The 222,457-nt window shown below is 50.6% G+C and overlaps 5 protein-coding genes and 1 long non-coding RNA gene across 23 annotated transcripts; 3 read left to right on the top strand and 3 right to left on the bottom strand.

The window, feature by feature from the left end:
- Positions 1-8,568: 8,568 nt before the first annotated feature.
- Positions 8,569-25,632, bottom strand: INSRR (insulin receptor related receptor). Its single transcript, XM_027529810.1, has 22 exons — positions 25,094-25,632; positions 21,312-21,863; positions 19,465-19,768; positions 19,228-19,370; positions 18,893-19,037; positions 17,810-18,024; positions 17,407-17,533; positions 15,242-15,480; positions 14,868-15,035; positions 14,580-14,775; positions 14,344-14,385; positions 14,046-14,266; positions 13,654-13,790; positions 13,408-13,570; positions 13,067-13,172; positions 12,307-12,359; positions 11,895-12,124; positions 11,108-11,218; positions 10,819-10,978; positions 10,406-10,535; positions 10,151-10,285; positions 8,569-9,669 (listed from the first exon to the last, which is right to left on the bottom strand). Exons 1-22 carry the CDS (start codon positions 25,176-25,178, stop codon positions 9,426-9,428), a joined length of 3,906 nt encoding a protein of 1,301 aa, XP_027385611.1. The 5' UTR covers positions 25,179-25,632; the 3' UTR covers positions 8,569-9,425.
- A 1,732-nt stretch (positions 25,633-27,364) lies between these two features.
- On the top strand, positions 27,365-45,741 carry NTRK1 (neurotrophic receptor tyrosine kinase 1). Its single transcript, XM_027529822.1, has 17 exons — positions 27,365-27,634; positions 30,842-30,916; positions 31,175-31,246; positions 32,798-32,866; positions 33,604-33,749; positions 33,978-34,120; positions 36,615-36,747; positions 38,286-38,612; positions 39,014-39,031; positions 39,200-39,252; positions 39,527-39,629; positions 40,117-40,263; positions 40,580-40,710; positions 40,916-41,088; positions 43,322-43,562; positions 43,919-44,077; positions 45,341-45,741. Exons 1-17 carry the CDS (start codon positions 27,423-27,425, stop codon positions 45,524-45,526), a joined length of 2,388 nt encoding a protein of 795 aa, XP_027385623.1. The 5' UTR covers positions 27,365-27,422; the 3' UTR covers positions 45,527-45,741.
- Positions 45,742-57,721: 11,980 nt separating this feature from the next.
- Positions 57,722-78,499, top strand: PEAR1 (platelet endothelial aggregation receptor 1). Of its 4 annotated transcripts, none has more exons than XM_027529796.1 (25): positions 57,722-57,862; positions 64,862-65,072; positions 65,493-65,623; positions 67,385-67,560; positions 68,223-68,327; positions 68,533-68,633; positions 69,331-69,423; positions 69,693-69,936; positions 70,674-70,794; positions 70,980-71,116; positions 71,200-71,412; positions 71,732-71,906; positions 72,001-72,121; positions 72,849-73,012; positions 73,106-73,208; positions 73,342-73,488; positions 73,678-73,803; positions 74,674-74,802; positions 74,906-75,034; positions 75,225-75,437; positions 75,671-75,759; positions 75,869-76,004; positions 76,189-76,263; positions 76,356-76,604; positions 77,288-78,499. In XM_027529796.1, exons 4-25 carry the CDS (start codon positions 67,460-67,462, stop codon positions 77,437-77,439), a joined length of 3,123 nt encoding a protein of 1,040 aa, XP_027385597.1. In that variant the 5' UTR covers positions 57,722-57,862; positions 64,862-65,072; positions 65,493-65,623; positions 67,385-67,459; the 3' UTR covers positions 77,440-78,499. The 4 variants fall into 4 exon arrangements, with proteins under 4 accessions (XP_027385597.1, XP_027385586.1, XP_027385566.1 ...); XM_027529785.1 differs by lacking the exon at positions 64,862-65,072 and adding an exon at positions 62,430-62,484; XM_027529765.1 differs by lacking the exon at positions 64,862-65,072.
- An 891-nt stretch (positions 78,500-79,390) lies between these two features.
- LRRC71 (leucine rich repeat containing 71) lies at positions 79,391-91,849 on the top strand. Of its 6 annotated transcripts, none has more exons than XM_027529746.1 (16): positions 79,391-79,783; positions 83,723-83,872; positions 84,178-84,303; positions 84,400-84,475; positions 84,692-84,769; positions 86,794-86,862; positions 87,084-87,243; positions 87,329-87,412; positions 87,508-87,597; positions 88,261-88,407; positions 88,606-88,699; positions 89,032-89,120; positions 90,625-90,666; positions 90,742-90,831; positions 91,197-91,318; positions 91,554-91,849. In XM_027529746.1, exons 1-16 carry the CDS (start codon positions 79,621-79,623, stop codon positions 91,591-91,593), a joined length of 1,620 nt encoding a protein of 539 aa, XP_027385547.1. In that variant the 5' UTR covers positions 79,391-79,620; the 3' UTR covers positions 91,594-91,849. The 6 variants fall into 6 exon arrangements, with proteins under 6 accessions (XP_027385547.1, XP_027385522.1, XP_027385516.1 ...); XM_027529721.1 differs by having other exon boundaries at positions 79,394-79,783; positions 90,745-90,856; XM_027529715.1 differs by having other exon boundaries at positions 79,394-79,783; positions 90,742-90,856.
- On the bottom strand, positions 80,436-83,578 carry LOC113884804. Its single transcript, XR_003509019.1, has 2 exons — positions 83,347-83,578; positions 80,436-80,843 (listed from the first exon to the last, which is right to left on the bottom strand). It is a non-coding gene; the product is annotated as an uncharacterized LOC113884804 (long non-coding RNA).
- A 1,632-nt stretch (positions 91,850-93,481) lies between the features above and the next one.
- ARHGEF11 (Rho guanine nucleotide exchange factor 11) lies at positions 93,482-210,225 on the bottom strand. Of its 10 annotated transcripts, none has more exons than XM_027529615.1 (43): positions 209,588-210,225; positions 142,737-142,769; positions 141,550-141,564; positions 141,133-141,221; positions 140,070-140,168; positions 137,055-137,104; positions 136,640-136,697; positions 135,885-136,063; positions 134,971-135,042; positions 129,647-129,766; positions 127,744-127,789; positions 127,100-127,176; positions 125,857-125,994; positions 122,410-122,484; positions 122,133-122,234; positions 120,971-121,069; positions 119,755-119,797; positions 118,577-118,673; positions 118,304-118,426; positions 115,585-115,608; positions 114,447-114,591; positions 114,039-114,138; positions 113,244-113,273; positions 110,140-110,266; positions 106,756-106,935; positions 106,620-106,667; positions 106,226-106,413; positions 105,844-105,990; positions 105,501-105,580; positions 105,275-105,400; positions 104,597-104,714; positions 103,543-103,721; positions 102,924-102,999; positions 102,441-102,608; positions 101,642-101,732; positions 100,743-100,868; positions 100,239-100,300; positions 99,143-99,361; positions 98,431-98,793; positions 96,679-96,774; positions 95,517-95,764; positions 95,145-95,334; positions 93,482-94,577 (listed from the first exon to the last, which is right to left on the bottom strand). In XM_027529615.1, exons 1-43 carry the CDS (start codon positions 209,617-209,619, stop codon positions 94,522-94,524), a joined length of 4,734 nt encoding a protein of 1,577 aa, XP_027385416.1. In that variant the 5' UTR covers positions 209,620-210,225; the 3' UTR covers positions 93,482-94,521. The 10 variants fall into 10 exon arrangements, with proteins under 10 accessions (XP_027385416.1, XP_027385427.1, XP_027385484.1 ...); XM_027529626.1 differs by having other exon boundaries at positions 114,039-114,135; XM_027529683.1 differs by lacking the exon at positions 96,679-96,774.
- Between the last annotated feature and the right edge of the window lie 12,232 nt (positions 210,226-222,457).

The raw sequence follows: 222,457 nt of genomic DNA, 5'->3' as shown, positions 1-222,457 counted from the left end.
AGCCAGCAGAGAGGGTTCTTGGTGACAGACAGGCCCCAGGACTGCTTGGAAGTATTTGGGAAGGGAGAGCGGTGGAGCAGTGTAGAGGATCCTGGAGATATCCAGGGACCCCAGACCACCAGAGGAAGCTCCAGACGTGATGAGGGACCTACGAAGCTGGGGGCCACGGAAGGCACCAGTGAGGGGTGAAGGTCAGCACAGGAAGATGTTCAGCGGAGTTCGGGATCTCATAGACACTGGGGGCTGGAACTTGAGGTCTAGGGGGCCCGGGAGAGTTAGGGTTCACAGTCTCTCTCTTCCAGCATGTCCAGAGTGTAGACTCTGGCTGGGAAGGTGTTACGGCAATCAGACCTGCATACTCCCTGGTGTAGCCCTTGGGGCCAAGGCCCTCACACGTGGCCTGAACCTCACCCACGACCACCTGAAGGGGAAGGCAGAGAGCCCTGCAGGTGCTGAGCATCGTGCTGTGAGAGTGCAGTGCACCTTGCACTTGACAAAGGCCGGGTGCAGTAAGTTACTAATAACTTGTTCAAGCAAGCTAGTATGTTTAGCTAAGATTCAGTTCAGGTCTGGCTCCAAAGGCAGTATGTTTTCCTCTCTGCATTCTCTGCCCCTGGCTGGTTTGTTATCATGGTTTCACGGAGCATCTATTAGAAATGTATTATGTGCTGGAGTGTGTGATAGTTTCAAGGGCTACAAAGATAAATAAGACACGAGGGCAGGGGAGATGCATGGGTAAACAAACTCAGATAATTCAGAGTGACAGGAGCTGAACTAGAAGCCGGAGATTTGGGGGATGTAGGAAGGAGTGGTCCATTTTGCCCAGGATAAGGATGCATGGGGGAAGGAAGTCAAGAAGGCTTCAGAGAGGCATTGGTAGTTGAAAGAGCTGGTTTCAAGGGTGAGCAGGTGATCCTCAGGATACACAGGAAGGGGAGGGTGGGGAGAGTGGAGGAGATTCTGGGTTGAAGGAGCAAAGTGAGTGAAGATATAGAGGCTTAGAGCTGCAGGGCCCTCTGGGGATGGCATGGCTGTGTGGGGCAGAGAGCTTGAGCGATCAGCCTGCCTGGGAGCTTTGTCTTTGCCGGTTGGCTCTGGGGAGCCCCTGCGGGACTCTCAGCAGGGAAATGATGAGATCTGAGCGTCACTTACGGGGCTCGCAGAGCTCTGGTTCTTGCACAGCTCTGTGGGGCTGCCATGGTGCACTGCAGTGATCTGTCTGCATGCCTTCCTGCCCGGGAGACAGTGCCCTGTGCAAGGGCAGGGCCTGGCTTTTGTCCATCTTTGTGGGCTTCCTGGGTGATGCTAGTGGTACAGAACCTGCCTGCAAGTGCAGGAGACATAAAAAATGTGGGTTTGATCCCTGGGTCAGGAAGATCCCTTGGAGGAGGGCGTGGCAACCCACTCCAGTATTCTTGCCTGGAGAATCCCATGGGCAGAGGAGCCTATGGGGCTACAGTCCATAGGACTCCAAAGAGTCAGACACGACTGAGTGAATGAGCACGAACGTGGCTCCTTCACTCAGAGCAGGCCCTACTGTGAGCAGAGGTTTGGCACACAGAGTATGCTCTGGGGAGGCTTGGTGCTGCAGTCAGACTGATGTCCAATCTGCCATCCTGCTCATGAGGACTTATGCCCACCCCTCTCCAGAGCCCTCTTAGCCCGGTGTGGGCACCTTGTAGACAACAGGATGATGTGGGCAAGTGTGGAGGGGACTTCCTTGGTGGTGCAGTGGTTGCTTCCACTGCAGGGGGCATGAGTTTGATCCCTGGTAGAGGAAGATCCTGCGTGCTGAGCAGTGTGGCCAAAAAAAAAAAAAAAGATGTTTAGGGCTTCTTCGGGAAATAAAGATAGAGATCTTTTTTTTAAGTGTGGGTGGATCTGACTTTGAATCCCAACTCGTCATTTATCAGTTGTAGGTCTTTGAACAAGTTATTTAACTTTCGGAAGACTCAGTTCCCTCATTTGTCCAATGTCAGTGATACAGTGAAGTCTACCAGATTATTCTTTATGTTAGAGTGCATGTCAAGTGTAGATATGCAGAAAGTGCTCAGTACATGTTAGTTATAATAATCATAAGAAATAATGGCCTTCATGGGTGCTGGTCACTTACCTATCGTCTCTCAGTTCTAATGCCTCCCTGCTACACTCTGCTCTGCGAGGCTAGGCCTGATTCTGCAAACTATATTTTTCAGAGCATATTTTCCGGTGGGTTCTTATTAGGTTTTGCCAATAGGGAGGTTGGGTACAAGGAGAGAGAGGAGGAGTTGCTTCTTCCATTTGCTTCATTTCAGTGTTGCTCCAGCACCACCTGGGCAGTGTTACTTCCTCCAAGATCTGAATCCCACCTCCAGAGGGATCCCTTCCCTGAGATTCTAGCCTCTGACAACCCCAACCTCACCCACTTGTTCTCCCAAGCCAGGGGTGGGAGCTTCCTTCTGCTGTTTGCTCCACGTTACTTACTGTTCCCTTCTTGCTCTTCAGTCCTCCCACACCAGTAAAGCCAATCCCTTATATTCAATACCTGTGAGGTTTCAGTTTTCCTAAGGGGAGTCCTGACATAACACCGCGGCTATGTATGGCAGCCTGTATCTGGTGCCCTGTGGATGATGTGGAGTTCAGAAAGGGTGTGATAAGGGAGCCTCAGAGCCCAAACATGGGGAAGGGGGTGGGGCAGATGCAGACGCAAGTCCCAGTAGAGTGCCAGTTGGGTGATGGGCAGCAGGGTGCAAGCAGGGTGCAAGAAGGGTCTAGACTGATCGGAACTTGGACTTTATTTTAGGTTGGGACGGATCATGATGCTGGAAAGGCAAGTTGCAGCTAGAAATGGAAGGCTGACATGCCAGGGAAGATTTGAGATAATGCCTGGACTGAAGGACGAGGGAGGACAAATCACTTTCCTCTCAGCCCTGGAGGCATGGTGGGCGGCGGAAGGGGCTGGGTTTCCAGAAGCTGACTGTGTGGTCTTAGACAAGTCATTCTGCCTCTCAGATCACTGATGCCATCCTCTCTAAAGTGGACTTCCCATACGCTTTGGAAACTGAAAACTCTGCCAGCAGAAGAAATTATCGATGTTAGATAGTATTTTGATGTTAGATAGTATTCTGAGTAGTTCTGGGGGAGGGATTCACAGGAGGGAGGAGGATATTGTGAGACTGGGAAAGAGAGGAGGTGAGAGTCCAGCGGGGAAAAAGTGTGTGTGGAGGAGGACTCCAGGGCTGCAATGGTCCACACTCTGACAGGGAGGAGAGGCTGGAAGAGGGCAGGGGAAGGGATACAAAAGGAAGCCATGTTCGGGCATTACCGTGATACATGGGCAGAGCTGAGGAATGAGGGGGTGTGGGAACCCAGGCTGCCACCACCAGGAAGCCACTGTAAGTAAAGCCTGATCTGGCGGGGGTGGGTGGGGAGGTGGCCCTAAAGACACCGCAAGCAGAGGGCTGTGGGCCTCCCTTCGGGTGGGCCCAGAGTTGCTGGGAACCTCTGTTTCCTCGACCTCCCCCTGTTTTATATCTTCCCAGCTGGAAACATCGTGAGGTTATGAAAACAAACTGCCAGTCCTAAATTCATGAAAACTGACTTTAGCCCAGCCTACAGCATGGAGGAAAAATGTTCTTGGAGAATATGTATGGGTCAGACCCTGAAGTACCCAACCAGGCTGGGAGAGGACAGAGCCAGGGACTTTACCCTTCCTGAGCCCGAGTTGGAGGAAGTCTCATTCCTTTCAAAGCAAACTGCTTGTTTTTCATGACATAAATTATGTATGTTCTTTAAGAAACATAAAGAGAAAATACAGATAAGCAAAAAGAAGGTATAAATCACACATAACCTCACCTCCCAGATGAATGTTTACGCTTCCAGATGCTTCTCTGGGTTTGTACATGTAAATGCAAAAAATCGCATTTATATTATGTGAAACCTCCTCTTGCCATTCTTCAGTGCATCACGGCCATCTTTCCGTGGCACTAAATGTACGTCTGCAGCATCTTTTCAATGATATCACAATTAGATGACAACAATCATTCGTATAGTGCTCTATAGCTTACAAAGCACTTGGCATCCATTATCTTATTTCAGCCCTTGGCCTTCCTAAGGGAGGTCTCTCCCTTATGTAATTCTGCTTCCAAAAGGGGCCACCTCTGCCTCCTTGGCACCTGGGCCTCCCCCTCCCCCTGCTCCCCAGAAGTTTCTCTATAGCCCTACCTGCATCCTTCCTGCTTTGGGCAGGAGTCAATTTCCAGTTGCCATCTGCGGAGATGCATGCTGGCTAGACCCCTCTATCTCTCCATCTTTCTGCCTGACCCAGCTGTCAACCTCTGTCCTTCTGGTCACCCTCTCTCCTTTCTCTGCCCCTCAGAGAAGAAGGGACCTCTGTTTTGTTCGCTTGAGAATCTTCCTGCATAGTCTCAGAATGTCTTCCCTGCCGCCACCCTGGTTACCCTTCCCTTTTCTCCCCCTGCACCGCTGCCCACTTCCCTTCTTCTGTCCAGTGCTGCTTGAGGACCAACTTGACCCCACCTGATAGGGCGGGAACCCAGGTGGCCCCCTCTGCTCCCTCAGGATGTGACCCCCCCTCACCTCCAGATACGACTAAACACCAAGTTTCCCTGTTGTTGCTTATGAGTGGGGAAGGTGGGGGCAGACTCACAGAGAGCCGAGGGGTGGAGGGTCTGCGGAGCCTCCAGTGCTCGTGTGTGGAGAGGTTCTGACGCCTGTCTCCCTGTTGCCCGGGTCTCCCCTCCCACACCCCCTGCCTTGGCTTGGCTCTCTCCCCTCATTCCCTCCCCAGCATCCTCATCCTTTCCTGCTCCCCCTCTGCCCGACATCTGACCATGGCTCTGGGGTTTGAGAGCTGCAGCCACTGGGGATGGAGGTGGGGATAGAGGCAGGAAGGAATTTTGTGCCTCCTTCTCTGTCCTAGGATTTCAGTTGACATCTTTATCCTGGGAGTACCTCCCTCTGCCCACCCCCACACTGACCGCCAACCCCACCCCACCCCGCCCCAGCCCAGCATCTCTCCTTTCTCCCCTCTGTAGCAGGACTGAAGATGGGAAGAGAAGCTCCTGGCCTGCTCAGTCCAAGACCATCCTGGGCAAGGGCCTCATCTCCTGGCTGTGGAGAAGGGCAGGTGCCCCTGAGTTTGGTGACCCAGATATCCGGGCTGGATAAGCACGCCAGCCCTGAGCACACCCACTGGGAATGCCTGCCCATTGGCCCTCAGGCCTCCTTTCCACAGCAAGCACATCACAGCTCGCAGCTCTGTGGCCCCTTTGAAGTGCCTTCCTTCAGCCAGCATCAGTGGTGCCTGAGCACTTGATCTCAAGCTCCTGCTGTTACGTCCCTGGGCTCACCAAGTGCCCTCCCTTCTGACTCCATCCCAGCCCAGCAGCCCGGATTCCCGATTAGGCATGCATTCAGTGTCACTTCCCTTGTTCACTGGGGACAGATAATACCACCTGAGTGTCCACTCACTGGTAGCATCTTTAGCTGAGTGATCCAGAGGGGCTCCCATTCATGGAAGGTGACCAGGAGAAGCCCTGGGTGTTCAAACCCTCTAACTCCCGGGCCAAGATCAAGAGTTGGCAGGAGGTGCCAGCACACTGCCCATTAGCCTTACAGGATGAGAGGACCCCCCCAAACTCCCCTTTCGGCCCTGGGGGTGGGTGCTGATGGCCCGAGGGGTTGTGCATTGAAGCCTCTGGCTGGAAGCCTCTTGCTGTGGGGCAATGGCTGTGACTAACATCTCCCCTGTCCTTTGTCACAACTGAAGGTTGGAGAGGAAGACAGACAACCGCTGGACCGGGGGAGGGGCTTCCACACCATTGCTGACACTAGGCCGAGCGGAAGCTTCAAGTTTCTACTCCAGATTTGCCCCCTGGCTGGGAAGCTAAGACCCAGTGCCCTGCTATCCAAGTTCCCAGGACTTGGAGGGAGCATGGGGCTTGGGGCTGGCCTGGGAGCAGGAGCAGGATGCTGGCCCTCCTGTCCTCGAACCCTGCTCTTCCCCCTCTGTGATGATGCCCAGCAGCCACCCTGGCTGCAGTCTACTGCTCTATGCCCAGAGCCTAGAGGAAGAGGAACTGTAACCCAACTTGTCCTGCCCCCACCTAGGTCTGATCCAGTGGCACGGCCCTCCTGACCCTTGACCACTTGATCTCAGACCTCCTAGCCCAGGCCTCTGGGTCCCTCACTGTAGAAGGCGCCTATCTCCTACCCCATGAAGATGCATCAGTCAATCCTGATCTTGGAGCAGGTGGAACACGAGACCCAGAGCCTCCAGCATCCCTTTGCTCAAGTGAGGGATTTGTCACGAGGACATAAGGACAGTTCCAAAGGGGTAGGTGGTGAACATGGGGTTCTTTTCCAGATATTTATTTATTTATTTGAGGGCTTCCCTGGTGGCTCAGATGGTAAGGCGTCTGTCGGCAATGCAGGAGACCCGGGTTTGGGAAGATCCCCTGGAGAAGGAAATGGCAGCCCACCCCAGTCCTCTTGCCTGGAAAACCCCATGGACGGAGGAGCCTGGTAGGCTACAGTCCATGGGGTCGCAAAGAGTCGGCCTCGATGGAACGACTTCACCTTCACTTTATTTGCCTGTGTTAGGTCTTAGTTGCGGCATGCTGGATCTGTCACTGCAGAGCGCAGGCTCTCCTGTTGCAGCACTTGGGCTTAGTTACTCCACGGCGTGTGGGATCTCCGTTCCTGGACCAGGGACTGAACCCGCACCCCCTGCATTGCAAGGCAGATTCTTAACCCCTAGACCACCAGGGAGGTCCCAAACATTTCATTCTTTTATGCTAATCTGTCTCCACCCCATTCTCTTCCCTTCTCAGCCGGTGGCAGGTGATTTTTACTGAAGTTCTGTCTGAGTCTGGGGGAGAGGAGAAAATCAAGGGTGTCTCTGGACACTTTTAGTCGCTGCATTCATCCTTCTGCTTCTGCAGCATGCGTCTTTGCTCTCCCTCGCCAAGTCAGCCTATTGTCTCTCTCTAGCTGTCTCTGAGAGAGGAGACACTTCCTCCCCCCGCAAAGCTTCTCTGTATAGTTGGGAAGTCCCTTTTGAAATCTAACTGCCATCTTTCTTGCTACCTTATTACATCCAGTTGTTTTTTTTAATTTTATTGGAGTCTAGTTTTACAGTATACATCCGTTTCTTTCCTAGGGTACAGATGGCAGTAGAGTTTGTCTTCCAGTATCCCCTACATCCTTCTCCCAAACATTCTTTTGGGTCAGTCACCAGCTACTCATCTCTGGAGGTAAAGCACAGACACTTTTTTTCTGAAGCCCTCTTTCTTCAGCTCCCAATCCCTTCTTTAAACCCCTCCCCATTCAGATGGCCAGCACTTCCTGAGCAGGCCGTGCTCCATCCTGTGGAGGTGAGGGGACGCGGGTAGTGGGGAGACAGCTGGACGCCAGTGCTGCCCTCTCTGGGCCTGTGCAAGTGCAGGGTAACCGGTGTGATCTGTGTGAGTGTGCAGGTCTCGGATCCAGGATTCTTGTGTGGAGTCTCTCCTCCCTTGCACTCGATAGTGGCCTCTCTGAGACCAGCATCTCAGGGGAGGAGAGAACAACCTTCCCCTCTCTTTTCTTCCTAAGCTGTGATTCTGCCAGCAACCATTAGGGGTCACTGTTGCCTTAGTCACCAATGACAGGCCCATGGGTGCGGTGGGATGCGAGGTCCTTGCTGCCCATGTCAGGATGGTGCACGTGAGTTGCGGTTGTTATACAGAGACGCCTTGCACAAACTCATACCCACTCCAGTCATGCCTTAAGGAGCTGTGGTTTGCAGGACAGCTGCTGGAGTGAGCAAGCGCTTAGAAGTATAAATCTCCCTAGACCTGCTGTGTGTGTAGCATGGGAGCTCTGGCCCCAGGGATCCGGATGCAGGAAACACTGGTACAGGATTCTAAAAAGCCTTGAGTCAGGCCCAGTCCCTTTTGCTACCACTCCCTTCAGCAAGGTTTTAAGTCATTCATCTGCAACTCCTCCCCTTCAGATGCCCTGATGGCACTGGCATAAGAGCCTGGAAACCAACTCCCAAGTGTTCCTTTAACATGCCTCCAGGGCGTCTCTGCTCATAGGATGGCATAACAGTAGGGCGCCAGACACATAGACTCTGCTCTGACGTGTTCCCTGCCCTGGCAGGGGGGCATCCAGCCAGGACTGGTAATGTCATCAAGACCCCTCCTCCCCCATCCCACGTTCTGCCTGCCTCACATCTGTCCTGGGAGACCCCAGGAAATGTCTATCCAGTGGAAACAGCGAGAGATGACCTAAAGATGAGGTGTGGGGGACGGGTTGGTGAGGCTGGGAGGCCGGATACAAAGGTTCCCCTGCCGGGCTCAACCACTTCTGGCCGCCTGAGCCGCAGATAATAGCAGGATTGTCCTGCTTCACTGCCATGGCAACCCTGGCTGCTCAGGTCCTCATGGAGGTGGTGTTTGACAGCAGTGTATTTATCCTGTATCACTGCCTCAGGGTCACCACCTCAAGTCCCCAAGGAGGGAGGGAGGAAGTTCATCCAGTGTTAAGACCATATAGATGGAGAGATAATGGGCTGCCCGGGACCAGGGTACAGACAGACCTCGGCCTTTATTATGCCTTCTCCAGTCTTCCCACGAGAGGCGGGGGTGGGGGGCAGGAGTCAGGGCAGGGAGGAAGCAAGGCTCTTAAGGCCTTAATAATCCCAGGGCAGGAGGGGGGTGGAGGGGAAGGGCCTGGGAGAAGGGGTGCATCTGCACCGAGGGAAGGCCCTGGAGAAGAGGAAGGGGGAGCACCAAGCTTGGGGTCCCTGGGTGAGGCAAAGGAGAGGAAGGGGAGAGGCAGGCCCCGAGGCCAGGCTGGGGAGCCACTCAGCAAGGTCCCTGCGTTCTCCCCACACGCGCTATGGCGTGGGGCAGGGGAGGCGGTGAGACACAGCGGTACCAAGAGCAGCCATCTGGACGCTCAGCCCCAGCATCCCAAACTCGGGCAGAGAGGCTTCCAGGCCCAAGTCTGGTGGCTCATGTGGTTTCTAGCGTGTTGATGGCCCCGGATGTCCACAGGAGCTCCAAAACCGCCGGTGGGGTCCCCAGACCCTGCCTTCAGAGCAGATCGGCCTCTCTTTCTAGCCTGAGTAGGCTCTCTCACTCAGAGCGTCTTGTCCACCGTCTAATCTCCACTCCTGCTGTGGCCTTGTTTACTTTCTCATGGAGAACTCAGATTCCTGAGAAAATCTTTCCTGCCACGACTCAGCTGTGGTCTCCCTGTCACCCCCCAGCCTGTCCCGCTCTGCTCTGTCTCCTTCGGCTGTCTCAGCATGGGGCTGGGGTGTGAACGTCTCAGCCTCTCATGGCTGCAAAGCTCAGGTCCCTTCCTCTCTGTCCGTGGGAGGTCCCTTCCTCTCTGTCTGTGGGAGGCCAATCAGCCAGGGAATGGGGTGCCCCTCAATGTCCTGGACCCCCATTCTGGGGGCTGAAGTCTGAGGAGGCCTCTTTTGGGGTTCGGGGGGAGTCAGGCTCTGCATCTGTGGGCAGCAGGGAGGCCCGGGCTCCCCGGCATTCTGGGCTGTGATAGAAGGAGAGGAGGCGGAAGGAGGGCCTCAGCTCCTCCTGTATGCTGTCCAGGATGTGGGTAAAGGTGGGGCGCAGGCGCGGGTTCTGCTGCCAGCAGCGCTGCATCAGCTCCTGCCTGGTGGAGGTAGGGGGCAGTGTCAGAGAGGTGCACGCCTCCTGCCTCCTGCACTGAGAGGGTCAATGAGTGTGATGGAGGGGGTCATGGAGGGGGTCATGGGGGGAGTATGTCTGCTCAGGTCTGTGCTGTGCTTGGTTGTTCAGTCATGTCCGACTCTTTGTGACCCTATGAACTGTAGCCTACCAGGGTCCTCTGTCCATGGGATTCTCCAGGCAAGAATACTGGAGTGGGTTGCCATGCCCTCCTTCAGGGGATCTTCCCAATCCAGGGATGTAACCTAGGTCTCCTGCACTGCAGACGGATTCTTCACCAACTGAGCTTGGGTCACAGGGGAGTAAATGGGGGTTGCAGTGGGGATTTCAAGTTGGAGGGCTCAGAGCTGGGGATCAGTGTAAGTAGAAGCCTCAGAGACTCCCAGGGGTGGGGCAGATGTTGGCAGAGGGCAGGGCTGAGGCAGGGCCAGGCTGGGGTGACTCACAGCTGAACCGGACAGCTCTCCAGCTCTTCCAGGACTCCACCGTCCACGACGAACTTGAGCACCTGCTCATTGGATAGGCCCTGGTAGGGTTGTTCAGCCAGGGTCACGATCTCCCAGAGCACCACGCCGAAGGACCTGGGAGGACAGGGAGGAGGGCCTGAGCCCCGCATGCTTCATGCAGCTCAGCACGCCCTAGGGAGTGCATGCCAGACCCTGCCTCCACACCCCTGAGCCCCCGCTCCAGCCAGGCCCCACCAGACGTCAGAGTGGGTGGTGAAGATCCCGTCTTTGAGGGACTCAGGGGCCATCCAGCGCACGGGCAGCAGCCCCTTCCCGCCCTTGCGGTAGTAGTCTGTCTCATACACGTCTCGAGTCATTCCGAAGTCTGGAAAGGGAGGGTGGACAGGGTGTGGGGCAGCAGAGCCAGTCACCAGCTCCTGCCCCAGGAGTACCTCTCCCAACCCCCTCCACCTCCACAGTCTCCAGGAATCCTGGACTGTAAGGGCTCCAAGGACCTCAGAGATCATCCCATCCAAATTCTGCTGTCCTCAGATGGGGAGACGGAGATCCAGGTCAGGGGGCGATCAGGGACAGGCCTGGGTCTTCTCCTGCCTTGCTGGGGGAGTCTCTCTACCCAGGCTGCCCCACCTGCCTGGTCCCCTCTGTACCCCCAATCTTGACAGTGAAGTCCTGGGACACCATGCAGTTCCGGGCCGCTAGGTCTCGATGCACAAACTTGTTGGCAGCAAGGTAGGCCATGCCATCTGCAATCTCACCAGCCATCTGGATCATATCTCCCAGTGCTGGCCGTGGGAGCCCAGGATTGTTCTAGAACCAAGAGACGGGCTGTTGAAGCAGGAACTTGAGGCTGGACTCCTGCATAAGGATTATGCCTTCAACTGCCCAAGTCCTTTCTAATTCCCCAGCTCCTCCACCCAGAAGCTTCCTGGTCCCCACCTCTGCCTCAGGCCGCAGAGATCGAAGATGGCTCTTGAGATCCCCTCGGGTCATTAACTCCATGATGACCAGAGTTGGCTGGCCCTGAGACACCACGCCCAGGAGACGTACCTGGCATGGAAAGAGAGCCTCGTTGCGGGTCTACTCAGCTCCCTTTGACCCACTTGGCCAAAACCTTGTTCTGCTGTGACCACAACCTGACTCAGACAACAACCCTCCTAACCCTAGCCATGACCATAACCCTCATCTTGACCTAACAATGACCTTGACCCCAACCCATGACCTTTTAAAAATAAAATATATTTATTTGGTTGCCGCTGGGTCTTAGTTGTGGCACATGGGATTTTTTTTTTTTTAAGTTGATGGCACACAGGATCTTTAGTTGTGGCATCTGGGATCTAGTTACCTGACTAGGGATCGAACCTAGGCCCCCTGCATTGAGAGCATGGAATCTCAGCCACCGGACCACTAGGGAAGTCTCCGTAATCCATGACCTTAATTGTATCTATCATCTCAGTCTTCATGATTGGCTCAATTCTGACCTTGATTCCAATCACCCTCCTAATAATGCTCTGAACACTCAGATTTGACCTTCAACCATGACTGATCTCAGCCCTAGCCATGATCCTGTTATAGCCCTACCATGACTTTTAATCCAGTTAGGATCCTAACCACAGTCCCAGTCCTGGACTTGATGGTGCCTTGACGTTATCTCTGATCTTTCCCCTCTAACCACATGACCTTCATCCTAATTCTGACCTTGATATTGGACTTGACCCTTCCTTACCACATGGTGACACTTGAATGCCTTCATGACAGAGGCTTCCTTGAGGAACTCAATGCGTTCTCGTGGGCTGGCCAGCTCATTCACGGTCTTCAGGGCCACCGGCGTGGGCTCCTCTCCAACCTCCAGTCCTTGTGCCAGCCCCTCGTATACCATCCCGAAAGAGCCCTGGCCCAGTTCTCGGATTATGGAGATCTGCTCCCGAGGCACCTCCCACTCATCGGGGATGTACACTGAGAGGAAGTGGGGGGTCACAGGCAAGGACACTGCTCTCTGCCACACCTCCACCCACCCTCTTCCTTCTTGAAGGGCTCAGGTCCCAAGGCTGCCTTCTCCAAGATGGCCTGGAAGTCTGTCTCTTCTCCCCTCCAGTCTCCCTTCCCCACACCACCTGTCCAGCCACCCCCAGACCTACTGTGAGAGGCGCTGAAGTATTCCGGATTCACAGAGGCATACAGGGTGCTGTTTCTGCAATGGGAGGTGAGGGGGGGTCAGCCTGGAAGGGTCCTCGGGAAGGAAGGAGCCATGTCAGAGGACAAGGAAGAAGGGTATTCCAAGGAGGAAGGAAGTTACTGATCCTATCTTAGCTCTGGTCAGGGTGACCCCTAGGGAACCCCAAGGACTTCCCAAGCTAGTCTTGGTCCTAGTCCTGGGATCTGGGGTCTGACAGGCTGGGAATAGGGAGGACAAAAGTAGCGAGGCTCTGGTTTCCTCAGCTAGTCCTCAGAACCAGCTAATCAAAGTCCTGTCCTCAGTTCCCTGTCATATTCAGCTCTAGAGGGATCTGACATCAAGAAGCCCAGGACACATCCTGAGATTTCCTGCTTCTTTCTCTGCTATGATCGGACCAGTTTCATTAGCTCTCAGGAGGGCCTCAGCTGCCCGTCTGAGAGTGTGGTGACCAACAGTCCCAGGATGCCCAGACTGAGGGGTTTCCCAGAATATAGGACTGTTACTACTAAAATCAGGAAAGTCCCTGGCAAACATGGACAAGTTGGTCACCCTAACTAAAAAGCATGTCTCTTTTCTCCAGGTAAGTCAGTGCCCCAGGGGAAGAGTTACTGTTTCTAAGGAAGTCCTTTTTGCTGTCTCATCTATTACCATCTGATTGCACTGATGTTATGATGAGGGCTCAGAGAAGAAGGGTGTTAGGAATCAGTGGGACTCGTCATCACCTCTTCTTGCTGTAGAAGAAACCAAGGACAGCAAGAATGATGAGCAGCATGAGCCCCGCAGGGGTGACGGTGAGAAGGACGTGCAGCCCCCCAGAGTCTTCCTCCTCTGGTGGCCAGAAGACAGCAGAGGGTCAAAGATGGAGAAGTCAGAAAAAAAGAAAAAACAATAATAATTGTAAAAAGATGGCGAAGTCAGGGGGTCAAGGACACAGTGGGAGATGAGGATGTGGGGCGGATGGGGTGGAAGGTGGAGGGGCCTGCGGTTTCCACAATGGGAGATGTGGGTGGGGGCCCAGGTGGGGCTGTTTGGGAATACAGGTCTGAGTCAGAGGCCTGCATACCCGGGCCAGGGATGTAGAAAGCGACACTGTCTGTCCAGGAGCCGTTGCCAGCCAGTGAGGTTGCCCGAACTCTGGCAGAGTAGTTTCCAGGAGGCAGCAGGGCCAGGTGGACACCCCCAAATTTGGCATATCGCAGGCGGGACACACACAGCACTGTGGCCTCCTGAGGGCAGCACAGAATAGCTGGCTGGGAAGAGGATGGAGGGGCAGGCCGGGGCTAGGTTAGGTGTCTCCAGGGGTGCCTACCTCTCCCAGGCGGCGGTACTTGATTTCGTACTTCAGAATGAGTCCGTTGGGGTCCGGTGGCTCAAGCCAGCGCAGGAGAACACTGCTCTTGCTGGCTGCCTCCCAGGCCACTTTTCCTGGGATACCATCAGCCTCTCCTGCAGGAGAGGCCATCAGGCAACTCGACTACAATTATTCTTCTCACCTTCATGTTCAAACGCAAGGGGGCTAAACTGGGAGGTTCAAGGAAACTCTGGGATTATGGGGACTGGCAGGAGTGAGCAAGGAGAGGCCCTGAGGTTGGAGGGGGCAGGGAGGTGGGAGGTTGTCAAACTGGCTAGTTAGAGCACTAATTAGATAGGGTCCTTGGGGTCGGTGTGTGGGCAGGGTAGAGCTGGGGGAGGGTCACCTACTGTGGGGCATGGTGCGCGCAAAGACGAAGGTGGCCGCGCTGCAGCCCACGGTGTGCGCCGCGTGGTTGCAGGCATGGATGTCGATCCGGTACTCTGTGAAGTGGCGCAGGCCACTCAGCACCGCTCGCTCCCGGGGCACTTTGTCCTCTTGGATCTTGAAATCCGAGCTGTTTCCCCCAAGCCTGAGGGCCTCGGCTGCCCGTCGGCTCCTCCCTGAGTCCCTAGAGAGGGCGCAAGTCAGAGCCATGGCCCCGCCTCGGGAACCGCTCTTCTCGGCCCCTGCTCCGTCCCCGCTCACCTTTGAGGGCTCTTATTGATGGATGTCACCTTCCAAGGGGATCTGGGAAGACCAGAGACGACCCTGCCAGGCTCATCTGGAACGCGCCCCAGTGCTCTCTGCAGGGGCGCACCGCCTCCTAACCCACCCACAATCTCAGGCCCCGCCCACAACCCCTCCCCACCCCCCCCTCCCCTCACAAACCCCGCCCATCAGCTCCCTGCACTCCCGCCTGGCTTTCTCGCGCCGAGACGCACTTGGGAATGGTGATGGCGTTGTGTAGAAAGTTTTCAAACTTCTTCTGGAACGACGCCTCCTGTGCCTCCAGCGGTGGTAGGACCTGCCCAGGAGGTGGGTGCTGGCAAGGGCAGCAGCCAGGCTCCCTGTCGGCCTCGAGTTCCCCGTCTTCTCCGTCGAAGCGGGGGTCGTTGTTGCTGGTGGGCAGCCGCAAGCCTGGAGGGGCGGCGGGCAAGGAAGTAGTTAGCCTGGCCGCGCCCGCAGCCCGAGACCCCAACCCCTCCGGCCCGCGCCTCCTCCCTGCGCACCGCGGTGGCAGTAGTCATTGAGGTAGAGGTCGCTGTCCTCTGCCAGACGTTGCCACAGCACCAGGTAGTAGGTGATGTTTCCGTTGCGCTGGGTCGGTGGCTTCCAGCGCACCAGCAGGTGGGAGGAGGAATTGGACGTGGAGATGACATCCTGGGGCACTGTGGGCGCTGAGGGTGGGAGGAGGGTACACCTGAGGGACTGCAGATCCCCCTTTTAAATACTGTCTGGTAATGGGCCCTTCTTTCTGAGGTCCGGCCTCCCAGCCTCTGTAGGCCAGGTGTTCAGTGACCCAGCTTCTCTATTTCTGGTGTTCTTCCATTCTCAGTAGGGTCCAGGCATCTAGCTCCCACCCCCTCCAAAGGCTTCAGCCTACCTGCAGGTAAGGTTCGGAGGTAGACGATGGGGCTTTGGGCTCCTTGGTGGGGGCTGTCCTCCGCTGTGGTCAGTGTGATGGCCCGTACAAACACGGCATACTGTGTCCAGGGCTTGAGCGGGGCTAGGGTCACCCCCGGCTCCTGGGTGCGGCTAAGGGGCAGCTCCACATCCAGTAGGTTCCAGCTCTGGGCCCCACAGGCATCTGGACCTATGTACTCTGTGGCATTCTGGAATGGGCTGAACAAGCCATCCCTGGAGTTGAGGGGCGGCTCATTTAGCTCTGCCCCCTCTTCTCTGAGCCACTCCAAGCCTGCCACTGTCCTTCTTCTCCCGGGGTGTGCAAGGGCATTCAGAAGCAGATGTGGGTCTGCCCTTTGGGGCAGGTGCCCTGTTGGCATGACTCACTCACTGAGTGGATCTGCTCAGAGCTTAAACTGAGCCATGATCCACAGTATATAGGGCTTCCCTGGTGGCTCAGACAGTAAGAATCCTCCTGCAGTGTGGGAGACCTAGGTTCCATCCCGGGTTGGGAAGATCCCCTGGAGAAAGGAATGGCTACCCTCTCTAGTATTCTTGCTTGGAGATCTCCATGGACAGAGAAACCTGGCAGGCTGTAGTCCATGGGGTTGCAAAGAGTCAGACATGACTGAACGACTAGCACACACATACACACACACGCACACACCCCACAGTATATATATCTAAGGGAGCACAGCCTTAGCCACACTGCAAGGCAGATGCCAGGGGAGTTTCCTGAAAAACCTCTAAGACTGTCTGCCCTTTGAGTCCAAGGCAGCCATGTATAGTCATGCAGAATGTGAGCTGCACAAGCCAGAGCTTGGGGGGTGGGTTTACATTGCGGTCCATGTTAGCACTCCTCAATATGTGGACCAGAAGATTCAGCATTACCTGGGAGCTTTTTAGAAATGCAGATTTACAGGGCAGTCCAGGGCCTGCCCAAGACTAATGGAATCAGAATCTATGGGGGTGGGGCTCAGGAATCTCCTTTTAACAAACTGTCCAGTTCGTCATGCTAAAGTCCTTCATCTTCTACTGAGGCCTAGGAGTAGATTGGCCCTGTGAGTAGATTTTTCTCCCCCACTCTGTGCGTGTGTGTGTACTAAGTTGCTCAGTTATGTTCTGACTCTCTGTGGCCCCATGGACTGTGGACTGTAGCCCACTAGGCTCCTCTGTCCATGGACTTTTCCAGGCAAGAATACTGGAGTGGGTTGCTGTTTCCTATTCTGGGGGATCTTCCCGACCCAGGGTTCAAACCTGTGTCTCCTGTGTGGCAGGCAGATTCTTTACCATTGTGCCACCTGGGTTCCCTTAGGCCCTGTGCTAGCAAGCAACTAAAATCTCTCCATTTTAATTCACAGGAAATTATTCCGATCCAGGTAGCTCCCATCTTCCATCTACCGTAAAGAGTGACAGTACTCTTCACTCCATGTCTCTCTTCTAAAGATTTCTATTTTTGATTCTAGCCATGCTTTTGGAGAAGTCCTTCCTGTGGTCTAACCACTATCCATCCTGCTATGGTCGGTACATTCTCTCCAAAGAAAAGAGCAGTTGGTTCTTGGTTGTCCCTGCTACCGCCCTTCCTCAGGCTTTAATGAAATGCTGGCAAAGATGTGGATAAAACTGGCCAAATTAGTGGGTACTTCCCAAACCGCTGCTGGGGCAGGAGCATGTGGTCAGTACAAAACATTAGCATAGTGAATTGAGCTTTAATTATCCAAGTCTTCCCAGCAGGGCGCCTCTCCTGGGCTTTCAGAAATCCTGACTGCCCGCTCTTCATCACTGGGTGAGATAAAACTGAGGCATGGAGGGATGAAGAAAGTGAGAGGAGAGCCAGACGTGAGCCCTACAAGGGAGTGAGACTCGGGGTTCTTGGCTTTCTGGCTTTCTACAGCCCCGCAGGGTTCTGCCCTCACCTACGTGCGGTCAACAAATTTGCCTGGTCAGGCTCTGACCCGCAACCCCGCTCTGGCCCCGCCCCGCCCCGCCCCGCCCCGCCCCGCCCCGCCCCGCCCACTGACCCCCCCGCCCCGCCCCGCCCACTGACCCCCCCCGCCCCGCCCACTGACCCCCCGCCCCACCCACTGACCCCCCCCCGCCCCCTCTCTGGCCCCGCCCCTCTCTGGCCCCGCCCCCGCCACTCACGACTCCTTGTAGTACACAATGAAGCTGAGTAGGTCGCGAGCCTCAAGCGGTTCATAGCGCTCCCATCGCAGCAAGATGCGATTGGCCTCCGTCACGTTGGACACAAAGCGCAGAGTGCGAGTCTGGCCTGGGTGGGGTAAAAGGCGAACACCTGCTTTTGACCACGTTGAGAACACCTGCTTGAGCCTCCTACTCCCAAGCCCCCACCCTGACCCCGCAGCATCCTGCCCCTTAACGTAGCCTCTGAAGAGAACTTATCCCATCGTTCCCTTCAAGCCTCCCCTCCACTTGAGAGCGTGTCTGGTGTGTTCTAGTGTGTGTGTGTGTGTGTGTGTGTCTGGGTGTTCCTTGGGGTCCCCTCTCTCACTGCCGAGGTGCCAGGGCTTGGGGTGTCGGGCCTTACAGGCAGCGCGGTCTCCGTTGGTGCGGGGGTTGATCTCAGCCTTGTTTTGCCGTCCCTTAGTGCCAGTCACCTCCTCCAAGCGGTAGATGTGCTCCAAGCAGAGGCGTGGGTTGAAGGCGAAGTATATCTTGCCCACAGGAATGGTGAGCCCTGCAGCCACCCAGGAACCCAGCTGCTGTAGGTTCTGGTTATCCAGCACGTACAAGGTGTAGTTCCTGGGGGAGGCCAGGGGACCTTGCTCTGCATGGCAGGTGGGGGCAAAGGATGAGGAAGGGTGTGTCTTATGGGCTCTTCCTGAAGGGTCTGCACTGGGGGCACAGGGGAGGAGGGGCACACAGGGGAGGAGGGGCACACAGCAGCCCACCCACACCGGTACACGTGGGGCATTAGTACACACCCACTCTGTGCCACTGACCAGGAGTGTGACGTCCAGCAAGGCACCCACGTTCTGTGTTTTTCTCATCAGTGAAATGGGGCCAACAGTTTTTCCACCTTCCTCCTTCCTGCATCTCACGTTAATTGAGCACCTGCTCTCTGCCAGGCTCTGTCCTGGCTTTGGGGACACAGGGCGGAGTGAGACTCAGCCTGGGGCTGTGCCTTTCCAGCTGGAGTGGGGACACCCTGGGGGGTACGCGAGAAACCACTTGGCTGGATGATAATTTAAAACATTATTTTGAAAAATCCTGGCTACATTAAGGGTAAGCTTCGACTGGTAGAGGTAGGAACGGGTTTCAAACCCAGGGAGTTTGCTCTGCAGCTAAGAGGATCAGATGACAACAATTATAGGCAATCCGTATAGGGTGATATGTAAATACAGTTTTATGTAATTGTGTGTATTTTGTTTCAGGCTCTGTTTTAAGTGCTTTATACATAACAGCTTCAGTAATATTCTCAACAGCCCTAAGAAATAAGTAGTGTTATGTTAACCCCATTTTACAGATGAGAAAGTTGAGGACCAGAGAAGTTAACCTACCCAGAGGCACATAGTTAGTAAGTAGCAGAGCTGGTTCCCGCACACTTGACTACAGTTTGGGGAATGTTGGGGAGGAGATATGATAGAGGAAACTATTTCTGATCCCTTACCCATCCACCATGGTGTCCCCCCGGATGAGTTTGAGGTTCTTGAAAAAGCCTAGGGACACGAGGGCAAAGGAGTGCTTGATTTTGAGGAAGCCAGTGATGGTCTCTACCAGTCCTAGGCTTCGCTGCAGCTCCAGCTCCAGGTTATCTGGGGATGGGGAAGACAGGACTGGAGCCGGGGCAAGGAAAGTGATGGGTCCATTGTGGGGGAGCTGGCTGGGGGCCCAGGGAAGGGGGCCCTCAGGGCAGGGACCCAGGATGATGGAAAGTGGTGCTTTAGCTGGGTCATTGTAAGGGGTGTGGCCAGGAGGAAGGGTGTGGCTCTGGAAGGCACTAACAGCCTTGACGGAGGTTGAGGATGAGGCTCCCTTCCACGTGGGTGCAGCCCACCAGATCCTGTGCTGCCTGGACAGAGTCGATGGTCTTGGTGCCCACTTTGCACTCTTTGGGGCACAGCCCCTCGCATTTGTGGCAGAATATGCTAGTAGGGGCAAGCAGAGGATGTGGCATGAGTCCTGGACCAGTGTGGGCCTCCTCACTGCTCCAAGGGTGCCCCCCACCCACCCGACACTCACCTGCTGTCATTACGGGTGAAGCCTGGAGGGCACTGGGCCAGACAACTACCCTGGTGGATGCCGAAAGTGGAGGCACGGCCAGGCACAGAGCGCAGGCTGGCACAGCGCTCCGCTGTGACACAGCGCCAGGACTCATGCTGGTAGGTGCCTGGCGGGCAGGCCCGGTGGCAGGCACCCTGGAAGTAGAGGTGGCGGCAGGCGACGCAGGCACGGGGGTCTTCCGGCCGGCTGCAGCCTCCCAGGCACTCGGCGTGGCAGCACTCGCCCCTGACTGTGCAGGCCAGCCCCCGAGGACAGGGGCACACTGTGGGCAGAGTGCTGCGTTAGACCTTACCTGCACCTCCTTGGTCCTGCCCCGCCCTCTCCCTGAGGGCTAATACTCTTGGTCTGCACCCATATCCGTCCAATTCAGATGACACTGGTTGCCAACTCTTCCCCAGATGGGGGCTCTTGAAGATACGGACCACGGCCCCTCTCTGTGACTCCCCACCTCCCACAGTGCCTAGTCAGGGGTATTGGAACTCAGGACCAAGCAGTGACCTTGTCCATCAGGGCTCCTGCTCCCCAGCCTGCTGTCCTGTCTAGGCCTGGTGCCCAGATCATCGCTGGGCATGGGGCCAAGGTGAACCAGCCAGCTTCTCTTGAGGAGTGAGGACTAGGGCCAGGTGGACCTGGGAGTGTGTGGGAGAAGGGGCCACCCCTGGTCATTCGATCCAGGCCTCTGCCCATCCCTCCTCCCTCTTCAGTCTCTGCCCTGGGTGGAAGGTAGCCCCAAGCAGATGTGGGGCTGGGTGCCAGGAGCCTGGCTCCTTTGCACAGTGGCAGCTGGATGTGTCCATGGGAGCGATGCGTGTGGCAGGGGTCAGCCAGGGCATGTTGACACTATACACGAGAGAGGACATGAAGCAGCTGTGTTTACAGCCAACAGGGAGACTTCGGGGTGGGGGCACAGCAGATATAGCAGGGATCTGGTTACTCTTCTGCCCTGATGCTGAGGCACTGGGGTGAAGAGAGCTGACCTCCAGGGGCTGCATGGAAGGAACCCCAGCTTGGGGACCCCAGATCTGCTTCCAACCTCTCAAGGTTCCTTTCCCTCCTCCACAACCTTCACCTCCTCCTCCAACCATCCCGCCTTATTCCACTCCTCCTTTTCTCCACCCTTTCCTTCTGCTTCCCCTCCAGGCACCTTACCTCCTAAAAAAGGTCCCACATCACATATTTGTCCTCTCCTGTCCTGTTCTTCATCTGCCTCCTCCTCCTTTCTTCTTCCGCCCAGCTCCCAACCTCCCCACTGCAGTACTGCCAGCCTGTACTGTGGCCGTTTGCACCAGACACAGAACTAGTTACCATGGTCCAGGCACTCTTGTGATGTTTTACAGAACAGTTTGCTCCTCATCACAGTGCTACGATCATTTTACAAATGAGGAAATCGAGGCACAGAGAGGCGAAACGAACATCGCCAGTAAGTAGTAAAGCTGAGATTCGAACCCAGGACAGTCGGCTTTGCTCTTGACCTCTGCCTCATTCTGCGTCTTGTGCAGCTGCCTCGTATCCATTCACGCTACTCTTCTCCCCCATATTCAACTTATACTTTTCTTTTACTGTCTCCATGACTACCTGACACTGTCTTGCGCCTACCCCTTGACTACCTGATGCTACGTCAGTTATTTAACTTTTTTTGAACCTCAGTTTCCTCATCTGCAAAATGGGAATAAAGACATAGGATGAATGACAGTTAAAATAAATAGTGTCAGCAAAGTACTGACACATACCATCTTATGGGTGCCCAGTGCCGTCTGCCTCTGCCCTCCCTGCGCTCCCTGGCCCTCTTCTGGGCCAGTGCCCACCTTTCTGGCAGTGACTGGAGGTCCAGCACCTGTAGTCGGTGTGCCCGCTGAAGGTGGTCCTGGCACAGGGCTCACCCGTGGTGCCCAGCAGGCCTGGGCACACATCGGCACACTCCTCGCCCAGCTTGTTGCCCACAATGTGGTTGGCACCAGGTGAAGGCTGCAGCAGACCCCAGTCAATGGTGGAGAGATGGCAGAGCTCCTGGTTCTTCTCCACACGCACAGCCCCACGCAGAACGGCCCCCAGTGCCGGCAGCCCCACATCCCGCATGTGTGGCATCTCGAAGATGACCAGCGCATAGCCCAGGAAGAGGCGGGCACCGCGGATGACTGCCAGGTTGGGGAAGAGGTCACGCAAGCTCTCCAGGCCATAGACCCGGAAGAGCAGCAGGTAGTCGGTGACCTGGGTGAGGCGTGGGAAGCTGAGGCCACGGAAGTCCTCGCCGGTGGCTGTGAACATGAGCAGGATCTGCAGGTGGCCCTCCACCACGCTGCAGTTCTCCAGCCGCCACAGCTCTGCCACATCTGAGCGGATGTCCAGGCTGGGGCACACTGTGGGTACAAGCGGCAGGTAGCCATCAGCACAGCTTGGGCCAAGCACCCCATCCTGCTCTGGCAGCTGGGGAGGAGGGAACCACACTGGGAGGGAACATTAAGGCAGAGTCAGGCTCTGCTGTGGGTGTGGGGGGAACCTCCTCTCTCGGCCTCAGAGGCTTCATCCGCAGCTTACAGGATCCCCACCAGAGGAGCCCACCTGGGCAAAAGTGACCTTCCCTCCCAAACTCACGTCCCCTTCTCAGTTGACTGCAACTTCCTTCTTGCAGTCAGACTCCAAAGCGAAAGCCTCCATCATTCCTTTCCTTCTCTAACCCCCACACCCTGTGAGCTCCACCTTTAAAATATACCCAGAATCGCATTCACTGCTTTCACCATCGTCTTCTCCAGACTTTACAGTAATAGCTTCCTAAATGGTCTCCCCACTTCCGCCCTCTCCCCCTCTCTCTCCTATCCTCCACTCCACAGCCAGAGTGGAAACACACCACACAAGTTGGATCACACTCCTCTACCGCTCACAGCACCCTAGCGGCCTCCATCTCACTGATGAAAAGCTGAAGTCCTTACCACAGCCTACATGGCCTCTGCACTTCTCCCACTTTATCCCCTTTTTCTCTTTTCTTCAGAGACACCGGCTGTCTTGTGGTTTCTCAAACGAGCCTGCCAAGCTGCTGCCTTGGGGTCTTTGCACCTTCTGCTCCCTCTGGCTAGAACACTCTTCCCTCTCCATGGCTCTTCACCTCTTTGAAGTCTTTGCTCAGATGTCACTTTCTCAGTGAGGACTTCTCTGATCACCCTATTACCTCCTACTCCCTTTCCTACTTAGTTTTCCTTCAAATGCTTAACACTGGCTAATATACAATTTACTTCTTTTGTTTGTTGTAAGCTTTAGAAGGGCAGGGGTCATCATGTAATTCATTGCTGTGTCCTTGGTGCCTGATACAGTGCTTGGCACAAAATTGGTGCTCAGTAAATATTTGATGAAGGAATGAGTGAATGAATTCTGTGACTGAGAAGCAATAGTCTGAGCTTCATACACTCCCTTTCTCTCCCAGGCCTAAGGAAGCTAGAACCTTGGTCCCAGCATCTGTTTACTTTCGAAGGAACATTCCATGGCTCCCCATTGCCAAAAGTTCAAGTTTAAATTCTTCAGCCTGACATTCCAGGACGTCGATAAACTGGGCCCCACTAGTACCTTAGAAAAGTTCCTTGGCCTGTTAACCCCTCAGTTCTTGTCCTGAAAGCCTCAGGTCAAGCCCCCATTCCCTGACCCTCTGACCCTGAGTTAATCACGTTCCCTTCAGGCTCTGCTGCACTAAGTCCAGCACTCACACCAGAATACCTGGGGTATTGCTGCAACATTGCTTTCTCTCTCTCTGTCACCATTTCTAAGGAGGGACTCTCCTGTGGTTGGGGCCCTTGTCAATCACCATGGTGCCCAGTTCAGGGCAGGAAGCACTGGGCACTCGGGGGTTGTGAGTTGAATCAACGGCATCTGGACCCCAAGTCTATTCCTCCCTCAGGGAACTGGGTGTGTCTGGATTTTTCAGGTCCCAGGACCCTGGCCCCATTTTCCTTTCTTTCCCCAAGTCACCTAGAATGGTTCCCCTAATAGGTTGCTTACCTGGCTCCTGCACTCCCTTCTCCCAAGGATACTTTCCATGGTCCTCACTTAGAAGATTCGGGTCTGAATCTTTTGGTTTGCTAGTCGAGTCCTGCTAACGTCTCCGGCGTCCACTCCCTCCACTCCTACCCAGTCCTCAAGCAACACGGCAGGCATCTTAAATACCCAGGCCCATCCCCTGATGTTTTAAAGGGGGTGGGCAGGCTAGGCTGGCTCGCTGGGGCTTACTTCATACCTTCTCCCTGTCGTCATTAATGGCCCCTGTGCTTAGCTCTACCAGCAACTGTGTGTGTCTGAGCACTTGCAGGCACACATGCACACACACAAAGAGAAAACACTTCTGGTCCCTCTAGGCAAAGGCCAATCAGGCTCTGCAGGCAGATGGGGGGTTCTTTCAGGAGCCCACATGCCACTTCCCATCATGCCCTGGCCTCTCTAGGGCTCCCCTGATGGGAGTCATTTGGAAAAACAAATCTACCGACCTTCACAGGTTAACCCCTGCCTGCCTCCCCTCCAGACATGGCCCTGTGCAGAGCTGCACTGGGAACCAGACATCTGGGTCCCCTGACCAAACACCTCCCTCCCCCACACCCCAGGGCCGTGCTCCTGTCCTGACAACTGTGCTCCTGGCTGGCATCTGCTATGCCCTGTCCTGGTGCAGCAGTGGAGGAGGGGAGGGGTGCAGGCGGTGGGGCTATGCCTTGCAGGCAGTGCCTCTGGGGACTCCGTACCCCAACCCATTCACGTCACCCTTCTGTCTCTACAGGAAGGGGAGACTCTGCTCTGCCCTGGAAGGCCCCAGTCTGAGGGCATCACGTGATCCCTGAGGCACAGAGCACTGGATTCCTGAGCTCCCTCAGTCTGGAAGGGAGACTGGAAGGGAGTCTGGAAGGGAGTCTGGAAGGGAGACTGAGATTTGGGGAGAAGGACATCTCTTACCCCTTCCGCCTCTGAATCTTCCACTCTCAGCATTTTTTCCTCTCCCTGCCAAGTCCCCAGCACCCCCAGGAGAGCCACTTTGTCTACGTGGTCCCATCCCCCAAAACTACACAGTGTTTAGCCTGGGGACTAATTTAAAGCAGCCCCCTAGCCCGATGGATGGGCCCTCAAAGTGGGGGACACAGGACAGGACCCAGAGGCAGGAGTTCAGGACACAGTCTAGCTTGCCCTTTCAGGTCTCTGAGCTTCAGTTTCCCGTCTGCACAGTGGGTTCAGTTACTTAATGGTGCCTAGTTCTCAGCTCCTTCTCATCCTGGGCCCCTTTCCCATTTAGCGGTTCTAGAAATGACCTCTAAGACTACCCCTCCCCCCACCTTGGTTCTCATTTGGGCTTTACTAGGATCACTGTTTCATAAGCAGAAACGGAGGGCATCTATCCATCCTTCTGTTTCAAGGTCCTTCTCATTCCCCAGGGAACGGAGAGGAAAACACCCTTAATGTGGGAAACTGACTGCTTTCCCTGGTGGGAAGTCCTTCTGAGAGCTACCCCCAGTCTTCATGTCCCAGTAGGGAAATGGACGCGTTCTGGGTGGAAATTCAGTGTTTGGCCTCCCAGTCTGCTAGGAGGGAGATGGGGCTCCAGGAGACAGGGCTGGGGACTCACCCTCTCTCGTGTCCAGGCCAAATCCCAAGGAGAGGAGGATTGCAAGCAGGCAGGCTACCCATGGCCACAGACTGGGCACTGCCATTGTTCTGGTCCTGTCTGTGCCCAGTCCTGGCTCCTCTCCAGATGGCTCCAGGGAGTAGAAGGGTCTGACGAGTCCTAAGGGACACAGAGACGCAGGCTTCAGAGGGAAAGGGAAGGGAAAGAGCAGAACCACAAAGAATCCTGCATAGAGATGGCAGGAGACAGAAACGAAGTAATGAGAGCCACAGAGACACAGGCAGTGACAGGCCGCTGCAGCCAGAGACTCAGTGTGCACCCGGAGACAGAGAGACGAGGACGGAGATGCAGACGGCAACGGGGAGACTCAAGCTTCCAGGGGAAGAAAGTCACACAGGGCGCTGAGCAAAAGACAGCGCCAGAGGCCTGGTCAACCCCGAGGGCGGGGGCAGAGGACAGCAGTTGGGGGTTCCGGGGCGCGCGGGACTCTCTGGGGAGAGACTCCCCGTATCCCTCCGGGCACGCTCGGCTCCCCAGCGCCAGCTGGCCGCGCTGCCACGGTATCTCCCAGGGCGGCACGCAGGGGCCGCGCCCAGCTCGCGCTTCCCCGCCCCAGACCCAACGGATTGGTTTACTGGGACCTCTCGGCTCTCTCCACCTCTCCCGCCAAGCCAAAATATTTAGCCTGACAACTCAAGGGTGGACAGGTCTGTTGGGGAAATAAGGCCAAAATACCGGGGGATGGTAGCCCTGGAACAGAGCTCCCTCCAACCCCGCTGCAGCTGCGGTGGGTCCCTCCACCCCCGCCCCTGAGGACTTATCCCAGGTGGGGTGCACGGCTAGCCCGAGCGGCAGGAAGCAGCCCCCACCCCCGGGGAACGGGTGGTTCTGAGTTCTGCCACCCTCTGCCTTGACACCTGCGGGCTAACTAACTAAGCTTGAAACCTGGAGGTTATACGACCCGTCTCCGGAATAGCCAAGCCCTTCGCTTCTCCGAGGCCCTCGCAGCCTCCTTAGGAGGCTTTTGGCGCAAGGCTCTGTCCCAGTTAAGTCCCTTGGTTCCAACCAAAATCGTGGAAAGGGCAATCACCCCGTGGGCTCCGTCTCTGTCTCGTCACCTTCCTGAATTCGGGCTGCTCGGTGGGTCGGTCTCTGTCTCTGTCGTCTTGGGGAATTGGTGGGGATATATGTGGGGCCCTGGTGGGGAAAACTCTCCCCTCGGAGGGCTTCCTTCGTGGGTTCCTTTAGAGTCCCTCCCCCAGGACCCCTCTTCCTTCCCCTTTCCCAGGCATGAGGCCCGCGGGGTGAAGGGGCTGGGACCCGTCCTCTAGCTGGTGCTGGGGACCAGGGGCTTTCCGGGTGCATGGCCTCCCTGGACCGACGTGTCCCCAGCTCCGCCCGCGGGCGGCTCCCGAGTCCGAGGAGCTAAGAGAAGATCTATTAATTTCTCCGCGCAGAAATCGATGCTCTTGTCAGAGCGGCGATCGATGCCTGCCCAGCCCAGCTTGGCCCTACCCTGCCCGAGGGCCAGTGCTGGCTGGCCCGGGTCAGTGGCTGACGCTGGGTCGCCAGGCGCAGCCCAGTGGGGGTTGCAGACCGCGCCCCCACCCACCCAACTCCGGCGGAGCTCACCCCTTGCGCGCGGGCTGCCAGCGCCACCCTGTGGTCTCTCCTGGAAATCGGCGTCTCCGTTCCCGAGTTTCCATTCTCCGGCTGTTTGGGGGCGACACCATCCCTTTCTGTCTCTTCTGTTTTTCCTTCTCCAGCTCCTGCGTTTGGTTTCTTGGGAGTCCCTCCCCATTTCTTTCTAGAGTTTAGGGAGTATTTCCCCTAATTTATCCCAAGTGACATGCACACTTCCTCAGGTACGCGCACAATGCGTAGTGAGATCTGAGGCCGGGGCCTGGCTAGGGTGACCTGGGCTACCACCGTTTCCAAGCTCAGTCATCTCACCTCCCCGCTAAATGCAGCGGCTTTAGGCTGGGAAAAATAATGTATCAACTTCCCAGTCTCCCCATTCCCAGCAGACACCTCTGAGGCTTTCTGAGGCTGCCCCTCCGCATCTACTGGAGCTGGGGGTACCTTGGGGGAGTAGGCTGACGCAGGGGGCCTCGGAAAAGGGTTGGGGCAGAGTTCGCGACTTAGAAGAGGAGAGGGCGGGGTTGGAGACAGAAGGGGCGGGGCGAGGCCGGGCGGAGGCCTCTGGCTCCGCCCTTTCCTGGCGACTGGTCTTTAACACCGCCCAGCGCACATGTCGGGGGAGGCCCGGCAGCGGCTGCTGCAAGCGCACAGACGGCTGCCCGGCCGCGGCGAGGCGGGCGCCGTCGCGATGCTGCGAGGCGGACGGGGCGGGCAACCTGGCGGGCACCTCCGGGCTACGGGGCCGGGAAGCCTGCTGGCCTGGTTGATGCTGGCATCTGCGGGCGCTGCATCCTGCCCCGATGTCTGCTGCCCCCACGGCCCTTCGGGGCTACGCTGCACCCGGCCGGGGGCCCTGGATAACCTCCTCCACCTGCCAGGCGCCGAGAACCTGACAGAGCTGTGAGTGTCTGGCGAGCCAGGGGGCGCGGGGACAGGCGGGCATAGCCGTGCCCCGTGGGCGCGGACTCACCGCTTGCGTGCTAGATCAGGAGGGGCGGGTGCGGCGGGAGACCGATAACACGCAAGTCTCGGCTGTGCCTTGGTTTTCCTCTGCTGCCTTGACAGCCTCCGCAGTTACTGCCTGGATGCTGGGCTCAGGGCAGCTTAGGTGCTAGCTTCGAGGAGAGGAAGAGGGGGCTCTCTGTGGACCAGATCCGAGAGAGCCCAGCCTTCTAGAAATCGCTTTCTGGAGCTCAGCCAGGAGCCCACCCTCTGCCCTATACAGGAGGTGGTTATCTGCAGAGAACACTCCCCACCCCCAGTTTGATACCCTTACCATTTTCCTTTCCCAGGGATAAATCCGCCCTTACCCCCTTCCTTGTCATGACCAGGCAAAGTCGGCTCTTCTCTCTTGAATTGGAAATTGAACTGAAATAGGTGGGAGGCGCTGAGGGGCCATAACTTGGTGGTTGAGCTCTCCTCTCCCGATTTCCACCATCTCTCCTCCCCACCACGGTTTAATTTGGAGGTAGGAAATGAGAGCCCCTCCAAGCTCCCCTCTCCACATCCCCATCTCTTTCATCACCCTTTTCTCCCTACTTTGCATAGGGAGACAGTGCCCTTGCTGAGAGATTCTCCTCCCTTCCAGACCTGAAACTGGGAGGAATCGCCAACATTTGAAGTATTCTGACACCCTGCATTAATTGGTTACAAAATACTCAAGTACTTTTTAGCAACTGGTGAAACCTATGGGAGTATTCTTTAATAATTGGCTTAGAGATACTCAAGCATCATATGATGGTGTCTGGAAAATACTTGAGTATTCTATGTGGCTGGTGCGGCCAGCAAGAGTTCTAGAAGAAGAAAGGACCTGCTAGAATATCCTCCTCCTATTAGGCCTGGGGTTAGACAGTGGGCAAGGAACCCTGGCCTCATGCAGTAATAGCCTGAAAGGTATCTGTGGCAGGGGCCATCAATGTCTGGAAGTGACTTGAGCAGCCTACGATAATTGGCACTGAGTTACTCGGGTATCTTGTGGTAATTAACGGGAAGGTACTCAATCTCGCTCCCTAATGGCCCTAGGGAGGCCAGGAGGAGAGATGGCCTTGTCTTGGTCTGGACCTAGGTTTCTGCATGATGGGAGGGAGGCCTGAAGTCTAGCCTGCCACCCCCAGTCCTGTGCATTTGTCACTGGGTCTGCAAAGCAGGGTCTAGGCTCTTGCATGTTCCCCATCAGCACTCTTTTCCTGATTCCCTTTCAAGCCCCTAGTGGGTCCAGCAGGGGGGAAGTGGGAGTGGGGAGTGTGGACAGGTCGGGGCTGGGGGCTGGAAGCCATGCAGGGTGTGAGTGGAGCTGTCCCTCTGGGTGGGGCAGCAGTCTAACCCCTGCCTCCATCTGCAAGGTCCCCTCCTCCTCCTTCACCCGCAGAGCTAACGAGGAGATAATGGACTCGAATAGACAGATTGATTATGAATCCAAACGAATGAGGCAGCTTTGAGCACGCTGCCTGACAGTTTGCACATACTCGGCCACCCTACCTTCTCACTCCCTCCCCGGGTCCCTCACCCCCTCCTGAGGTCCCTACACCACTAGGCTCTCTTGGTAGGAGCTGGGGGCTGAGTGGGTAGGATAGGGACCAACTCTCAGAGTCACTGGAATTTACTCCCTAGACCTCAGGGGACTGATGACCTGACACCTGGGTGTCCTGCAGGGGCCAAGTCTGGGAAGGGCTGGCAGTGTGTATATGTGTGGGGGGTGGTCATTCAGGCTGGCCCTGGTTTCCAAAGGCTAGGAAGAACAGGGTAGAGGGAGAGAGTTCTGAGAACAGGCAGTGAGTCAGGAGCCCCTGTGTGTGTGTGGCGGGGGTGGGGGGCGTTGGATGGGGACATGAGGTGTCCCTGCAAGGGCAGCTGACTTCTCAGGAACTCCCTGGCGTGTGAGATCCAGAAGCTGGACAGGGCCCCAGGGCAGCAGAAATCCCCCAGCCCTGCATGCCTGCTTTTACTTCTTTCTTTCTCTGCCCCCTATCTTGCTTTCTCTGGCTCTCTGTGCTTATCTCTCTGTCTCCCTTTTCTTATCTGTCTTTCTCCTTGTCTGTCTCCGTCTCTCTGCCAGTCTCTTCCTGTCAGTTCCTCTTCCTAGGTGTCTCTGTTTCGCTGTCTCTTTGTTTTTCTGCACACTCCCTGCCCCCGAAGCCTTCCCATTGCTCTCTCACTGCGTGAGACAGCCAGTCGATGCCTCTTCCCGTTCCTAACTCTGACTCCCTTCTCTCATGGCCCCCTTCTCCTCGCTGGGGCCCTCCTGGGGCAGGGAGGGGCTCAAGGGGTCCTTGACTGACAGCCTGTATGCCTGTCACTTGCTTTGCTGAAAGATGCCAGGGTGGTGGGGGTGGAGAATGGAAGGGTTTATACTTGAGTGTGGGGAGGGGCCAGTGGCTTTGACGGGGAGAGGGTGGCATGTGTGTGTGTGTGTGTATGTGTGTGTGCGCGTGCTCTCGAACGCATGCCCAGTAGTACGGGTGAGCCCAGACAGTGGTCTCTGAGCGGGTGTGTTTGGGAGCGCGTATTTTCATGGCCCCAGGCCTTCCTTTGTGCTGGGTGGGGCAGTGGCAGTGATGAGCGTAGGCCCCTCATGGAAGCGAGTGTTTGAGCATGACCCCCCATTGTTGAGCATGTGCAGGAGAGGCTCTGTGTTTAAAAGCAGGACGCCAGGCTGCGAATGGACTCATGTGTGTCTGTGCATGCGAGTAATGCCCACACATTCTCACATGCATGTACGTGTGTGCATGCATGAGCTATGTGGCTATGTGTGTCTATATGGGAGAGTGTAAGTGTGCACATGGGGACATCTGTGGGTTCACGCATGCATATGCTGGTGTATGTGAGGAGGTGCGTCTCTGTGTATATCTTTACATATCTCTGTGTGTGTGCTTGAATGTGTAAGAGCATGCATGTGTGATAGTGTGAGGATGCAGGCATGGGACTGTGTGACTGTGTGAGGGTCTCTGTGCGTATGTGGATGGGTGTGTAGGCGTTTACACGTGTAAACAGGTCTCTGTGTGACTGGATGCCTGTGGGTGCCTGTGGTTGGGAGGGAGGGAGGCAGGTGAGTGTGGGGACTCGAGTGCGGGCCTGGGCCCCTGTGATTCCCATCCTCTCTCCACACAGCTACATCGAGAACCAGCAGCATCTGCAGCAGCTGAAGCGCAGCGACCTGAGGGGCCTGGGGGAGCTGAGGAAACTGTGAGGGGCTCCGCACAGGGCCTGGGAGACCAGAGGGTCAGGGAGGGTGCTAGGACCAAGGGCGCGAGGGGCCTGGGTGGACTGGGGTGGCTGAGGACTGAGGCGCTGGCTGGCCAGAGAGCTTGGTGGCCTCAGGGGTCCAGGGTTGCCGAGGAAGTGTTTGGGGCTCAGCACTAGAGACTGGGGGGCTGGCAGGGTGGAGAGCAGGGGCCCAGGTAACTGCTCCCCTCAGTGTTGACCCCGCTGTGCCCTCCCCAGCACCATCGTGAAGAGCGGTCTCCGTTCTGTGGCGCCAAATGCCTTCCATTACACTCCGCGGCTCGGTCGACTGTGAGTGACCGGGGCTGGGCAGGGCGGGCTGGGAGACACCTAGGCTTGGGCGGCTAATGGGCTTGGCCCTCCCCAGGGCACTGTTCTGAGGACAGCCCCAGCCTGGTTAGGGAAGTCATCCCACCCATTCTCCTGGGCCTTTTTCTCATCCACTTCAGGGCTGGTGATCCTCTCAGCTCTCGCCCCTGCCAACTAGAAGGTCCTTCTTGCTGTCTCGCTTCCATGCTTCATGCTGCAGGACACTTCTCATGGTGCCTGCCTCGGTTTTCTTCCCGGGGTTCAGACACACGCAGTCCAAAGGGGGCAAGGATCAGGAGCAGGACCCTGGGTTCTGACCGGGACTCTGTCTCCCAACTATTTCCTGATCTCTGGGATGTCCTGGGTGCTGGGGGATCAGATCAGTCATTTGGCACACTCCCCTGGGAGTCACAGGCACCCCTTTTGTAGAGAAGGGGGCAAGGTCGAGAGAGACCTCCAAAGGTAAGACCCTTAGAGTCCCTGGTAAACCATTCCCTGGCCTCCTGAGGGTAGGAGTTCAGCTCCTCCTTCGCACCTGGGGCAGCTGGGGAGATGGGAAGTGTGGTGGGAGCCTCTGACTCACGGAGTTGTGCTGGGGACTCTAAACTCTCTGTTGTGTCCTGTGATTTACTAGGTGTGTTAAAATGCTTACTCAGTGACACCTCACAATACTTATTGTCAGTGAATCTTCACCGTTAGCCTGGTAAGAGAGGTAGCGTCATCCCCATTTTGGAGATGAGGATTCAGAGAATCAGCCAGGATAAGTTTCTGGGCTGAGGTCATATAACTGTAAGCGGCAGGACAGAAGGACAGTCAGCTCTGCCTGGCGCTAAAATGGGTCTTGCTGATGATCCCTGTGTAGTGGCTACTTTCCAACTCAGCCCCCACAAACCAAAAGACAGCTAGGCAAGGAGAAGGGTCAGGGCAGGCCCCTCAGAAGCAGAAGGTCGCAGGTGTGGCAGCTCCAGAGTCCTGGAGCCGGCCCCTCGCCGAAAAACTCATTTTCTCTGTCTCTGCAACTGGGGGCTGGGGGCCTGCGGTCCCTTTCCTTAGTCCTTGAGGAGGGGAAGGAAGGAGGCGTGGGGAGGGGACCTGAGGAAGGACTCTGAGTTCCGAGGCATCCGGCAGAGGGCAAGCGAGGTGGGAGCCCATCCTCCCCTCCTCGCTGGCCCCGTCCTGGGCTCAGTGGGAGCACAGATGGAGCCCCTGCCCCCAGCTGGGGCCTCAGCACTTTGCCAGCTGGGGCCAAGAGTGGGGGAGGGGGAGCGGCTGTTCCTTCAGACCCCCTCCTCCCTGGGGTCTGGGAGGGGGTTAAGTGGGGTTAACCCTTGTTGTCCCAGGGAGAAGATGGGACTCAAAGAGCCTACCCAGCCCCCCACCCCAATGCCTCGCCCACGGGCTACTTGTAGTTGCCAGGGCTGGGGTAGGGGAGCCAGATGTCAACTTCCTCCTGGCTCCTCCCCTCACTCACACTGGGTCAGACCGAGGTCGGGTCACTCAAGGGGTCTGTCTGCTCTGTCTCAACTCCTGCAGGAATCTCTCCTTCAACGCTCTGGAGTCTCTCTCCTGGAAAACGGTCCAGGGCCTCTCCTTACAGGAACTGTGAGTGTGGGAGCTTCCAGGGGCAAGGGCAGCAAGTGTGTGAGTGTGTGTGTGTTCTGTGCGGGCCCTCGAGTGCCTGTACATCTCTGTGAAGGTATGTCACTGTGTCTGTATGGAACTGTTGCGGGGGTGGGTAGGGGTTCTCTGTGGGGATAGCGTGTTTGACTGTCCACACGCATGTCTGTGAACCACCGCCCCCCCCACCCCCATCAAAGCAGAGGCTGTGGGTCCCTGCAGCCACTGAGGGGATTATTGCCCTGGGCACATTTCCGGTGGAGGGGAGTGGAGAGCTGTGTGTTCTCAGGGCCGGGGGCTGGCACGGTTCTCTGGGCACAAGGGCATATCTGCCCACATTCCTAGCACACCAAGCTCGTGGGGGTGGTGGACAGCAGTGGGATGTGTTTGGTGGGCACCTAAGGCCTTTGGGTGTTACTCCGGAAAGCAGTGAGTGCCCTTCCCTCCTTGCCACCCTACTCAGAGCCCTCACCTGGCTTGCCACCCTCGGGAGCCTGGGTGGGGCGATTCTGTATAGCCTGTAGCTGGCTGTCTTTGATTTTTGGCATTCTGTTTCTTTCAGTGTCTCATGAAAGGGGTCCATGAGAGGAACTTCTCCCATGTCCCCACTCCTTCACCTCTAGACAGTCCACCCCGCTATCTAACTGCACTCCCTCTTGCTGTAGAACTTCCTTCACATCTGCCCTTCCCCCTGACTCTCTCTCTTCCCCCACACTCACCAGAGTCCTGTCGGGGAACCCCCTGCACTGTTCCTGTGCCCTGCTCTGGCTGCAGCGCTGGGAGGAGGAGGGGCGGGGAGGAGTGCGGGAACAGAAGCTGCAGTGTCCCGGGCAGGGGCCCCTTGCCCTCATGTCCAATGCCAGCTGCGGTAGGTGCTGCAGGTGGTGTGAGGGGCTGGGAAAGAGGGCACCCCTGGGGGGAGGGCATTGGGCAGGGCTCAGGGGACGAGCCCTGAAGGGGGGACTGGAGGAGAGAGCTGGGGGAAACTGAAGGTTGCGGGGAAGGGGCAGGGTCACTGGGGAGGGCGGAGGGAGGATCAGTGTCCCCAGGCAGGATTCGGAGGCCTCTCCCAGCTCTAACACCCCTCGGGCACCAGGTGAGCCCACGCTGAAGATCCAGATGTCCAATGCTTCCGTGGATGTGGGGGCCGACGTGTTGCTGCAGTGCCAGGTGGAGGGGCAGGGCTTGGAGCAGGCTGGCTGGATCCTCACGGAGCTGGAGGGGTCAGCCACAGTGATGGTGAGAAGCCCTCCACCGTCCCCGCCCCCACGCCCCCCTCCTGATGCACCCGAGCACAGGGAACAAAGACAGGGAAAGAGAGATAGCAAATAAGAAGCCCATAAAGGACGAGAGATGGACCAAGATGGTTTAGACCCTTGGGACTCAGGCTTGTGCTGTTGGGTAGCTATAGCACACCACATGCCCTCAGGGCAGACCTTGGTCCAGCAGGGACCCCAGGCTCCACTGATCAGCTAGAACGTAGGTCCCCACTCTGGGAAGATATGCTGGCTGCAAAGAGAGAGGGTCACAGAGCCCTCCCATATTGGAGCTGACCCGGGGAACCCAACACACCAGCTCTCCAATCCACCTTTCTAGATAAGGACACTGAGGCCCACGGAGAGGGAGCAACATTTGTGGTCCTGTGCCCAGGCCAGTTCTTCAGGGCCTTCCAGTCATTTTGTAGAGAATCCAGAAGCAGCATCCTCTTGGGTGTGTGATGAGCTTATTAGTAAGGGAGGCACAGTTCTGGTTTCAGCTCTCTCACTAATTAATTCTTGGAGTGACTTTTGGAAAAATCCCCCAATCAGCCTGCAGTTTGGTTTTCTTATCTGTCAACTGAGGAGATGGACATGATGGCCTTCAGATGTTCTCCCTGCCTCTGGGCACTTGCTGGCCTCTAGCTCTCTTATCCAGTTTGGGCATCTTCCCAGATCCTGCCCTTTGTCCTTAGGCTGGCAACAGGCAGCCAAGAGTAGCCATAACTGACTCAGGAGGTTTCATGGACAAGGACAGCAGGGGTCGACATTGGGCTGTGCCCACCCAAAAGCTGGCCCCGCGTGGGTGAACACACAGAGCCCAGGCCCTGGAAGGAGTCGGGCCAGTGAAAGCAGGGTGTGGTGTCTAGTTTGGAGGCCCTCGCTTTGGAAAGGGAATCAACCCCAGAATTGTTGGTGGTCCCTTGGGCTTCCCAAATGGCTCAGTGGTAAAGAATCCGCCTGCCAAGCAGGAGATGTGGATTCAATCCCTGGGTCTAGAAGATCCTCTGGAGAATGGAATGACAACCTCCTCCAGTACTCTTGCCTGAGAAATCCCACGCTCAGAGGGGGCCTGGTGGGCTGCAGTCCATAGGGTTGCAAAGAGTCAGACATAGCGGCTAAACGACAACAACCTGGGACAACACTGAAGGAGGAACCGCTGGAGTCCTGAGCAGGAGGTCTAGACACGGTAGGGGGACCACTGGCCACCAAGGGGTCCCACCTTCCCATAGATCAGAGCCTCTAAGGTTGAGTAATGGAACAGCGGGCAAGGCAGAAGCCGTGACCTTCAGGGGAGAGACCTTTGATAAGTTTGGAGAAATTCCAGATTTTTGCTGTTCTCTTTGGGAGCTTCACTTCTGTCTTCTAGTGACTTCCTGTAGAAAAGCCATTCCCTAGCTTAAATAGAGGGGAGGGGAGGCTGGTCCCCATCAGGTCACCATCAGGAGAGTGGCGGAACAGCTCAAAGGGAAGAGTTCATGGGATACCATATTCCAGAGTGACTTAGAGGAGCTGGAACAGCTGAGAGAAGCTTAGGCAGGGCTTCCCCTTCAAGTGGCTGGAACTCAGGGCTTGCACAAGAGGCTGGACAGCTCTTCTGAAATATGTGAACTCACATATTCCAATCGAAGCCCAGAGAAACTTCACCTTCCCTGGCATTTATTCAAGGGATTCCACATTCACGAAATTTCCAGAAAAATCAGATTTGCCCACTACTTCATTTATTTTCATCATTTTATGAAAATAGCTTTCTAAAAATGTCGAAAGATCATTTTGTCTACCTCCTCAGTTTACAAAATAAGAAAATCTTTGTTCAGCAAGATTAAAAAATTGTCTTAGGGCCATATAACCTCCGTGGTGTCTCAGGAAGAGAATCTGAATCTGAGTCAGTCTTTCGATGATGATTCAGAACCAAGTCTTTAGCTTCTCTCTAACTTCACTCTCTTTTTCCATCTGCCGAAGGTATTCATCACAGTTCTACTGTTGCTCCTAACTGCTGCCCCGTTATCAGCACCATCTGTTTGTTTCAGATCTTCCTTGGGCTGAAACTAAATTTCTTAGAATTATGTGTTAAACAAGAATGAGTAGGTGGTGAGGTCCTAGCTGGTTTTCCAATTGGTTGTGTACATTTCTATACTTGGGATTTGTGACTTGTATTCAGCTGTTCAGATGGGTGGTTTTATGGTTTGGGAGACTTTGCGCCTATTTTGAGGTTATTGGTTGTGTTCTGGATTTTTCAGATCATTAAATCAGTGATTCAGGAGAAGGTGTAAACAGGCTCTGAAGGAGAGCCATTCTCTACCATATTCTCTCCCACACCTCTTCCCTTCCCGTCCCTCCCTCTCTTTTCCACCTGGAGCCAGAGGGGTTCCCCAAAGACATCAGCTCTGCCCCCTCCTCCACCCTCCTGCCCAGCTGCCTCCAGCCCCAAGCCAGCTGAAGCTCTTCTTCATTTTCCCCTCTTTTCTCCGACCCAGGAATCTGGGAGTCTGCCGTCCTTGGGGCTGACCCTGGCCAATGTCACCAGTGACCTCAATAGGAAGAACGTGACGTGCTGGGCGGAGAATGATGTGGGCCGGGCTGAAGTCTCCGCCCAAGTCAATGTCTCCTGTGAGTGCCAGTGACTGCCTCTCTGCCCACCCCATCCCTGCTTCCCGGAAAAAAGGATGTGAGGGTTGGGGGCTGCAGGAAAGGGGTGGGATGTACGTGTGTCCACAGCTGCTCCCTCCCAGCTCTTTCCAGATTCCCATGAACTGATCCTTTGAGGGAAGTCCTGGGGGCTCGTCAAGGCCAGAGGGATGGAGAGGGATTTCTTTTTGGCCCCCTGCCCAAGTCTTGCTACTGAAGCCCTCAACACCAGCTACATCCATTCTCTCTGCTCCCTTGTATTTCTTCATGTTCATTCCTCTGTAGGACTTTTTGCCCTACTTCCTAGTTTTAAAAGAAGAAATTCTCCATGCAAGTTTCTCTTTAGGCTCCCTGCCTAATTTCTCTAGGTCTGCCAACAAATTATTTAAAATCTTCTACATGGTATAATTTTTTCTTCTTTTCTTGGGAAACATACTTTACATAGATATGTACATAAAACATATACACTTTAAACAATAATTCGGCTTACAGACACTTCAGAAGACACCCCCTTCTCACTATTCAGAACCCCATCCTTCTCCTCCACCCCATTCTGACTTTTGTGACAATCATCTCCTTGCTTTTAAAAATAATTTTACACACATATGCTTCCCTCTCAGCATGGTTGAGTTTTGTCTGATCCTGTACGTTATATAAATGGAATCATACCTCATATATTACTTTGTGTCTAATTTCTTCTGCTCTACATTATATTTGTAAGATTTGTTTATGTTAACTGGAGTAACAATTAGTTCATTCATTTCACTGCTGAATAGTATGCTGCTGCATGAATGCTGGCTGGAATTCCAGTGTCAATTGGGTATATGCATGCTCCTCTGTCCATGGGATTTTCCAGGCAAGAATACTGGAGTGGGTTGCCATTTCCTTCTCCTGGGGATCTTCCTAACCCAGGGATCGAACCTGCGTCTCTTACATCTCCTGCATTGGCAGGTGGATTCTTTAGCAGTAGTGTGCTTCACCCAGTTCTTGTCCACTGAGAACCCCGTGTGTGTGTGTATACACACACACACACACACACACACATATGTATATATATATACTTTTTTCTATTATTGAAGGTCTTTTACTTCTTTCAGGTTGGGTCTATTTCAAACCCATATCTTTTTCCAAAGAGTTTAAAAATTATATATATATATATTTGCTTGTTTGATCTTTTAGGACCCTTCCAGATCCCCTTAAGCTTGACTACACTAAATTTTTCTGGATTCCCTCATCCGAAAGACTCCATGTCTAATTTCTATGAGCTGGAACCCTACTTCTCTAGGACTGTTACTTATTTACTTTAAACCCACCGCTTAAATTCTTTAAGCTTCTGAATATATACACCTGCTGCCTGACTTTATTTAAGACTTACTATCAGCTTTCTTCAAAACATCTCTGCTTGTGAATTTCTTGGAGCCCACTGACCCGTTTCTCTTAGGCTTGAGCCTTTTGATTGTACACCCTCAGCCTCTCCGGGACGCCTCCTGACTCTCCCTGTCACCCTCTCCGGCCCGCAGTCCCGGCCAGCGTGCATCTGCAAGCCGCCGTGGAGCAGCACCACTGGTGCATCCCCTTCTCGGTGGACGGGCAGCCAGCGCCCTCTCTGCGCTGGCTCTTCAATGGCTCTGTGCTCAACGAGACCTCCTTCATCTTCACCGAGTTCCTGGACCTGGCAGCCAATGAGACGATGCGCCACGGCTGCCTGCGCCTCAACCAGCCCACCCATGTCAACAACGGCAACTACACGCTGCTGGCAACCAACCCTTTGGGCCAGGCCGCCGCTTGGGTCATGGCCGCTTTCATGGACAACCCTTTCGAATTCAACCCTGAGGACCCCATTCCTGGTGCGAGGGCCACCCTGAACCCTGCTCCCACCCCCTGGGCCCCAACTGGGTGCAGATCCAGGTGTCCGGGGAGGCCTGGCCCACTTCCCACTGTGATCCTGACCCTGGAAGTTGGAGGGCCTGGTCCCGGACAGAAAGTAGCCTGGAGTTCTGGTGTCCAGCTCTGTGCTGGCTTCCTTGCCCCAGCCTTCCCCAGCCCCAGGAGTCCTGCACCCCTGAGTTATTCCATTCACTAGGGCTGGCTGAAGAGAGAGCCACAAACCAGGGCATCCCTGGCCCAGCTGGAGCAGCTCCGCCTCCCCCTCCCACTCCCACCCACGAAGGGATGAGTCCAGAGGGGGAAGGGGACTCACTGCTCCTTTCCTCCATGTGATTGCTCTCTCTCCTCCCTCCTGCTGCAGTCTCCTTCTCGCCAGTGGGTGAGTAGCCCAAGCTGGAGGGCAGGTTCTGTCTGGTCCCTGGAGCTGGGAGCTGCCGCTGGGGCAGGGGGCACAGTTAACCCTTGAGGGTTCAGCCGGGGCCAGGGTGGGGAGTCTGTGGAGGAGATACAACCTGTGACAAAGCCTTTCTACCCTGTGTCCCCACAGACACCAACAGCACTTCCGGAGACCCAGTGGAGAAGGATGAGACTCCTTTTGGGGTAAGCATGGGAAGTGGAAGCTTGTTCAGGACTTAGGACAGGGAGCTGGGCTGGAGGCTCCTCTGTATGTCATTTCCAGTCAGAGCACAGAGAGCAGCAGAGTCTGGCCTGAGCTCCATCAACACCTTCACAGCCGTGACTCGGGGGCCAGGGGAGGAGAAGGCAGGTGTGGGGGCCTGGCTCTGGGCATCTATGCAGGATGGAGAAGTAGTTGACTAGTGGGGAGCTCTGAGGGTTCAGGATGACTACTAGATCCAACCACCCCATACCCCAGGTCTCAATGGCTGTGGGCCTGGCCGTTTTTGCCTGTCTCTTCCTTTCTACAACATTTCTTGTGCTCAACAAATGTGGACGCAGGAACAAGTTTGGGATCAACCGTGAGTAGAGGGGCTGTGGAGGGGCCGTCAGTCTGTCTTCCTGGCTTTATTTCCTCCTGGTTGTTCCCGACTCTGTCCTCTGTGTGGGGGCCTGGGTACACATGGGGTTCGAGAGAGTGGGTGTTTGGGGTATATGTGGACTCGTGAGTGTGAGTGTGTCGGTGCTGAAGCCAGGGGAGTTTCAGAAGTAGCAGCTGCTAATTGGTGGCTGGATTGTAGTCAAACACTAAGTGGATCTGGGAGGTCTGAGCTCTGCGGGGGGGCAGTGGGGGAGTTCTCTGGTGGCCCACGGGGCCTGGGATTGGACAGGAGCCAGACGGAGAATGGCTGGAGTGCCTCCCCTTCCCCCTGCGACTGTCTTGCCTCCCAGCTCCTCAGTTCTTCCCGTGCAAGTTAGGAGGTGGGGTCACCCGGCACCCTGCAGCCTGGCAGGAGCCAGGGTGTGTGCTTGGGCTGTGACCCCTCCACGTGACTGTGTCCTTCCCAGGCCCTGCTGTGCTGGCTCCGGAGGATGGATTGGCCATGTCCTTGCATTTCATGACTCTGGGTGGCAGCTCCTTGTCTCCCACTGAGGGCAAAGGCTCTGGGCTCCAAGGCCACATCATTGAGAACCCACAGTACTTCAGTGATGCCTGTGAGGGGCTGGGTCAAGGGTGGGGGCAAGCCTGTGTGTGTGTGTTTGTACATGTGTGTGCATGTGAAGAGGTTCCTGGGTGTCATTGCCTTTGCCCACCCCAGGCCTGAACAAACCTTTCCTCCCAGCCCCCCACCACCCAGGTCCCCATCACGTCATGGGACCTGGTGAGGGCTCAATTTCAGTGTGACCCTCTGTCTTGACGGGCGCCCCCTGTGCCAAGCACAACCCTGCGGGACAGTCCTGTCCTTGCCCCTGTCCCGTCCCTCTTCCAAGACTGGGGATCTTGGCTGATCCTGCAAGCCCCCACTCCCAGGTGTTCATCACATCAAACGCCGAGATATCGTGCTCAAGTGGGAGCTGGGTGAGGGTGCCTTTGGGAAGGTCTTCCTTGCCGAGTGCCACAACCTGCTGCCTGAGAAGGACAAGATGCTAGTGGCTGTCAAGGTAAGACCCTGGCCACGAAGTATTGCTGGTCCAGGGCCCACCTCCCAGAGCACTGTCATGCCAAGACAGAGTGCTCAAGACAGGGGAGAGGGGAGAGGCTGGGACCTGGCCTAGTTCACGACTTGGGGGTGGATGCTGGGCCAGCTGGGATGTGAGATGGTCAAGACTGGGCCTGCATCCGGGGATGTCCGACCCTACCATCCAGGCGCTGAAGGAGGTGTCTGAGAGCGCCCGGCAGGACTTCCAGCGAGAGGCCGAGCTGCTCACCATGCTCCAGCACCAGCACATCGTGCGCTTCTTCGGCGTCTGCACTGAGGGCCGCCCACTGCTCATGGTCTTTGAATACATGCGGCACGGTGACCTCAACCGCTTCCTCCGGTACGAGGGCCCGCCCGGCCCTGGCTCTGGCCCCCGGCCCATGGCCTGTCCTCCCTTCCCTACAAGCGCACCCTGGCTTGTCTGCTGAACTTGGGGAGAACACCAGGAAGGAGCAGGAAGGCACAGCTCCGGTCCCCAAGGAGCTCTGAGGCAGATGTGTGGATGTGGGGAGAGTCCGTGTGGAGGGCAGAGTGACAGTGTCAGGGAGACTGCAGTAGTGGAAGCCACGAGCTGAGGCTGCAGGATGGCTGGGCTTTGTGGAGAATGTGCGTGCATTTGTGTGTGGCACACAGAAGCTGTGTCCATAGGAGGGGGCAGTGTGGATCACGATGATAACAGCAATGACAAACATATATCAGGCGCTTGCCATGTTCCAGGCGCTATGTTACATATTTTACAATTCATTTATGACTGTATGTCCTTATACCTATATATCTGTAATAATCTAAATGGATATTTATTTTTCATAGTTACCTAGCATATATGGCAATTTATACTTGAGGAAAATTCCCCCAAATTTCCTTTCTTTGGCTTGAGACAGAACAACTCTGATAGGTTTAATAACTTAAAACTTCTAGAAATGTACCCATTTCTCAGATGAGGCTTAGAGAGGTTCAGTGACTTGCCCAAAGGCACACAGGTAACAAATGATCCAGATGTGTGATGGTCACGTGTTCCATTTGCTGAACTCTTCTCTGATGAGGTGGACCCCCCCCAGCCCGCAGCCCCCGAGGTCAGAGCAGGATGGAGCAGAGAGGGCCAGGGTTTGGGATCAACTGCGACTTGTTAACTGAGCCTTCCTTGTCAAGTAGTTCCCCTCTCTGGCCTCAGTTTCCCCACCAGTAAGAGGGACAACGGAGGACTGTGGTTCTGGATGAGTGTCTTTGTACAGTTGATGGTTGTGATTTGGTCTCTAAACATCCCCACTGAGAGTGCTGGGTCATTCACGTAGCCAGGCTGCAGAATTCAGCTGGAAAAGACCCTAGAGTCTGAGCTTATCTTAAGGATGGGGAGGAGCCCGGGGAGGATGTGGAGCAGGAGGGAGGTGAGGTCAGATCCGAGGTTGTGTGTGGAGGTGGATTGGCTCAGAGGAATCCAGGTCAAGAGGAGGCCAGAGAGAAGCCCTTCCCCTTGCTCACCAGACATGGTGTGGGCTCCCTGCTAGGGGCCGGATATCAGCGAGGACCCATCTGGGGCCCAGGATGTGGGGAGAGCAGCTTTATATGGTAGATAGAGCATAAGGAAACCAAAGGGGGAACTCATGAACGCTCCTAGACGAGTCTGGAAGACTTCCCCTAGGAGGGGCCGTCTGCTCCTCCTTGCCCCTGGGTTTCTATCTCTGCCTGGTGCACTGGGCCTCCTTTCCCAGCCACATAACCCACTCCTGTCTCCCATCCCTTCGAGTGGTTTATCAGCCTCCCTTCCTAAGGGCTTGAGTCTCAGTTTAGATGTCTCTTCCTCTAGGAAGCCTTCCCTAACTTCTTCCATCCCTACCCTGAGTGCCCCCAGGCGCCCCTCACGCTGCACTGCTGTAACCCGCCTATTTGCATCCTCCCCTCCACTGTAGCTCTGGTGCCTGGCACCACTGGAGATGTTTACCAAATGTCTGGAATAAACAAAGAAATAAATGGATGAGGAGAAAGTTGGCCAGTAGGAAAAGGGCAATACTGACAAAACCACCAGCTCAGACAGCCTCAGAAGAAGGAGTATTTGAGGAGTGGTCTGGAGGGGTAGGTGTGGGCAGGAGGAGGGCATCCTGGAAGCTGTGGGAAGGAAGGCAGATCCCACAGGAATGGCTGAATACTGAGGGCAAAGGTGAGAGGCAGAAATGGAGGACTCCCGGGTTTCAGGCTGACAGCCTGGGTGAGGGACACACCTCCATGAGGCAGGGGCACACCTGGGGGAGGATGCTGAGCATCTTGGCTGGGTTTTAGTCGGACATGTAGCTGGGCAAGAGGTGTAGGAGACAGCCGGCAGCTAGATGCTGAGGTTGGAGTTTAAGGTGGCTGCCCGAGAGGAAGGCATGCACTTGGGAAATGTGGGCACTAGGGGATGCTCTGGAGGTGGGCACACCAGCCCATCCAAGCCCCTTCAGACACCTGCTTCCCCTGTTCTCTCCTTCCTACCTTCCCCGAGTCCCTCCCCCATTTCCCCCAGCTCCCCTCCCTTCTCTCAGGCTCCCCCAAGGTTCTCTCCTCCTAGCCCATCCCTTCTCCCTCACTCTTTCTCGAAGGTCCCACGGGCCTGATGCCAAGCTGCTGGCTGGTGGGGAGGACGTGGCTCCGGGACCCCTGGGCCTGGGGCAGCTGCTGGCCGTGGCTAGCCAGGTCGCTGCGGGAATGGTGTACCTGGCAGGTCTGCACTTCGTGCATCGGGACCTGGCCACACGCAACTGCCTGGTGGGTCAGGGACTAGTGGTTAAGATCGGCGATTTCGGCATGAGCCGGGATATCTACAGCACCGACTACTATCGCGTAAGGGTCTTTCAGCCCAACCCCTCCCCCAGCCTCCAAACTGTAGACACGCCGCCGTGGCCGCGTCCCCGTAGAGGGCATGCCCTTGCTGGCCACGCCTTCCTCGGGCGGTGTGGGGTCTGAGACTCTCTGATCCTGGTTTTTTAACCCTCCTCCTACTCCCTTGGCCCTCAGTGGAGGAGGGTCTGTCTCCACTGTTCTGGACGGACACGGCACCAACGGTTTCTCTCTCTTAGCCCTGGGAGGGAGAGCCACTTCTATTTATTTTTAATGACGGGGCTGGGGGCGGGTCTGCGCCGGGAGAGGCTGTCCGCGGGGCGGGCGCCCCCTGGAGGTGACGCGGCGTCCGCCGGCAGGTGGGAGGCCGCACCATGCTGCCCATTCGCTGGATGCCGCCCGAGAGCATCCTCTACCGCAAGTTCACCACCGAGAGCGACGTGTGGAGCTTCGGCGTGGTGCTCTGGGAGATCTTCACCTACGGCAAGCAACCCTGGTACCAGCTCTCCAACACCGAGGTCAGTACCGCTCCGCAGCTCGCTCCCTGCCGGCCACCCCTTCCCTGTCCCTTTGGGTCCCTGTTTTGGGGAATTCTGTCCCCTTCTGCCCCTCATCCCACCGCCGCCGGCACTCATCCGGCATCCTGCCGGCCCTGCTCCCTCCACCCCAACCGTATTCTTGTACACCTTCTCCTATTTTAACCGGCTCCTGGGAGAACCTCAAAGCACTTTATAAATGGAGCCCAGACCACCATCCCTCGCTGCATTTTGTAGACCTAGTAGGCATTATCGGAGTGAAGGGGAGAGGCGTGGAAAGAGGAACATAGACCGGGCGCGCCTGACCCTACAGCAGGAAGGCTGGAGGTTAGACTGCAAGAAGGACAGTCCCCACCTACCCTTGCCCCCCGGATTGGACACAGCCAGAGCAGGCCCCAGGTGTTCCCTCTCGCAGAGCAGCTCCCCTCACCCGCTCCTTGGCTCGCAGCTGTCAGTTTGCATTTCTCCTCCTAATGCAGTCTGCTCCCTGGAGGCTAGTGGGGTGGGGGAGAGGGTTATAGATTTTAATTTTCTCAAGCACTGAGAGAAGGAATGGAATTAGTGCCGTCCATAACCCAAGTCCTCTAATGCGGAGGGAGGGAAGAAGCGGGGGATGAAGAGGCTCCAGGCCCTTCAACCATCTCCCTGCCACATTCTCTCCTTTGGATCCGTCAGCTTCTTAGCAGTCCTTCCTGGAGTCAAACTTTCAGCGTTCCCACTGCAGTGTCTTTGTCAGAGGAGCTAGGTGCCCACATAGTGGTACCTACAGAAGACAGAAAAAGTGGCGTTGCCCTCTACCTTAAAATGCAAGCGACCCACTTTTCAAGTCCTTTACCTGCAACCCTGCTCTATTTCCTTTTTGCCCTCTGGAGCTGAGAGATGGAGAACCCTTCCCTTCTTCCAATCAGCCCTCAACACTTAGCTGATGGATTTGGCAAATGTCTTGGCCCCTCTCCTTCCTCAACCCACCTGGCAAGTCTGCTGAGGGTCTGATTCCAGCCCTTTGGGATGCAGTTCTACCCTAGTCCAGCCTTCACAGGGTCTATCTAGCTCTAATCCCTGTCACTGCTCAGAGTCAGAGTGGAAAGGAATCTTAGGCTTCACTGCATCCTTTTAAACTATTAGGTGCCGTGAGGCCCAGACATATTGTGTGACCTGCCTTGGGAGCCTCAGTGAGGCAGAGGCAGTGCTGGGTCTGGCCCCTGGCCCAGTATGCCCTCTCCTCTCTCCCTCTGGTGGCCCCAGGCGATCGAGTGCATCACGCAGGGACGTGAGCTGGAGCGGCCGCGTGCTTGCCCACCGGAGGTCTACGCCATTATGCGGGGCTGCTGGCAGCGGGAGCCCCAACAACGCCACAGCATCAAGGATGTGCATGCCCGGCTGCAAGCCCTGGCCCAGGCGCCTCCTGTCTACTTGGATGTCCTGGGCTAGGAGGCTGGCTCAGGGCCTGGGGCTGGGTAGCCAAATGCGGAGTACTGCAGCCTGCCCTCAGCAACTGCCATGGTTCCCAGCAGCCCCAGGGTGATCTCAAAGCATCTAACTCACCCTCAGCATGCAGGAGGGGACAGGTGGGGTCTGGGAGTGCAGGATGTTCCTGCTTTCTCTAGGCAGGGTTCCGTCATAGCAATTATATTTATTATCCCTTGGTTGTGTCTCTTGCCAATTCTTGGGATGACATCCTTCTGGGAGGGGGTTATTGGGGCTCAGGTAAGGGGATGACTCTGTGGGCTCCTCCCCCTCTCTGGTGAACCCCAGCTACCTACCCCTACTGCATGCAGCTGTCACCTGTGTCTTGGGGCTGTAGTTTGCCTCCTAGTACCATGGCCATCTTGTCTGCATGGTAGTGAAGGAGCCTTGGGTCAAGTTTCCTAGACCTTCAGACCCCAATTGCCTGTCTCTGTGTTTCATTCAGGAAGGCTGCAGTGGGAGGAATTGAAGTTAGATGGGGTGGTGGACAGGATGGAAGCATTGCTGGGGTGAGTCTTCCTTGTATCGGAGTTCCCAAAACAGAGCAAGCACACAATACAACAAATGGTTGAGAAAGAAAGAGAGGTGGGGCGAGCTTGCATACATGGGTGCATGTATGCATGTGTGTGTGTGTGTACATGTGGCTGGGACAGGGAAGGAGTAGGGTAAAGGAGTGGCTGAGGGAAGCAGGACCCCTTCTTCCTTCCACTTTGTCACGCTTCTTGGCTCTGAGTGCTTTGAGGTCCGTTCCTGGAGGCCAGGGACTGAGCAAGGTGGCTATTTTCCTAAGGACCAGGTAGGCTGTCTCCCCATTCCATTCTGCCTGAGGGAGGAGCATGCTCTTCCTGCCCCTCTGTCCCTTGGAACACCACTGGTCTTACTTAGTGGCCTGAGGCTTCTGTCAACTCTGAGGCCGGGTGAGGTCCCCCCACCCCGGGACCTGGGCCCTGTCCCCATCTTCCTCACCCAGGAGCAGGGAGAAGCAATTCCACCCCCCCTACTCCAGCCCCATCACTTCCAATCACCTGCCCATCTCCTGCAATAACCCACGCTCTCCATGGCTCCTCAGGGCCGACAGCATGGCTGTCTCTTTTCCCTGGGTGTCCAGCTCCCCCCACCCGGTGATTCAATCTGGGTCTTATCACCCCGAGGCCTAGCCCGATGGTGTCTGCCTCTTGTCCAGGCTGGTTAGTGCTAATGGAGGTCTGACCCAAGGCTGCAGGTTGATTGATGGGGGGGTCTGGTCCCTGAAGGCCAAGTTCAGAAGCCCTCTTCTCATGTCCTGGGCTGGGTGGGGCTGGCGAGGCACCACTCCTGGGGAGGGAGGGCTTAAGCAGAAGTGATTGGGAGGAAAGGAGGTTGGAATATGCTGGGAGAGACAGGGTCGGAGGATCAGATCCAACGGATGAGCCCAGAGACAGTGCGAAGAGAGAGACCGTGCAGAAAAAGAAAGGGAGAAGACCTGTAGATGTGGAGACAGGCCAAGAGACTGCAGGGAAGGTGCATACAGAGAAGGAGAAAGAGACATACAGCTGGGTGGACACAAGTGGAGAGACAGAGGTGCAGATCAGTGGCATAAGCAGACACAAGTGGGACAAGCGGCGGAATCAGGTAGTCCTGGAGAATAGCATGGGCTCCTGTGGGGGGGGCAGCCTTCTGGCTCATCCACACTCCCATCTCCCCCACCTCCTCTGCCCCTTGAGCCTCTCTTCCAGGCCGGGGAGGGAGGTAGGACACACTTCCAGCCTTGGAGACTCTGCCGGTAGAGGCGTAGGGGGCCTGGGGTTGGCTGGCACTGAGCATCACTGAAGCAGAGGGGATGGAGGTCAGGTAGCAGAAGGGACCTGCCAGGGCAGGTGGAGCATTACCAAGGGTAAGAGCATCAGAGGCTTTTAATACCACAGCTGGAGGTGTTGCAGGGAGAGCTGGGCAGGTGAGGCGAGGGGTTCTGGGAACAAGGCTAAGACAAGGAAGGGAAACTTCTGTGAGGGTGTGTGGGAGAGGGCACTGGATAGCTTTTATCGATCTGGGAACAGGTGCTGAAGCCAGTGAAGCCAGTCTCTCTGGTCCCTTTGGGCAGTTGGCGTCTGCGGCCTTGTCCTGGGTGGTGCGGAGGGAGCCCCGCCTAGTCCCGCCCCTTCACTGAGGGACTCGCTGATGAGCGCTTTGACAGGCACAGCTGTCTGCTCCACACAGTCACGTGTGTCCCTGCAAACACGGGCGGCACACAGCTCCCCCTACCCCAACTGTTGGATCCCGTTGTGTTCAATGGTGCTCCCCTCCACCCGCCATGACATGACACTTGCCCGTCCCCCGTTAATCTCCTCCTGACTGTGCCAAGTCCATTAACTGCCCACCCCTGCCACTGCCACACACACACCAAGGGCTGAGCACCAGATGAGACGAGCACCTACAGGGGGATCAGTGGAATGGGGCCCTGAGGACCCCATGGGGACCTGTGCCGGGGACAGCCACTTGAGGCTGTGGGGATCAGACATCTGAGTCCCCCGCATCTCTCATGGTTCCCCACTCTATCCCTCCTTCTCAGGGAGAGCTGTCTCGGTTGGGAATCAAAGGATCAGATGAGCTGGTGGGTCCTACAAGAAGACCCAGCATGGAGGAAAGAACCCAGAACTCCCTTCTCTAAGGAGGCTTTTGCCAAATCCTCCATCGAGAGGTGCAGCAGCCAGCGTGGCTCCCCAGGCACCCCCAGTGGGGGGATGGGCTCTCTACAGAACCCAGGGGTCCAAGACTCCCAGCTTTCCCAACCAGCCTCTGCCTCCTTCCTGCCTGCTCCCTCGGGGGCAAGGTTCCCGACAGGAGAGCAGAGCATCTGTTTAGGTTTCCAGGAACAGTGCAGGCAGAGTGCTGGGGCAGCCTGGGTAGAGAACGTCCTGTCCTGGGTCCTCTGGAGCCCCCAAGTTGAAGAGAGATCCTAGAGAAAATTCCGGACTCCACAGGCCAAGGACTCTCTAAGTACCAACTGGAGAAAGCCTGTCCTGCCCAATTCCTAAAGTGACCTGCTTGATGAGAGAAAGGCTGACAGTCCCAGGAGGAGCCAGGACTCAGAAAGACCAACTTTCGGTCTAACCAGGCTGAACCACCAGGCAGTTCAGCCTCCCCTCCGGGAGGAGTGAGGTGACTCCGTGGCTCTAAGCATCAGTCACCTCCCAACCGTTTCTCTCTGTCCTCTGACTCCCACCCCAGCTCTGATAGACTCTAGTGCTAAGATGGAAAGTTTGAGCAGCTTGGGCTCTAGGGCAGTGGGGAGAAAAGAGACCTGGAGCCGGGAGAGACAGAGATAAGACAGGGCCAGAGATGCTGGTGGAGCTCAAAGGGGCAAAGAGGGCCAAGGAGACAGAGAAGCAGCCTGGGGCCACGCAAAGAAACAAGAGGTGCACACACGGGGCAGACAGAAAAAAGCTAGAGAGCGCCAGATTGGGGCCAGGGTCCCGGGGCAGTGTGTTTTATTCTGAGCCCTGCCTCTAGTCGTGCCTTGGACTAAGGGACTCTTCAGCTCCCCTTCCACTCAGCTGGGTCCCTTCCTCTTTTTCCAGGGCTTGGTTCCCCGAAGGTTAAGCTCTAGACTCTGCTGCCAGAATGCCGGGTTCTGCACCTACCAGCTGGGTGATGCTGAGTAATTTACTCAGTCTTTCTGTGTCTTAGCGTCCTCCTCTACAAAATGCAGATGATAACAGCACCAATCTCCTAGGCTCATTACGAGGTTCAAACAAGTCTCATGAGTAAACCTCTTCCAATGGGGCCTAACCGGTGGGTGGTAGGTGCTGTGTGAATGTTTGCCGTTTTCATTCTTCCCTTTCCCACCCTTCTTCCTCCTTTCCCACCTCCTTCTCTCTTTCTTGTGACAGGTTTTGAGCACCCCCAGTCCCAGGCCTGGCCCTGGTCTTTGGGGTGTGATAGGCCAGGCTGGCAGGAAGAATGTTTTGGGGGGATGTGTGTGTGTGAGTGCTCAGTCGCTCAGTGGTGTCTGACTCTTTGCCACCCTATGGACTGTAGCCCGCCAGGCTTCTCTGTCCATGGGATTCTCCAGGCAAGAATACTGAAGGGGGTTGCCATTTCCTTCTCCAGGGGACCTTCCTGACCCAAGGCTTGAACCTGCATCTCTTATGTCTCCTACATTGGCAGGTGGGTTCTTTACCACTGGCACCACCTGGGGAGCCTTTTGGGGGGATAGTGCTCACCAAAAAGGAGCTCTTGTCCCTTGATCCCAACTACCCCCTCCAGCTGCAGCAGCTTTAAAGAGAGATCCAGCCTGGCTGTGAAGTGTGTGAGGGAGGAAGGGGCTTATCTCTTCCCCCGAAACTCCATGGGCTGTGGGTCTCCAGCCCTGGTGAATGATGAACGCCAAGTATGCAGGGAGAGCAGGGCCAGAGCAGCCCCCATTCACCACTCCATCAACTCCCAAGTGGGAACTCCCCTCCTGGCTCACCTCCTCTGGGCAGCCCTCAGGGATTACTCAGACCTTGGCACCTCTGTAGGGTGCTTCTGAGGCCATGAATCCTCTCAGACTCTGAGTCGAGTCTCCAGTGTATACAACCAGGGGTGGGAAACATGCTTCTGAGGCTTTCTATCTGTTATCCCTGTGGCCTCCTGATCCTGAGTGTCAGGAAGTCCTTTCTGTGGTCTGCCCTCCTGCTTCCCACCTGGATCTGAAGGGGTTACTCAGCTCCAGGCCTGCCCACTGCAGGTCCCAGCTGCCTGGGGCCTGTGGTCAGAGCTAATGTAGGTGGGAGTTGGAGGACAAGAAGGGATAAAGTTATTAGCATCTTCATCTTTGAGGGATATCGATTGTTGAGTCTCCAGGCTCACTTGGTCTTATAACGGGGCTCACGGGGGTGTTGGGAGGGGCTCAGAAAAAAATCTCATGAAGCCACCACACCCCTTATCCTTGAGTGGGAACTGGGCTGCCTGGGGTTTCTCAAAGGAAGACACTCAAAGACACAGTTTGGGGGGCAAGGGCTGAGAGGGGAGTTAGGTTTGGTGCCCTGGGCTGGACAGCTGGGGTAGATGCGGGCTTGGTTTCAGCTCACTACCCTTTGCTTTAAGGTGTGTGTGTGTGTGTGTGTGTGTGCGTGCGCGCGTACATGTGTAAGAGAGAGAGAGGGAGGGAGGGAGGAGAAGGCTGGCATCCCTTCTCCTGAGGCTCATACACTTTCATCTGAGGCAAAGCCTCCTCCGTTGACACTCGAATGTTCTGGACACGTTACATGCCCCTCTCCACGCAGCTGACTGAGCGCTCCTGGTGTGATGCTGGGTGTGGTGGTGGGCAGTCCCCCAGCAGAGTGTGTGGCCCCCTTCCCACCCAGTGTGACTTTGGCCCCAGTGTGTCAGGGGTTGTGTTTGTATGTGGCCGTCCCTGTGTGAAAGCTTGTGTCAGCTGGGCTCTCTGCCCACATCTGTGCAGAGTCTTGCTCCTGACTTGGAAACACCAGGGATATAGCTGGGCAGGGAGCTCGGGGATCTGACTGTCCACTTCGTCCACGGGGCCTCTCTTCCAGCCAGAGGTCTTTCGGCTCCTGGCCGGCCAGCTGCAGAGGTGGGGACGAAGCCTAGACTCCCAGGATGAGAGGACGCTGTGGGGGTGCTGGGGACGAGGGGCACAGTCTCCCTCCCTTCCTTACGTCCCTCCCTCCGGACTCCTCTCTTCCTCCAGCAGCAGGGAGGAGCGGGCAGGAATGGCTTCTTGGGCAGGGGTCAGACTCTGTTCTTTTTCCCCCGAAGGAGCTGGCTTCCCTTGTGCTGGGCCAGGAGAGGAAATTAATGACAGGGGGGCCAGGAGGGGAGAGTGTTCAGGGCTAATGTTGGTATTAATCAGGAGCTGGTCCCCAGCGACGGATAGGATTCAGCCTGGGCCCTGTGTGTGTGTGTGTGTTGGGAAGTGGGGGGCAATGGAGGACCAGGAACTCCTGGCTCATCCCATCAGCCTCCCTCCCTCCCCATAGTGCCCCCACCTCCCTTGCTCTTGTTTTGCTGGAAGTCCCTTCTGCTGTCTGTCCTCCACCCTCCTGCTGATGGAGGGCCCGGCTCCCTTCTCAAGTCCAAGTCCACCCCTGGATGTGGGGGTGGAGCAGGCCCCCGCCCCCACCCCTCCACTAGCCCTTATTGCGGGCAGGCGTGCACGTTAGGTGATTCCCGAGGCTGTCAGCCCTGCTAATTGCCTCTCAACCTTCCCCTCATCACCAGGGCGGCCCCCCACGAACTCCATTAGCCCCCCCTCCCTCCCCTGATAGCCCCTAAATCAGCCCCAATTATTCACAGGAGGGGGGGCGGTCTGGGCTGAGCTGTGATTACAGCTAGAGTGGAGGGAGTGAGGGACGGAGCTTGAGTGCCAGGCAGCCTGGCGGGCAGGCCGTAGGCAGGGTTGGGAGGAGGAGTATAGGGGTGGGGACTTTCGGGCAGATTCAAGTCAGAGACTACCCAGGGAGGAACATGGGAGCCTGAAATAAGGAGGGAAGTTCAGGCCGGAAGGCAGGCAATGGGTGGGGTGTGTGTGCCACAGCTTGTATTTCAGCCTCCCCTCCACTAACATCCAGAAAGGAGAAGGAAAGGGTCAGCCGGGCGCACGCCCTATGAGTGGGTCGTCCTAACCGCTGTCATCAGCATCGCTGCCAACCGTTTACGACGAGCCTGGTTGGAGAGGCAGGGACAGCAGCTAGAGCTGTATTTTCTCCTTTCGGGTTTTCCCGAGAGGCTCTCAGGGACCCTTCTGCTCCCATGGGCTGTGTTTGGGGCAGAACCGCAGGCCCCTTGCTTCCCTGTCTGTGTCCTGGAGCACTTTGGTGTGGCTGTGGCTGAGACAGGGAGTGGCCTGAGGTGAGTTGTATGTCCAGTGACAGTGGGACCAGCCCAGAGTCAACTCTCAGCCCCTCTTTCCAAGCTGGATCAGGGAGCCCTCTCCAGCCCTTCCAACTCTTTTAAGGCCTCTGGAATGCTTCACCAGTCCCTCCCTCTCCTGGAGGAGAGAGGCACCCATGCCCTCTGTTAGCGCTTGCTGCTGTGCTCTGAGCTCACACGCTCCTTGGCACCTCTGCTCATCCATACCATCACACGGCTCCCTGGATCAGTGCCGGGGCCTCCTCCCCAGTTTTCCTGCTTCCAACCATGCCCCTCAGAGGCTATTTTCTTTTTTTTAACACAACAGTCATTCTTTTAAAGTCTGAGTTGAATCGTGTCCTTCCTCTGTCAAATCAACAGCCTAACTACAACCTACAGGGCCCTGCAGATTTGACCTCCAGGTTCCTCTGTCCTCAACAACTCCCAGCATGCTCCCTGCTACTCACTAGGTTCCAGTCCCCTAGCTAGTCTGGCCCCAGGGCCTTTGCACATGCTCTTCCCCTGTCTGGAATGCCCTTACCCCAGAAAGCTGTGTGGCTCCCTCCTTCACCTCATTTAGGGTTTCACCTGGAGGCTACCTTTTCAGTGAGGACTTTCCTGACCACCTTTCCAAACAAACTGTACCCCCAGTGCTCCCCATCACTCTTCCTGTTTTGTTTTACTTTATTGTTTGTAATAACACTGTCTTCTGATGCATCATGATTTTATGGATTTTGTTTTTCAGCTCTTCGCTGGCATTACTACTGGGATGAAAGCTTCATTTTATTCCCTTTCATATTTAGGCAGAGGTTTTTGCCTATCTTGTTCATATCTTAGACCCTATGCCTGTGCATAATAGGTGCTCACCAAATCTTTTTTCATGAATGAATGAAGGAATAATTAACTCCTGGATTAGCATGTGAGCTCTCTGAGGGGAGAAACTTTTCTCCCCTTAATAAGTTATTAAATGAAAAGGTCTTCTAAGTGTGCCTAGTAATCAGTAGGGTTTAATAAAAGTTAGCAGTTGCCTTCAACATCACCACGATGTCATTTCCTCTGTATTCTGGGCACTAGGCGCCAGTATCAGGCCACCCAAGTTGGCTATTCTCTTGCTCTCTGTACATCCCCTGCTTCACCTACACCCTGCTCCTATGACTGATCTTCCCTCTTAATCATAGAGCCTAATCAGTAAACGGCTACATATTCATTCCTGGCCCCAGCTAGTGATTGTTCTAATCTTTAGGTCAGAACTATCTTCACTGCGGTAGTTTATCAAAAGGGGGAGCCCCTCTGCTGGCTACCCTGCTAACCCATGAACCAACCTGACGTCAATTCCTCTATAACTGGAACCACCCCCACCTCCCCAGTGGCTCCAAGACTTTGCTTCAGATGTGTAAGATCCCCCATCTGTTAAACCACTGATGTCTTTATCAATAACTCTGGGCTCTTTCTTTGATCTTGAGGCTGGGAAATTACAGGGCTTGCAGGCCTGTGGGATGCAGCCCAACAACAGGAAAACACAAAACCGGTGCTGTTGAACAAAAGGGTAAATGAGGACCTTAGACTCCCTTGTACCTTCCAGGGAGGCAACAGGGGAACTTCCATCCTTCTCGCTGGGCCCAGGAGGCAGAGTTGGTGCAGAGACTTGGAAGATCTTTGCACAGGGTGGCAGCCATTCACTCTAAATTTTATTGAGTATTTACTTACTTTGTACCAGGCCCTGAGATCCCAAAGATGATATCAACCTGGCCCCAGTACTTGAAGAACTAAGAGTTTAGCAAAAGAGAGGCAAGTTAAGCTTTCATATAGAGGAGTGAGATGGGGAGAAGCTGGAAAGGCTCCCAGAGAAAGGACAGTCGAGCTGAACGTGAAAAGATGAGAACAAGTTGTCGGAGTCCAGGTGCATGTTGGAAAAGAATTTTCCAGACATGAGACAGAATGAGAGGGAAATAAAGTTTATTAGAGTGGGAGACGCTGTTAGAACAGCGGGCCAGCTCAAGGGAGAACGGACATTGAATGGGGATCCTTAATCCACTTTTATACCCAGGGTACATTTGCTGATTGGATGAGGCACGTGTACTGGGTGGGGGGAGAGTAAGGCAAATACCTCCTCCCTATAGGGTAGGAGAGGAGACAGGTTATATTGTTCCATTAATAGTTACAACATAGGGGAGGGATGGAGAAGGCAATGGCACCCCACTCCAGTAGTCTTGCCTGGAGAATCCCAGGGACGGGGGAGCCTGGTGGGCTGCCGTCTGTGAGGTCGCACAGAGTCAGACACGACTGAAGTGACTTAGCAGCAGCAGCAGCAGGGGAGGGAAGGATGATAAGGGTCTGGTTTTTCCATTCCTGCATTCCAAGACCCTCCTTGGTTATCTGCTCTTTCATCCTTGGGTCACCTCACAAGTGAGCCAGGTGAAGGAGGGAGGAGCCCACATTCTTCCTCTCTATCTAGCCCTCTGTCTCCCCATTTGCCTCATGAAAGTGATCCATCAAATGACCTTCAAAGCCCCTCTGGCCTCAGACATACTGCCACTCTATGGTCTTTGGCCTCCGGACCAGGATCTGTCCTCTGGTTTCTGCTGTCCCCTGCTGGAGACTTTTGGTAACTCTGGAGTCAGGAGAAGCAACATCCAACCTTGCCTTCTTTCCCCAAAGTGAGCAGCACTCTCCAATCTGAGCCTTCCCTTCACCTCCCATCACACCAAACAAAACAACACTAGCTTTTCTCTCTGATAGAGAATATTCTCAATACATATTTTTGACAAATGGCTTGAAACCAGAATACATGAAGAATTCATACTTGTTATAACCCAGCAATACCACTTCTAAATAGTTACAGAAATAAATGAAAACATGTTCACACAAGACTTGTGTATGATTGTTCATAGTAGCTTTATTCATAATAGCCTAAAACTGGAAAAAAACTCAATGCCTATCAACTGGTGTAGACACAAATTGTGATATATCTGTACAATGGAATATCACTCAGTGGTAAGCAAGGAACAAAAGATTTATGGTAAATGAAAGAAGATAGACATGAATGAATACGTATTGTATAACCTAGATAGCATATTGAAAAGCAGAGACATGACTTTGCCAACAAAGGTCCATCTAGTCAAGGCTATGGTTTTTCCAGTGGTCATGTATGGATGTGAGAGTTGGACTGTGAAGAAAGCTGAGCACTGAAGAATTGATGCTTTTGAACTGTGGTGTTGGAGAAGACTCTTGAGAGTCCCTTGGACTGCAAGGAGACCCAACCAGTCCATTCTGAAGGAGATCAGTCCTGGGATTTCTTTGGAAGGAATGATGCTAAAGCTGAAACTCCAGTACTTTGGCCACCTCATGCGAAGAGTTGACTCATTGGAAAAGACTCTGATGCTGGGTGGGATTGGGGGCAGGAGGAGAAGGGGACGACAGAGGATGAGATGGCTGGATGGCATCACTGACTCAATGGACGTGAGTCTGAGTGAACTCCGGGAGTTGGTGATGGACAGGGAGGCCTGGCATGGTGTGATTCGTGGGGTCGCAGAGTCGGACACGACTGAGAAACTGAACTGAACTGAACTGAGGTCCATTTCTATGAAATTCTAGAACAAAAAATCTACAGTGACAGCAGATTAGAGATTTCATAGGGCTGGCTTTGGGGAGTGAGGATGGAGTAGCGGATGGAACATTATCTGCAAAGGAGCACAAGGGAAGTTTTGGAGAGAGGAAAATGTTTTTTAAAAAAAGTTTTTGGCAGATGACACATTTGTCAAAACTAATCAAACTTGGGGAACTTCCCTGGGAAAGTCCTAGTGGTTAGGATTCAGAGCTTTCACAGCCCAGGTCAATGGCCTGGGCTCAATTCCTGGTCAGGGAACTAAGATGCCACAAGCCCCATGGCACGCCAAAACAAAACAAAAATAAATACCCCCCCCCCAAAAAAAACCAAAACAGCATCAAACTAAGACGTTGAACAAAGTGAACAAGCCAGATACATATTGTAAGGACAAATAATGTATGATTCCACTTATATGAAGTACTGAATCAAATTCATGGAAGCTGAAAGTAGAATTAGAGGGGCTGGGGAGGAGGAATGAGGAGTTATAGCTACATGGGTACAGTTTCAGTTTGGGATATGAAAAACTCACGGAAGTGGCTGGTGATGATGGTTGAACAATATGAATGTACTTTATGCCCATTGAACTGTACACTTAAACATGGTTAAAATGATAAAATTCATATTTTACCACCATAAAAATGTAAAAGAACCCCATCGAACACTTTTAAGTGGGTGTTTTTAAAAACTGTATGTCAATCATATTACCGCAATAAAGTTGAAGTCGCCAAAGAGGAATGTACTTGTCTTGCTTTTCCTGAACTATTGTATCTTTTTCTGTCCCGGGCGGGGGTTTGTAGAGAGAGCCGTGTAATCAGACGATCCAAAGAACTTAGTTCAAATCCTGCGTTTGCCACTTGCTGGTGCCTAATTACATGAACATCATCATGTAAATAGAACCGATAGATTAAGTGAACCAATTCCTAAAGATATAACGACGTTGAAAACAAATATTAGTTGTTAACGAAAATTGCCTCTGTCCTTTCAAAGGCTGAGAAGGGAAAAGTGCCCTAAGAAGGGTGAGATACAGGCTGTCCACCTCGGACGCGAGGCTCTTCTCTCAGGTCGGGAGTCGCGGGCTGTGTGGAGGCGGGCGCTGGCCGCGAGGTGGCGCCCGGCTCGTGCCCGGTCTGCTCAGAGTCCGCCGCGCGCGGTGCACCCGAGCGCCCGGTCTCTGGACCGAGGGGGCGGGCAGAGGCGGAGACTCCGCGGAACTCTACTTCCCAGGATCACACCCTCCTCAGGCCGGAGAAGAGGAGAGACATTTTCCCGTCGCGGCTCTCCCAGTCTGGGATGCGCCGGTCGATCCCCGGGTCGTGCCTCTAATAAGATAACAGCTGTTCGGCCGCACTGGGAAAGTGCCCGACGTAGACGATCTCACTAATTTCCCTCCGCCACCCCACTTTACAGACAGGAAAGCTGAGGCCCGAAACGCAGAGTACCCCCTGGCCGCACAGCTGGTGAAGAGCCAAGGAGGGACTCGGGCCGGGACCCCTGCTCTTGTCCCGTGCTCTTCCCCTCTCTGCACCCGGTCCAGGCTGCCAGGTCGGCCCCGCCGCCGCTTGGCCTCCGTGGTCCCACCCCTACACAGCCTCCCTCCCCGGGCACTCTGGATCTCCCCTCCCCCGGCTCCCGGTTTCCTTGTCAAAACTTCCTGCTTTGGCGAGGGCCCGAGTTCCCACCCCTTTCCTGCCCCCCGCCCCTCCGCGCCCCTCCCCGCCCAGCGATCCACAACGTTCGGCCTCCCAGCCGCTCCCGCAGTCGGGCTGGGGCTCCACGCAGGGACCCCTGCCCTGGCCTCCTCTGGGCCCACCTGGGCGTTCCCCATCCCAGGCAAACGGAGAAATAAGGTCGCGAGGCAGGTGAGTGATGGCGCCGCCCTGGTTCCGCGACCACTCTGCCCTGGGGAATCTCTGGGTGGAGTGTGTGTGTGGCGGGGGACAGAGACCTGAAGGGGATGGGGCAGTGGAGATGGGCCAAAGGGGATTGGGGGTTGCCATCCGTAATAAAATTGCATGTAAATGACATGCAAATTAGGCCACTTCCCAGCCCCTTGTATGGGACTTTGTGAGTCCAGGGGCAGCCACCACCCCACTGGCCCCCTCTGAGGGCTGGAGAGAGAAGCAGTTACCAGGCCCTCTTCTTGGCTGAAGGGATGCCTAGTGTTAAAGAGCACCCACGTTGAAGTCAAGGCTGGCCAGGTTCGAATCTCGACTTGTCCCCTTATTAGCTGTAGGACCTGTGTCTTGGTTTCTCATTTCTAAAAGGGGAATGATAAGATACAGTGCCTACCTTATGGGATTGTTGTGAGGTTTAGAGAGCAAAAACATGTCTCCTGCTTAGAACTGTGCCTGCTCCGTGTTTATTACAGGGTCCCTCCTCTCCCCACCAGGAGAACTGTTTGAGGAGTATGGAGGGAAGGGACCTAGGTTTGCAGGTCCCTGGGGCTCACAGCTTTGCTGGTTTGAGGAGTAGGGAGTTGGCCAAAGATCTCAGGCATGTGGATCCTCAGAAAGCCCTGTGGGCTGGCGTGTGTGAGGAGGAGGAGGGTGAGGGGGTCCCAGAGGGGGCCGCATCTCCAGCCTCCGGTAGGGAACTTTCAGCTGTCCTGCTCTGGCCCGTTATGAGTGGCCTTTCCCGAGGCTGGGCTGTGACCCTAGTCCCCCGGGATGGGAACAGCTTGTGCTGGCCCGAGTTTCCCAGGCTCCCAGGCTCAGCCAGACCCCAGTTCCAGGCAGGATTGGGCAAGGGGTCAGCTCTCAACCCTGGCCTTACTGGGCTTACTGGCCTTACAGCTTACTGGGCCTTCGGGTCAGGGAGCTGTCTGAATCCCATCCCATCCCAATCCATGCGATAGTCCCTGGGGTGGGCACACGGGGCCAGGGTGTGGGACTGCTCTCCCCTCTCTAGCCATCTGTCCCCTGCTGCTGTCTCTCCCGTTTTTACAGTTTCCCAAAGCCTACCCAGCAAACTTGCCATTGCACTTGGGGCTACCCTCCCTGCCACCTAGGAGCTGGTTTGCCCAGGCTCCCCTCTGTCTTCCTGTCTTCACTGGGAGGTGAAGCTGAGGGTTGGCGTCTGTTTCTCCACTACCCACTGCCCCCCCCCCTCCATTCCCTATCAGACGTTCCCAGAAGAGGAAACTGGCTCTCTAGGCAGCTCCGACCACGGTTCAGGAACCTGGTCGCTGGGCTGCTGTCTACCTCCCTGCCACCAACACCCGTCGCTAGAGAGGGGACTTGGGTCAGGCAGGACCTCCACCACAGCGCTCTGAACTTATCCTTCGAGTAGCCTTGGAAGCCTTGAAAAAGACCCTTCCCGGGGTGCATGAGGGGCCCTGGGGCCCATCCTAGCTCTGGGGAGGGTGTTGGTACCAGTCCAGTCACCTAACCTCTTAGATAGAAGCTAGCAGGAGGAGCAAGAGGAGACAGGGAAGGAGAGAGAGACAAGACAGAGATAAAGAGAATCAGAAATGTGGAAGCAGAGACCAACAGATGGAAAAAACACAGGCAGAAATATTTGGAAAAACGCAGCGTATTTAGAAAAACAGAGCAGAGACTGAGAAAAAGAACAAGAAGGAGGTAGAGAAGGTAGAAACAGAAGGAGAGACGGAGTCTCAAGACCGAAGAGCAGGCCCTGCAGGGGCAACCTTGTCTTTCGAGCTTGATGGACCTGGTCCACATACCCACCCTGCCCTTGACTGGCTGTGTGCCCTTGGGAAAATTACTTAACCCTCTTTGGGATTTGTTTTTTAGGGGATTGCATGGCTTGTGGGATCTTAGTTCCCCAACGAGGGATTGAACCTGGTCCCTGGGCACTGAAAGCGGGATTACTTCATCTACAATTCAGGCCATATAATAGCACCTACTTTCCAGGGTTACTGAGAGAATGAACAGAAAGGATCCAGCTCACCGTACAGGGGTGGTAACTGGTGTCACGGCGCCCACACATGGCAAGATGGGGGTCTCTGGCACACAGCTGGGCTCTGGGCCATGGAGCCTTCTGAGTCTCTCCCGTCTGGGCCTCCCAGCCCGCCCCCACATGGTAGCATCTGCGCCCTCCTCTGTGTAGAAGGAGGTGTGTGGATAGACAGTGAGGGGTGGGCGTGGTCCCTGAGTGGAAGTGCAGGATAAGCGCACACCCCCTCCTCTCCAGGTGACTCAGTGCCCAGCACTCCCGTGCCCTCATCCCAGAGGAACTTGGAGGCCAGCCCTAAGGAATTCCTGCCCACTGCCTTCAGGAGGGCAGGTCTGGAGCTGCCTTTCACTTTGTAATGTGGGGAAGTTCTTTCTGAACTCCACCTCCCATGGACTTACCAATGTTGGGTCTTAAAAGGCCCTGGAAAGGAGACCCTGGTGTCTGATGAGCCAGGAATAAGCTGCAGCCTCTCCCTCTCCCCCCTTTCCCACCAAGTAAAGTCAGGCTTACCCAAGTCAAAAAGGGTTTAGATTCTATCAGTCCGTCCACTCCACACAACCTTTAGTTACCGCCCACTGGGTGCCACACACCCTGGATGTGTGCCTGTAGGTGCTGGCCAGAGCTGGGGACATGACGGTAAGGCAGGCAGAGAAGTGCCCCGACCCTACGGTGCTCCATTCCAGTGGGGAAGACAGCCCTTAACAAGAATATAATGACCAGGGGATGGGAGCCTTGAGGGGACATTCGGGGGGCAGCCCGGCCACTCTTAGAGCCTCAGACAGGACTGGAATTAGAGGCTGTCCCAGTCTGGCGGGGAAACCAGCCTCACTCACAAGCTGGCAGTCACAGAATGGGGTCCCCACTACCTCATCAGGTCATCAGACTTGAGGGTTCCAGGGGCTGTGAACTCCTGGCTTGACCCAGGTTAGTCCCACCTGGTCCCAGAGGAAGGACACTGGTCTCTCTGGCTGGAGTTTGAGGAGTGTTGGGCCCCTGGGGACTGGTCCATGTCCAGCTTGAAGCTGGCCTCAGGGAAGAATTGGGGAACAACCCAGGGCTCCATTGGGCCACAGCGGTGAATGTGCTAAGAGCCTGGAGGAAGGTCCCAGGAAAGGGGGAACAGCGGAGGTGTGGAGTCACTGAGGGGGCCTCCTGGAGGAGGCTGGCCTGGAAGGAGGGGTAGGACCTGGATATTCCAGAGATGGCCTGGCCAGAGGTGGCCATCTGGTGAGAGAAACGTCCAGTGTGATGGGAGCCCAGGAGCAGAGGCTGGCCAGTGGGCCCTGGGCGCCCTTTCCCAGGGTGCTGGGGAGCCACAGAGGCGTTAGAGAGGGGCAGTGGCCAGAGCGGAGGTGCACTTTCTGGGGTTATCTGGGGGTGGCGATGAGCAGCGGGAGCGACTCCCTGGTCTGGGTCACCCCAGAGGTCACCTCCCACCCCCCCACTGCCTTGTTCTTTAAAGCAGATTCGAATCCCGCTGGCGCCTCTGCTGATCAGTTGGCCCTTGGACAAGTCCTTCTACCAGAGACCCTCCCCGGTCTCTACTGTGACACGGGGGTGACGGTCACTCCACCTGTGGGTGATGGTGAGGGTCTGGACTGGCTCCAGCCTCCAGCAGGCATGTTGTGAATGTTTGGTGAATCAGAACTCTTGCAGTTTCTCTATTTCCTGATGAGTAAACAGGTCAGGCTGAGGACCCTCTAGCTTCTGTTTCCTGAGCCACAGAGAACACAAGACCGGCCCCTCACCCCTGCTCCCTTCCCGCCCAGCCTGTGGAGCTGAGTAGTGCGCAGGCTTCCTGTCCCTCCATCCGGCAGACATGCCTGGCGTGCCGGGGGCCTGGCTTGGCTGGATGTAGGAGGGGCTTTGTGCATGTGTGTACGAGTGTGTACACGGGTGTTCTGAGTGGCACGTGGAGCAGAGCAGTCTAGGCTGCTGGCAGAGCTGGCTCAGAGGGCATCGCTGTGTGGTGGGGGGATGGAAGTCGTTGGACTCGGATCTCTCTGCTGAGTGGGAAGGACCAAGCCATCCTGTCTCCAAGGCAAAGAGAGGTCAGGAAGGGGCACAGAGAACAGACAGACAAGGGGGAGATCCTGGAAGACAAGAGAGCCACAGGGTGAGGCAACCTTGGCACCGTGCTGAGACACGAGGGCTCAGTATGTGGGTCGTGGCTGGCGTCAGCCTCCACTCCATACCTGAAGGCAGATTCCCTAGCGCAGTGAACACACTACACGACTGTACATGGCAGCTTTGATACAGAAAAGGAAGGAGAGAGGCAGAAGGAGACCAAGAAAGGGACGGAGAAAGAGAAAACAACAGAAAGCGGAGGGTTTCTGATGAAGAAAAGACAAAAAGAAAGAGGCAGAGAGCCAGAACTTGGGGGATTCTGTTCTTGCATCGTCCACTGAGCAGCCTGTGGCCTGAGGCTCTGTTCTAGGATGGTTATTGGAATCAGCAGTTCCAACTCCCACTGAACTCTGGGAGATGCAGGGCTGTTCTCCCATTTTACAGATGAGGAAATGGAGGCTCACAGGGCTCGAGTGATGTGCCTGAGGTCGTACAGCTTGTGAGTACTAGAAATTTTGGTCTCCAAAATGGGAAAGGGGAAGAGAGAGCAGAGAAGAGAGGAGGTGGGGGGGGGGGGGTGGGCAGTGGAGCCAAGAAAAAGAGCTGGAGCTGGTGCTCAAGCTGAGAGCTGGGGCGGAGAGAAACAGAACTCAGGCGTCCTGCCTCATCAACCGCCTTTGGCTTGTAGATGTACCTGGCGGGCAGCCCGTCATTCTGAGGGATAAGGTTCTCGGGGGAAGCGTGATCCCCTCCCCTCCCCACATCCTTTCTCTTTGTCAGCATCTAAGGCCCCATTCCCATTCCCGGATCATCCTAGGGGTTCTTCAGCAAAAAGAGATAAAAAAAGAGAAACAGTTTTTCCTGGAATTTATACTCAAAGAGTATGACAGTGCCAAGTGGAGTGGGGAAGGGGCCACTCTGGGTGCAGGAAGACTGGGTCTAAGGACGCTATAGCAAACCGTGGCTATTCATTGGGCTTCTTATGTAGTTCTCTAAGCTCTTTGTCTGTGTTAACTCATTTATGACTCTGCACAATAACCCTATGAAGAGAAGTACTATTACCCTCCCCATTTTAGAGATGAGGGAACTGAGAGCTGGGATTCGAACCCAGGTTTGAACAGGAGTGGCGCGGGCTGCAGAGTTCAGAGGGCATCTTTTGCTGCACCACCTCCCAGAGAAGAGCAGCCGGAAGGGAGCTGGTGGGGAAGTCCCTCCTGCTGTCTCACTTCCATCAGCCCCACTCTTGCTCTCTGCCTTCTGTAGAAATGGACCATCTCCGGTCCACCAGGAGCTCCACTCCCTTCCCAGAGGCCTCAGACCCATGGCCCTCCTTCCAGCAGAGGCTGGAACACAGTGAGGGAGGAAGGGCTCCCCACCAGAGGGGATCAGGCTAAACAGAAGAGCAGGGGAGGACAAGCTGGGTTGGGCCCTGCGTGGGCCTGGAGGCTGAGAGGGCAGGGATGCTGGGGGGCCCTCGCAGGCGGGACTGGGGACTGGGAGGCCTGGCCAGGAGCCCAGCTGCTTTGCATCTCGAGGTGGAGGAGAGAGAAATGTCAGCTCATTCTTGACTGTAAACACATCCTGGTTCCCACGCCTCTGATCGAGTTCTTGTTCTTGTGGCAGCCCACTACCCGCCCCCATCCCCTTCCCCTGTCCAACCCCTGCCAGGCACCCCCTCGCCATAATCAAGGCTATTAAAAAGAGATGCAAAGCCCCTGGGATTCCGGCCTGGGCTCGGGAGAGACTGGAACTGCAGGGGGAGGGCTCTGCTGGTCTGGATTTGGATCCCAGCTCTGACATTGCTGTCCATGTGGCCTTGGGCAGGGGACTTACCCTGTCCTTGCCTGTCTCCTCATCTGTAAGGTGAATAATAATAGCTACCACCATGGGTTGCATGTGTGATAAGTCGCTTCAGTTGTGTCCGACTCTTTGTGACCCTACGGTCTGTAGCCTCCATATAAACTGTTCAGCTCACTGCTTGTGCCAACATGGTAAATGATACATGGGGTCACATTGGTATTCCAGTTGTGAGGAAAGGTGTGTGGGTCCCTCAGTCCAGAGGTGAAGTGGAGAAAGGGGGCGGAGGGGGAGGTTATCTGTATGGGAAGAAGAAGGGAGCCTGCAGTGTGGGCCCTGGGCTCAGATGGGAAGCCGGTATTTGTCTGATTTAAACCCCTTGAAGGGGCACATGGACCCCAGTGCTGCTGGGCTTGGAGGTGCTGGGGGATGGTGGCCGGGGTCTCAGGTTCCCCAGCCCCTCAGTGACAAAGGCTCAGATGTAGACAAGCCTAGGGTGCCTGGCGGGGGCTCCTGGTCTGGCCTGTGTTCCCTCCTCAAGGGCTGAGGCTGGTGAGCCCAAACCCTGCCCCTCCCTGCCAGGATCCCCATCCTATCTCCCCTCCCTGCAGACCACCCACTGATCTCACCACCCCCAACCCTGGCTTCCAGCCCCGCCACTGACCAGCTGGGGCCTCCTCCACACTCCAGTCCTGCCCTGAGGCCCTTTGGGAAAAGGGCATCACCCCACCCCTCTAGTTATTAGAGTCAACCCCCTAGGGTTAAGGTTAAGCCCCCCTCATGCTTCCCTGGTGGCTCAGTCGGTAAAGAATCTGCCTGCAATGCGGGAGAAGATCCCCTGGAAAAGGAAATGGCAACCCACTCCAGTACTCTTGCCTGGAAATCCCATGGGCAAAGGAGCCTGGTGGGCTATGGTCCGTGGGGTCCCAAGAGTCAGACATGACTTAGCGACTAAACAGTTTCCTCTGGAAGTTGGTTAAGAGGAGGTGGCCGGTGGGAGGGGGCTGATGTAGATGAAGGACTTTCTCTGGGAGGGCAGCCCCCACCCCGCTCCACCTTCTGGGGCCTTCGTGCTGCAGGTCTTGTCCACCTCACTGCAGCCTTGAGCTCTGGAAACGGATCCAGACCATGGGAAGCCTGGGGGTGAAGTAGGGGGTCCCTGAATGGCTGGAGATGAGGCTCACCCAGGAACAATGGTGATGACCCTCCATCCAGGCAGACTGGGCTCCTGTTGGAGGACGGGACCCCAGGCCAGGCTCCAGGAAGAGGGGAGTGTGGACCAACTGACAGGTGAACAGGGGGAGCTGGATGGAAGGTTCGGGGTCCTGTCCCCGGGCTTGCTGGGACCAGACAGGGGGCCTGGGGAGGTGGCCAGAGGAGAGCTGGTGTAGTTTTGGAACCTTGGGAGGAGGAGCCAAATCTGTTGGGGAGGGAGCTAGGGGGCTGTGTGGGTGGGGGGCCAGACTGTGGGGGTCACCTGAGAGACACTCCTGACTTCAGCCTGGCTCTCTGAGGCCAGGCTGGGCCCCTCCCTCCTCAGAGTGGACTGGGAAGGCGGCTTCTGGCCCTCCCCCTACCTCTCCCCATCCTCCCTTCCGAGTTCAGGGTGGTGGGAGGATGGAGCCACCCTACGTGCTCGGCCCACGATCATGCTCCCCCCTGCCTCCCCCACCACACACATTCTAGCTGGGCTCTATTTCCTGTTTTCAGGCTCCATATCCTGAGCACCGGGACCCCCAGGATCCTCTGTGGATGCCCCCAGGCCCTGGGGCCTGAGGACCGTGACACCCTGTCCCTGGCTCACCTGAGTTTCTCAGGCCCCAGGATGCCATAGAGGCCTGGTGAGTTACTTGGGAACTGAGGGTGGCCGGGAAGAGCACAGAGAGGACTGGAGGTGGGAGATCTGCCCTGGGGGAGCTGTGATGGGGCCCCTAACCAGAGTCCTGGGAGGGCGTTACAGCTCTGCAAGACTGGAGGGGGTGGGATGAGGAAACCTGGGGAAGAGAGGTGGGCCAGCCCTGTAGCTGAGAGGGTGGTGAGCAGACCGCTGGAGGGTTTACTGGTGGGGCAGAACGCATGGTGGGGAGCATCCCTAGGAGGCTGCCTTGATGGGAGCTGAGAGTGTGTGGGTGGGGGGCCTAGGGCAGGGCCGCAGCAGGCATTCCAGAGATACTCAGGGGGAAGGGGCCAGCTACCATGACCTTTCTCTCTTCCCGGGAAAATTATAAGCAGATGTGGGTGCCTCAGGGAGCTGTAGAGGAGGGAGCCAGGGCAAGTTTTAGGAACACTGAACAGAGAATCTGAAACCAGCGGCGGGGGTGGCTGCTCAAGGGGCTTGAGCTCAGGAGTCAGAACAGACTCCTCTGAGGTCCTGAGCTGCTTCCCGCCCCCGGGTGAGGCCAGGCGTGGAGGAGAGGGGGAGGAGCCCACTTCCAGATGGCGGGTGGGTGGTCAGAGGGAGCTGGGGGCTTCTCAAGGCTGAGGTCAGGTTGGGGACCTCCTCGGTGACAGTGCCTGGAGTTGGGTGCAGGGGTGTGCTGGCACGGCTTTAACAACCGGCTCTGGTGGGGAGGGGTGCTGGCCCCGCTTTGTGGTGTTTGCCGATTTCTGTGGTGTAAATAATCCCCCCGTGCTTGGTTTCAAACTACTAATGTGACAGCACTGATGAAGAAGTTGGGAAGAGAAGTCACCATTGGTTCTCAGGAGGCAGTAGGAGCTGTGCCCGTGCACCAGTGGAGGGAGGGGCCTTTTCCAGGGTCACTGGGACCCATCCTACTCCTCCCCAGTAGGAAGCCCCTAACTGCTGGAAGCCCCAAAACTGGGGGGGGGGTGGTTTGGCCTCTGCCTGCCTACCTTCAGGGGAGTTCACCACGCGAGGCTGCTGATTCTGTCACAGAACTGCTTCAACTGTTGAAAAGTTCTTTCCCTAACTGAGCCCAGGCCGGCTTCTCTTGTAACTTCCCTTCATCGGCTCCTATTTCACTGTGTTGTGCTTAGTTGCTCAGTCGTGTCCGACTCTGCGACCCCCTGGACCATGGCTTGCCAGGCTCCTCTGTCCATTGGGATTCTCTAGGCAAGAATACAGGAGTGCGTTGCCATGCCCTTCTCCAAGGGATCTTCCCAACCCAGGGATTGAACCCAGGTCTCCCGCATTGCTGGGGGATTCTTGACTGTCTGAGCCACCAGGGGAACCTTGGTACAATATCCAGGTACCCTGGGTAGGGGCTGGGCTAGAGGCTGGGAATTCACGCACAGGTCCCTGCCTCCAGAAGTCATGGTCAGGGAACAGGCACTAGAACAGCAGTATTGTGGGGAATGGTGCTGGGGGGTCCCTGAAAGAATGGGTGGGGGCTGTCTGCCAGTGGAAGCCTAGGAGCAGGGCAAGGAAAGAGGGTGATACTCGGGCTAGACCTTGAAAGGTGAGTGCTCAAGGTGAAGAATGAGAGGAGGATGTCCAGACAGAGGAAACCACGTGAGAAAGACTCAGAAGCGTGGCAGTGCTCCACGCGGTCAGGAAAAAGAGCTGGAGCCCGGGGAGCAGGGCTCAGAGGACCAGAGGCAGCAGCCTCATCTCTGCTCTCAGCCTGGCTCTGTCTCTGCAGAGACTTGCTCCTCCAGATCTGTGGCTACAGTGCCTCTCACCTGCTCTGCGCCTGGCCCTGTCACAGGGCCCTGCAATGTCACCACCCCTGCGGGCCCTCCTTCTCCTCGCCCTGGAGCTGGGGCTGGCTGCCACCCTCAACCCTAAGGACCCCAACACCTGCAGCTTCTGGGAAAGGTGAGAGAGGGCCCCTGCTGCACCTCGAGGGCCCCAAGCCCCCTGCTCTTTATTCTCCTCCCTGGGGCTCCTCTTTCCTCATCGCCTCCCTCTCTCCAGCCTCACCTCCTTCCTATTTCTTCGTCTAGTACCTCTACCCCCTCAGCGGGATGCTCTGACTCCATCCCCATCTTGATCGTTTCATTCTCCATCTCAGCTCTGACCCTGTCCTCTCTTTATCCCGGTTCCTTGGCCCCTGTGTGAGGCTGGCTGCAGGACAAAACACAGGGGAGGAACTATTCACTATGGGGCAAGCAGAGGGTCTCGCCCAGGGAGAGCAAAGGGGACGGGGTTGGGGAACAAGGTCAGATTTGGCCAGAAGTGCTTCAGCCTATGTCCATCCTCTGGGCCCAGAAGTCAATTCTGGCTCAATCTCCCCATATAGGGAGAAGGAGGCCAAGGGGCAGGGTGGAGAATGGAAGGCTGGAATGGCATATTCCCAGGAATATTCCAACTCAGGGAGGATCCCTCTAGATCGAAGGAGGACAGGATGGGGCTCCACCCTCGGCTTGGAGGAGCAAATCTGAATATTTCGCACTGTGGCCCAGCCCCCACACCCCTGCCACCTGGTGCCGGCTCAGGCTCTCCCTGCCCTGGGCCCGACGCTGATCCCTGCCTTGCAGTTTCACCACCACTACCAAGGAGTCGCTCTCCCGCCCCTTCAGCCTGCTCCCCTCGGAGCCCTGCAGCCGGCCCTGGGAGAGCCCGCACACCTGCCCCCGGCCCACGTGAGTGCCTGTCCCCTCCGTGGGCAGGTGTGGTGTGTTGTGTGGGTGTGTGGCTGGGCGGGGAGCAAAGAGAGAGTGTTCTTCCTCTGCTCCCCCAGTGTAGAGCGCTGGGAGGCGGCCCAGGCCCTGCCAGGGCCACACTGGGGCGGGGTGGAAGCCGGGGCCTCTGCAGGGGAGACTGAGGGCCAGCTCTGGATCTCCCCAGTGTTGTCTACCGGACCGTGTACCGCCAAGTGGTGAAGACGGAGCACCGGATGCGGCTGCAGTGCTGCCGGGGCTTCTATGAGAGCCGCGGGGCCTGTGTCCGTGAGTCCAGGGGGGCTACTCCCCTGCCCTCCGCCTCCCCGGCCCTGTCTGTCTCGAAGGACAAAGCTGCCACTTCAAACCTCTGTCTCTAGTTGACCCCAGGTCTCTCCCACTCCCTCTTTCCAAGTCCGTCGGCTGTCTCTGGCTCTGCAGCTCTGTCTTGGGGCCGCCTGGGTCTCTTTGTCCCTGGGCTTGGCGTCTGCTTCTCTCTCTGACTCTGCCTGTCCCTATCTGTTTTGACTTGTCGCTGTCCAGTCTCTCCTGTCCCCTGTCCCCGGCACCCTGAAATCTCCGGAGTGGAGCCTGCTCGCTCTGTCTCCCCTTTCCTCAGCTTGGACCATCACCAACCCCCTACAGAGACTCCTACCCAGCCTGAGCACCCCAGCCCCTCTCTGGACAGCATCCATATCTGATTCCTATGTGAGGAACCTCACCCCCACCCTCGTTTCCCAGCAAGGTGCTTTGAGAAGTTCACAGAAAGGAGCTGGGGAGCCCAGAATCCTGAGGTCTTGACATGCTCTGACCTGAGTTGCTTACTCTCAGTCTTTCTGTGTCTTGAGAGGCTGAAATGCTGCTTGGCAGGCTAACTCCAGGTCCCCGGTATGGGAGGAAGCTGGGGTTGGGCTTCAGAGGATAAAAGGTGGGTAGGGCAGGAATGGAAGCATCTTCTCACTCCCAACCCCCATCTCTGCCCCAGCGCTTTGTGCTCAGGAGTGTGTCCATGGCCGCTGTGTGGCACCCAATCAGTGCCAATGTGTGCAAGACTGGCGGGGTGACGACTGCTCCAGTGGTGAGTGGCTGGTGACTGCAGGGCAAGTCCTTTTGTGCCTCCAAGGAGGCATACCCTCCCTACCAGGGCACAGGTGCTTAGGACTCCAGGGCAACCACCCAGCAGAGTCCCACTGCAGCCAGCTGCCTCTTCTGGGGGTGTGGTGCAGTGGATGGGCCAAAGCCAGGCATGGCGGCATGTGTGGGGACCAGGAGACAGAGATAGGAACTAACTGGAGTGGGGGAGGGGCAAGACCCCTGGTGACCTCCTTCCCCCCTCTCATCCCCCAGCTTGTGCCCCAGGAGTGTGGGGGCCGAAGTGTGACAAGCCCTGCAACTGCGGCAACAGCAGCTCCTGTGACCCCAAGAGTGGGGCATGTTCCTGTCCCTCTGGCCTGCAGCCCCCACACTGCCTTCAGCCCTGCTCCCCTGGCCTCTATGGCCCTGCCTGCCAGTTCAGCTGCCAGTGCCATGGGGCGCCCTGTAACCCCCAGACCGGAGCCTGCCTCTGCCCCCCAGAGAGAACCGGGCCCACGTATGTAACGGGAGGAACGCACACTTAACGGGATCGCAGACCCGGATGCACGGGCACATACGGGGACAGCAGGGGACTCAGGATCCTCAGTTTGGGGATGCAACCAAGGGGCCAAGATCCTGGTCCCAGCTTTGCTGTTCCCTGGTGGAGCAACCTTGAACGCATTACTGTCTCTTCACGAGATTGTATTCTATGAAACGGGAGCAGTGTTGTCCATCTCAAAGGGTTGCTGTGAAGATAACATGAGCCAGCGTGCGAGTGAAAGTATGTCCCCAAGTAGGGCTGAGACAGTCACAGAGAGCCTATTGCACAGCAGGGTGCAGGGGGCGCTGGGGAGTCACAGGAGGGAGATCATCCCTCTAGTTGGAGATCAAAGATCCAGCTTCATGGAGGAGCTCCAGGGTTGAGCCCTTGGGATGAAAACTATGGCAGGCAGAGATGTTCCCCCCAGAGAGAGACCAGCATGAGCAAAGGTGGAATGGAGGGCTGTGGAGAGCAGACAGACCACCCATGGGCTCTTCACTCTGTCCCACTTGATGGGGCTGTGTGTCCCTGCCATTTCCAGTCCTGGAAACTTTTGATCCCTGCCGGGCCCAACAGGGAAGGGGGATGAGACACCACGGGGACGGGTGGGTGTGGCTCACTGAACCCTGGGGTCCGGAGGGCCTGGGAGGCAAAGGGGGAATTCCGTAGGTACTGCTTGTTTACAGACTGACCTCACCCCCTCTGCTCAACAGCTGTGAGGTGTCCTGTTCACCCAGTAGTGTTGGCTTCTCCTGCCCCAGCACTCCGCCTTGCCAAAATGGGGGAGTCTTCCAGGCCTCCCAGGATTCCTGCAGCTGCCCACCTGGATGGACGGTATGAAGGGTGGGGCCTGTGGGTATGAATTCTCCAGGGCTTCTGAGGGGGATGTGTGTGAGGAGGGTAGGCTGTGGGGGCCCTGGAGAGGTTTGAGTGTTTGCCGGTATAGGGTACTGGTGGGTCCTTGACCATGGGGAGGAGGCTGGGCTCCTGGGGCTCTCTTGACCTCTCAGCCCCCACAGGGCACCATCTGCTCCCTGCCCTGCCCCGAGGGCTTCCATGGACCCAACTGCTCCCAGGAATGTCGCTGTCACAACGGAGGCCTCTGCGACCGATTCACCGGGCAGTGTCGCTGTGCTCCGGGATACACGGGGGACCGGTGAGTGGTGTTAGCCCGGGCATGAGGGGTGCGGGGGCGGCTGTGGACGGCGTCTGCCAGGCTCACTCCCCAGAGGCACCCAGGTGCCGCGAGGAGTGCCCCGTGGGCCGCTTCGGGCAGGACTGTGCTGAGACGTGTGACTGCGCCCCGGGCGCCCGCTGTTTCCCGGCCAACGGCGCGTGTCTGTGCGAACACGGCTTCACCGGGGACCGCTGCGCCGAGCGCCTCTGCCCCGACGGCCTCTATGGCCTCAGCTGCCAGGTGCCCTGCACCTGCGACCCGGAACACAGCCTCAGGTAGGCCGTGGGACGCTGTGGTCAAGGGGTCAGGAGGCCAGTGGGAGAGGCCTTCAGTGCTGAAGCCACCGGAGTCACGAAAAGCACCGGGGGCATATCCTGGGCGGGGGCGGGACACAGATGTGGCAGAGGGGAACCGGGCGGGGCCTCGGGGACGGGGGTGTTGGGGACCGCCCTCGGAACGGCGCGGAGCCTCCCTGATTACCCTCTCCACCCCGCGATGCTCGGCTCCCACCACGCGCAGGCGGACGTGGGGCGGGGGGAGGTCGGCTTGCGGACCCCGGGTCAGACCGCCCCGCGCCCGCGTCTCCGCCCGCAGCTGCCACCCGATGAGCGGGGAGTGCTCGTGCCTGCCGGGCTGGGCGGGCCTCCACTGCAACGAGAGCTGCCCGCAGGACACGCACGGGCCGGGCTGCCAGGAGCACTGCCTCTGCCTTCACGGCGGCGTCTGCCAGCCCGACAGCGGCCTCTGCCGGTGCGCGCCCGGCTACACGGTGAGGCGAGCCCCACCGCGAGGGAGGTGCGGAAGAGGCTCAGGGAGTCCGCCCGCCCCTCTCATGAGTGCGCCCACCCACCCCCCACTTTCAGGGACCGCACTGCGCTAGCCTCTGCCCCCCTGACACCTACGGAGTCAACTGCTCGCAACGCTGCTCCTGCGAAAATGCCATTGCCTGCTCGCCCATCGATGGCACCTGCGTCTGCAAGGAAGGTACTGGGTTGGGGTCTCCTGGAAGGACGATTTGGGGGCGGGGCCATGGGAAGAAGGGAGAGTCCAAGTGCAGGGGCAGGCCAAGGGTAGGGGAGAGGCTGCAGGATAGGGGCGGAATCACTGGGCAGCAGCTGGACGGCGGGAAAGTAGCCAGGCTACTTCCTTCCTGGAATATCCACTTTGCTTTTGTTTCAACCACAAAAATCCCAATTGTCCTTAAAGGCCCAGGCCAGAGGCATCTCTTCGCTGAACATTCCTCATCCTCAGTCATACAGAATCACAGAATGCCGGTGCCAGGAGATCTACCAGGGGTGGCCCGTTGGCAGTCTTTAGGGCTAGTTAAACACGTTTTGTTTCACTAGCTCTCCATCATATTTAACAAACGTCCCAGTCTCCAGTCCCCACTCCTCCCTATTGTCTTATACATGACGTGGATAACACATTTAGTTACTTAATGGGGCCTCAGTAAGCATTTGGGTTTGCTGCCAATCCCCTTCTTTTGGCAGAATAGGCAACCAAGACCCAGAAGGGGGTGGTGCATCCCCGACGGTCATTCAGCCTTCTGTCCAACATCCAACGATTCACATGCTGGTCTCCTATGGGGCCGTGAGCACCCCCATCCCCACCCCGTGCTGGTAGCTCAGAGTCTGGCACAGTCATTGCCCAGTGTGTGCTTGCTCAGGAGGGCAGCTGGGTCCCCATGCCTACCTACAAGTCCCTCTTCCAGGCTGGCAGCGTGGTAACTGCTCTGTGCCCTGCCCGCCTGGAACTTGGGGCTTCGGTTGCAATGCCAGCTGCCAGTGTGCCCATGAGGCAGCCTGCAGCCCCCAGACTGGAGCCTGTACGTGTACCCCTGGGTGGCATGGGACCAACTGCCAGCTCCCCTGCCCGGTAAGTGCACAACAGCCTGCCTGCCTGGGTGGAGGGGAGGGCACCACATCCCCCAGCTTACTGGCCTGTCCTACCCCACACTCCCTTTCTAAGAAGGGGCAGTTTGGTGAAGGCTGTGCCAGTCGCTGTGACTGTGACCATGCTGACGGCTGCGACCCTGTTCACGGACACTGCCAGTGCCAGGCGGGGTGGACAGGTGAGCATTATGGTGGGCAGGCCCCAGGCTTACCGTGGAGTTGGGGGGATGTATCCCACAGGACACGTGTGCAGAGAATCCTTATGGACGAGGAGAGGGGACCCAGGCCAGGCTCATCCTACCCCTCCCACAGGTACCCGCTGCCACCAGCCCTGCCCTGAGGGCTTCTGGGGAGCCAACTGCAGCAACGCTTGTGCCTGCAGGAACGGGGGCACCTGCATCCCCAAGAATGGCAACTGCGTCTGTGCACCCGGATTCCGAGGCCCTTTCTGCCAGAAATGTGAGGTTCCCTCCTCTCCGTCTGCCTTTCAGTCCAGTGCCAGATGCCAGAAGCTCCCACTCTACCCCTCTTGGCCTGCTGTGCTGACTGCAGTCTATGGGCTGGTTACACACGGTGGGAGAGGGTGGAGTCAAGGGCTGACTGAGGGTTGGCCCCTGCCCCCAGTCACCACGAGCCCCTTTCCCCCAGCCTGTCAGCCTGGCCGCTACGGCAAACGCTGTGTGCCCTGCAAGTGTGCCAACCATTCCTCCTGTCACCCTTCGAATGGGACCTGCTACTGCCTGGCTGGCTGGACCGGCCCTGACTGCTCTCAACGTACGTGGTGGCCCGTGTGTCTGAGTGCATGCCGAGGGGGTGGGCTGAGGACCGAGAGGCTTCCATTCCCCTGATCTGGACCCGCCTTGATTCAGCCGTTGATGTAAACACAATAAGCAAATATGTATAGGGCATCACCTACATGCTGGGTATTGTCCTAGATGCTCAGGATGCAGCAGTGAACGGGTCAGGGAAAAAAGTTCCCTGCCCTTCTGCATGGGAAAAATGGGAAAACCATAAACTCAGTTATGGACTTTTTTTTTTTGCATCGCCAATTTATTTTTTATTTATTTATAATGGCCTCTTTCCCACATAAACATACGAAGAACATCATGGAAAAGATTAGTCCAAAAAACTGAATAAAGCAAATTTTGAAAAGGGAAAATGAGAAGCAGTTACCATGAAAAAGACGGGCAGGGTAGAGGGAAGTGATCTTGGAGATGACTTTTTCCATAGAATTTGGTAACTACTATTAGATTACCTGCTAGTATCATATACACAAAAATTATGCCTTGAATAGTGTGAGCATTTACTTCTCTTTTATATTAAAAAAAAAAAAAAAAAGCCCAGAGCTAAGTGATGTAGGGTAGTTTGGAAGCCTTTGGTTGTCTGGCCCTGATCACATTATTTTGAAAGGCTGTTAGACAGGCAGGTGCAGAGGTTAGGCAGGCAGCTGGGCACGTGGATCTGAAATTCAGGCTAGAGACACGGCTGCAGATGAGTCATCAGTGTGTAGATACCGTTCGAAGCCTTGGTGTCTCTGGGGAGACCAAAGCTGAGTGGAAGGCTTCAGCGACGCTGGGGACTGAGAATTCACCCAGGAGACGCTGGCCTTGCCCGCCAGACAGGCTCCAACCTTGTCTCCTGCAGCATGCCCTTTGGGACACTGGGGAGCCAACTGTGCCCAGCTCTGCCAGTGTCGCCATGGTGGGACCTGCCACCCCCAGGATGGGAGCTGTTTCTGTCCCCCAGGCTGGACCGGACATCTCTGCTTGGAAGGTACCAACAGAAGGGCAACTCCATGCCCCGACCGCCAGCCCTAGCCCAAGGAGGGGACTGCCATTCCCTTGCCCCTCTGATCTCCTCTTCCACTTTCTCCCAGGCTGTTCTCCAGGGATGTTTGGTGCCAACTGCTCCCAACCGTGCCAGTGTGGTCCTGGAGAGAGGTGCCACCCAGAGACTGGGGCTTGTGTGTGTCCTCCAGGGCACAGTGGTGCCCCCTGCAGGATCGGTGAGTTCTCATCTAGCCCCTGCCTCTGCACTGTCCCCAGGGAACTAGGACATAGGTACCTGTCCAGGTCTCCGCTAAGTGGTACTCTTGTATCACCCTGCCTTCCTACTGGGGCCTCTCCCATCCATGCATCCCAAGCTCACCAACAGGGCCAAGACACTGTCCTGAGCAACCACTCCATCCCACACAGGAAGCCAGGAGCCGATCACCATGATGCCCACCCCTCCGGTGGCCTATAACTCGCTTGGGGCAGTGATTGGCATCGCAGTGCTGGGGTCCCTGGTGGTGGCCCTGGTGGCGCTGTTCATTGGCTACCGTCACTGGCAAAAGGGCAAGGAGCATCAGCACCTGGCAGTGGGCTACAGCAGCGGACGACTGGACGGCTCTGAGTATGTCATGCCAGGTGAGCTGGCCCGGGGTAGGACTCACGTGCGCGCTGACTCTTCGGCACAGGGCAGGTGGGATGCGGGGCTTCTGCATCCCTCCCTGGACCTAGGAGATGGGAAGCGGGGAGCTGGAGAGAGGAAGGGAGGTCAGCGAGGCCAACTGCGGGTCTCCTGGGACAGAACGGCTGTCTTGGGCCCAGGCCTGTGTCTGACCTGGCAGGCCACCCCGCACCTGTGTCTGTTTGTGCAGATGTCCCTCCGAGCTACAGTCACTACTACTCCAACCCCAGCTACCACACCCTATCACAGTGCTCACCGAACCCCCCACCCGCTAAGAAGGTCGGTGCTAGGGGTGGGCGTGCACGGTGGGTGCCTGGTGGGTGCAGCTCCGGGCCTCCGGAGAGTTCCAGCTCTGCGTGTTCCTGTCCCACCCCTCCTCCCCTGCCAGGTTCCAGGCAGTCAGCTCTTTGCCAGCCTCCAGGCCTCTGAGCGACCAGGTGGAGCCCATGGACTTGATAACCATGCCACGCTACCTGCAGACTGGAAGCACCGCCGGGAGCCCCCGGCAGGGCCTCTGGACAGAGGTAGAAGCCTGGGGGCCAAGGCCTGTGGTGAGGGTGGACGTATGCAGCCCAGCATCCAGCTCCATCTGAGTGCACACATCTGTAGAAGGGGTTCCGGGCCCCAGTTCTAGAGGAGGGGACCCTGGGGTGGGGACCCTGGGGTGGGGACCAGGGGCCTGATTGCGGGTTGCTTTCTCCTTGTTAGGTAGCAGCCGCCTGGACCGAAGCTACAGCTGTAGCTACAGCAACAGTAATGGCCCTGGCCCATTCTACAGTAAAGGTGAGCGCACGGGGGTGGGGGTGGGAGGGGGCTGCCCTGGGGTTTAGGCGCCAGTGCCTCCACTGAGCCTGACTTCTTTCCCCCATTTTTAGGACCCATCTCTGAAGAGGGGCTGGGGGCCAGCATGGCTTCCCTGAGCAGTGAAAACCCCTATGCCACCATCCGGGACCTGCCCAGCCTGCTAGGGAGCCCCCGGGAGAGCAGCTACGTGGAGATGAAAGGCCCTTCCTCAGGGTCTCCCCCCAGGCAGCTTCCTCAGCTCCCGGACAGCCAGAGGCGGCGACACCCCCAGCCACAGAGAGACAGTGGTACCTATGAGCAGCCCAGCCCTCTGGTCCATGGTGAGCCCTCCTTTTCCACTGGAGCAGAGAGAACAGGGACGAGGGCAAAGAAAAGGGACGGGACAAGAGTGTAGAGGTGGCATGAAGTGGCAGCAAGAGCAAGGTCTTTGGCATCAGTTGTTGTTTAGTCGCTAAGTCGTGTCCGACTCTGCAAGCATGTGGACTGTAGCCACCAGGCTCCTCTGTCCATGGGATTTCCCAGGGAAGAATACTGGAGTGGGTTGTCATTTCCTTCTCTAGGGGATCTTCCCCACCCAGGGATAGAACCCACATCTCCTGCATTGGCAGGTAGATTCTTTACCACTGAGCTATTAGGAAAGCCTTCTTTGGGGCTCAGACTTACGCTCAAACCAAGGGTGATGTTTGGGAAGTCATACTGCCTCTTAGAGCCTGTAGGTGGCGGCACCCACCTCACAGCGCTAAGGATTTGAAATGGTGGTTTTGCATCACCTGAGTTGTAAACTTGATACCCAGAAAAGCTGGGAACAAGGCAGGTGACAGAGTGTCTTCCTATCTTGTGAGGTGGGCAGGTTGAGGTGGCCTCCCCGACTGGCAGCTGAGGAGCTGCGGATAGCCAGGCACCATTCATCGGCTTTGGGCAGGAGCTGCTGGAGAGGGGAGGAGGGTGGTGGGAGGGGAGGAGTCACCTCCGCCTCTCTGTCGTCTCCCCTCTCTGTCTCCAGACCGAGACTCTGTGGGGTCCCAGCCCCCACTGCCCCCGGGCCTGCCTCCTGGACACTATGACTCCCCCAAGAACAGCCACATCCCTGTACACTACGACTTGCCTCCAGTTCGGCACCCCCCCTCACCCCCAGTTCGGCGCCAGGACCGCTGAGGAGCCGAGAGGGTTTGCAGAAGTCAGCGTACCTGTTCTTTGCTGCTTGAGGCTGAGGACAGAGCCCACTGTACCCTGCCAGGAGCAGGGAGGGGACTGGCCAGCCGTGAATATGAACATATTTAATAGAAGAAGTGAATGGAGAGGAGATGGGAGCCTGGCTCCCAGGTTCTATCATGGGAACACAGTCAGCAAGAAGTCTGTGTTCCTTTTCCCCAACCCAGTGCTTCCCAAGGCCCCCAGGGCCCTGTGTACATAAACTGCTGGGTTCAGTGTTGCTGGATAACTGATTTCAAATCAATGTAAAAAATGTATATTGGGTAACTTTTCTGTGCACTCCTGGCCTAGGCTCTGTGCGCGTGTGTGTGTAGGGGTGTGTGTTTGTATGTGTGTGTGTGTGTGGTTTCAGAGGGGTACCAGGCACTGATCCTGACTTGGGGCACTCACTATAATGGAGAGGCAGCCCAAACCCAGTTAACTCTAGAAATAGCCTGACTGGCATCCCTGCATTCATCTGGTCCTCCCTCCAGTCAGCTGCTCAAAATACAAGCTGGTTAGGTTACCTCTGTCTGAAAGTCTCCATTGGTGGCCCATGGCTCTTGGGCTACAGTCAAAATTGTCCAAGGCCTCAAAGGCTTTGCTGGCCTGGCCTGTCTGTCTCTTCAGCCTTACTCTGAACTGTGTTCCCTGTCTCTCTGCTCCAGTTACATTGGCCTCTGTGTTCTTCTCTCAGCCACATGGCTTCCTATGACAGGGACTTAGCACATCTGGAATGCTCTTCCTCCCCCACTCACCTGTTAACTCCTGCTTGTACACCACATCCCGTTTTCTCTTTCATAGCATTGAAGACAGATGTATTTATGCACCGGATACCAGCAAAAGGCCAACAGGGTGCCAGGCTCTTCTCTAATGTGTTGGTTTTTAATGTGATTATTTGACTATTCTCTGCCTTCCCCACCAGACTGTAAGCTCCCTGAAAACAGGAATCCCATGTTTATATTCAACATTGGTTCCCCTTGGCACATAGTAGGCACTCAATAAATGTTCCCCCAAAGGCTGAGTGGCCGAGTGAGTTAAAGGTACCAATGGTAAATACTGGCAAATGCTAAGATAGATGGGCAAATTGCTGCTCCGAGAGCTACAAGCCTGGGCAGGTCAAAGCCTTTCCCAAAGGGTAGAATTTCTACAGCGGAACAGCACAAAAGCTCAAAGGTGGGAAGGTCTGGGAGTAGTTAGGGGTGGGGTAGGGGGATGGAATGGAGTGGGCAGGAGAGCATAGGGGACAGGGAGAGGGTATACTCAGACGGGGGCCCAGTAGCGTCTAGACTACCTGAGGACTTTGAATCCAACTTTCTAGGAAGCGTGACCCGCCTCCTTAACTCAGTGGATCAACTAAGTCCCCAGACCTCCAGGAAGCTAAATAAATGGGGTCGAGATTACAAACCAACAGCCACGCCAACTCGCCAATTCTGCGGATCTCTCTGGGACTCTTCCACCAAGGGCCCTCTCCTTACAGGAGAGGAGGGCGGACCCCAGAGACTGGATCTGTCCCTGCCCGGACTCTTTCCTAGGTTCCTCCGACAGCCATGACCCCTAATACGCTGAGTTGACGTCCGGCTTCCCCCGGTTCAGTTTCGCGGATGACTTTGGAAGGCTCCTAGCCCGACCCCCCAGCCCCACCTCTCCGCCCTGATCTCGCCCTAGCCCCGCCCCCTCCTTTGGTCCGGTCGGGTCCAGTCCGGGATCCACTCGTCTCCCTCCTCCACAGCCCCGCCCAGGTTCTTCTCCTTTCGCACTGGGTCCCCAGGGTGCGGCCCTCCCGGGCTCCTCTGCTCCTGTGACCCCCTGCCGCCCAGTCGGGCTCACTCTGCCCTGACTCCGCCCTTCCCGGGGGTCCTCCTCCGTGGCTCCGCCCTCCGGGCACCGCCTCCTACTAGTGACTCTATGGTGCCCCCTAGGCCTCGCGTGCGCTCCGCGGTTGCCCTTTGCCCACGGACCGGCCCACCTCGCGCGGTTGTCGTGGAGAGGGACGCGGAGGCGACGCCACCGCAGGCGGGTCCAGCTGGTGCAGGCGAAAGTAGAGACCCTCGATTCAGCCACCTCCAGGGCAAGCCCTACAGAGTCTGGTCCTGCCTCCTCGCCCCCGTGAGGGTCCCCAGAGTCGCTGCGGACGGCAGAGGCATGTCAGGGGAGGCAAGCGCACCACCCGCGACGTCACCCAGGGCCCCGCGTCCTGGGATCCAGAAATCATCGGGTGCAGTGACCAAGAAGGGGGATCGCGGGGCCAAGGAGAAGCCGGCGACCGTCCTGCCGCCGGTGGGCGAGGAGGAGCCCAAAAACCCTGGTACGTTGGTGACGGCGTTAGGGGGTTAGGCCTCTAGGCTTCGGCTCCACGCACTCCCACCAGCCACTCGTCCCTCAGATTAGCCAGACTGGATGGGGCGTCGTCGTTGAGTCAGGCACTAGCGGGCGAGGTAGTAATAATATGCTACCAAATACTAGCAAATAATAATAGAATTTCTAGTGCTAAGGAGTGCTGTGTGGAAAAGGACTCCACCGGCGGAAGTTCCGTATGTGAATGTAAATAGCTCCTGGCACGTGGTAAGAGTGTTGTAAGTGGTCACACTATTGGGTGTTCACGTGTTATTAGGCTTGTTTCTTCTCTGTACTGTGAAGTCCTGCCCTGACTATTGTGAGGAGGCACAATGGAGGTGATGGTGAGAGTATTTTTATAAACTGCAAATTCACTTGTTCACTCAACAAACATACATTCCACACCCATTTCAAGTGCCCTGCTCCATCCTGGGATATGAATCACAGTTTCAGTCCCAGCACAGTTCCTGCAACCCAGCTTGGCAGATGTTTGTATTGAACTTGATCTTAAAGAACCCACACTGGTTTGGGATGCTGACAAATACAATAAGATGTGCCAATTTGTATGAGAGAAGAGGGTCCAGGGAGTGATGGGAAGATGCACGGGCACTGCCAAGAGTGACTTTGAGTTTTATAGACATTTATTCCAACAATTACTTCTTTGATGTCTGCTCTGTAGCCAGGTCCGACAGAGACAGAATGAGATGGACACAGTCCAGCTGGAATGGAATTTACATTCTCTAGGAAACGAACATCATTGGAAAAGTATGCATATGAGTGTGGCTTTTTATGTTGCAACTGATAGAACCCCAACCCAAACTAATTATCCACAAAGGGGAATTGATTGGAAGCCTTCTTGATTCAAACCACCAGCTTTGCATTGAAGACAGACAGGAACTTGCGATCTCTGGACTCACAGAAAAACAACTTGGAGAAAACACTCTGATATCAGACCTTGGTCAGGTGCCATCTCTTTGTCAGTGCTGGTGGCTGTGGGAGGGGAGCTATAGGAGCTGGAGAAAGAGCATTTTCTAGAAGAAAAACAAGACAGTTTAGAATCTTCTATAGATATGAACCCAGCTACATCACACCCACACACACACCCACACTCATACACTCCCACACACACACCCCACTCTGGCTGCTGTGTGGGAAATGGAGTAGCAGAGGGAGAGAATGGGGGCAGGGAGATGAGTTATGAGGCATTTTATTATTAAAAAATTTTTTTTTAAATTTATTTATTTTAATTGGAGGCTAATTACTTTACAATATTGTATTGGTTTTGCCATACATCAACATGAATCCGTCACGGGTGTACATATGTTCCCCATCCTGAACCCCCCTCCCACCTCCCTCCCCGAACCATCCCTCTGGGTCATCCCAGTGCACCTGCCCCAAGCATCCTGTATCATGCATCGAACATGGACTGGCAATTCGTTTCTTATATGATATTATACATGTTTCAATGCCATTCTCCCAAATCATCCCAGCCTCTCCCTCTACGAGGCATTTTAATAGCCCAGGTGACAGACAGTTGTAGCTGGGGGAAGGTAATGGGGAGCTGGGTTAGGCTTCTTGGAAAAATACTTCCATGGTAGAAAAAGAGTTGGTGAAGTAGTGGATGGTGGGGGGAGGGGAAGTGAGGGAGGTAGCAAGAACGATTCCATGTTTCTGTACTGGTTGTGGGATGGGTTAAAGGGCCATCCATGGAGACAGGCATGCACGAAGGAAGAGCCTGTGAGAGATTTCCAAGGGTTGGTGTTGGCTGAGCAGCTGGATGGAAGGGTCTGGTGCAGTGAGATGATGTCAGGTCTGGAGATGTGAATTGGGAGCCGCTGTTTGGGTGCATTTAAACCCTGGGAATAAAACAGATTCCCCTGGGGAGGGAGGGAGTGGAGCCAGAGACAGGAATGGGCTCAGAACCCAGCCTCAGGGATCTTAGAGGAAGAGGAGCTGACAGAGGAGCCAGAGAAGTCAGACAGAAAGGGAGTGATAACAGGACACGGCCGGCTGCATGGTCACAGAAGCTTTAGCAGGGGCGCTGGGGCCGGGTTCACACAGGGCAGAGTGAAGGCAGATGCAACAAGGTTTACAGATTTAGAGAAAACCCCATCTGGCGGCTTCCTTTCAAGAAGCTGTGAGGTGAGGTGAGCTCACAGTGAGCGTGAGGAGGGAGTGTGAGAGGGGAGCAAAGTAGGAGCAAGGCCCTTTCAGGGCTATGCTGCCCACTGAGTGGGTGCTAGCTGAAGCCCAGATGTGGAATATTTCCATCACTGGGGGCATGCTGTTCTAGAACGGGGTTCTCGGGTGCCCTCCTTGGCCCATCTTTGGCGCCATCTGTGAACTTGTTATGGCTTCCCAGGTGGCTCAGTGGGTAAAAAATCCACCTGCCAATGCAGGAGACACAGAAGATGTGGGTTCAACCCCTGGGTCAGGAAGATCCCCTGAAGGAGGGCATGACAACCCACTCCAGTACTCTTGCCTGGAGAATCCGCATGGACAGGGGAGCCTGGCGGGCTACAGTCCATGGGGTCACAAAGAGTTGGACATGCACAGTGAGCTTGTTGGAAATGCAAATTCATGGACTCTGCTTAGACTATGGGATCAGAATCCAGGAGGGATGGGGCTCAGGAAATTCTTAACAGGCTTTCCTGATGATTCTTACAGACAGCTGTTAAAGTTTGAGAATCTCTGTTTAGAGAAGATGGTGTGAGTGAAGCAAGGAAGGATGGAGGGGTTCTCCCAGCAGAGAGAAGAGCTTGGGAAAGCAGGCCCCAGGCAGGAGCCAGCTGTACAAGGGGCTCCCCCTCACTTCCCAGTGCCTCCTCTCGTTTGCCCTCCCCGTACTGAGCACACAATCTCCCAGTGGCCCACACCCTGCGGGCAGCATCCCCGCTGTTAGCTGCAGGAATTCTCTTCTCTGGGCACAGCCCCTGCAGCCTGTGGCCTGGGTGATGCTGCTGCGGGGTCTCCAGGCTGCCCAGCACTTGAAAGAGAGGGCCGGCATCGAGTCCACCCTCTGCCTCCAGAGTGTCCCCTTTGCTGGGACACCCCTACCCATCTCAAGGAACCACTTCTTGCTGGGAGGCCCATGTAGGAGCAGGGAAGAGCAGGCATCTTTGGGTACTCAGACACCTCAGGCCTGCAGACCCCTCAGGATGGGAAGTGCTGGGCATCTGCCTGAATTACTACAACTCCTGAATGAGTTAAGATTTCCAAAGCACTTAGAACAGTGTGGGACAGGAGTACGGGCTCTATCCATATTTCTTAAATAAATAAAGCCTACCGCCCTGCTTGGCCTCAGTCTACCTGTCAGGTTGGGGGAGTAGGGATGGGGGAGTGGGGTGGGGAGTTGGAGAGGTCCTTGTGGGTTCCTTCCTTTTCTCACATCAGGCCTGGGCCTTCTTTCTTAGTGTGACCCTGGGCAGTCCCCGCAAGGAAGGAACAGGGGAGGTGGCTGGGCTCGGGAGGCAGAGGTCCCCTCCCCCCAACCCCAGGGAGCGGACAGCCGGAGTGGAAGCGGCCTTGACTCACGGGGTGGGTGGAGGAGCCGAGGCACCCGCCTTGTTGACATTCCAAGCCCGTTAGTCCTTTCTTCCAGGTCTTGATTTCCCCCTGTTTCTTGTCAAGTGTTTTCAGTATCGGTCTCTACAACGCATCTTACATGCTAAAAATGGCCGTAAGGATGTCTGCCTCTACGGAGGGGCTCCGGGCCGCCCCGAGGCCAGAAGCCCCGCGCAGGCGAGCGTGGGAACGCAGCGCTGGGCCCGGATCCCAGGCCGGAGGGGACGCAGGGCTGGGTGCGGCGTCCTCTGGTCTCTGCTGCCCTCTGGTGGCGACCTTGTGCTCCAGCCGGCGAGCTCCGTGCGGCCCGGCCCTTCCCCGCCCACTCTCGTCCCCGCCCCTGCAGAAGAGTACCAGTGCACTGGCATCCTCGAGGTAGATTTCGCTGAGCTCTGCACGCGGTGGGGCTACACGGACTTCCCTAAAGTGGTCACCCGACCCCGCCCGCAGCCGACCTTCGCCCCCTCGGCCTCTACGTCGGAAAAGCCCACAGTAGGTGAGTGACAGCGGAGCCGCCAGGGTGTCTGCCAGGGCCACTGCGTCGATCCCCAGCCTCCCATCTCACGGCGGGCGGAACGGAGGGTACGCAGGGCATTGTGCGTGTGAATAAGGGGGGTGGATTTCAAGGGGGTGGGTGGGGAGGCGGGTGTAGGGGGTTTGTTGCGGGGGCTCTCCTGTCTCTCCGTGGGGGCTGTCCCGGCCTCTCTGGCACCCGTACGTTGGCCGGATCGTGGGGCCCGGGGCGGTGACTGTGCCCTCTCCCTCCTTCTCCGGCTTCTCGCACCCCTCCCTGCCTTCCAGATGATCAGCGGTTGTCGGGGTCCTGCAGCCTCAACAGCCTGGAGAGCAAATACGTGTTCTTCCGGCCCACCATCCAGGTGGAGCTGGAGCCCGAGGACAAGTCGGTGAAGGAAATCTACATTCGCGGTGAGGCCTCCTCCGCGCACTGCCCCTCCCACCCCCCGTCCCCCACCCCACCGTACCCCTCCGGCCCGAGGTGCCTTCCTTCTCTCCCTTCCGCAGGTTGGAAGGTTGAGGAGCGGATCCTGGGTATCTTCTCGAAGTGTCTGCCCTCCCTCAGCCAGCTGCAGGCCATCAAGTGAGGGGACATGGGGGTAGGGGACCGAGGCTGCGGGAGGGGCAGGAGGCCAGTGGGGACGGCAGGCTCCTAGCGGCCTGGGAGAAAGAACGGAAGGGGCATGGAAGACCCTGGGGAGTTGAGGGAAGAGGGGAATGAGGAAGGCTGTGGCTGGGGAGGGCAAATGGGAAGGAGGTGATGCTCCAGCTGCGATTCTGTGCTTCCCACCGTTTCCAGCTTGTGGAAAGTGGGGCTGACTGATAAGACCCTGACTACCTTCATCGCCCTCCTGCCTCTCTGCTCATCCACGCTCAGGTCAGCAGAGGGGAACAGGCAAGCCGGGAGGAGACCTGGGTAGACGGGCTGGCTGGGTGGTCCGAAGGGAGCAGTTTGGGAACAAGGGGGACAAGTTCCAGCTCCTGTGGCCTGGGCTGGCATCCCTGTGGAAAGAGGGTGCTGCTAGTGTCTGTGGGGCTTCTGAAGTTCCCATCTGACAAGCAGTAGGGTCCCCTTTTCTGTCTACACCAGCACCTAAAAAGCCTACCTTTGGGGCCTTATTTCATCTCCTGTTCATCAGTCCTGCCACCATCCAGTCTCTCCCTGGTTCCTCACTGCCTGGGCTCTGACGCTGAACCAGGGGCTGGTTCTTCTCCTACAGGAACTAGCAGTCCTGGGAGGGAGGGAAAAGGTCATAGCAATGAATACTGCAGGGCAATGTGGGGACTGTAGTGGTGGATGTTTTATGGGAGACATGGAAGGCTGCCTGGAGGAGGAGGTACTAAGTTGAACCTTGAAGGAGGAATAGGAAGAGGCCAGGTAGGGAACCGGAAGGGGCATTCCTGTAAAGGAGGGAGTCAGGGCAAAGTGTGAAGTAATGACTACAGGCGTGGTTGTTGTAGAAAGAACACAGCTGATTTGGCTGCTCTTTATTGAGGCTCCCCTCGCACCCTTGGGAGAAGGCAATGGCAACCCACTCCAGTACTCTTGCCTGGAACATCCCTTGGACAGAGGAGCCCCATGGGGTCGCTAAGAGTCGGTCACGACTGAGCAACTTCACTTTCACTTTTCACTTTCATGCATTGGAGAAGGAAATGGCAACCCACTCCAGTGTTCTTGCCTGAAGAATCCCAGGGATGGGGGAGCCTGGTGGGCTGCCGTCTATGGGGTCACACAGAGTCGGACACGAGTGAAGCGACTTAGCAGCAGCAGCAGCACCCTTGACTTCTGCTTTACAGACCCTCCCACCATCACTGGCCTCCCCACTTGTCTTCCTTAGATGAAAGGGATGCTTCTTGAGGGCAGGGCTTTTGTCTCCTTTAGCTGGAGCTCTTTGTTCATTCTATCAGGGTAATTAGAAACAATTTAGCCAGCAGAAGAGAAAAAAAAAAAAAAACTATTGAATTCATCTTAATATGTAAAAATAAGTCAGATCAACATAATAAAATAATAAAAAATAAATGCAGTCAGGTTCAGATGCTAGATGAGCTAGGCTGAAATGTTGGGCAGATATCATGAAAGAATTTTTTTTTCCATGGGAGAAATTTTTTAACAGAGATGTTTATAGCCATTAGTTCCATGTTTGCTGTGACTTGGAAAAAGACCTCCAACCTGTCAGTACTGTTGGAGAAGCCACTGCCCTGTGGAGGGGTCACGTCCTGGGTTGCAGTGTAACAAGTTACCGCAAATTATAGTGGCTTCAAACAACAAACGTTTATTACCTCACAGTTTCTGAGTTAAATCCAGGTGTGGGTTAGCTGGCGGCTTTGGCTCAGGGTCTCGGTGGGGTTGCAGTACTGCTGTTGGCTGGGGTTGCCGTCGTTTTGGGGGATGCGGGTGGTGGTGGTGGAGCATCGGCAGCCAAGCTCACTTACGTGGCAGCTGATTGGCTGCAGTGCCTCCTCTTGTGAGCCTTTCCTTAGGTCATCTGGGTGCTCTCACCACCCGGCAGCTAGTACCAGAGAGCACCCCAGTTGGAAACCACAGCCTTTTTGTAACCTAAACTTGAAAGTGACCTCTCATCTCTTATTCATTAGAAGTGAGTCACTAGGTCAGCCACACTCAAGGGGAGAGGATTACACTGGGGCATGGATACCAAGAAGTGGGGATCACTGGGGTCATCTGAGAGGCTCCCGTCACTAACTCTGGAGAGCAACCCCTTCATATGGCACACTTCTGGATTTCTAGTCTGGAGAAGGGTCACAGATAATTTCCTGTGTCAGGGAGTTGGGGGTGGGGCATGTTCCCAAGCTGCTTGCCAGAGCCCCACCCTCCCTCTTTGCCCCCTCCCCTCACCTGGCCTCAGTGGTGCCTCTTGGGTCTCAGATCTCCCCCACCCTCAGGAAGGTGTCTCTGGAGGGGAACCCACTGCCGGAGCAGTCCTACCACAAGCTCATGGCAGCAGACAGCACGTGAGACTCCTTCCCCTCACCCCCTTTCTTTGGGCTCGTCCCCCATTCCGTCATCCTTAGTTCCCACATTGCCTTGTCCCTCTAGCACCTCCCCAAGGACCCTCAGTTCCTCCACCCTCAGACCCGAATGGCCCTCCTCATGCCCCCGAGTTTTCCGAGGTTACCGAACCGCCCAGGATCCCAGGTTTCCCGTGACCCGAGCTCTCCCTCCCGTTGCGCAGGATCGCGCATTTGTCTCTGCGGAACAACAACATCGACGACCACGGGGCGCAGCTCTTGGGTCAGGCTCTGTCTACGCTGCACAGCTGCAACCGGACCCTGGTCTCGCTCAACCTGGGCTTCAACCACATCGGGGACGAGGGCGCGGGCTACATCGCGGATGTGCGTGCGCAGCGGGCAGGGTCCCACGCGAGCTGTGGCGCCCGGCGCCAGCCGGCTGGCTCACTGCCCCTTCCCGCCCCCGCAGGGCCTCCGGCTCAATCGCTCCTTGCTCTGGCTGTCCCTGGCCCACAACCGCATCCAGGACAAGGGCGCCCTGAAGCTGGCTGAGGTGGGTGTGCCGGATGGGCGGGGCCGGGGAGAGACTCCCCCGCTCCCAGTCCCGGCTCCCCGGACGGCTGATGGCCAGGTGCCGCCCCGTCCCAGGTCCTGCGCCCCTTCGAGCTGACACATATCGAGGTGGTGGAGCGCCGGCGCCTCCTGCTGGAGAAAGGTTCGCAGGAGCGCTCGCGATCGGTGAGGAGCCCCCGGAGCCGGAGAGCTGAACCGCTTCCCAGGTCGGCCGCTTTCAGACGGCTGGACGTGTCCTAACCCGTCTTCTCTCCCTGTGTTGTGACCGTTTTTCTCTCCGACCTCAGCACACATCTAACAAAAGTTTGGTTTCTAACCGCAGAGCCACTCCGCTGACGGCAGAGTGTGTTGGTTAAGAGAAAGGACTAGATTTATAGACCGCAGGGACTTGGAATCTGGCTCATCCACAAAACAGCTTGGGACCTTGGGCGTGTGACTGAACCTCTCGGGCCTCAGTTTCCTCATCTGTAAAATGGGGATAACTGTGTCTACCTCATAGGATTGTTGAGAGGATTAAATGAGTTAATTCAGCTAATGCACTTGGAAAAGTGCCTGGCATTTAGTTTAAAATATGTTAGCTACAGTTTTATCCCCTCAGTATGTGTCGGAATGCCTTTCCTACCTTCCCCACCCTCCCACCCCCACCCCCAAGCTCATCTCTGGATCCCTCTGCTATTTGTTCCCAAAATGCCCCGTAAGAGTCCCAAACACATTATGTTAGCATTTAGGCAGGGAGATTGGGATGGGGGTGCTGCCAGCCTGACTGCCACCCAGGCACAAGGGAAGAGGCACTAGCTTCTTCCTCTTCCATCCCATTTGTGAGCACAGCCTTCCACCTCTCGGCACGGGGACTCCAAAACAGAGCGTGACAAGAATCAGCTGATGGGGGTCAGCAGTTTTGCATTGGTGGAGAAGGACAAGACGCAGACAGTGAAGACACCCAAGGGTCTGGGCAAGAAAAAGGAGAAGTCGGGGGTAGGTATGCTGGGGGCAGCAGAGCCTCGGGCGCTGGAGGAATAGGGGAGGAAGCTTCCTTGATAAAGGAGATGGGTGGAGGCTGGAAGGCCTTTGAAGTCCATCTCAGCCCCAGGGTCCTAGTGCCGACCTCTTCCCACAGCTGCTTCCCATCCCCCAGGGAGGCAGGACTCTCATCTCTTCTTACATCCTCCACAGGAAGTGGTGAAGAAAGAGGAGAAGTCAGGGCCTGGGCAGTCACCTACACAAGGAACCCCTAAGAAAGAAGACTCCGCAAAGGCAGGCAAGGGGAGTAAGTGCTGGCACCCGCCGGCAGGGCGTGGACAGAGCAGCCCTAGGCAGGATGAGGAGCCTGCCCTGAGCTAGTCTTGGGGATGTTGTTGGAAACCCCAAACAGCCCACAAACTGCACTCCACACCGTTTCCCTGGGCTGGACCCCTGTGGCTCCGCTCTCAGAGGAGGAATCCTCCGCCCTGCCTGGCTGGAGCCCCCCTCCAGCTCTCTTTCTGCTGCACCCAAACCCACAGTGTGAGGAGACCCCTTCCTTGCCCCAGCCTTTCTCTGGGGAAGCTGGGTGGTGTCAGAGGTCTGCCCTGTGCATTCTGGCTCCTCTTCCTACTCCAGAGGTAACCATCCCTGAGCAGAAACTAAGCAAGGGAAAGGGGGCCAAGACTGGGAGCAAAGAGAAGCGCAGCATCCTCATGGAGTCTGAGGTAGGCTGGGAGAAGTGGGGTGGGGAGCACGTCCCTGGGGTCCAGGCCCCCAGCCCCTCCTGGGATGGAGTCTCCACTCCTGTCCTGTGGCAGCAGCCACTTCACCTGGCGTGTGCCCTCGGTCCGGCCTGCTTCCTATCCCAGCCTGGGCTTGCAGGGGTAACAGAGCTCAGTGCCCCTCGCCTTCTATTAGGAGCCCCATTTTTGATCCTTGCCTCCACTCAGTCTGCTCCCCAAATGCCATCTGTTAGTCTCCAGCACACTCACAGTTGCTCGCACAGTTGCAGAGGGGACAGAGCCCTTTGGCCCTGCCAGCAGCTCTCCGGGGGGCAGGGTGTTTTCCTGATCGTGGCACTGCCCTCACGCTGTGCACAGCAACTTTAGACCCTCTCCCCTTTGCCCTTGCAGCCTCCCTTTTCTCTTTCAACGTGGACCAACTGGTCCCTTGTTTTGAAAACCTTCCTGGACTGCTGACTCCGTAGCACCCGCCCCCACAGTGGAGTCAGCTGCTCGAGGGCTACGTGCACCCACGCAGTCATACATCAGGCTATTGTGCTTTGCTTCACTGCGACTCAGATTATTGAAGACTTGTGGCAACCCTGCATTAAGCAAGTCTTCTGGTGCCTTTTTTTTACCCCCAACAGCCCTTGCTCACTTTGTGTCTCTGGGCTACCTTTTGATACTACTTCTCGCAGTATTTCAGGGTTTTTCATTACTATTACAGTTGTTATGGTCATCAGTGATCTTTGATATTACTACCTTGATTCTCTGAAGGCTCAGACGATGGTTAGCATTTTTTTTTTTAGCAAGAGGATTTTAAAATTAAGGTATTATACCTTGCTTTTTTTAGACATAATGCACATTTAGACTGTAATATAAACATAACTTTTATATGCACTGGGAAGCCACTTTATTGGAACCGAACCCACATCTCCGAGGTATGCCTGTGTTCCAAGACCTCCCCACCCTAGGCAGGGACCGGCCCCTCCCCTTTTAGGAGTCTTCTCTAGGATCCAAGAGAAGATCTTACAAAAGGGGAAAGTCAGGTGGAGAAAGCCGGCAAGGGTGGCCTCTCTGTGCCGGTTTTCAGCCCCTGCCTCAGCCTTGATCCAGGCTGCTGTTTCTCCCCGGGATGATTGCATTTTCCTCTCATCCTGCCTTCAGTGTCATCTCCCTGCAGTCCCTTGTCCTCATTGATCTCCCTGTTAGAAAATAGTGAACTTGAATGCCAACACTACTTCACACCTCTGCACCTGTTGGCACTTTCCCCTCTTCATCTGATAAGGACCACACACTACCAAGACGCCAGCTCCCAGGCCATCTCCTGCAGGATAGACTTACTCCCAAGCCTGGCTAGCTGTCCCTCTCCTGTGCCCCCCTGCCCCGCCCCCAGTTCTGCTTCCCTCTGTCAGCTCCAACTGACTGCATTAGTCTCAGCTCTCTGGCTTCCCCGCACAGAGCTGCTTCTTGAGGGTATGGGCTTAATTTATCTTTGTATCTCCAGCACTCGGGACAAAGCCTGGACTATAACCGGCCCTCAAAACATGTATGTTGAATGAATGAATGAATGGCCTGTTGACCAGCTCCCCTCTCCTCTGCTGCAATTAGTATTCTGCCTTAGCAGCTGGTTGGGGAAGCTACTGAGATGGTCAACCCTCTCCTGGAACCTGTGGAGCACCGCGATGGCAAAGTTTTCATGCCTGGGAACAAGGTCCTCTTGCACCTCAATCTTCTCCGTACGTTTGCCAGTGCCCCCTGCTTTCCTCAGGCGGCCACAAGGTCGCCCCCATGGCGCTCCATGGGGCAGAACCTGGCTCTCCAGCGGCTGGGCGTCACCTGAAGGCCCTCTTGCATGGGGCTTTGGGGCAGGGGCGGGTCCGGGCTCTGGGTCAGGCAATTAGAGAGCAGAGGAACAAGATGAAAGACGGAGGGAAGTGAGACAAAAAGGAGAGTTGGGGTGAAGGACCAGGTCGGGTGTTAGTCCAGGCGAGTGAGCTGGAGGAGCAAGGGGTTAGCAGGGTGTCGGCAAGGAGGTGGTTGGCGCCCCGAGGCCACCTCGTCTACTCCTTTCTCCAGGAAACCGTATCACAGAGGTGGGGCTGGAGGCCTTCCTCACAGTGGTGCAGTACCAGGCACAATTCGCCAAATCCAAGAGCGCGTCCAAGGGCCCCGTGGGGCTGCTGTGGCTTTCCCTGGCGGTGAGTCCCCATCAACCTCTCCTGCTGTTTCCAAGGCAGGCCCTGTAGTTTCCCTGGCCTCTTAACACTACATAGCCTTCGCTCTCGCTGTGAGATCGGCAGTCAGGCTCCTTTTTGCCTTTTTTTCCGTGCCCCCCCCAGCCCCCAACCCACCTTGTCCTATGAAATGACTTTTCCTCAGATGATTCACCTTCATTGCTTTTGTTAGCTATCGGCGTGCCTTTTCTTCTTTCAGAAAAACTGCTTCTCCCCACAATGTCCTGCGTACGCTATGATCCAGGAGCTGATGCTGCCAAGGGACCCCATCAGTAAATGCAGGCACAAAGAGGAGGAGCCCGTGGCTTCTTCCACCTAGCCCCTGCCCCCTGCTTTTCCCAAGATTCTGGGCCACGGAAGTGCCTCCTTTCCACATGTGGGCTGGACCTCCCTGGGGAAAGCTCAGATCATTAACAAAGTCTATTGCTGTACTTCTTTCCTTGAAACCTCTGTCCCAGAACTACTCAGAATATTTAGACTTTATGCCTGTTGAAAGCGTGTTAATATGACCAGAAATGGCCAAATCGCTTTATGGTTCTGCTGGGGGGTGATTTCAGCCCCTCTGGTTGTGGCCGGCCAGGGGCATTGCTCTCCCGCCTCCTCAGGACCTAGTTCTTGCTTGCCCAGCCTACAGTCAGCCCCTCCTCCCCCACCAGAGGACATGTGATATGCCAGGGTTTGCAGTGTCTCTGGACTTAGGAGGCAGAAAGAAAAGTCTTGGGAGAGTAGCCAACATGCACAGCAGAGGGGAAGAGTGGGTGGGGCAAAAGCATGGAGCGCAGGCCCCACCATTCCACCTTCTCAGACCCCGTCCCCCTCTGGACTGGTTTGGAGAGGCAAGGGCTCAGCCTGTGAAAACATGCTGAGCTAGTGTGCCGCTTTGTTTGGAGAGGGTGCCGAATCCCTCATCATGTTTGTAGCAAAGGCAAAGCACTAAACGTGAACCGTGATGACGCTGCCTACTGCTGTCAGCGACCTGAAACCGGAGCCACCCAGATGGTGCCGGGGGCCCCCAGGAGAGGTGGGGCCCTGACTCTTCACCCTTCAGCGCTGCACCCACTGAGATGGCCTGGTCATGCCTCCAGAGCCCAGGGCTGGCTTCTGGGGAGCTGACATTCACTCTTCCGGGAGCTGCCTGAGAAGCGTGCCTTCTTCACCTCTGAGCACGGCTAACCCGGTCACATCCTCTCGACCCCCACTCTGCTTTCCGTTGCCTCAACAGAGATCTGCTCTCTGTGCCTCTGAGGCTCTGTGGCCCCCACAGTCCCCTCTCTGCCTCCAGCCACAGCACTGCTGCTTGGCCTCTTGGCAGCTGGCCGCTGAGCTGCTGCAGGGAGCAGGGTGCAGGAGCAGCTCTGTGAATCTGCAGCGCTGAGGACATCGCAGGTGCTTGGTGACGACCCGTCACCCCAGCCTCTCCTGCTACCCGTCTGAGGCCTTCTAAAGCTTCAGTGGAGCCTTACAGCCCACGTCCTCATCCCTACACTTTATCAAGAATGGCTCGTGTATTCATTCTGATGCCCAACCAGACTGTGAGCTCCCAAGGTCAGCACTCAGCATTATGCTGGGTTTAGGAGGTAAAACAGAGGGGAAAGAGGATCTGTCCCTTAGTTCAACAATGACAGCAAAGAGAGGAGGTCTGAATGGTTACAGTCCTGGGGATGTGGCCATGTCTGACGAGCTGCTTCCGGAGGGTGTCAGAGCCTGCCAGAGGACTCCGAAGGCATCTGGCCAGGCCTCTGAGATGGCCCTCCCCTGTGCGTTGCCTTTAAAGTCCTAAAGCTCACTGAGGGCAGCCCATGAGGGCTCTTGACTCTGGGACCACTGCTCGTGTGTGAGTGTGTGTTTAAACTGAGATAAGTGTCTTTGCATGTCTCAGCCATGGGGGCTGTATCACTTGGTTTGCCCAACTCAAGTTCAGCAAGTGCGCCCTGGAGCTTCGGGAGAGAATATGGCGAGGCCTGGGTCTGGGGGCTGCGTTCTGTTCCTTCTATCCAATGCTAACCAGTCTCAGAGGGAACAACTACAGTATCTTTGATCACAGTGGTTCCAAGAATCACACACATACCACCACAGTTGAAGAATATTTAACTTTTCTTAAAAAAAAAAAAACAAAAAAACAAAAACTTAACCATGAAAGGAAGAAAATAAAAGAGTATACATTATTTTAACAGCAAAACAGTCATTTCCATATCTATATTTTATATATTATATATATATATTTATATATATATATGTATATATACACCTAGCACAGTGTGTATATTCTATTAGTGGGGGGTGGAGTGGGTGTGGTAATGGGGGCCAAGGCTGTGGTAGCCCCTGGGGATGGTCCTAGGTTAGTTTAGGGACTCCAGCATTCAACCCCCTACCCCCCGTCCTGGGGCCCAGTTTTCAGCTCTGTACCTGATACACTGGTTTTCTACAGGGAGAGGGTGGGGAAGGGTGGACACAGGTGGGGTAAGAAGTTCCCCTGAAGATGAGAAGTCCTGGGAGGGAGGGAGGGGCTCAGCACCGGGCCAGGAGGCTGGAAGCTGGGGGCCTCAGGGATGGCCCCACCTCTGGGCCCTGATCCTGGAGCTGGGCCGCTAACTAGGAGACCCAAGTGAACCTCCTGTTCCCTTAGCAGCCCTTCTGTAACTGCCTCCAGTGCTCCAGGATCAGAAACAAAAAAGGGTGAAGTTATTTACAATCGCAGAGATACACATACAATACATACATATTTATAGGAAACCAAAGTGACAAAGAGAGGAGAGGTGGAGACACCCACCCAGCCTGGGGGTCCTGTGGAGAAGGGAGGGGAGGAAGAAAGTGCATTTACACCAGAGCTGCCTCCTTACACTCACACTGGCTCGTCTGAGGGCACCCACACATACAGGCGCGCACAAGTACGTGGGGACGAGGGGGGCCTTTCAGATGCAGTCTGCATGCTTAGGAGACAGGAGGCCTTGAAGGGGTGGCCTGAAGGGAGGGGAAAGGACACTGACACTTGACTCCAATCTGAGCAGACCAAGCAACATGCGGATCTCCCCCGGGGTCTCGGCTGGAGCCTTCTCCTCAGCCGCCTCTTCCGCGGGGAGGAGGTCTGGGGTCTCCCCACCCTGCGCCTGCCTCAGGCCAGTCCCTAGCGGAGGAGTGGGGATGTGAGGACTCAGTGGTTCCGACAGCTACGGTCCTGGGGATGCGGCTGTGTCTGCCGTGCTGTCTTCCAGCGGAGTGGGGCCTGTGGGGAGTGGGGATGACGGTGAGGAGCTGGCCTGAGAGATGGCCCTCCCCCACGCTTCTCCTGGGCAGTCCTCAGGCCTGTGAGTAGCTCTTTAGCACCATCCTCCCGTGACAGGCGTTCTCCTCCACCAGAAACCTCCGAGTTCCCTGTGGGGCCTGGAAAGGGCTGTCTGCTGAACCCCACTTCTGTTTTGTTGGCCCCCATGGGTAGGTATGGGTCTGCCTGCCTGAGTGGGAGCACAGCCGTGGCCCCAGCCCACACAATCTGCTTCTGAAGCACTTATTAAGGATGGGTTTCGGATGTGAGACTAGGTTCCTCTTGGTTGGTTATCTCCAGAACCCAAGGAGAAAAGAGGGTTCAGTTCTAAGGTTCCCACTTTTAGGGGAGCTTCCTCCTCCTGAAGCTGAGGAAATGAGTGAATGAATTGTACTTGAGGGGTAAAAAAAATGAGACCCCTTCTCAGAGCTCCCCCATCTTCTCATAGCCATGTGGTGATGTTTCCTCAGGAGCCAAAGGCCTTCTCCACGCACCCACCCACCCCCAACCCCAGAGGACCTCACTCACCATCCTCAGGACAGGGCCCCAGTTCGCGGCTGTCCGTGGAATCAGAGGCTGGGGGCTCCTTGGCTGGAGGGGAGAGGGAGCTTTCTATCCATCTAGCTGCCTCCGTGTGGAAACTGCCCACAGGTGTGGTGCCGCCAGATGACTGGCTCCTGAGGGACCTGAGCAGCTCTCTGTGGGCCAGCTCCATGTCCTGGAAGAGTAGCAGAGGGACATCTGCTCTGCAGCCCCTCTGGGGAAGAGGCTGTGCTAAAGGGTGGCGGGGCAGGCTGAGGCCAGAGCCCCAGGCCAGGATCTAGGGCTCCTGTGGAGACAGCTCTTGTGGGTGAAGGGTCTCGGGGGGTGGACTGCACCTCTGGGGACCTGAGCCCTTACCTTGAGCCGGTTGAGCTTGAGGGTAAGCTGCTCGATGGTGCGGAAGATCATGCCCACATCCCTGAGGGCCAGACTAGGGGGAGAGCGGCTGGGGTGCTTTTGATCTCCATGGCCTCCCTGAAGTGGGGGCTGAGGCTCTGTCTGCCAGGCAGGGAGGCCGTCGGGCTGGGAAGGGCTCGTGTGTGCTCCTGACGGGTCAGTACTTGAGTCAGGGGGTCCTGCAGGCATGCTGACGTAAAAGCAGTTCCCTGTCCCCAGCAAGACAAAGAGATTAGGAGGCAAACAGAGGAAGTCTAAGCTGTCTTCTGCTCCCCCAGTGTCTCCCAGGCTGACCCATAGGCCCAGGGAAGCCACTGCAGATGAGCTCAGAGCAGGCTGGCCCCAAGCTGCCTATCAGTCTCCCAAAACCCTTCGCCTTGAGAACCTTCGAGATGGTGATGTTGCCCAGTGGGGCCCACACCAGGGGGAGACTAAGGAGCTAGTGGTGGAGGTTAAGGGAGAAGGGGAAGGGTGGTCGTGTTTCTTCTGGGAAACCGCAGTGGCCCCCATTCCCTGAAGGAAGGGTGAAGGGGGGGGTGAGCTGGCTTTAGATGCTTCTGAAAGAGGTGGGTGGGCGCCTCCTTCTTCTGCCCCATCTCAGGCTCTACTGAACTTCAACACAGCCCCCTCCCTAATGGCCAATTACTTCGTGATCTTTGAGATACCTCATCAGAGAGGGTTAAGGACAGCTAGAGGATGCCGAGGGTCCCTGACAGGACAGTCAGCATAGGTAAATGTCCAGGAGCCTGGGAGGCCCCGCAAGCCCTTTCCCACAGTGACCCTGACTGGTGTGGTGGTTGGTGTGGGGGGTGAGGTGGCTCAGAGGGTCAGGCTAAGGACACTGCGCTCACCTCCCCCACCTCCTGTGACTCAGCACAGCTGCTTCACTCTGCGGCTCAGAAAGGGGCCTGTGCAGCTCTTGGAGAGGGGCTGGCACAGGTCTGGCCCCCCACCTTTAGGCCCACGGCCTACTCTCCCTGATTCCAGACAGTTGAGGGAGTGTGTATGGTGGTGCGTGTCCACATGACTGCAGGCAGGGGTCTAATCCCAGAAGCCCAGCTCTGTCCTCAAGGGCTCCCATTCCAGCCCTGCCTGCCTCTGGCTCCAAGGAGAGGTTCGTTACCCGCAGCCTTTGCTCCGCCTTCCGCTTCGGGTGGCTCAGGCCCTGCCTGGCCACTCTCTGGTAGTGCAGGGACCACCTTGCTGCCCGCCACCTCCGCTGCACCAACACCACCACCAGGGAGAGCAGAGACCGAGAGAAGGAACGGGAAGGGAGACAGAGCAGGAAGGAGAGGGAGAGAGAAGAGGCAGGTGGGGGGGCGGGGTGAAGAAAAAGAAAAAGGGAAGAACAAAGTAAACACAAGATCACACATGATTACACCCCACGGAGCTACAGAGAACTGCTCCACCAATTCACCAATTCACCAGAGGAGAGAGAAGGAAGGTCAGGTCCCAGAAACCCAGGAGAGAGCACAGACCTCGGGCAGGTGGAGAGAAAAATGCTCCTGGAAAAGGAGGCAGAGCTGGGCACTGGGGGAGGAAAGGAGACCCCCGGTACTGGTGTGGACGGCCCCCGCCCCTCTTCTTCCCCCTGCTGCACTCCTCAGACCAGGCTGCCCTCTCCTCAGCTGACTCTTCCCTCTGTCGTCTGGGCTTTGGCCAAACCTGCCCTGACCCCCGTCCCAGCCCGTCCTGGTTTTTCCTGCATTAAAATCGGGGCCACCCAGCTCCCTGCTCATTCACCAGAGCCCCCCAGTCTCACACGGCTCCCCAGCCCGTCCTGCAGGCCGCCCAGCTCCCTGCTCACTCACCAGAGCCCCCAGTCTCACACAGCTCCCCAGCCCGTCCTGCAGGCCGCCCAGCTCCCTGCTCACTCACCAGAGCCCCCAGTCTCACACAGCTCCCCAGCCCATCCTGCAGGCCGCCCAGCTCCCTGCTCACTCACCAGAGCCCCCAGTCTCACACAGCTCCCCAGCCCGTCCTGCAGGCCGCCCAGCTCCCTGCTCACTCACCAGAGCCCCCAGTCTCACACAGCTCCCCAGCCCGTCCTGCAGGCCGCCCAGCTCCCTGCTCACTCACCAGAGCCCCCAGTCTCACACAGCTCCCCAGCCCATCCTGCAGGCCGCCCAGCTCCCTGCTCACTCACCAGAGCCCCCAGTCTCACACAGCTCCCCAGCCCGTCCTGCAGGCTGCCCAGCTCCCTGCTCACTCACCAGAGCCCCCAGTCTCACACAGCTCCCCAGCCCGTCCTGCAGGCCGCCCAGCTCCCTGCTCATTCACCAGAGCCCCCAGTCTCACACAGCTCCCCAGCCCGTCCTGCAGGCCGCCCAGCTCCCTGCTCACTCACCAGAGTCCCCAGTCTCACACAGCTCCCCAGCCCGTCCTGCAGCCCTCCTGTTGGCTCTGCCTGCAGACCCACCCCGCCTCCGCCCCACACATCAGTGCTTCCTTGCTGCTCTCTAGAGCCACCAGCTGCAGCCCTCTGCCTGTGTCTTTCTAGAGATGAAGACCCTGAGAAGAGCCCCACTTCTCCTTAGGACTGCGAGCAGTGAACAATGCTAGCAGAAACTTACTGGCAGCTGACTTGTGCCACAGTGATATCCTCATAACATAGAATGAAGTCCAGAGGGGCTTTAGAATTTCTCCCAGGGTCACAGGGATATTAAGTAATGGAGCTCGGACCCTGTACCTCGGCTGTCTGACCCCTAAGCCTTTACATGATGTCAACAGGTCTCCTTCCCTAGGATCGGGACAAACCTCTGCACACACGGCTTCCAGACAGGGGCGGGGGGGAGGGGGAAGCAGCCAGCTGGAAGACTCAGTGCTCCCCTAGCAAAGCTGGCCATGTGCCCCCAAGGGGACCAACTTACTTTACCTTTTCTTACAACTTTGTAACTTCCTGTGCCCTCTGTGCTTGAAGCTTCTTCCTCCGGACTCTTGTCTAGCTCAGAAGATTCCCAGATCCCGGAATTCCTGGTCCTTGGGGGCAGTTGTTCCAGAGAACGCAAAGTCGTGTCCTCCTGTCCAGGCTGGCTCCACTCTGGCCCCAAGAGTGGGGCAGTGTCCCCTTCAGTCCCCGCAGGAGCTCGCCCTGGGGAGCCTGGGTCCCAGGGGTGCGAAGTGATGCTGATGAAGGAGGGTGTAGGGGTCAGGTCGTCCTCGGGCTCCCCGGCAGCTCGGGGGTCCGTGGGGTGACCGGGCAGCAGGCTCCACAGGATCAGGTGCCGCAGGTTCTCCACTGGAGGGGAAACAGGGGGATGGCTTCCTGGACACAGGACCGCACACCTGGCCATGGCGGGAGTGGGTGCAGAGGAGGTGGGGGGCTGCTGCTCCCTTCTCCCACCCCCACTGGTGACACTGCCTCTGCAGTCACAGGGTGGAACTGGGAGACTATGGCCAACCAGCTGGGGGATGGGCTGAACGGTGGGGCAGGGGGACAGGAACAACAATGGTCTCTCTGCATCCTTCTCTCCTTGAGCACAACTCAGGGAGAGGCTCTGAGCAGGCCGAGTGGGGTATCTGCCTGTTGACACTGGCCAAGCCGCTGGGGCACTGGGGGCTGACAGCCAGGGCCAGGAGGCACTCACCGTCCTCCAGGGCTGCGTCGGCGAGTCCTTCTATGAACAGAGGGCCTGGGAGGGGCAGGAGGATGGGGTCCCTCGTCCTGCTTCCCCTGTGCTTGCTGTCCAGCGAGGCAGAAGAGTGAGGCAGCGCTCCCAGTTCCTCTTCCTCCACGCTGCCCTCCTGCTCAGCATCTGCCAGCAGCGCCAAGGGCTTCCCTTGGACCCTCTGCTGGCACCCCATGCCTGTTTCGGATGGGAGGACAGTATAAAGCAGGGAAGGAGGGAGGGCATGTACGGGCTGATCCCAGGTCCAGCTTCGGGTTCAAGCGGCTGGGAACACTGGCTGATTCATTCCACAATGTTTACTGAGCCTCAATCATGGCCAGGCACCATCCCAGGCTCCTGGCACACATCAGTAGAAAAAAAACAGAGATCCCTGCCCCGTGGAACTTAAATTCTAATTGACGAACATAGAGAAAAAGAAAATAAGTAAATTAACTACATGATTTAGCTAAGAAGTGCGATAGGAAAGAAAAAACCATACGCGGGGGTACGGAAAATCAGGAATGCTGGTATTAAACCGAGTGGTCAAAGAAGGGAACTTGGTGCAAAGCTGACAATCCATCTGCACAAAGCCTTGAAGTGGGGCGGGCGTCAGGAGAAGCGTTCACGCGGAAGGAAGCAGGAAACAGACCCAACCAGGGAGCCTACTCAGGGGATTTCTCTCTCAACTTGAGGCGGTAAGTTACTTGACATTAAAAACTCAACCAGAGTTCTGTCTGGGGCCCTCGTGCCCCTGTCGACCTAGTGACTGTATCTTCAGCCCTCTGAGCTCCACTCCCCATCCCCACCCTCAGGATTCCCGTACCAGCACACCTCTAAGAGCATCTCGTTCTCCACTAGGAGCCCCCAGACTCTACCTGACTGCCCCCTCTTCCTCCTCAGGGGGGAAGCTCTGTTCACTTGAGCCTGTTCTTTCCTCTTCCAGACCTCCTTCCTCATTCTGCTTTTCTCTGTTCTTATGGCCCCTTATGGCTCTCTATCACCCACAGCCACCTCCTTATCTGTGCCTAGAGAGTGAACTGGGTCGGGCCCCCACAGAGACAGCTCAGGGACTTACCTCCAGGGGCTGCCCCAGGCTCCGCTTCACCACGGAACACCTCGGAGTCATCTGGTCCTGCCCTGCGAGGAGAAACAGTCAAGGTGAGAGAGGCCCGCCCGCCTGGAATTCTGGCTCTCTGCCAGCTGGGAGGTGGCCACGTCATGAAATTCCACTCTGGCCTCCTGAGTTCACATGGGCAATGCAGGAGCAGGCCCAAGAAGGCAGTGGCTTAGATTTCAGACCTGCTGTCTGGTTAGCAACCTGGAGAGGAGGGTGGGTGCTGGCCAAGCTTCTCTTGGTCCTGATTCTGCCCCCTCACCCCCACAATTCAGGCACAGTCTGAGCAGGGCAATGGGGAGAAGGCCAAGCAGGGACAGAAGGTGGAGGTGCAGGCGTGCCTTACTCCACCTGCCTGCTAACACCCGGCAGTTGAGGCTGCCCGGCCCAGGGGGCGAAGGGCTTAGAAGCAGCACACGAGTGGCTTGGAGGGGGGATGGTGAGCAGGCCTGGAGGGCTGCTCACCTGCTGGGTGGGGGGCTCTGGTCGGCTGGCTCCTGGGGGCCTGGGGGCGGGGGGTGGATAGGTGTTGGGGCAGCTCCGGGGAGCCTGGTGGCGTTCCGAACAGCCTCTTCTAAGAGCTCCATCCACCTGTTGCTCGGCAGGAGAAGAGAGGTCTGGTGGTGACAAGTGGGCAGAGGAGCACAGCGCCTCCCCCACCAACCCCGAGTCAGAGCTGCGAGGCCCTCTGCCAGAGCCTGCCCTGAGGACCCTCTGCTCAGTGGGTGTCCCAGCGCCCGTGCAGCTCTGACTGGCTGCCCCGCCAGGGGCAGGTTTATATACCCCGAAGCTACCAACTGCTGAACACCAACCCTCTGTTAGGCTCTGCGCTCTGCATTCAGTATCTGTTCTCTCTCAATGTAACTCCCAAGAGGCAGCGCTATCCGCAGTCACAGATGGAAGCCCCGAGAAACTGTCTGACCCAAGCTGTCTCTGGCCTCTACGTCAGACAGGCTACTACTGAGGCTGGCTACTGTCGGGAATATGGGTGGGTGGATGCCGGGGGGTGGAGATGACAGTTCTGGAGGCAAACACCTTTGAAGAACGCTGGCATTTAAAACACTTGATGGAGAAAGAGAAAAAGAACCCAGGGGAAGGGAGTGGGGCCAGAGAAAGGAGAGGAGCAGCGGACGGCTGGAAGACCGCTGGTAGCGCCTTTCCTTGGACAGGCCGCTCACGGGTTCAGGGATGGCGATCCCGAAAGCCTCTCTGTGTCTGTCTTATCTCCCTCTTCTGCGTCAAGGCCCCATCCTCTAACCACTCTGGGCCCAGTCCTGGTCTCATTGTCCAAGTCCTCACACACCGCCCTGGTCCCACGGGGATGGCAGTTACGCGGGACTGCCCCGCTTCCCAGCAATCCTCACGTGTTCTTGTCTGATGACGTCAAAGCCACCAACTCGTAGATCTGGGGTGGGCCCAACTCAGAGGTACAGATGATGAAGAAGGCCCGTTTATCTGTGAGAAAGAGAGAAGCAGAAGGGTCTGTACTGGGGGTGGCAGAGGCATGACTGCAGCCTGGGTCAGGTGACAAAGTGTGGTCTTGAAACCCTGACCCTCAACCAGGTGGAGAATGCAGCGCTAGTTGGACCTAGGTCATTGGGTTCCACTTACAGAAGGACGGAGACCATTCTGGGTCCTCTAATGCCACCTTCATAGTCCTCGCCTCCCACTTTCCTCACAGTGAGGGCTGAGGGTTATAAAACCACATCACACCCGTCCTCCCTTTCCACCTCCCCCAAGAGACAGGCATTGCATCACTCCCCAGGCTACAGCTGAGGAGAGCGAGCCCAAGAGCCCTTCCTGTACGTGCTCCGCTTCTCACTAACGTGCCCGGAGCATAGGGCTGGGCTCTGGACTGTGGGTGTGAACTCTGCCTGTCCCTCCTGCAGCAGGAAGGCGTGTCCTACTCGTCTCTGCCCAGTTCTGCTTCCTCATCCTCAGTCCACCCTCCGTGCTCACATCCCATCCTGCCTGCACCAGGCTGTCCACCTTCATCCCCATCCTACCCCATACTGAACCACATTTTCCTGCTTAGATGAGTCAGGGTAGAGGAAAAGTCACACAGGCAGGCCAGTAAGTTCATCACCCAGCGCTCACTGGACGTGAGTACCAGGGCGCATGGCCTGGGACCTGGGCCAGCTGGGGCCGTCTCCTCGTGGGTACCTGTGGCCACTGAGCGGACGAGCACAGCGTTGAGCTTGAGCACGGGGCTGAAGGTCTGCTTGCTGTCCGAGGAGCCCACGGCCGTCTTGCTGTGGCACTTGAGCAGCAGCTTCTCGTCCTGTTTCTGCAGCAGCACCAGGAGGTCCTCCAGCAGCAGCACATGGAGGTCTGGAGGAGGGTGGTGCTGGTGAGGGGTTCCCTGCTGCCTGCTCAGCCCTCACCAACACCTGGGATATCAGAGGCTCCTGGATGGTCATCCTCAGTCTGGGAAGCCCCCGAGTCTGGTGACCTGCTTGGTTTTTGGTCCTCCCTCCCCATGCTGTGCTCCAGGTGCCCTGAGCTCTCAACCCCAGTGGTGTTTGGAGCTGCCTCCCAGCTACCTTACCGCCCTTAAGAGCGCCAGGTACAGGGCTGATGATCCAGAGAGGAAGAGCCCGGGTGACGCCCTAGATTCCCTCTTGGCCCCAGGCCCCTCGCGCTTACCCAAGGTCTTATCCTTGCTGATCCTCCAGGTCAGAGGCCCCTCATGGATCATCTTTCTGGTTGTAAGATCCAAACTCTGTTAAAGAGACACCATTCATTCAACAAGCATCTGAAAACCTGGACTCTATGCTAAGGTGCTGGGCATCAGTGGTGTGAACAAGAACTAGTCGCTTGCCCTCACACTCTTGTGGGGGATGCAAACAAGTAAAAAGGCAACTGCAAAGTCACAGGCCACGTGCTGTGCTGGCGGATACACTGGTGGCCCTGGCGGGGGTCTCTCTACTCCCTACCACATGCTGTTGATCCTCCGAAGGGGGTCCTGCCCATGCCTTCAGCTTTATTTCCTCCCACATGGCCTTCACTGTTACCTTGAGTCTGTTCCCACCTCCTGCTCTCCCTGGCTGAGTTCTCACATCTAGTCTCTGTAGTCTGGCTGTTTGCCCTTGTCTGTCTAGGGACAAGGTGACAACAGTAACCGGTGCTGTGTAATTCCAGGGGTCTCATCACACGTCCTTTTACAAACCGGCACAGGTCTCCTCCCCCAAGTACTCTCCAGGTCCTGAGTGGACTGCTGCTCCTAAGGAGGCCCAAGAAGTATGTGTGCCTGTGGGGCTCTGACCTTGAACTCTGCTGCCAGGGGGTTGCTGGCCCTCTCCAGAGAGGTGGTGTCCAGGCGCTTCTGGTAGCCTTCCAGACGGTGCCGGTTCTCTGTCTGCTTTACTGCTTCGTTCACATACTTGAGAATTTCCCGGCACTGGTCCCGGGCCCGGCAGAGTTTCTCATGCTCGGAGGTGCCGCCTGCCCACGGGGTAACAAGGGTTTTTAGAGCTCCTGCCAGATGAGCCTGCCAGGAGCTGGCTACCGACACACATTAGTGGGCTACCGGGGCCAGCTAGTCACACATCACTGGCATGGGTGGAGATATGCCACCCTGCCTAACTTTGACCTCAAACATAAGGACGACATATTCTGAGGACGCATAGGCGTCAAACCTCTGCTCTGCAGACAGTGATGGCTCTTGGGAATTCCTGCCTAGATTACAACTGGCTCTACAGGTGTGGGGACACGGATGGGGACCGAGGGAGCGATGGTGCCTCCCTCTAAGAACAGGGAGTTTCGGGTCCTTCCCACTTCTCCACGCTGACGCCAATGTCTCCAACTTGAGGGTGGTGAAAGGTGCTCGGGATCCCAGGGACAGTGACAACCTGGGGCTAGACCCCCTAATTCAGCTTGGTCCCCTACTCCTCTGGAGTAACTCACCATGCATGGCTGTATCTTTTGTGCATCGCAACGCCCCCAGAGACGTCCAGCAGGGGGTATGAATGGGACTAAAATCCAGTCACAACCTCTGGTGCGGGACCATGCCCCTTAGAGGAGCCAAGGTGCCCTGTGTGCCAACCCCACATCATCAGAGGCTTTGCTCCCATCTGTACAGAGGCCCCACACAGGCTGGTGGCAGCCTGTACCTCCTCCTGTGCTGAGCACCTTATTTATTGCCAAAGCGCATTACAATGGTTATCTTCTCTGAGACTGACCGTAAGAACACAAGGATGAAGACCCTCAAGACCAGAGAGGTCAAGTGACTTGCTAAGGTCACAAAGCAGGTCTGTGCCAGAACCAGGCTGTGGGCTACGGGCTGCTGCCTCCCAAGGCCAGGTGTCCGTGGGCCCTACCCTCTGTGTGCTTGATGATGTTCTCCAGCAGCAGCGGGTATTTGGTGAGCCGCTGCATCTCGGAGATGATGAGGTCTCGAAGCTGTAGTCGCCGGCACTGAGGGTGGCTCTCGGCCTCCTACAGGGAAGGACGCACAGAGGAAGATGGCAGCCCGGGTTAGGAGCTGGCTTGTGGGCTCAGGACCCACAGGACGGGACAGATGCTAAATAGGTCCTAATTCCGGAAGAGTCACTCAGAAATGGTGGTGGCAGCTTCTTGCTTTGATATTTAGGAAAAAGCTGGTGGGGGCAGAAAGACAATAGCCCAAGAAAGGGATACGGTCAAGGCACATAAAGCAAGGATTATTCCCACTTTATAGACAAAAAAATTGAGATCCATCTGAGTGAATACAGGCATTAGTAGGTGAGCAAGGCCATCTGATAGCAAGGCTGGTGTCTCTGTATTGAGAGCGGGTATATGTCAGTGTTTCTGAAGAGGCAGCCTGGGGAGGGTGTGGATGGAGCAGAATTGCTGGTCACCAACCCTGGTAGAGAGAAGAGGCCAAGGTACCTGGAGCTGGGGGCCAGTGGGGCAGTCTGGGAGATAGTGGGTCGACCTGGTAAACTCTCCCCCTCGGCCTCACTGAGCTAAGACTGGACTGGCTGGTTTCAGCTGTGATAAGTACAGGCCAAGCGTACCTGCATGAAGAGCTGAAACCGGCTCTCCTTGCGCTGCCTGGTCTTGATCAGCTCCAGAGCGATGGACTGATAGGAGCAGAACTGTGCGGCCACCTCCTGGAGCTCCTCCCGGGCAGGGCCGTCAAACTGATAGAGAGAATGGACACCATACAGCCCACCTCACACCCTTGCTTGGAACCTCTCCCCCTCTTCCTCCAAGGCCTCCCCAGGGCCTGGGCAGCCATACCCGAGCCAGCATGAGGTCACTGACTTCTTTGATAATGGGGCCCTCCTCCCGGAGCTTCCTCATAGCTTCACACCAGGAATCTGGGGGCAAGGAGAGAAGACAGAGCGCCTGGGGTTGAGCTGTGTGGCCAGGCCCTTGGTGATGGGGGAAAGAGGTCTCTGAGGGTCGTGCCATGGGGGCAGGGTCTGGGAGCCACTTCACACACGGGGGAGTTGGAATGCTGGCTTCAGGCTGGGCATCAGGTTCTCCCACCAAAGAGAAGAGGCAGGGGCTATGTGCTCAGGGGTCCTGGCATGTGGGCAGCAGGCTGGCCAGGGGTGGGGGCGGGCAGGGAGCTCCTCACTGTGGATCTCGATGAGCTCGGGAAGGTTGGGAAAGAGCCGGGCCAGCTCCTCTCGGGGCAGCAGGCCCTCCTTCTTCATCCGCTGGTAGAAGATCAGGTCCAGGACCCGGAGTGTGCGCAGATGGGACGCCTCGGTCACGAACAGCTCTGAGCAGGTGCAGGAATAAGGAGGGCCAAAGAGACAGCGGGACAGTCGTCAGCAAGGATATACTGGGACCTCTCCTGAAGGCCAGGATGGAGGTGGTCCTCATAGGAATCACAGCATGGGCCGGCCGTGCCCTAAGGCCCCACCCTCTCTCTCTACCACCCTGTGTGTCGGAGGTGCTCTGCACCTGTTACCACATGAGTCAGTGTGGAAGTAGGGAGAGGCAGCTGGTCTCACCATTGATGACCTCCTGCCGGTCAATCTCCCTCTGGCTCAGCCTGGCCACCACGTCCTTGCCCACTGTGTGCTGCCAGTTCTGGGCGTCTGGCTCTGGCTCCAGGTCAGACAGCTGGCCCAGATCGTCTTCTAGAAGGTTGGGGAGGAGGGGGTCTGTGCAGAACCCCAAGTTGGGGGACTCGATACTCCTGGGGGAAAAGAGGTGGCGGCTCAGTGCCACACGGAGGAAGAGGTCAAACGTGGGGTGTGTCCCCCACTCCCCTGCCCAACCTGCTTGTCCTGGGCCCTCGGAAACCAGGGAGCCAGGAAGAGGAGTTGCACTGCCAACAGGCCCGCAGAAGGCACGGCTGGGTTGGGGACACCTAACAGAGACGCTGCTGCGCCCATCACTCACCTGCGGCCCATTTTGGGGGTGAAGGGAGGGGTTGGGTTCTCAAGAGACCTGTGGAGAGAATGTCAACTCTGAGCCACCCTAGGCTGCCTGGCCCCCAAGATACCAGTGGGCGGAGCCCTCCCCGAGCCCCGCCCACCTGGTGGAGAGGCTGGAGGCAGACGAGGAGGCTGACTGGTGCAGGCGGGCGGCCTCCGCGGCGGCGTCCATGTCCACGTCGCTGCGAGAGCGGGGCACGTTCTCCGCCTTCCGGGATCGCTTCATCTCCTCCCGGCCCTTCAGGCTCTCAGAGCGGCCCAGGCGAATCTCTGAGCGTGAACTGGGTGGAAACAGCAAGAGACTTTGGGGTCTCACATCTGACCAGCTCTGACCTGCTACTCCATCTCAGGGCCTGCCTTGGCACTGCAGGCTTCCACTCCAAACACCAGACCCAACGTGCCCAAACTCCCCGTGGCAGACACTGCTCAGTGACAAACCGCTTTTACTACAGACTCCTTCCTCTCCCCAGCTAGGCTTGATGGACAGAGCCTCTCATCTTCCTCTTTCCTTTAAAAAAATTTTTATTTATTTATCTTTTGGGTGTGCTGGGTCTTTGTTGCTATGTGGGCTCTTCTCTAGTTGCGGTGTGCATGGGCTTCTTACTGTGGTGGCTTGTCTTGTTGAAGAGCACGGGCTCTACGGCATGCAAGCTTCAGAAGCTTCAGGGTTGGGCTCATCACCTGTGGTTCCCAGGCTCAACAGTGGTGGCCCCGCGGGCTTAGCTGCTCCGCGGCATGTAGGATCTTCCCAGACCAGGGATCGAACCCATGTCTCCCGCACTGGCAGGCAGATACTTTACCACTGAGCCACCAGGGAAGCCTTCATCTTCCTCCTGACTGATCAGAAAGGGATCCCAAAAGGAAGCTAAAATCTGGGACTTAATAGAATCAGACTTGTGGTGTATCTGGATGCCAAAGGCCCTGAGTCCCCATCAGGCTGCTGTGGACACCAAAGTCTATCACCAGGAACCATGAGGTCCTACCCTCCCTGACCCCGCCGTCTCCTGGCCGGCTCACCTGGCCCTCTGCTCTGGAATGGGTTGGTGCCCACCCGTTCCAGGGCACCAGAGTCCAGGAGAGCTGGACTCTGCTCGAGGCACAGCTCTCCTTGTACAAGTACCCCCTCACATACTCTTTAGCATTCTCCATACTGCCTGTCAGAAAAGTCTATCTGAATTCCCACCCCTCCAGTTGCGATGTGGATAGTGGATTTCTTCTGTTCTTATCCTGAGAGCATCCTTTCTAGGCTTCCAGCCCCCTCGGAGCAGAGCAGCTTCGAAGGGTCCTTCAGGGGCATGCTTACTGATGGGCAGAAGCCTGCTCCCTGGCCTGCCATTCTTGGTCACTGAGTGTCTGTGGGGCTTGAGATGCTGACGACTGGGTGCTGCTCTTTTTCAAGTCCTGCAGTGCATCAGCCCTGTGACAGCTGGCATCTCTGACCCCTAGCTGCCCCAGGATGGTGCCTCCCCCCATGGCCCTGCTGGGCTGGTTCTTTGCTGACATTATTGCTAATCTATTTGCTGCTCTGCATCTAGGACCACAGAAGGCCTGGGGAGTCTGGAGAGTTCTTAATAGCACAGCAGACTGCTGCAGAGAAGGAGCCAAATGGCCTGGTCTCCATTCATCAAGTCTGAACTGCCAAGGGATCCAAATGCCGCTCCCCTCTGGGTTCCAACAGTTTGTCTGCAGGGTTAGAACCCACACTGTCAGCTGATCCCCTACTGAACTCACTCCTTGAAGCCTGTCAGGACAATGCCAATACAGACTACCTCAAAACACTTGCACCAGTGCCCCACAATGGGTCACTTGAGCATCTCTCATCAAACCTTGTGCAATGAGGTTCCTGGGGCTTCTTTCAAGTACCCAGAAGTGAGCAATGATCCCAAGAAGGAAGGCATACAACCCTTCTCTAGCCACAAGTTCCTAGGTTACCGCTGTCTAGAACCGGGGGCTTCTTATACCTGTTTAGTTTCTACAAAAACCTTTGACACACTACGCTGCCGATGTCATTTCTTCCAAGACTGTCAGTGAATTTATAATCACCAAATCCAAACGCTTCTGCCAGGATCCTATCCTCACCAATGTCTCAGGGAAAATTTACCTAACAACTTTAAGAATACGTTTACAAATGGTCTCAAATATTTCCTCAAAGTGCTGACAATATATCTTATAATTGTATATTTGATATATCTCTAAGATCACACCTACCTCAGCAATCATATAATTTGTATACTTAATTTACTCAATAACATTAGAACTCAACCTCTGTTGTTGTTTTGTTGTTTAGTTGCTAAGTTTTGTCTGACTCTTTGCAACCCCATGGACTGTAGCCTGCCAGGCCCCTCTGTCCAGGGGACTTCCCCAGGCAAGAATACTGGAGGGGGTTGCTGCTTCTTTCTCTAGGGGATCTCAGCCTCTGACCCCGGCACAAATCTAACCTTTATCTTGCCTAAATCTTTGTTAATTCTCACTATGGCAAAACCTTTTAACATATATTAAGCTTACAAAGGCTTAGTATAAACAGAACGGAGTAACCCTGCACACAAGCAGGAATTCTGATAACTAGTTACTTCAGGGGTAAATGAATGGTTTGATTGTGCAGGCTGATTCATGCCTTTGGGCCTGCATATAGTGCAGCTCAGCAGTGTACACAGGAACTAGTTTTGCACACACAGACCACATTTATTATACCTCAAGTGTGACTTAAGGAAGGTGCAAGGATGTTTCTGACTACAGGCAGTTTTTACTTTAAGTGCTGGCTGTAGAATGTTAGACCTAACTTGATGGTTGTCACGTCACAGTCAAGAGCAAGTCCGAGAGTACGTGTCAATGCCAGAGAAGGGTTCTTCTTCGAACCCGGCCAGAGATGGAGAACGTGAGCAATACCACAGCCTCTGCTCCCCTTGTTCTTCTAGAAGAACACTTCATTTTGAATCAATGGCCTTGATACACTCTTTGGTGATGTGGATATCTGATGCCCATTATGCTATCTGCCTTTATAGCACCCAACAGAACCTCATCTTTAGCTCTCTTCTTCATGGGCACCAAAGACTGTCTTAACCCGACTTCCTTACTTTCCAAGATTCCCCTTTGCCAGCCCCTGCACCCTCCACCCCACCTGCACTCTTCCCTAGCTGTATCATTCTGGGCTTCCTGACTACTTGCTTTAGAACACAGTCTAGCTCATTCTCAATGTGGAGGCTGCTGAGTGGCCAGGGAGTGAATCCACAGGAATTTTAAAGGCACATGATTCCTGCTGGAAGGTCGGGGGCCCTGCTCTCTCGCCTGCTGGCCTGATCACCAGCACACAGTATGTCTTCTTTTGAAGACACCCAGGCAGGAAGGTTGGGGGAGAGGGAGAGAGCACTACAGCAGGAGCCTTACAGTATAGTGGGGGGGTGAGGTAGCTGGCACTGAGCCCTGCTCCGCCCCTGCCAGTGCTCCCCTCTCTGGGCAGCCAGCAGGCCCCGTCCAGCCACTGTTACCTGTTGCTCTCCAGCAGGTCCTCGGGAAAGCTTCCTGTTGAGAGGCGCTGCGTCCCGGGTTCCGGGGCATCGTACTGCTGGTTGTTCTCAAAGTGCTGAATGATGTTCCTCACGTTGCCGGGTTTGACTGGAAGCAGAAAGATAATGAAAGATACTCTGCTTTCAGTTCAGGGACGACTCCTCAGGGCCCTCGCTCCCCTCAAGCCCAGAAGACAGTGATGAGTAAGCATGGATGAGAACAGTATGGGGCTGAAGTCAGGAGACACGGTTCGAGTTCTGGCTCTTCCACTGTGGGGTGTGGCACGCGCAGTCCCCCCACCTTTCTGGGGCTACTCTTTCTTCAGGTGCAAAATGAGAGGCTTTGGAAATACATTTGCGCTGCATATTTCTTTTGGTTCGCACATTCTTTATTACAATGACTCTCACACTTAAGAATCGTTACTAGGTTTCTAGGTTTTTCCCAAGAGCCATATACAGGCTTAAAAAATAGCCAGGAAGACCAAAAACACATCTACCTGTAATTTGGCCAGGTTGCCAAATTATACCAAGCACTTCTCAAATTTATACCACTTTCAGAGTTCGCTATTGTGTTTTTCCTCGACTTGCCTTCCTGTTCTTTCTGCCTCTACTCCTGCCTCTTCATCTCCATCATTAAAGAATCAGACACTTCATTACCAGTGGTGGGTGGGGAGTGGGTCTTAGAAGGACAGATGTCACTCTCTGGCATTCAAAGCTAAGACAAAAGAGAGCTGTCTGTGTTCCAAGTAGAGAGGGCATCTAAGAGTAAAAAGGCGTAGGTGATATTACCACATGGAGACCCTGGAGAAGAGAGCTCAGGCTGGGGGCTCAGTGGCTCCCATCTTCAAAGAGGATTTGCTAAGCTCCAGGTCCAGGCTGTCAGAACAAGAGATGGGCTAAAGATGCCACTCTGCCTGGACCAACAGGAAGGATAAGTGGGATGCAGAAGGTAAGACAAATATCCCTGGGTGCCAGGCCCTGATCCTATCTGTACTCACCAGAGACTCTGCCATCGACATACACAAATCTCAATCTCCCTGTGGATCTAAACCTGAGATTCATAAGAAAATTTCCAAGCCAGAAGAAACAGGAAAACATTTAACTGGGCTCTTCAAAGCTCACCATTCCACATCCTTTAGACAGGTAACGCTTTTCTGAAACTGCAGAATAGGTGGCTGTGTGTATGTGGTAGGAGTCAAGGCTGTTGCCATCACTCTCATTTTGGAGGTTAGAGTCAGAGCTGCCTGTCCCAGACTGAATGTACACCTGGGCCCTGGGGCAACTGCAGCAGCCAGGGGCAGCTGTGCAGCCACAGCCCGGAGCATCCCTGGCTGGGGGATGATGCGGGAGCCTGGGAACGTCCTAGAACACAGCAACTCCGGGCAGAGCCCATTGTTCCCCCTCCCCTGGGCCACTTGGAAAAGGCCCAGTTCTTGGGATATAGTTACACCCTAGCTTACACCCCAGACAAGGAACAGGTGTGGCCCTGAGATTTGGTATAACTGAATAACCCAGAGTAACAGGGGAAAAAACACGTAGATAGGAACGCATTTTTGAAAAGAGCAAAGTTTTTACCAGCAGCCTTTGCTCTCCTTCCTCCATTCTCTGAATAACAATGAAACAAAGTAAAAGTGAATTATATGTCACTAACAATCAGATACACTAACTAATAAACCAGGCTGATGGCTGATGATCATAAATGGCAAGTTTCTCAGTAAATGAGGTTTTCTAGCTTTGGTGGGTGTTTGGTTTTAGATGTGCATACAGATTTGTCTGATGTCCTGGGAACTTGGGAACACCAAATCAAATCAAGAGATGACAATAGAAAGATCTGACTCAAAGAGATGGTGAATACCCAGCATCCTTATCCTGCTCCTGGGATCAGCAACTCCACCCTGGGTGTTCCTGGCCCCTCACAGGCTGACTCAAAGCAAGCAGCCGGGGCAGGTCTTAGGCATGATGCTTACCTCATGCCCACCTCAAGGAGGGTGGATGGGAGGAAGTATGTGCTGAGAAATAAAAGTCTGTGTTTCAAAGCCATTTTTTCATTTTTTCCATTGTTTTACAGACTCCCCCCTTCCCTGTCCCAATTATTCTTTACTTTTATTGTTTATAATAGCATAACAAGGCTAGGGATTTAACTTTAAAAATAACTTTGAAAATCATTATTCTAAATCATCGTTTTATATAAAGTGAATTCTAGCAATTGATTAAACTTCTGACTGCATCTCACTGCTCTCTCTCCCCTTGATTTACTATCGAACCTAGAGAATATTAATCACTTAATTAATTCTAAGCATATGGACTTCACGGATGGGAAAGGAACCTGTCCAACTCCAGGTTCTAAGTTTCTTTGGGTTAATGCCAATTATATATGTATTTATTTTTAAAAATACACAGATTTTAGAAGATATTAGGTCCTCTAATATACACACATTAAGGTCATTCTTTTTCAATGTTGCAGTGACACTGGCAAAGTTTTAAGAGTCAGAAGAGATGCAAGTGCTACAGAGAAGGGCTTAAGCAAACGAGATGACAGAAATTAAAATACCTCAAGGCAAAACTGCTGAAGACCCATTATTAGCTAAAAAACAAACAAACAAAAAAAACCCACCTAACATTCAAAAAATGAGGATTTTATTACAGCAACTGAAAACAAAAACCTGGGGAGCTTGTGCAGGACATTTCAGTGTGAGAGTTCCCCTCACTTACACAGAGCCTGGACTCTTGGAGCCACCCACAGAGAGGTGACAGAACGAGAAAGGCCCCAGGTCGCGGAACATCGCGGAGGGCCCAGGAGCTGGCCTCTGCCAGCACCGCCAGGAGGAGCAGTACCTGGGGGGCGGCCCGGCCCCTCCCACCCTGCATCAGGCAGTATGTGCCCAGTGTGCGGGCAGGAGCCCCTGGCAGGGGCTTGTCCTGGGGAGCTTTAGCAGCATGGAGCCACACACAAGAGCAATGGAGTGCGGAAAGGGAGGAAGGATGGGCAGAACGGGAGAAGATGAAGGAGAGGGGAAGGAAAGGACTTGGAAAATGGAAACTCAATGCTAATGAAAAGAAAAACCCAAATAAAATGGTCCTTTTACCTTCCACAGGGGACAAGGGAATATAAAATGCTAAAAGAAAACAAACAAAAACAAAAGCAAACCATGAAAAATCAAATTAATGTTTCGAGTCAAAATAAAAATTACATCAAGCTGGGAAAATGAAAGGTAGTGGCAAAAACCGGGATTGATCTAGTGGAGTCCCCTCCTCCCTGCCTTCCTCAGGCAGTGATTTCAGGAAAGGCAGGAGGCCTGCACCACGGTCCTTCCCAGATTTCCAAGACTAACATGGGGATCTTAGGATAACTGGGAGCACCAGCAGCAACGCCAGACAAACGACACACAGCTGGGAAGAGATCGGTGACTGGATCCACGGAGGTCTGGGTTTCTGATGGCATGACGGAGCCTCTGGGTCCCAAACCTGCCCTCTTTCCACTCAGGTCAGCTTAACAGTCATTGAAACCCTCCATCAAGGGCCTATAATTGCTCCCAACACACAGGCCCTCAGGAGGACAGACAAGTCCATGGGTGAAGATGAAGGAGGCCCCAACTGTCAATAGGGCAGTCTTTCCAAGGAGAGGGATACCCCTCTGCATGGTTATTCGGTATCTCTGAGCTCCTAGACCTAAGCACTGGCATGACCTCCGTGGCTCTGGAGCAGGACCCTGTACCTCAGGAGCCCGTGCTGGGTGTGGCAAGGATGCAGGAGCACTGAGAGGAAGCTGACCTTGGAGTTCAGGTCTCTGGCTCCCAGAAGCACAGGAAGGCCGCCTGCTAACGTACTGGCCTTGAAGGGCCAGAGGCCCCTACCCAAGGCTTTGCTCCCCGAATACTCACTGCTCTGGGAAGAGGTTTTGGGCCTCCCGATGTACTTGAGAATGGGGTTTCGCTTCTTGTCCTCCAAGGCATCCTTGTCTTTCTTGGAATTGCTGCTCTGCTGAGACAAGAAACACTAGGGTTTGTAGAAGGCCTCGGGAGCCAGATTGGGCACTGATCACCTGGCCACTTCCCTTAAGACTGGCTCTAAACAAGCAGCTGGTGGAAGACTCATGCTTGTACCCTAACTAGCACATTTGCTTCTGGCCAGGGACTGGAGGGAGGGGGAGAGAGATCTAGTCTGGCAATTCTTAATGACTCCGTGTCCAAAGGCAGCAGGACGAGCCAGGCAACCGGAGAGGGCTCTTCCGGCTGCCTCAGTGCAGGGATCTCGCCAAGAGATGCTCCTGTCTTGGGGAGCTCTGTCACCTTCTTGGTTTTCGGGAAGAAGGGTAGCCACTTGTCTTTGTCAGGAGCGGACTGGGCCTTTTCAGCCGTGTTGGGAGGTCGTGTTTCTCGAAGACGGATGCCCGCATGGCTCATGTAGGTATTGAGGGCGAAGCCCATGGGGCCGCTGTAAGAGAGGAGCAGGTGGTGAATTGGAAGCCAGTGGAAGGGCTGGGACTCTGCGGGCAGGGTGTGTGTGAGGGTGGAGTGGTGGTGGTGTTTTGACTTGCATGACTCCCAGAAGAAGTCAGAATTCTTTTCCTATGCAGAACTCTGCCCAACCAAGGAAGAGTGGGCAGTAGAAGGACGTATAAGTTCATCAAAACAAAAGCAAATAAGCCACAGGCGTGCCTGGAGGACGGTAGAAGCCCACAGCTAAGGTCCTCAGGCATATACACGGGGCTGGGATGGCAAAGGGATGGGAAGAAAAGCCACCCGGCCCCGGCAAGTCCAGGTAAACTGCCACCACCCACCCCAAGTACACGGAGTAAAGGGTAGAAAGGATTTGTCAAGTTGCTTCCAACTGCCAGAAATGAAACTATCCAGAGTTCTGTGTTTAAAAATGTATTTGTCTCTCAATGCAGTAGACAGATTATCCACTTTGTGGATTCAGTGAAGCAAATGCTTCAGCCCTGGCTTTCCTCCTCTCTGAAACAAGACTTCTATCCCCATCTTCTCTCCCTTATGAAATGTGTGTATGCTCAAGGAATGCATACTCATTCTAACATTGGCTGCTGAGAAACAAAGGCTTCAAGGGGAAAAAACAGTGCCAACGGAGTACCCCAGCTCCCCTCCGTAGGAACCGCTAACGCAGGCTGATCCTGTCACTGCTCCCTCTTTCGGCGGTTTACGAGAAAGACGTGAGGAGGCAGAGGCAGGGCTGATGTGGGTGGAAAAGAGGAGGCCAGGAATGGGGGTGCTGGCAGCTTGGTGTCCTCACACTGAGGAGCCGGCCCACGTTCCCGGCAGTCAGGCCTGGACCTGTGACCCCCCTGTGTTGTGACACAGACACGTGGGAACTAAGCTCTGACGCTAGGGAGTCCCCTGTCCTTGGCAGAGACGCACCGCCCAGTAGCTCAGCCCCACTCCTTCCACCTTGAAACCATACAGACTCACTCACCTCCTGTCTTCCTCGTATTTGGACCTGGAACAAAAGAGAGAACCAATGACTCAGATTGCAAAGGCAGAGGCTCGTCCGCCTGTGCAAGACTGCGAGGAGGGTAAGTCCTTTCCTAGAGGAAGGGAGGGTGTCTGGGAGGGGAGCAGGATGAGGAAAGGTCAGACTCAGACCCGTTCTCAGCTCTGGAGCCAGCCTGGGGCTCAGGAGGTGGGGGTTCTCACTGCTCTGACGGACTCAGTTAGCAGAGTGACAATGATGAGGGTACCGTTCTGGCTGAAAGGAAGGGGGACTGTGGCAAACATAGCCTCTTGCTTGGTGTCTGTCCAGCCTCTGCAGCTATTATGGAGGAAGAGGCTCCTCTTTGTGTCCACCTAGGACTACATTAGAAGGGTTGGGCTGGCACTGAGGCAAGAGGAAGGAAGGTGAGGAAGCAGAGATAATACCTTGAAACTTGATTCACAGGACCCATTTACAAGAGAGAAATGACAACAGCAACTAGTATCTGAGTGCTCAGGATGGGCCAGTCTCTTTTCTAAGCTATTTACATGTATAATATTTATACTCAAAATAACCCATGAGTCAGTATTAGATATCCATTTAATGAGGCAAAGGCTTCATTCTTTTAAATAGAAGCCACTGTAAGTAGGGTACCTGTGCTGTCAGGAATAATTTCATACAATTCTGTGGTGCCGACGATCTCAGAACAGGCTGGGCTGCGTTCTGCCTCCGCCCGTGTCACTGGGGTGGCGGCCATCGCCTGGCTGTGGTTCGGAAGACGAAGGCCCAGAAAGACGCAGGCTGAGGCCCGAGGGTTGTTTCCAGACTGTGCCCGCCCCGTGGGGCCTCATCTAGTCTCATCTCCAACTGGGACCTCTTGTCAAATACCAGGTTCATACACTCAGCTGCCTATTCAAATCTCCAGTCTGATGTCTAAAAAGACCTGAGATTTCTGACACTTGCAAAACTGAGCCCCCAACTTCCTACCACCAAACTGTCCCCCATACAGTTGTCCCTAACTCGACTGATGACACCTTTGTCCTTTTAGGCGTTTAGGTAAGAACATGGAGTCTTCCCTGGTTTTTCTTTCTCTCACATCCTATACATCATTTTTTAGGAAATTTCTCCTGTTGGTTCTACAGTCAAAACACACTTGGAGCTGACCTCTTTCCACAGCCTCCATCACCAAGGCTCTGGCCTGAGCCCTACTGTGTGAGCTACGGGAACCGACTTCCCTGTTTGGAACCCCTCCACGCTCTCCCACCACCCTCCACCCACACTCAAGTCTCACAACTCCAGTGGCTCCTTGTTCACTGACAGAGAAAAACCAAGGGAGTTACAACAGACTTTGCGAGGCTGCACCTCCAGTGACCTCTGACGTCAGCACTGAGTTTCTCAATCTGCTCTGGTCACACTCACCTCCTACTGTTCCTCAAATATGCCCTGGCTGTTCGCTCTGCCTGGGATGCTCGTCCCCCAAGACGTTTCCAAAGATGATGTCCCCATTTTCTTCAGTCGCCTAAGTGTAACTTCCTGGATAAGGCTTTATTTGAAACCGTAACCCACTGGCTTCGGTGCTCCTGACTCCCTCGGCCTGCACTGGCGCAGCCTACTGATTTATCACACACTGCGTTCTCTCCCCACAATCGAGTAAGCTCCAGAAGCACTGCTGTTCGTTTACTATGCACCCCAGGAGCCTAGAACAGTGCTCAGCACCAGTGGGGACTCCAGGAATATTTGCTGAATTGAAATAGCAGCAGAGATCATCTAGCCCAACTTTTGTCATTTTAGATGAGACCTGGTGGCTCAGATGGTAAGTAATCTGTCTGTAATGAGGGAGACCGAGGTTTGATCCCTGGGTTGGGAAGATCCCCTGGAGAAGGGCATGGCTACCCACTCTAGTATTCTGGCCTGGAGAATACCCATGGACAGAAGATCCTGGCGGGCTACAGTCCATGGAGTCTCAAAGAGTAGGACTCAACTGCATGACTAAAACTTTCACTTTCAAGGTGGATGAAATGGCTTGATCAAGGTCATACAACTACTCAGAATTCCCTGACAGTCCAGTTGTTAAGATTCAGCACTTCCACTGCAGGGGCCACAGGTCCGATCTCTGATCTAGGTATGAAAACCCTGCATGCCCATGGTGTGACCAAAACAAAACAAGCCACACAGCTACTGAGTGGAGAAGCAGTAGTGGGGTGAAAATCCATGTCTACGCCTGGGAGCATCCCCACAAAGTCATTCCAGGAGCCTGGGACATGTTCAGAAAACACGACTGGAAAGAGACAGCCACAGCAGGTGCTCCAGAAGTGCCTACGTTCAGTTAGCTCAGTACTCTGGTGTACTTAGTTAAGAATGGTTCAATTTCCCATGAGCCATCTGCCTCCTGAAGGAACTTCATCCCCTGGAGAATCACAGCGTAGCTCTCACACTCAGCGCCAGATATGACCTTCGAGCAAGAAGGGAGAACCATCAGGGAGAGGCTCCGAAGGGAGCAGAAAGCTCCCTGTGTTCCTGGAGCCTGTGGTTTGTCACAACTACTGGATTACTGTCAGGAGCCCCAGCCTGGGACATGAAGCAGGAGGGTGCGACTCTCCCCATCTTCCAGAGGAAGACAGGTCAGGCAAAAAATGGAAGAGGGGGAGAGGCTGGGGAACAGACCCATGAACCACATCAATCTGTGCAGCATGTTGGGGGTGGGAGTGTACTGGAGACTCACAGGATGTCTCCTAGGGCAGCGAGCTGCTTCTCGGCCACCTGGCGCTCATGGAGAGGGTCCCCATCCAGCTCCAGCAGGTCGTTTTCACCGTATAGGCTGCCCAGCCCCAGGGTGCGCTTTGTTCTGAGCCAGACACACAGAGAGAGAAACAAATGTATACCAAGGTTCAACACTGGACAAGGAGTGAGGTGCGCACACACACACACACACACACCAGGGGAAAGAAAAGGGGCGAGGAGGCAGGGAGGGAGCAGGAGGGTGGGCGCCAGACACCTGTAGTCGTGGATCTGCTCCTGGATCTCAGGCATGGCTGCCTCCTGAGCCTCACAGAGAGCCGCGCGCACATCCTCACTGCTTCGCAGGCGCAGGTCTGTGATGGGGCAGAGGGAAGACAGCAAGGGGAGGGGTGGTGGGGAGCAGGAGGTTACATCAGCTCAGGACCTCCAAGTCTCTTAGCTCCCTGTGGTCCCAGAGGGCAAGCTGGTGTTCTGTCCTCCTGTTAACTAAGGTAAGGGAGGCCTGGACTTACCAGGTCTCTCCTCAACTCAGGACTGGAATCCTGATGTCCAAGCCTCAAGGACAAAAGCATTTTCAGGGTGTTACTCATTAAGTGGGAAACATTAAAGCTCATCTCTGGATGTATCCAGATGCTGTGCTCTGACATCTAGTGCAAACCTCGAAGAGGTCCAGTCTTCCCCCACGGCCCCAGGCCCAGCTTGCCAAGCTGAAAAAGGCAAGGATGCCCCAGCTCCCCACCAGAAACTGGACGGAGCCTTTCCCGTCCCTACATTTGCCCTCTGCCTGTGCCCACAAGCTTCCTGTCATCCGGGCCTGGAAAGTGCCTCTTTTCGAGGGCGGCTTCAAACTCCTACCCTCTAGAAAGCTCTTGGGATTCACCTCTCAGATTGACATCCTCTCCACACTGCCTCCCTCAGCTCTTCTACTCAGACTTGAGTGAGGAGGGAGCAGAGCAACCAGCTCGTGCACTGGCTCCTCACTGTGTTACTTCAGGAACTCAAACAAAGCAAAACAAAAAACAAAACCACTCCAGGATTCTGACTCTGCAGGTGGGGTGGAGTGAGGCCCTGGTTTCTGTGTTTTTAAGGAAGAATTCCCCAAGGGATCCTGATGAGTGACCAGTCTAGTAATCTGATTTCCTCTTGGAATAGTTGAGCCAACTGAGGCCCACACAGGTCACGTGGAAGGCTGGGAGAAAAGACCTTGGTCTCCTGATCAAGTCGTGACTCCGCACGACAAGTTCCCAGGCGGGGTGTGTCCTCTGTGCGTGTCCATGGACGACTGCGAGGAGGAACTGTCCCTGTTTCTCCCAGTCTGAGAACAGCTGCCCAAGGCAGGGACCATGTGCTTCCCCCGCTTTCCCCGTACCCCACCCTGAGGGCCCACACAAGACGGACCCACAAGGACACGGACTGACCAAGGAGCCAACTTACCAATTTCTGCCTGTAACATTTCTGGGACCTTCACTCTCAGAGGCTGAAAGACAGAAGGCGGGGGCAGAAGTGGAGAGGTCCACACGCACACCCAAGCGGAGGTGCGAGGCGCCACGCAGGGTCTGAGGGCCGGAGCATCACCTGCGCTCCCCTCTCCCTGCACCCCACGCCCTCCACGCACCTCCCGCCAACTGAATTCTAGGCTAGCGATTTGAGAAGTGGACTCTGAGGTGGCAAGGCAAGCTAGGGCCACACTCTAGGGTAACACCTGTACTCTTCCCACTCTTATTTCAGGGACATCAGGGTGCATGGAGTGCAAAGGTCCGAAAAAGTGACCTGGGACCAGTTTAGCCACGAGGGGGAAATATTTATGAGGCCACTTGACAGCCTCCCGTTTCTTTCACTCCCAAAGGAGAGCTGGCCTCTGTTACCAAGTCTTCCCATGAGTGCGCTGCCTGGCTCTGCTCTACAAGTGCCTGACAACTCGGTCCTCAGGCGGTTCCCTAACAACCAACAGGGAACAACTGGCAGCTCTAACCTCCTTACTCAAGACCCACTGAAGGGAACAAAAATAAAAATCTTGAGGAAAAACAGTTTATTTCCCAATCTCATTAGTCTTAGTAGCTTACTGCCAGATGAACAAAGTCATCTTGGAATTACTTTAGTTGATCAGATTAGAAAGTCCAAGATGGGAACTACCCTCTGCAGGCCAGGGCACTGCCACCAGGTAACCCCGACACATCCCTGGGAGCTACATCCAGAGGCAGAGAGCTCATCCGCCCCAGACACTCTGGGGTCCCCTCCCTCTGAACCCTGCCTTTGGGCAGTAAGAGCAATTCAGGCCGAGCTTCAGCAATCTGGGCTTGCCTCTTGGCTCACTGATTTCTATCATCTGATGTCTTCATCCCAGGGATGAGCAAGGCAAGGAGAGTTGAAGGAAACCAGGGCACTGATCCAGACGAGACCAATTAGGACATGATGCAAGTTCTTTTCTTCTCTAAACATTTCAGAGAGAGGCCATGTGCATTCTACCTTGCCACGTGTGGAACAAAAGAGGTACAAGAGGAGATCCAAGTTGAGAGACTAGAGCAGAACCCAGGAATCCTCTTTAAGAATCTGTTTAAATTTGGCCTGAATGCTTTGCTTAGTTTTCCCTCTGCTTCTGAGTGGTCGAAACAATACAGCAAAACTGTAGTCCAATTTATGACTGCCTTACCGCATTTTTCTCTAGGAAAATATTCCAGATGTCTTTTCCCAAGCTTCGGGAATCCTTGGGGTTTGTTTGCTGATAAACTTCTGCACACAGGTAAAAAAGCTAGGAGAGAAAATGGGTTCGAGTGGTGATTCTCAACCTGGAGTCTTTTTGCCCTCCAGGAGACACCCAGTAATGTCTGGTGGCATTTTGGACTGTTACATCTGCTACTGGCATCTCGTGGGTGGAGTACAGTGATGCAGCTAAGATCCTGCAATGCACACGCCAGCACCCCAAAAGGTCAGTGGTGATGAGGCTGAAAAGCCCTGGCTGAGAGTGTTTCAGAAACCTGTGGTTGATCATTCCCAGCCCTTGGTGTGCACACGCCTCCCCCAACACGATCACTCCCCAGCTGTGACTCCTGTCCACACGTGACATTCTGTCTCGTACGTGTTCATCTGTTGTTGTTAAGGGCCTGTGTTTCTCTGTGTTGTACCCCATCTTCCCTCAGGAATGCTCCTGAGATACGAGCGCTCCGGACGTACACGTGGGTGTTCATGGAACACCTGCTGAGCAGACGGATGCTGACTCCGGCTTCTAACAGAGACAGCCCCGGAAAGGAAAGACGGCAGTGCGTGCCAAGGGCAAGAAGCTTATTCTGGAGAACACGACACCAGTCTCTCTCCTTCCTCTCCCTTCCTTTATGAGCAGCTGAGCAGAATGACAGAACCTGGTAAGGCTGCTGGCTCAAAGCACTGTTGCCGTGAACCCTGATCGCCACCCTTCACAATCGATCCTTTGTCGTCACCTTCAGACTGAAGACATTTTATCACCTTGCCTGTCTGCCAAGCTTTCTTGTGGCAACACTGTATATTTACAAGGTCTGCTCTTTAAACCCCCCACGATTCATCTGTATCCACCTTCATTCGAAAAACCCAGAAAGACCATCTCTTCCAAGCAGACTCAGAATGACAGCTTTCTTAGTCTAGCCCTCCCTCCTCCTCCCTGTGCTATTGATACAGATAGCAGCAAAATCCGTTTCACCTAGGTTGCCCCTTCTTTTCTATTCTGTCTTGTCTTCGTGATGCCGGGTCATGCCTACGGATCTGACTGACCATATCTAGAGCGCAGGGACAGAGGCCAAGCACAAGCAGGCATTCAATTGAGACAGACACCTGCAACTTACCAGGGGACTGGGGTCCGCCTGAGAGAAGATGTACCGCAGAAAAACCCCCAGGTGAGCTGGCCGCGACTTAAGTTTCTCAAAGTCCTGGAATATGATGTCGCTCTGGAAGGCAGAAGGATGGGCAGGGCTGGGGGGGCGCAGAGGGAGGGCGCTACCTGCCCTAGCTCAGCTCCCGTGGTCCCCGCCTGATAAGCGTGGCTCCCTCCCCGTTGGTGCCAGTCCAGAGTGACAGGTATGACAGAGAATGATGAAAGGAGAAAAATCAGGAAACTGTTACCTCGTTGTTGAAATAACCTGGGTCATAATCTTCCTCTGGGCCAATAATTAAAGGCTTTGGGCTCTGATCTACACCCTGGGGGAGAGAATCAAGTTGCAGACATGAGAGGGTAGAGGACAGGAATCTGGCCTCCGCGGTGGAGTCTGCTCAGGGACAGCATAGCGCCGATAAGGAAAGCCACACGGGGCTGCTCCACATTGGCACCTCACCGCCTCCCCCAAGTCTCAGAGGACAGAATCAATGATTTTCACTTGCAGGAAGGCAACTGCTCCTGGGTGGGGCAGAGCAGGCTCAGAGCAGCCTGGTCACATGACATACGAAGATGGGAAGTGAGAGAAAGTGCTCACTTCCTGTTTGTGAAAGATCCGAGGAGGGAGTGCCAGCCTGCAAAGAACGAACCTAGAGCTCCTGCTGGACCGGTGGGCTGGGGGCTTTGTTGTTCTCCTCAACAGCACCCCCGACCCCAAACACACAGCCTCCAAACCCAGTGCCTCCACACGCTCCTCCAGTTACTGGGTGCCCTCCGCCTCTGCTGGAGGAGAGCCCTGTGGTCCCTCTCCGCCTCCCTGAGAGAAAGGGGATGGAGCCAATCCTTTTCCAACACCATCGCCATCATTTCCCCAGCCGGTTCAACCATCTGTGGTAAACCCCCACATCCTGTCTAAAATGCAAGCTTCTCAGCACGGGTTTTCTAGCCTCCCCTCTTACGCCACCAATTAGGTCTATGAGAGATTTCACACTGCGCACACTTCTCAGATGCTTCACTTTAGGCTTTCTCCTAAAGGGGACTTGAGCTCTCAAAGCTCTCCTCCCAACTATGCTTTTCACTCAGTTTACTCTCCCTCATATTCAGTGATTCCCCAACGAGGGCTGTGTTCTGGAACCCGTCTAGAGTAGGCACTGCTCATGCCTCCTTTTTCTCAGGTCTAAGATACCTTCCTATTCCACCTTCTTGAGAGACTTCTCCTGACAGTTTCTCCCCAGTGCTCCTCACTCATTTTTGTTCTCCTGGATATTTAGACTCTGCGCTCAGAATGACTGAGTACAGAACACGAGAGACTCAGGATACATCTAGAGATCAGAGTCTAGCACCCAATTATAAAGGCATGTTTGAAGTTGCAGAGTCAGGCCTTATGCGCTGGACCTGTATTCCTCAGACACACCCTGAGTATCCTCTTCTCCTCTGACACTCACTCCCCTGAGGTCCAGGATTTCCAGGGGGTATTGGATGACTGCTTCTGGCTCTACTTGGCTCTCTAGTGAAATCTGAAAGCACTAGCTTTTGGTGTGTTTGGGAGAAGGATTTATTTAAGTTTTTACAAACCTTACAGTTTTTCTGACTGCAAAAGCAGAATTTATTTATCATGTGTGTGTGCATGCTAAGTCACTTCAGTTGTGTCTGACTCTTTGCGACCCTATGGACCGTGGCCCGCCAGGCTCCTCTGTCCATGGGATTCTCCAGGCAAGAATACTGGAGTGGGTTGCCATGCCCTCCTTCAGGGGATCTTCCTGAACCAGCGATGGAACCTGTGTCTCCTATGTCTCCTGCCTTGGCACGTGGGTTCTTTACCACTAAGAACCCACGTGCCAAGGCAGGAGACATAGGAGACACAGTGCCACCTGGGATTTTTACAGCAGTGGTACTCAGGTCGTGTGAAAACTGCTGGGGATTCGATCTAAGAGCGTGTCAGCCTCTTTCAAGGGAAGCAGCGGCTGAGTAGCTCATCCTGAACCCATTATAGTGGGTAGCTGTGTATGTGCTCTGTTGCTCATTCACGTCTGACTCTGTGACCCCATGGATTATAACCTGCCAGGCTCCTCTGTCCATGGGATTCTCCAGGCAAGAATACTGGAGTGAGTTGCCATTTCCTAAGAAAATCAAATATTGCAGAATTATATAACAAAGTTTGAATTCCCTATGATTCTACCCACTAGCTGCTGACAGTTTCATGGATGGTATACGTTTGCACCTGTGTTCTTACTAACATAAATTGTTATTAAGCAACTGGAATTATACTATATGTGCTCTTATCACTCAAAAATAACAATTTTAATAGTTTTCCAAGTTGAAACAAGTTCAGAGGAGGAGGAAAAGGACTCTGAGACCAATTATTCCACACCTGCTCCTATTAGCCACCTGAAGTAAAACTTCCTTTAAGAACAGGATGTGCACCCGACCTCCTTGCCTTGGCCCTGTAGCAGTACTAAGGTGGGGTGGGGTGGGGTGTGCAGAAGTGGGAGAGGTCTTCAAAGAGCGTCCAGGACAGGAGGCAGCTCTGCACTGGGGCTCAGGAAAACCGAATTCTAGTCTGATGCTGCCATCAGCAGGCTGTCTCTCTGGGTGGTCCCTTAGCCTTTCTCTGCCTCAGTCTCTCACTGAAGAAAAATTCTCATGCCTGTCTCCTTTTCTGGTGGTGACAATTAAATTAGAATTTTTTTTCCTAAAGGAAATAGTACAGCAGCTGGTGCACTAAGCATTTCAATACATGCGCAATCCACTTCCCTGCTTTCCCCTCAAAGACCTGAAAGTAACTACACTCTATTCGACAGGAATACCTAGAGCATCAAATGGTGTGTGATGTTTAATATAAGGCACAGCAGATTTCCTTTAAAAATAAACTTAAGTTTTAAAAGTTAGCATAGAGAAAAATATTAAGTAACATTACACAGTTACTATGAGGATATGGAAAAAAATTATGGTGGTAGCAGATGAATTTTAAGAAACTTGAAAGAATTTTAAGAGGCTTTACAAAACTCAGAGCTTTCTTGCCAGTGTCTCTAACAGGGAATGACTGAGCTTCTGCCTGCACAATGACAGGCAATTCCCTGGCTCTCAAGTCAGACCATCCCATTGTCTTAGAGCTCAGATTCTTTGCAAGCTTTTTGCATGGAGCCAAAACTTGTCTCCCTGAAATCTCCCCCTGGACCTAGTTATCCTTGAAAGTAGTAGCTTTCAAATCAGGTTTTGGAGAACCTTAGGGCTCCAGAGAAGTACTCCTGAGGTCGGGGGCCAAAGTTGGGTGGTGGATTAGGAAAAGGTCCAGGTAGTGAGTTTACTGTGTTTTCTACATCAGGGTGCCAAATAATAAGATTTTGCTCAAGAAAGGAACTTTGCTAAAGAAACAGAAGGTTGAAAATTACTATTCTGGAGAAACACTGAACAAATCTATTTCCTCTTCTATACAGACAATAAAATAAAGAGCAGCAATCTGCTCCTTGGACATCATTTCCCTACAGATGTATTCACTGACTCTTCAGTGAATACAAAAACTCAAGAGAGCCATTCTCCCGTGTATGTATTTATACCAGGTTCTTCCTTCACTATCTGTCCTTCAGTCAGTGTCTACCTCTAAACAGGCTTCAGTCTGATCATCCAAGGCCATGTGTGGGGAGCCCAGTTCTGAAAAGAGGGAAAGGAGAAAGCCCAGCGTGGCTCTGGTCACCCACCTGGTCGCTGCTGGGGGGAACTGGTGCGTCAGAACCCTGCCGCCGGTGGCGCTGTGCCAGCCGGGCCATGGTCACAGGCGAGGTGCGAGGACTGTCCAGCCCAGCGTCTGACAGGACCGAGTTCCGATTCACCAAGGACTACAGGAACAGAGGACTCTGTGAGACAGAAACTCACCCAGAAGATCCCCAGGGCTCTGCTCATCGGCTAATAAAAATGTAGTACTTACTCTGTGCCTGGCATTACACTAGCCCTCGGGTGTGTGTTACCTCATTTGATGCCTACAACAGCCCTCGGAGGTAGAAGCTCTTATTCCTCCCACTTCCCGCACAAAGAAACTAAGACTTGGAGGGGCTCCAGGACTTGCCGAAGATCGGATAGTTAGCAATGCAGCCTTCCCCAGGCAGCCTCACCCCACTGCCCGCTAGGCACCCCTGCTTCCAGGCGTGGAGCCCGCAGGGGGATGTCTGCTGTGGATTACTAAGGACCCTCCTCGCCCTTGGTGTCTTTCCGACATACTGAGCCTTCCATGTACATTCATCATATTCCCACAAACGGGCAGAGCAGTAAAGAAATAAAATTCCAACCATTATTTAAAATCAGGTTTTAAACATGTTTTCAATTACTTATTTCATTAAGCTAAGTAAATATTTTGATAACACTGTTATGACTTCTTTCATTCACTCTAATTTTTATATTCCCAGTTCATATCTGCAATTAATATATGCAGGCTGAGAACACCTAGAAGACCACCTTTGAGGCCAAAGCCGTAAGCTCTTCTGACTACTCCAGAGAAGACAAGCTGTTCAAGTAAAATATCTATGACTAAGAAAGAGAAGCTGCCACTTCCGATTAGGCCGGATTTGCTGTATCACCCTAAGATGATGCTATCTGTAGCCAGGTGGAGATGTGTTTTTGGTCCAGTCACTGTTGTACAGAATTTCTGTCTCTGCTCTCTCACACTGACACAAGGCTTGCTACGATTAATGCTACAGCCTCTCTCTCCACTTGACTCTATATAACAGAGTTGACTACGATAAAACAGAAGCCAGGATTGATGATCTTGCAGATAGGATGCATCTGACCCGAACTAAAACCCTTGGAACTAAAACTACAGCAGAGGGCCCGGACAACACGCTAGACGCCTCGGTGCATGTGGTGAGCAGAGAACCTATCGATGCCCAGAAAAGGAACACCGAACACGTGGTTTAAACGGGGCTCCGCAATCCCCGCCTTAGCACTCACCTCACTGAGGGAAGGAAAGCGTTCTGTGCCGGAGTCCAAGCCACTATCCCCTTCCTGGGAATCCAGAGAGAGTCGGCCTGGGAAGGAAAGAGTTTACATGGTAAGGAAGGAGCTGTGGCCTGGGGGAGAGAAGGGCCTTTATTCCGGGAACCTGTGCCCAGGGCAGGAGGGCGAAGCTGCCACTGGCCTGTCTTTCCCAGTTTCCCTTTAGCTCTCCTGAGACTTTCGACACTTAGCTTTCACCTATCCACACACCTGTGCCCAGGCCATGTCACCTTCCAGAATAATCCTCCATAGCTCTACCTCCCAACAAGTCTTAGCCCTCAGCTCATCCCTACCCTCTTCTGGTTCCCATCCATTTCTTCTTATGACAGCATCTCTTGGGCTCCGAGCTGCCAGGTGCTGGCAGGCATGCTGTTGTCTAGACCACCATCATTCTAGCATCTCCCCGGCACTTATATATCCAGGGCTATGGGTTATACATTCGTTTCCCTGTCACTTGGACTGCTTTCTCTTATTACTTTATTTCTTGGAGGCAGGGACTGTATTCCGCCCCCTGAATTTGCCCCAAGGGGAGGGGACGATAGATAAGAAGTGTGAACTAGAGATGTGCCAGAGAAAAAAGGGGTGCTGAGGGGACTCACCTTCCGACGATCTCTGGCTGGTGTCACCATATACTGGGAGTATGTCCTAAAAAGAAGAGAGGTCCGGAGGGAGGGCAGATGCTGTGAACCTCTCCCCCTACTGTTTTCCTCCAATCAACCCTTCCCTCAGTCTCAGCAGATAACATCTGCTTACAATTAGTGGCCTCTTCTGCTTCATTGCCTTACAAATGCCCAGTTAGAAGAGCTAGTGCTTCATTTGTACAATTTAAGGTGAATGGTGACCCCTAATGGTGAAAAGGGAGCTTTACTGGTGGTAAAATTCTAAAAACTTACTTGATTTCTCACCCTGGACCTCAAAGCATCTACTGCCTCAGTTGGGCTCGTCACTGAAAGAACTTCCGAACCATCAAGGAGTATGAAAAGCTCCTGCAGATGCAAAGCTCTGCCTCTAAACATCTTTGAAGACTGACAGGCATTGGCCTGAGGCTGACCAGCCACTGTGGAGGGAATAATGTTGCTAACGCTTTACTGTTTATGAAGCACTCTTGTCTATATCTCATTTATTTTTAAAACAACTTGGAGGCAGGTATAGTACTCACATGTTATAAATGAGCAAACAGAAGCCCAGAGATCTTAAGTAACTTGCCCAAGCTACACAGCAGGTAAACTATAAAGCTCAGACCCCTAGATTCCAAGCTGAGTGTTTCAGACCCATCGCTTACACAGCACACGAGCACAGAGGCAGCGGCAGTAGCAGACACACACGGGCCCCGTCCTGAGGGCACCCTTTAATTTTGACAGTAACGCCATCAGGCAGATCCTGCCGTTATCTCCATTTCATACACGAGGACACCAAGGCTCCCAGAGATTATTATTTTTATTTTTTAAAGCTTTTATTGAATTTGTTACAGTAGTGCTTCTGTTTCATGTTTTGGTTTTTTGGCCACGGGGCATGTGGGATTTTAACTCCCTGACCTGGGGTTGAACCTGTACCCTCGCTGCATTGGGAAGTGAACTCTTAACCACTGGACTGTCAGGAAGTCCCCTTCCAGGGAATCACTGAGTCACTTGCCCAAGAGTCTTAAAGCTGGTGAGCACTATAGCTAGGAGGTGAATCCAGATGGTCTAAATCCTAAACCTGAGCTTCTATCAACCATGTGATACTGAGAAATTCTCCAGAAAGTAAAAGTTTAAATTTGTTTAGCTTGCGTTTCCCAGACTTGTTTGATCTGGATGGTCTGAAAAAGAAAATGGATAATCCTCAAATAATTTCTATTGATTTTGGCAAATATTGTTCTTGGAGATCTTAAAGTGTTCGGAGAGTTACTTCTTATTTACGCAAAGAATGAAGGCCTGATGGACAGAAGTAAGGTACTAATGAAGCGTCAAGTCCCTGACTAGGACAGATAAAGGGTCTCCTCCCTAGGATTTCCTGCACAGTGTGGTTAGCTGCCGCTACAGATCCCTCTCAACTGCCTGGGGTCCCTTTACTTAGGCTGACTTTTAAAAGTGCTCGCGTTACTTTGAGAAGACCTATTACTGGAGGGCGAGGTGATAGGAAAAGCTACCAGATGAATAATGAGTAAGATTAGTGTTGGAATATATATCAGCTATGAGGCAACTACCCAGCAGGGGATGGATAATCAGCAAATTAAAGCTGACAGTCTGATTTACTGCATATTTCTTTCCATTTCCATTGCAACTATAAGCTGCTGGAGGGCAAGAAACAGGCTATCCCTTTGCATGGGGTCCCAAGTGTCAGGACAGTGCTCAATCTCTGCGGCGCTAAGTGAAGCCCTGCTGGCCTCTGACACTGCGCGCACACTGACTCAGCCCCAGGGGCCTGTGTGACTCGGGAAGCCTCCATCCTAGGCTGCTCCCTCACACTCCCCTCCATCCGCCTGCACGAGCCCTTCCTGGAGCTAAGCCTGCTGTCACTCACCACTAAGCCACCAGTCTCCTGCTGGATCTTCAGCTGTAACTGAGTGACTCGCCGCCGGGCGCCTTCGATCTGCTCTTCCAGCAGGCTGGCGGGGTTCCGGCTATACACCTCACAGATACGCTGGGGGTGGGGTGGGCGGGGGGCGAGGAGGACAAGGAGGAGGGGAAAAGGCAGAGGAGAGGTTAGTAGAGAATGGACGACTCACCAGTGGGGAGAGTAGGCAGTTATCCCGAAACAAAGGGGAGAGAAAGGAGATCGCTGCCTCTGAGGAGGTGTGTGTCATTTCACCATCACGCAGGAGCAAGAAGAGGTACATGTGGTGAGAACAGACCACAGGAGGCAATGGCAGAGAAGACAGGACACAAAGGCCGCTCCTGACCTGACCATTAAGGCCTACATGCTAAATGAGGTCTTCCTTGACTGCAACTCAAAAAGCAGATATTTAAGTGACTGGCCAGACCAGCACACACAGAAAATGCTAAGGAGGAGACATACACACAGCGAGAACCACAGCAGTTGAGACGAAGAAGCGTGGACCAAGGAAGCCAGCACCCCGTACCCCAGCCCTGAAGCTGGGAACCACTGACACTTATCTAGCATCCTTTTAGCACACAGCTTGGGCTTTGCAGTCAGGGAGGCCTGCCTCTGAACGCTGGCACCTCTGCTCACTAGCTGTGTAGACCTGGGCAAGCTTGACTACGTCCTCATAGATCAAATGGAGACGTGGTACCTGCCTCTGGGCATGGATGGAGGCTATGAATGAGCTTTTGTATGTAAAGTGCTGAGCACAAGGTCCGGTGCCTAACTACTTGACTGAATTCACGGCAGCTATTATTATTTTACTACAATAGGAAATGCTCAGTGAAGCTGGTGGGTTAAATAGTTACATAGACATTAAGTGCACATTTTCTCCATACTCATCTGGAAGCTCCCCACGACCCCTCATACTTACTGTTTCATCTTCTCCATGCCTCTCAAGCCCTCAGCCCTCCTCTTAGTCTCTGCAGATAGTATCATCTGGTAAGAATGTTCCCAACTTCACTCCATTTCAAAGCATCGCAGCTACCCTTACCCTCTGCCCTAGAAGAGAAACTCCATCTAATCCCTGTACAGGGTTAGGGCCTCCAACAGCCTCGGGCTCCTCTTGGGCATCATTTACATATCCTCAAAGTTTCCTCATTCTAATGGCTCCTTCCCTTCACCCTATGAAAAAGCTCAAGCTTCCTGTCCTAAAATGAAACAAACTACTACACAAAACCTTCCATCAACTCTGATAAGTCTTCAAGCCACCGCCTCATTCTCGTCTCCCTCCTTTCACAGCCAACATGCTTCCAAGCAGGAGTCTCTATGTAGAGCCCAGGCTTCTTAGTCTTCTAGTTGCCCACCAGCATACAGTTTAGTTCCTCCCATCACCACACTCTTCTGAAATCCATGGCTTCTTCTTAGTCCTCATCTCTCCAGAGCTCTTTAAATACCCACCTCCTCAAAATGTTGCCCGCTTCTGACTTCTCATCTTGACACTGACTTGGGTTGCACCCCTCCCTCCCTCCCGCATCTTTACCCCTGACTCCTTTCTTAAATCTAGGTGAGCCTTCAGCTCTGTAAACCTCTACAGAGAGCTGACACACACCAGGCCCCGTGCCAGCTGTGCAGGAGGAATATGCCAACACAGGCATGGTCCTGGCCTTCAGGAACTCAGTCCAATAGAGGAGAACAAACAAATAATAAAATACAAATACAGCAGCAACTGTTTAGAGGTTGATGCAGTGTGTCACAGAAGCACAGAAGCTCTGAAATTCCACCCTCAGCTCTCTCCTCTTCTCTGTCCTTGGTGATATCATCTAGTTCCCAATTTCAACTGCCACCTGTATGCTGAGGCTACTCAGATCTCTATCAATATTTCAAAATCCAATCTTTTCTTCTGAGGTTCATCCTTGTTATCTCCATGTGCCTGGAGGATGGTCTTTTCACCTGAACCTCCCATGGCTGCTTTAAACTCAGTCCATCCAAAGCTGACCGTCATTTCTTTCCCCTAAATCCTTCTCCTCGCCTCTGTCTCACTCCATCAATGGCGTCACCATCTATCCAGGCACCCAAACTTGGGGCTGTCTTTTCTTTCTTCTCCTTTACTTCTCCCTTCTAGTTGATAAATTTCTTATGTACTGTATGTAACAGCCTCGGAGAAGGTTTCCTTATGTGTCAATCCACTTACTACACTTTTCTAAAGAACACTGTTTTGAAGATATGATCACTCCACTACTCAAACCCTTGGATCAATTCCAACTGCTTTCAGAATAAACTTCAAGCTCATCATGTTACTGAAGGCCCAAAGCACTTTCCAAAGTGAAACAGACTGAGCCCAACTGAAATGTTGTCTTATGAACTTTCTCTGACCATTGTATAATTAATTATTCCTTCTTTCTATAATTTAAATAATGTAAAAATTATTATCGACATATAATTCTCATAAATTCACCATTTTAAAGTATATAATTCAGTGATTTTTAGTATATGCACAGAGCTGTACAAACATCTCCACTATCTAATTCCAGAACACTTCCTTCAACCCTACAAGAAAGGAGTCACTCCCAGTTTCTCCCTTCCTCCATCTCCTGGCAACCACTAATTTATTTTCTGTTTTTATGGATTTACCTCTTCTGGACTTGCACGTAAATGGAATCATACAATATGTGGCCTTTGGTGTCTGGCTTCTCTCACTTGGTACGTTTTCAGGATTCTTCCGTATCAAAGCATGCATCAGTCCCTCTCTCTTTTATATGGCTGAATAATATCCCATTTTATGGAGAGAACATATTTTGTTCATTTATACATCAGTTAATGAGAATCTGAGTGGTTTCCACCTTTTGGCTATTATGCAATTAATAAATGCTATTATGAATGTTCACATAAAAGGTTCTATGCCTTTAACTCTCTTGTGTATATACTTAGGTTCATGGAGTTGACAGATCATATTTCTGTGTTTAATATTTTGAAGAATTGGCTGCACCATTTTGCATTTTCACATTAACAGTGGGAGTAGAGTAGGATAGTGAATATGTAGACAAAATATAAACAAACATTTCTCCAATTTCTCCGCATTTTCACCAACAGCTGTTATTTTGGCTCTGGCCATCCAAGTGGGTGTGCGGTGGTATCTCAAAGCATTGGTTGGCCTCTTTCTAATGACTAATAATACTGAGCATCTTTTCATGTGTTTACTGGCCATTCGTATGTCTTCTTTATTGGACTGTCTATTCAAATTCTTAGCTAACTTTTAAACTGGGTTGATTTTTAAGTATCTATTACATATTCAGGTACTAGACCTGTATGTTCATGGCAAATAGATGGGGAAACAGTGGAAACAGTGGCAGACTTTATTTTTTTGAGCTCTAAAATCACTGCAGCCATGAAATTAAAAGACGCTTATTCCTTGGAAGGGAAGTTACGACCAACCTAGACAGCATATTAAAAAGCAGAGACATTACTTTGCCAACAAAGGTCCATCTAGTCAAGGCTATGGTTTCTCCAGTGGTCATGTATGGATGTGAGAGTTGGACTATAAAGAAAGCTGAGCGCCGAAGAATTGATGCTTTTGAACTGTGGTGTTGGAGAAGACTCTTGAGAGTCCCTTGGACTGCAAGGAGATCCAACCAGTCCATCCTAAAGGAGATCAGTCCTGAGTGTTCATTGGAAGGACTGATGTTAAAGCTGAAACTCCAACACTCTGGCCACCTGATACAAAGAACTGACATGTTTGAAAAGACCCTGATGCTGGGAAAGATTGAAGGTGGAAGGAGAAGGGGACGACAGAGGATGAGATGGTTGGATGGCATCACTGACTCAGTGGACGTGAATTTGGGTAAACTCCAGGATTTGGTGATGGACAGGGAGGCCTGGTGTGCTGCAGTCCATGGGGCCGCAAAGAGTTGGACACGACTGAGCAACTGAACTGAAATAAACTGAGACCTATATGAGCTGCAAATATTTCCTCCTATTCTGTGGTTGTCTTTTTAAAGTTTCTTGATAGTGTCCTTTGATGCACGAAAGCTTTCAATTTTGATTAAGTCTGATTTATCTTTTCTTTTTTTTGGTTATTTATGCTTTTGGTGTCACAGCGAGGAAACCACCATCTAGTCCAAGCGGTTTATCAAGGAATAAATACCCATGTTTTCTACTAAGAGTTTTATAGTTCTTAAAAATAGTTTTAACTCTTATATTTAAGTCTTTGATCCATTTTGACTTAAATTTTATTAATGTGTTTAAATTTATTTACTGTGTGAAGAAAGAATCCAAACTCATTCTTTGCACAGATATCCTGCTGTCCCAGAACCATCTGTTGAAAAGACTGTTCTTTCTTCACTGAACTATCTTGACACTTTTTAAAAAACCAACTGACCACAGATGTCTGGGTTAATCTCTGGACTCTGAATTCTATTTCACTGATTTACAGGCCTATCCTTATATCAGTACCACACCGTCTTGATTACTCTATGACATTAGTATCAGCACTTATTATACTGCAGTGCAACTCTTCCTTCATCCATCCATTGATATTCTACTAGATTATAAACTCCTTAAAGGAAAGGTTCATAGCTCACTTATCTTTATAACCACTGTAACCTTCGTCCCTAGCACCTGTCCCCAGCTCCACTGCGGCACACACAGTATCGAGGCACACAGTAGGAACTTAATGTTTGTTAAGTAAATGAGTATATTTTCATGTCTTGGTGCCTTGGAGCTATGCTGTCCATTCTCTTCCCCATCTCTTTTGCTTACTGAAGCCCTACTCTTCAAGGCCCAGCTGAAATACAATCTTCTCAGTGAAGTTTCCCTTACATCTCCCATTATTAATTAATAATAATAATCTGCTCTCTTCCTTGTCCCTCCCACTCTCTTTCCTACTGTAATACGAATTTTCCCCATGAGATTGTAAACATGTTGAGGGCAAGAAGTATCAAATCTTTTAGGAATTAAAGCAATGGTTTACATACAGTGGGCACAATAGAACTGAAATGAGGGGCCAGGAGCTCGCTGTAAGCCACAGCTATTACTGGAATCTGGTCGTTTCCTTCCAGCCAAATTAAACTTCTTGTTCTCCCTGCACATCATTGCCCATGCCTGGAAATCTCTCTGCATCAGTCAAATTCTGCTTTAACAAATTCCACTGGCCTGTGACAATTCTTTAGAGGTCCTGAGGTTTGACATTAAGGTTTTCCTGTGATAGCATATGGCCTGCAAATTAAGTTGTACACTTTGGTAGATTGCTTTGATAAAGTATTATCTCATGAAGGCAATGGCCAGTCTACCCTCAGCAGTGACCTTACCTGTAATTCCTTTTCCTCCTGTCTCAGCATATTCCTAAGGATCTGGGTGGCATGTTTTTGAAATTCAGGATCCTAAGAGTGGAAAACATGACAGTGGTGAGAGTTGGGGCCCAATTAGTAGCTTTATTCTCCTCCTCCAGGTGAGTCCCAGGCAAGGAAAGCTATGACGTGACAGCCTGGGTGGTAAGAATGTTTTGAATAACACTTACTATCTCACTGGAGCTCAATAAACATAAAATCTTATTTTGATTTCACTCCTAACTTCCTAGAAACCCTGACTATAATCACATCTGGTATCAAACTGCTCTCTAAAGTCTTCCAGGACTTGCAGGTCAGTCTTCTTTCCAATCAGAAAATCCTGTTCCCTATTACTCTCTGCCTCTAGTCCTTTTTTAACTCCTCACACAAGTTATCCTGGTCCTTGGGTTCTCCCCCTACTAGTCTTGCTCTTTCCTGACTCTCTCCCCTATAGACTGGGCTCCATATTTCATTCCTCCAGGCCTTCTTTTTCCCCAGGAAGCCTCTCCTTTACTCCTTGACTTATTTCACATCTTTGCAACAGTGACTGTTAACAGTCTTTACAGACTCCTCTGACCATGCCTGGAGGTGTGCACCCTCACCCTGATGGAGAGGAACACTCTCAAAGGGCCTCCTTAGAGTCCTGCACGCACACAGGAAACACTGCACGCTGCTACCTGATAAACCGCATATGCACTTACATGGAAGAGGACACTACAGCACGAAACGCCCTTTTAATGTAGTTCTCATTTTGTTCCACTTTTTTGATGGCCTTCATATAGTTCTTTTTCTTGTCTCTTCCTACTGGCATGCCATTCGATTTAACCTGGTTCCATTCCAATGGGCAGCTCTTCAAAGGGACACCAGAATGAGGAGAGGAGCAGGGGGACCATTACCTGCAGAGGTCTGGGTCCTGTGATGCGCTGTGGAGGTGGCAGAGGTGGAGGAGGTGGCGGTGGGGGGACCACTGGGGTGACTCGGGGAGCTCCTGCTGGGGCTGGGTCCTGCTGGGGCCCAGAGACACCAACGGACGAGGGCGAAGAGCCCAGGAGGGTGAGAGCAACATAGGCCCCAGCTGGAGGAAGACAGACAGGGCTGCTCAAGTGGTGCTGTTTGCAACAGCAGACACTCAGGCACAAAGGAGGCAGTTCTCCCCTCTCCTTCCATTAAGCTTATAGTTCTGCAGGTAAAGTTCTCCTCACGGTTAATGCCCCACCTGTTCTCTAACTCCTGTCCTTCCATCCTACACCAGCACAAGGCTCCTTTCCTTCCCTTTCCTCAGGCAGAGGCCTCAACCAAAACCCCACCCACAACTACTTGGGAGCTGCCCACTCAGTCCCTTGTTTCCCAGCATTGGGAGAGGGGAGTGAGTGGTATTTGAGTGAGACCTGGTCTTAGTAGAACATGATCTAAAAGGTAGTGCAAAGATGGGTAGAAAAATAAACGTGTCGCATGAGAGATTAATAGCGTCTCCACCTGAAATGACAGGAGGGAACCGTGGCAGTCTACGATGATCAGGCCAAGATTAAAGACTTTAGCCACCTCCCGCGTCTACAGAGGAACCCTGCTGGGTCAACAGGCCTGCTTCCCCCTGTGCCCCCCGTGCATCTGCTCCCTGACTTTCTTTCATTGCCACCTCTTTCCAACTCACATTTGATGAGCTTCACCACCTCCAGGTGTGAGCTATTGGTCACCATGGTGCCGTTCACCTGTTGGGGGACAAATGACATGACTAAGTAATGGCAGTGGAAGCCTAGGGGATCATTTTCTTAGGTCAAAGCCACTTCTTTAGGGAGCCATTTATCAGGGCTCTTTAGTATAGTAAAACCTGTTATAGATCTTAGTCACAGTCAAGAAGGGCCTAGAATACAGAACCCAGCTATCTTAGTCCCCATTCTCTGTCATGGTATTCTCTGTCATTGTGCCACCCTCCTGGTCAGTGGCTGATGACAGATGCTATGAAAACGGAAGTGTACAGGAGGGGCCAAGGCCACAAGTGACCCTGCACTCCCCGTCCCCGCCGGCGGGGGAGGGGGGTTGTCACCCAGGGAGGGAACTTCACTCACTTTGATGATCCGGTCACCTTCTTTCACACCGGCTTTCATGGCTGCACCTCCTGTGAGGAAGCAGAAGGCCTGGTCAGTGAAGACCCACCACCTTCCAGAGGTCACTGAAGACCCACCACCTTTCCAGAGGTCACTGAGTCTCCACTCATGAACCTGCCAGATCACCTTCCCCCTCAAATCTCTTCTCATCTCTGTGTTAAGTATTTCACATGCTGGGTATGTATCCTATTCTGCTCCAGGGCCACAACTACCTTTGAGCTAGACTGGACTAGGTCCCATCTCCTGTTCTTTTCGCCACCTGGCTCAGAAGCAGACTTCTCCTCTGAGCGCCAGGCCACACTGGCAGAGAGGCAGGGCCTGACTCCGGGGAGAGCAATGTGTGCTTTATGTGAATGTGTCTGGATATGTTCCAAGGTCAAATAAGAGTTTATTTCTATTATCCAGTGGGAAGAATGAGTTTACTGTATTAAATAACTGTTGAAGTAATTATTAAGAGGAATATACGGTATGAGAAAAGAATTGCAACAAGAGTTTTCAAATCCTGGTCCCTAAGCCCTGAGAGGTTCATAAAAGACATTGTGGGTATTCCTAGCATTAAGGAAGATAATGATCACTGCTTTATTTTCTGTTAAAAAAGTGGTTCTGCAGCCGCAGCGGTTCTGACCACCATGTATAGTCGTCCCTGGGTATCCACTGGGGATTAATTCTAGGACCTCCTGCACGTGCTCAAGTGCCTTACTTAAAACAGCATAGTACAATACCTTCCGGGTTCACATTTGATTGAACTAACTGCAGATGGAAATTCTGGGCTGCAGTTGGTTGAATCTATGGATGTAGAATTCTCAGATTCGAAACTCACAGATATGGAGGGTAAAATGTAGTTTTAAATGAGTTAAGTAGTACTCAGAAAGCACAGGAAACACTTATGCTTCATGAGAAGCATAAAAACTATGATTTTTGTAAATTTGCCCCGATGATCATTAAATCCGTAAATTGCATTCGTCTGATCAAAACAAAACTCCCACAAAGTACATCTATATGTTTCTAGTCCAAAAAGAGAAATTACAGTGATGACTACATTCCAATTTGGCTTTTTAGTATTGGGATCCAGACTACCCAATCTAAAGTGTGCTATTTGTGGGAAAAGTACTAGCTTGAGAACTCTCTTTTACACTGTCATCTAGAAATTAAAGGTGGAGGGGAAGAGTGATTTTGCCTGAATGCATGAAACACTAATAACTTAGTGATTAAAAAAAATTTAAACTTTCCAGAGTAAAGGAATTAGAGAAGAAGTTATAGACTTCAGTAAGCACGAGAATCACCAGAAGAGTTTGTCAGAAAGCACATTCCTTGGCCCCCTCGTCAGAGGGTGACCCAGCGCTTTGGGACTTGGGCCCTGGAATGAGGATTCAATCGTCCTAAGGGCCCAGGTGATTCTAATGGAGCAGAGCACAGACTGCACTTGGAGAAACAGTGACCTGAGAAGCCTACAATCTGGAAAAGATAATAACAACTGCGGTGTTACTCTTGTGATTTCGATGCCAATCCAAATGATGTCTCTTCCTCTCTCCTGCCCAAAATACACATTCATACACATATTTTCCAAAACTCATATTTCACTGCAAGCCATCCTTTTGTTCTTTCCTCTCTGAGTCTGACTCTGCTCAGGCCTAAGAGGCGGGTAAAAATTGGAGGAGCCCTGAACTCATAATTCACTGGAGGGGATCCTCATACATTCTGTATCAAAGAGATCACAGAGGCAAAGTACAAGTTACTGGCAGTCCCACTCGCTCTCTCACCCGAGTCCAGGAACCTCGAGAGAATACAGAAGCAAAGAAGAAGTTTCTTTTCAGAGTTCTACCCTAGGATATGAAAAGCAAACCTCCCCCTGATAAAAGTTAACTCCCAAACATAAGGAGTGCTAATTATTTATATCCTCATATGGCTCACATACCTCATTTTGGTCATGAATTTGAAATTCTCTTTTCACCTTTCACATAAATAAATTCCAAATATTTCTTCCAAAGTTAAGTAAAGCACATATCCTTTCCATTTTGCACTCTACTTAGTAGGAAAATGCTGGCCAGTTACCTACCCCTTTCCTTGTACTCTTTTTCCTGCTTGGGATGTACCATGCTGCCAGGACCAATCCCATTTGCTACAATGAGGTTCACTCTTTTTAGAGATACTTGCCTCATATTCTTCGCCACTCCCATCTCCTTCCTGCTCCTAGTTTTCAATCTGGGTCACTTAACAACAGTGATTCTACCACCGGACATTACAGGGCTCTGAAATACCTGAAGCTTTTCCATACACAACTGATTTGCTTACAATGCCCTCCCACTCGCTACTCGCTTCCCACCAAACTCCCATCTCGTCAACGTGTTCTCTATGGCCATCTTTCAAACTACTCCTGAAATCCGATTTTCTTCTAAGAAGGCTCCCCAAACTAATAAGAAGGGAGATACTATGCTTCGAACAAACTAGCTCAACACAACCTTCCAAGTAACCCTTCTTCTTGTGTACTGTCCAACATACATTTTTCAGTCATTCATTACTTAGTGTAATTGTATCTGCACAGATATCTGGAACAGAATGCCTGCCTCAACTGTGAATGCTGCAGCACAGTAACCATCTGTGCTTGGAGCGAGGTCATGTGAAGGCGGGAAGAAGAAAGTGAGTCTTCGATTTCTCCATGGCATCTTCCAACCTGGGACAAGGAGCTCCCCTGGAGGGCAATCAGGCACCTGCCTGATGACCTGAGGGCTATTTTGCCTTTTTCACAATTCCAACAGGGAAATCAAGCCCAGAGTGTGAGCCCTAGAAATGCTTAGTATTGTGGAGGCATCCCCAGATGTGCCCAGGGAACCAATTCTAGAATGAACCATGCATGCCACAGGACGCCCAGGCCTCTAGTAAAAGCACATGCAAGTTCTCCAAGTCCTATGGCACTGTCACATCCACGGTGACTTTCTAAGAACTGTCCACTGCTGGCGAGGGAGACACAGCACTCACCAGGCCGCACAGACTGCACCAGGACGATGCGGTCCCCGCTGACTGTGAAGCCGAAGCCATGCTGGTCCCTCTGGATGATGACGCAGCGCTGAACCAGACCTGGCAAGAGGGCGAAGGGGAAGGGGCTTCAGCTGGGTCTGTCACTGGGAAGTCAGGGCACACAAGCCAGGGCCAAACAAGCAGAGCCCTAGTGTGGTTCTTCCTCCAGAGAGCCTTTCCGGATTCCCTCGACAGCCTGTCCAAACACACTCTTGCAATGCAAGCCTTTCTCAGCAATCGACAAAACCCTGTCATCTACTCTGTATTCTACACAAGAAATTCCCTTCTTGAGGTGTGGAGGTGTTTGTCTCTCTTGTACATGTTTCTCTTTTTAGGCTTGTTTGAGTGGGACTGGACAAAAAAGGGGGCTGGCCAACGCCAGGCTGAAGACTAATATCTCAGAGAAGCAACCCCGGGACCGAAGCCTAAGTGACCCTGGAAGTTTTCCATTAAATCACGTTCAGTGAATACAGAAGGTGGGTCACCAGTGCGTGTTGCCTCTGCAGAGATGGATAACTCATGGGGGCAACTGAGGGCTGGCCTGTGCCAAAATGCAGGGAAGGATAAACGACTAGAGAAAACCCCTTCTGCCACAATCACACACAGAACGTAGGGAAAAAGAAAGCCAGGCTGTAACTGCCCTCAGACTCCATCCCTGTGGGCACGTGTGAGATCCTGTACACTGGGGGCGTGTATTAGATACTGTTTCCTGTAACGGAGACAGCACGAGCTCCAGCTACAACCCCACTGGTTTCAGGTCCTGGTTTTGCCTCTTACAAGTTTGCACACTTGGAAAACTTTTTAACCACTCTGTGTCTCAGCTCCCCTCATCTGTAAAAGAGGGATACTTTCTACCACTGATAAAAGGACTGAATAAGACAATCGGTAAAAACACGTAACACAACGCCTCGTGCACATTACGAGCTCAATATAAAGGCTAAGTCGTCTTGTATCTAGGGTATGCAGATCTGTCTGTCTGGGTGAACACCTCTGTGCCTATGTGTTGATGCCCTGAGAAGATTACCTGTTGTCTCAGATGTGTCAGAGGGCTGGCGGTGGTGAGAAGGGGACTTGCGTTCAGGTGCTGAATCTCCCAAAGACAGGCTACTTAACCTGGAGAAAGAGTAAGAAAAGCACATCAACGAACTGAGCAGGGAGGCACCACCCTCGTAGCAGAAGGAAGCTCTGTCGACAGGGGCCCTGAGTCTTGGGTAACAAGAGACTGACCCTCTCACTCTGTACCCCGCTCCATCTGGTGGGAGACTGGCCATGTCTGCACCACGGGCAATACCACCTATCTGGAATGCTAGGTGGGCAGAGCAGATATGATCTCTTTAATACCCAGCAAGGCGTCAAGGGAAATAGCCCTTCCTGGAGTCAGGAGACAAAGAGACAATAGCAAGAACAGGGTGTGCACAGACACACGCGTGGTGGGTCTTACCAGGCTGCAATGGGGCTGATGGAACAGAACGGACGCGGCGGAGAAAATGAATGCGAGAAAAAGACAGGAAAAAACAAACAGCTAGTTAGTTTAGGCAACGATTTGCGAGGAAGAGGAGACTGCAAGCCAAGGATGGGAGGGTCAAAAACACACACAGGCCTGCAGGGCACAGCCGAGGACAGAAGGGGCGGGAGCAGAGACACTCGCCCTCACTCTAGCTTAGGCTCCTCATCCCTCTCCAAAACAAGTGTCTCTAGGAGGCTGACCAGGCCTTTAGCCGGGTAACTGGCAACTTCACCTGTTGGATAACTGGCAATTTGAACCCTTTTCTAGAAAGGCGGAGTAGAATGGTCATCACCCAAGCTTCTGAGATTCCATTTATTTTGTGTGTACCATGGAGAACAGAAATCGGGTCTGTTTGATGGTATATTCCAATCCCATTTCTACAGCCAGCTTAGGGCATCCTGCTTAGAAACTATTACAGCCCTAAAATCTCAAAGTACCAGGGATCACCAAACCAGATCTAATAACAGGGCCTTGCAGGAACAGGAGAAGCTCAGATCTTTACTATGCCTCTCCTTTTTAGAATAGAAAAGTGTCTGAGCTGCCAGTTCCTAATCAATAGTTGCTGCCCCTCCAGAGGGCGTCTCCTAGCCATATCCAGCAAATGACTACGTAAAAGGGTCTTCACGGAGGCCCTTGTGCGGAGGCAAAACACTGCAAAGAATCTAAGTGTTCGCAGTGGGTGACTGGTTAAATAAACTGCAGGATATCAATATAATGACACAGCCTTCAGTCTATAAAAGAATGAGGGGTCTCTTTATATAAGACAAGGAATGGTCTCCAAGAAACATTGTTGATTGAAAAAACATGATGCAGAATTATGTAGATGGTAAGAGAGAAGAAAATGATTTGCTTATATGTTTGTTTACATATATATACAAAACATGCAAAATCTCTCTGGAAGGGTACAAAAGAAACGTATATCCCTGGCTGCCGCTGAGGGAGAAAACTGCCGGGGAAAGGGATGGAGTTGGAACCTTTCGATTATCTTCTCATTTGTTACCGTTTAAACTCTAAGTCATGTGAAAGTATTAACTATTCAATTAATACATACAATACAAGTACATAACTTTTACATATAAAAGGGGGTGGTTCCTCCCCCCTCACCCTGGCACCCCACTTACCTGGACAGGTGAGACTGCTTTTTACTGGCTGATCTTTGGATCAGAGACAGAAGGACATCAAGGAAGAAGAAAAGCGTGGGGCCCAGGAGAGAGTGACGCAGGAAAAGAGGAAGAAAGGAAAACAAAACAAGACATAAACCAGACAAGACACTGGAGACGGTTGGTTCACAAGAAAAACCACTGGCCACAGTACAGTAGATCCAGCTTACTGAACTGCAGATTTGCCTGCACCTTGTTGCTGATTGAAACCTTTCAGAGTTTCACCACTGCACCTGGGAGAAAGGTCACAGATGCAGCAGCCAACAGGAAGCGCTAGTTAGCCAGCCCCTCCACCGTAACCGCAGCTCCCAGTGCCTATCCTAACTGCAGTGTGAACACTCAATGCGACCGCTTGTTCGTCTGTTTCTGGGCGGTAAGGTCCATCAGGTCACGGGGGTCTTGTCGGTCAGCACTCCCCACGCCTGGCATGGCAAGTGCGCCGTCCTGTTTGGTCCCCGCTCTTCCCTGTTCTCTCACTTGCCGTGGTTTCTGGCTCCTGCGCCCCACGTCATGTGTGGCACACACTGCTCCTTCCTCCTCGATGTTCCTTCTGCTCTACTCCCCATTACTACACCTGTCAACCAGACAAGAAGGCAAACTTCCAGAAGCTACAACTTCTGGCTGTCTTCAAATTATTCTAGTCTATCATGCCCTGCCCTGACCTCCACCTCCTCATCCAAGGTAAAGATTCAACTTAGCTTATCATTAAGTAAACGTCCTAGAATCTATGAATGATAGCTAAACTTACTGTGGTAATCGTTTTATTTAATTGTGGCTGTGCGGAGGGGTGGTCTTAGTTGCTGCATGGGGATCTAGTTCCTGACCTGGGTTGAACCCAGGCCCCCTGAATCTGCAGCATGGAGTCTTAGCCACTAGACCACCAGGGAAGATCCCTGTGGTAATTATTTTGCAATACGTGGGTGCCAAGTCCTTATGCTGTCCATCTTAAAATTAGGTAGTGCTATACGTCAATTAGATCTCAATAAAATGGGGGAGGGAAAGTCTTAGAATCCAAACCTCTGTTATTTAATACAATAGCCACTAGCCACACAGATATGTAAATTTAAAACAAAATTTACAGTTCAGTTTCTCAGTTGTACTTCAGCTGGTGGCTACCTTATAGAATAGTGCAGATTAAAACAGTTCCTTCACTGAAGCAAGTTCTGTTGGACAGTGCTGCTTTAGATACTGCGCTGGCGCTAGGGGTACAACAGTGAGTGAGACGCAGTCGCTTGCAGGTAATGGATGAGGCAGATATACGAAACTTCAGTGCAAACGCTGAGGGGCAGAGCTACTTCCTGCAGCAGCGAGGGATTCGCAGAATAAACTTTTAAAGGTCTTTTCTTCCAGCTGCTCGTCTGGTGTCTTCGGCCACATCCATCACATCCCACCACTGGATTACCCAGAATGGGCGTGAACTCCTCCCTGCTCACTACCTCAGAAGAAAACCCATCCCATCCTAGGACAGCTTGGGCTTCCTCCTTGCCTGGTTTTGCTCGGCTCTGTGAAAGACTGGTTTCCTATGCCCACATTAAAGCTTAGAAGGAACGGTCTGGTAACCTAACCTGGTTTGGTTTTGCATTTGGGCTGGGTTGTGAACTGTTCAACATAACTAAGGGCACACTAGGCCAAGGTTTATGCACCTGGCTGTACAGGACTGCTGGGGCAAAGACAAGGGTCATTTCAGCAGCCATGGAAAGTTCCTCTCAAAAAAAAAAAAAAAGTCACCGCATAGGGCGGAGACAGCGGAGGACAAGGGGGATTACAACATAATTTTAACAGGTACAGGGTTTTTTCCTCCTTTTAGAGCTTAAAGGAAGAATTAGAATTAGAGGAGGAAGAAATGCTTGTATCAGCAGATCAAGATTATCATGCAGGTTTCCCCCTCTTCCTGATGACATTCCCATTAAACTTTAGCAGCAGAGATCAGACTCCAATCAGCCTAAATCCGATGGGAACATAGGAAGCCCAGGAAAGCAGGGAAGTTCCCCCAAATCTGTGGCCCTCTAAATGGCATCACTGAGACAGATCTTCTGATCCAACTTCTCATTAAGCCCCATATTATCCAGTCAGTTACAGAGACTGCTAAGTCCTTTTACGTTTTCCCAGAATTGCTCCTTCCTTTCCATTATCATTGCTATCCGTCACTTTAAGCCATATGTCCACTGCCTCAAATTACTAAAATAAAAAAGAAAACAGCTCTTGTTTTCACTCTCCAGTGCCTCCAGTATTCTACCACAATGGACCAACTTTCCCAAACACTATTTCTTTGGGTCCCCTCAGATCAAGAACCTAGGATTTCCCTTGTTACTCTCTATATGATCAGATATGTGTGTCACCTACTACTAAAGGCTTTTCATCAAGTGGCTCCAAGCACCCTTTCAAATTCACTCTTATTGCTCACTCTGTCCTGCCTCTACTGGATCTGAAAAGACGCTGCACTCATTCTCGCCTCTGCTTTATCACGGCCTCCATCCCTTCTCTGCACTTCTGCCTTTTCAAGGCTCTGGTCAAATGGCCCTGATTCTGTGACGCCTTCCCTGGCCACTGCAGCTCGCATTTGTTTTACCCCAATATTTTCTGGGAAGAATCTCAAACCTATATATTAAAGTTAAATGAGCAGCATGATGAATACTTACATACCCTTCATCTAGATTCACCAATTAACACCTGTCACACTTGCTTTATCTTTTTATGATGATACACTTTTTCCCATTTGAGAGTTGCAGATGTCATGACATTTTACCCCTAACTATGTCAGCATATACCCCCTTGGGCCCCTAAAATTCTATATAACCACAATGCCAACAGCACACCCAGTGAGTTTACCTTTGATATAATATTATCTCGTATATAGCCTGTATTCAAATTTCCCTAATTCTTTCACTAATCTCCTATACAGTTGTTTCCAACTGCCTCAATACAGGATCCAGTCATAGATCTTAGAACTGCATTTATTCATAGCTTTTAGATTCATTTAATCTAGAATATCACCCCCTCCCCCCACCCCAACCTACTTTTCTTGGTCTCTTCTAACACCAACATACAGAAGAGTTCCAGCCGGTTCTTAATTGAATGGCCTGCAATAGATTTGTCTGTCTCTTTAGGATTAGGTTCAAATTCAACATTTTAAAAGAGTGTTAGATAACTGATGTGACACAGCTCGCCCATTTCTGGTGAGGATAGGTTTGATGACTTAGGTAAGCTGGTACTCCTAAGATTTCTCACTGGTAAATCTACATTTTCCCACTTAAATTAGTGGGAAATGGGTGGAGTGCTATTCTGAGACTGTATGACCATCCTGTTGTCCAACAGCTTCCCACACAACAGCTTTATTACCCACTGATGCTCCCTGGAGACTGACTGATGCCTCAGTGGGCAAAGAACCTGCCTGCCAACGCAGGGGACACAGGGGACTCGGGTTTGATTCTCGGGTTGGGAAGGTTCCCTGGAGGAGGGCATGGCAACTCACTCCAGTGCATCTTGCCTGGAGAATACCATGGACAGAGGAGCCTGGCGGGCAACAGTCCAAAAGGTCCCCGCCTGAGCCACTTACTGCACTGGTGGCTGCAGAACGGCACTCTGTGAAGCCTGTAGTTCCGGCCACATCTATTAGCCCGCAATCTTGTAAAGAAAGTCATTTTATCCCTTTTCTGAAACAGTGCTATGAACTCACGAATTTTTTCCCTCCAATGCAAATACATTATAATCCATTACTGCTTTTTAAAAAATGTTAAAGTTGTCTCAGTTTGGCTGGTGGGAGCTTCTACAAGCCAGCTCCTGTGTCCTTTAAAGTGTCACCATCTGCCTTATTTTCTGGCACAAAAAACAACAACAACAAAAACACTCCAGGCTCACCTTGTACGTTCTCTATGTCAGACTTGGACTCAAACATTTTTTTAAGGAGCCCTGGTTCCTCTTAGTAGGAAATGTGTGTAGAAACAAGCCTGGGTGCGAGGTGCTCATTGTTGCGAAGCTGCCACTGCTTCCCAGCCGTTCAATGGACAGAGCCAGGACATATTAAGAAATTATGAGTTTACAAGGAAATCTTGTTTGACTCCAACATTACAGGGTTCTCTCATCTTCCCCAATTCCGTATTTTATCTTTCTTTTCCCACAGTGAGAACCTTGTTCACAAACAACAGTAATGTATTTATTATAATATAATCATCTGCTCTACTCCATTCACACATCAAAGATTGTTTCCAGAGTTACTATCCCAGTAACAGCAAACTAGGTAGAGGTTAGACTTTCCTTGCAATTCTTTTTCTCCTTAGGACCTACAAGACCTTTTAGAACTAACACCCAAAAAAGATGTCCTTTTCATTATAGGGGACTGGAATGCAAAAGTAGAAAGTCAAAAAACACCTGGAGTAACAGGCAAATTTGGCCTTGGAATATGGAACGAAGCAGGGCAAAGACTAACAGAGTTTTGCCAACAAAATGCACTGGTCATAGCAAACACCCTCTTCCAACAACATAAGAGAAGACTCTACACATAGACATTTCCAGATGGTCAACACCGAAATCAGATTGATTATATTCTTTGCAGCCAAAAATGGAGAAGCTCTATACAGTCAGCAAAAACAAGACCAGGAGCTGACTGTGGCTCAGACCATGACCTCCTTATTGCCAAATTCAGACTTAAATTGAAGTAGGGAAAACCACTAGACCATTCAGGTATGACCTAAATCAAATCCCTTATGATTATACAGTGGAAGTGAGAAATAGATTTAAGGGCCTAGATCTGATAGATAGAGTGCCTGATGAACTATGGAATGAGGTTCGTGACATTGTACAGGAGACAGGGATCAAGACCATCCCCATGGAAAAGAAATGCAAAAAAGCAAAACGGCTGTCTGGGGAGGCCTTACAAATAGCTGTGAAAAGAAGAGAAGCAAAAAGCAAAGGAGAAAAGGAAAGATATAAGCATCTGAATGCAGAGTTCCAAAGAATAGCAAGAAGAGATAAGAAAGGCTTCCTCAGCGACCAATGCAAAGAAATAGAGGAAAACAACAGAATGGGAAACACTAGAGATCTCTTCAAGAAAATTAGAGATATCAAGGGGACATTTCATGCAAAGATGGGCTCGATAAAGGACAGAAATGGTATGGACCTAACAGAAGCAGAAGATATTAAGAAGAGGTGGCAAGAATACACAGAACTGTACAAAAAAGATCTTCACAACCCACATAATCATGATGATATGATCACTCACCTAGAGCCAGACATCCTGGAATGTGAAGTCAAGTGGGCCTTAGAAAGCATCACTACGAACAAAGCTACTGGAGGTGATGGAATTCCAGCTGAGCCATTTCAAATCCTGAAAGATGATGCTGTGAAAGTGCTGCACTCAATATGCCAGCAAATTTGGAAAACTCAGCTGTGGCCACAGGACTGGAAAAGGGCAGTTTTCATTCCAATCCCAAAGAAAGGCAATGCCAAAGAATGCTCAAACTACCGCACAATTGTACTCATCTCACACACTAGTAAAGTAATGCTCAAAATTCTCCAAGCCAGGCTTCAGCAATACGTGAACCATGAACTTCCTGATGTTCAAGCTGGTTTTAGAAAAGGCAGAGGAACCAGAGATCAAATTGCCAACATCCGCTGGATCATGGAAAAAAGCAAGAGAGTTCCAGAAAAACATCTATTTCTGCTTTATTGACTATGCCAAAGCCTTTGTGTGGATCACAATCAACTGTGGAAAATTCTGAAAGAGATGGGAATACCAGACCACCTGACCTGCCTCTTGAGAAACCTATATGCAGGTCAGGAAGCAACAGTTAGAACTGGACATGGAACAACAGACTGGTTCCAAATAGGAAAAGGAGTATGTCAGGGCTGTATATTGTCACCCTGATTGTTTAACATATGCAGAGTACATCATGAGAAACGCTGGACTGGAAGAAACACAAGCTGGAATCAAGGTTGCCAGGAGAAATATCAATAACCTCAGATATACAGATGACACCACCCTTATGGCAGAAAGTGAAGAGGAACTCAAAAGCCTCTTGATGAAAGTGAAAGTGGAAAGTGAAAAAGTTGGCTTAAAGCTCAACATTCAGAAAACGAAGATCATGGCATCCGGTCCCACCACTTCATGGGAAATAGTTGGGGAAACAGTGGAAAACAGTGTCAGATTTTATTTTTCTGGGCTCCAAACTCACTGCAGATGGTGACTGCAGCCATGAAATTAAAAGACACTTACTCCTTGGAAGGAAAGTTATGACCAACCTAGATAGCATATTCAAAAGCAGAGACATGACTTTGCCAACAAAGGTTCGTCTAGTCAAGGCTATGGTTTTTCCTGTGGTCACGTATGGATGTGAGAGTTGGACTGTGAAGAAGGCTGAGTGCCGAAGAATTGATGCTTTTGAAGTGTGGTGTTGGAGAAGACTCTTGAGAGTCCCTTGGACTGCAAGGAGATCCAACCAGTCCATTCTGAAGGAGGTCAGCCCTGGGATTTCTTTGGAGGGAATGATGCTGAAGCTGAAACTCCAGTACTTTGGCCACGTCATGCAAAGAGTTGACTCATTGGAAAAGACTCTGATGCTGGGAGGGATTGGGGGCAGGAGGAGAAGGGGACGACAGAGGATGAGATGGCTGGATGGCATCACTGACTCGATGGACGTGAGTCTGAATGAACTCTGGGAGTTGGTGATGGACAGGGAGGCCTGGCGTGCTGCAATTCATGGGGTCACAAAGAGTCGGACACAACTGAGTGACTGAACTGAACTGAACTGAACTGACTGAACTATTTGTGAAAGTCACTTTGGATGAGTTTTTTATGCTATCAATTTGAGATACATTTAGGTTTTGTTCTTTTTTCTTTTTTTGCTGTGCTGTGTAGCATGCGGGGTGTTAGTTCCCTGAACAGGGCTCCAAACTGCATCCCCTGCAGGATAAGCGTGGAGTCTTAACCACTGTACCGACGGGGAAGTCCTTAGGTTTCTGTTTATATCTGTACTTAACTTTAGGGTTTGCTCTTTCGGGGTTATTTATTTTTTAAATCTGTCAAACATTTACATGGTTGAAAACTCAAAATGCAATTTAAAAGGTACATTCAGAAGTGTCCTTGTCCCTTCATCTCACTCCTCCCCAGGTAACCACTTCCATTTGTTTTTGGTTTTCTGTGTTTCTTCTTGTAAAAACTAAACAAACATATATAAATATTCTTATTTTCCTGTCTTGTTTCCACAACAGGTAGTATCCTACACTTTTTACACTTTTTTTCATTTAACAGACCTTCAAAGAAACTCCCTATCAGTTCCCAGAAATCTTCCATTTCTTTATCCTTTTCTTTACAACGCAACCCAAATTCTGACACAAATGTTCCTCCCTGCTCCCGAGCATCTGGTGTGTCAGCCCTGCCAGAGGGCAAAGATTACAGGGTGTTCTTCCCAGTATGCTCCCCAGCACCAGACACAGGACAGGTGCTCTGTAAAAATAAGGAGAAACAGCCTCCTTATCCGAGCTTAGAGGGTGTGTGATGAAGCAAGAAAAGGGCTGTGATCTTCTAGACAGCAAAGCTGAAGGGCAGTGACCAGCCCACAAATCATTCTGCTGGCCTATGGTATTTGTGTGTGGATGTGTGTGTGTGTGTGTGTATTCGAGGGACTGATTAGATGTGTAGACAGAGTGCCTGAAGAACTATGGATGTGTGTGTGTGTGTGTGTATTCGAGGGACTGATTAGATGTGTAGACAGAGTGCCTGAAGAACTATGGACGGAGGTTCATAACACTGTACAGTAGGCAGTGACCAAAACCATCCCAAAGAAAAAGAAATGCAAGAAGGCAAAGTGGTTGTCTGAGAAGACTTTTACAAATAGCTGAGGAAACAGGAGAAGTGAAAAAAAAGATCTTAATGACCTGGATAACCATGATGGTATGATCACTTACCTAGAGCCAGATATCCTGGAGTGCAAAGTCAAGTGGGCCTTAGGAAGCATCACTACGAACAAAGCTGGTGGAGGTGACAGAATTACAGCTGAGCTATTTCAAATCCTAAATGATGATGCTGTTGAAGTGCTGCACTCAATATGCCAACAAATTTAGAAAATTCAGCAGTAGCCACTAGGCTTCTTTGGTGACTTAGCTGTAAAGAATTCTCCTGCAATGCAAGAGACATGAGCTCGCTCCCTGGGTTGAAAAGATCCCCTGGAGAAGGAAATGGCAACCCATTCCAGTATTCTTGCCTGGGAAATATCACGGACTGAGGAGCCTGGTGGGCTCCAGTCCATTGGGTTGCAAGAGTCAAACTACCACCACCACAGCAGTGGCCACAGGACTGGAAAATGTGTTTTCATTTCAATCCCAAAGAAGGGCAATGGCAAAGAATGTTTAAACTATCATACAATTGTGCTCACTTCGCATATTAGCAAGGTTATGCTTAAAATCCTTCAAGCTAGGCTTCACCAATATGTGGACTGAGAACTTACAGATGTGCACTTTGGGCTTTGAGGGGGTGTAGGAACCAGAGACCAAACTGCCAACACTCGCTGGACCATGGAGAAAGCAAGGGAGTTCCAGAAAAGCATCTACTTCTGCTTCATTGACTGCTAAAGCCTTTGACTGTGTGGATCCCAATAAACTGGAAAATTCTTAGAGAGATGGGAGTATTAGACCACCTTTTGTAACTCTTGAGAAACCTGTACAAGGATCAAGAAGCAACAGGTAGAACCAGACATGGAACAACTGACTGGTTCAAAATTGGGAAAGGGGTACGACAAGGCTGAATATGGTCACCATGGTTATTTAACTTCCATTCAGAGAACATCATGTGAAGTCACCGGGCTGGATGACTCACAAGGCGGAATCCAGGTTGCCGGGAGAAGTATCAACAACCTCAGATATGCAGATGATCCCACTCCAATGGCAGAAAATGACGAGGAACTAAAAAACCTCTTGATGAGGATGAAAGGGAGAGTGAAAAAGCCGGCTTGAAATTCAACACTGAAAAAAACTTAGGATCATGGCATCCAGTTCCATCACTTCATGGCAAATAGAAGGGGAAAAAGTGGAAGCAGTGACAGATTTTCTTTTCTTGGGCTCCAAAATCATTGTGGACTGTGACACAGCCAGGAAATTAAAAGACACTTGCTCCTTGGAAGGAAAACTATGATAAACCTAAAATAGCATATTAGAAAGCAGAGATGTCACTTTGCAGACCAAGGTCCATATAGTCAAAGCTATGGTTTTCCCAGCAGTCATATATGGATGGGAGAGCTAGTACATAAAGAAGGCTGAGCACTGAAGAATTGATGCTTTCCAATTAAGACTCTTGAGAGTTCTTTGGACTGAAAGAAGTCAAATCAATCAATACTAAAGGAAATCAACCCTGAATATTCATTGGAAGGACTGATGCTGAAGCTTCAATACTCTGGCCACTTGATGCGAAGAGCCGACTCACTAGAAAAGACCCTGATGACTGGGAAATAGTGAAGGCAAAAGGAGAAGCCCTCGACAAGAGGATGAATGAGATGGTTAGAGAGCATCACCAACTCAATGGACATAAATCTGAGCAAATTCCAGAAAATTGTGGAAGACAGGGGAGACTGGCATGCTACAGTCCACTGGGTCAAAAAGAATCAAACATGACTTAATGACTGAACTATATATATATATATGTTTAAAATTAATTGCTAAAAACTTTAAAAATCAGGCAATTTCATCTTTAAAAATACAGGTTTCTGTTTTTTCTTGAAAAGGCTGAAGTTCTGGCACTACTGGGTCTTGAGTCTCACGCAGTGACAACTGGCTGCATGGCACCACCCCCTTCCAATGGAAGACTGCTGGTCCCTTCATCCTCATCCCCATCCCACCACAAATGTGAGAACGAGCACAGGGCTGAGAATATCCCTGTTCTGTGATAATAATTAAGTTCTTATTACCTACCAGGTACTGTGCTAAACATCTGACGTACATTATCTTATTTAATAACCATAAAAAGCCTGGTGAGGCAGGTAGCACATCTCCACTTTCAGATGAGTGAGCAGGGAGCTTAAGTAAGCAACGATGAAATGTGCATGAAGTTGATCTGACTGCAAGGTCTGTGTTCCTAAACAAAAAGCTATGCTCATATGCAGATCCAATTGGTCTTTAACTGGGCTTTATTTTCCTTTTTACATGCACACATGCATACAATGTATAAACATACATATATACACCTCACATGTGCAGACGAATATGTATGACAAGATATATACATGACATATAGATACATAATATGTACATAAATATATGTATATAAAGGTATAACACATGACAGATATAAAGGGCACACTATACATAGGCTGACCTAGGTGTTTTCAGTTTGGGGCAAGGTAATCTTCTTGAATCTCTGCCCAGAGTGAGGAACAGTAAACCAGGAAAGAGCTACCCTGCCAGGACCTTAATTCTAAATAAAGTCCACACTCTCTGAACCCTGACCTGGTCTTACTGGTCTGGCTTCCCTTATCTGCCAGGGTGGAGCTTTAGGCAGCTTCCTGGCACCCTAACTTTCTAAGGATTCTGCCTCTGGGTAGAATTTTCCCTATGGTCTGAGACTGGAAACACAGCACATGCCTATAGCACAGAAAAAAGGCCAGTTTGCAGACAACCCTTGCTGACAGAATACGACACAAATGCTCACTAACAGCTTATATAATTGAAGACATTTAGAGGTAGAAAAGGGTACAGATCAATAAAAGCAGCGGTTTCAATCAGAACCAGAGTGCAAAGTTAAGACTTTAAATGATATTGCAAAAAGGGCTGGGCTTGGAAATCAGGGAAGTTCAGGTGCTAATTCCAATCCTGTCTCTAAGTCACTACGGGCCACCACCCACCTGACTTCCTCACATGTCAATTCTTCTGTAAAAGTGGAGGGCAGAAAAATGGAGTGGGAGAGTCTGGCAATGTAGCCAGAGAAGGCTCACATCTCAGGTGGATCGTTAACTAGCTGATGAGCAGCATATGAATTACGTGAGGCTTCAACCCTAGGAATTCAACTCAGCAGGTCTGTGGTGTGAATACTATTTCTATTTCAAGTGATTCCTTACTCAGAGGACCATAACTTCAAGGAGCTCTCAAAACAAGTCCCTTAACTTCCGAGTCTATCATCTGTTTTCCCTGTGTTTCGTTGTTCCCTGTCCTTCACCATCTCCCAGAGTTTGCTCAAACTCATGTCCACGGAGTCAGTGATGCCATCCAACCTTCTCATTCTCTGTCAGTCCCTTCTCCTTTGGCCTTCAATCTTTCCCACCATCAGTGTCTTTTCCCATGAGGAGGCTCTTCGAATCAGGTGGCCAAAGTATTGGAGCTTCAGTATCAGTCCTTCCAACGAATATTCAGGGTTGACTTCCCCATGGACAGAGGAGCCTGGTGGGCTACAGTCCATGGGATCACAGAGTCGGATACAACTGAGCGACTGAGCGCACACACACACTCATTGTACCAGGCCCTCTGTTTTCTCTATTAGGTCTTAAACCCCTTGAGAAGAAGGACGGCTTTTTACTCAACCTTGTATCACCAGCCGAGGTCCACACAGTGTCCTGGAGGACACGTGATCCAAAATGTGTGCTTAAGGAATGTACACGTCCTTTCTTTCTCCCAGGGCTGAGGTGGGGATCAAAGATGTAATGTTGGTTAAGTTTTTGGAAGTGCAAAGTCCTCTGCAAACAGTCCTATTGCGTTTTCTGCCCAGATCCAGCTTGGGTGACCTACACTCAATATGTGTCAGAGGTCAGGGGAACAGGACAAGAGTGAGTGAGTGAACAACACGCAGAGAAGTGGGAATGACTCCTGATGTGTTCTGATTCTAGGCAGGGCCAGGAAAGCTCTCCTTTCCACTTTTAGAAGGATTCTTGGAGAACAAGAGATGTGGGGACATGTTCAGTAATCAGAGCAGATCACTTCGTAGACAGTGTGTGTGGAGGAGGGAGACAGAGAACTGGGGTGTGATAGGGCTGGCTAGCTTGGTTCCCCATTTCAGACTTCGCATGCGGCCCGTGTGGTAAGGTCTGGAAAGCATAGCCTGAGGGGTAAACTGCAGGCTCCAGCTTCAATTTAGCCTTTTCCTGGCTGTGTAGCTTCAGTCAAGTCACCCGACCTTCCACGCCTCAGTTTCTCAATAACAAATGTGGATAATGACACTTTCCTCAAACGGTGACTGGGAGGACCAAATCCCTGTTACCAATCCCTCGAAGCTAAAATGTTCACACTGAAATCAATCTCCCCAGCCTAAGCCTAACCCTGGCTCCTGGGCAAATGGTTTCTCCTCAGGAGACAGGGCCACACAGTTGCTCAAGCCAGAAACCTGAGCTATCTCTGCTGCTGCTGCTGCTGCGTCGCTTCAGTCGTGTCCGACTCTGTTCGACCCCATAGATGGCAGCCCACCAGGCCCCGCTGTCCCTGGGATTCTCCAGGCAAGAACACTGGAGTGGGTTGCCATTTCCTCCTCCAACGCATCAAAGTGAAAAGTGAAAGTGAAGTCGCTCAGTTGTGTCCGACTCTTAGTGACCCCATGGACTGCAGCCCACCAGGCTCCTCCGTGCATGGGATTTTCCAGGCAAGAGTACTGGAGTGTGTTGCCATTGCCTTCTCCAGAGCTATCTCTGACACTCCCTCAAATCTAATCAACCATAAAGTCCTACTGATATTACCTACCATTATTTTTGGAATCCACCTACTTTTGCTCCTTCCTGACAGATGCCAGGCTTCCCTGGTGGCTCAGACGGAAAAGAATCTGCCTGCAATGTGGGAGACTTGGGTTCGATCTCTGGGTCGGGAAGATCCCCTGGAGAGGGAAGTGGCAACCCACTTCAGTATTCTTGCCTGGAGAATTCCATGGACAGAGGATCTTGGGGGGCTACAGTCTATGGGGTCACAAAGAGGCACACACAACTGAGTGACTAACACTTCCCTTCTTTACCGTTATTTTTGGAATCCACCTACTTCTGCCCCTTCCTGACACTGGTCTCCTCACATCTCCTCCAGCCTCCACTCCTCTCGAAGCCAACCATTCTCTATACACGCTGGGAGGGGTTTCTTCAAAGGATACTTTAGAATGCGTGTCTCCCTTCAGTGGTCTCCTACTGTCCTTGTATGACGCTCCAAGCCCGCAGCATGGGCCTGGCAGGTCCTCCTCTCCGGTCACTCAGCACCCCGACCCACACCCGCCTTCCTTACTATATTCCAAACCCAGGGGCCTCCTCACCCACCTTGGCCAGGCTAACTCACACTTTCTTCACGGTTCTCCGTAAACAAATGCTTCCTTTCAGTGAAGTTTTCTCTGATACTCAATAAGCTGAATCTCCCCCGAAATTTCCCGTTGCAATGCCTAACTCAATAGTAACTAGTTATTTGGGTGTTTTCCTGATTGTTTAATACCTACTTTCCTCATTTAATGATAAGCTTCACTGTCTCTTATTCTCTAGAGCACAGAGCAGCTTCAGAACACAGTACATAGTAGACATTTAATAATACTTGTTGAAGGATGAAGCCAGACAATACATGCAAAGAATCTTCTAGATATCAAAATTTTGTAAACACACACACCTCATCAAAAGGAAGGGCTCTGAGTAACCTCATAACACACGTTTGTTAGGGTTAAATTCAGTTTCATAGTTTCAAAACAAAGCTAAATGAAGAAGGAAGGAGTCAACCTCTCTATGGACTTACAGCAGCGAGTGACATCAACCTGGCTGTAAGAACTGGTTAAGCTCCCAAAGGCTTCCATTCTCCCAGATTTCCAGAATTCAACTTTGTACACAGGCAGTGAAGCATCCACCAAACAAGAAAATGCATGTTATGTATCCCTCTGTTCATTGCAGCACTATTTACAACAGCTAGAACATGGAAGCCACCTAGATGCCCATTGACAGATGAATGGATAAAGAAGCTATGGTACATATACACAGTGGAATATCACTCAGCCATAAAAAGGAATGTGTTTGAGTCAGTTCTAATGAGGTGGATGAACCTAGAACCTATTATACAGATTGAAGTGAGTCAGAAAGAGAAAGATAAATACTGTATTCTAACACATATATACGGAATCTAGAAAAATGGTACTGAAAATTTTATTTACAGGGAAACAATGGAGAAACAGACATAGAGAATAGACTTATGGACATGGGGAGAGGGGAGGAGAGGGCGAGATGTATGGAAAGAGTAACATGGAAACTTACATTACCATATGTAAAATAGATAGCCAACGGGAATTTGCTGTATGTCTCAGGAAACTCAAACAGGGGCTCGGTATCAACCTAGAGGGGAGGGAGCTGGGAGGGAGGTTCAAAAGGGAGGGGACATATGTATAACCTGTGGCTGATTCATGTTGAGGTTTAACAGAAAACAGCAAAATTCTGTAAAGCAATTATCCTTCAGTGAAAAATAAATCAATTAAAAAAATAAAGAAAAAGAAAATGCACGTTAACATTGGTATTGGTGACTACAAAGCAGACGTGGTTGAGGGGATGGCCAAAGGACTCAGAAAGGAGACAGGCTTTAACCAGAATCTGGAGGGGGAGGTGGGAGGCGAGGCAGAACTCTGGTGGGAAGCTGTGCTGTGCAAGGTCATGATGCTAGGGGAGGAAACGGCGAAAAGCCGAGGCACAGGAGGAGGCTGAGAACACAGCATATCTGGTGAGCCTGTCAATGCACCACAGGAGAAAAGCAGGAAGGGCCAGACAAGAGGCGTGAGCAAGAGAGAAAATGGAAAAGACACGGGTTCTCATCCTGGTTCTACCACTGAAGAGCTGGTGGACCTTAGGAAACCGTCTCAAACTCTCCTAGTCTTAGCTTCTCCACCTGAAACATGTGCCTTGCTCTACCTGTCTCACAGAGCTGCTGTGAGAATTCAATGAGATAAGGTGGCTTGAGTGGTAAAAAACCTGCCTGCCAAGGCAGGAGACATAAGAGATACAGGTTCAACCCCTGGGTCAAGAAGATCCCCTGGAGGAGGGCATGGCAACCCACTCCAGTATTCTTGCCTGGAGAATCCCCATGAACAGAGGAGCCCAGCGGGCTACAGTCCAAAGGGTCGCAGAGTCAGACACAACTGAAGCAACTTTGCATGCAGCACCCAAGGAGTATCAAAGGCTTTGGAAACTAAAACCACACACTCATGTTAGGAAGCATAAGGGCAGAGGAAAAGGTTAGGGCTGGTTATGGGTTTTATTCTTTACAGAGGGGAACTGCTGAGGGCTTTCTACAAGGACTAACAGGGTAAGATCTAGCCTCTAAAAAGTCAGGTCTGACCGCAGGGACTAGAGCGGATAAGAAGCGGGAAGGCTGGAGGCCCAGAGCCTGGATGGGCCAGACACAGTGTGCACCTGAATGGGAGCCCAGCTGCTGCAATTCAATAGCAAAGGCAGGAGACAGACAGACCACTGAGAACGGGCCGCCGGCAGCGGACCTCAGGAGTACCTTCTTATATTGACTGCATGTCTAAATAACATATTTTGAATATATTGAGTTAAATGAAATACACATTAAAATGAACTCACCAGTTTCTCTCTACTGCTTTTTAGGCAACTCCTAGAAAATCTTCAATGACACAAGCACTTGCATGCTCTTCCTACTGGACGGCGCTGGCCCAGCCTTGCCACACTGCCGTCTCCCTTGAGGAGGGCCTCCTATCCCTCAGACCGCTCAAAGGGAACCAGCAGCCTGCCCAGAGGTAGCCTCCCAAACGTCTCTGTCCCTCACAGCGCACAGCACAGCTTTCTGCCTAAGCACTGTGTATACTGGGCTGTCCTTTCCCCGTGTGTGCTGGGCTGTAAGCCCCTGAGGGCACGCCACAGCGTCTCTGGAGCCCCGAGGAGGAAGCAGTGGGCCCCACTCGGGGGGTGGCCATGGGCAGTGCTGAGCAGAGAACAGTGCCACACGACCCTGGCTGGGCACCCTTCTCTTCACTCAGAACCCAACACCCCACTAGCCTCCCAGGCCCTCCCAGCACAGGTATGCGCACACAGCTGATCTCTAATTTGTCGCACATCCTTCAGAGAAAGCGCAGCGCTCGGGTTATGCCCAGGAATTCAACTGACACTGAGGAGGTGTTTGGGGGGAGTGCGGAGTTAAACAAGAGTGGGTATGTGACCTGGCTGTTGCTGATCATTTGTGCGGCCAAGGGAAAATTACTTCCTGTGAAACTCAGTTTTCTTATCTACAAAATGGGAATACTAGCTACCCGTCCTGCAGGGCTGCTGTAAGAACTGGTGTCGTGTATGTGAAGTCTCTAGCACAATGCCTGGCACACAGCAATGTGCAGAAAGTGATCGCTATTCTTGTCATTTGTAAGACCCTAAGTCAAACATAATTAGTAAGTTACTATCAAAGCCATCATATCCTGAGACTTAACACAAAACGAACAGATTCTGAGTTATCTAATTCAGGGGCAACCATCTCACAGATCTCCTCGGAAGCAAAGGACCTAGTTTTTACCACTGTTTTACTTAGTTCACATTCATTTGCTCTTGTCTAAGTGTCCTTCAAACGTCACTTCTGATGAAAATAATGTGCTTCAGGACAGAAAGAGAAACCCCAGGAGACCTGGATCCCAGCGCCAATGCTGCCATTCACTAGCTGTGAAACTCCAGATAAGAACCAAAACAAGCCTCTGGAAGGTCCAGCGTGTGCATGAACTTGGGGCAAGGCCCCAAGAAAAGACATCAGTGATACTGCCACAGTAGCCGGGAGGGAGCAGGCCAAGGTACTGAGAAGGCAGGACTGACAGTCTAGACACCTGAGTTCTAGAGCAAATCTGCCCTTTTTTTTGTTTACCCTTGAAAAATGAGAAGAAAATTGTATAGAATAAGCACCTAATATGTTACAGGTATTCATTTAATCCTCACAATAACCCGGTGAGGTAGACATTGTTATTTTTCTTAACAGATGAGAAAATGAGATTCAGAGAAGTAAGCAGCTTGACAGACACACAGGTATTAAATGGTAGAGGGGAGATGCGAGCCTAAGCTGGCCCGATCAGTGTCTTGCAATGAAGGTGCTGCACCACAGCGCCTCTCGTCCTTTCTTGCACTAACATTATCTAATTCTTTGTCTCTCACAGTGCTTTTCTGGCATATCAGGTCTTTGTAGCACAGGGGGCTCAGGTAGAACTAAATTCATCTGACTGGGAAAAAATAGTAGACACCCTCACCAGCAATCATCCTGAAGCACTCCAGGAACTGTACTAGTAAGGCCCACAAGATGGCTAAGAATATTTTTTATTGGTTTCCCAATTTTAACAAAAGCAAAGGAATAGAAAGCAAAGCCTAGAATTCACAAAATAAAGAGTGAGCATCTGTCATGAGGCTCAAGGCTTAGGAGGGTGGAGTGGAAACGAGGGATGAAGCTTCTTCCTCACCTACATCACGCCCACTGTGTGACAGTGGGCCAGCCGTATGACACCTCTGAGGTCAGCTCTCACCCTGATAAAACGGGAAGACCGCGCTCTGCACTTCTCACAGGGAACTGTGCTAACTAAATTATCTGTAAACCAAAAATCACTCTACAGGTATATCTCGTTTGACCTAAAATTTCCCTAGAAAGATAAGCAAATGTGTTCTGAATGACGGTGATGATAATACTTTCAAAACAAACTTTCAAAAGACTGGGTTTTCTTAAAGCAAGGGATACCTTGCTTTATACGTCATAAAAACAAAATTGTTATTTGAGTCAATTTTTTTATTGTTGGCATAAAAAGGACAAATCATAAAACAAATAACCCAGAATAACAGCCAATCCGAGAAGTCTCCATTTTGCTTAATTTTTTTTGGCCGTTTGTCTCAGAAGATTCACCTTTGTGATTTACTTTGTTAAGGTGGGCTTTAAACTAGTGGTTTCACTTTCCTGAGTTCAAAACACAATTGATAGGAAAGTACTTGGTGGCAGAAGAAAGTTAGTCTTTGATTTTCAAACTGCTGAGGTCAAACCATAAAATGAGTAACTAGCAGGGCCCACCAGAATCGACAGTAGAGCACATGCTCTTCTTTGCAATCCCCTCCTTCCTCAAGGAGGTGGGTGTCCTTTTCTTCCTCTGAGGTACTGCAGGAAGATGCAGACCTGGTCACCGCATCTAAGCTACCAACTGTACTGGGGGGAGAGGACCCAGAACATCACAGAACATCACCTCCATGTTCTTAGCTAGTGACGTCAGGAAGACAGAGGGTGGGTGGGGGAGGTTCCTCTCCAGCCTGCAACAGGCTTCCTAAAAATTCCTGTTCCTCCTTCTAAGAACTGCCCGAAAACTCCCCTCTTCCAGAATCTTTTCCTCAACTAACTCTTGAATGATGACCATTCCTATTCTTTGCATCCTGCTAGCCCTTAAGCATTTGACTTGTGCTATAAACACACAAGAGTCCGTTGAACAGCAAGATCAAGCCAGTCAATCCTAAAGGAAATCAACCCTGAATATTCATTGAAAGGACTGATGCTGAAGCTGAAATTCCAATACCTTGGCTATTTGATGCAGAGTCAGCTCATTACAAAAGACCCTGATGCTGGGGAAGACTCGGGGCAGGAGAAGAGGGCAACATAGGTAAGATGGCTGGATGGCATCACCAATTCAATGGATATGAACCCGGGCAAGAGACGGCGAGGGACAGGGAGGCCTGGTGCACTGCATACAGTCATCAGGTCGCAAAGAACTGGACACAACTTGGCAACTGAACGACAACAACATAAACACAGAGACCCTTGCTTCCATACGACTTTAAAAGGGAACTCAAGTATTCTGTGTTTTTCTCTAATAAAATACTTGTTCTCAAAGAAGGACTCGTCTTCTTTTTTGTTTCTTTAGCACTTCATCTTCAGTCACCTGTCCTGGGCCCCTCAACCAATAACCTGAGCTCTACAAAGGATGCTTTACAGAAATAGTTGGTTAGGAAGCTGACAGAAAGCCAGCCAGAGAAACGTTGAGTCAACTTCCCCAGTAGCCAGACCCCCTGTCGCTCTCCTCGAAGTTTCACTGCCAAGTGATCCACTTTGGACCTCTCTGACCCTTACTCCCTCCCGTCATATGACTGATGAGACTGGGATGGCTGGACAAGCCACTGGTATTAAAACATAAACTTGGCCTAAGACAACTCCAAGCAACCAACTCAGGCATATGCCTGCCTAATAGGCAGAGTGGGCAGGCCACAAACCAAAGGAACCCTCTCCTGGCTCTGCCCAGCTGGACGGGCCCTTCTTGAGTCTGCAGGTCTAGCTCGTACATGTCAAGAGAGGAAACCAGCCGCTGTCTTTTCTGTTGAGGGGAGATGCCAGACCATTTTGTGGGAAGACACGGCTTTTTCTCTTTTATTTATTTATTTAGCTGCACTGGGTCTTAGCTGAGGCATGCTGAATGTTTAGTTGTGCCATGCAAACTTCTTAGTTGCAGCATATGGGATCCAGTTCCCCAATCAGGGATCAGACCCCGGACCCTCTGCACTGGGAGCACGAAGTCTTAGCCACTGGACCACCAACAAAGTCCCCAAGACAAGGGTTTTTCGAGCAAGGGCTGCTACCACTTCTAGTAAGTGCTGTCTCTTATACCCCTTCCTACAGAATGAAACCTTTCCTACTGGGGTGGGGGTGGGAGTTGCACAACAGTGAAAGATATACTAAGAAAACAAGAACTACTGGGAATTCCCTGGCAGTCCAGTGGTAGTACTCTGTGCTTCCACTGCCGGGGCCCTGGGTTTGATCCCTGGTCAGGGAACTAATATCCTGTAAGCCACGCAGCTCGGCCAAAACACCACCACACCAGAAGCAAAAATAACTGGCGCTGGGAGCTGGAACTGTAACCCCCTCTTGTAGGTAAGCAGAAACCTGAGCATCTGCTCTGTGCAGCTACATTTTAGAGCACATAATTTGACTCAGTTTACTATCAGGCAGTGTAAGGTATTTTAAATAAATGTCCTGAGGGTTTGAACCTCTGGATTATAATCCTAGTTCTAAGCCTTAGTTTCCTTATAAGCGAAGAGTGTGGCGGTATATGTGTGCACGTGTAGAGGGGAGGGATGGAGAAAGGAATGGATGAACCAGATGGTTCCTGCAGCTCCTTTTCAGGGACTGGAAAGCACACTCTTATTCTATCCAGGCACAAATCATATTATAATGAGGGTTTATTATATCAACAAGGGACCACCTCGAGCAGCAGCAGTAACAGTATTTCAACTTGGAAACTGCCAGTGTCCAAAACATAATCTTTAGGAATCCAACCTGGATTGATTAAGAGAGAAACAACGGCAACTGAGTGCTTGCATTGATCTTGTCCAGACACATAGTATATACTCAACAAAACTGTGTTGAATGGTGAACGACTGACCTTGCAGTTGTAACTGTTAACAACCCCAGTGCCCCAGGACCCTTGCCTCTGGTCCCGTTTCCCATGGCTGAAGTCAAGTACTACCTTCTCTAGGAAGCTTTCTTATTAATAGTGCTACTTCTCCAATGACCTTTTTCGTTACTAAATTCATTTCTGCTGCATTTTGTGCTTGACTGTTTTCAGATTCTTTCATCCATATTTGTCATGTCTCCCTCCAAGTAGATAATAAACTTAAGAGCAGAAATCCTGTTACATTCTTTGTTGATAGAGCCCACAATATCTAGCATGTACTAAACATGTACTTAGCAAATACTGTGAAGTAACTGACTGATCTTCAGTGATGGCTGCAATGCTGACAGCAGCATGTTTCTCAAGCACTTACCGAGACAAGGCAGTACAATTAGGACTTCGGGCTCTGAGCCCCTCGCTCAGACATAAATGCTGGTCCTGCCACTTGTTAGCTGTGTGACCCGACAAGTTATTTAACCTTTGCCTCAGGTTCCTCATCCTTAAAATGGGGATAGTAATGAGACCCAGCTCTTGGAACTGTTGTTAGGCTTGAATTATTTAAAACGTGTAAAGTTAAAATGCTTAGGCCAGGGCCTGGTCTCAGTAAGAACGATCAATAGATATTAGCCATTCTTATTTATTTAATTCTCACCATCACCCCATGAATTGGTACTATTAATGTGGCAGTTTTACAGTAAGAAGCTGAGGTACAGAGGGGTTAAGTAACTTGCTTAATTTCATGTATCCAGTGAGTCAGATGGAGCTGGTATTTGAACCCAAATGGTTTAACTTCAGAAACCGTTCTCTGTTAATGCTCTGCTCTCTTAGGTTAGGAAGAGTTCTAACCACCCATTTTACTTTGCTATAGATCCATCCTTTAAAAAAAAAACAAAACTGAAGCATAGTTGATTTACAATGTGACCACTAGCGCTAGGGGTGAAGACCTGACTGTCTTCACCCGTATACAGAAGACACAAGAGAGGCAGGCTTGTTCCCTGGGCTGGAAAGACCCCCAGAGAAGAGAACTGGAAACCCACTCCAGGATTCCTGCCTGCAGAATCCCATGGACAGAGTGGCCCGACAGGTTCCAGTCCATGGGTTTGCAAAGAGTCAGATACAACTGAGCAACTAACACTTTCACTTTCTGCCATACAGCAAAGTACAAGCTAGGTTTCAAAGAGGCAGAGGAACCAGAGAGCAAACTGCCAACATTTGTTGGATCATGGACAAAGCAAGGGAGTTCCAGAAAAACATCTACTTCTGCTTCATTGACTATGCTAAAGCATTTGACTGTGTGGATCATAATAAACTGGAAAATTCTTAAAGAGACGGGAATACCAGACCACTTTATCAGTCTCCTGAGAAACCTATAGGAGGGTCAAGAAGCAACAGTTAGAACCAGACATGGAACAACTGACTGGTTCAAAAGTGGGAAAGGAGTACAACAAAGCTGTATACTGTCACCCTGCTTATTTAACTTCTATGTGGAGTACATCATGTGAAATGCGGGGCTGGATGAAGTACAAGCTGGAATCAAGATTGCCAGGAGAAATAACAACCTCAGATATGAAGATGATACCACTCTAATGGCAGAAAGTGAAGAGGCGTTCCTCTGATGAGAGTGAAAGAGGAGAATGAAAAAGCTGGCTTAAAACCCAATATTAAAAAAAAACTAAGATCATGGCATCTGTTCCCATCACTTCGTGGCAAACAAAAGGGGAAAAAGTGGAAGCAGTGACAGATTTTCTTTTCTTGGGCTCCAAAATCACTGTGGACGGTGACTGCAGCCATGACGTTAAAAGATGCTTGTTCCTTGGAAGGAAAGCTATGACAAACCTAGACACAGGTTAAAAGCAGAGACATCACTTTGCAGACCAAAGTCTGTATAGTCAAAGCTATAACTTTTCCAGTAGTCATGTATGGATGTAAGAGTTAGTCCAAAAAGAAGGCTGAGCACCGAAGAATTGATGCTTTCAAACTGTGGTGCTAGTGAAGGCCCTTGAGAATCCTTTGGACTGCAAGATCCAATCAGTCAATCCTAAAGGAAATCAACCCTGAACATTCATTGGAAGGACTGGTGCTGAAGCTCCATTATTTGGCCACCTGATGTGGACAGTCACCTCACTGGAAAAGATCCTGATGTTGAGAAAGATTGAGGGCAAAATGAGAAGAGGGCAGCACAGGATGAATGAGATGGTTAGATATCATCACCGACTCAGTGGATGTGAATTTGAGCAAACTCCAGGAGATAGTGGAGGACACAGGGGCCTGATCTGCTGCAATCCCTGGGGTCACAAAGGGTCAAGACACAACAACATACAGCAAAGTGATTCAGATAGAGATATTGTGTCTCACGTTCCTTTCCATTATGGTTTATTACAAGATACTGACTACAGTTCCCCGTGCTTACCCTAGGACCTTGTCGTTTATCTATTTTATATAGTTTGTATCTGCTAATCCTAAACTCCTAATTTATCCCTCCCCTGCTTTTAGTGACTTCCCTGGTGGCTCAGATGGTAAAAGCGTCTGCTTACAGTTCAGCAGACCTGGGTTCGATCCCTGGGTTGGGAAGATCCCCTGGAGAAGAAAATGGCAACCCACTCCAGTACTCTTGCCTGGAAAATCCCATGGATGGAGGAGCCTGGTAGGCTACAGTCCATGGGGTCGCAAAGAGTCGGACATGACTGAGCAACTTCACTTTCATTTTCACCTGCTTTTAGTAACCATAACTTTGTTTTTGCCATAGACCTATCCTTAACTTGCATCAGTATTCCCCTGAAATCTCAGATCACAGATTCGAGATGACAGAGATTGGCTGCTTGTTTTTCATATATATGAGCTTAGATTCTGCCAACATTAAGCATATGCCGCGTGGCAGGTGTAGTGCTAAGTGGTTTTATTTCATCTGATTCTTAGAACTCTGAACATATGTATTTTCCAGATGAGGAAGCTGCAGGTCAGAGAAGATAAAGGACTTGCCTGAGGTCCCAGGGTTAATGATGATGGCCCATGCCAGTCCTGGAACTCAGATTCCCAGCCTCCAAGTCCAATAGCTTAGTCTTCACTAAGCCCGGCTGGCGCTGGGTTTTTCCTGGCACAAGCGTAGAACACAGTGTGGATTACCATTTATACTCCTGCCGGCCAAACGCACAGGTTTGGCAATCAGATCCCTGGGTTGATAATCTTGACGCTGACACTGGCTCTATGACCTCAGGCAAGATGTTTAATCTCAACCTCAAGTTTTCCCATCTGTAGCAGAAGTTAGGAACTACTTTGCTGGATTGTGAGATTATACGGTGCTATTCATTAAAGCATTCAGCACAGGGCACACAATAAATCCCCAAAATGTGCATTAGCTATTACTATTACCACCACTATAGGGAAAGGGACTTAAGTTGCTCACTTACGTTAGTCTAGCATTTCATCTATTATTTAGGAGAATTCCTGTAAAAAAAAAGACATGTTCAAATCAAATGACAGATGGGAAAACTAAGGTCTAGAGACATTAAGTCCCTTACCCAAGGTCAGAAATAGAGTCCATCTCCTAACTTTCAGCATAGAGCTCTTCACCAGATCTGGCTATCTGCTGCCTCTCTACACTTTTCCAAAATGTCCAGAATTTCAGAATATACCTCTCTCAATTCCAAAGGCAGGCCTTGGGGTCCTTAAGACTATCCCAATTGCCCCTTTAGAGCTTTAGGGACTCACCCTGCCCCCCAACCAAAAACGAGTGCTGGGCAAGTTGTTCCAAGTGGAAAATTCAACTCCATCCCAGGCGGAAACCCCAAATCTCTGCTGTTCCAGCAGATTTCCAGGACGCGCTGGCTCCCAGAAACCACAATTACAGGCAAGCTCAAGGCAGAGGAGTAATTAGGCCCATACCATCGGCTCAGCAGTCTCTTGGCCTCTCCCTCCAGGGCTGACTCCATCTCTCTGCCTCTCCCATCCCCCTCATCCAAATCCCATCTCAACCACTGCTCAGCGGAGAGAGATGCAATGGGAATTTCCATCCTTTCTTTCTTCCAGCCCTGCTCCATTTCCAGGAAACCAAAGAAGGGTGGGGTTAGGGGGGAAAGAAGCCATCTCATGCATGTAACTAATGCTGAATGGCAGCAAGAGTTGAAGTAATTTTCACAGAAGGAGAAGCAGTCTTGAAGCCCCTCCCCTCATCCGATCCCTTATTTCCCACAAAGATGACATTGGGAAGGATGATGTTGGGAAGATGAGACCCTCCCAAATGTGAAAAATGAAGGGGATCTTGTGGAATAGCAAACAGTAACCTCAGTCTCTCCAGATGGAACAATCTTGGCTGGAGATGGGATGGAGAAAAGATGACATTAGAAGGCCAAAGGGATCTAGAACTCTCTTATCTCTAAGATCCTAGAAGAGTCTTGTAGGACATCTACCCCTCCCAGACTACCTCCTAATCACAGCAAACAGGAAAGAATGCCAGATCCTGCCTTCTTTCCTAAATATGCTGCTCTTCTACCCTGAAACATGGGACTGAGGTCCTGATTATTTCAAACTCCAGCGTAAGGGCACCTATGTAGTACCTTTCTTCTCCATCCCAGGGCCCACTGTCTGTTGCCTGGGTGGCAGATCTGCTCAGCTAAGCTCTGATGAGCGCTCTGGATTCAGCAGTACGGAAGAGAATGCTGTCCCCTATAGCTCCCAGTGGTCTTAGGGCTGTCTGCACCTCCTGTCCCCACCATGCTGAAGGTTTCCAGTGAGTCTGAGTACCCCAGAATCACCTGCAGGAACTCTCAGCAGGTAAAGTGAATGTTGGATCGGGCAGAGGATAGGAATGGGGTGGCACCCCAGACAGGCAGTGGACTTCAACATCCTAGAAGGCTTTTGAACAGTTATGGCTCAGGGCCCAGGCCTGAAGGCTGTCATGGCAGTTTCCTGAGGTCAGTCCAGAGCCCCCAGAATTGTGGTTGACAGAGCAAACTGAGAAAATCCACAAAGCAGACCAGTACCGACCCAATTCCACCCATCAAAATCTTAATTAAAACATATTAACCCCAAGAAGCTTTCCTTGATTTAGCCTCTCCTAACCAGCCTCTCCCCCTAGGCAGGCACAACCTCAGCCCTCATAAATTCACTCTGTATTACTGGTTAGTTACTTACAACCACCTCAGTGAAAAACAAATAGCCATTCAAACCATTTAGGTTATATTTGACATACCCAGCATGGCCAAAGATGAACACATCTCTGGAATTCATTCTACAAAGACCTGATTTGTGCACTAAATGGCACTTGTGTTGACACTCTTTTTCTAAGTATTCTTAAATCAATACACTTCCACATCTCTGGTTTCCCCAACTAAGCTGTAAATTCCTTGTGAGGAAAGAGCGTGTTTTCCACTTCTGAAATATCTTTGCATTCTTTCCCTCCTTGTTGGCCACCTGGATAAAATAGATTTTTTTTTTTTGCACAGGCACATATGTACACACACAGAAACACGTGCACACACACTGCATCCACTGCGAAAACAGGATTCTGCAAAGCACTGTTTGATCCATTTGTTCAGTGAACCAGCTGACAAACGGCCACTGACACAGTCACAAATGTAAGGGACCAGATAAGCCAAAGAGAAACTCGAGACACTTAAGATGGAGCCGCACAACCTCGTGGGCTGAGAATCAGAGGGCCGGATTAATCAGACGCCTGCCAAGATCCCTGCCAATCCTGGGGGAGATTCTGATTTGAAGACAAAGTTGGACTGAGGGAGGGAGAGAGGGAGGGAGCAAGGATCCATCCCATCAAAAGCACTACAACCACAGGGTAGAAAGGATAGGATTTCGTTTCTCTGTCACTCCTTCCAGGGCTTAGAGAAAAAGCTTCTGAGGGCAAGAAGGGGACAGCTCTGATCCTGCCTGCCTTCTGGCACAGAAGGCTGCTTTGTAATGGGATTCAACGCTCCAGTCCCTGGTAACACAGGGGAAGTCAAGAGGCACTTGGGATAGGTGTCAGGTCAGAAAGGCCAATGAAAGATGGCAGCGACCAATGACTGGCTTCACCACCGACAGGTACCTTCTTGCCTGGATCACGCTGGACCTTTAATGATTTGACTGATATGTGAAACCATCCCCATAATCCACTAACGGTAAATGTGCCAAGGGCCAGAGCCAGAGGATGAAGTGGCAACCCAAGACCTGTAGCGTGAGGCCTGTGCCACAGGCTTAGTGAGGATGGGGTTCCTGCAGGGCCAGCCTGGCAAGACTAGCAGCCCTCTAAATCCTAACCAACCTGTTTTAGAATTTCTCACCTAAGGGGTTTTGTGCACTCAGCAGCAGTTAAGGGAAGATAAAGGGACAGGCTAAGATGTGACTTATTCCATGGAGAAAGGAGAGAGCTCCTCACCTTGTGTTAGCCTGTTCTCTGCACATATCACAGGACACGGGGAGAATGAGAGGATAGAAAGGAATACAGGGCAGAAAGGAAGAGTCAGAGATGGAATAAGCACAGACATGAGATGAACAAAGTGAAGAAGGGGAGGAAGTAGGGAAGTCACAAAAGAAAGGGAAGAGTAAAGCAAGAGCTGACAGAATAAAAAGACTTGGGATCGAGGGCTACTGGAAAGATGTGGAAAAAGGAGAGGGAAAATGAAAGCAAAAGAGAAAAAGCATTCAGAAAGGGAGAGAAAGGAGTTGTAGACCTATTTAAACTTCAAATTAGCTCAGGAGTTGGTACAGATTCTAAGCCTGCCAGATTCTCCCTGTCTCTGACAGCAGGGGTGTTAAATGGAACTTCTTATTACAGTCTTTGGGTTAAGATTTAGAAAAGCACTGTGAAATCATCAATTAGGCAGTGTCTAGCACAAAACAGGATGACGGGGTGGCGGGGAGAAGGGTTAGTGGAGAGAGAACTGGACAGCTGGCAATCAAGAACCAGGTTTGCTGCAGGATTTCTGGATTATGGAGCTTTCCTGAGGAAGGTCTCAGTTTCCAATGTGGCTGTGCAGAATTAATTGCTCTTTTTTTTTTTGGCCTCACCATGCAGCATGTGGAATCTTAGTTCCCTGACTGGGGATCAAACCTGTGCCCCTGGCACTGGAAGTGGTGGAGTCTTAACCACTGGACTGCCAGGGAAGTCCTGGCCATGCAGAATTAAACACACTCTCTTCCCTCTTGATTCATATACCACCTAAGGTGGTCTTCTCCAACCACCATATCTAAAACTGTAACCCCAGGTTTCTGATAATTTTCTATTTTTTTTCTTTAGCAATTATTACCTAATACACTATTGTTTTATTTTTTATTTAATTCACCTAGGATGTAAGCTCCAGGAAGGCAAGGGTTTTTGTCTCTTTTGATGGCATCCGGTCCCATCACTTCATGGGAAATAGATGGGGAAACAGTGGAAACAGTGTCAGACTTTGTTTTTCTGGGCTCCAAAATCACTGCAGATGGTGACTGCAGCCATGAAATTAAAAGACGCTTACTCCTTGGAAGGAAAGTTATGACCAACCTAGATAGCATATTCAAAAGCAGAGACATTACTTTGCCAACAAAGGTTAGTCTAGTCAAGGCTATGGTTTTTCCTGCGGTCATGTATGGATGTGAGAGTTGGACTGTGAAGAAGGCTGAGCACCGAAGAATTGATGCTTTTGAACTGTGGTGTTGGAGAAGACTCTTGAGAGTCCCTTGGACTGCATGGAGATCCAACCAGTCCATTCTGAAGGAGATCAGCCCTGGATTTCTTTGGAAGGAATGATGCTAAAGCTGAAACTCCAGTACTTTGGTCACCTCATGCGAAGAGTTGACTCATTGGAAAAGACTCTGATGCTGGGAGGGATTGGGGGCAAGAGGAGAAGGGGACAACAGAGGACGAGATGGCTGGATGGCATCACTGACTCGATGGACATGAGTCTGAGTGAACTCCGGGATTTGGTGATGGACAGGGAGGCCTGGCGTGCTGTGATTCATGGGATCGCAAAGAGTCGGACACGACTGAGCGACTGATCTGATCTGATAGTCTCAGTGCTTACAACAGTTCCTGGTACCAAGGAGATGCTCAGATGCTCAAAAAATATTTATTAAAGAACAAACCTAACTCCATTTGAATCTAAACCCATTCAATTCTCTCAGTTGCCTGAGGGAATGTAGCAGGGGGCATTAAATATAATTAAAAAATAGATAATGCAAATGCACTTCTCACAGAATCATAAATGTTAAAGGGCTGGAAAGAATCTCAATATCCTTATTTTATAGACAAGAAAACTGAGGATCAGAACCTTTGTTATGAACTGAATGTCTATATTTCCCTCAAAACCATTATATTGAAGCCCTAACACTTGGTGTAATGGTATTTGGAGATGCACCTCTGGGAGGTAAAGAGGGTTCAATGAGGTCATGAGGGTGGGGCCCTCGTAATGGAATTTGTGCCCTTATGAGATAAGACACCAGAGTTGCTCTCTGTGTGCACACACACAAAGGAAAGGCCATGTGACCACACAGCAAGAAGCTGGCTGTCTACAAGCCAGGAAGAGGGCCCTCACCAGAGCCCAACATGGTGGCAACCTGGTCTTGGACTCTGAGCTTTCACAACTGTGAGAAGATAAATTTCCATTAAGTCATCCAGTCTATGGTATTTGCTATGGCAGCCTATGCTGAGTAAGAAGCCTTTAAGTGAATTTTCAGGGCCCTCTAGTGACAGGGCTCCTATCCCAGGTCGGAGACGTTTCTATTACCCCAAGGCCTTGGAACTGTGTTTGCACATCAGTGTAGGAGTATTGGCCATTTTGGAGATAATAACACTGGGAGAAGCTGGAAAAATGGGTTCAGTGTCTCTACCTCATCATTTATTCAACTCTTCAGAGCTTCTCACTCTACACTTGGAGCTGATGGCTTTGCCTCTGGGAGAGATACAATGAGAGCTACTCTCCAGCTTCATTCCTTTGCAAAGTGGGAAAAGAAACACCAGGCAAGGCACAGCTTAGCTTTCAATGGCTTTTCCTCCTAGCTGCTACTGAGTCACAAAGATGCACTCAGGACTGGGAGTAAATAAAGACCAAGTCCACAGGAAGTGAAAAGTCAGACTGCCTGGGATGTAACCTATAGGTAAGTAGGAATGAACTGAAATAAATTCTTGGGGCAGTTTAGAACTAACACTCTTGCACATATGTAAGAACTTAAGTGGGTGTATATGAAACTTTAAAATCATGACTTTCAGGTAACCTCTTCATTTCTTCCAAAAGTTTGCTTATCAAGTATAAAATGGGAGTTATACTTAATATGCTTCCCCAGTTCAGTTCAGTCACTCAGTCGTGTCCGACTCTTTGTGACTCCATGGACTACAGCACGCCAGGCTTCCCCGTCTATCACCAACTTCCCAACAGTTCAGAAATCTTTGTATTTATGATCATATTTATCTTTATCAATAGTTAATAACTACTTATTGGTACATAGAAGTGAGTTACACGTCTGAGGCATTATTATTAAGGTAGAGGCATGATTTCTATCCTTGGGAAATTTATAATCTTGAAGAGTTAGGAAGACAAAGGCAAAAGAGACTTAAGGCAAAAGAAAAGTTAAGAGCAAATCCACAAAGAGCCAACTGTATACAAATAGCACTGAGTAACCAATACAGTGATTGAGGACAGGGCTCTTCAGGAAGAGCGATCCTGAGGTCCCTGGTGTTGCACTAAGCTCTTACAGGGTGGCCAGGAAGGATAAACGCCCTCCGGCTGTTTCTCCTAGCTTCTAAACCCAAGTGAACCAGGATCTGACCTAAACACAAGGGGACTCCTGATCAATGCAAATTCATTAGCTAATCTAAGCTAGCTGGTGGAAAACTTTTACAAGGGTGAAGCTAGTCTGCTGCTGCTGCTGCTGCTGCTGCTGCTGCTAAGTCACTTCAGTCGTGTCCGACTCTGTGCGACTCCAGAGACGGCAGCCCACCAGGTTCCCCCCTCCCTGGGATTCTCCAGCCAAGAATACTGGAGTGGGTTGCCATTTCCTTCTTCAATGCATAAAAGTGAAAAGTGAAAGTGAAGTCGCTCAGTCGTGTCCGACTCTTAGTGACCCCATGGACTGCAGCCTACCAGGCTCCTCCATCCATGGGATTATCCAGGCAAGAGTACTGGAGTGGGGTGCGACTGCCTTCTCCGGAAGCTAGTCTACCTGGCTGCAAAGTCTGCAAGACACTAAGCAGTCCAGCTCTGAGCCATTTCATTCCATTATAAAAGCATGCCATCTCCCTAGTTCAGTATTCAGTGGCTGACTCTCACTCTGAACCTCTCTTATCTTCTCCCAACATGAACTTGCTGCCTGGACCACCTATTAAATTCTATCTCACCCTTCCCTCAAAAGCAAACAAATAAACCACTGCTAATATCGTGCTCAAAGGTGAAAGACCAACTGCCTTTGCCCCAAGATCAGGAGCAAGACAAAGATACCTGCTCTCACCTCTCTTTTTCAACACTGAATGGGGAGTTCTAGCCAGGGCGATCAGGCAAGAAAAAGAAATAAAAGGCATTCAGATTGACAAGAAAGAAGTAAAACTATTTCTCTTCACAGATTATGTGATCCTGTATATAGAAAATGCTATAGAATCCACAAAAAACTAACAGAATAAATGGTCACAGGATACAAAGTTGATATAAAACATTTATGTATCTATACACTAGCAATGAACAATACAAAAATGAAATTAAGAAAACATTTTCTTTTTAATAATAGCAGAAAAATAAAATATCTGGGAATAAATTTAACAAGAGAAGACTCTACATATGGACATCACCAGATGGTCAACACCGAAATCAGATTGATTATATTCTTTGCAGCCAAAGATAGAGAAGCTCTATACAGTCAGCAAAAAGACCGGGAGCTGACTGTGGCTCAGATCATGAATTCCTTATTGCCAAATTCAGACGTAAATTGAAGAAAGTAGGGAAAACCACTAGACCATTCAGGTATGACCTCAATCAAATCCCTTATGATTATACAGTGGAAGTTAGAAATAGATTTAAGGGACTAGATCTGATAGACAGAGTACCTGATGAACTATGGATGGAGGTTCGTGACATTGTTCGCGACAGGGATCAAGACCATCCCCATGGAAAAGAAATGCAAAAAGCAAAATGGCTGCCTGAGCAGGCCTTACAAATAGCTGTGAAAAGAAGAGAAGTAAAAAGCAATGGCGAAAAGGAAAGATATAAGCATCTGAATGCAGAGTTCCAAAGAATAGCAAGGACAGATAAGAAAGCCTTCCTCAATGATCAATGCAAAGAAACAGAGGAAAACAACAGAATGGGGAAGACTAGAGATCTCTTTAAGAAAATTAGACATACCAAGGAAACATTTCATGCAAAGATGGGCTCGATAAAGGACAGAAATGGTATGGACCTAACAGAAGCAGAAGATATTAAGAGGTGGCAAGAATACACAGAAAAACTGCACAAAAAAGATCTTCACGACCAAGATAATCACGATGTTATGATCACTCACCTAGAGCCAGACATCTTGAAATGTGAAGTCAAGTGGGCCTTAGGAAGCATCACTACGAACAAAGCTAGTGGAGGTGATGGAATTCCAGTGGAGCTATTTCAAAATCTGAAAGATGATTCTGTGAAAGTGCTGCACTCAATATGCCAGCAAATTTGGAAAACTCAGCAGTGGCCACAGGACTGGAAAAGGGCAGTTTTCATTCCAATCCCAAAGAAAGTGAAAGTGAAATTGCTCAGTTGTGTCCGACTCTGCGACCCCATGGACTGTAGCCTACCAGGCTCCTCAGTCCATGGAATTTTCCAGGCAGGAGTACTGGAGTGCCATTTCTTTCTCCAGGGGATCTTCCTGACCCAGGGATCGAACCCAGGTCTCCAGCATTGCAGGCAGATGCTTTACCGTCTGAGCCAAGGAGCCACCTATTAATCCCAAAGGCAATGCCAAAGTATGCTCAAACTACCGCACAATTGCACTCATTTCACATGCTAGTAAAGTAATGCTCAAAATTCTCCAAGCCAGGCTTCGGCAATACATGAACCATGAACTTCCAGATGTTCAAGGTGGTTTTAGAAAAGGCAAAGGAACCAGAGATCAAATTGCCAACATCCGCTGGATCATGGAAAAAGCACGAGAGTTCCAGAAAAACATCTATTTATTGACTATGCCAAAGCCTTTGACTGTGTGGATCACAATCAACTGTGGAAAATTCTGAAAGAGATGGGAATACCAGACCACCTGACCTGCCTCTTGAGAAACCTATATGTAAGTCAGGAAGCAACAGTTGGAACTGGACACGGAACAACAGACTGGTTCCAAATAGGAAAAGGAGTACCTCGTCAAGGCTGTATATCGTCACCCTGCTTATTTAACTTATATGCAGAGTACATCATGAGAAACACTGGGTTGGAGGAAGCACAAGCTGGAATCAAGATTGCCGGGAGAAATATCAATAACCTCAGGTATGCAGATGACACCACCCTTATGGCAGAAAGTGAAGAGGAACTAAAAAGCCTCTTGATGAAAAGTGAAAGTGGAGAGTGAAAAAGTTGGCTTAAAGCTCAACATTCAGAAAACTAAGATCATGGCATCTGGTCCCATCACTTCATGGGAAATAGATGGGGAAACAGTGGGAACAGTGTCAGACTTTATTTTGGGGGGCTCCAAACTCACTGCAGACAGTGACTGCAGCCATGAAATTAAAAGACACTTACTCATTGGAAGGAAAGTTATGACCAACCTAGACAGCATATGAGACATGACTTTGCCAACAAAAGTCCATCTAGTCAAGGCTATGGTTTTTCCAGTGGTCACGTATGGATGTGAGAGTTGGACTGTGAAGAAGGCTGAGCTCCGAAGAATTGATGCTTTTGAAGTGTGGTGTTGGAGAAGACTCTTGAGAGTCCCTTGGACTGCAAGGAGATCCAACCAGTCCATCCTAAAGGAGATCAGTCCTGGGTGTTCATTGGAAGGACCGATGCTGAGGCTGAAACTCCAATACTTTGGCCACCTCATGCGAAGAGCTGGCTCATTGGAAAAGACTTTGATGCTGGGAGGGATTGGGGGCAGGAGGAGAAGGGGACGACAGAGGATGAGATGGCTGGATGGCATCACCGACTCGATGCACATGAGTTTGGGTGAACTCCGGGAGTTGGTGATGGACAGGGAGGCCTGGCGTGCTGCGATTCATAGGGTCGCAGAGAGTCGGACACGACTGAGCGACTGAACTGAACTGAAATTTAACAAAAGAAGTGGAAGACTTGTATAGTGAAAACTACAAAGCATCACTGAAAGAAATTAAGTGAAAAGATATCCATGTTTATGGGTTAAAAGATTTAAGATGGTTAAAATGGCAATACTCCACAAATTGATGTATAGATTTGGTATAATCCCTATCCAAGTCTTTTTTTTTGCAGAACTTCACAAGCTGATCCTAAAATTCACTTGAAAATAAACAGCTAAAACAATCTTAAAAAAGTTGAAAGTGAAAGTCAAAGTGATAGTCGTTCACTTGTGTCCGACTCCTTGTGACCCCATGGACTACACAGTCCATGGAGTTCTCCAGGCCAGAATACTGGAGTGGGTAGCCTTTCCCTTCTCCAGAGGATCTTCCCAACCCAGGGACTGAACGCAGGTGTTCCGCACTGTAGGCGATTTCCTTAGCAGCTGGGCCACAAGGGAGGCCCAGGAACACTAGAGTGGGTAGCCCATCCCTTCTCCAGCAGATCTTCCCGGCCCAGGAATCCAACCCGGGTTTCTTGCACTGCAAGTGGATTCTTTACCAACTGAGCTATCAGGGAAGCCTTGAAAAAGTTGGAGGATTCATATTTCCCAATTTCAAAATCTATAGTAAACAAGTCAGAATGGGACCAGCATAAAGATAGACATTTAGGTGAACAAAACAGAGAATCCAGAACTAAATCTTCATATTTACAGTCAACTGACTTTTGACAAGGGTGCCAGGACAATTCAATGGAGAAAGAACAGTCTTTTCAATAAACAGTGCTAGAATTGGAAATCCACATGCAAAAGAATGAAGTTGCTCCCTACTTCACACTGAATATAAAAATTAACACAAAATGAATCATTGACTTAAATGTAAGAGCTAAAACTATAAAGCTGTCAGAAGAAAACAGGAGTATATCTTTGTGATCCTGAGTTAGGCAATGATTTCTTAGATATAAAATTGAAAGCATAAGCAACAATAGAAACAATAGAAAAAATGAATTGATCTTCAACAAAATTAAAAACCTGTGCTTCAGGGACAACAAAAAGAAAGTAAAAATGCAATCCACAGAATGGAAAAAAAAAAATATTTGCAAATCATGTATCTGATAAGGGACTTGTAACCAGAATATATTTTTTAAAAACTCATATAAATCAACAATTAAAAAAATTCATGTCTGAATAAGTTGTGTCCAACTCTCGTGATCCCATAGATTGTAGCCCTCCAGGCTCCTCTGTCCATAGCATTTTCTAGGCAAGCATACTGGAGTGGATTGCCAGTGGATTTCCTCCTCCAGGAGATCTTTCCCACCCAGGAATCAAAGCCGGGTCTCCTGCAAAGCAGGCAGATTCTTTACTGACTGAGCTATGAGGGAATCCTAGCAAAGATAAGACAACTCAATTTAAAAAATGGGCAAAAAATCTGAATAGACAGCTCTCTAAAGAAAATATACAAATGGCCAATAAGCACAAAAAAAGATGTTCAATATCATTAGTCATTTAAGAAATGCAAATCAAAACTACAGTAATTCACACCCACTCTGGTGGCTAGAGCCAAAATAATGGCAAATAATAAGCATTGGTGAGGATGTGGAGAAACTGAAATACTGCTGGTGAGAATGTGAAACAGCGCAGCCACGCTGAAACACTGCTTGGCAGGTCTTCACAATATTAAACATGGAAATACCTTATGACCCAGCAACTCCACTCCTACGTGTATATACCCAAGAGAACTGAAAACATATTTACACACAAAGCTGTACACAAATGTTCATAGCAGCAGTATTTATAAAAGTTGAAAAGAGGAAACAAGCCAAATGTCCATCAACTGGTAAGCAGATAAACAAAGCTGGTGTATCCATATAATGACATATTAACTAGCGGTAACAAAGGGAATGAAGCACTGATACATGCTATAACATGGATGAACATGCTAAGTGAAAGAAGCCAGTCACATGGAAGACCTCATGTTGTATGATTCCATTTATGTGAAATGTGCAGGAAAAACAAATTCATAAAGACAGAAAGTAGACTGATGGCTTCTTGGAGCTAGGGTGAAGGGTGGGGAGCAGGCGAGGGGAATGACTATTAATGAATGGGAGAGGTGCTTTTTGGGGTACTGAAAGATTCTAAAATAAGACTGTGGTGATGGCCTTACAATTCTGTCAATATACTAAGATCCAATTACTTGTATATTTTAAAAGGGCAAATTTATGGGATGTAAAATATATTTCAATAAAGTAAACAAAAAAACCAAAGAGCCACCCACCCCTATCTTTTCCTGGTTTCCCTCATTAGAAGCAAAGATCTTTCCTAGAACACTCACACAATGAGTTGCCTCCTTTCCTCTCGTATTCTACTCCAGATGGACACCTATCCTTCACATATCTGAAGTAAACAGTTTCTCTGTCTAGTTATCAGTTTGATAATTTTGCCCAGTTATCTATGTTGAATCTGGGTGAAAAACAGACCCTACTTCACAGTATTGTTGTTAACTATTGAACACTATTTAGAACAGTGCCTGGTACACGGTACATGCCATTTAAGTTTTAGTTACTATCATCACCATCACCATCATTTTTGAGCCATTTATTCAACAAAATGTATTGAGTGCCTAATGTGTATGAAGAAGCACTGCTAGCCTTCATGGAGCAAAGCAAATAAGACACAAGTCAGATTCTCCTTCCTTGTCTGATGCAGTCATTGAGGGCCTCCATTCAGATAAGGGTGCCATTGTGGGGGGTTGATGGGACAGTGACATGGGAGGGGGAATGTGGACTTCACAGGTTAATATTCAGTGGACTCCTCATCCTATGCTCTATCTGGTGCTGAACACCTGTAACTGACTACAGGCCTGGACCACTGGCCGTGGTTGCTCTACACTAGAGAAATCGTGTCTGTTTCCAGGACTGAATTCCATTTCCCTCCCATCACCTGTACTTCGGTCTGTTTCCAACTCCTTGCACATCCCATCCCAACCCACACAGATCAGGAGCCTTGTCCAAGGGGTGGGTTTATTTCCAAGGCATAGTCGTTTTGGTTTTCCCTCTCCTGCTCTAAGTAGCACAGCCATGTTCACCATGCTCACTCCTTGTATGTCTAGCAAACTCCTGCTCCTTCCTCAAGCTTCAGATCAAACACACATTGATACTCTGGTGAAGCGTTTCCCTGTCTCTTCTCCAGCAGTCGCTCACACTCTCCCTCCCTCTGTTGTAGCACCTCTTATTCTATACAGCAAATCTCTGTCTATGGGTCTCTTACAACACACTGGATTCCTTGAACATATTTTCTTTTTATCCCTTAATTTCTATGATTTTCATCTCTGCTCCACCTCCTCGACTCAGTCCCAGAACTACACACTTTGGATCCTAACAATGTTCAGAATATTCCATCTTCGAGGACACAAATGCCAGTTTCCCTCACTCTCGCTCATATTCAGCATTGCTAGGCCTGCTCTTTTAACTGTAAGTGACCTCACCAGACCCTTCTATTTTCCTTCCAGGTGTCAGTCGCCTCTTGGCTTCTCTTCTGTAGTTGATCACCTAAAGTCACAATCCTGAATCCTTCAAATTTGTCCAGCAAACCAGCACTGCAGCAAAGCTCCCATCTGTGGCCTCTGCTCCTGCTGCCGGTCAGGAGGACTCAGCTGGGAAAAAGACTACACTGTCACGTGGTCCTGAGTGCAGACCCCAGGTTTCCAGCCTTTGCCAGGCCTTTAGAGCCTCCAGCCAGGGCTTCACTAGCCTTGGCCAATTCTCTTTTCCACATCCCTTCCACCAACACTCCAACCATTTATGGCTCTCCCCAAGTTCCATATTTGAAGTCTGCCCTCAGTCTGACGTTAGATTGTTTTTCCTCTTACCTCACTGAAATAACCAGAGTCCTTAGGCAGCTGCTTCAGTATCCTACTTCTACTTGTGAGCTCCTCAATCGGCATTCACACACATCTTAGCACTTTCCACTAGTCAAGACCCTCTCGCAAGGCCCCTCCCGCCATCCTCTCTGCTTCCTCAGGCCCTCCTCTGCTCCTAAATCTTCAGCATTCCTCTAATTCTACTGGCTGTACGATCTCAACCTATAAATTTATGCAAAGCTCCCTTAACCTGAAGAAAAAGTATTTCCTCTACCCTAAAGCTCCTTCAGCTTTGACCAAGTAATTTCCTTCCTCATCCAGACTGCTGAAAAGTAGAGAGTAGTCTACACATACTCTCTTCCCGTTTTCACCTCCCACTTACTGCTCAACCCACTGTAATCTGCCTTCTGCCTCCAGACGCTGATGAGATTGTTTTCAGTGAGACTGCTGACCCTGAACTGTTAACAGGCCCGTAACCGCAAGTTTGAAGGATGTCCTTTCCAGATGTCACCTCACTGGACTCCTCTCTGTCCCTGACACTGCTGATCTCTCTCGTTCGGGCCTGCCGCTCTCTCCACAGGGGACAGTGTCTGTCCCAGTGCTTTTAGCAGCCCCTGTGACACTGATGACCCCCGAAGCTCATTTCCAGCCCTCAGACTCTCTCAAGTTTCTGACTTTCATATGTAACTTTCTGGGAGACACCGTGACCTACAGACACTCAAACTCAATGCACGGAAACCCTCATCTTTGTACATCCCATCTCTCTCCTCCTGGTGTCTTCTCTCTTTCACCCGATGTAGACATTCCAGCAATCAATCCTGACTCTTCCTTCTAACCACACACGCAGTTCAACAAGAAACCCTGCCCATTTGATGCCAACATTATACTTCTTCTTCCTCCCCCTTTACTTTAGGACTTACAAGAGACCAAACGGCACTGTGCTTAGGCGCACAGACTCCAGAGCCACAGAGCCTGGGTCTGAATCCCAGGGCCAGCACTTACCAACTGTGTGACCTTAACTTTAGAGCTCCTCATCCTCGGTGCGAAAAGCAGACACCGACAGTACCTAACTTGCAGGGTTGTTACGAGGAGTAAAGGAATTATTACGTGCAAATTGCTTAGAACAGTGCCTGGTACACAACAAACACTGGATCAGTTTTCTTTAAACAAACAAAACAAAACAGACAAACAAGCAACTTCACTCCGCTCCCCTGACTGGTCGGTTATCTTTACTCTGCACCCTATCTCACAGTGCACACCCCCACCACTGCACTCACCCTGCGCTAAGTTATCTAATAGTCCGTGAGATGCACGAGGCAGGGAGTGTCTGATTCACTCCTTGTCACACTTGCACTGCAGCCCTCCGCAAGGCAAAGGCTGTGAGTGTTAACAACCATAAGCTCACAGAGGGCCTTAACACACGCAGCACATGTATGTGCGGCTCACTTCTTAGCCCCGAAGGAGAAGCAGCACAGGTAGGGAAAATCGGCCACCAGATTATTAGCGCATTGGTCCGACGGGTGTGTTTCCATCGTGAGCTGTGCACGCTCACTCACTCAGTCAACAATGTTCACTCAGGTCCTACCATGTGCCAGCCACTTTCCTATACTGGCCCCTGCCCTCTGGGAATGTTCAGTTCAGGAAAGCGAGAGATTTTTTTTGCAAAAAGGTGACAGGAAGAAGGAGATCACGACTACCAAGGTTTTGGAAACAAGTAAGGAGTGTGGATCTCTAAGTTTTTAGTCTTCCTCTATGATGACAAGCACAATTTCTCACCTCTAAAATGAAAAATGCTGTTAGTATTTCTTAAATTATATCACTTTGCAAACCAATAAAATACTAAATTATCTACCAAAAAGAAAAAGTACCTGCAATCATTTACTCTCTGGTGACCTGGAGAAGTTTTCCTTACCTGTAAAAAGGGAATAATCCTATATTATTTAGAGGAGTCCAAAGCATGACAACTATGCTAAAGAGAAATTATGCTCACACACACACACACACACACACACACACCAGTGTCTATTTAGCACCTCCCACTCACCAGACTCTGGGAAATATGCTGGGGCTACAAAGTCAGAAGCGTGGTTCCCCGCCAATGCATATGACAGGAGAAATGCAAAGACCTCAGGAGTTGCTAGGAGAGTTTAAAAATAATAATAGGACACACGCTAAAATGCTTTTAAAACAAAACAAAACTGCAGAAATGGGGCGACAGTACTGAACCATAGGTTTCTTAAGAATACACAGCATAATTCAGTATTAAGAATAACATGATATTGGGCTTCCCTGGTGGCTTGGTGGTAAAGAATCCGCCTGCCAATGCAGGAGACACAGGTTCCATCCCTGGTCAGGGAAGACTCCACATGCCATGGCACAGCTAAGCCCATGTGCCGAAACTACTGAGCCCATGCTCTAGAGCCAGGGAGCCGCAACGACTGAGGCCCTTGTGCCTAGAGCCTGTGCTCTCCAAGAGAAGCCACTGCAGGGAGAAGTCAGTGCCATTCAACTAGAGAGCAGCCCATAACCTACAACTACACAGAGCCTGGGCAGCAAGAAAGACCCAGCACACCAAAAACAAATAAATAAAAGAACAACATGGTATCACATATTTCTATTCCCCTTGCTCCTAGTCAGTGAGATTTGAGGCTGGAAGCAAAGACTGTTGCCTTCATGTTAAGATTAAAAAAAAATAAGAAAGAGAAAAAGAACTATAAAGATGCAGTCCGTTCAGACTCTCAATAATAATAAAGTAAGTACAACTGTACTTCAGTATCTATGGGGGATTGATTCCAGGGCCCTTCCACATGCTACCCACACTGGCAAATACCAAAATCCATGAGAGCTCAAGTCCCTAATATAAAATGACAGAGTATCTGCATATAACCCCTGACATCCTCCCGCATCCTTTAAATCATCTCTATATTACTTGTAATACCTCATATAATGTAAATGCTATGCAAATAATTTGAATTTTGCTGGTGCACAGCGAATCAAAGTTTTACTTTTTGGAACTTCCTGGAATTTTATTTTTTTGAATAATTTTGATCCAACGTTGGCTGAACCCATGGACACAAAAACCAAGGATACGGAGGGCAAACTGTAACTAACAATCAGGATGGGGAGGTATCTAATTATTCAGGAGAGTGTAGCTTAAAGGTCTTCCTATCAGTGATCTCTGAGTATTCCTTTGTCAATCATACTCATCCAGAGCAGCAGGCATGTAGAGATCGTTCATTCTTTCCCCTGATTCTGAACCACCTCGCATTGAAGCTCCTGTATCGTAACTACTATGACACTTACTACACTCATTTGTTAAATTAACATTACTTGTTTAGGGGGACTTCCCTAGTAGTCCAGTGGTTAAGACTGTAGCCTCCAAATGCAGAGGGCTAAGGTTCAGTCCTTGGTCAGCGAACTACATCCCATATGCTGCAACTAAGACCCAGTGCAGCCAAACAACTAATTAAAAAAAAATTACTTGTTTATACTTCCGCCTCTTCTGTTAGTCACTAGACACTGACGGATACACAGTGGATACTAAATGTTCACGGAATGAATACAGGAATGGATAGGAGGATTTAATAATCTCCTTTTTATTTTTAAAGAATTCCTAGGGAGGGAGAATCCAACATCTGCTTCATATGTCTAGCAAAAAGTTATAAACTCCTGAATTTCCTCCAAAACTCAAAAAATATACAGATTAGAAATAAAGAGGCAGGACTTCCCTGGTGGACCAGTGGTTACGAATCTGCCTGTCAATGCAGGGGACATGGGTTCAATCCCTAGTCTGGGAAGATCCCACATGCCGCCGGGCAACTGAGTCCATGTCTCACAACTATGGAAGCCCAGGAGCCCTAAAGCCCGTGCTCTGCAGTAAGAGAAGCCATCTCCATGAGAAGTCTGTGCTGCAACCAGAGTAGCCCCCGCTCACCGCAACTACAGAAAGCAAGCACACATGCGACAGTGAAGACCCAGCACAGCCATAAATACAAGTTTAAAAATGAAGAGGCCAGCTCATTATATACAAACTTGAGTAAGAATCAAACAAGCTGGTTCCAAAATGTTAAGGAAGTAACAAAAAAGCTGTGAGAATTATTGAGTTTAGCAAGGTAGCAGGATACCGGGAAAATACACAAAAATTAACTGTGTCTGTGTGTGCTTGCTCAGTCGCTCAGTCGTGTACGACTCTTTGTGACCCCATGGACTGCAGACCGCCAGGCTCCTCTGTGCTAGGAATTTTCCAGGCAAGAATACTGGAGTGGGTTGCTAGTTCCTTTTCCAGGAGATTTTCCCAACCCAGGGATTAAATCTGCATCTCCTTCGTCTCCTGCATTAGCAGGTGGATTCTTTACCATTGCATCACTTGGGAAGCCCAACTGTATCTGTACATATGGACAAAAAATTAACTGAAAATTGACATTTAAAAACTACCATTTAAAGTGGCCTTCAAAATATGAAATATTTAGGGATAAATCTGACAAAAGATGTGCAAGACCTGTACACTAACAACTAAAAAACACTGCTGAGAGAAATTAAAGACCTAAATGGAGAAACATACAATGTTCATGGATCAAAAGACTGAATACTGTTAAGACGTCAATCCTCCAAACTGATACAGGATTCAACACAATCTCTACTCTAATTCCAAAAGGCATTTCTGTAAAAACTGACAAGCTGATTTAAAAATCTACATGAAAATGAAAAGATAATTCTGAAAATAAAAGAATGTCACAAAACTTGTATCATCTGATACCAAGACTATAAAATTATGATAACCAAACTAGTGTTACTGACAGATTAATGGAACAAAGTAGAGTCCAGATCACATATATGATCAACTGATTTTCAGCAAAGGTATCAAAGCAACTCAGTGAGGAAAGAATATTCTTTTCAACAAACAGTGCTAGAACTACTAGACATTCACACATCAAAAGAGACAAACAACCTCAACACTTATCTCACACCTTACTGAAAATAATTAAAAGTAAGGCATAGATTTAATGTAAGAGCCAGAACCATAAAACTTCTGGGAGAAAATCTTACTTTGAATTTGGCGAAGATTTACTTAATAAATGCAATGAGTATAAATTATAAAAGAAAAAAAATTTGATATATTGGATTTAGCAAAATTAAGAACATTTTGCTCTTTAAAGACATTATTTTGCTGCATGTGAATCTGAAACAAGTTTTAAAAAACATTGTTACAAAAATGAAAAAGTGTGTCACTGGGAGAAGATAGTTGCAAAAGCATATCTGACAAAGAAATTGTATCTAGAATATACAAAGAACACTTACAATTTAATAATTGAGCTAATACTGAGCAATTATGCTCAATTAAGAAATGGACAAAAGATCTAAACACTTTATCAAAGAGGACATATGCATGGTAAACAGGCACATAAGAAATGTTCAGCGTCATTAGTCATCAGGGATACGCAAATTAAAAACACAATCAGATACTACTACATACACATTAATATGGTTAAAATTAAAAAGACTGACCATACCAAGTGCGGGCCAAGACACAGAACAACTGGAACCTTCATACATTGCTAGTAGGAAAGTAAAACTGTAAAACCACTTCGGAAAACAATTCGGCAATTTCTTTTCTTTTGTTTGGCAGTTTCTTAAGATGCAACCCAGTCAATCCTTTCCTAGGGTTTACACAAGAAAAATGAGGACAGGTGTCGGCACAAAGATCATACATACATATTCATGGCAGCTTTACCTGTGGTAGCCCAAATGTCCATCAACAGGAGAATGCATACACAAATTATCCATAAAATGGATTAAAACTCAGCACAATGGAATAAAATTCAGCAATAAAACGGAATACACTACGGATACATACAAAAACATGGATTAACCTCAAATAATTGTGTTGAGTGAAAAGAAGTCAGGCAAGAAAGAGGGACATAAAATATAATTCCACTTATACAGTTACAGAAGATGTGAACTAATCTACAGTGAAAGAAATCCCCAAGGGCAGTTTCCTGGGGATGGGAAAGAAGAGAAAAGAATGAATGAGATTACAAAAGGGCACGAGGAAACTTCTAGGGGCTGATGGGTATGCTCCTTTTCTTGACTATGGGGACAGTGTCACAGATGCACACAACGTCAAAATGCACAGAATTATACACCTTAAATGTGTGCATTGACTGTGGATCAACTATACCAGAACAAAACTATTAAAAGGAAACAAAACAAAAACGCATCAGCAAAGACATTTAAGTGGGGGGAAAAATATTCTGGGTCCGCTGGAAACTAAAGTCTGCTCTTTTCAATGATAGACATGCAGGCAGTCTCTATTAACTGGTAACACAAATCTGTCCAAAGCCCTTCTGTTTAGTATTCGTGTCACAGTGCTGCTAGACCTTAAAATGAGGCAATGGCTTCTGGACTTAAAATAGGAGAAAATCACAATATGTACACTCTTCAATTTTATCTGTTTACACAATGATTATTTAATCAACTGATGCACAGGCAAGTCCCAAATACCCACATTTGGAAAGGCAGCACAAATAATCAGCAAAAATACATAATCCAAAAAGCATTTTCATTTCCCTTTGTAATTTAACATGTGGCCTTGTTTTACAGAAGATATATTCTTAGGGATGTTGGGCTCTGATTAACGTTAAAATAAACATTCTTCCTTCTCTCCCCTCATTTTATACTAGAGCAGGAGCTGGGTTCACAGGTGGCAAGGATAAATTACAATGATGACATGGATGCTGCTGCTGCTGCTAAGTTGCTTCAGTCGTGTCCGACTCTGTGCGACCCCATAGACAGCAGCCCACCAGGCTCGCCCGTCCCCGGGATTTCCACCCCGGGGTGCCACTGCCTTCTCCGGATGACATGGATAGAGCAGTTGAATTACATGCAGACAATCAGAACTCAAAAGCATTGATACGTATCCACGAGTGTTATACACTTACAAGTAAATGTCTGCCCACATGCTCCCCAATCACTCTCCCCAGCGCTCCAGAAGAGCCTTCCTGGGTCTCTAAATGCTTGTAGTTCAATGTGGAATGTGCTATAGCTTGCTTATGTACACATCAGAAAAGATGAAAAAAGCCAAAGATCTAATTTAGCTGAGATTCTGTCACTGAATTCTCAGCAATTACAATCTCTGATGTACCGGCTGCTATTTAGGAAGGAGGCAGAGAGACAGGTGTGATCGGGGTACACAGCTCAGGTAGAAGAGAACTGTTCAAGAAGACACCAGGACTTTAGGCCAGCAGCGGATGCTGTTCTTTTTTTATTTTATTTTTAAACTTTAATAATTGTATTAGTTTTGTCAAATATCAAAATGAATCCGCCACAGGTATACATGTGTTCCCCATCCTGAACCCTCCTCCCTCCTCCCTCCCCATACCATCCCTAGGATGCTGTTCTTGATGCTTTCAGAGGGCGCTACATAGATGCATCCTTCCAGTCCTGGAGCCTTTACTGAGTATTTATTTGAGCACAGCGCATGCTGAGCACTAAAAAAGAAAGAAGAATCTCACCTGCATCCTTGCTCGGCAATGCTTGTCATTTAAAAAGAAACAGTGACAAGGACACATTTAAAATCAAATTAATAACCACCAACTACATAAATTTTATTATCATTCAAAATGCATCTAACATTAAGTCTTAATTGTGTGGCCATGTAATGGGAGTTTTAAACCTGAATAACCATGATAGGATTCCAAAAAAGAAAAATCAGTCCAAAAACAAAACAACTGTTGGTTATCTATGCTAAAAAGATGGGCAAAGTAAAGCAGTGGTAAGAAAATTAGGCTAAATTCAAAGTCTTGCTTTCCTATCCTACTCCTGACACTACGCAGTCACAGGAAAACTGCTTAATCTTCAGTTTCTTCATGAGAACCCTAATCTCACAATGCTGTTCTAAAGATTAAATAAGACGCTATATACAAAGATTATCATCAAAATATTAGTATACAGAATTCAGCAACATGTAAAAAGGATTACACACCACAACCAAGTGGGATTTACCCCCGGGAATGCAAGATTGGTTGGCAGGGGACATTTCTCTAAAGAAAATATACAATGAGCAGGCACATGTGAAGGTGCTCGACATCGACAGTCATTAAGGAAATGCCAATCCAAACAATGGGATCATAATGACAAGTGTTGGAGAGGGTACAGAGAAAGAGAAACCATCACAGATTGCTGGCGGGAATGTAAAAACGGCACAGCCACTTTTGAAGACAGTTCAGCAGTTCCTCAAAATACTAAATACGGGACTATCATGTGATCTACTCATTCTTCTGTGAGCTATGTACTCAAGAGAACTGCAAAGAGGGACTCAAACATCCCTGTATGCTAATGCTAACAACAGTTATTATTCACCAATCACCAAAATGTGGAGATAACCCAAGTGCCCACCAGCAGGTGACAGATAAAAAGATGGGACATATACACAATGGGATACAGGATTATTCAGCCAAAAAAGGAGTCAAAGTTTGATAAATGCTACAACATAGATGAAACCTGAAAATACGCTAGGTGAAACAAACCAGATACAAAAGAACAAATATTGCATGACTCCATTTATATGACCTGTCCTGGATAAGCCAATCTATGGAGATAGAAAGTAGATTGGTGGTTGCCTGAGGCTGTGGGGAGAGGGGAATGGAGAGTGACTGCTAATGGGTATGAGGTCTTTTTGGGGTGATGAAAATGTCTGGTACTAGACAGTGGAGATGGTTGCACACTTGAGGGTGAATTTTATGACATGTGAATTGTATTTCAATAAAGCTGTTATTAACAAAAAGGCTTATGTATAAAAATATTCAAACTGTAAAACTGCAAAGTAATGTACAAACACAAGGGATTATTATGACATAAATAAACGGCTGCGGACTGTGAAGTCATGAAGGTTAGATGAAGTAGCAATTAAATCAGCTAGTTCACTAATCCTCAAAAATCTTGTCTGCAGGTATGGGAGATGCCCAGCTTATTATGTATTTTACACCTAATGTATTTTTTATCTGACTTTAGGGTACATTTATAACAATCCCCTTTTTATCTTTGACCAATAAAGATAATTAAAGATAAGACATATGGGGGAAGCAAACCAAACCTCATTGAAACCTATCCTATTCCCAACTATAAGATATTTGTAGAAGTAGGGGAGAAGGGAGAATAGGGAATGACTGCTAATGAGTAAGGGGCTTCCCTTTGGGGAGATGAAGCATTTTGGAACTAGAGAGAAGTGATGGTTATACAACACTATGAATGTACTTTATGCCACTGAACTGTACATTTTAGATGGTTAATTTTATATTATGTTAATTTTACCTCAATTTAAAAAATAAAATCCCCAGCAATCCCACTGCTGGGCATACACATCAAGGAAACCAGAATTGAAAGAGACACGTGTACCTCAATGTTCATCGCAGCACTGTTTACAATAGCCAGGACATGGAAGCACCCTAGACGTCCATCAGCAGATGAATGGATAAGGAAGTTGTGGTACATATACACAATGGAATATTACTCAGCTACAAAAAGGATTGCATTTGAGTCAGTTCTTAATGAGGTGGATGAAACTGGAGCCTATTATATAGAGTGAAGTAAATCAGAAAGAGTAACACCAACACAGTATATTAACGCATATATATGGAATTTAGAAAGAGGGTAATGATGATACTATATGCATAGTAACAAAAGAGGCACAGATGTAAGGAACAGACTTTTGGAGTTCAGACTTTGGAGTTCAATGCACAGACTTTTGGACTCTGTGGGAGAAGGCGAGGGTGGGATGATTTAGCATTTACTAAATCATAGACTAGCAATTAAACATGTATATTACCATATGTAAAATAGACGACCAGTGTAAGTTCAATGCATGAAGCAGGGCACTCAAAGCGGGTGCTCTGGGACAATCCAGGGGGATGGGGTGGGGAGGGAGGTGGGAGGGGTTCAGGATGGGGGGGACACATGTGCCCCCATGGCTGATTCATGTCAATGTATGGCAAAACCCACAACATTGTAAAGTAATTATCTTCCAATTAAAGTAATTAATTAAAATAAAGCACAGTTGGCTAAGGGGAAAAAAGGTGTTTGTATCTATGCCACAGTAAAAACAACGGAGATTTCTGACTCAGTGTTCATGCCCATCATCTGCCTAGATTTCTGCAACAGCTAAATGGTCCTTCCTGCTTTTCTCCTGAACACCTATTCTTAATAACAGAGAAAATCTTTTAAAGAGGATATCAGGTATGTCACTTCTCGCATCTGGAGTGACTATTCCTTTATTACTCATTTCCTATTTTTTGAACACATACCTTAGGTTAAATATCTGTTGATAAATATTAAATCCCTATAACCTCTAGCACAATGCTGACATACCAACTTGGGATCAATAAATATTTCTTCTTGAAGTCAGTGAACTGCCAAATAAGACTTGAAGGTAAGATCAGAAAGCAGAGGAAATTCTTTATCTCCACCAATAGTAAGCTCCTTGCGTGCTAAGTCGCTTTAGCCGCATGCGACTCTTTGCGAACCCATGGACTGCAGCCCCCTCTCCCAGGCTCCTCTGTCCATGGGATTCTCCAGGCAAGAATACTGAAGTAGGTTGCCATTTCCTTCGCCAATAAGCTCCTTGGGGGTGGGCTAAGATGCCTTTACTCCCCATTCCAGTAAAGTATTATGCTGCTTAAGGGTTCGGAGGTCTTTTGCAGGTGTCTTCCCAAGTAGCCTTTAGGTTCCCTACAGTCAGGGACCACTTGTCTCCACTCTCTTTCCCAAGGCATCTACAAGAGTCATGAGCACATAACATGGGGCGGGAGTAAATGCTGATGGATATGAGACGAGGGGAAAGTCTGGCAGAGAGGGGAGAAGAGCCTCAGATTCCAGCAGGACTCATGCTGCCAGCTAGTTATCTCATCCTCCCCTCCTCACCACCCCTCCTCCATGCTCTCCTGAAGCTGCGGGTTCTTAGCCCTAGAGTTGGTAATCCTTGTGCCTCGGCCAATCTATTTTCTAATCTTGTAGCTTTCATATAAAAGGCTCTCCATGAGATTGATACTGACAGACAGGATGGCCACACAGATGAGCAGGCTCCCCTGTTAATTACCACCAGGAAGGGAAGGCACTCCATTCATGAGAAAGACAGGAGATAAGCTATATCAGAAAGGAGGCAATTCCAAAAGCTGGAAAAAGCAATCAAAACAATGTGTCCTGGGGGAACCCAGCTCCAAGAAGGGAGAGAAGAAGAGGGAAACGAAGGCAACTGAAGAGAGATGCCCTGCTCATGCCCTGGGCGCTTCCCCTCAAGTACACAGTGAGGCTAAAGCCCAACAGTAGACGGAAAGTGCTTTGAAGAGTAAAAGCACTGTGTAAATGCTTCGTACTGCAAGGATTATTATATTAAGTGGTTCGCATCCTTTGCCTGGTTTGTGTCTCAGTTCCTCCACAAGTACCCTAATAAAACTCCCCGAGCATTTGATCACCAAGACAGGAAATGAAATGAAGCAGATTCTTAGTGCAGAGCCCCTGATGACACAAGTATCAATTTGGAGGCAGAGGCAAATCACCAGCAGGGTCAGATGGAGAGAAAGCATCAGTTCTGCAACCGACACTACTCTCCTAACTGAAGACAAGGCAACTTCAAACTTAACCAGTTAAAGTTAAATTGAGAGATTTTCTTTCTCTATCTTCTCTAGCTACTTTCCTATCATTCTGTGCTTCCTGTCCTATAAGCACTATGTCTCAGACCCTCCTCCTGGAACAAACACACACAGACACACACACACTTCCCAACTGGGAGCACCCTTTGCAAAGTAACCAAGCTCACAGGGGTCCCAAGCAACTCAATCTCTGGTATAAAGAATAAAAGCAGCAGAGGCAAGACCACAGGAGGAAAACACAACTCAGTCCCAGAGTCCTCATTTCTGAGATGAGTTCTGTGGGGCTCCCTGGAGCTCTGGGTGATTAAGAGTGTTACAGCCAGACCATCCTTCTCAATCAAGAGGAAGAAGCCCAGGATTTAGAGCCAGGGACCTAGGTTCACTACAGTGGTGATTTCAAGTCTCAACTCCCGTGGGCCTCGGTGTGCTCATATATAAAGGAGAACAATAATTGTTAAGAAGTGTGTATCAGAATGACTGTTAAAGCACTTTTCAAAAAACTAGTAAAGTACTGGACACCTGCCAGCTGTTATTACGGATCTTCCCTATCCACTCTTCTATATACTTACACGATGGATGTAGTGTCCTACGAGAGAACAAAAGGGTGCAGAATTTGGATTTCCCTAAAAAGCCAGATGGATCAGAGTTAGCAGTTAGTCTGAAAAATTGCAAGAAACTTTAACCAAGAGAGAACCAGTCAACACTTGAACACTAACCGATTAAAGTTATTGGAAAAATCCCAACTGGAGAATTTAGGGCACTAGCTGACACCACTTCTGGAGAAGGAAATGGCACCCCACTCAAGTACTCTTGCCTGGAAAATCCCATGGGCAGAGGAGCCTGGTAGGCTACAGTCCATGGGGTCGCAAAGAGTCAGACCTGACTGAGCGACTTCACTTCCACTTTCACTTGACACCAGTTAAAGAGTCCAGAGTCCAGTTGTAAGTACTATGGGAGTATTTATAGATGACAGAAAAGATAAGCAGACGTCACATAAAAAAAATCAACAGCAAATTTCTGTGGTCAGAGATACAGGAAAAAGAAGAAACCTGAATCAAGGCATCAGTCAGGTAAGACTTCACTAGTAAGGAAGTTTTGAACTGGTATTTGAAGGACAGGAGGAACAAAAATTAACCGTAAAGAAGTTAAGTAACTGTAGCAAATTGAATTCTTCAAAAGTAACCACAACAAAATTTCCCATCCTTCATGCTCTTCCAGAGCCTTGCCACTTCCCATCAGGAAGTAGAGTCTATACCCGTCCCTGATCCTGGCCAGGCCTTTGAGAATCCCTCAGCTCATGAGAGTAAGGCAAAAGTGACATGAAGTGACTTCCGAGGCTAGCTCATAAAGGGGGATGCAGCCTCTGCAAATGTCTTGGGATGCCTGCTCTGGGAGCCTTCAGTCACTCTTTAAGAAGTCTGGCTACCCCAATCCCACCAGGTGGAGAGAGAATCTGGAGATTCCAGAGAGAGAAAAAGAGAGAGAGAAACACAGAGTGGAGGAGCTCCAGCTGTTTCAGCTCCCAGCTGTTTGAGTCTTCCCAACACAGAGGCCACAGTGGAGAGACCTTTGAAGCCCCAGGCCAGGTCGGGCCCTATATAACTCCTCCTGGGTGAGAGATCCCAATTGCGAACAACTGCTTAGCTCAACCCAGTCAACCCCCAGAACTGTGTGCAAAATAATTAATGTTAATGTTAAGTCACTGTTTGGGGTGGTTTGCTATGCAGCAATGGATAACTTAACAATACTGATCTGTGCAGAACCTCTGTGATCAGGACAGGTGAGTCATACCTAAGGAATGAGGACCTGGCTCATCCACCTGGAGACTAAGATGTGAGGCAGTAAGGAGATGTGTGTGTGCTCAGTTGCATCTGACTCTGTGACCTCAAGGACTGCAGCCTACCAGGCTCCTCAGTCCACGGGATTTTCCAGGCAAGAATACTGGAGTGGGTAGCCATTTCCTTCTCTACAGGATCTTCCCAACCCAAGGATCGAACCCGTGTTTCTTGTGTCTCCTGCATTGGTGGGCAGATTCTTTACCACTAGCGCCACCTGGTAACTCTTACCTATGTCAGGTATTTTCCTAAGCACTTTACATGCATTATTTTTTTTGCAAGAAAACTACTTAATTTCTTGCAAGAAACCTATGAGAAAAATACTTTTTTCCCTCATTTTCCAACAGGAGAAACTGAGGCTGAGAGGGACTGAGTAACAGGAAACCCAGGTCTATTTGACTCAAAATTCATACTCCTAACAACTAGTCTACCATGCAATCTGGTGAGCAGAACCTTAAAAGAGTGACTGAAGTTCCACAGATTAAATAACATGCGAGTTGGGGGGATCGCAGAGATCAAATCCAACTTTACCATTTTACGATTGATGAAACTTAGTCAGGCCTAGCGAGGTTAGGTGACTTAGCATAAAATCATCCATGAGTCAACAATAAAAAGACAAATAAAAAATGGACAAAGAATCTGAACAGACATCTCTTAAGAAGATATGCAAACTGCCAACAAGCACATGAAAAGATGCTCAGCATCACTAGTCATTGTATGCGTGCTCGCTTCAATCACGTCTGACTCTGTGTGATCCTATGGACTGCAGCCTGCCAGGCTCCTCTGTCCAAGGGGATTCTCCAGGCAAGAATACTAGAGTGGATTGCCTTGCCCTCCTCCAGGGGATCTTCCCGGCCCAGGGATCAAACGTTGGCAGGTGCGTTCTTTACCATTAACAGCATCTGGGAAGCTCCACTAGTCATTAACAAAATGCACATCAAAATCACAATGAGATACTACTTGATACCTGGTAGGATGGCTATCATCAAAAGACAGCCAGTAAAACAACCACTGGTGAAGATGTGGGAAAACTGGATTCTCAGTTTGTTGGTGGGAATGTACAATGGTTTAGCCACTTTGGAAAACAGTTCGGCAGTTCCTTAAAATGCTGAACACTGACATACCATATGATCCAGCAATTCCCCACCCTATGTATAGAAAAATGGAAAGGTACCTCCACACAAAAACTTGTACACAAAAGTTCACAGCAGCATCATGCATCATAACCCAGCAGTGGAAAGGGCCCAAATGCCCATGAGTTAATGAATGGACAAACAAAAGGTAGTATATCCATACAATGGAATGTTTCTTGGCCATAAAAAGGAATAAAACACTAATATATGCTACAACATAGATGGATGAACTTGGAAAAATATCATGTGTGAAAGAAGTCAGGCACAAAAGGCCACATATTATATGATTCCATGTAGGGGAAATGTTTAGAATAGGCAAATTTACAGAGACAGAAAGTAGATTCATGGTTGCTTAGGGCTAGCGGGGTGGTGAGGGAATGACTGCTAAGGGGTATGAGGTTTCTTTTGGAGTGATGAAAATTTCCTGGAATGAGATAATAGAGATGTGTGCATAACTCTGTGAATATACTAAAAACCACTAAACTGTATATCCTAAAGTAGTGATGGTATGTGAGTTATATATCATAAAGGCGTTAATTAAAAAATCGTACCCATTCATTTAGGGGGCTTCCCAAGTGGAGGCCAAATTCAGACTTAAATTGAAGAAAGTAGGGAAAACCACTAGACCATTCAGGTATGACCTCAATCAAATCCCTTATGATTATACAGTGGAAGTGAGAAATAGATTTAAGGGCCTAGATCTGATAGATAAGAGTGCCTGATGAACTATAGAATGAGGTTCGTGACATTGTACAGGAGACAGGGATCAAGACCATCCCCAAGGAAAAGAAATGCAAAACAGCAAAATGGCTGTCTGGGGAGGCCTTACAAATAGCTGTGAAAAGAAGAGAAACAAAAAGTAAAGGAGAAAAGGAAAGATATAAGCATCTGAATGCAGAGTTCCAAAGAATAGCAAGGACAGATAAGAAAGCCTTCTTCAGCGAACAATGCAAAGAAATAGAGGAAAACAACAGAATGGGAAAGACTAGAGATCTCTTCAAGAAAATCTCGATAAAGGACAGAAGTGGTATGGACCTAACAGAAGCAGAAGATATTAAGAAGAGGTGGCAAGAATACACAGAAGAACTGTACAAAGATCTTCACGACCAAGATAATCACGATGGTGTGATCACTCACCTAGAGCCAGACATCCTGGAATGTGAAGTCAAGTGGGCCTTAGAAACAAACTACGAACAAAGCTAGTGGAGGTGATGGAATTCCAGTTGAGCTATGTCAAATCCTGAAAGATGATGCTGTGAAAGTGCTGCACTCAATATGTCAACAAATTTGGAAAACTCAGCAGTGGCCACAGGACTGGAAAAGGTCAGTTTTCATTCCAATCCCAAAGAAAGGCAATGCCAAAGAATGCTCAAACTACCACACAATTGCACTTATCTCACATGCTAGTAAAGTAATGCTCAAAATTCTCCAAGCCAGGCTTCAGCAATACGTGAACCATGAACTTCCTGATGTTCAAGCTGGTTTTAGAAAAGGCAGAGGAACCAGAGATCAAATTGCCAACATCCGCTGGATCATGGAAAAAGCAAGAGAGTTCCAGAAAAACATCTATTTCTGCTTTATTGACTATGCCAAAGCCTTTGACTGTGTGGATCACAATCAACTGTGGAAAATTCTGAAAGAGATGGGAATACCAGACCACCTGACCTGCCTCTTGAGAAATTTGTATGCAGGTCAGGAAGCAACAGTTAGAACTGGACATGGAAAAACAGACTGGTTCCAAATAGGAAGAGGAGTACGTCAGGGCTGTATATTGTCACCCTGCTTATTTAACTTCTATGCAGAGTACATCATGAGAAACGCTGGGCTGGAAGAAACACAAGCTGGAATCAAGACTTCCAGGAGAAATATCAATAACCTCAGATATGCAGATGACACCATCCTTATGGCAGAAAGTGAAGAGGAACTCAAAAGCCTCTTGATGAAAGTGAAAGTGGAGAGTGAAAAAGTTGGCTTAAAGCTCAACATTCAGAGAATGAAGATCATGGCATCTGGTCCCATCACCTCATGGGAAATAGATGGGGAAACAGTGCAAACAGTGTCAGATTTTATTTTTCTGGGCTCCAAAATCACTGCAGATGGTGACTGCAGCCATGAAATTAAAAGACGCTTACTCCTTGGAAGGAAAGTTATGACCAACCTAGATAGCATATTCAAAAGCAGAGACATTACTTTGCCAACAAAGGTCTGTCTAGTCAAGGCTATGGTTTTTCCAGTGGTCACGTATGGATGTGAGAGTTGGACTGTGAAGAAGGCTGAGCACCAAAGAATTGATGCTTTTGAACTATGGTGTTGGAGAAGACTCTTGAGAGTCCCTTGGACTGCATGGAGATCCAACCAGTCCATTCTGAAGATCAGCCCTGGGATTTCTTTGGAAGGAATGATGCTAAAGCTGAAACTCCAGTACTTTGGCCACCTCATGCGAAGAGTTGACTCATTGGAAAAGACTCTGATGCTGGGAGGGATTGGGGGCAGGAGGAGAAGAGGACGACAGAGGATGAGATGGCTGGATGGCATCACTGACTCGCTGGACGTGAGTCTGAGTGAACTCCGGGAGTTGGTGATGGACAGGGAGGCCCGGCGTGCTGCGATTCATGGGGTCGCAATGAGTTGGACACGACTGAGTGACTGAACTGAACTGAACAAGTGGGCTAGTAGTAAAGAATCTGCCTGCCAAGGCAAGAGGCACAAGAGATTCAGGTTCAATCCCTGGGTTGGGAAGATGCCATGGAGAAGGAAATAGCAACTTGCTCCAGTTTTCTTGCCTGAAAATCCCTGACAGAGGAGCCTAGTGGACTACAGTCCATGGGATCACAAAAAAGTCAGACTGAGTACACATGCACACACACGCATGCACGCGCGCGCGCACACACACACACACACACACACACATCTATTCATTTAGTGAAACGTTACTGAGCATCCATTCACTACACAGTCCCAGGTACCACAGCACACAGATAAGATCCTTGAATAGCTTAAAGGTGCCACATTGCTTAGTGAAAGAATGCTGAGTCACTTCTGAAATTTCATTCTTCCCAATGTCACTGAACTTACCTGGCCCCTAAGTGCCATTTTCCCCATCATTAACCAAGCAGGAGGCAGAGGAGGAGGGAAGTTTTCTTCCTCTTGAATAGCGAATGCAAACCTCAGGTCCTACCAGGGAGCCATGGACAAGAAAGCTTACCGGGAAGAGATTAAACATGCAAGAGACTTGGTTCCTGATCAACCAATCTATCTTCCTGGAGGGCACCCTTTATTTGTGTCACGCAAACCCGATGTCTGGCTCCCTCAAAGATGTACACATTTTTTACCGTGAGCTTGGTCAGGGGGACAGGAAAATGGAAAGAGCAGGAGGCTAGGGCTCTGTAAGCACAGATTTTTTTTTTTTTTAATCCCAAATCCATTACTTACTAGTTTACAGACTTAGACAAGTCATTAAAGCCTCTCTGAGCTTATTTCCCCACCTATAATATGGGAATGCAAACACTTGCCTAAACTGTCTCAAAAAGATAACAGACCAAGAACACTTTACAAACTCCATATCATAGGGCAGAAATACAAAGGAGTGCCATCATTATGGCACTCTTATCTTGGCACTAAAACCTCCATCCTTCTCTATCAGTTGTGTTCTCTCCTACTTTAAAAACTGACTTCTTCTCTTGAGCCTGATTTTTCCTTTAATCCTGTCACACACCTCCCCTGCTGCCTCTACCACAGCGGACTCTAGGTGTACACCAAACTCTGACTGGAAAACAACCTAGTCCTACCTGGAAAAAAGGGGCTCAAAGGCCTGTGAATGGAGACCAATGGGCTACATTGGTTCCTCTTCTTTCTGACTAAATTTCATAAAAGAACTGACCAGACTATATCACCCTTTCCTCACCTCCTCTTTCCTCTTAAACTCATTCCAAACTGGCTCCTCCCCCATTCCCAAGGCCATGAAAAGCCTCCTAGTTACTAAATCCAGACACTTCTCTATCCTCCCCACCCTTTGCCCCCTGGGAGCACTTGCTGCCTTTGGCCACTCCCCCGCCCATTTCTGAGATTCCACACTGCCCTAGCTGCTGTTCTCCTGCTGCTCCCCGCCAGTCTCTTCTGTGGGATCCTCTTCCTCTGCCTCTCTTTTGAAGCAGTGCCCCTCAGGGTTCTGTCCAAGGCTCTCCTCTCACTCTACACCCTGTCCCTGGACAACCTCCCACTTCCACTATTCTGTCCAGATACTGATGACCACAGCCCCGCACACGTTCCTGACCTCCAGGCCTGTGTAACCAGCTGCTGGCCTGCTTAACACCTTCCTTGTGATCACCCACAGGCACTTCAAACTCATCATGCCCAAAAGAGACTCCTTCCCTCAATCACACTCTTCCTCTTGAGTTCCCCTTTTCACTGAAGAGTACCACCCAGGGACTCTTCCTTGTGGATCAGTGGTTAAGAACCCGCCTTCCAATGCAGGGGACGCAGGCTCCACCCCTGGTTTCCTTGGTCTCAGAACTAAGATCTCATGTGCCTTGAGGCAACTAAGCCTGCAGGCTACAACTCAAGAGTCCCTGGGCCAAAGATACTGCATGCTGCCACTAAGACCCTACTCAAACTGCAGAAAATGAATGAACAGTACCACCCAGCAGCCCAAGCCAAGAATAAGATTGCCATCTGTGCCTCAACTCTCCTTCACAAAACCAACCACTTGTCTTCATTTTTCTCTGTCTCCACTGTCACTTCCCTGGTAGATGCTACCTCACCTCCTGCCCACATTACTGCAGTGGGCTCCTAATTTGTCTTCCCTCTCTCTATTCTTTCAGTGTGAAGGCCCACATTGCAGTTGGGGTGATCTTGTTATTTTTTAAAAGCATATCTGACCATGTCACTCTCTACTTGTCTTGCAATGGTCCTGCACTGCCCTCAGGATAAAGTCCAAACCCCTAGCAAGGAAGATTACATGGTTCCCAAGCCCTAGCTCCCTGCCTACTCTCCTGTTTCATCTAATTAATTGTTCTAAAGTCTCAGTGCTTCCCTGGTGGCTCAGCAGGAAAGAATCCACCTGTAATGCAGGAGATCTGCGTTCGATCTCTGGGTCAGAAAGATCCCCTGGAGGAGGAAATGACAACCCACTCCAGTATTCTTGCTTGAAGAATCCCATGGGCAGAGGAGCCTGGTGGGCTACAGTCCATGAGTTCGCAAAGAGGCGGACACCAATGAACGACTGAGACCGCCCACCGCCTCTCTTTAGACCACAGATGTTTTCAGCTCCTGCCACTCCAGGCCCTTCCTTGCCTTCTGTCTTCAGTACACGTTGTTCCCTCTGCCTGGACTTTCCCTCACTCAAGCCTGGCTCTCATTTTCAGGCCTCAATTAAAGGCCACTTCCTCCAGCATAGCTTCTTGATGGTCTCCCACGTGCCTCAACTGATATCAGCGAAGAGTTCAGGGTGGTATCATACAACTCCTGCTCCCTTATGCCTCCCCTACAAAACTACAGGCTCCCAGAGAGCAGGGTAAGCAGCTTATGCATGCTGAACCCTAGTGCCTTGAGGGGCACCAGCCAGCGAAGACTTCTTAAATGGACCAATGCCACTATTTGAGGGATAGCACGAGTATTCCTAAACCTCAGACCCTGTTCCTGTGAACACACTGAAGTCCTAGTGGCTTTTTGCCCCCAGCCCTAGGGCTCTGAGGAGAAAAGGGTCTGCGGTTCTAGCCTCATACAAGGTCCCATTCACAAAGCTATTTACTACACTCTCTCCAGCCACCTCCCCCCAGAACAACAGTGGCCTTTCTCTGCAGCAGCAGTCTCTTGGAGGAAAGCTTCTGAGGGTTGTGCTCTGGGAAATGAATGGGGCCAGCCTGGGGCAGGCAGGACAATGGCAGGGCAGGCCAGTGCCGTCAGACCCCTGCAGGGAACAGCAGCTCTGAAATGAGGCAGCCAGTAGGGAAATCCCCTGAGAGCTGGGAGAAGCTGGAGGCCAACAACCTCAAGGCTGCTCTGCCCCTAAAAGAAATACCAAATGCCCAGGATCTCGTGCCCAATAAGAACATGGAATTCTCAGTCTCCACGCCTAGCAGCGATGTTTCGAGTTGAGTGTGTGCTGGTCGCTCAGTCATGTCCAACTCTTCAAGATCCCATGGACTGTAGCCCGCCAGGTTCCTCTGCCCATGGTTCTCCAGGCAAGAATACTGGAATGGGTTGCCATTTCCCTTTTCAGGGGATCTTCCAGACCCAGAAATCCAACCCGAGTCTCCTGTGTCTCCTGCATTGGCAGACTGTTTTTTTTTTTTCTTTTTGGACCACTGAGCCACCTGGGAAGCCATGTTTAGTACTGCTTTCTTGAAATCCCTTGGGTAGGCATGGAGGGAACTGGAAACGTCAAGAATCAACTACAGTTCAAGTCAGGTAACTGCAGGGAGGAATACAACTCATACAAAGAGAACTCTACTGGGCACTAGAAGACAATCTAGAAAAATGAAAAAATGAAGAGACACTGCTTCTGAACCCCAAGAAATAGGATAGGACATAATACCCAACATAAATCATGCAAAGAATGGAAAAGCACCCAATATTTATTTATAATAGTAGATCATGTGCTAGTGATTCTGCTAGAACTTGACAAAGTATTTTATAGCAACATACGAAAGGTATAAGAGGGACTTTCCTGGTGGTACAATGGTTAGGAATCCACTTGCCAAGGCAGGGGGCCCAGGTTCTATCCCTGCTCCGTGAAGATTCCACATGCCATGGGGCAACTAAGCCCAGGCACTGCAACTGCTGAGCCTGTGTAGCCTAGAGCAGGTGCGGTGCAACAGGAGAAGCCTCTGCAAAGAGAAGACTGCTCTGCAACTAGAGAGTAGTCCCTGCTCAGCACAATGAGGGAAAGCCCACGCGCAGCAATGAACACCAAGTGCAGCCAAAACTAATAAATACATAACTTTTTAAAAAGGTAGGAAAAGTTGACTTGCTATATGGATGTGCAAAAGGAATAATATAAATGTACTGTAGAGTTTGATGATATTAACCAGAAAAGGCCTCCTTGAAGAAACTAAGATTAAGGAGAGTTGGGAAGAGAAAGATGCATATAAAGATGTGGAAAGAGTGATGGGGTCTAGGAAACAGGCTGGCCTACCCGAAGCGGGATCGTAGGGGACAGTAACAAGACCTACAATTAGTGAGATGCGGGCTGAATTGAGGAAAGCATGGATCCTAAGCTGGGGAGTTTGGGCTGGAAAGTAAAGACACTGAACAAAAGTTTCCAGCACACACACAAAAAAAGGATCTCCTTGGGACAGAACCTTCCGCATCTGATTTTTAACTGGTACGTCCGGTGTTTGTTCTGTGTGTTCCCAGAGCCATGCCTGTCAGTCCTGTTTAGAATCAGCAGAGGTCTCAGCACCTAAGCACAGGTCTTCCGGTGGCAACAGAGGAGAGTTCAGACCAATCTGGGGTCCCTGCCAAACCAAATGCCTCAACAACACTAACCATATGTTTGGCACAATAGAATTCACCAAACGCTTTTACACAAATCGTCCTGATCTCACAGCTAGTTAGCGGCTGAGTTGGGGCTCACACAAAGCTCTCCCAGCTTCAAGTCCTGTCCTCTCTATAATCATGCTACTAGGGTGGTTTCTGCAGAGATAGCCCCTGAGCCCTGGAGTTCAGTCTGCTGTGAGTGGGGTATGATTAATTAATCAGGATTTCAAATACATGTTAATCTCCTCAAATCATGACCCATTTCCTACAGGAATCTCAAAGAACTCACTCCCTTCTCTCCCTTCCTTTGGAAGAACTCTTAAAACTATTTGGTATAATAGTTTCTACCAAATAATACTATTTGGTAGAAACAGCCTAACCTAAAGGCCTTAGCAAGATAAGTATCATTTGATATGCTGTGTTCAGTGAATTGCTGGGTACCCATGGGAGGTGGAATGACTTTTACTGATGGTCTTACTCTCTTGAGCAATAGCACTACCCTTCTAGTCAGCCAGTCTCCAAAACTTCAGAACCAAATCTGATTTCAGCCTTAACAACCAGACCTTGTTGATTTTCCTTCCAAAATGTCTTTCAAATCCTGCCCTTCTTCTTTGCTCTCACATTATCTTTTGCTGTCTTCTCATTTACATAATATCAGAATTCTTTTTGTAAACATTCTTTTTATCACCATATATTACACAAACCTCACTGGTTCTCATTTCCTACCACATCAGTCTGAATATCTTTATCCTCACACCACCCTCCCACCATACTCGCCCTGACAACCTAATTTCTTTCTGCTCTACGAAGACCAACACTCTTACCATCCTGAGGCTACCTTCATGCTTGATTCTACACCAGAACTTGGCTTTTGCTGTTCCCTTTGTCTGAAACGGCCTCCTCTCTTTCTTTGACTTAAATAATATCTAACTACCCCTCCCCTGGCTGTTCTCATTAGCATCAACTTCTTCCTTGTCTCTAAATGTACCTTTTTGGTATACATCAAGATTCAGCAATGATGTACTATCTTTTTATTGTTTCACATTGCTTCATTAATTACATTTCCCAACAAGAATGTAAGCTCCACATTCTTGCAAATTATCTACCAGAACACTAAGCACTGAGCTGAGCATGGAGCTATTTGATAACTGTCTGCCATCCAACGGACTGACTGCAAGCACCTCTGATCACAGGTCAGCATCTGGAAGGCTGGCAGATTGGTCCTGTTTCCTCCGTGATTTGATGCCAGGCCACGACTGGTGACTACAGATCTCACTGCACCATTTTATGGTAGCTTTAAATACTGGAGGAGAAAGTGCTGAAAATCAAGACTGAATGGAGCCACTTCACTCTGCACACTCGAAGCTCCCTTCTCACACAGCCACATCTTAGTTTGCTATCCTGTAGAAAGAAGAGAATCTTGAAGAAGTCATTAAAGATGACAGAGGGATACAAGGGACTTCAGGGCCTGTGCTGAAATCAGAAGTAAAAGGCAGGAAGATGGGCTTAAATTATAGCAAAGGAGGAAATTCCCTGGTGGTCCAGTGGTTAGGACTTGGCGCTTTTACTGTCAGGACTGGGTTCAACACCTGGTCAGGGAACTAATATCCTGCAAGCCATGCAGCGCAGCCAAAAAAAAACATGTACTGAAGGAAAATTTGGTAATCAAAAGAGTCCTCAACTATTCAACTCACGGAACCACAGGGGATCAGTGAAAATGGGAGCCCCTCAACCTTCTGAACCACCTCAAGAGATAGCCTATTTGGAGTCAAGAGTAAAGAAGAGGATCCCTTAAGACTTAAGACTTCTGTGATTTTCCCCTCAACTCTGTTCATTTGCTCTAGGGCCACACATTCAGGTGCTTTTCCAGGCCTTGAAAATGTCTTCCAAATCCGACTCCAAGTCTGTTGGGGGCCACAGATTTCCTGGCCCCTCCTTACGCTTCTACATCATTGTACTTCTTCCATTTCCCCTCCCACTTCATCAGGCCACTCTGTTCTCTGTTTTGTTTTTTTTCAAACTTTCATTTTTCACTGGTTTTCAGGAAGGCAGATAGGGTTCCTGAAAAAGTCCTGGCTCACTGAAAGAAAGGGCACAGGCATTATGTTTTCAGAGGCTCAAAGAACATAACAGCTAGAAGGAATCAAATCTGAGAGGCTGGCTACCCTAATTTACTCATCTATTTACTCAGATGCTGGTGGGGAGGGTCTTCCCTCAGAACTCCACGTCTCCTTTCACAAGGGATCTAACACAACTTTTCATAAAGTAATGAATACTTTTTTCTCTTGAAACCAGAACCTGCAACTTTCTGCAGTCCTGCTTCCCTCCATGGGGCAAAGAAGTGACCTTGGAGGCCACGAGCAGGTCTCCACTTGAGTCTTTTCCCAAGGACAGTGACTGAGAAAAGAAGAATGCACAGTCCACGGTGAAACGGGTTTCCAAGCCACAGGATAAATCTTGAAATTAAGTTTTAAAAATAATTAACCAATAAAATGGATTTTTAAAAGTAGTGCCACTATGAAGATGTGAAGCAGATATAGATTAAAACCAGTCCTTACGTTTCATGGAACCTCAGCGTTAACAAAGCCCTTTCACATACAGCGGAGGCCCAGATCTTTAAAGCAGTAAGGGACACTATCCAAAAGTTTCCAAACTCTATTCCATGGAGGTTACAAGCTTCCAGAACTCCTTTCTCTTTGTACCAATTTGGGGACTAGCCATGTGACCTTCACAGAATCATTTTTATTTCTGACGAACTCATTGTCATTCAACTTTTCACATTTTTTGGTCTACTCTGCTAAATACAATCAAAGGGACTCCGACAGTACTTTGACTATTAAAAAAAAAAGCTAAATGAATTTGTTTATCAAAGGGTGCTCTTTCAGAAATGTTTCTGAGTATGTGAAGGTAAGCTTAGACTGCTCCTGTTCATAATGGTGATTAATCACCAAATGTTTCATGTGCAAATCCATTGCCATCTCTAATCTCACGCCTGGAGAGCGCCAGGGTACATTTTGGAGAAGACTCAGCATTTCAGGGGACTTATTATTTGGAGCTCTGGATCCCCGTCATTGTTCTGGGAGTGAAGTCACTCAGTCGTGTCTGACTCTTTGCAACCCCATGGACTGTAGCCTACCAGGCTCCTCTGTCCATGGGATTTTCCAGGCAAGAGTACTGGAGTGGGTTGCCATTTCCTTCTCCTGGGGATCTTCCTGACCCAGGGATTGAACCCGGGTCTCCCACATTGCAGGCAGACGCTTTACCGTCTGAGCCACCAGGGAAGATATTGTTCTGGGAGGCCAACATCTAACCTAGGTAGAAACTCAGCTGTACGTCTTGTTTCCAGGGCTCAGCAAGAACCTGAAGTGGGAGCAGGGAGCCCGAGGTGGCAAGGGTTTTCCCCCACCTCCTCCTCAGCCTAGGCCACCAGCTTTTCCTCTCTACAAACATTCCTCAGCCTGAAGCTTCTTTCTCCCTCCTCCACCCCCTTCCCCCTCCTCCATACACCTCACTCCAGATTTTGCCTCCTCTGGGGAAAAAAAAGGCTACATGCTGGGGAAAAGTTACATTTAATCTCAGATCCCTGATAAGGAACAGTTGCTTGGGTCTCGGTTTATTCTGAATTAGGAAAGTCATATGCTTCTAAAACAAGGAAGAGCCAGAGATCATAAAACAAATCCTTTCTATCCCCATCTAAGGAAGCCAAGGTAGCTCAAGCCTCTCCCATTCATCAAAATTCCTGGGAAGGAGATTCAATAACCTTCCCCTTCTCATATTCTACTATCATCACCCAACCCTGACCATTGGAAAAGTATGCCTTCTTTCTAACCTCATGTACTTCTGCAACAAAAAAGCCTGTTCACTCCGGTTAAATTCTTCAAAACAATGGAAAGATCTTTCGGTCACTCTTAATTTGTTTTGGGCCAGTTCAGAAAGTCGTGCCCAAAGCTAAATCAAATCCCTGAGTTTACCAACTAAAATTTCTAGAGCTTTACAGTTTAGAAAGCAATGTGAAATATTACCTGATTTGATTTGCTCCTTTCAACAGCACCATGAGAAAGATGTAATAAATATTATAATCCTCAAATGACAAGCTATGTGAAAATGTTTGTGACTGGAAAGCATTTCATATAAATGAGGAAACCAAAGGAGGCATGTGATTTGCCCAAGGTCACACAGTTACGGGGAATGCCAGGGCTCAAACCAAGAACTCGGCTTAAATCTAGTACTTCTCCATCTGCTCTAGTCCTCACATGAGCTGTCTCTGCACAGAGAAAAGCTGTTTTATGGATGCAAACTCCTAACCCATCTGGCCATCTCAAAAACATTTGCCATGGAGAACTAGGGAAATGGATATACATGGCATAGCAAAACTCATTATCATTCCTATAAAAATAATTCACTATTATTATCTCTGCTTGCAATATCAAACACATTTTTAGAAACTTTTGAGAAGAACACACTAATGGGCAATAAATTGTCCACAGGCAAAAACGGAAAGGGACATGAACAGCTACAATTCAGCCCATCTTTCAGTAACAACTGATTAACACTGCAAGATCAAGATTAGCTGCGAATATTTCATGTTTCTTTGGACCAGGAGTCACTCCCCAAGAGGGGATTAAAGTCTCTCCACAGCCTTCTATTCCTTGAGCCACCATCTCTCTTCATAGACGAGGTCCTCCATCAGGTTGCTTATGTCCTAGAAAATACACATCATCAAGGAAGCCTTCTCTAATTGACCTTACTTTGACTACATTTGAAATTAACACACGAACCTTGAAAAATCTGAAATGGATGAACTTATACGTGCCGACATATTCATTCATTCCAATATTCATTCATGTCAAGTATTTGGTGAGCATTCATCCAATGGAAGGCACTTAGTCAGGCACGCAGGGATATACCTGAGCAAAGAAAACCCAATTCTTGCCTTTACAGAGTTTATAGGAGAGTGTTGCTTTTATATCTCTCATACCTTTCCTAGTTTCTCAAGTTAGACTGCATGCTCTCTGTAAGCAAGAACCGCACACTTAAATTTTCTCAAACACTGTTGGAGCGCAGTACCTTACACTAGGCTCCCTACACAGCAAATCGAAAAACTAAAAGAGAGTCCCTGCCTCAACAGTCTGAAATCCTCCCACTCAATCTCTCTAGTACAGTATAAAATTGTGTAACACTGTGAAATATTTAAAATCCACAGGGGTATCGAACCTGAGATGTCAAGATCCAACAGAACGAACCTACTGCTAAAAGGGTAAAGATCCAGTGCAGCTGGAAATACCTTGAAGGGGACTCAAGCCCCAGAACTGACCCGCTGATGAGGAAGAGAATTGGGGTGGGAGTGGAAGTGAAGAATGCTCTCAACCTGCAAAGCTGCACTATCCCAAGTGCAAGGGGGTGCCAAAAAGCACCGTACTCTACTGCCAGAGAGAATAAAACTGCCCCACTCCCATTTCACAGGACTAGTAGACAAATCTCTTGGGCTGGCCAAAAAGTTCTTTTGGGTTTATAAGACTATAAGGAAAAACTGGAATGACCTTTTTGGCCAACCCAATACTTAGGGTGGGATAACAGTAAGAGCCTCCGGTTTAGAAGGCTTGCATCTGAGTCTAGCTTCTGCCAAGAGGCAGGGAAGATGGCACTGGGCTAGCCAGGTATCCTCTCTGAGCCTCAATCACCCCTTCTGTAAAATGGAAAGGAAAACCTCTGTCTTGTCTGCCTCACGGAAATACTGGGAGGTTCAAATAGATACATTTCTATGAAAGCACTCAGAAAAACCATGCTATACACACCCTGAGAAGACTGTGAGGGTGTCCAAACTCCCAGAGGAGCATCTCACTCCAGCCCAGGAAACTTCATTAACTCTTTCACCCTCAACACCTGGGTTTCTACCTTCTCACAACCCTGAATTCAGAGGAACAGTTCATCCCCAACCTCAAAGAGGCAAGTGTGTTAATTCTTAAATTCCAAGAGGGTAAAAGAGAAGGGCAGTCATGTAACCATTTCAACTCCCTGCCTTGACAAGAGTCAAACTAAATAGAAGCCACAAAAAGGGGAAGAGATGGAGGTTTAAGCAGTCACGTACACTATCTGTCCTTGTGGCTGTCTGCCTTCTCTCCACTGCCAAGTCAGGTCCCCGTCTAGGGACTGCTGAACTAATCTAAACGGGGCTCAGAGGCAATACAGAGATTAGTGTTTGGGAGAGAGAGAGATTATATGCATTTCAGGCCACATTCCACTGCCAAAAAGAAATTATCAGCATGGATAATCAAAGGTTAACTGGACAGGGAGAAAACAACTCATTGCTCCTTTGCAAATATTCTTCCCTATCTCTCCAGTAATTCCCACCCCACCCCCAGGCCCAGTCCTTTCATCTGCTCGCTCAGTCCTCCAACCACCCATCCATCCAGTTAGGATGCGTGCAGCACCCACAAAACTATCCTCTCTCTAGGTTCTCTAAGGGTTGAAGAGAAGGGGAGGAAAGGAAAAGGCAGATACCTTTCGAAGTTGTAAAATGTAGTGTACTGATGAGGAGGCTGGGCAAACTCTGGGGGTGGGGAGGCGGGTAGGGGGTATGGGACATCCTGTGCTCAGACTCTAAGGGCCAGTGCCTCTGCATATCAGGCCTAAGAGCCCAAAACAAATCCTTCCGGCTCTAGGCAGAGGGAAGGCCCATTTTGCAGAGTCAAGCTTATTAAAAACGGCTTGGCAGATTATACCTAGAGCATTAGCTGGTTGGCCGATTTCAATTTAAACCCCAAGCTTGGAGAAGAAGAAATTCTAGGGTTGACCTATGCCATTCTGCAGGCCATTATCAGCCACTGGTAAAATCCAGACCTGTATGGGTGCAAAGTATGTTTCTGTCCCATCATTCAGGCCAAGAACATCCTCCTCATTCTAGAAATGGGATCCACCCCATCACCAAGCCCCACCATTCCACAACAACCAGCCGGTGGAGGCCCACGCCCCTGCCAGAGCCCTTCCCCCGCAGCTCCAACACCTAAAGCCAGTCCCAGTCACCCTAGGGGTCTCACGTGACCAGGCTTGTGCCCGCCTCCCACCCCTAAGCTGGCAAGTTAGGGACTCAAATTCAGCCTCTGGCCTGGCAAAAGTCAAAGGCGGCTAGAAAGCGTTTCCCCCTCTTTCCCCACTCCTTGCGTCACTGTCTACTGCTTGCACTTAAAAAACACTGATTAAGGAGATTACGTTTTGAACATGGACACATACACAGAGGGAACGTAAACACACATGTCCAGACAATCCCCAGGGACCCCACCAATACCCACAGCCCACCCAGACCCTTATTTTGCAATCTTTTATCAAAATGCAACACCTTCTTTCCCAGTCTTTTCTTAAATAAGTGTTGAAAAACCACATTATTAGCAAACTTACCTGTCTATACTCTGGGGTAACCTTACACTCATGGTTTCTCGGTGTCTCCACGGTTTCAGAATCCTGTAGTTGTGATGTCTTGATCAGGACTGAATCGCTCACAATTTTTAAAGAGGTGAGAGGAGGGCCTCCCAACTTGAAGACAATCCTTTTTCCTCCAGCTCTCAGGACCCGGGTGACTGAAGCTCCATTCTACTTCTACCAGTTAACATGGTCTCCTTTCTTAGCCCCCCTTTCCCCTCCCCCCTCTTTAAAAAAAAAAAAAAAAACGAAAGAAAAAGAGAAAAACTATGACCTTCTTAGAAACCAAAAACCCAACCACAAATCTCTTCAAGGTTAGCGCTGTGGGCTTAAAAAAAAAATCACAGAAAGAATGTGCCTTCAAAATATCAATCTTAACTGCAAAATATAGATTAAAAACATCCTTTTAATCCAGTTTTCCCAGCTGTCCTTACGTTGGCGAGAGCCTCAAGCTCCAAAGGGGAAAAAAATAATTCTCTGGTCTCCAATGCTTAAAACGACAACAACAGATATACTGAGGGACCAAAAAAAAAAAGATGAAAAAATCCAAACTGACACCTGGAAAAAAATCTTCCAGCTGATTTGCACAGTAAAAAAATAAATAAAACCATACAATAGTATGTACACAACAGCACTCCTTACAAGTCCAGTGCAACCCTGGGAAATCGAAATTATAAATTTCCTTGGAAAAAAAAAGCTTTTAGATGAAAAGGTTCTGAAATTTTTAAATGAGCCAATCGCACCAAAAAAAAAAAAAAAAAAAAAAACACCTGAATGCAATGCTTTTTACCTTTAAAATGGTAGCAATACCACAAACCAGAGAAAAATCTCTGAAAATATTCTCTTCTTTTTTTCCTTTAAACTTGCAGGTTTCTCCACCTACCCCAGCCTGATTCCCAGCCTAGGTTCGGCCTTTTTCTCAAAGACAATTTCCTGAGTTAGTTCTGTTTTGCTCCTCCACATCCAGGCTCCGAAATTTTCTCTTGCCTCAGCCTCCATGAAACGGAGCTTTCGCTTCTTCCCGTTTCCCCTGCTCTCCCTCTCGCCTGGCCAGGAAAACTGCCCCTTATTATTAATAGTTTGGATTATTATTGTGGATTTGAGTTCGGGGTGGGATATTCCTCCACACCAGCCTCCTGGACAATCCGATCGCCTGGCTTCTCTCGCTCGGCCTCTCTTCTTCCTCCCTTTCTGCCCCTCGCCTAACCTCGCAGACAAGAGCCCACCGCGCCTGGCGCAGGACCGCCGGCGGCCTCCGGCTCCCGGCTCCGCTTGCCCGCTCGCCCCACGCCCGACCGCCGCACTCCGGCCTCGGCAGCCGCGAGACTCCGCGCTCGGGCGCAGGCAGGAAAGGCGGCGGCGGCAGGCCGGCACCGGCGGGCGTCCGGCTCCCGGCGTCGCGGCCGCGCTCGCCTCCTTCCGGGCCCCTTCCCCCCGCGGCTCGCCGCTCGCTCGGGCGCAGGCCCCGCCGGCCGCCCCCTCCCCGAGCTGCCCTCTCTCCCCCTTCCCCGCGAGCCTTTCTCCTTCCCTCGCTCCGGCGGGGGCGGGGCCGCAGCCTGCCCCTCCTCCCGGCGATCCCCGCCGGCCTTTCCCCCCGACTCACGCCGCGGCAGGGGGCGGGGGTGGGAAGCCGACAGCCCTTCCCTTCTGTGGGTGCTGCGGCCGCGGCTCCAGCCCCGCCGGCCTCTCTCCCGGTCTCCCTGCGCGCCCTGCCCCGCCGCGACCCCTCGCCGCTGGTCCTCGGCCGGTTCCCTCCGCGGCCCCACAGTCGCCGGCCCTGCCCTTCGGTGCGGCCTAACCGATCCCGGGCTTAGCCGGATCCCCGGCTTTTCCCGGCCTGGCTCGCCGGCGACCCCGGCCCGGACCCCGAGAATCAGAGCGCGCAGTCCCCGCCGTCGTCACCACTGCGGCCACCTACTCGCTGCTTTCCCTTGGGTGCTTTTCCCCTTTTTACTGCCCTGAGTTCTCAAGACCTGACCTTTGTTTTTTACCTCCCTTGCCACCCTGCTGCGGTGCCCGGCGCTCCTAGACCCCCTCCTCACGTGGACCAGTTTCTGCGTGCACGGTCGTCACCTCTGCTCCCCCCTCCCGGACCCCCGCCACTGCTCACTTTACCTCCACCTCATTTCTCATTTTTCAAACATTTGTCGCGGCCTCCTGCCTGGATGCCAGGAGCTCTCTTAACAGTTTTTTCCCCGTTTCGATGGCCCTCCTCATTTCTTAGACCCTCTGAAGAGACCCTTCTGGTCTTGCCGCCCCGATTGTTTGAGCATCTTTCTACCAGTCTGGGTAGTGTTTGTGAACTAGATGGAAAATCCTTTCAAAGACAGTTCTATTTTCACAACCTCCTCTCATAGAATCACAGTTTCTAAATCTTTCCAAGTAACATGACATTAGTCAGAAGGTCCCAAGCGTTATGATTAAAAATAATTAAAACCAAAAGGAAAAAAAGGGGGGGGGAACCAAAAGGAAGCTTTTGAAGTGAACTTTGTCTTTGCGCTTGGGTGATTGCTATTGTAAAATACCCTGCGGGCGGTGGTGTGTTTGCTTGTGGTCTCTCCCTTCCACACCCCCTTGATCTGGGGTGAAATACATGTATATGTGTATTTACCCATACACATCCATAAAGAGGAAGCTGAGTAACCTCAGCACTCATCACTGTTAGAAGTGATGAGTTTGCAAATAACAAGAGGAAAAAGGAACTAATAACCTGAATTATACCAGATACAAGTTAGTTTATAAAAGAAAGACTTGCACCCCATCTCTACCAACCCATAAGCCAGAACCCCCAAAGACAGGTGTTCCGCCGGAAATCAGGCAACACAGTTCAAATTGCTACTGACCTTGTTTATTCCCTTCCTATACTACCTGCAAAAACAATGGTCCCAACATTGTACACTTCCTCTGTAGTGATAGATCAGTAGTCACCAAACATTTTTCTTACCCTGCTTCTTTAATCTATGTAATATTTTTAAGCAATTATTTACATGTATTTTATTGTTGTTGTTTAGATCCTAAGTTGTGTCCAACTCTTTTGCAACCCATGGAATGTAGACCGCCAGGCTCCTCTGTCCATAGAATTTCCCAGGCAAGAAACTGGAATGAGTAGCCATTTCCTTCTCCAGGGGTTCTTCCCAACGCAGCGATTGAACCCACATTTCCTGATTGGCAGGCAGATTCTTTACCTCTGAGCCACCAGGAAGCCCACATATATTTTATTACATACCTTATAAATCTTGCTCTGGAGTAGAAATATTGAAAGATTATTTAAAATAAAGATGAAGTACATTTTAAAATCATATTTTTTAGTGAATGTTAATGACTGGAATGAATCATGACTGGAAAAGATACTTGTCAAAGAGGTAGACTCAAGCAGAAGTCCATTCTTGATTGCATTTATTAAATTATGATACTCATCTTCCAGTCCCATTCACCACGATGCAAAGACTTTTGATTGAAATTCAACTAGTAAATTTACAGCTTAAGTCAATCAGTCCTTCTTGGATGATGGGAAGGTTTTACATTTTATATTTTAGCAAATGGGTTCAAACCCCCTTGAACGTATCATTTAGATTTTTTTAAACAAATTTAAAATTTTGTTTCTTAGTTTTCAAGTGTGCAGACAAAAATTTTAGTGATGAAACACACTCTTTTTGATAATTAAAAAAATAACAGGGACTTTCTTGGCAGTCCAGTGGTTAAGACTTCCAGCTTCCAATGCAGGGGATGTGGGTTTGATCCCTGGTTGGAGAACTAGGATCCCACATACCACATGGGGTGGCCAAAAATAAATTAAAAAACAGCAGTTTTGGAACCATTTCAGTCGGATTTTTGAAATACTTTATAAGCATGAGTTTCTTTAGAAAAGCAGTAACATTCTCACTAATTAATAGACTCTCTTCACATTGAAGGGGCAGATTAAGTGGATTTTTGCTGGGGTTTTTTTTTGTTTGTTTGTTTTTGAAAATACATGCTTGATAGTATACTCTTGCCAGCCATTTCTGATAGGACTGTGTAAGATGCTCTGTCAGATAGAACTTGGTAAAATGAAAATGTGTATCCCTGCTTTGTTTGGTGTCTCTTTTTAGGCCTCTCTCAGGAGATAACCAATGAATCTCACAGAACAAGAATTTTCATGGTCATTTTCCCTGTGTTTACTAAAAGTTGTAACATTTGTAGCGTTTAAGAGGCTTATTTTTATCCAGTGAATGGCATAGGTTATAAAGAAACTAAATGCCTGAACTGTGTGTGGCATTATGGCTGGTTCCTGGAAACATCCCACATACTGCACATGACAGATGACTTCGGAAGTGGTGATCCTGTGAGAGTGCTAGGTCAGTCTGTATATTAAAGAGAAATAATATCTTTAATTAATGTATTATTAATAATTATTAATATAAAGCTTACATAAGTTATTTTTGCTGTAGTTAAATGGTACTGTGAATGCACTGAAGTATTTTCCTCTTGTAGAGCAATGCATCTCAGACTGGGGGGCTGTGGGGAGACTCCCCACAAGGATAGAACTCCCTGAAGTTAGCTGGCCATTAAGTGAACTGCTAAATCTCAGTTCAGGGGAGGGGAAAAAAACAAAAAATTAGATTGTACCCAAGACAAACCAGGTTGCAGGAGTCTGGAAGCAGTTGTTGGTGAATGAAAAGAGCACTAGACTAGGACTCCAAAGAACTGAGTTTGTTCTGGGCTGTATCCCTTTCTAGCTTTGTAACCTGATGTTTGCAGGTTGTATGGATTAAATAAAGTCAAGCCTGGGCTCTGTCAACCAAGGGTTCCCAACCTCTAGGCTCTAATACCTGAAGATCTGAGGTGGAGCTGATGTAATAATAATAGAAATAAAGTGCATAATAAATATAATGCTCTTGAATGATCTGGAAACCATCCCCCTTCTACCCCCAGTCTATGGGAAACTTGTCTTCCGTGAAACCAGCCCCTGGTACCAGAAAGGTTGGGGAACGCTGCTATAAACTAGAGCTCGCTGGGCAGGAAAACATGAATAAACTTTTAAAAATATTATCTTAATAATTATTTTACCTTTTCCCCAAGAACTCTGTTAATAAATGCACTGTCTCTGCCCAACATGGTGTGGGATATGTTGGGCATTCCTGTTTTGTTCATTAGTTGTTATGTTAAATTTATTTACACCTCAGGAAACCATGGCAGAGAGGGGTTTTAGGTGATTTGCATGAAATTCCATTAGTCTGATTGTTTAGGCTTGAGTTTATACCTCTTTATTTTTAGGTGTGAGAAGCAAAGAGAAAAAAACCGCATTTTTTTTTTTCAGACAGATTCTAGAAACAGTATTTAATTGAATAGCTGAGGGTAAGCTGTGGTGGAGAAACTTGAATGGTTCACAGTGTGAGTTGTAGAGAAGCAACTTTTTCTTGCACAGACATCTCCAGCCCAAACCAAGTGTATCATCTTAGAAAGATGGACTCAGAAAGACAGATTTCAATTATTCTCCTTCTGAGATGCTCTTAGGAGACAGGCCTAGCAAATGGTGCTACGGTTTATCGGTGATCTTTTATCCCTCTTCACCCTTTATCAGTTGGAAAGATGATGTGCACAGGTTCGCTTAATTAAGTTGTTTAATCCTAAGGGTGAGAAAATTTTGTGATTTATTTTTAGCTGATTCAGATTTCTCTAGCATATTGCTGGATAGACAGAATAACCAACATTAAACTGTTACAGACATCATTTCATTTTCACTCAGAACATCCTGATCATTTAACCCGTTGTTGCTGCTGTTGCTGAGTCGCTTCAGTCGTGTCCGACTCTGTGCGACCCCATAGACCGCAGCCCACCAGGCTCCCCTGTCCCTGGGATTCTCCAGGCAAGAACACTGGAGTGGGTTGCCATTTCCTTCTCCAGTGCATGAAAGTGAAAAGTGAAAGTGAAGTCGCTCAGTCGTGTCCAACTCTTAGCCACCCCATGGACTGCAGCCTACCAGGCTCCTCCGTCCATGGGATTTTCCAGGCAAGAGTACTGGAGTCGGTTGCCATTGCCTTCTCCGTTTAACCTGTTGAGTTCCCAATAAAATTTTAATGGGAAAAAATAATAACACCCAAAACATACATAGTGCTTACTGGGTAAATACTCTTCTAAACAAATTGCAAGTGTTAACCACTAGATCATTTCAGCAGCCTTTGGAGGTGGTTATTACTATGTTCCTTGTTTTCAGATGGGAAACAGAGGCTCAAGGAGGCAAAATAACTTGCTCAGGGTCTCAGAGCTGGGGAACCAGGCAGTCTGGCCACAGAGTCTATGCTTAACTGTCAACTGTGCTGCCTGTATGCTGCAGGCGTTGGTGAAAATAAAACAAACAAACAAAAAGCAAGGAACAACACATAGGCAAAACCTTATCAGAAGGAAGAAGAACAGCGCATACTGAGGAGAAACTGGGGAGCGTGGAGCTAGAAGGAGAGGTTAGCGGTTTAACTCCTCAGCCCTCTAGAGACTCGTTTTTCCCATTAAGCAGCGACCAGCAGATTTTACCCTAGAGCCCTCACTTCCTTCTCAGTGTCCCTCGAGATATCACCCCCTGAAAGTTGCTCGCTCATTACTTTTGAGGATCTCAAGGCATTCAGTGGAGAAGGGTGTCCTCTCCTTGACTCCCAGTGAGAGAAGGTCTGCACTGTCTGAGGTGCACCACTTAGGTATGCACTCAAGCCTCCTAAGTGGGGTACCGTCCTGCCTGTTGTTACCTTAGAAACCCGCTCTCTCCCATCAACACCCCTAGTAGCTGAGACAAACTGAATAACACGGGAAGGTGCCAAGAAAAGTTGTAAAGGAAAATGTGTGAAAGAAAATCAGTTTTAGATTGAAGGCTAATATTTTTGGAAGTTGGGTGTGTATGTGTGTTATTTTTTTTTAATCCCAGTAAGAAAAAGTAACCAGGATCAAATGTAAGATACAAAAAGAGCGATACCAAGAAGAAGATTAAAAAAAAAAAAATTACTCAAAGCCTGTTTAATTTATTTATTTTTATTTTTGGCTGTCCTGGGTCTTAGTTGCTGCATCAGGCTCTCTCTAGCTTCGTTGAATGCGGGCTGCTCTTCATTGCACACCGGCTGCTCATTGCGGTGGCTTCTCTTGTGGAGCACAGGCTGTAGGCACATGGGCTTCAGTAGTTGTGGTGCACAGGCTTAGCTGCTCTGTGGCATGTGAAATCTTCCTGGACCAGGGATCGAACCCATGTCCCCAGCACTGGCAGGCAGATTCTTATCCACTGTACCACCAAGGAAGTCCCCAAAGCCTGCTTTAAAAGTTGAAAAAATTGTCCTTTAAAAAATTTGAAATACAATAAATTACACATATTTAAAATGTATATAACTTGGTACGTTTTGATATACATGAAACAATCACCACAAATCAAAACCTATTTATTATCTCAAAGTTTGCTCTTGCTCTTTGTCTTTCCTCCCACTGCTTCCGACTGGATGCAGCCAAGCTGACTACAGGTGTGTAGCTTTTATTAGTCTTCTCAAATAACCAGCTTTTTGGAGTCACTGAATTTTTTCTCTACTGTTTTTCTGTTTTGTTGGTGTCTGTCCTGATCTTTATTGTCTCCTTTCTTCTGCTTGCTTTGTATTTCATTTGCTCCTCTTTTTCTAGTTTCTTACAGTTGAAGTTGAGATCTTTGATTTGAGATCTTTCTCAGAATCTGGCTATACCGGTACTCCGATTTTGGATTTCCTATCTCGGATTTCCTGTCTATGGAATTGTTAGAAATAAATTTTTGTTGTTTAAACTAGTCTATGATAATTTTCATACTGTTTATGGGGTTCTCAAGGCAAGAATACTGAAGTGGTTTGCCATTCCCTTCTCCAGTGGACCACATTCTGTCAGATCTCTCCACCATGACCTGCCCATCTTGGGTTGCCCCACGGGCATGGCTTAGTTTCACTGAGTTAGACAAGGCTGTGGTCCTACTGTGCTAGTGGAGGTGATAGAATTCCAGTTGAGCTATTCCAAATCCTGAAGGGTGATGCTGTGAAAGTGTTGCACTCAATATGCCAGCAAATTTGGAAAACTCAGCTGTGGCCACAGGACTGGAAAAGGGCAGTTTTCATTCCAATCCCAAAGAAAAGCAATACCAAAGAATGCTCAAAAGTACCGCACAATTGCACTCATCTCACACGCTAGTAAAGTAATGCTCAAAATTCTCCAAGCCAGGCTTCAGCAATATGTGAACCATGAACTTCCTGATGTTCAAGCTGGTTTTAGAAAAGGCAGAGGAACCAGAGATCAAATTGCCAACATCCGCTGGATCGTGGAAAAAGCAAGAGAGTTCCAGAAAAACATCTATTTCTGCTTTATTGACTATGCCAAAGCCTTTGACTGTGTGGATCACAATAAACTGTGGAAAATTCTGAAAGAGATGGGAATACCAGACCACCTGACCTGCCTCTTGAGAAATTTGTATGCAGGTCAGGAAGCAACAGTTAGAACTGGACATGGAACAACAGACTGGTTCCAAATAGGAAAAGGAGTACGTCAAGGCTGTATATTGTCACCCTGTTTATTTAACTTCTATGCAGAGTACATCATGAGAAACGCTGGGCTGGAAGAAACACAAGCTGGAATCAAGATTGCCAGGAGAAATATCAATAACCTCAGATATGCTCTGCATATCTGACACCACCCTTATGGCAGAAAGTGAAGAAGAACTAAAAAGCCCCTTGATGAAAGTGAAAGTGGAGAGTGAAAAAGTTGGCTTAAAGCTCAACATTCAGAAAACAAAGATCATGGCATCTGGTCCCATCACTTCATGGGAAATAGATGGGGAAACAGTGGAAACAGTGTCAGACTTTATTTTCCTGGGCTCCAAAATCACTGCAGATGGTGACTGCAGCCATGAAATTAAAAGACGCTTACTCCTTGGAAGGAAAGTTATGACCAACCTAGATAGCATATTCAAAAGCAGAGACATTACTTTGCCAACAAAGGTCTGTCTAGTCAAGGCTATGGTTTTTCCTGTGGTCATGTATGGATGTGAGAGTTGGACTGTGAAGAAGGCTGAGTGCTGAAGAACTGATACTTTTGAACTGTGGTGTTGGAGAAGACTTGAGAATCCCTTGGACTGCAAGGAGATCCAACCAGTCCATTCTGAAGGAGATCAGTCCTGGGATTTCTTTGGAAGGAATGATGCTAAAGCTGAAACTCCAGTACTTTGGCCACCTCATGTGAAGAGTTGACTCATTGGAAAAGACTCTGATGCTGGGAGGGATTGGGGGCAAGAGGAGAAGGGGACGACAGGGGATGAGATGGCTGGATGGCATCACTGACTCGATGGACGTGAGTCTCAGTGAACTCTGGGAGCTGGTGTTGGAGAGGGAGGCCTGGGGTGCTGCGATTCATGGGGTCGAAAAGAGTCGGACGTGACTGAGCGACTGATCCGATCTGATCTGATCTGATGATAATTTTTATAGCAGCCCAAATTGACTCAGACCGTTTCACTGACTTTGTCTATTTTTTTAAATTCTCCGTTTTATGTATCTCTTTTCATAGCTTTGGGTTGGTTTGCCCTTTGTTTTCTAGTTCCTTAAGATGTGCATGTGTTTGTGCTCAGTCACTCAGTCGTGTCCGACTCTTTGTGACCCCATGGACTGTAGCTCGCCAGGCTCCCCTGTCTTCGGAGTTTTCCAGGCAAGAATGCTGGAGTAGGTTGCAATTTTCTACTCCAAGGGATCTTCCCAACGCAGGGATCAAACCCTGTCCAGCGACTAAGACTGCACTCCCAGTGCAGGGGGCTGGATTTGATCCCTGCTGGGGGAGCTAGATCCCACATGCTGCAACTAAGGGTTCTCTCATACAACAACTGAAGATCCAGCATGCCATAAAGATCAGGGATCCTGTGTGCTGCAACTAAACCAGCGCTACCAAATAAATATTTTTTAAAATGGAAGTTAATATATTTATCTACACAGTAACCATTTCTGATCCCCTTCATTCCTTTTTGTAAATTGGAATTTTATCTGGTATCATTCTTTCTGTTTGAAATGCTTCCTTTTCATCATTTCCTGTGTAGGTCTGCTGGTGTAGGTGATGTCTTTGGTGTAATTTTTTTCCTACTTTCTTGTGCTTGGAGTTCACTGAGCTTCTTGGATCTGTGGGTTACAGTTCTTGTTAAATTTGGAAACTTATTGGTTAATTATTTCTTCAGCTATTTTTTATCTGTTCCCCATCTCTTTCTTCTCCTTTGAAGGTAACATGTATATTAGGCCACTGAGGGGTCTCACAGCTCACTGATACTCTTCCTTTTTTCTCTTCATGTTTCATTTTGGATGGTTTCTATTGCTCTTCTAAAAATCCATTAATCTTTTCTGCTGCTTTCTCTGATTTACCATTAGTCATATCCAGTATATTTTTCATCTCAAACATTTGTAGTTTTCATTCCAAGAAGTTCAGTTACATTCTTTTTAAAGTTTCTTGTATGTCTATACTTAGCATGCCCAGTCTTCTAATTTCTTGAACATATAGATTACAGTTATAATAACTATTTTTGTGTCCTAATTACATCATATATGTCATTTCTGGATCAGGTTCAGTTGATTGATATATATTCCAGTTGATATTATGTCACCCTTATTTGCATACCTGGCAATTTTTAGTTGGATGCTAGATATTTTTATATTCCTATATATATTCTCAAATTTTGTTATAGAACTCAGTGAAGTTTCTTGGAAGCAGTTTTGCCCTTTCAGTTCTTACATTTAAGCTTTGTTAGGCAGAACAAGGACAGTATTTAGTCTAAAGTTGATCTCCTCCACCCCAGCTGCTGAGGTTCGATCTTCCAATTGACTGTAGGATGTCCTATGAATCATGAGATCTTTCAGTCTGACTGGTGGGAACAGGCACCCTGCCTGCGCCTGTGTGTTTCAAGGATTCTTCTTTCTAATCCTTTCAGGTTATTCTTTCATCAATCTAGGATTATTTCCTCAAACATATGCACTGTTCTAAACTCAGCTGTATACTTTAGGAGGGCCCGATGCAGATCTCTGGAGTCCTCATTCGCTGCAGCTTTTTCCTTTCACCTGGCCCTCCAGGACGCTCAGCTTTATCTCCTCGACTCTAGGGCACTACTGCACTCCATTTGGGCTCCCCGTCCTGTACCTTGGCCTGGAAACTTTGTCCAGGAAGTAAGCTGGAGCAACTGTAGGACTCACCTCATTTGTATTTCATTTCCCAGAAATCACTATCCTGCACTGCCTGGTTGCCAATGTCTTGAGAACCATTGTTTCATATATTTTTGTCTTTTTTTAAATTATATATTTTTATTATTTGTAATATTATATATTTTATTTTATTTTTATTACATATTTTTATAGGCTTAAGCTATAGCTGAAGCTCAGCTGGTAAAGAATCTTCCTGCAATATGGGAGACCTAGGTTCAATCCCTGAGTTGGGAAGATCCCCTGGATAAGGGAATGGTTACCCACTCCAGTATTCTGGCCTGGAGAATTCCAGACTTGGACATGACTGAGCGACTTTCGATTTCACTTTCATTTTTAGAGTCAGATAAAGTTTTACAGTATTAAACATGCTATCCTGACACAGAAAATATATCTCAAAAAATAATTTACCTAAGATCGCAAAAAAAAGCTGTAAAGTTGAATATCTCTACTTAAAATGATGTTTCCTCTCCAATGATGAACTTTGTCATTTTTTTTTCTTTTTGATTAAAAATATATACTCTATTTCCAACTAAAGGGTTGTACATAATATACATATATGATCTACAAACCATATATGACATATACACATATACACATTGACTTCATTTCTTGATATTTAAAAATAAACTTTATATATTAAAAAAGAAAGGCAATGCCGAAGAATGCTCAAACTACCGCATAATTGCACTCATCTCACATGCTACTAAATTGATGCTTAAAATTCTCCAAGCCAGGCTTCAGCAATACATGAACTGTGAACTTCCAGATGTTGAAGCTGGTTTTAGAAAAGGCAGAGGAACCAGAGATCAAATTGCCAACATCCGCTGGATCATGGAAAAAGCAAGAGAGTTCCAGAAAAACATCTGTTTCTGCTATCTTGACTATGCCAAAGCCTTTGACTGTGGATCACAATAAACTGGAAAATTCTGAAAGAGATGGGAATACCAGACCATCTGACCTGCCTCTTGAGAAACCTATATGCAAGTCAGGAAGCAACAGTTAGAACTGGACATGGAACAACAGACTGGTTCCAAATAGGAAAAGGAGTACCTCGTCAAGGCTGTATATTGTCACCCTGCTTATTTAACTTCTATGCAGAGTACATCATGCAAAATGCTGGGCTGGAGGAAGCACAAGCTGGAATCAAGATTGCCAGGAGAAATATCAATAACCTCAGGTATGCAGATGACACCACCCTTATGGCAGAAAGTGAAGAAGAACTAAAGAGCCTCTTGATGAAAGTGAAAGTGGAGAGTGAAAAAGTTGGCTTAAAGCTCAACATTCAGAAAACTAAGATCATGGCATCTGGTCCCATCACTTCATGGCAAATAGATGGGGAAATAGTGGAAACAGTGGCTGACTTTATCTTTCTGGGCTCCAAAATCATTGCAGATGGTGATTGCAGACATGAAATTAAAAGATGCTTACTCCTTGGAAGAAAAATTATAACCAACCTAGACAACATGTTAAAAAGCAGAGGCATTACTTTGTCCACAAAGGTCTGTCTAGTCAAGGCCATGGCTTTTCCAGTGGTCATGTATGGATGTGAGAGTTGGACTCTAAAGGAAGCTGAGCACCGAAGAATTGATGCTTTTGAACTGTGGTGTTGGAGAAGACTCTTGAGAGTCCCTTGGACTGCATGGAGATCCATCTGGTCCAT

The sequence above is a fragment of the Bos indicus x Bos taurus genome, chromosome 3 (genome assembly GCF_003369695.1).
Source record: "Bos indicus x Bos taurus breed Angus x Brahman F1 hybrid chromosome 3, Bos_hybrid_MaternalHap_v2.0, whole genome shotgun sequence".
NCBI classification, from domain to species: domain Eukaryota; kingdom Metazoa; phylum Chordata; class Mammalia; order Artiodactyla; family Bovidae; genus Bos; species Bos indicus x Bos taurus.
This window is presented reverse-complemented; position numbering and strand designations above follow the sequence as displayed.

Bases quoted from the DNA above. Each gene is read 5' to 3' on its own strand.
- INSRR (XM_027529810.1), bottom strand. From the start codon at position 25,178: ATGGCAGTGCCCAGTCTGTGGCCATGGGTAGCCTGCCTGCTTGCAATC. The intron at 19,769-21,311 runs GTGGGCACTGGC...CTCTGCCCACAG, and splicing joins CTCCAGTCACTGCCAGAAAG to TGTGCCCCTGTCCTCGGGGG. The intron at 15,481-17,406 runs GTGAGTGGCGGG...TGGCTTGTTCAG, and splicing joins ATTGTGTACTACAAGGAGTC to CCCATTCCAGAATGCCACAG.
- ARHGEF11 (XM_027529615.1), bottom strand. From the start codon at position 209,619: ATGAGTGTAAGGTTACCCCAGAGTATAGACAG. The intron at 129,767-134,970 runs GTAAGGTCACTG...CCCCACCCCCAG, and splicing joins AGGAGGAAAAGGAATTACAG to CGTATCTGTGAGGTGTATAG. The intron at 98,794-99,142 runs GTGAGTGCCTCC...TTTCCCCTCCAG, and splicing joins CGACGCAGCCCTGGAGGACG to TGGAGAACCTGCGGCACCTG.
- LRRC71 (XM_027529715.1), top strand. From the start codon at position 79,621: ATGTCAGGGGAGGCAAGCGCACCACCCGCGACGTCACCCAGGGCCCCG. The intron at 83,873-84,177 runs GTGAGTGACAGC...CCTGCCTTCCAG, and splicing joins GTCGGAAAAGCCCACAGTAG to ATGATCAGCGGTTGTCGGGG. The intron at 87,598-88,260 runs GTGAGGAGCCCC...TTGTGAGCACAG, and splicing joins CGCAGGAGCGCTCGCGATCG to CCTTCCACCTCTCGGCACGG.
- PEAR1 (XM_027529765.1), top strand. From the start codon at position 67,460: ATGTCACCACCCCTGCGGGCCCTCCTTCTCCTCGCCCTGGAGCTGGGG. The intron at 71,413-71,731 runs GTAGGCCGTGGG...CTCCGCCCGCAG, and splicing joins GACCCGGAACACAGCCTCAG to CTGCCACCCGATGAGCGGGG. The intron at 75,035-75,224 runs GTGAGTTCTCAT...CATCCCACACAG, and splicing joins TGGTGCCCCCTGCAGGATCG to GAAGCCAGGAGCCGATCACC.
- NTRK1 (XM_027529822.1), top strand. From the start codon at position 27,423: ATGCTGCGAGGCGGACGGGGCGGGCAACCTGGCGGGCACCTCCGGGCT. The intron at 33,750-33,977 runs GTAGGTGCTGCA...CTCGGGCACCAG, and splicing joins CATGTCCAATGCCAGCTGCG to GTGAGCCCACGCTGAAGATC. The intron at 36,748-38,285 runs GTGAGTGCCAGT...TCCGGCCCGCAG, and splicing joins CGCCCAAGTCAATGTCTCCT to TCCCGGCCAGCGTGCATCTG.